We start from the raw sequence: 286,412 nt of genomic DNA on the forward strand, positions 1-286,412 counted from the left end.
GATTCCCTTCAAACTAATTAGAGAAATAAACCTCTGTGGCATTAAACTGAAATGAAAACCTGCAAAACCGTTACCGATTCAATGCAAACAATGGCAGCGATGGTGTTTAGATCGGACAAAGGTCTGAGATTTAACCCTTGAAGACCCAGTGATGCTTTAGTGGCAGTTCACAAATGAAGATTTCTCTATATGTAATTTAACCTTTTCTTAAGTGATTTATTGTAATATTATCCTCTGTATTTTACATTTTTTCCGAGTAAATCAGGTATTTTCCTTTTTTAAATTCACTGATCATATAAATATTCATTAAAACTCAGAGTAAATCCAAAAGTTATTATATGGAAACATAGAAAACTGAAGAAAAACTGACTTTTTCAGTCAAATCTCTCATTAACTATAAACCAAGTGTCTCCATCTACTCTTATTGATCAAACTCAATGGGTTTATTATTTTTTTCTAGTTTTGTTCAGTTTGTAGCTTATTTTGTTCTTGTTACTTTGATTTGTTCATTGACTTTATTATTTATTCATCACTTTGACTGTTTTTGTTCTTTTTTTTTTGCTTATTTTATTCATTTTGTTTTATTTCTTTATTTCTTTTTGTACTTCATTTTAGTCAAGTTTTTTTTTTTCTTTTTTCATGTCATTTATAATTTTGTAAAGTTGATTTTGTCAAGAATTTACTTCTGACATCTCTTCCTATTTAAGTCACTTCCTGTGTAACTCACTTCCTGTTTAAGTCACTTCCTGTTTAAGTCACTTCCTTCTCAACTTTATTAATCAAATTCTGGCATTACATTCAAAAGATTTCCATAGAGAAATACTACTTTCCAGACTGAGCATCCACAGCATATTTGCATGGAACACCATATATACTTCCTGCCATTTTCCCTCCTGTTTAAGTCACTTCCTGTCCTTTTTTTTTTTTTTTTTTTTTTGAAATTATTGTTTTTTTGAAATTAAACAACATTAACACGTAGCCAAATCATGACAATACAGAGAATTAATAAAAGCATACAGAAGAAAAGAGAAAAAGAAAGAAAAAAAATAAAAGAAAGAAAATACAAATCAAATAAGGTACATAAGCAGTCGTCGTGTTTTGTATAGGGGCTCATTCAAAGAGATTTAGGTCAGAAATAATGCTGTGCATCTTAATACCAGATTTGCTTTTCAGGACATCAAGGGTTTTGCAATATTGTTTAAGTCACTTCCTGTCCCTTTCCCTCCTGTTTAAGTCACTTCCTGTCCTTTTCCCTCCTGTTTAAGTCACTTCCTGTTTAAGTCACTTCCTGTCCTTTTCCCTCCGGTTTAAGTCACTTCCTGTCCTTTCCCCTCCTGTTTAAGTCACTTCCTGTCCTTTCCCTCCTGTTTAAGTCACTTCCTGCCCCCTTTGGCCCATTTTGTCACCCGAAGCTCACACCTGCTGATCCACTTTTCAACATTTTAACATGAAAATCTGTGAGTTTGCTAAAGCTTCATTGAATTAATTTCTTGTTTCTATCTTTAGATGAACCTGTTGGTTTGTGGGTATTTCGGCCTGATTATGATGAAGATGATGCTGGACATGTTTAAGGATGTAAAGTTTTAGATTCATTTTCTACATGAGCTCTGTGGGTTTGGACATTTTATTCATTGAACAGATAAATGTTCTCAGTGTTGAAATATCCAAACCTCAACAGATTCATTTGACAAAAATACATCGTCATAACTGAGAAAGTACAAAAATAATCAGAATAAAATGCAAATATACATTAGAATGTGAGTTTATGGGAACGATTGAAGTCAGATACATGTGAGAAAACACGAATAAATGTGATTTTTTTTTGTCAAACTGATAGTTTAGGTTCATTTGTGAACATTGAGGTGTTTTCTGAAAGATGCTTTAGTTTTACTTGTGGATCATTTTATTGACCCAGTGCCCTGGCCCTAACCCTAACCCAGACCTTTGAGTGGTTATTTTGGTCTATTGACTTACTGACTGTTTTTAAGTTTGTGTTTATTTTCTGCAATAACTGGTGTTGAAATGTGTACATGATATATTTTTGTATTTATCCATGATAGTCCCGTTGAAATACAATATCTCTGGTCCAATGACAGCAGTGATTAATAGTTTGATTTTATGTATTTTATTTATATAATCAGTTTTCATGGTTCTGTCTAGTTTTTAGTAGCTTTTTTTGTCTTTTGTTTTGTGTCTTTTACTTGGCAAATCCTTTATTGTTCTTGTATTTTATGTAGTTTTGACTTCCTTTCCTCACATGACATTTGTTATTTTTTTTAATTTCCCTGGCGTTGAACATGACATTTTCATCCTTTTATGTTTGTTTGTGATATTCATTATAAATCCAGGCATTATTCAGAACTAAACACTGGATAAGTTGACTCAAAGTACAAAGAACAAAGCAGACATACAGTATGTCTGAGAAAATAATCTTGCAATGTCCTTTTGACTTTAACTTGCATCTTTAACAATGGTTTTCATTATGTCTCCTATATGAGGTTTGAGTTTTTCATATTTTCACATGTAAGAACATCACAAATACTTAGAAAAGAAGATAAATCTTCTAAATCCAAAGATGCAAAAGTGCACAGAGCTCGTGCTCTGCACCGTTGTTCATTATCTTTTCCATCTTCTCGGAGCTATTCGTGGAGGTCTTTTTTTTGGTGGCGTTAACACAGTACCTCGCTGACGTATATCTGGACAAAGACAATAAGACTGTTGAAGTGGACATGATGTGAGCGCTGCCATCTGCACCGGCCGGCTGCCACCGAACCCACAGACAGATGCAGATATATTTAGACCTCTGCACATAAAGAACCTCAATTAATCCATTCATACATTCAACCGAGACACTACAGTGTCAGGGAGGAGTGGAAACCACCACAGTGACACATCTGGACCATCTACACAACTTTCATCTGGTCCTTTAAACCCTTCAGAGTCCCTGAAAGCACCATTGTGTCCAAATAAACAAAACAATTTAGGACGATGTACAGCAGACGAAGCTCCGCTGAGTCTTCAGTTCAACTGGTCGAAAGTGCAGATGTTAAAATAAAACTGTGAAGTCAATGGTGTTGAAAGGACAAGAAAAACTGGACACATGATACACAATAAAACAGAATTTACACCAATATTATCATCAGGTTTGGTGTTCAGGGAGAGACAATAAAAACAAGATTTTAAGGTGGAAAGTAAAACTACATCAACTGATCAGATGGGTGGGATCATGTGACACCTGATTGTTGTTATAAATAGTTGTAATAGTTTATATAGTTGGTGCAGTTATGACTAGTTGTATAGTTTATATAGTTGTAATAGGTGTATATAGTTGTAATAGCTGTATATAGATGTAATAGTTGTATATAGTTGTGATAGGTGTATATAGCTGTATAGCTGTATATAACTGTTAATAGCTGTATATAGTTGTAATAGCTGTATGTAGTTGTAATAGGTGTATATAGTTGTAATAGCTGTATATAGTTGTAACAGCTGTATATAGTTGTAATAGGCGTATATAGTTGTGATAGGTGTATATAGTTGCAATAGCTGTATATAGTTGTAATAGTTGTATATAGTTGTTATAGGTGTATATAGTTGTAATAGGTGTATATAGCTGTAATAGTTTGTATATAGTTGTATTTGGTTGTAATCGTTGTATATAGTTGTAATAATTGTATATAGTCTAATAGTTGTATATAGTTGGAAATTTTATATATATATATAGTTGTAATAGGTGTATGTAGTTATATATATTGCAATAGCTGTATACAGTTATATACAGTTCTAATAGTTGTACATAGCTGTAATAGTTGTATACAGGTTGCTTGCAATAGTTGTATATCGTTGTATATAGTTTTCCTAAAAAACCGCCAGAGATATTGTCTGCATTTTTATATATATAGTTTTATGTAACTATTATTTGCTAGATTTGTAATTTTGTGTTTTGAAGATTTCAATGTATAGTGCTCATTCTAAGTTATAAAAATGGTTCGTTCAATATGATTTTGGTGAAAAATAGTAAGATTCTAACTTTTTCCAACTGGGATTTCCAGATTTGGTGTGATTTATGTTCAGTTTGTTATAAAACATAACTACTACACATAACTGTCATACAGGTGAGGGTTGGACTGAAGAAAATGAAACTAAAGAAGGCAAAGGAAACGGTTTATAATGAGGAATATAATGCAAGTCAAAAGTATTAAAGAACGACTCCTCAGGTTTAACCCAGAGTCAACACTTAACCACCAAACACATAAACCTTCACTGCAGCTCGACATCACATGCATGTGTTTTCCACTCATGAACATCTCACAGCGTCTATTTTTTCCCTTAAATGCTCTTTATTACATTTCTTTTCTGTGCCGTGTATATAGATATTTGCTGACAGAACGGGGTAAGGGAAGGGAGGAGCAAAAGGAAACGGGGAGATCCTGTGACTCAGTCTGGATTGCAGATATGCTAACATCACAAACGGAATAATTGGAAATCGCTGGAGTCTCTTTAAAACCGAGTTAAACTGAGGAGCAGATAATTAGGAACGAGAGGAAAAAGCAGCGAGCGGAACAAGCAGAAAGACTGAAACCTTTACACATCTACCGTAGGTGTTTTCAGCTCGCTGTTTCATCCACATCGGTACGGCGTGGTGTTGGGGTGGGAGGCGGTTGTCATGGTGATGGTTAATAAGGCTGCCAGTGGATGGGATGTATGAGGAATTAAAACACTCAGAAAAAAACCTGGGCTGAGGTTGTTATAATTCATTGCCTGAAGTGGTTAATTCAACTCAACTATTGACAGTAGAACTAAAGGTTCTGGTCTGGTTTGTTTCCTTGGTTTTTCTGTATCTGACCTTTGACCCCAGTAGATGAACCCACCGGTGGTTTCCTGCAGAGTTTTGGGTTCAGTTCAGGTCGGATTAAGGTGAAACCCGGCCTGGACTCTTCCGTCACTGGTACCGGTACCGACCCGTCACCGCTCAGACTAATGATCTCTGGGAGGTTTGACGGAAAAACGCCGCAGCCATTAGAGCCCGGCTCAATGGACCTGAGGATTCATAGACAACAGTTAGGATTCTGGTCCAGAACCCATCGGACCCAGACCGGTCAGAACCAGCATATCAATTGTTCGCAGCGTTTAACTAATGAGGTCCGGTGAGTTTATCTGGGATGTGAAGTGAATCCTGCTGAACCATGACGGACCTCAGGACTCCCCTGGGATCCAGACCAGGTTCTGGACCGGGTCCTGATCCGCCTGCAAATGAAGCTGAAACTGGAAACAGATGTTCAGCTGATGTGACACACGCACGCACGCACGCACGCACACACACACACACACACACACCCCACTGTACACACAACTCAGCATCGATTATTGCAGTACAAATCCCACATACTGAGGTAAAAGTACAAGAACCCAGTCGGTACCACAGGAAAAACTACCAAACTCAGGATGTGAAATGTTCATGTTCAGATGATTAAACAACAATAATGAACAAAATTAATCAGCTTTCAATACTTCTGTCTGTTTCTAACTTGAACTAGACGTAACTTTTCGGCAGTTTTGCATCATTTTCGTCTTGTGTTTTATTATATGTGTCAGTAGGAAATAAAGTAATGGCTGATTCACCTTAAATGCATCGAACTAAAGGCTGTTTTTAGAACATAATCAGTAGAATGTGAGCGTCGGTACTTGTCCAGATACCGAGGACTTCTGTAGGACCAGGTCCATCAGACCAGGTCCAGAGTCCACGTTGGGGTCAAACTGAAACGTACAGGAAGTGAATAAGGAGTTTGTTTCCAGGAACTCGTCCTATCTTGTCTTCACACCTCCTGCGTTGAAGTGTCTGATAATTGTCTCTTATCTACGTCTGTGTTTAAGCCTCTGAGGGTTAAGTGCCCTTGGCGGGGGGTGCCTCGCTGCCCCCCTCAGGGACCAGATTGGACTCTATGGCTGCCACCGCTCAGCATTTCCTTGGGGGATCTGTGTCAGCGGTGGCGGTGGAAGCGCCATGGGGACTCTAATTAAAACAGACCAGGAAGCCCCCGCTGAACCTGCATACATTAACATACATGTAGAGTAGAAAACCACGACGCCACCGCAACAACGATGACACCACAGAGGCAACGGGATTTACAAACGCATGGAAAAAAAACCTGATAAATACATGTTCAGTCCAACCAGAGATGATACACACTATACACAGTACAGCGATACACGAGTCACACTATTAACACCAACTAGTTCCATGACAGAGCGTGTTTATCCACAGGTCCATCAACATGTCTGTCCTTGGTCCAGTTACAAACATTTGTGGATCCATAAATTATAAATGTGAAGACGTGCACTGGAGTCACATTTAATGAATAATAATTTTCGATGTAAAACACCAACTGTCTGCTCCACAGCGCCACCTTCAGTCAGTTCCATCTGATATAAAACACTGACTCTCCACCCATGTGACCTCGATGCATGAAGCTCAGCTCAATAATCAATAAGTGTCAACATTCTTATTATTTGATCCAAAGGTCAAAGGTGAAGCTGCACATTAAAATGTCCAGGTGATGTTATGGACGACTCCCATGGTGCATTTCAATACGAACCGTCTCTGTTCACGCGCTCAGAGAAACAAAGGAAAAAACATTTATGGATGTTGACGAACAAATTCAACACGGAAAAATTCATCTGTTTTTATTTCATCTCTTTTATTATTCTACTGTTTTAGCCTCAGACGCTGTTTAAGTCTGATTAAATTCAATAAACTCAGAAACAATGAATGTAAGTTTAATTTCAGCTACGTTAATGAATGAATAATGTTCACCTTTGAAAATGTTTAAGATCAAATAATAATTAAGTTCAATGCATTCTGATGCTTAAAATTCAATAATGGAAAGGCTCAAGGTCATGTATTGATTTAAAAAGTGGAGATTTTGGGATAGAATTTTATTCAGTGATGGATCCGTCGATGATAAACCCGGTTCATTTTATTGTGGAGGAGCCTGTTATAACAGCATGAGACACTAGGTTTTCAGAGTTTAGAGTCAAATAACACGGATTTAGTTTCAGTTTTGTCTCAGTTAAAGTTTGGACTCAAATCGATGCATTATTACTCAGCTCTGGACCGGATTCATTCACCGTTCTTATTATTGGTTGTAGTTTTTGGGGTCATAACAGAGGTCATACTACTATTGAATTTAGCCTGAAGACGTGTTTCAGTTCTGTGTATTCACTGGTTTTAAGGCCTGGACATGAACAACAGTATGAAGGCCATTTAAAGTGGAAGGACTCTCACTGTTATCACTATTTTACTGAATAAATCACACATCTGACGCTTAAACACCCTCAAAATTCTGCATGTGCACAGAAGGTGATATAAGTTGGTCCTGAAAATATTGGAAAAATTCAACTTCCAACCTGATGTATATGCAGAAAAGGTTGTTTTTTTTGTATGTATCAGGTCGAGATGCACAAAAAAATTTTAAACATGAGAGGAAGTTGGCCATTTTGGTTTGAATTTTCCTTGTTTTTCAGTCCAACGGCACAAAGGTCTGATGGACTATTGGTATCATTTGTCATCTGTCGTCCGTCATCTGTCCATCGTCTGTCCATCTGTAAACATTTTTTCAAGAATCTTCTCTGAAACCGTCAGTCAGAATAGACTTGATATTTGTTGTGGAACATCTTTGTGGTAGGTTTAAACAGGTTTGTTCAAAGAATTGGGAAATATTGATTTTTGAAATTTGTATGAATTTTTTCATTGGTGCCATGACCTTGACCTTGACTGACCTGACCCAAGGTTTCTCTCTCCAGATTTCTAGAAAGTTCTCTAAAACTGTCAGCCAGAATCAATTGGAAATTCATAGTTACTTGGGGCAAGGTCTCAAAGAATTGATGAAATATTGATTTTTGAATTTTTTATGAATTTTAGAAATTTTACAAATCCCCACTGGTTTATAATGGGACAAATTTCAAAGTGCTATAATTTCAAAAACAGTTGAAGACATTGATATAATTACTATTGGCAGTAGATATGAAGTCACATATGGGCTTTCATTTGATGCCATGACCTTTGACCTTGAGTGACCTTGAAAGGTCAAATGAATATCAATTCATGTCTTTAATATGCCGTTGGACTACAGGACCCTTGGTCCTATTTTTGCCATTTATTATATAATATGTTTATTTATTTATACAGTTTACACATAATGTATGTCTACAGTCTGTGATCATCGCTCCTCACAGCTTTAATTTCATGTATTATAAGTCCAGACATATTTTGTGATATTGTTCCATGAATCTTTAATAAACAACCCATAACACTGACCCCGTTTACACTGATACTGTGATCATTATCTGCAGTCTGCTCTGTTTAGTGTTTTGAGGTTTTGTCGTTGATGGAATGTTGAATCTGTAGATGATACATCCTCTACTTCTGCAGCTCAGAGAACACAATAATGGTGTTTCCATGACAATTAGTGATTAGCCTACACCTGTCAATCACACATTTAACCCCTGAAAACATCGATCTATTTATAAAGCGTCCATTCACAGGTCTGATTTCCTCCAGTCTTTAAACAGAGTCCAGAGGAGGAGGTTCAGGTCTAGTTTCTTCTAAGGATTAAAATATTGTCAAATGTAAAAATGGGTTTTTGTCCTAAAAGGCCACTTTAGTCTGAAAATATTCACTGATGATGTAGTTTAACGTAGGACTCACACAATGATTCTCTGTTTCTTGTGACTATGCATAAATGAAAACATAATTATGATCACTGGGTTCATTTCATATCAGACACAGTGGTCAGATACGTTGTCTTTGAGGCTGTTTTTATTCCCTGAACCCTTTGACCTTTAAGTTTCAACCGTCCAACATCTTCCAGGCTTTTATCTGAGCACTGATTGGAACCAGTCGTAGCCATCAGCGTTTAATATCCTTGTATTCATGTTTTAGTTTTGAAGTCACACAAACATGGCTGAGATTTTCAGAAACGATGGCGACTCGTATCAAACCTCGGTGTGTCAGAGCCATCAGGACGATCCCTGTCCACTAATTGGCCTATTAGTTTTGGTATTAGCAACGGGGGAGGGTCTTGCAGCCATTAGCGCTGCCAGTGGCCTAGACTGTTGGCCGCGGGCCGTCGGACCGAGGCGAGAGTGAATATGAAGAGGACGACTAAAGCAGCAGCACCATTAGCCGACTCCAACAATCACACATACACTAATGGCACACACCCCGCCTCTCAGACCAATTACTCATACGTGTGCGAGGAAAGGCCGCCGCGCTGCCTTTGATAAGACCCTCTCCGCTCGTCGTTTCCTTAAAAACGTCCTGTCACATGCAGAACGCCTGCATAGCATTTGAGGCCATTTGTCAGAGAGCGTTAAGCCTTTTATTTACAGCTCTATGTCCAGAGCCAGCACCACGGCGGGGCATTCCAGAGCATGCATTAAGTGGCTGTAGCACTGATTTATACTTTTTGGGAGGCAGCAGGAAGGTGTGTAAGAAAGGGGCTGCAACTTGCATCGCAAAGCCCACCACGGCTATTAAAAGGAGTTATGGCACGACACAACTCTCATTCAGGCTCAGTTATTGATTCTGGATCATTTTTTGGCAGAGTGTATTTCATGGTTCTGGTGGAGGTGATGGCTTTGATGGATAAAAGAAGGACGGGATGGGAGGAAGCAGACTTAAATAACATCTGAAGGTAGTGGATGGTTGAAGGAAAAGACAAACTGATTCTGCTCAAGTACAAATGCAGATATTTGGATTTTACTAAATCATATTGTTATCCTCATTATATACTTACCTAACTCATACGCAAATGGACAAAAATATCTGGACCTGTTGAATTCAGGTGTTTCTTTTCTAACAGGGGTCTGGGATACAGAACAAAAATGACAAATGTATAATATAGTTTTATATTGAGATAATATCATATTGGTTATTAATATTGATGTTTCTATGTCCAATCCTCATGAACAGGACATCTTACAGCTGTAGACATGATGTGTCCCAATATTTATGTCCATGTAGTTTATAAACATCATATTTTCTTAAGTTTAATGGTAAATTTTTCTTCCTCAGTGAGATGTGAAGAAAGTAGATGGTTAGTTATGGTAGAAAATTATTTAGTCAGAGCAAAAAAAATTTTTTTAGAAATTTAGAGGAAGAACATTTAAATCATAGACATAGATAAAAAAAAAAAAAAAAAAAACAATGTTGAGAGAATGAAGCTAAAACCATCTCTGAGGCAGTTTGGAAGCAAAGATAACAATTTAAACCAACTAACCAATGTAATGATATTTATCCCAATATAAAACTATATTATGACATTAGTCATTATTGTTTTGTATCCCAGACCCCTGTTAGAAAAGAAACACCTGAATTTAACATGTCCACATACTTTGTCCATTTGTGTATGAGGTCATCATGATATGAGGATAATGATGTGACATAGAGTCAGTGTTAATTGGATTCTGATTCCTAAGACGCTGTCGTTTTTTGTCTTTGTTTCCTTTAGTTGGAGTCTCTACACATCAATATTTCACCCAAACTGGCTGCAGTAAAGGAGAAAACCAACAGAGTAATGAGTCGGATACAGTAAATCTTGCTGTTGAGCTCTGGCACAGATTAGCTTCTTGTTTTGCCTCTGGTGGGTGACCCTGTGTTCTCTCATTCCTCCCCCCCCACCCCCAGGCTCTGACACCCATCTTCCCCCACTTGCTTTTCTCTGTCGGATCAATACGCCCCCTAAGTGCTGTCTGACTAAAGGCATATTCCACATTTAAGTGACTTCACACAGCAGTGGCTGTACTCTATCTGCACATTAGTCCCTGATGATGCCGCTGGCCATTTCTCACAACTCCACTAAGGTTGTTAATGTCTGATGTGCATTTGTGTGTTTGCTCTAATAGGTTACTCAGACACCGACTGTCATTAAACAACAGCATCTACACAAAAATACAAGTACAATGTCAGCATCAGCATTTTAATCCAGGCATCTGAAAAATGGTAAGGGTATGTTTATGTGACGGGTAAACCTCTAAAAGCACCCCTACATTAGATTTAGAATACTGTTAAGGCTTTACAAACTACTGATACTGGTGTAAACTGGGCGTGGCCACATTGGAGATTCAGTCCACAGTTTATCTTATGAGCAGGATGTTGTTCACTGGTTTAGACATAACCGCTGTGAAACAAACACAAATAAGGTTCTATTTCTATAGTTTCATAGGTTTGGTTTCAAGTTCTCCATCTTCAGTGGATTTACTTAAGCAGCACCAGGTTTATTAAAGCCTAAACAGCCTTCGCCTAAAGCATCTACTGGTGTGACTGTTAATACCTGCTGATCCACTAGTATATGGGTTCCAAAGTGGGGTACGTGGAAGAAGCCCAGGGGGTACTTAAATTATTTTGGGAAAAATACATTAAATAAGTCATCATGTATCGAATACAAAATAAATAATGAAATTAAATGCTGAAATATAAAACACAATAAATACATTCATATAATAGTTTATTGTCAATCATCTTGATAAACTTTGGTAACATCTGAAGAACATTTCTATTTTATATTATTCAAAATGAGTTGTTTGAGTATCTAAGTAATTATTTTTTTTGTTGATGAAAGGTTCATTTATTAATTCATGACAATTTCTTTATTTTTGGGGGTTGTATCAATGAAGAGGGCACTTTTCCAGTTTATATTTTGCACACAAAAATTGTTAAAAAATGGTTATTTTTTATGTATTACAGTTAAATATATGTTGTTTGGTTTACAAAGTTTTGAAAATATAAACAGACACCTCTGACACAGGAACAAATTTGCCAAATTGTTTTCAATCAAAAATGCTCAAGCAAGTGATAGTTTTTATGCTGTTGTCTATTCGTGCATGCTGTACCACATTTGCCCAGCAGTCACCGCCAAAGTGTTCTGGCCATAGCAATGTGATCGTAAGGCCATTGTATTACAAAATTACTAATATCTCCCAAAATATTGGTCCTATCAACTTGACGTTTTTGTTAGTCTGTTCCTTGACCAAAAATACATAAGTATGACAAACTGCAGCAGTCAGCTCTGTACGGATTTTGTGTGAATCCCGATACACACACACACACACACACACACACACACACACACACACACACACAGAGGCCACTTGGGTTTTATAATATAGATACATGATTTACACTGAATAATGTAAAAATACAGGGGATAATTTTATCTTTTAAATAATAAATGATGATTAATCACTTTGTGAAGGTTAAATGTAGAGAAAAAGTTAATTTGGAAATCACCACAAAATTCATTCTAGGTCTTTCAAGATTTCAAGAGCATATTTACCATGTATGTTCAACATTTTCACCTCTTCTAGGGATGTTACTCAGCCTGTTATAGCCCAACCTGACTCACCATGGTCTCAATAACCAGAAATACTTCAGCGGAGGACTTGGCTTTAAAACTGTGGGAGTGGAAAATCGGAAATCAGCGACTAAATTACAACCATAGATGAACTGGACATGGTTTCACGCTGCTTTGACAAACTTAAACCTGTAAGTAGAGAAGTTGAGTCCTATCTGTGGAAATATTAGTAGTATTTAGTCATGTATTTAACCCTTTAAAACCTGTGATTATGTATCTGAGCCACAGATTAGATTTCCTTTAGATGTGTGTTGAATCCTGTCGTCCTCTCAGACCACATCACTAAAAACTACTGAAAGATAATAGTGGAATTATTGCCCAATGACCCCAAAAAACTATCAAAACTCCAGGTAAATGGCCCATACCATGATAAACTGGACTATAAACAGGATCAAACCAAGTACAAAAACAACATAACTTGGGAAACCAATAATTTGGGAACTGACACAAAAGTAGCACTGGGTCTTTATGGTTTAAGGTGGTATAACTTTTGGATTTTGCGAACAACACATCAAACAAACCCTGATGCGTCGACCAAGTCTGAAAATGGTCTAAACAGCAGAAAGAGCAGGTTTTTATAAAAAGCTATCAGTGTTTATTTTCAGTCAGATGCTGGAGTTGTGATTTCATTTGTGTGTTTTACTGGTTTTGGAGGCTAACCCTTTAAACCCCTGATGCGTCTGTGGTGAGCGTTCTGAATGTATGATTTATTTTACATATTCATTAAAATTCATCCGTTTACTCAGTAGGAACAATTTCCAATCGTGCTGATAGAACAGACCTTGTCCTTTCCATAGACATCTGAGCATGCTCAGTGCACCCCCCGCCATCTGTGGAATGGTGGGTAAAACACAGAACAGTGAGTGAGACCCACTCACTATAAAAATAGACTGTTTGGGCTTTTTTTTTTTTTTTTAAACACCGTTTTCCTTGTGGTTTTTTGTTTTTACTGTTGTTTCCAGTGTTGTGGTGATTTTCCTTTATTTTATTTTATTTTATTTCATTTTTTTTTTTTACTGAGTTTTGACTGTGAACTGAGTTGGAGTTCAACCAAGTGCCCAAAAGCAGCTGGACTGATTTATAAAAAAAAGAAGAGCCCAAAACTAAAACTACTGGGCCCAAGTTCAAATCCTTGTTGTTGTTCAGTGGTTCTAGTTCACAGGTTCATGTTCAAACTCCTAAATCTCTTATGATGTACATTCTGAGTGCCTTATTTAGTCCAAACCTTCAGACTTTCAACTCCTTTCTTTGTCTTTCTGTTATTCCACCTGTTTTTGACTCTAAAACACAGTAAAACAAAACCACTGAAGAAAAGGAACACCAGCACATACTCACAGCAGCTTTATGACACTGAAACAGACGACAGTTCACAGCAGCACCTTTACCTGGAATCGTGCGTTAATAGTGATTTTAATACTGACCATAAGTCATCTGTTTATGAGACACCTGTGATGGCTCTTCAGTTTTATTCTCTTTCCTAACCACAGGCCTAGATATGAAGGTTTACTCTTAGTCAGTTCCTCAATTCTGCATGTTTTGTAAGATACTTTATCTCTAATGATGCCATAAGGTACAGCATGACCCAGCTCCTTAAAACTTCCGAGGATGACCCCAAGTCTTACATTCTGTCTGTGTTCATCTGATATTCTTTCTTTTGCTTAGCGACAACATCATACATCATAGTATTAACCAATACCATGTAAGCTGCTAATAGTTAGACTGATTGACTAGACAGGTGCAGAACTGACTCCTGAGAGAGAGGGCGAAGCTTTGTCTGTCAGTTCTCACTTGTGTACAATAAAGGGAAGGCCCGATTGACAACCAATCCATTTTCCACGAATTTCTTTGTCATATACGCTTCCACGACACATGGCTCAGGAGGTAAAGGGTTAAGAGCAGCTGCATGTTAAATATTCAGACTCTGCGACTGATGAGGGAATCTAAACCAGCTGATATCTGAACCCTAGTCCAGATCGCGCTGAGCTGCATCGATTGATCCATGGAGGTGTGATTGTCTCACCACTTTGTGTCTTGATGCAGTGAAAAGCGGTGCGTTGCTTCTTCCAGCTGTATTTACTGGTATCATTGTTCTGTTTGTTATTGTTGTCATGAATTCATAATCCATATTCATTTTGTGTCATCGCGCCAGCAGAGTGAAGTCCTGAACAATCGGCTGTGACGCCTCAGCGGTCGGTTCTGTAAAGCATCCACAGCCTGTTATGAACGCTTAAGTAGATGCATTAAAACAGACCAAAGCGCTCCACTTACACTGTGATATAAAGGAATAACCCTGATGTCTGGGACGCTCAAGTCGATTTCCTTTGAGGAAGTATAAAAGGTAATGCAACACATTTTAAAAACCCAACAAAGTCAATATTATGATACTAATGGCTACCATTAAAACAGGCTGCCTAGATTAATTTATGTTGTTTTTTGCAACAAAAGTGTCAGAAATTGTCTTTTTCGCCAATTCTTTTGCACATTTTTTTTTCCCAGGAAGAACTTAACTTTCAATATCTCAATTCAATATAATTAATTATCATTATTGTAATTAATAATGATCATTATTATATGTCATAAATGCTTAAAACAGTGTGTTATAGCAACAAAAAAGGAAAACAAACTTGAATATTTTAAGAATCATATTTACTATGAAAACAATTGTAAATGTGCCTAATGAAATTTTATGAGATTATAGAAATAGACTTTCAACTATTTTACATGTGCTCAAACATTTGAGTTTGTCTAAAACAATCTGTGTTCATGTTCCAGCTTCTTATTTTTTGTTAATTCTAGTCATTCATCAATGAAACTATACCAACCAGAAAAATACAGAAAAAAAAAAAAAACAGAAAAAAATCAGTGAAACGCAACAAAAACACATTAAAACAAACTAGTGGAACACTACAAAACAGCACTGTTGCTATTATATACAATTATTTACACAAATTCACTGCTAAAATACCACTAAAACCTCACTAAAACACTGATAAAAGAAATAAAAATCTTCCATATCCTCTCCACCGGACTGCACTCTGCTGCGCTTGGCTCCGCCCACTTCCACCTGTCCCCCTCAGTCAGTCAGACCTCTACCCTGATGTGTTATAGACCGATAGAAGAACCCAATCAGCTCTCAAATGACATTTGGATTATCTCAGTAGTGCAAACTGTTCAGGAGTTTGAATGACAGTGGATGTAAACATGTGTCATCGGAGACACAATCGTCCTAAGAGGGTTAAAGGTGCACTTAATGTGCTGTATGTGGCTTTGGCGTCAGAGGGAAAACACTTTCCAACCGTTGGGATTCACATCCTTCTCAAAGAACTGAAGTTTACAGAAGTACATGATGATGGGATATTCTAGAGTCGACCCTTTTCTACCATCTGATGGAGGTGGAACTTTGAGTATAAGGTACAAACTATGATTCTGTCTTTAGGTTGGAAACAAAGGTGAAGGACTGAGTAAAAGAGAGCTGTTATAAGTGTCAACTCTAAGTACAACTCTGCGTCCAGTCACATCCACAAATATCCTGATGATACAGTTATTGTTGTGTGGAAGGAAGAGGAAGACAGGGACAACCACCTCCTGCTGAAGATGTCTAAGACCAAGTTTCAAATTTCAAGTTATTTGCCATGTGCGTTCAGGGTACAAGTACCATGGCAATGAAACACAGTGTCCCATGGCTCTCTCTCTGCCCAATATAAAAAAAAAAGTAACAAACAAATAACAACAATCACGGCAACAATAATAATAATAATACAATACAATACCAAAAGACAGGATGGAGGAGTCCAAACCCACTTTCAGTCAGTCCACCCCCACCCCTACCTCCACCCCCATCACATCCCATCATCATCTGAATCCACCGGACACCTCTAAGCCTGGTCTTTAAGTAAGCAGAAATTCGAGGTAGAAGGATGTGATCATGAATAATCAATCAGTCCAACATCTAAAGCTGAAGCTGAATCCTGCTGACCCATCTGAAACACCCATGACAGACACCACCTTTAAAGTCAGCGCTCCACGTCCTATACCTCTGAAACACCCACCACCACCACCGCCTCGGCTCAGTGGTCACATCCTCCCTCCCTGCAGCTACACCTGATTTCCTCCTCTTCCTCCGCCTCCTCCTCCTCTTCCTCCTCCTCCTCCTCCTCTTCCTCCTCCTCATTCTCCTCCTCCTTCTTCTCGTCCTCCTACCCCTCCTCGTCCTCTTCCTCCTACCCCTCCTTCTCATCCTCCTCCTCTTCCTCCTCCTCCTTAAGTCAGTCAGCGGCCGCTTTGATGTTATTTTGGGATCAATATGTTCTGGAAGCCAGTGAGCCACTCTCATGCTACAGGAGGGATGAGGGATGAAGGGGGGTGGGTGGGGGGGCGGGGTGAGCGTGAACCAGATTTTGTCGAGCGTTGACGAATGAGGAAGCATTGCATCTCTGTTTTCCTGAGGCCACTTCAGGCTGTCTGGCAGCCTTTCCCTCTCTGTCCCGCGGTTTACAGACGACGGGAAATACATTCAGTGTGTTAACAAGCAGATAAACAGGCGCACTGCAGGTAGATGCAAGGAAGCAGGGGCTGATGGGAAAAAATGCTATGCAAATATTCACATAACAAACCAACCAGCAAACATATACAGAGTAGATGAACGGCCGCCTTCAGGCAGAGCTGCAGCAATTAACCCACGACAAATGCAAACCTTGGGATAATCAATAATTGATTTAAGTTTATATGAAGAAACAAGGCATCAGAGCTCCTTTAATGTGACTATTTCATGGATATTTCTTCTATGTGACAGTAAAATGATTATATTTAGGTTGTGAATAAAGACATTTTAGGATATAGTCTTGGTTTTTAGGAAACATTTTCTTTTAGACCCAACAGTTAAACAAAAACTTATTAATTTCAGCATGATATGGATCTAATTATGACCACATTGAGGCAATTAACTTTTATTTCTATAGCTCAACATCATGAACCAGATTCGCCTCCAATGACTTTATAATCTACAAATTACAACATTTACTGTCTTTAGGCCCTCAGTTGGAGCGAATAATAATAATAATAATAATAATAATAATAATAATAATAATAATAATAATAATAATAATAATAATGGGGGTCAAATGAAGAAATAAAGGCTGTTAATTATTCTATGGTTAAACTTCAGCTGTGGAAGGTCATAATATCAAAGAAAATATTAAAATATAAAAGTCATTTCAGAGCCTGTATACTGTATGTCTTCAGTTAAACTTCTGTTACTCTGTTTTCAGTTTGATAGTTTACCATTGTTTCCATCCAACTCAGTGATTCCACTGTTAATAGAGAAATATAGGAATTTAATTTCACACTAAATCACTTAAAAATAGCAGTATTTAGGATCTTTATATTAAACACTTAACTTTAAAAAAGATGAAAAGTAATAAAACAGATGATTGACTTGACATCATGGTACTTTCTACTGTTCCATTAAAAGCTCATTTCTGGTTAAACTTCTATTAAAATGTTTTCACATCCACTTTAATCCACAAATGCAGATGTCACCATGTGTCAGATTGATCTGAGCATGTGCACGCACTCATGAAAACATATTTATATGTAATGAATAGTGATTATTAAAGCTACACACACACACACACACACACACACACACACACACACACACACACACACACACACACACACTCTGCAGGTCCTTTATGTTATTACCTGGAGCCACATTTCAATCTGCATTCATATTAGAGCAGCCGAGCGCCTCATGAACAGCCATTACCGACCCATTCGGACCGGGTTATCAGCAGCCGGCACTGGCCCCAAATCCCATTACACCTCCGACAAACCCCGCCCCCAAATCAGTCCTGCATCAGCATCATCTGTCCAAACATAATCAACTCATGTCCATATATATATATATATATATATATATATATATATATAGTATACACCTCCAGGCCTGATGGACCCGATACAACAGATCATTTCAACTTCACATATGAGTGAGAAGGCTCCATTAAATATGAAAAAACACACTTGGTTCTGTTCACATACATCGGGTCTCAGTGAAACATCCCTGTTTTGTAGATCGGTCTTTGTTTTTGGACACAGATTTGTTTATTTGTTGAACTTTTAGGGCAGTTGTTAGGACTTAAAGTTATTGTAGCTACATTAGTAGAATTAGTTTCATTGGTGTAAACACCAGTTTTCTAGTTTGGTTAATGTAGACCTGTTATGTCTTCTACCTTCATTTCTAGCTGTTTATATTTTATTTCTTTACAAGTGTCTATTTCATCAAATCATTGAAAAGCTGGCCAAGACATGACTGAAAATGTTAATATAATAATAATAGTAATAATAATAATAATAATAATAATAATAATAATAATAATAATAATAATAATAATATGGCCATTTATGGGGGTAAACTACGGCCTGTTACACCGGGATTTGGAAAAACCTCTGTGAAATTGAAAGTGGCTTTGAGTCAGAGACTGGAAACAACCCGGCACTGGTATTATTAGTAGAAAAGGGGCTGATGACACCATCTGTTGGACTGATGATGTCATCTGTTGGACTAGTGACATCATCTATTGGACTGATGATGTCATGTCCTGTGGCTGCAGGAGAACCGCAGGTTGATTGATCACCTCTGATGACATACGAGCTGATAGCTGATTGGTCGGCTGAAGCCCCACCCACATGTATGAATCTATACTTTAACTGTTGAACTGAAGATCAGATGAATAAATAAATCTGCCTCAAACATTAAACTGAAAAAATCTAAGCAGTTCCAGGGATTATTTTTATTTTCTTCAGTGTTAATTTTCCCTCAGACGCTGAATCTGCTGATATCGACAGTTTGTAAGGGTCCGACTGGTGATTGATTATGGGTCAACGTGCACAGGTCTGATGTACATGTTGTGCTTGGATCTAAATAAACCTGGTAGATCAGAGCGTTGTTGTGGTGTTTTGATCAAAGCGTCTTCCTGTGTTTATCATGCTTCCATCTCACTGCCCTCCGTTGGTGTGCGCTGCTCGGCTCAGACTCGCCGTTCGCACGTTGCATAATAAACACCGCCTGCCTGGTTCACATGGGATCACAAACCGCCGCATTAGCATTCCTCACACGCTCTCACAAACACACACATACGCCGCTCGCCTCACACCAGTGACATCACCAGGCCCGTCGACCTCCACGCCATCTAAACCTCCACGCCGTCGCCACCTGATCTGATGAGTCCCCTCCGGATGCCGCCAACATTACACATTACAAACACTCAGTGAAAAGTTTAAACCCAGAGCATAATATTCATGTAATAAATGCATAATGTACCATAACAAATGTGAAGGCTTTAATTTACTGTTTAATTAAGGCCAGTAATGGTCACATTATTCCTGGTAAAACTCCACTAGAGTCAGAGCGGCATTTATCTGATGTCACAGAAGAAAAACTAACAGATGTCTCAAGGTTTAATGTCTACATGGATTATTTCAGTCTCAGAGTAAATATAGATCAGTGTCAAACTCATGTTAGTTCAACCCAATGTGATGTCAAATGGACCGAACCAGTACCATAACAGACATAATAACTCATAAATACTGACTTCAAAGTGGGGAAAAAAGTCAAGTTACATTATGAAAATGTGAATAACCTCAACAACCTGAAAATTCTTACGAAAAATCAGTACAATTTCAACAATATTAAGCCTCAACGTATTATTAATAAAGTGTACAGATAACAGTGGATCTACAAATACACCAAACATTTAATAAAAGGCAGAATGTTGGTACAGTTACACTGATTTATATTAAGACATTTCAGGTTTTCATGTTTTTCACATTTTTTAAAGGGTAGTTTATAGATGTAAATATGTTCATAATGTTATTTTACTTTTTACTCTGAAGGGGAGGCAAGAGGTATTGTTTTTGGTTCGGTTTGTTGTTTGTTTGTTGTTTGTTAACACTCTAGCAGCAAAGCTGTTGGTTGAATTCATACCAAATTGGGTTTATAGATTGCCAGTGACCCAGAATATATCTGATTACATTTCGGGAAAAGTTGATATTTTTAAAGAATTTTTAAAATCTTTTTTTCTCCCCCATTTACTTATGATGAGAACAATTTCAAATGTCTATGAAAACATAAATTTTGTTTCAGTTTACTTCAATCTTGGCACATATGTAGAGGCAATTGATATGATGACATCAACACACGCATAGACATGATGACATCAGCTGGATCAATGCCAAAATAAGCTACAATAAGTGTGAGGGGCGGGGTTTGTTGTTGGAGTTGGATAGAGTAGTCATAAATTATACTCAAGTAAAAGTTCTGTTACTTTAGAAAAATTTAATCAAGTACAAGTAAAAAGTAGTCAGTAAAAGTCAAAAGTACTTAATGAAAAATTACTCAAGTACTGAGTACTTCCTGAGTAACATCATATTTATTGTTCTTTTAAGTTCAGCATCAATGAATGAAATGTTAATAAATAAATAAAAACATAAATAAAGGCATCTACCATATTAAATAAAATACTTTTTTTTTTTTCAAATTATTGTCTTCTGCCTGGCTGTCACGGTCATTATCAACAAAACTTTTGAGACTAAATTGGGGGGGTCATGGGGGGGGGGTGTAATGCCAATGAGGCCTAATTAGTCAGATTAGAAGTGTCGGGGCTGACTCCTCTTTGACCCAACTGTTAATGTTTAATCCCATTCACATCCATTATCTTCGGCCTCTTCATGTCCTGTCACTTAGGCCTCAATGTCGTCTTCTGTTTGGGTTTTTCCTCCATGTCCTCACATCAGCCGCGGCGCCGACGCCCTTTAACATCGACTGATCCATGGTTTTAACGAGACTGAGCTAAAAACCTTGGATCTGGATCCATAAGATCCAGATTTGATGTGCATAAATGCCGTCGTTCTCATCAAATCAGCTCCAAATCCCACGACTAAAAGACCAAACGGCTGAAACGGCCTCATTTACTGGTGTTTTAGAAAAGTCTGGTGAATCTCTTATTAAACTAAATTGGTTTCAGCTTTTAGTCGTGTTTATTACATCTGCAAAGGGGGACGCTTGTTATTTCAACTAATGAAACAGACACTGAGTTAAGCGTGAAAATGACAAGTTTCATATGATACCTGAGGATTTTAACAAAAAAACACTGAGAATAAGATGAAAAATACAGTGAAAGTAAGATGAACACGTCCTCAACTGATCATTATCACAATAACTGTTCAACTGTTGTTTATTAACGGCTGAACGCTGAGTTTCGTGTGAGTGAAAGTTGAAGAAACCAGGTGTCATTTGTGAAAAGGTGGAAAGACATTTTCACGTAATTTTCCTCTTTTTTCCGTCTTTACACAAAAATAAAACTTTGGATTCGTCATTATTTACTGGCTATTAAGATAGTATTTTACTAGTTGGTCTGAACTAAAATGAGTTTGTCATCATTGATTGTTAATATCTTCAGCCTAATTTTTTCATTTGACAAATTCCTCCCATGGGCCTGATTGGACTGTTCGATGTCCGGTTTTGGCCCTCGTGCCTTATGTTTGATACGTCTGACTTAAAGCAAAAGGTATTTACAAATTAGATTTTTACTGAACCTGACATATTTAGTTTATGACCCAGCGTTGTTTCTGATGACGTTGAAGTGTTTGTGGATTCGTGTTGATGTGGGCGGAGCATCAGCTATCCTCAGACTTGGACGAACCAGTTCCACATCAGAGGGAGCCTTTCAAAGCAGTGGCGGTAGTGTTAGCGTTGGCATCCATCTGCAGTAGGTCGAGGTTGGGTCGACCTGATAAGGCGCTCATCCTCCCACTGCCGCCGGCTGGACTTCATCGAATGCCACGCCTTTGATTGGCTCCAATAGGACGAGTTCTGTCTGCGATAAGAGCTGCAGTCCAGGCCGCCGCCGATCAAACAGACGATTTCACAGACACGGCGACGTGACGGAGCGAAGGCCGCAGACGCCGAGGATCAAGAAGCAAAAACACTGCATCAAACGAAGGTGGAGGCGCGTTGGTCCAACTGTCGCCACGGAGACGCCTTTCAACAACAGCCGTTACCGCCCAATCAGAGTCTCACCAACGGCTCCGGTGACATTTGTGTGTCAGTGTTGATAAGCGTGGAGGCCGCCGCAGACGGATTACACCGCGGCGTTTCAGGATTAGATGGAAATGAAAAGCACATCATTCACACAGCGGCAGAACGGAGTCGGTCAGAGGAAACTGTCCCACAGTGGACACCAGGACCAAGACGTGACCTGGAGATGACCTGGACCAGGACGGAACGGACCAGCAGGTCGAGCCCTTGGACCCCCAACCCCCCAACCCCCCCTGCCAAGACAAATACAGAGAGTAAATCCACCTTAAAACTATGACCAAAAACTGGAATCAAATGTACAATTAAAAAAAAAAAAAAAAGACCTGATATTGGACAAACTACTGTCGGCCTCATCGTATGATTGTGACTTCATCATCTGGTCGTAACTTGGTTTGATCATTCTTCCATTGCATTTGGTCTTTTTTCATTTGGTTTTATTTACTTTTTTGTCTTTTTTCACCTGGTTTTATCTCTTTTCCTGTTTTTTTTCACTTGGTTTTATCTCTTTTTTTTTTGTCTTTTTTCACCTAGTTTTATCTCTTTTTTGGCTTTTTTCATCTGGTTTTATCTCTTTTTTCATCTGGTTTTATTTTGTTTTTTGTCCTTTTCATTTGGTTTTCTCTTATTAAATCTTATCATTGTTCCATTTTACATAAATACTGTCCAACCTGAACTAACCTTGTTTCTGTGACTTTCACTCTGGGAATAATGAGGCTTTAAGTTATAAATCCATGAAGGTCGATGTGAGGATCTGGGAAACATTGGTACAATCTGAATGTTGACCATATTATTCCACTTCTGTTGATGTTTTCAAAGCTCTGATGGTTCATGATGTCCAATATTAATCACACTTTTCCACTACTGATCGCTGAAAACCAACCAATGAAGCCCATTGAGTGTGAATGAATGAATGTTCTCTGAGTGAAACGGGCTGAAGGACAACCTGCTCTTTCATCCAGTTCAACCGGCCTGAAACTCCAATGGCGACTATGATTAAATGGATCAAATTTTTATTATTAATAAACGAATGAATGCAAATCCATCCTTCACTTGACGAACCCGTTAAAATCCAAGGCGTTGGTGTCAGATCTGCAGCTGTACCCACATGGAGAACTGGTGGGTGGGCGGGGGGTCATCAGCCATCATCATCGTCTCGGTTGCCATGGTTACGAAAAGTTATTATCATGGTTTTAAACCCCCCTCCGACCGCCGTTCCGCCACCAGAGAAACCCATTGTTCCTCAGCGCTCTGATAATTGTTGGAATAATAACAGTGAAATAATAACGGTGAAATAGACGGCTTCTCAGTCTCCGTCAGATCCATCATTTCACCGCTTCGTTCTGCCCCCCCCCCCCCCCCCCCCCCCCCCCCGCCAGAGAACCAGACCCGGTTATCCGGGGGGGGGGGCACTGAAGACTTTATGATCATAGTGGTAAATGCTGAAATCCATCCTTCTTTCTTTACGGTTGAATTCATTCACATCATCAGTAAAACATTTATAAAATGCTTCAGTTTAACCCACAAAGACCCAGAGCTACTTTTGTGTCAGTTCCCAAATGAATCTTTTATCTCTATTTAATCTTTCTTAAGTGATTCATCACCATTTGTTATAATATTATCCTCTGTATTGTCCATTTTTCAGTATAAATCCTGTCTTTTACTACATTTAATTCATTAAAGCTGAGAGTAAATTCAAAGATTATTATATCAAAAACCAAAGTGATATCAAGACCTGCGTAAATATGCATGCCACTTTTAAATAGCATGTTATCTGTATGCATTATAAGCTTTCTGTGTGTATGGTTGCGTCAAACACCACATACTGAGGGTTAGGGGTTAGGGTTATGTGAACTGGAGATCTTGGTGTAAATTGACACACAATCAAATACGCAAAAGGATGAAAATGCAAATGTATAGCATGCCAGATGCTATACAAACTGGTGTGACATACAATGCAATTTCATGAGATCAATCTCCAAAAACAGAGGAAACTCAAGAAAAGTGTCTTGGGTTTTACTCGTGAATCAATGTTGTAGAAGATGATGCTGTTTCCACGGTAACCACGGAGCCTCTGAACGTCCAAATGGGTCATATCTGATGACCATGAAAAGATGAAAAACTGTATTTGACACCAATTATTTACATGGATTGATAGGTTTAATGGATCAACAGGTATTAAACAGTTCCATGAGTAGATGGTTTGGGTTAAAGGTGGATGTTTGGATCTTTAAGGGTTAATGACGCACCAACTGGGCCAATGTCAATACCAGCGTAAACATTTCATCACAGTATGTGTCAATGACCACATTCAAACATACATACAGTCGTGGGAAAAATGATCAGACCACCCTTGTTTCCTTCAGTTTCTTGTTCATTTTAATTCCTGGTACAACTAAAGGTACATTTGTTTGGACAAATATACTAACAACAAAAATAGCTCATAAGGGTTTTATTTAAGAGCTGATATCTATCCATTTTAAATAGTTTTCTTGATAATAACCAAAATCACTTCAGTTCTTACATCAATATCTATGGCACTGTACTGACAAAAACAGTGTGTTTAGGCATTCCTTTTCTATCTGTTTTAGTCACATGATACACACAGGAGTTTGCAATTGTTTGCACCACCATTGTTTTTGATGACTTTTGATGGTCTAATAATTTTTTCCGCGATTATATTTCTATATAAAATTTTTTAAAAAACCTGATAAAACACGGTAGATGAACACAAATCCAGTGGGTAGGTATCTGATATGACGATACTGACGTCTGGTTGATATATTGGTTCATATCTGTGTCACTATTTCCACGTTGTTGAATAAGAAACCAATGACATTTTGACTTAATGATGTGAAAAACAGTAAATGAACAAAATCAGGAAATCAGAGTCGACTGCTGCGTTTCTGACATATTTCACCTTTTACATCATTAATGTTTCTTATTTTATGTAATTTTGGTCAATCTCATCATTTACATCTTTGTGTAGAAATGGATCCAGAATCTAGCATTAAAACTAAATGAAGAGCATTAACTATGAAAAGGACTGAAACATGTAATAACTGATGTTTAAACAGAAGGAACAGCAGAGGAATAACAGGTGAGAATAAAACCAGACCGATAAAAGCCTCTTTTAGTTTCCTGTCTGTAAATGTTGGTTCTTAGCGGTACTGTTTGGACACTGTTCAGTTTTGTTCTGCGTCTGTTTCAGGACGGTCGGTCTCAGGAAACATGAGGATATAGTGTTACCCACCATCTGCACTGCAGCTTAAAACACCTTGCGCTCATCCCAGAATGCAGTGTGTTCTGAGTAAAACATGTGGTGCATCAGTGCCGGCCGACCCGTGGACAGACTATAATGGACAAACCGTGTCCAGCGTCCACGGCGACCAGCGCCTGCACCAAACACGTCGATTTTCACCTCCAAGTTGAAACAGTGTGGAGGTGGGGGGGTGGGGTGTGTGTGAAAAGGGGCTCGTGGCAAGGACGGCTCCGTGTGAGGCGGTGGAGGCAGCGACTGAAGCCATGCATGAGCGTGTTTGTGCTAATTCGGGCTAATAGGCCTGGGAGTGATGTTAGCGGCTGAAGCGGCTCCAGTTTAATGCTAATTAGATTTAGCTTTTGGTCAGCTCGCCCGCCGTCTGTCAGCATCATGTCACAGCGGTGGGTTTCGGACTGACACCGCCTCAGAGGCTTTTGTCACTGGCCGGAGCCCAAAACAACGCCACGGGCTCAGCCAATTACACGGCGCTACAGAACACGCCAGCTCTGAGAGGTTAAAGAGTCGGCGCCAAGACGAGTGGTGGATTTAACCAGAAACCAGAAAAAAAACCACAACACCCGTTTATATCTACTCCCACCTCCCAGCATGCCTCTGTTCTGTTTTCCTCTGTTGTTTAATTGCACCATTAGCATGTAGCGCCAGTATGAAGGTTAGTCTCTGGTCTTTGCTTTTACTTTTGCTTCGTCTTGTTTCCCACATCAGCGTCTGATTCAGTGATTTTTAACAACGTTAACGCGGTCAATTAACTGACGACACAGTTATGGAACATCATTTCATCCATTTAGAAATTAACACAGCTGCTTAACTATTAATTAAGATCTGTGGAGAAACAGCAGAGACAGTTCCCAATAAACTAAGCAGATCAGTGATTGGTAGATACAGGGTAGGGAAGCAAAATTTACAATATTTTGAGGCAGGGATTGAAAGACAGTGTATGACCAATTAGTTTATTGAAAGTCATGAGAATTTAAATCTTCAAATCATATTTTACTGCATTTCTAACGGTCTTGTTGTCTACCTCAAGTTCAATTGCCATTTTTCTCATGGATTTGGTTGGATCCTTTAGGATTTTGGATTTGAGAGCTTTAATAAAAGCTTTGGTACGTTTTTTGTTGCTTCCTCCACTTCCAGACTTTCTCGTAATAGTTTTGCTCATAGTCATTCTCTTCTTTCCATTATAAACAGTCTTTATGGACACTCCAACTATTTTTGAAATCTCCTTTGGTGTGACGAGTGCATTCAGCAAATCACACACTCTTTGACGTTTGCTTTCCTGATTACTCATATGGGCAAAAGTTTGTGAAAAAGTATGGATAATAGTGTTAGGTATGATTATGACATCAATATATGTTTGGTTTCAAAACAATTGACGTAGTGTCTGCTGAGAAAAAACAACTAAATGTTCATTGTAAATTTTGCTTCCCCACCCTGTACATGTATCAGCCATACATCTGGTTCCTGATTGGTTGACTAAATCAGCTGTTTGTAGTGTCTGTGGTCAGTTTTATATCTAAATAAATCACAGTTTGTAACAGAATTTTCATAAAACTGGAAAAGAAAATACAACTTCATGTGTTACTGTTGTGTCAATATTCAGTCAGTTCATCATGATCCAATTTAATCTCTGGTGTTGATTTTCAATGTAAAAACTGGAGTATTTCAACCCCTTAAGCATACATCTAGAAGGTCAAAGGTCAAATTCTGCTTTCTACTTGACTAAATATGACTATTTTAACCCAATAGACAGAATTTACTGCCATCTGCTTCTTAGAGGAAAAAACCTCTTATTCAGAGTTGAAGATTTGATCAGGTCATTTATCCCGGACGAGCCCCCACAAACTCACTGTCTTCATTTTGAAAATATAAAAACACATAAACCCCCAGTATGTTCATTAACAGAAATACAACTTCTATAATTTACACCTATAAAAACTCTTATCTCCAACGTCATCTAGTGTTAAAACTTTGGTGAAATTTCAAGTTGAAGTTGAAATTTGACCAAAAACCAGGCGTTTGTTGAGGAAAAATAGCTGCTACGTTACGGACTATTGACTGACTGACCTACTGATGTTATGTTGACATCTTCTTCATTTTCTCCTAATATTTGACTGTACACTATTGACTCTCTACTCCCCCTAGTGTTCAACAGTTTTACTGCGAGGTCAGAGACTTGTAAAATTAAATAATTCATCGATGTCATCCTCGTCCCAAACACATTATACAGGAGAATAATTGTGAACTACACATCTAATTTATTTTTATTTCTTCTAATTTCTAATTTTTTCTATTTTATTTTTTTCTAACTTATAGAATTATTAATCTATTTATAACTTAATAGACTAAGTTATAAATACCCTCAAATACACAGATAAACTGATAATCTGATAAGTCTTTCTTTAGGAGTGTAATGTTGTTTGTAGTGTTTTAAGGTGTTTTCTCTCAGTAGTTCGGTCCAGTTTAGGAACCATCGATGCTAATCTGTACTGATACTGATAGTTTGTACACTGTCATTTTGTAGCTGATTGATTATTCTGTCTCTAATTATTACCTGTAATTATTATGTTAACTGGAGGAGGTATAACCCGTTCACACTGGTGAGACTTTCTGTAGATTATTGAACCTTTTACAATTGAAATATTGATACGCGCGCCGTTTAAAACCCGGTGGAATCGACTGAAGCTGCTACGGCGGCATCTCCTGAGCTGAAGTCGACGTCGTTGTGCGAACGCTGCAGAATCAGCAGGATGTGAATATGGAACACCTGTTATGAAACCAGTCCTGGGGGGAACTCTGCACAATCTGTAACACTGCTCTGCTTCCTTCATATCCACATCCAGCCTCATCGGTTCCAAAAAAACAAAAGGACAAGCCGGCAGAGACGACAGGAGTAGTTAAAGACCCCCCCCGTCCACGTGTCCAACCGGTGACCCCGCCCCCTAACCCTCCCCTGCTCTGGTTACACCGACTGGATGGTTAAATATAAACTTAGAAAAGCGGAATAAAACAGAATCACTCCTGGTTTTCAATCACCACCTAATTTATAAAACAGTAAATATGGTTTAGAAGAACCCTGACATATATAATATTATTCACCTACTACATATTTTTTGTGATTCATCAGAATATATTGGTCAGATTCATGAAACGCCTTTTATACATTTTCTACATGTTTATACCTCCTATTTAACAGCTGACAGGACTTGACAACAACAGCCAAACTGACTGTTACAGGGTTTACACTTTCAACTGTCATATTATTTATGCACCTTATACTCACTAACTGAACAGTTGACATAGTATTTATCTCTGGCAGCTTTGCACAAAATAAGTTTTCTCTTCGTAATAGTAGTTCATATTTTATAGTTTTATGCTCATTCTCTGTTCCATGCTGTTCTTAAATGCCACTTTGTTTTGTTTGTTTTAATTTCTCAGTTAAACTATTCTATTTCTAAATTTTCTTTTCATTCAGTGTGGATGGTAAAGTAAGATTTTTATTGTACAGGGAAACCGATTCATTTACTGTACACTTTACATTTATTGTCAAGATCCCAAAATTCAAGGTATGTCTACGGTAGCGGGCCCCCTAACTGACCACCTTCCTGCATCAGCATCACATGACCAACCTAGCATAACTTGATTGGCTGGCTTTTGGTTTGAGTTGAAATAGAATCAATTGCTTATCCTTGTTTGATCTAAATTTTATTCCCCAAATTTTGGCATCTGAATTTGGCCTATTGAATTCGAGCAGCTTGAATTTATATTACTTGAATTCTTTAAATGTGAGTTTATGAACATTGACAAATAAAAGTGAAAATGGGATATTGAAAATATGATGAGTCGAATTCAGAGACAAAAAATTCAGATACTTAACCCTATAGCGCCAAATGTATCATATTTGATACATGACTTTTGAAACCCTCTACATCATCAGTGTGATACTTTTTTTTCCTGAAAAACCTGATGAGGATAAATCAGGTTCAGATTATAAATAAATGAATGAATTTGCGAACGCCGAAAAATAAAAGTGAAAATGGGGTATTGAAAATATGAGGAGTTGAATACAGAGACAAAAAATTCAGATACTTAACTTCAGTGCAAAAAAATTCAGTGCTAGAAATTCAATGGCTTTTGTAATTCAAAGTTTGACGAGACTACTACTTCCATAGCTGTCAATCCACTCATGTTTTTTTATACTTCCTGTAGGTGTTTCAGAGTAAAAGTCCTCTGGTATTTCACTGGATTTAAATTAAGCACTTACCAATAATGTTTTTATGGTGAAAGTGTTGACTTCCTGTTGTGCATTTAAGTTTGTACAGAAACATTCAGACACACACACCTGCAGTGACCGACACAAGACAATAACACACTTTTATATGGTTAAATATGTTGAACTACAGCTGTATACACTGTGTTTACCAGGTTTATAATTCTTTAAAAACTGGCCTTTATTTTAGGGTCGGGTTTTTATTTTACTGCTTCCTGTGTTTATTTGTGGACGTACAGTATTTCACATCAACGTTAGCTGAATGCCGACAGTGGATGAATAATGTACATCTGTTATTCCTTTTAGTCGATATAAGGCGACATGAGGACGTTGTAATACTAATAATGCATCCAATCACAAACAAGCTGAGGAGGTCATGCTCTGCACATGCTCAGTTCAAGCATCTTACTGAACCTATCACAGGAAGTTCTTTGACACATCTTTTATATCACATGTTCTGTATTTGATGGACTCTATTCATCAGTTTGATCAGGTTTAAATGAGGTGAAAACATGTTTTAATCACCTGTTTTAATTTAATTTACTGAATATTTAACGTCATCTCACATTAGTCTTTAACAACAGCCTTGTCACAAAACTCAGGTGGATAAAGATAAACTATATTAAACTTTTTCATAAACTGCTTTTATAAACTCTAGATAAGTCTAACCTTTAAAAACTGTCAAAATTAAAATGTCACATCTGACGCCTTATACTGTGATAAATCTGTCCAATGAATCTAATCCTGTATTTTAACATCAGACAAAGTTAATACAGCACACATTTATCATAAAAATGTCAAACATTAACATTACGACAGACGTTTAATCATTATTTTAACCCATAAAGACCCAAACAGCCACCAGCGACCAAAAGCATCTACTAATCTAAAGTGTTTAATCCCTGTTGATCCACTAAATCCTATCAATCCATGTCACTAATTGGTGTAAAATACAGTTTGTTATCTATTCATGGTCATCAGATATGACTCATTTGGATGTTCAGAGGCTCCGCAGTTACCGTGGAAACACCGTCATCTTCTACAACATTGATTCACCAGTAAAACCCATGGAGTTGGATCAATGACAGTGGATGGAAATGCTTTTAACTATTTGATTTTATTGTTTTATTCATAGCATTGTTGTAGTATATGTAAGCATTTATTATTTTTAGTGTATTTTCTTTTATTTGTTTTATTGTTTTTACGATTCTATGTGCAGCACTTTGGAAACGGTCTTGTTTAAATGTACAATATAAATAAAGTGAATTGGATTGGTTTATGTTCAGTTAATGATAGACTTTACTGGAAAAAGTCACTTTTTCTGCAGTTTTCTCTGCTTTTGATATAATAACCCTCAACTTTAATCTGAGCTTTTATGAAGATTTTTATGATCAGTAAATAAAATATAGGAAAATACTAGATTTATACTGATAAAATACAAAATAAAGAGGATAATGTTGTAAATAAATGGTGATAAATCATTTAAGAAAGGTTAAATAGGGAGAAAAATTTATTTGGGAACTGCCACAAAAGTAGAACTGGGTCTTTATGGGTTAATCAAAGTGAATGGTCAAAATATTTTAATGTTTTAGTATTTTAATGATTGGTTGATTAGTAAAACTACATTCACTCATGGGAATAATGGGATTAAATTAATTTTACGACATGCATATTTTATATTAGAGCCTACGTGCTCTACTACTGCACACTTGTTACTTTATCTATTATTATTAGTGGTATTTTTTGTCATTTTTAGTCACTTTAACAAATTTTTCTAATTTTTATCTGTTATTTTTTTATTGATGGCCAAAAAACAAAACCTCCTATCTGCAAATTTTTAGATTTTGAGTTTTCACATTAAATGGTGAGAACAAGGATGACTCCACATTTTCAGTCTATCTGCAAGATAATCCCGCCCTTTCTTATGACATGAAGGTCACCTGACAGCAACAACAAAGACCATACTATAATAAAACTAAACCATCAATCAATCAATCAATCAATCAATCAATCAAATTCTATTTATATAGCGCCAAATCATAACAAAAGTTTTCTCATGACACTTTACATATAGAGTTGGTCAAAACCAGACTCCAAGTCAATTTACAAGAAACCCAACAGAATCCTCCGGGATCCATGTTCTTTTTTGTTTTGTGATATTTTTCAGGTTGGACGTTTTGTATTTTGGCCATCTTATCTTATCTTTTATCTTATCTTATCTTTATCTTTATCTTAATCTTACTTTATCTTATCTTATCTTATCTTAGGTGACACACTGAAGTTTCTATTGGAGCTAAATGTTGTATTTATTTCGACAGCGTTACCTCTGTCCATTGGATTAACTGAGTCATACTGTGTCTCTGGTCTGGTTTAACTGGTCTAAACTTCTCTAACCGACCCATTCTTCTTCTGCATTTTTTTTTCATCCATAATCCTCTTTATCTGTCCTCCTGTTCAGACGTCGGTGTGTATTTGCATCCACGTCTCTGGTCATTCTGCAGCATTAATGGCCTGTTACAAACACTCACCATCTCCCTCTGTTTTCACTGAAATGATGAGCGAGTATTAAAAAAAGTCTGAAAAAATTCAAATGAATGGTAATGTCCTGTTGCAGAAGCACACCCAAATGGTTCCAACCCATCATTTCTCATCCAAACCCTGTTCATTAGCACTTGGCAGCAGACGGAGCTGGAAACGCTCACACTGAAAGCAAATGTGTGTTGTTGTTTTTCTGTGCGAGATGGAGGATGCTGGACCTGTTCAGACCAGGTTTTAGCGTCCACGTGGGCTCAGATCCCCCTCATGTGGGTCTGGGTCATGTTCAGGTCCGGCAGTGCTCATTAATCCTCCTGCTCTGGCCTTAAACTGCTTCTAGGAATCATCACAGTTTCCTGAATTATCTGCAAATCCCTAAGAGCAACCGAGGAGATAAAGCGTCCATTTACTCAACCACAACCTGCACATTCATTTAATTAGTTTGTTTTGTGAGCGCTCGAATAGTGCATGGACCATTAAGGAGCAGCGTGATGGGAAAGGTTGAAGGCCTTAAACATCCACTTCAGTCTCGAATAAAGACCAGATAAAAAACACTCACATTCAGCTCATCTTTGTCTGACATCTTAAGACATATTTTACAAGGTTATTTGATTTTTTTTTTTTTTTTTTAACAAAAGCTGCATCAAACTGTAGCAGGAATTTTGTAGAAACTGCAGAATTTGAGGCTTTGAGATCAGACCGTTAATGCTTCAAATGCATCCTGGGAGTTCTAGTTTGACATGTTTTGTTTGACTTAGGTTTTTTTGAGGATCTTTTTTTTTTCTGGAGCTGAAAACCTACATTAAAACATAATAAAACCGGTCCATTTGTAAAGTGCATTTTAACTGGAGCTCTGAATTTAGAAACCAAAATAAGTGGCACCAGGCACAACAAACCCCGCCCCTCGCACATATTGTAGCTTATTTTGGCATCAATCCAACTGATGTCATCATGTCTATATGTGTGCCGATGTCAGCATAGACAAATTTTGCCCATTTTAAGTAAATGGGGGAAAAAAAATTAAAATTCATTAAAAATTTCAACTTTGATCTAATTTTCCCAGAATGTAATCAGATCTATTCTGGGTCACTGGCAATCTATAAACCCAATTTGGTATGAATTCAACCAATAGTTTTGCTGCTAAAGTGTTAACAAACAAACAACCAAACCAATAACAAAAATAATACTAAAGTGGTGAAAAATATGGTTATCCTCATATCACAATTGTCTAACTCATACACAAATGGACAAAAGTATGTGGACACATTGAATTAAGGTGTTTCTTTTCTAACAGGGGTCAGGGATACAAAACAATAATGACTAATGTCATAATACAGTTTTATATTGGGATGAATATTATATTGGTTATTAATATTGATGTTTTTATGTCCAGTCATCATGAACAGGACATCTTACAGCTATAGACATGACGTGTCCCAATATTTATGTCCTTATAGTTTATAAACATCAATATTTCCTTAAAGTTTAATAGGAGATTTTTCCTCCTCAGTGAGATGTGAAGAAAATAGATGGTTAGTTGTGGTAGAAAATTATTGTTCAGTCAGAGCAGAAAAAATATTTTAGAAATTTAGAGGTAGAACATTTAAAATCATAGACATGGATTAAATAACAAAAAAAAAACAAAAAAAAAAAACAAGAGAGAAATGAAGCCAAAACCGTCTCTGAGGCATTTTGGAAGCAAAGATAACAATTTAAACCCAACTAACCAATGTAATGATATTTATTCCAATATGAAACTATATTATGACATTAGTCATTATTGTTTTGTATCCCAGACCCCTGTTAGAAAAGAAACACCTGAATTCAACGTGTCCACAGACTTTTGTCCATTTGTGTATGAGTTACAGTTATGATAAGAGGATAATGATATTTGACCTTTTTACACTAAATAATGTGTTACGGAGATATTGACTGGTAAAAAACGGGGGCTTGTCCGGGATTTGAACCCAACATCTGTCACATCCTAAACTAATGTTAATTACACATCCACACACAGTTCCTGAAAGGCCTTTAACATGATTATTTGTAGATTAGTAAATATTTTACAGGCAAAATTCACAATTTGTGGTAAGGAGGTCTTCTACGTTCAGCTCATGAAAACAAGTGAAAAAACAAAAAGTCATCTGCAATTATGCATTGAGGCTAATGATATGTTTTCCAGCCTAATGAGGCCAAACCCTGACCTGCAGTCGGACCCGTAGTCGTGCATTTGTTGTAATAAAAGTGCACTGTGTCCCCAGTTTGTGTTTTTTGGAGGAACAGATTACAACATGCAGTGAATTAGCAGCAGAGCCTCCGGTGAAAACACTGAATTACTTTGCTGTCTCCCAGTGTGGGACCTAGAAAGTACTTGAGGATCGTCAGGCTTGGCTGGTTTCCATTCGATTTCCCCTGCGGGTCATCCATCGGCCCGGGGACGTGGCGAGCCGAGCACCCAGCCCCGAGGTGATTAACGCAAGAAAGATGGCTGCAGTTCACGGCGTAAATCCAAAGGCGTTTCAGGTGGAACACGGGTGCTTGTCTAGCAGTGAGAAATGGGCTCCGGCTTCCCCAGTCCGGCTCTGGAACCGCCCTCATTCCCGTTTCAGAAGGGGGGTGGGGGGGTGAGGCAGTGGCGGCAGCGGCGGCAGCGGCGGGTGGGGAGGATGGATGGTCAGTGTTAATGTCAGGGATGTTCTTCAGTTATTTTAAAGCAGCGAATTAAAGCTAATGTTGTGAAGGAAGACGCAGACAGGACAGATGAAGGAGCAAACCTCCCCGGACCCCCCCGGGTGAAATCAGACCAACACAGCTGTTGAACATCTGGTGTGAGGAGCTGAACACCTCCAGGAACGCTCTGGAAAACTTAAATATAGCATCGCTGTAGTCGCAGGGGGCGGGGCCAGACTGTGACGGATGGAGACGATGGTGGAGGCGATGTCATGTGGGTTATCGTACCAACATGATCACGTGACCACACCCACGAGGATCTGAGAGGTCAGAGTTAACACTGGTCTGTCTCTGATCATGTCTGATGAACCAATCAGCCTTTAACATGTTCACGTACAGTAGAACAGCATTTACACTGGACTGTTCTTACATCATCACCATCTTATTGGAGTTATTTTCAGCATGATAATTGTCTCCATCAACCTGAAACTAAAAGAAATGACCTCATTTCTCCAACATTTACCATCAGTATTGGTCTGTTGTTCCCATACTGGGCTTTTCTATATTCATTAACCAAAGACAAACCAATATAATTAACTTAAATCACCCATTATTGTCTGTTCTTCCTCATAAGGTGCAGTTTATCATTAGACTAATGCTATAATGATGAAGTTCAAACAATAGATAATCACATCATTAGTTGTAATTATAGGTATGACAATTAGTCACCAAATCATATTACAAATACGTACATTAGTGCAGTGGTTCTCAAACTTTTTACAGTGGAGTACCCCCTGAAGTATACTTTTTTAGCCAAGTACCCCCAACTCTCACTTCAGCATTTTCTGAAATATTAAGCAAAATTTGTTCCTGTGCCAAAGGTGTCTGTATGTATTTTGAAACTTTGTGAAGAAACAAGATATTATTTAACTGTAATATATAAAAAATAACACATTTTTAAAAAGTAAATTTTGTGTGCAAAATATAACCTGAAGAGTGCCCTCTTTCATTGCTAAGAAAAATAAAAAAAATGGGTCATTAAAGCTATACCTACCGATGTGGCATTTTCTCACAGCACTTAGCAAAAGTTTGAACATGAACAACCCGCCTCACTCCAAAGCCCCGCCCCCTTCCCGCTGCCTGAGCTCTGAGGCTCCTCCTCCTCTCTCCTGATGCGCGATGGAAACAGAGGAGGAAGCAGAGGTGGAGGTCCGGTCCGTTTTGGCGTGTCCGCGGACCCCTCCCTCAGTAATCAGATGCATCATCCACCTGCCACGGGCCCGCGGCTCCTGTTCCATCAGTAGACCTGGTCTGTGCAGTACTGGGTCAGTGTCTTCACTGCAGTGCCCAGGGGACGGGCACGCGGCACTGTGAACGCGCGGCCTCCGCGAATTTTCCGTGGACATTTGAAGTTTCATAGTCCATACAATTATCATCCTACATCCTCTTACATTGTGTGACACCATGTACATGTACCTGTATGAGTCCCACCGTTATAAAAGCTGAGCTTTATGCAGACCTGTTTCAGTCCAGCACAGCTGACTTCCGGACTTTTATCTCCATCCTTCATTCATCAGACTCCCGTTTGTTCCCCTCAGTTGTCGTTTCTGTTCATAAATCCGTTTTTTCCCTTCCACATGTGCATGTCAGTTCTATCCAAACACATCTTAGACATTAGACTGTGGTCAGTGACAGGAGAAGCAGCGCGTGTGACGCGTCAGATTCAGAGGGACACATATGGGATGTGAGACGGCGATAATGGATCGGATGCTGGACGGCCGTAATGGATGATTGACAGGAGGCTCAGCCAGGTTCGGCCAATTATTTTATTCGGACCGACTAAAATGATTGGTTTGACTTTTATCAGAAATATATGAGAATTAAACATTTTTGAGTTTCAATACCTGGTGGATTTCTTTTACATTTTAGTTTGACACATGCATATCAGGAGCATTTTAAGATGACAAAAGAAAAGTGTAAAAATGCCACATCATATGGTATAGCTTTAATTAATAAATGAACCTTTCATCAACAAAAAATAATGCTACTCAAAATAAACTTACTTTGAATAATATAAAATAGAAATGTTCTTAAAATGTTACCAAAGCTTAAACAAAATGATTGACAATAAAACCATTATATGACATATATTTATTTTGTGTTTGGTACATGATGACTTATTTAACGTAATTTTCCAAAAATACTTCAAGTACCCCCTGGGCTTCTTCCAAGTATCCCTGGGGGTATGCATACCCCACTTTGGGAACCCCTGCATTAGTCTGTAACAGCACAACAGCAAAGATGAACAAGAAGATCATTGTCAAACTCTACATGTATTGATCTAATTATGGGTTTTCATTGCAATCGTGTTGTTTTTTAGGAGCAACTGAAGATATTAAATATGGAGCTAAACTAACGCTAATGTAAAGAAAACACAGACCATGGACTGATTATTAAGTAACTTCATCTTCTTATTATATACAGTGTTTGGTGTAAACGGTATAAACTTGCTCATTCACACTGTTTTAAGTTTGCATTTTGATATTTCTTTTTCTATCGTTCTAAGCAGAACTTTGCTTCAGTAGTGGTTCATGGCCACGAAGAGACTTTTCATTGTTAGTCTTCATTTCTGAGTCCGTTTCTCACTGAATTTGATTAATTTATTGATTTGTTTTTCTCTAAGTGTATTTTTGGGAGGTTGTGGTATCAGCCAATTGATCGTCTATCATCTATTGTTCAGATACTATCATTATTATCTTGACCTTTAAATAAATCCACCATCAGCCGACCTTTAATTCCATGAACTGGTGGATTCATTTAATTTTTCATCCCTGCAGGAAATAAACCCAGATCACTTATAAAATATCTTCAAACATAAGGTGCATGTTAAAGCTGATGTCAACTATCTGGACATGTATTCAGTCTTAAACACACACATCAGCCAGTTGATGATGCAGGTTTAACCCCGATGTGGTTTTAGTGGTGGATTGTTTTCTGTCTGGTCTGTATACTTTCCTCATTATCCATCATCCTCTGACCTTCTGTTCCATCTCTTCTTCTGGTTTATTCAGTCAAACTTCAGCAAAGCAGCATAAATTCAGACTGTAAATCCAATAATGCAGGAGAGGACAATGAGCTTTGGCAGTTTTCTTTCTAACATCTTTATATTTGATGCAGCTTTTTGCTGAAGCCCGCGTTTGTGGATTCATGAATATTGTCGGTTCTTTCGCTGACAGTTAAACTGTCCTGGACGTCCAGACCGACTTGGACATAAACTGGACGCTTGCATTAGATTTATCTGAGAATCAAAGTCACTCTGAAGGTTTAACTGTCTTGAACAAATCTGATTTAACAGCGTAATAAGTCCTCTCAGATGATTGTTCGGGGGCAGCGGTCACAAACAATTTGTCAAATCGTCCTCCTTCCAGTAAACATCATTATACGGACAAATTGCTCAAAGCAATATTTGGAGTCAATTATCATAACCCTGAACCTTGTGAGTGACTTTTAATTCCTAAATTGCTGGTTTATCTGTCGGCGTGGGCTGTTTGGTTGAGGTATGTGAGGACGGGCAGGTGGAAGTGATTACAGACCGTGCAGTCCTTGATAAGTGGAGTGTGACTGCCTTATAGGAAAAGTCAAAGTTGCCATTAGAACTTAAAACCCATTCATTAGTGCATCCGTGGCCCGTCGACGTTCCTGACAGAGTTCATGACTGACTGCCCTCCGCCGCCGCCGCCAACTCTGCAGGTGGAGATCTTCTCCACCGTCTTCACCATTTCCATGTGTCAAGAAATCACAGAAACCTGAACTCGGGTGACCGTAAACACATCCCTCAGCCGGGCCCGGCGCCTTGTCAGACCTACTTTTAGCCACGTTGCCATGTTACAGCAGCTCAGCGGTTATTTCGGTGAGTGCAGTGACAGTGTAAGTGATGGAGCTGGTATCAAGAGCGACAAAAATGCAACACAACATGAAAGGAAATGTCCCTGGAGGGAAAACTCTGGACAGAGGTTCCCAAACTTCTGCAGCTCCAGACGCCAAAGATAAATCTGGTGTCGAACCTGGACCGTGAACTGTCGCAACATCGACATTTATAAAGTAGGCGAAGAACACAACCAACCATCACAGCAAAAATCTCTCGGTTCTCACAACGGAAAAACAAAGCCCAGCATCTGAAATGAAGCCTTTAACTGAAGAATAACAGACAAAATCCAACCACAGACTTAACCCTTTATCGGGCAACTGACTATTTTTGGTCATTTATGCACACATTCCAAGACAGTGACAACAACAGTTCCAGTGAAGACAGTGAGTCAACAATCTCAGGTCCAATGTGGTCTACAGGGTCTGTAAGGTCCACCTCTGCATGAACAGTGAGTGGACCTGCTTTGTTAGGTACCATGAAGTAATGGTACTAATGTAAGGAATGATGTTCCAAGGGATCATGTGGATGTGGACAGGGGTCTGGATCAGCACTTTTGTTAGTCTAATGTTCTAAAAGGGATGATGTAATGTTCTAAGTTACATGTTCTTCACACCTTATGTGTTTTTCCTGTATTTTTGTTTTTACATTTTTCTTTCTTTCTTTCTTTCTTTCTTTCTTTCTTTTTTACCACTTTCGGGTAAGGAACCAAAAAAAGTAACTTCACTGACCTTGATTTTCTACATAATAAATTTTTTTTGAAACATTTCACAAAAATAATGAAGTCTTCTTATATCCTCCAATAACACACTAAAGATGAAATTTTGAATTCCTTTAAAACATGTTGCAGTAAAACATTTTGGTTTGCTTTGCTAGTCCTGTTAGCTTAGCATTGTTTAGTGTTGAACTCTTTGCAGCCAATGCCATCTTTAGCCAAAAGTCACAGAAACCTGCACTATGGTTTTGCACATCTTATCCAGGTTGTTCTGGGTTATTTTTTCTACATTTCTTTATTAGAAACTGAGTTAGAATATATAATGAAACCTATAATCTAATGCCCATGAATCAGCGATGGTGACTAACATTAACTATCAGGGCTGACCCCGTTCCTGCAGACTTTTTTTTTTTTTTTTTTTTAATTTTCTAAGATGCTCTTGAATGCACCACGAAGTTCATATGTCTGACCCATGATGTGTTACACCCATAGGTGTCACTAAAATGCAACAGAGACTCTCCGACTGCTCTGGTACAAACATTTAGCTTCCATTGTGACAAATTATTCATTTGATGTTAACTTCAGCTCCAAATCAGGACTAAAAACCAGTACAGTCATATTAATGGTTGGTTTTAAAACGTCAACTTCAGTTTTATTTTAAACTGTCTAACATTATTAACAAAATCTGAATTTGCCTGTAAATGAGGAACCTTGAGCTTTAACCTCATTAGACACCTGCATGAAAGAAACCATTATTCAGCTAAATAAATTATAAATGATGTTCCTGCTTTGGGGTCAGTCCTTAAATGTAAGCATTAATATTTGAACAGTAATTTACCAGATTACAGGTTTCATCGTACATTCTAATACAGTTTCTAATACAGTTGAAGATGGTTATACTTTGTGGAGGGACTGACATCTAATTTACAGTATTATTTCTCAGAGAATCACTTTGAAGGGGTCATATTTTGCTAAACCCACTATTATTAGTCCTTGGTACATTTATTTGTGTATTTGGACCCTATTAGTTCAAAAAGTTTGAGTTTGAACCCTCCAGGTGCTGCAAAGTTATCTTTATATTCACTTTGGCAAAAATACAGTGGATTTCTACAACCTCTTTCAATTCCTGCTTAATTTGTCACATTTTATAACTAGTTACATCACGACATGTGCACATATAAGGTCAAGACTTCCGACGAACATTCCTTTGAGTACAACATAATGGTTTATTAGCAGCAGTGGTTGTAGTTCATACTGAAAATATGTCCAAACTTTGAGCCAACTGTCCTAAAATATTCAGCTGTTGGTTGTATTAACGAACAGAAGTGGTTGTACAGGACAGAAACCACGGCCCACCTGGAGGGGGTGGGGTGTGAAGTGGCTCATTTAGATTTAAAGGGCCAGCGCTCAAAACGACTTTTTCTGCTGTCGTTACTCAGAAATAGGGTTGAAGATGGACCTGTGGAGTTGAATTAATGAAGAATTCAGACCCAAGCAGAGCATTTACAGTTTATGTAGACCACAGGGAAATGTTTTAAAATGCATAATTCCATTTAAAAAAGCAAAATATCACTTATTTAATATCAAAGCAAATTTGGCATTATGACTAAAATCTATGTAATTGAATCAAAATCCTATCAAACTTGGACTGATGACCCTACATGTGGCGCTAATATTGTACATCTTTAAGTCCAGACTCAAGTCTCGCTTGTTCTAGATGACTCACCCACCAAAATAATTCCCTAACATCTTACCCGTACTACATTTCTTGCATTTCTTTTTCTTTTGTATTTTATTTATTTAAAAAATTATTGTAAATTTCCCTATGGGGTGAATAAAATATCTATCTATCTATCTATCTATCTATCTATCTATCTATCTATCTATCTATCTATCTATCTATCTATCTATCTATCTATCTATCTATCTATCTATCTATCCATCTAATTTTGTATTTCAGTTCTTGTCTTTTTATCCTTTGCTGTTCAAATGTCCTTGGGTTTCATGAAAGGCGCTTAAAAATAAAATGCATTATTATTATTATTATTATTATTATTATTATTATTATTATTATTATTATTATTATCAGCAGGGACTCCAGCCTCAGTATATGAACCTGACTGATTCAGACATCACATTATCTGTATGTCCAGAGACATGGTTTCATATGTGCTTGAATGTGACTCGAAGACAAAGTAAAGTGTGTCTCATGGGTCAGAACAAGGATCGACTCGAAGATTGAGAGACAAACGACCATAAAAGACGACATGAAGAAGCCGGAGCACGAAGCCGGAGTGGGTTGGAGTTGAACAGAGATGTGAGATGGAGTGAAGGGAAGGTCACAAGGGATTAGGGAAGAGAGGAGGGCACCGCCGTTGAAGCCGCCTCCCCCCAGAGCGCCGACAAATTGGGCTGGACTCACATCTCGGTGGCCCCCGAGTCCCGTCTCCCTCCGAGGAGGAAGCCGGCGTCTCCCAAGCATTAAAGTGGAAAAACCAACGCCAGTGCAAGAATTTAATGAGGAGGGTTCTGCACCGTTCTGCCTCCTCGTGTGACACAACACTTCTTGGCATGTAGTGATTTTCTCTCTTTCTCTCTTCTTTATTCACCGACTTTATTCCCTCTGCCTACACTGAGAGAAAAAATGGAGTGGATCCTGAGGTCTGAAACCAGCCCAGGCCCACTCAGCGTTCCACTTAAGCCTGGAAAAACACTGAGTTACTGCAAAGCCTCTGCTTCCACAGGTCGCATCATGAATATTCACCACAGCATTCATCAGTCCTGTCATTGTCTTGGCGTGTATTTATTTATAAAACTCCCACAGAAACCTCTGAATCACATTAGATCAGATGAAGCTGATGTTGGAACTGCAGATCTACGTCACCGTCAGTCGTAGAATGTATTTACGTCCAAACCTGAGCAACCGGTGCTTTACTCGTTTTCCATTTTCTGCAGCTTTATACCATGTACTCTCTCAGCCTTGACTGCCTCTGCACCTCATCTCATCTTTTGTTCTGCATGTTGTCGTGTTTTCCACCCGACAACACCTCACTACACCATATATTCATGCATCCACAGCTCCGCCACAGACCAACACACTCCATACATCAAAATAGTGCCTTGTCCCTGCTTTGTTTGATGCATAATTATATTTTTCTCGACATATGCTTGGCGTGTCGACTCAGTTTTGTCTCGTTTTCGCCTCTGGGCTGATTATGACAAAACCCGAGGCTTGTCCGGGATTTGAACCCAGACCTCTTGACTTCATGTTGTGTTTGTCTACATGGGAGGAGGGGGTGTTTCAAGCTGAAATTCTTCCCCCATCTTCAGCTAAATGTACTGTTTTGGATTAGCTGGAAAATGTATTAGTGTTTTTGACCCATTTTGGAAAGTGGGGGCTCATCCGGGTTTGGAAGAGGAGTCATGGACTTTATGAGGCCGGAGTGTTTCTTTTATGGGTTGAGTTTTACATTTTCCTCCTTCTTCAGTTAAACACTCTTAAAAACCCTCTTGGATTTGTTGAAAAATGCATCTTCTCAGCTGAAAACACAACTGTTTAGGTGCTTCTCGCAGGAGTCTGACAATACCAACATGTACAATATGATGTATCACTGAAGATAAAACCACCAGAAGGTTATAACATCTTTCAGAAGAGCTGAAGCTTAAAGATATACAGCAGGAAAATTCATCAAAAATATTAGATATAATAATAAAACACTTATGAAGACTATTTTCCTGCAGAATGACAGTGAGTCTTTTTATCATTTTGACTAATGATATGAGTTCTAATACATGACTTTTATTTCCTGTGCAGTGTTTTCATAGTCTGCATCAGGACTTCTACTTAAAAAAAGGTCTTAAAACTTCCATCAGTAGTCACTATTTATCAGTTGCTTGATGAGTCAAGTTTTAAAGGAATCAACAGCCGTTTGTATAAATCATGGATTGATTTTAGTTAACAAAAAGTCGACATTTCAGATTCTTAAACTGGAATAATTCCTCTTCATCGTCTGTTCTCTTGCTGTCAACTGAATATTTTTGGGTTTTGAGCCAAACTACTCATTTGACGACCACAAGTTAGACTTTTGGAAGCACTGATCAATAGCTTTAAAAAACCAAGTGACTAACTGGTTGAATGTGAGAATAATCTACAGATGAAATGACAGAGGAAACAGTATCAGCCCTGTTCCCAAATGGACACACATAGATATTGACAGACTGCAGTTTCCTCTCAGATTGTATGAATGTACAACCAGTTCCTGATAGAACCTCTGTTTCTGTAAGACCCAGAGCTCCAGAGTTGACTTGAAACCGATCGTAGATGAGTCTCGATGGCGCTTTGCACCAGAAATGAAAAACAGGGCTGAAAAGAAGCTTTGTGCTCTTTGTAAATATTTGATGGCGCTATCGTGGGCAGCTCTGAGATTGGAGTGCAGACATTGCTTAAGGGGGCTGGGGGAGCAGAAAGGTGCAAATTAATTTAAGGAGTGGGACGGCAAGCGTTTGGCGAGGGGGCGGGGTAAGGGGATGTTGGGTAAGGGGCTTGATGGATGAACAATCCCAACTCTGCTCTGATTGAGTGGTAAAACAAGCCTTACGAATGAATGCCTGGTGATAATCCAGAGTAAGCACAACCGAGGCTGCAGCCCAGCCACGGAAGCAAAAACACCTCCGCCTTCCACTTATGTGCACAACCATCAACACAACACCACAAAACTACATCTCTCACAAATATACCTTTATTTACTCTGTTTTAGCTGCGCTTCCTCTCAGTGGCGCTTTATGCTGAACTCTGCATGTACATTACAATCATTACAGACGTAAAATACTGGTTACAGACTCACAGGATAGCATTAAAGCTGGGTTTAAACCCATCATTCAGAGCTCCACCACAGATAATTGTGTTGTTTTCATGAACCATGCACAGATGTGGGTAAGCTTTCATAAAAACGGAAGCATAAAGCAGCAAAGGACTTTCACCTAAAAGCTGCTTTTCTACAGGCATGTTGGCATTTTAGTTTATTATGTTTTTCAAACATTTCTGTCTAATGTCTACCTGAACCTCCGTCCTTGTTGTCTACCCGAACCTCTGTCCTCGTCGTCTACCTGAACCTCCATCCTCGTTGTCTACCTGAACCTCTGTCCTTGTCGTCTACCCGAACCTCCATCCTCGCCGTCTAACTGAACCTCCGTCCTTGTGGTCTGCCTGAACCTCCGTTCTTGTGGTCTACCTGAACTTCCGTCCTCGTCGTCTACCTGAATCTCCATCCTCGTCGTCTACCTGAACCTCCATCCTTGTTGTCTACCTGAACCTCCGTCCTCGTCGTCTACCTGAATGTCCGTCCTTGTCATCCACCTGAACTTCCATCCTCTACATCCCACCGTCGCCACCTTCAAAGCCGATGACACACCTTGGTTTCATCTCAGAGTCCTTTCCTCCATCACAGTCTTCGAGGGCCTTCACAGCCTGAGTCTGTTCATGATCTCAAACCCTCTGAATTGGTTTATAACCTGTCTTCAGTATGTCGCTGCTTGTGTTGCTGTTTTAATGCAGTCAGTTTCTGGAGCCAAATCTTAGCAATTAACCTGCTTGAAAGACGATTATGACTGATGGGAACGATGGCCAAAACTACAAAAAATAAGAGCTGAGCTGTAAACAGCCAGAGTTTGCTTTCCTCTCAGCCAACGCAGCGGCCGTTTATCTTTCTGATATTATATGCTATTTATTTCCTCATTAACGGCTGCCGAGGAGACTTTAAAAGCCGTCCTTATGCGTCCTCAACACTTTGCATCTTGATGCCGACTTTGAGATTCATCCTGAATATTAATGTCAGCCGCTTAATTCATTAATGACTTTTACTGCAAATGTTACTTGGAGAACGTGGAAAATAAGTGTGTGTGTGTGTGTGTGTGTTTTCCATTCTGGTTAAAAATAGAGTTTAAAGTTATAGCCATCATTTAATCTGCAGCGATAATGTATTCAGAATAATAGTCCATGTAAGGAGACTCAGAAAAGACCTGGACTGAATACTGAAGGAAACTCTAGTTATTAATCTGCATGGAATATATTGGAAGAACTGCAGAAAAATGACACAGAAAACACTACACGAAGCAGCACTAAAACATATGAAACTGAGCTGTGCATTATTTGACCACATGACATTTGAAACCAAAAGAAAACCAGGCATTTTCTACAGATTCTATATGAGAATATATTCGATAAACTGGCTCATCTTTTTCTATAAATGACATTTTTAGGATTTTCTGACATAAGGCGTCTAATTTGCTTTTCTTTAGCCAGCGCAGTGCACTATGGGATATGATTAAAATAAGGGACAATGGAATTAAAACTTAGAGGAAATGGAAGGAAAAGAAAAAGATGAGGCCACAGATTCAGGAGAAAGTAAGAGATTAATGAAGAAAAAGGAGGAAAGATGAAGAGGCTAAGGAAAGGAAAAAAAATGGGTGGATGTTAAGAGGAAAAGACTGAACGAGGAGATTAAACAGGACAAAATAAAAGAAAGGGTGAATATTAATGACAAAAATATGCTAATTTTCCAAACTGTAGACAGATCAGAAGAACAACAGAAAAAAGACTGAAACTAAATAAAACAGTCCAAGGTTAAAGGTAAAAAAGGTGAATGCAGAGGGATGAGGACGGCTGACGAACTGACACCCTAAATATCACAGGACCACGCTGACATTTCTGTCACCGTCTGCAGACGAAGGCAGCTGCTTCCATCGCCGTGTCAGCGCCATGACTGATTGAAGTCGAGTCAAGTGCATTTCACCGTCAGAATGAGAAAAGCCTTCTGGGAAATGGCAGGAACACCCATCTACACCTTTCACCACCGTATCGGAGAGCTGTCACCCGTCCAGGTCCACAAAAGAACACAAAGTGTCTCCAAGTCCTGACATGTGGTGAGGATGAGGACACGGGGGGGTGTTGGGGGAGGGGCACCACCGGCCACGGAGAATCACCTCCACCTGGCCGCCGTCAGCCACCGCTCTGTCAACGCCGTCCCGTCAAATTACACATTACAGCCCCTGAAAACCGCCGGCCGTGTCACGAGGTCCAATCTGGTGTGCGGCGTCTCCGTGTCCATTTGTTTTCCCGTCTCATCTCTGCCCCCCCTCACCTCGGCGCTGCTGTTTGTTTGGTGTCTCTGGCGGTTAAGGCTCGTCAGGCTGCATGCGGTCCGACAGCCTGTCAGTCTAAGCTCCTCTTAACACTCGCTGGCCCCCCACCCTGACAGCAAACCCCTCCAGAATCACAGTGCAGGGCAGGATGGGGAGGAAGGGGCGGGGCCACGGACACCTCTCCACTCTTATCAGCATCTGGTGCCGTCTTTACGCCTTTTCTCTTAGTTTTTCACCTGGGGTGTTGTGTGTCTGCACGCCACGTTGTCTTGCACCATTTACTCAACATGTCCTCACACCTCGGCAACACAATGGGCCAATTACCCCCCCCCCCCCCCACACACACACACACACACACACACACACACACACGGATGCTCCAGGTCAGGATTATCCCACAATATCATTAAATTAATATGTACAAACTCAGTGACCATTCATTTATATAGTGCACAAAAATCAGTGTATTACTATATTTTCTATTGTTGTTTTATTATGGGCTGTTGGCTTTAACGTTGCTAAGCTACGTCTTTATTCCAGTGGGTGTACACTGATTTTTTTAGTGTTGGTTTTATGTGTTTAACCTTCAGAGTTTGTGTAATGCTTTGTTTTTGTAGAAATAATGACATTAAATGATGCCTTCAGAGAGTGAAGACTCAGTGTATTAGTATTATGGGCTGTTAGCTTTAATGTTGCTAAGCTATGTCGGTGTATAGTGATTGGTGTTGGTTTTAGTGTCTTTTACCTGCATTTTTTTAAGGTGTTTTGCTGCTGATATGGTGATGTGTGTTTTTTTGTTTTATATAAAAGAACATCGTCTGCATATAAGAATATTTGAACCTTTAATTATATGTTGCTTTATGTTTAGGAGAAATATGAACTCAGATAAATGCTAACAATGCCTGGTTTCTGTGAAAAGCCTTGTTCAGTTCTGTTGTGACTTGGATTGATGGTAAACCTGTTGGACAAATGAAACTGCAGTCTGTGAATGAATGAACCCGGTCAGAGTTACAACATGTGGACCAGTGTTGACTCCACAGACAAACACTGGAATAATATGGACCAAAATGATAAACAAATCCAACAACACAAAACATCACACACTAACACACACCAACTTTTGGATGGAACTGATCTTCATCTGGTCTAGGTCCAGTCCAGATCCGGGCTAGATATGGTCTGGATCCAGTCTAGATCTGGTGCAAATCCTGTCTAGATCTGTTCCTGATCCAGTTTAGATCTGGTCCAGATCCGGTCTACATCTGGTCTAGATCCGGCCCATAAAAGCTGGTCCATGGCTTATCTTCTGTGAGGGGGAGGGGCTTCATCTCTACATGTTTCCTGCTCTGAGTTTATATGAGAAAAGAAAAAACCCCTGATGAGAAACCGATTAAAGCCCGTCCAGCCACGCTCAGCTGAGCAGAACCGCTGATCGGGAAACAAACGGCGGCACTGCTCCACGCTCCGCTCTGCTCCACGCCGCCGTATTGTGCAGATATCATTAGCGCCTCTGCTCTTAATATCATGATTTCTATTGTTGTCATTATCAGACCTATTTATCTACAGTTTCCTCCTTTTGTGCAACAAAACACCATCATTTCCTGTTTGAAATCAATAACACAATAGAATGTTTTCTTCTCTGTCTGTGTTAAGCGTCTGCCCATTAATGGCAGCGCTGCGGCCGCCAACACGCCGTCCCACTCGGATAACGGCCTCCTGCCGCTGCCGCCGTATCTTCCACACAGACAAACATCGTATCTTTTAATCAATCTATTAAGGCGGTGCCGGGTGGCGTTGACAGCCCCGCGCTGACTGATAACGTGACCCGCGAGCCCAGGTACGGGCGCCGTTTTCAGGCAGCGGCAGAGTTCAGATAATGGCTCGGTGAGCGCTGAGATGATGATGATAATGTTGGCGACTGAGGGCCGCGGAGCATATCCAATCCCTTTCCTAAATGTCAACCTTTCCCCCGTATCGCTGCGACAAAAGGCTTAGAGGAAAAAGGTCTGTGACACGGACGCCTGTTTAGAACGGTTAACGCTGTCATTGGATCGTGGATGGAAACCACGACAACGGCGTCCGATGGCGCCAGATTCAACCCAAATCTAACATTGATGAAGAGCAGAGTTAGTGTTTGTACTGGTGCACACTTATATAAAACAGTCATATATCAACTAAAAGACACACACTGAGGGAAAAGAAGACATGACTAAATCAAACATAGTCATGGTCTGAATAATGTTGGTTATTTATAATGAATTCAGTGATTCCTATTTATTTTTTATTGATTAGTTTGACTTCAGGTTCACACATGTTTAATTAATGTTTAATATGGAATAACATCATCTGATTCCTTGACCTTTAACCCCTTACAAGTCAATTCTACGGCAGATTAAACACATATTGAAAATGCAGATAATAATTTTAACTGAACATTAATTTGTTCATTACTCTCCTGATTAATTGATTAGTTGTTTAATTAATAAATTGTTAAAATACATTCAGGTTCTTGTCAAATAAACAAAGAACCATAGCTGGTGGTTGTGTGTCTGGTTGTTGTGTGTTATTTTCAGTGTGTATTTGGTTGTTGCTGTGTGTTATCATGACGATGTTAAATAGATCAAACACACACAGGGGAGGACAGGAACTATCACCTTATTCCAACAGATGCTTCAATAAAAGGTTGAAATGAATTTCCTCCTCCACACCGAACACAAGGGTGGAGACCAAACTGGAGCTTAAAGACATATCAGTAAATCTGCTGAGGTCATTAATGAATCAAACTTAGAACACAAACGTGTACCAGAGCAGCATCCATCCCATAATGCTCTGTTTTCCATCTATGCATCGAGAATTCACCGTATTTTCCTTAAACTGTCCACATTACTGCCATTGTTTGTTGTGAATGTGAAGTCGAGCGTTGGCTTCTACGAGGAGCAGAAGAACAGGGTGAACTCTAAGAAAACCAAATAAAGGCGATGGATGCGACAGAGATGGATGGCGGCGGTGCGTTTGAGGGCTGAGAAGATGTGGGAGATTACAATGACGCTTGTGTTTTCGCCGTCGCCGGAAGCGACAGGATCCGTTGATGTTTTCTCAGTGGAAAGCGACAGATTGAAGGCCGACGTCTCTTTCTTTGCCGTCTCTTCTGTTGTTCGGTTTCTCGCCGCCGCCGCCGTACGTCGGGTTAACCCAGGGCTGAAGAACGGCACCGTGACAGGCCTGTGATGGTTTGACTCCGCCGCCACCGCCGCCAGACGGGAAAGTGATGCCCTGTGTCAGCCGGCGGACGCCCCGCGGGGACGGACTCCATCCCCACCTCCCCGACACGAGATAAAAACAACAACAAAACCTGAAAACAGATGGTCGTGCAGCGGCGAAACGGCCGTTATCTGTGTGACCCGAGGCGTGTTGGCGGGCGTCGGGTCGACTGAGCGGACATGACGGCGTTTCCAGAGGCAGACGCGTCTCTGAGTCACTGTTGGTGTTGGTCTGCAGTCAGCCATGAAAGGATGGAGGTGGACGGGGAGTAAACAGAGCGGGGGGGAAGGCTGATGCTTCAACACCCCCCAGAAAGACAAGGGGGGGTGAAGCTAATGCTTCAGCACCCACGGAAAGATGAGAGGGGCACGGCTGATACTTCAACACCATGGAAGGGGGGGGGGGGGGGGGATGCTTTAACTCCCATCGGAAAAATGAGGGGGGCAGGGCTAATGCTTCACACTTTAAAACATAAAAAACAAAAAAAACCAAAAACACAATTATAGACATGTGACATGAAACAACATAAAGACACCGATGAGTTTGGAGTCAAAGTCATTTTGACATAATAACCTGTAAATAATGACAAATACAAACTGTCTAGAGTGAAAACGGTACAATTACATTAAGGAAATTAAGGAAAATGTTTACATCTAAAAAGTATAAGAAAAAAATGTGAACATGAACAACATGAAATTTCTTAAGAAAAATAAGTTTAATTTGACAATATTATATCTCAGCTTCAAATTAACACAACTTACAGATCCCAGTGGATCTACAAATAAACAAAACATCTAATAACAAACAGAATATTGGGACAATTATACTGATTTATATTAAGACATTTCAGGTTGTTCATATTTGCTCATATTATTCAAATTTTTTGTTAAAGGATAGTTTGTAAATGTAAAGATTTTCATGTATTTTTTTAAAACACTAAAACAAAGATAAATGTGTTTGTCATTATTTCTAGGTTCTTCAGTTCTTATTTTACTGGTACATATTTAACACTTTACTGTTAATATCTTCAGTGTAGGTTTTTCACCCCACGGGCCAGATTGGACTCTTTGGTGACCAGTTTTGGCCCATGGGCCAAATGTTTGACACCCCTGGTTTATACCAATCAGACGCAGATTTAAACACATCCTCCGAGGTCAAAGGTCGTAGATGATTAAAGGCTGATTTAATAATTAAAAACATAAACATTTACACCGTCACAAATGAACGTCCAGTTAATCTATGATTCATTTTTTATTTTGTCATATTTTCTCTTAAAATCCTGAATTCTATTCAAAATTCTAAAAAAAAAAAAAATCTTCATAAAACTACCAATATGTTCATCTAATGGTCATGTTTTATTTAGATGCATTTAGATTTAGATACACACACTTTCACTAACCTCTATAACTGTTATATTTGTGCATTTGACACATTTCTACTGGATAACATACATGAGAACAGATTAAAACGCACTTGATTTTATAGAATAAAACAATGTTAATAAACCCATCTGAATTATAATAAAAATATACTTGAACAATAGATGAAAAACAGACATTAAATACATTTCATTTAGAAAAAAAAAACTATTAACAATTAATAAATTCATTTAGTTTAGTTTGTAAAAGGTGGAAATCTAGTGAAACTGTTTTTCCTAATGTTTAATCCAAATGCTCAGAAACTAAAACAGATTCACATTTAAGAATTTACACATTATTTATGTCAAAATTAGTTGGTTACTGATTTGTTTTTAATATTTCTCATCAATGTCATAACCAACATTTAATTAATCATTGTCGCTCCACATATGTATTTATGTGTTGATAAAACTTATCCACCTTTATGCTGCTGAAAACACACAGGCATTTATTTATGAAAGATCTTTATTCAGGTTTTTTTTAAATTTTGAAAATCTATTTTAGTGTCAAAAATTAGGTTTTTAAAATGAACATTACTGACCATAATTCAGTTTAATATTCCACTCTTTATAGTTTAACTGATTTCCTTGACTTTATTGAACACACTTCATGATTGTTTCAATGTTTTTCATCCAGTTTAAAACTTTGACCTTTAAATTAGACACAAATAAAAATCTGACACTTACTGGAATAGTTTTTATTATTATATTATTTATTTTATTATTTTTATTTCCAGTGTTTTAACAAATCATTCATTTGTACTTTCACATTTCACCATGAATACATTTATTTTTATTATTATTATTATTATTATTATTATTATTATAATAATAATAATAATAATAATAATCAGTTGATACTCTCTATCTGTATTCTCATTCATGTGTTTGTTTCTACTTATTTATGGATTTCATACATTTCTTTTCTAAATGTCGTGTTTCTGTGGGCTCAGCGGTCTCCATTCAAGTCACTTTATTTATTAACATTTAAATCCTCGCCGTTGATCTTTAACCTGCAGCGTTTGGATGAAATGACTCCTATTATGATCAGATTAATCATTCCATTATGTTTAGATCTTGTAAAAATCAGACTCATTGATCTTTTCAGTCAAACCTCCATTGTCTACATTAAAACACAGGTCTGACACATCTTCATACGTTTTTATACATCCCATCGGCTGAGACCAGCTTTATTTTTCTGTCTCACTCCTGTCCTCATCTTCATCCTCATCCCTGTCCTCATCCTCATCTTCATCCTCATCTTCGTCTTCATCCTCCCACTAAGAGTCTCGCTAATATAAAGTCGATCTGGCTTGGACATGTAGACGCTGAGGATGATGATTCTCAGCAGGAGACACACTTGTCTCTGCTTCCGCATCATCCACCGTGAACTGTCGCCGCCGCCGCCCACCGAGCCCGTATCATGACAGGGGGGCGGGGGGAGGGAGGGGGCGTTATCAATGCACGGAGCTGCAGATCTGTGACAATGCACACTTCACTGACATCCAACCAGACCCTTCACAGAGTCTGATGAATCTGAGCCCACGAAGACTTTTATTATTGAATTGTTTTAATTTTTATTTGCTTTATTTGTGTTTATTATTTTACTAATTTATTATTGGTTAATCATCTGTGATTTCATCTGAATTGGGGCCTGTCTTCATCTTCCACAGTGTTCAAACCACACATCATAACAGATTCACCCGTCGTCTTCTGTCCATCCGTCACATATTTAACTCATGACAAACGTCTGCCTTCGTCCAAACAGACGTCCACATAAACTGTCCACCAGTGGGACACATTACTCTCTATGTCCGTCTATCCATCTCACGGCGCTGTCGCAGCTCGCTCGTCTTCATTTCTCTCCAGATTTGTGATCAGATGGAATGTGAGATAAAAAATGCAGCAGAGGGATGGAAGACCACGACTCAAATGCACAGAAAAAAAAAAGGTCTGATGAGGACGAGGAATCCACCGAACCGGCCTCAACCCACCAACTCCCGTAGGACTCCAACAGGACACCCAGGACCTGACCTGCACCTGAACCTACCACTGAGAAAACACACACACACACACCTGGTTCTGGACCAAGTTTTAGACCTGGTTCTGGACCTAGTTCTAGTTCTAGACCTAGTTTTGGACCTGGTTCTAGTTCTGGACCTGGTTCTGGTTCTCCTTAACCTCACGCTGAGCCGTGGCTTCTGTCATTTTTGCTAATCCAAGTCCTCCTCCAGAGGAATTGGAGGCGTTTAAAGGTCCCCAAAGGCGTCGCGGCTCCATCATCCAACCCTTAAGTCTGAACTGAGTCGTGCAGATGAGACGCTGAAGCTGTGATCACACCAGCGCTGACGCGTTCCCTCATTTTACTGATGTGAAGGTAAAGTAACAGTGGATCTGATCCTCAACATCAACTCCTTTCAGCACTCGTGTCATCATCACTGCAGCGTTTCTACCTGGGTAACGTACAAGTTTGTACCATAAACGATGACAGTGGATGAAGAGCAGATACATGAACACGACTCTGAACATAAAGTCAAACAGGACGCGGTGTCTTTACCCTGAGTGTAAACGTGTCCACTCATGGAGAGTTCTGAGCTGATCTGGGGTCAGTGGATCTGAGGTCTGGTCATCCATTTAACCATCGTTTCCCTGTGAGTGAATGTGTTTGTGTTCATTCGACTCCTTCATGTCCATCTGCTGATGTGTCCATCAGTGGACAGACGGACGCTGAGGACAGACAATGCAGCCTTAGTCTGGGTTTCGGCCAACGTTGAACGTCCTCAGAGACATGAAGGAGTGTAGACATCATCCAGTGGACGTTAATACAGATCCGTATCAGGTGAAGCCTCTGCTCACACTGGTGGAAAAGCAGAGCTCCAACATCGCAACAAAATGAAACGCAGAATAAAACAACGGCCGGTGTGTTTTACTGAAACATGGATGTTGTCCCTGGGGTTTAACGGCACATCTGAGACACAGTTTGACTTCCATGTCCTCTCTGTGACCCTCTGAGGGTCTTCAACCTGTGTGTCTCGTCCACGGCTGCTTTAACTCTACCGTGGCGTCCATCAGTGGGTGGATGCCGGTGTCACGGCTGGACGGCCTGTGGACAAGTCTCACACATTCCAGAAGCGTCCACAGCTGGGGGACGGTGGCGTCTGCGGCCACTTCGGTCAAGGTCAAATCTGATTTGTTAGCTTTATTTCCTAATGTGATGGAGCGGCGTCTGCTCCTCCGTCCAACAGGACAAACAGGAGATGCCTTCGGTTATAGAGGATGTGGACCCTGGACCTGGGGGACTGACAGAACCAGGGTCTGGGGGGCTCTGGAGGACCTCTAATTGGACCAAAGACTCCCCATATAAAATAAATCAGGGACCATCCCAGTGTATTAGTGCATAATGTTGTGTTGATCCGTGGACACCCCCCCCCCCATCAGACCTGAGCTGTGACTCCCTTCAGCAGGATGTGACTGCTGGTGGACTTGGTGTGTGTGTGTGTGTGTGTGTGTGTGTGTGTGAAGCGGATTCTCAGCCCTTCTGTCTCCTTCAGGCGTGTGATCGCGGCTCTGACAACATATCACATCTCCCCGGTTCATCTCCCAACACCCCCCCCGCCCTCCTCGGTATGTACGGTCCGCTCCGTCCGGACCCTTGTACCGGTTACACATGAAATAAAAACAAACCTGGTTAAAGGGGAAGGGGGGGGGGGTGATGGAGTGGTGCTATGAATGGAGATGAGGGGCTTTAAACCGGTCACACACTGTGCCCCCCCCAGCCGAAGAGCCGGTGCCGGGAAGCGCGTCCAGGCGAACAGCTGTAGCCCCCCCCACCACCACCCTACACTGACCCGGTACAGGATCCATCCATCCCATTCCACTCCGGTACAGACACGCACCCCCACGGACACGGACACACAGCCAGGCTCGGACTTGGAAAAGGGACCAAACTTACCAGGATGACCCTCGGCCCGGAGGACGCAGGCGGCCACGGACACACACAAAATCCAACACGAATGCAGTAACCTCCACATGGTCCAAATGTGCGCGTCGACATGCAAACAATAAGCGGCAACAACTGTTGAGTTTCTCCCTTTTTGCGTCAAATCAGCGACACCTCCGCTGCGTAAAAAGCAGCGCCGGAGACGCAGCGCGGACCGGGGCTGGAGGGCGGACGGAGCTTCAGTTGGAGGTCCGGTACGCAGAGTCTTTCCGTCCCAAAACGTCCCTGATATTCCCGGTGATGAGCATAACACTCGGCCGGTGGCGGAGCGGCGGGTGGATGTGCGACACGGGATCCGGTCTATGGGAGACTAACGGCGGTGCACACCACGGCGCGGCGGAGCTCCTGATGCGGGCACGGAGGTTGCGCTCGGCGGGTACACGGAGACGGATGAGTCGGTGTCAGCGGTGGAGATGGAGACGCGCTGGATGCTTTCCATTCCTCCATCCATCCAGGAAGTGAGCGACGGAGCGCAAGTCTGGCAGAGACTTTAAAACAGTGGAGAGGAGAGAGAGGAGGGGGGGGGAGAGAGAGAGAGAGGGGAGGGGGAGAGAGAGAGAGAGAGAGAGAGAGAGAGAGAGAGAGAGAGGGGAGGGGGAGAGAGAGAGAGAGAGAGAGAGAGAGAGAGAGAGAGAGAGGAGGGGGGGAAGAGAGAGAGGGAGAGGATGGCAGAGCTCTGGAGGAGGTGGGGAGGGGGGGCGGTGGGGGGAGAGCGGTCATTCCTCCGGATCCTAGCGCCGGTGACGCGCTCCTCCGCTCCTCATTAGCCTTCTCCATGCACGTGTGCACGTGCACGTGCTACAATAGTAGATCCGGTGTCTCCGGAGGATCCACCAGGTTTACATCAGAACCAGATCCACATCAGACCCGATTAACGTCCAACATCAGGACTTTTAGGGTGAAATTCATCCTTCTGTCCACATCAGGGTCTGTTTGTCCAATTAACGGAGTCACGGATGAACAGCAGCCTTCCCATCATGCCCTGCGCCTCTGACCTGTGACCAAATTCCCATGATTCAACCTGTTTTTAGGCATTCGCTTTCTTACCTGTTTGACATAATTGATTAATAACTTTACACCCAGTCTAAAAGTGAACATTTATATGGTAAATTTAAGAAATAGAATCATTCATTCATCATCATCATCATCATCATCATCTGAGTAGAATGATCAGAAATCTGACCTTTGGTTTGTGTTTCTCTGAACATTTGTTGGTTTTTTGCGTTACGTATTCTTTATTTATTTTACTTATAGTTTTATTGTAGTCATGAACTTAATGCAGTTTATTTCTTTATTACTTTTCTTGTGTCTTTTTTAATCAGATTTTGCCTCATATTTACATATAAGATTAAATCCATGATATATTTACACATAATATTGACTTTCATGACTTTATGGAACTAGTTATTTACAAAGGTGATGTTCTAACAGAGGTGGAGGTGTGTTGAAGACTGGACTAGACTGGACTAAACCAGACTGGACTAGACTGGACTAAACCAGACTAGACTGGACTAAAATGGACTAAACTGGATTAAATTGGACTAAACCAGACTAGACTGGATTAAACTGGACTAGCCTGGGTTAAACTGGACTAAACTGGAACTGACTGGACTAAATCAGACTAGACTAGATTAAATTGGACTAAACCTGACTAGACTAGATTAAAGTAGACAAAACCAGGCTAGACTGGACTAAACTAGACAAGCCTGGATTCAACTGGATTTGACTGGACTAAATCAGACTAGACTGGATTAAACTGGACTAAATCTGATTAGACTAGATTAAAGTGGACTAAACTGGACTAGACTGGACTAAAATTGACTAGACTGGAGTAAACTGGAATAGACTGGATTAAACTGGAATAAACTGGACTAGACTAGATTAAACCAGATTAGACTAAACTGGACTAAACTAGACTAAACTGAATTAAATTGGGTAAGACTGGGCTAAAATGGATTAGACTCAACTAAACTGGACTAGACTGAACTAAACTGTACTAGACTGGAGTAAACTGGACTAGACTAGACTAGACTAAATTTGACTAAAATGGATAAGAATGGACTAGACTGAACTAAACTGGATTAGACTGAACTAAACTGGACTAGACTGGGCTAAACTGGATTAGACTGGACTAAACTGGACTAGACTTGCTTTAACTGGACTAGATTTGAGTAGACTGGACTAAACTGGACCTTTAGTAGTAGTGGCTGTGAGTGGCTCTGTACATACAGTAGTTATAGTAGTACTGTAGTAGTAGCAGTGGTAGAAGTACTGTAGTATTAGTGGTGGTAGTAGTAGTACTGTAGTAGTAGTGCTGCAGGAGAAGTAGTAGTACTGTAGTAGTAGAGGTGGTAGTAGTGGTGGTAGTAGTACCGTAGTAGTAGTAGGACTGTAATAGTATTGTAGTTGTTGCAGTAGTAGTAGTAATAGTAGTAGTAGTACAGTAGTAGTAGTAGTAGTAGTAGTAGTAGTAGTAGTACTGTAGTAGTAGTAGTGGTGGTAATAGTAGCAGTACTGTAGTAGTGGTACTGTAATAGTAGTAGTACCGTATCAGTAGTGATGGTAGTACTGTAGTAGTAGTAATTGTACTGTAGTAGTAGTAATAGTACTGTAGTAGTGGTAGTAGTAGTACTGTAGTAGTAGTAGTAGTAGTCACAGTACTGTAGTAGTAGTAGTTGTAGTAGTAGTAGTAGTACTGTAGTAGTAGTAGTAGTAGTAGTAGTACTGTAGTAGTAGAAGTACTGTAGTAGTGGTAGTCGCAGTACTATAGTAGTAGTATAGTAGTAGCAGTAGTAGTTGTAGTAGTAGTAGTACCGTAGTAGTAGTAGTACTGCTGTAGTAGTAATAGTAGTAGTACTGGAGTAGTGCCAGTAGTTGTAGTAGTTGTACTGTAGTAGTAGTAGTAGTACTGTTGTAGTAGTAGTAGTAGTGATAGCAATAGTATTGTAGTAGTGGTAGTAATAGTACAGTAGTAGTGGTAGTAATAGTACTGTAATAGTAATATTGTAATAGTAGTAGTAACAGAACAGTACCACAACAGTAACACTGAAACACCAACACAACATCCACTTATCGAGGTGCATCATGACAGAACATCCTCCAGCAGCATCAGGACCGACTCCAGCACCAGGTGAAGAGTGATTAAAGACACGGCCTTTAGGACGATGTCATCACACAAATGGAAGATAATTATACACATCAGAGTCCAATTACAAGAAAATAAGAGCCAATGGGCTTTATTCACTGCGTTTCCACAGTCATCAGGGTTTTATTCTCCTCTGTCTGTTCTGATGGCAGGTGGAATCCAGCATTTGTAATCTGAAACTCCACCACGAGGTGTCACTAAATATTATAATATACCAAAAAAGCAGCCAAACTTTATTATACAATCGAGCACAATGTGATGGAGAGATTATAGCAAAACAAAACCATGAAATGTGAATTAAAACAGAGTAGGACAATTAACAAATACTGAATAGAGCTAAAGCTATTAAAAATACAATAGTAATGAAAATTAAAACTGCAAGCAGCTGTGGGCGGGACCTCGCACCGCATGTTCCACCTCCTGCACGTTCCGCCTCCCGTGACCATTGACAACTCAGCTCCAGTCTCACCTCTCCTTCCCGACATCAGCCCCGACTCTTTTATCCTCCATACATCCCTACAGAACCCTTTTTATTGAGGCTTTTATTTTGAAAACCCTACTGTGTGTGTGTGTGTGTGTGTGTGTTTCAGACAGAATCAGTTTGAATGAATTGAAATTATATGAACAGTTTAGCATAAAACTCTTGATTGACTCCATTTAAGGCTTTTATTTTGAAAAACCCTATTGTGTGTGCGTGTGTGTCTGTGAGAAAGACTAATTTTTAATGAACTAAACTTGAATAAACAGTTGAGCGTTTAGCATAAAAATGAAGAGAAGTTACTTAATACTCATTTAGTATTTTCAAAGAAGGCTTTTATTTTGAAAAACTGCACTGTATGTACTCTGTAATGTGTGTGCAAAATATCAAATGCCAAAATTGCAATACAGCAAAACCCATTTAAAAATGTGTAGGACAAAAAAAGTCATTATTCTCTGGGATTTTATCCTGGGACCAATTATGTAATAGTCCCATTCATTAACCACTGCACTATCCACAGAGACAGCAACTATCTGACCAGTAAGAGTTTTATCAGATTTTTCAAAGTTAAAATCAAAAGTAAAAGTACTCTTCAAACAAACTGCAATTATTCCATAACTGTATGTCCTATCTCAAAAATTCTTTCGCGTGTGGCTTCTGCAGACTCTTGTAAACATATTGGTGTATAATATGTGGGAAAAAAGTTCAAAATGAATAAGCAGTAATCGTGGGAACGTGGAGTCACTTTGAAAGGCAAATTGCCAACCTCCTGTTGGGTGTAGCTCATGGGTGTCTGCGTATGATTTTTCGGGCTCAATGAGACCAACATTTTGGCATTTGTTTCATGTCTCTAAAACATTCCTACTGGCCGCAAGGGCTGCTTTTATGTGTGTAGGTGGCGCTACAGAGCCCATTTTGGCATCTAAGGGGTTAATTTGATATTGTGTCAAACAGTTTGCCAGTCATGACATGTATGCCAAATTTGGTGAGGTTTTGAGCATGATGGGGGGGGGGTCAAGTGGCAGTTTAAAGTGTAAAAAGTATATAAAATGAACAAATTACGATTAATCCATAATAGTACATCCTATCTCAAAAATTTTTGCACGAGAGAGTTGTGGTGAGTCATGTGAACATATAGATATATAACATGTGGGGGAAAAGTCTGAAGTGAAAAATCAGTTCCAGACTTCGCAACTTTTCGGGCTTATAAAAAAAAACTAAGACAGTTATCACAAAGTTATATACAACTTTTTCTGAGAAGAGTTTACTCTATCTTTTGGTGATATTTAGAAGCCAATACGACAAATGGTCTGGGAGGAGATTGTTGTAGAAATTTTAGTTTGAAAGGCAAATTGTGAAGTTCCTGTTGGAGTTAGGTCATGGATATGGGCATATCATTTGTAGTGCTTTATAAAACCAAACTTGTGGCATTGGTTCCATGTCTCTATGACATTCCTATTGGCCACTAGGGCCATTACGGTTTTTCTTTTTTTTTTTTTTACATAGGTGGCACTAGAGAGCACATTTTGGCACTTGTGGGGTTAATTTTTTACATTTTAACAAACTTTTTGCCATACCTGACATGCGTGCCAAATTGGTAAGTTTTTGAGCATGTTTAGGGGTCAAAATCCAGTTGAAAGGAGCGGTGGTATAATAATAATAAATGAATGAAATACAATAGGACCTTTCCTTCAAGGTCTCTCACTCTGTGTGAGTGAGAGGACCTCACCTTTCAGCTCGGTCCCTAATAAATATAAAACATAAAAGCAAATTGAATAAAAGATGAAAACACACAAAGTCAATGAGTAAATGAATGATAAGAGGCCTGAATTAACACCATTATATAAAGTCAAATGTTGAAATAGTTGAAATCTTGCTCACTGCCTCTGTGGATATAAACTCAACTGAAGATGAATGTCTGGAAAATCTAAAAAAAAAAAAAAAAAAAAAGGGCATTTCAAATCCTAACTTCATAGAGAATACAAGAAAAGCACTCGGAGAGTGCAGACCACCGCCAAGACAGACCCCCCCCCCCCCCCCATCACCACCAAAATTTAATCATGTCTTCCTTGTGCCAGTATCAGCATTTCTTGAAAATTTCCTGAAAATCCATCCATAACTTTTTAGTTATCTTGCTAACAAACAAACAAACAAACAAACACACAAAGCAAAGTGATCACAATACATCCTGGTGGAGGTAACAAGACATGAGAGTAATTATTGTTTAATTATTAAGAACTATTACAACAATGAAAACTTGCATGTTAACATGAAAATACTGAACATTCAACACTTCAACAAAAGCATCCGACATTGACACTTTCCCTCATTCACAAGGTTTTGTTAAGGAACAAGAGCATATTTACTGTTTTCCCCTTTAGTCTGTTCTGTGTTTTGCTCAGATCCTCTTCTGCTTTTGAAAAGACTCTCTCTGCTCATACAGAGGTGGCAGTCATTTCCAGGTATCTTAGGGCTGGGAATGACTGACTGAGATGTGTAACGCAGTACACACTTACCCAGGCGGAAGAGGAAGTAGTTCCCACCAATCGTGTATCATTTGGACAAGATCCCAATAGGTTAGCTACCTTCCACTGTGTTCCTGATATACATTACCTCAAATGACAGAAGTATCAAAAGTATCGATATTTTGATTTGTGAACCGATTCTAGAGTGTAAAGATCTGGTATTGAAGATATGGATATTCTAGTATTGATCCACACACCACTAGTTTTCATTCACTGATTGCGTGACAGGATGGCGGCGGAGCAGCATTAGCAACAACACACGTGTAGAAAAGAAAGACAGGTATGAAATAAAACCCTGATGAATGGCAACACAGCCAGTTTTTAAAGAGTAGTTTGTGTTTGGGAGCCAGAAGTGACCATATTTGGACAAAAGAGGTGGAGCTTTGGGAGTGTGAGGGGTCATGATAAGTAAAATGATAAACTTCATCAAACATTGTGAAACAAACTCATTTTATGTCTTATTAGTGGAACTGAGCTGTTTGTCAGAGAAAATAATGTGTTTATTAAAAACAGAAATGATGAAAGTCTGACTCTGCAGAAGTCAGCTGTCAATCAAACCTGTCAATCAAAGCCCAACATGATAATATCAAAGCTTCTATTTGACCTGAAACATAATTTAAAGATAAAACAAATAAAACCAATCAGACCAGGACGCATCCAAGAAAAACATGACTCAATATTTGCCCTGCCCCCCGGAGGGGAGGCAAGGGGTATCGTTTTTGGTTTGTTTTATTTTTGCTTTTTAACACTCTAACAGCAAAACTATTGGTTGAATTCATACCACATTTGGTTTATAGATTGCCAGTGACCCAGAATAGATAGAGTCAGATTTTGGGAAAAGTAGGTCAAAGTTTCCATTCTTTTGAATTTTTTTAAAATCTTTTTTTCTCCCATTTATTTATAATGGGTGAAATTTCACATGTCTGTAGTAGCAAAACCATTTGCTGAATTCATACCAAATTGGGTTTATGGATTCTCAGTGACCCAGAATAGATATAGTTGCATTTTTGGAAAAGTAGGTCAAAGTTCCAATTTTTTAATGAATTTTTAAAACCTTTTTTTTCCCTCCCATTTACTTTTAATGGATGGAATTTCAAATATCCATAAAAACATCAATTTTGTATCAATTTACTTCAAACTTGGCACATATATAGAGGCAGTGGATATGCTGACGTCACCACACACAGAGACATGATGACATCAGCTGGATCGATGCCAAATTAAGGTACAATATGTGTGAGGGGCAGGTTTGTTGCGCCTGGCACCACTTTATTTAATTTTAATCAGAGTCTGTGGGTCAGTGTTTTTGGAGCATCATCTAGTGGCCGTCGGTGATATTACACCTTAAAAGACTTCAATTTACACATTAGCCCTGCCCCCACCACCCTATGCTGCACTATGATTGGTTGAACCTCAACACTCACCACTTAAAGCTGTAGTGATTGGTTATAAATCGTTGAGAGGAAACTAGAATTGTAACTGGTTAGTGTTTTCAGACGGGGCGGGGTTAAAACACATCCAATCAAATGTGACCCCACACTGACTCTTCTGTGTTTATTTTTAGTCATTTCCTTCAGACTGAGAGGAGAAACTGCAGATGTATTTCTAGTTTCTGTTTTTCTCATTTCAGCTCCTGCAGCTTTAAGTCAACTAATACGTAACTAATAAAATAATAAAGTCACTGAAGTATAAAAGTATGAAGGAAGTGAAGACATTTTCATCATCAGTAAATAAATAATGAAAAATATAAATAATGACCTGTATGAGAGTTGAATCCACAACCTCCAGTTGTTTTTACAGAAGCTCTAGCATTTATGAAGCATCGACAGAGTCAGAACTACACGTTTCTATGGATACGCCGTCAACTGATGGTTTAAAACATTCACTGCAGATTTCTGTTCATCAGCCGCTGAAACCACAAACGTCCAAAAAATAACCCACAGAATCCACAGTTCCTGAAGGCACCGTCAGACGCTGAAGGTGATGGAGGCTGAAGCATCTGAAAGCCGACGTGTCCCGGCTCATACGTCAACGAGGAGCAGCTCACCGTCCACACGTATGACTGTCGCCACCGCTGACACCGCGACACATATTTACGGTTTCCACCTGACAGAAGTGACAGAACAGCCTCCGAGGAGCTGGAATTCACCCAAACACTTCAGAACTCAGCCCAGGCACTGCAGAGCTGAAACGCACCGTTTCAGGGATGAAACGGCTGAGATCCACAGGCTGAAAGAGACTGAAACAGACAGAAACAGATGGAAACCAGGCCCAAACTGGCTGAAACCAGGCCCAAACAGGCTGAAACAGGCTGAAAACAGGCTGAAAAGAGGTTGAAACAGACTAAGACAAAGAGAAACCAGGCTCAAATAGGCTGAAACAGATGGAAACCACACTCAAACAGGCTGAAATAGGCTGAAACTAGGTTGAAACAGACGAAAACAGAGGGAAACCAGGCCCAAACAGACTAAAACAGAGGGAAACCATGCTCAAACAGGCTGAAACCAGGCCTAGAGAAGGCTGAAATAGGCTCAAACAGATGGAAAACAGGCCCAAAGAAGGCTAAAACAGGCTGAAACCACACCCAAACTGGCTGAAAACAGGTTGAAACAGAGGGAAATCAGGCCCAAACAGGCTGAAGAAGGCTGAAACCAGGTCGAAACAGGCTGAAACAGATGGAAACCAGGCCTAAAGAAGGCTGGAACCAGGCCCAAACAGGCTGAAGCAGGCTGAAACCGGGATGAAACAGGCTGAAAACAGGCATAAAGAAGGCTGAAACAGACGGAAACCAGGCCTGAAGACTGAAACCAGGTCCGAACTGATCCACAGGCTGAACCTGCACTAAACCCAGGCTGAAACTGGTTTCTGTGGGAACGTAGAGTGAATGAAGTGGATCATTTATCGACTGCAGATTCAGTCTCTGGATTGAAAATGATCATATGATGGAGGTCGACTTCTTGTGTCTAATGACCTTTGACCCTCGTTGTGACACTAAATTCACCAACTAATGGTAAAACTAATATAACTAATTATCATGTGAAACTCATTATTTGGAGATTGTGAGTCAACATTCTGAGCTCCCATAATTCCTCAGTGCCTCTGATTCCAAATGTCTATAAAACATAAACATTACTTCCTCATTCTGAATTGAACAGCTGATAAATCAGATCAAAGTCATTCTTTGTCCACATCTGAGTACAATGGGATTTACACTCAAGTGAAAAACAATTATCTTAACATATGATGTAATTATTCAGAAAAGGTTTGTCATTATTTTCTCACATTGTGATTATTTTTTACATTCTCTGCACTGTGTGTATTTTTTTTGTGTGTTAATCTACATTTATAGATACTGTTTTCATCACCTCATCTCATACGTTGTCATTTCTCTCGTGTTTCTCATTTTGACATATTGGTTTTTCCACTGGGCTGTGAAAGTCACACCCACACACTCGTCTGCTCCCATGATCCTTCCAACACGTACAAATAGAAAACACACCCCTTAAAGCTTCACTGGCTTGGAAACCCTTTGTGTGACTGGAGGGATCGGACTCGTGCTCCTCATCGCTGTCATCGTCTCCTCACTCACATCTGGACGACAATTCATCAATATCCATCTATCCACCGCCACTGACAAACGGCTGCTTTTATGTCACATCGGTACGTCTGTCGCTGAGGGTTGTCCAAAGGCTCTTTTTCACTTTTGTGGAAATTAATTTACAGCGGAAATAAAAAGCTTCATAAAGTTTGCAGCTGCTCATGTACAGGCCGTGTTTCCACCATTTTGACCCGTTCCAAACCTCCCTGGTCTGGTTCACACTTTAAAGTTAATAGAGGCGTTAATGTGTCCCGGGGTGCCATCCTCAGCAGGTCTGCATGGACGTCCTACACCCGGAGCATCTTCATCAGGTCCCGATCCAACATCCCCAAACTCATTTCACCTGATATTTAACCCTTTCCAGAGGACGGGATGAAAACATGGACTCATTATTTATCTGTTGAATCCATTCAACTGTGATAATTATGAGTTTGTTCATTTGAAACTGTTCAATAGACTGGAGTAACATGGAGGTAAAACTGTACTACCAAGGTGGACATGGTCTTCATCTGTCCTGAGTCCTGGACGTGGTCTTCATCATGGACATGGTCTTCATCAATCCTCTGAGTCCTGGATGTGGTCTTCATCATGGACATGGTCTTCATCTGTCCTCTGAGTCCTGGATGTGGTCTTCATCATGGACATGGTCTTCATCTGTCCTCTGAGTCCTGGATGTGGTCTTCATCATGGACACGGTCTTCATCAATCCTCTGAGTCCTGGATGTGGTCTTCATCATGGACATGGTCTTCATCTGTCCTCTGAGTCCTGGATGTGGTCTTCATCATGGACATGGTCTTCATTGATCCTCTGAGTCCTGGATGTGGTCTTCATCATGGACATGGTCTTCATCTGTCCTCTGAGTCCTGGATGTGGTTTTCATCATGGACATGGTCTTCATCTGTCCTCTGAGTCCTGGATGTGGTCTTCATCATGGACATGATCTTCATCTGTCCTCTGAGTCCTGGATATGGTCTTCATCTGTGCTCTGAGTCCTGGATATGGTCTTCATCATGGACATGATCTTCATCTGTCCTCTGAGTCCTGGATATGGTCTTCATCATGGATATGGTCTTCATCTGTGCTCTGAGTCCTGGATGTGGTCTTCATCATGAACATGGTCTTCATCTGTGCTCTGAGTCCTGGATGTGGTCTTCATCATGAACATGGTCTTAATTCTGGATGTAGTCTTCATCCTGGATGTGGTCTTCATTCTGGTTGTAGTCTTCATCCTGCACCTGGTCTTTGTCTGTTCTCTGAGTCCTGGAAAAGGTCTTTGTCCTGGATGTGGTCGTTATTCATTCTGAGTCCTGGATGTGGTCTTCATCCTAGATGTGGTCCTTGTCATGGACGTGGTCTTCATCCATCCTCTGCGTCCTGGATGTAGTCTTCATCATGTACGTGGTCTTGGTCCTGGACGTGGTCTTCGTTCTGGACGTAGTCTTCATCCTGGATGTGGTCTTTGTCTGTTCTCTGAGTCCTGTACAAGGTCTTTGTTCTTCCTCTGAGTCTTGGACATGGTCTTTGTCATGGATGTGGTCTTCGCCCTGGACATGGTCTTCATCCTGGATGTGGTCTTCGTTCATCTTCTGGGTCCTGGACATGGTCTTGTGCGTTTCACTCGGGGACAGAGTTGTGGTGGACGGTCAGGGGTTCACACTGACCAGCTGGAGTTTTATTAATTTTCAGAATCATTTGATAAAAAAGTGTTTTTAATTAGTCCGTTCTCAGTGGTGCTGTTAATGAATCTCATATGACTCGTCCCCCCTCGAATGGACGCCATCTGTCTGGACGGAAAAAAGACACACGGGTTTCTGAGGCTGATCTGTGCGTCTTCCAGTCTATGGGAAACATGTATACAGGGTGGGGAAGCAAAATTTACAATGAACATTTAGTTGTTTTTTCTCAGCAGGCACTACGTCAATTGTTTTGAAACCAAACATATACTGATGTCATAATCATACCTAACACTATTATCCATACCTTTTCAGAAACTTTTGCCCATATGAGTAATCAGGAAAGCAAACGTCAAAGAGTGTGTGATTTGCTGAATGCACTCGTCACACCAAAGGAGATTTCAAAAATAGTTGGAGTGTCCATAAAGACTGTTTATAATGTAAAGAAGAGAATGACTATGAGCAAAACTATTACGAGAAAGTCTGGAAGATACTATTAAAGAAGAATGGGAGAAGTTGTCACCCGAATATTTGAGGAACACTTGCACAAGTTTCAGGAAGCGTGTGAAGGCAGTTATTGAGAAAGAAGGAGGACACAGAAAAAAAACATTTTCTATTATGTAAATTTTCTTGTGGCAAATAAATTCTCATGACTTTCAATAAACTAATTAGTCATACACTGTCTTTCAATCCCTGCCTCAAAATATTGTAAATTTTGCTTCCCCACCCTGTACATACTGTAAATACAGTATTTATATATACAAGTATGAACAGGATATGGAAGCAGAGAAAAGGACTGGACTAGAGGTTAATGTGAGACCAAAACTAACACCTAATGTGTGAAGGAAACAATGAACGTCCAAATCATCATCCAACTCTTTCTATTGCAGCCGTTACAGGGTTTATAGAGTTAAATTTATGGACGAAAACTAAGACTAAAACTGAACATGAAAATTAAAACTGCAATTAACGTTGCAACTTGAATTGAAATTACACAGAAAATCGGGTCAAATTCTTTTTCTTCTGTCATGGATTTACTTTGATTTTACTTTGTTTTTTTTTTACCCAAATTTTAACCCAATTTTCATAAAGCCGACAGAACAAACTGATTTTCTTCTCATTTCCATCCATTGTCAGTTCATTTTATTGTGTTTAATCTGTTCCAGTTTGGTGTACTATTTCATCCTGTTTTTGGGATAAAAACCCCTTATTCAGTGACATATGAAGGTTTGATCAGGTCATTGATCCCGGATGAGCCCCCACAAACTGCTTGTCTTCATTTAGAAACTTCAAAACACATTAAGTACATCCACTGACAGAAACACAAATTTTATCATTTAAACACATTAAAATCTGTAAAAGACAAGACTCCTTTCCAAACCGGACTCTGGTTTTAGTTTTATTGGTGTTTCGTTACCATTTCCATCCTATATTTTATTTCTGTTTTATTCTTTCAGTGAACGTCTCATCGTCAAACACATACTTACTCAGTACATTTGTCTCACTTCACCTCATTCACATTATCTTTCGTCAGTACAACACCTTTCACAGCTTTGAGTGAACGTGGGTTTCTGCTGTTTCCACTTTTTATGCATAAATGGAAAATGTAAATAAAATCATCTGGATGGAAACTCACCTGATGTCAGATGAAATATGCAGCAGTAAAAACACGTTCCTGTTGAAGTCTGACCTTTTACAGTGTGTTGGTTTCTTCAACTTTTCTGCCTTAAGTAAATAATGATTAGTCCTGTAGTGCTGGGGAGTGGCTGGGGGGGGGGGGCAGTGCTCCCCAGTGACAAACTCTGCCCCCCTGTGAAATGCCCCGGGAATGGACTCTGTTTGACAGTCACAAACAACCCCCCCCCCCACCCAATATTTTTCTACACCCCCAAACAAGCAAAATGCCCACCCACACATGACATTCTGGTCACACCGCTGTAGTGTATTAGTTATTGATTAAATATGAGCATAACCTGATCAGGACGTGTTCCTCCATCCATAACCCGGTTCTACAGACGCCTCCTGTGGTTCTAAGTGTCCTATTGTTTCCTGCAGACGTTCACCTGTAGATCCTATTATCTGGAACATCTCAGAGCTGTACGTTCCCTGTGTATTCCATCCATTTACAGTCTGTCTGCTGTCGTAAAGCCGAGCGGTACTAATTTGCATTGATATGTGTGAGCCCCGTGAGGCGGCTGAAGCCTATTTCCATAAAGCATTAACAGTGTGGATCATTAGATCAGCGACACCGTATCCTCAGATCCTCTGACCTGCTTGCGTCATAACTCTACATGCAGGTTGGTGAACAGGGATGCATAATGTACGAGAGGCCCAGTCAATTATGCACCGTTTATTCATGCCACAACAATGTCTCGCACAATTGATTTGGTTTCTTCTGCTTCATGTTTAATTCAGCGGCTTTTCGTCCATTCTTTCCATTGTCTCCACTCGTCCAACATGGACGTGTGTTGTGTTACTGTCGTGCATCACATCCCCCCGTGACTCAACCGACCTCTATCACTTTCACTGCAGTTTCTACCAGTTTAACTGGATGTACATTTAATATGACACCAATGTGGACGTGTCCAAAGCTGCAGTTCCTCCAACGGCCACTGGGGACCTTAGACCCACATTGAGCCCTGTAGCACCACAATATATAATAACAGTGCAATATGTAATAATGTAATAATTTTTCACCTCACTATGTAATAATGCTGCATTTCATGATAACATGCCGCATTTTATGATAAAATTCTTGAACGGATTTTGTAATAAAGTTTGCCGCATTTTGTAATAACTTATTACATATTGCAACAGTTATTACAAGATGCGGGTGTAACACTTTTTAAAAAAATAATTTGGTGCATTATGTAATAAACCAATGAAAAACCACTGAAATTTATGCCTTAATTGGAAAAACCATCATAGCAGCAGAACAACATTAAGTATTCTAGCTTAGTTAAAATTCAGTTTAAGAAAACTAAGATGTTTCATTGGTCAAACGTAAATCAAATGTAACTGTATTCATTATAATGGAGAATACTAAAGACAAAATTTGCACTAATTAAGTATTACTGATACAAAAATTACCGGTGCACTGAAATTTTGGAAGACATACACACATCCAATTTGGATTATGTCATGCAAATATTATACACGATACAAAAGCATAAAAAATACATATACAAATATAGAACAGAACAAATCTTTATTCCAGCTCCATTTTTGTCTTAATGCAACAACAGGAGATAAAAATAAATGAACATCAAACTGCCTATTAACAAAAAGATTTGGAATATTTTCAATAAATGACCAATGAAACATCCTACTAGTTTTTCGGATGAATTCTAATTAAGCTGGAATGCTTAATGTTGTTCTGCTGGTTTGATGGTTTTTCCAATTAAAGCATCCATTTTAATGGTTTTCCCATGGTTTATTACATAATGGACCAAATTATTACATTTTCTTAAAAAAAAGTGCTACACCTGCATTTTTGTAATAACTGTTGCAATATGTAATAAGTTATTACAAAATGTGGCAAAGTTCATTACAAAATGCATTCAAGAATTTTATTACAAAATGCGACGTTATTACAAAATGGGGTGAATATTTACTACATTATTACATATTGCACCATTACTACATAATGTGTCACTACAAACCCATTTACATGCACACCAATACTCCGATCATTATTTGACTTCTGGAGTTATCAGATTATTCCAGTGATCATGTAAACAGGATAATCTGATAGGCTTTATTCGATAACGACAGTTATCTGATTATGAGAAATCAGAAGAACATACCTAGATTTCTCCCCAGTACTCCGAGGGTTAACCCGCTGTTCACAGAGAAGCTGTTAAACCCGTTAAACTTCTGAGATTCTTTGAGTCCCCGGGGGCGCAAGTAGCAAACTGTGCTCGCAAAGAGGCAGGTAACCCCAGGGGCGGTGGTTTCTGCCAGAGTGGAGTTTCTTTTTTTGCACTTTCCTTTTGTTTAATGTTTTACTTTGCTATTGTCCCATGTAATTTTATAAAATTCTTTGTGTTTCTATGCCTTTGTAAAGCACGTTGAATGGCCCTGTGTATGAATGGTGCCATACAAATACATTTGCTTTGCCTTGCCTCTAATGTCTTCACACATGTATACAAGTTAATCTGATTTCTTTCATTCTTTTATGTCTGCACATGTGTAAACACAATTAAAAATAAGAGGGAACGGCAGTTACATAGTCAAACATGAGCAGAAGACAACAGGAAGTTTAAGTCTACCATCACTATGTACGTACTTACTCCGACAGACATCCGATAACGGACTGGGGGGTCTAAACCAGGGGTTTTCTGTTATTGCATTTCTTAAGTGCATGTAAATGCATTAGATCTGATTATTACAATTATCTGATTACTCCCAGATATTGGACTTTTAAGGTTATGTAAACCGGCTGATTGTCAAATGTTCAACTTTACACCAGAGATAATGTTTACAGTTTAGTACCTCTGCTGCTCATGACCACTGCAGACCAATGAAATGAATGAATGTATGATTTATTTGTTTTAAAAAGGGGATAGTTTGTATTAATAAACATTTAAGCGTAAATACGAGAGATTATAACCATACCGCTAATTTCCATCTTGAGTCCCATTGGCGGCGGCGGCGGCGGCAGCGGCGGCGGCAGCGACGACGACGACGACGACGACAACAACAACAACAACAACAAACAGATAACGTAGTACCACAACTAAACTGACACATACAAAAAGAAAAACAAGAAACATCACATAGTGCACAAAAGAGGCAAAAACAGTCAAAATAGATAAAAACTATTGGCCAAATGATCCGTTTTACAAAGTACATAAAACACACATATGAACCGTATGTTGTACTGCATATGACAGTAGATGCATTTCCATCCACCGGTTTTTATTGAAGAAAAAGTTGTACTTAAACCCTCCGACAGAATTGCACTAAGAAAGAAAGAAAGAAAGAAAGAAAGAAAGACTTAAATATTGCAAAGAAGTTTTTACATTTGAGTGAGTTGTAAAAGTGAGAATATCAATAAAGGATCAATACATGTAATGAAAACTGGAGAGATATGAGGAATAATTCATTGTGTTCATGAGGAAACTGGAACAGATACTTAAATTAAAGAAAAAGAAATAAGATATTAGATGGAAACTGCAGTGAAACGTTACCATGAATAAAGAGAAACAAATGGTAGAAGAGGGTCAGCTCAGACTAAAACTAAAACTAGACTCAGGTTTTATTTATAGGTTTAAATGATCAAATGTTTTTCTGTTAATGGATGGTTATTTGTCTCTACAAAATGCAAACTGTGGTTTATTTTGCTGATAAAAATGAAATGACATGTTACGCTTCATAGAAAGAGGAGGATATGAAGGTCTGTGAATGAACGTTTGCTGCTGAAATGCACCTTGGGAGTTGTAGTGTGATACTGTTATTCATCATGTGCTGCTTTTCTGATTTTTTCTGAGTTTCTGAATGGGAATTATTAATGATGGGTTTTATGGATGATGGATTAGACATATGAAAAAGACGACCCAGGAGTAGAGTGGACTGAACCGGACTGGACTAAACTGGACTGAACCAAACCGGATTGGACTAAACCGGACTGAACTGGACAGGACTCAGCCAGACTGGACTGGACTAGACTGAACTGGACTAAACCGGACTGAACTGGACTGGACGGAACCAGACTGGATCAGACTAAACTGGACTGGACTGGACTGGACTGGGCTGGACTGGACTGGGCTGAATTGGACTGGACTGTTGATCCTAGAATCTACATCAGACCAGAAGGGGACAGCGTTCCTCTAAAGTCCATCATGGTCTCCTCAGGTCCAGCTGTTAACCCTTTCATGCATGAATAATGAGAACTTTAATCAAGATTTTTTTTTTTCCTGAGTGTTTTTATTCTTCTTTGGACATGAAAAAAAGAATGCGATTGAAAATTCTTTTGTGAACCTATTTTTTATGGAGTTCCAAAAATGTCCATTCAGCTTGACAGACACCATGCATTTAATTTTTGAAGCAAAGAAACATATATTTATTGATATGTTGTGTGAAAACTATAAAATAAAAACTTTTTAATGCTGCTAATCTGCTGTTTTTTCACATTTTAACATACTCTAATACTAGTCAATACTCACTTCATGGAGATAATATGCAAAAAAAAAAAAAAAATCCTTTTAATTGCAGTTTAATAACAATAAGAAGCAATTAATTTACACTCAAACATGTTACTGCAGATCAGGTTTATCTAGAACAGCAAACTTACAGTAATGGTATGAAAGTCAGTGTTTGGGATGATACATTAGTGTCCATTGTTTTGGCTGATATGGAACTAAAACAACAAAACCCATGAATATACAAGAGAACAGCGGTAGAATAACTGTCCACTGTAGTGACCACTATGCATGAAAGGGTTAAAGAACAGGAGATGATCCACAATGGAAACATGGACCTGGAAACACTTTGACATATTTTTTACATAAACTATCAATTTTCTCAGTTTAAAGATGATTTCTATGTTTTCTATGTCCTATTGTGAATAAAATAAGGGTTTATGACATTTATAAATCATTTTTGTTTGTTATTTACATTTAATGCGGCATCCTAACATTTTTGGAATTCCTGTAGTAATTCTGCAGGTCGATCAGCTCCTAAACATCTGTGTCTACACCTTCCAGGTTTTTAGTCAGCAGCAGATATTTAGTAAAGCTAAAAGGTGGTTTTCAGCAGAGCTTCAGTAAACATAAACTCATTCTGAGAATCCAAATAGAACTTTAAAGTCACGACTGTACTTTAGAGGAGATTTTCCTGGTTTTGGAGGCGTTTCTCATTGGGTTTTGTGTGTAAACATCATAAACTCAACCAGCGTTCCTCCTGTCAGTCCAGTCTTTCACACTGTGTGAAAAGAGAAGGAGCAGAAAGTTGGCGTTTGGGTGAAATCCCTCAGTAATTCAGCTCTGTGCATGTGTGTGCATACGGCCGGAGGTCAGAGGAGCTGCCAAATGATTTTCAGTGCGAGGTCGTAAGGTCAACGTCAAGGTGCGGAGAGCAAGGCTGGACCGGACCTCCAGCTGAATGTCAATGCAGACGCCTCCCCCTCTGTGGGCTCACATTTACATCAACAATCACATCCATCCTCCTCTCTCTCTCTCTCTTTCTCACCCACAGGCTGAGCGAGTCGAGCAGCCGGAACGCTGACTCTCCGCCATGACCTCAAATGCGTTTTGAGTCCGAAGATGGCATTGAGTGGAGGTAAGAACAAACGGCAAACGCACGGATGGAGCTGAGATGGAAGTAAAACCAGTTGAGTCAATGTATGTGAATAAGATGGACACATAGAACAACAGAGGCGTCATCAGTTCAGGATCTACAGACATGTTCCGTCACACGCCTCTAAACCGGCCTTTATCAGACGCTGGACAAACCAGGGAGTAAAGTCAGCTTATATGTACAGCACATATGCCACAAGGAAAAGAACAAAACTAGAAAACACCTATAAACATACAATATAACTATAAAAAGCAGAGGATGGAGAGAATAAATAAAAGAGTAAAGTGATAGATGAATTATTGAGTTTATTGGGAGTAAAATACTAAATAAAAAAAGAGAATTGACCACAAAACCATGGGATATGTATAGGAGAAGCATCATCTGGAAAGGATACAAGAAGCAAAGGAACAATGAAAAAGTGATGTAAAAGATGTAAGACCAGATAACTGCAAAAAGAAAATATGTCAAAAATGCAACAAGATGGAAATGATGCAAAAGACAGAACAAGATGGAAACATTTGTTATGAAAATCAACTGTAAATGTTCATAATGAAACTTTATGAGTTTATAGAAAAAAAAACAACTTTCCAATATTTTCCACATGTTCATGAGTTTGTCTCGATCATTGTTTGTCCATGTTCTTCTTATTTTTGCTTCTTTCTAGTCATTTGTGTGACAGTCTTGTGTTCACTTTCTGTCTAGTTGTAGACTGAGCCCCTCATTTCACCAACAAAAACATCCATCATCTGATTCAAATACAGACACTACATTTCCTTTATGCCCTGGATAGATCTGCATATAGATTTAAGTATATAAAGAAATATACAGACATTTATTGAATATTTACAGATAAAATACATCTATCAATGAACTTTACAAACCACAAAAAATATAGATAAAAACAGCGGAAAAAAGGCATAAAAAAAAGTGAAGCTCTACAAAAATACAGTAAAACACACTAGTGGAACCCTCCAAAACAGCACTAACACTATTATATACAATTATTTATGGAATTCACCACTAAAACGCTACTAGAAGTAATAAAAATCTTCCATGTCTCTCTCACCAACTGCACTCTGCTGCTCTAAGCCCTGCCCACTTCCACTCCTCCCCTCAGCCAATGCAGACCTCTACCCTAATGTGTCATAGACCAATAGAAAGAACCCAATCTCAGCTAAAAGATAACATTTGGACATTGTGAGTTTTGAGGTTTGATCTGTGGTCCGTGTGCCAGGATCCAGTCCAGGTCTTCATGAACCCATGTAATCTGCCTCCGTTCACCACACCTCTGTCAGACCGTTTGGACCCCCCCCAGCAGGAGAACACCAACCCTTTACCTGCATCATCCTCTGTCTGAGCTTCTGTAAAGAACAACCCCTCATGTTCTGATCCAAGGTTCCCTGTTCTCCAAGTCCATGTCCTGCACCTGCGCTGTGAGTTCCCACCTGTTTCCTATAATGCACGCCCCTGTTGACTACTTATCCTCACTTGCCCCCTCCCCTCCCAAGCCCTGTGTGGAGCGGGCTTGGATCTTACCAGAAAACATAGATATGTTGGTGTTCCTGAAAAAGAACTGCTGAACATGTGCAGTGCAGTTCATGCTATAGGGAGTGGTTTGTTTTAGTTTGTAATAGTTTAGTTTGAAAAATGTTATTTATGTTATATCTATTTTTAAGTTACCCCCCCCCACACACATACACACACACACACACACACACACACACATATACTTTTCTCAAGTTTTATGCTATGTTACTTCACTTGTGATGTTGAGAAATATTCAGAATTCAGAACTTTTTACTGTTTTTTTTTTAAGACAAAACGACTTTAATCACCACACATGCACACAAAAAGTACTGAAAGCAGGTATCGCTGTATACTGATACCGGTTCTCAGGAACTGAGTATCGGTACCGTATTGGTTTAAATGTGAAAGGTGCCCATCCCAAGATATGGATGGTCATTGACTGGCTTTAACTGTTAGTTTTCATGTTTAGTTTCTTGTTTATTAATCAATGAATTGATCCAATGGTTTCAGTTGAAATTAGGCTCCAAGACCAGTGTTGAACCCTCAAACATCCACCGTCGACCTAAACCATCTACTGATGTAAATGTTTCATACCTGTCGATCCACTAATCCTATCAATACATGGAAATAGTTGTCTCTTGTCATTGCTGTGAAAAAGACTGATGGCCTCAACCAGTATGAATCCCGGATGAGCCCCCACATTTTAACAACCTGGTTCAAATAAAGGACAAAAGAAAGAGAATCACACATGATATTTACTGATGTAACTGTTTAATACCTGTTCATCTATGAATCCTATCAATACAAGTAAATAATTTGTGCAAATTCAGTTTGTCATCTTTTCATGGTCATCAGATATGACCTACTGGGACGTTCAGAAGCTCCGTAGTTACCGTGGAAACACAGTCATTTTCTACAACATTGACTCACCAGTAAAACCCATGGAGTTGGATCAGTGCCAGTGGATGAAGACACTGGGTTTATGTTCAGTTAATGAGAGATTGGACTTTTTCTCTGTTTTTGACTCACCTTGACAAATAAGAAATAATGCATTTAGACGCGGCTTCATGTGATGCTTTAAAGAGGATGAACAGACGTCAGGCAGATCTTTAGGAGAACTCAGTAACAGGCTTATTCTGACGGCCTTCAGCTCATTCTATCCTGTTAGCGCGGCGGCGGCGGATCACGTCTTCTGGTTGGAGATTATTGTACGTCAGCATCAGCTGAATGTGGAGGGAAGAAACCCGTCATTTCTCCTCATGCAGTCATTTGTATCTGTAATCCGTCTGGAAACCAAAGCCTGGTTCTGACGTTTTCACGGCGTTCACAGCATTCAGAACGGATTCACTTCAGTTACTGTAGGTTGGTCCTTTATATGATAGATGATAAAACCAGAGGAGGAGGAGATGAGGCGTCGATCTGACCCTTGGATGGTTTTAGTCTGAGGTCCTGGAAATGACCCAATGGTGAAAAGTGTTTAATGCATCTGTAAACGTCTGTAAATCAGAGTTTAGTTGAACCCTGTTCAGTTTGTGACGGTGTCTTCATCCATGGAGTCAGGTTCACACCCACACATCCAAAGTGAAAATACAGGAAAAAAGAAATTAGACACTGTTGAGGATTCACATCACTAGACTGTGTTTTTGTTCATTTTTTGGTCTGTTTTGTTGCTTGTTTTTCTCACTTTTTGTTATTTTATTGATTATCTTCTTCAGTTTTACTCATCCCGTTGGTTATTTTCATTCTTAGTTTCACTTGTTTTGATTTAACAGACTATTTCTTCTGAATCCTCTTATTCTTTTTGTTTTTTGATGCTGAGAAGTTGTGTGAAACTGTTCAATTACATGGTGTGAGTTTATTTCATGAGTCAGACTTTAGATCTCAGCCTCATAATTTGATCTGATGTGGTCCATCTTAGGCATGGTCTTTAATGTCTGTCCTCTGGAAACTCGTCTTCGTTCATTAAACCTCATGTGGGGGAGGAGCCAGATGGCGTTAACCTCCATCTGCTCAAACTAAAAAAGTCCCACAGTTCCAGAAATCAGTTGACACCAACGTCAGCGTTCACATCACTTTATGAACAGTTTCACAGTAAAAGTCACGGAGACGCCATCGATTCAACACCTGAGTCTGGTTCAGATAATGAACATTTCTCATCTCAGATGCAGATGAATATGATGTTGAATCACAGCAGGAACAGTTCAAACTCCGAGGCTTTTGATAACGATCAACCAAAACCAACTAGAAAACATGAAAAAACCTAAACCCCCACAGCAGAATAACTCCAGTTCTGTCAAACCTCTGTTTTTAATGTTTGTCTTCATGTTAAATCCACCTCGATGCGACTGCAATGAAAACCATAAAGCTGCAAAAATGGAAATAATAATCCTCTCTGGTTCAGTTTGGATTCGGTCGACTTCACTGACTGAAAAGTGCTGAGTGAAAACCTTCACCAAACCAGATCCTGGAATTTTAGATCTGGATTATTCACATTTCCAAACTGCCCACATGTGTAAATGAATAAGTGCATCTGATGGTTTAGTTTTTATTTCACAAAGAAGCAAACGACAAACATTAAAATGAACAGGACTTAGTTTTTCTCCAGTCTTGAAACCTTTAACTGATGTTTGGACTGATCTGATCAGATGTTTTGCTGGTTTTCAGCTTCTTCTAAAACCATCAGACTGAATATTTCTGGTTCAAGGCTCTTCTAAAACTCATAACAGGGGGATACTCCTCCGGTTCAATAGTTACACATGGACAGGTTAGAGGTTTGAGTTGTAATAATAATAAATAATCCAGTTCCTTGATAATAAAAATGATCTACTATCATGTGATGGTTTTAATAAGATCCTATTCATCTAAAAATGACTGATAGTTGTTTATCATCTCATTATCCTCATACCATAATTAACTTAACTCATACACAAATGGACAAAAGTATGTGGATCTGTCGAATTCAGGTGTTTCTTTTCTAACAGGGGTCTGGGATACAAAACAATAATGACTAATGTCATAATATAGTTTAATATTGGGATAAATATCATATTGATTATTAATATTGATGTTTCTGTCAGATCATCATGAACAGGATATCTTACAGCTGTAGACATGATGTGTCCCAGTATTTATGTCCATATAGTTTAGAAACATCCATATTTCCTTGAAGTTTAATGGGAGATTTTTCTTCTTAAGTGAGATGTGAAGAAAGTAGATGGTTAGTTGTAGTAGAAAATTATTATTTACACCTAGAGCATTTCTCTCAATCGATGTTTAGAGAAATTAAATCAAAACCATTTCTGAGACATTTTGGAAGCAAAGATAACAATTTAAACCAAACTAACCAATGTAATGATATTTCTCCCATTTTAAAACGATATTATGACATTTGTCATTTCGGCTAAAATTTGCTTGGAGGTCTTATTTATGTCTTTGTGCATAAGAAATCAATATAAGTGAATCCCCAAAGGAACTTTGTGTTGGTAAATGGAAGTTATGCAAATTTACAGGATTTCAGTTCTGTTCAACATGTTGATGGTCATATGAACTATGTTTTCAGGTAAAAAATGTCCAATTTCGTCACAATTAATGCTATATTTTCATGTCACAAATGGCCAAGATATATTTTAACTGAATTTACCTGAAAAACAAATATTCTATTTTACATAACCCAATTTTTCTAACAAGATTATATACTACATATCACGTTTTATTTTTACAGGTTGCAATATTGAGTATGGTGCCGATCCATCCTGCTTATGTTACGTGAATACATACATTAAGAATGTCACACATCACTTTTTAAATCAACAGTTTTCTAATAATAAGCATTTTTATAAAGAAATAACAATTCTATGTTGTTATTTACTCTTTAGTATGATGATAAACTATACCATAAATAATTCTGATCCTAGTTTTTGCACAGGGATCATTTGTGGAAACGATGACATGGCTGCCGAGCATCAGTATGATGGGATCTGTAACAACCATGTCACATCCGTCCACTGCCACATTTTGTGTTTTGGTGTCAGCTGTTATTGTTTTAGATCCACAATACTAACATTTATGAATAAGAGGAGAATTAGCAATAGTAAGTATATGTTTGTTACTAATAAAGTACTGGTACTGACCAGAACATTATGGGTAATGTCACGTCCATCCATCAGCAAAAGTTTTCACATACACGTGCTATTCAAAATCCAATATTTCTGAAAAATATAGCTTCCACTGTCAAATAATATCAGTAGTCTGTGCACAAATGTATTAGCATTATTTCAACACAGTTCTATGCATTTCTCACAACTTTTTTTTTTTTTTGACAAAATGGCCACTCATTTGACCACCTAAGTAAATTTTAGCCGATTTTTGTTTTGTATCCCAGACCCCTGTTAGAAAAGAATCACCTGAATTCAACACGTCCACATACTTTTGTCCATTTCTGGATGACTTAGTTATGATATGAAGATCATGATATGTTAACGGTGACAGATGACCTGGTTTCCTTCTGATGTTAGACTTGGATTGATCTAAAGTCAGCTGATGTTTGGATGTAGAATACGATGCCACAGGAGGGTCTGAATCCTCCTCAGGCCATCAGGGGGGCGGGGCTGGCTGTGGGGGTGTGGGCAGTCCTTCTCTCCAGGTTTCTGTAAATCCACGAGTGGAGTTGTTTGAAGGGATGTGTCTCTGTGAGCAGATGGATTAGAAAACAGCGCCTCAGTCAGCAGATGCCGCTTGTTTTCTGTCAGATCCTTCGTCTCAGGCTTAAATGGAGCTGGACGCGTTAAGAACACAGGTACGATGCCAGTCAAGACTCAGGACGCTGCCATCAGAGCCTCCTCCCCCCTCCAGTGTAGGATCCATATATGCACAGCTGTCAGAGTCAGAAACACTGATCTTCTCCACGTGTGGAGATGAAAGACCACACCGACGTCTGATCACATGACATGTTACCGCTTACATGTGGAACTGCACATCTGTCAACAGAAGTCCCACATTCATAGCATTTAAAGTAAAAGTGAATAACATCAGCTTCAGAGAGAGTCCAAGCCCAGCAGATACTGATGTGTGATTGGTCAAACAGAACATCACACGGTTTTATATTTCAGATCCACACTCTGATGACATTGACAGAACATGTCTCAGGAGGTGGAGCAGGTCGTCCAAAAACCAGATGGTTTGGTTCCTCCTCTCTGTTCCTTTCCTCCACCTGGTGGATGCAGGTGTAGTTTACACCAGTGTGTGAATGTGAGTGTATGTGTGAGTGTGTGTAAACACTTTGGGTTCGGACAATAGTAAAGTACTGTATAAATTCAATCTAATTATTGTAGAATGTGGAGGTTTAAGGACATGGTCTCCGAGGCTGTTTGTCATCATTGTCTCCTCCACCTCTGCACCACTGCCTCCACCTCATCACACACCTCAGTGCTGATCTGACACAGTGATGGACGCCTTCACATGCTTCTGTCATCGTTAACCAAATTCAGTCAATATCTGGTTAATGTGATTCCTCTGCGTCTGCTCATGGGATGTGTGTCTGAGTGGAATGAGATGGAGATGGAGAGGGTTAGGGTTGGATGATGGAGATGATGGAGGCGTGTCCTCATGTCGGTGGAGGTCAACCCAGTAGGTCAGGGGTGTCCAATCCTAGTCCTCGAGAGCTACTATCCTGCATGTTTTAGATGTTTCCCTCTTCCAGCACACCTGACAGTTGTTATCAGGCTTCTGCAGAGCTTATCATTTGAATCAGGTGTGTTGAATGGGGGATACATCTAAAACATGCAGGATAGTAGCTCTCGAGGACCAGGACTGGACACCTCTGCTGTAGGTGATGATGTCAGAATGTATGGATCCATGATCAGAATCAGCTGGTTTGAGTCACAGTCGAACAGTTTAGTTGACGGGTTTGAATTATTAGGACTTTTAATCCTTTTCCATGAATACTTTGAGGAATTCCTACGTGTTGTCTGTGAACTGTTAGACCACGTCCACAGTAACCTATTGGTGGTCGTATTGTGCTGTTTTTCCATTTTTTTGTGGTTTATTCTCCTATGGTGTGAATTCCGTGGTGTGTTTTTCCTCGGGGGGTGGGGGGGTGGGTCTGCTCTGACAGTTCTTCATTCACTCTATACGACCCATGGTCAAGGTCAGTCCATGTCCAGCAGTACCTCCTGCCCAAGCTGGAGTTCTGCTGGATCTGGTCCAGCGTCTAGTTCTATCCATCACACATGTCAACCTGCTCATGTTTCACAGCAGCTCCTTCATCAGGATGATTCCCAACTTACTGAAGTGTCAGAAGGCTAACGGAGGGAAAGCAAAAACCAACAGGGGCGTTTACTGCAGCTCAGTAATGACATGGTTACAGAGGGTAAAACACAGTTTATTATTATATTAACCATCTAACCATCCATAACGATCAGAGCTTTGGGGAAATGAAAACATCAAATCAATGCTTATAAAACTTCCAAGATCAATGATTTAACTACTGATTTTCTTTTAAACAACAGTAGAACATCATTAGTTTCAGATCTTGCTGTGGAGGATCTTTGTTGACGTGTAATACCTCTGACCACCACTAGATGCTGGTTTTGGTTTTATTTTCATCCTCTAATGTTCTAATTTCCTAGTGCATCTGTAAATTTACCTCCATTAATAAGATCTAAGGATGAACAGATGCTTTGATGCCTGCAGAATCACACTGTTGTTTAATGTCCTGACAGACGGCTCCAGTGGAGCTGCAGTTTTGAGACATGCTAGCTCTTAGCATTAGCTACCCCTGAGCCCTTGAACTTCTGAAGTCCCGCCTCTTTTGTCCAAAACATATGGTTCGTTTCCAGAAACCTACATGGTGACAGCTGAAACACACTGATGCTGATGTCAAAATAATAGTTTATGATTATTGTGATCCCAAGCACTAGCTTCCTAATGCTAGTTCAGTAGCTATTGCGCTAGGGGGTGATGTGTGCACGGGCAACATTGTCATGGGGTGTTTGGAAGAAGAGAGCTGAGAGGGATGCATCAGCAACCCCTCAGATGGACCCCCTGGCTTAAGGATTGAGGTCCGTTGTATAGTCGTATGGGAGGCATATCTTCTCTGCCCCAACCCGATAACTGGGGGTTTGTGGGTAACCGGCTAATCCACGCATCACTAGTGAGGGGGGGCTTTATCAACAGAGTGCTCTGTCCTGGGGTCGGTTCACTTTTGTTTTGCAAATGGAAACAGGAGACTGTAGTTGTAGAGTGGATCATTGGTGCATGGAGGCGTATGTATCTATATCACGCTGCTCACTTACAGTACCAGTCAGGTGAAACTGGATAAACTTCCACGACACACCTGATGATTTCTCACGGTACACTTAGGTGCTGCAGCACAGTGGTTGGGGAACACTGATCTAAACAGTTTTAAAGTTGATGTCAGTGTTACTTCATTCTTCAGATGATGTGCGTGTGGATTACCATTAGCATCTTCCTACTCAGAGCAGTGACACACTGTACACCATCGTCAGGTCATGGACTTTATAATATGTTTCAGAACTTTTAATGTAAATTTATATAAAATCTCTGAAATGTGATGGTAAAGTCAATGGTTTTCAAAGTTTCCTATTTCCACTTTGACTGACTGGATTTCTCTTTCACTGCAGTTCCATGAGTGGCCACTGGGGGAACTGGTGACCTTATTGTGTGATGCATCTGTATCCAGTTCTCTGAATCCATCTACAGAATATGAGGACACTCAGGTTTTTTGTGTGTTTTCATTATTACCTCCGCCAAGGAGGTTATGTTTTTGCCAGCGTTGGTTTGTCTGTGTGTGTGTGTGTGTGTGTGTGTGTGTGTGTGTGTGTGTGTGTGTGTGTGTGCAAGATAACTCAAAAAGCTATGGAAGGATTTGGATGAAAATTTTAGGAAATGTTGATACTGGCACAAGGAACAAATGATTAAATTTTGGTGGTGATCGAGGGTGGGGTCGGGGGGCCACTGATCTGCCTTGGCGGAGGTCTGCGCTCTCTGAGTGCTTTTCTAGTTTTAGTCAAAGCTGTTTTAATGTTTGGTAGCATTAGCTACCATGGTAAAAACAGGATGCTAGCACCAGGTGACAGTAGAATATAGATTTTCATAAACATCTCTAAAAGAGCTGTCAAACTGATGTTAGTACAGGCTCCACATTCTGTCCAATATGATCTAAATAATAAATAATAACCCATAAATAATAATCCAGTTTTTTCTTTTAGTGTGAAGAAATTAAAATGACGTTCAGGTTATTCTCATTTATAATAACTGTGTACAACCTGAAATTTCTTTAGACAAATAGATGCAGTTTCCACAGTATTGCATCTCAGCTTATAATTAACAACTTACAGATCACAGTTGATCTACAAAAACACCAAACATTTAGTAACAGGTAGAATATTAGTACAATTACACTGATTTTCAGACATTTCAGTTTGTTCATATTTGTTCAGGTTATTCACATTTTATTATTAAAGGATAGTTTGTAAATGTAAATATTTTCCCTAATACAATTTTACGTTTTCACATTAAATCAAGAAATTGTGTAGTTGTCATTACTTATAGGTTATTATGAATAGATTATATTCTGTTGGACTGTACGTAATGAACTAAACCCTTGTGTATTTGTTGTACTGAAGGGCTGGATTGGATGCTGTGGCAGTCCAGTTTTGGCCAATGGCATGACACCCCTGATCAATGGTGGAGTGGCTAATCAGGAGATTCCAGAGGATTCCCGATGGGCCGGCTCATGTCAGTCTGGACTTTGGGCCAGTTGGCTGAGAAAAATACTTTTGACACTTATCTGTCACTTCTCTAATCTTCTTCTTGCATTCATTTTCCATTCATCTGACAGTACAGCGCCACACTGCAGTAGAGTAGATGGCTTCTACCATCTGAGGAAATTCTTCCCTCCCAAATGTTTCAGTTGGTTTGGCCCATGAGTTGTCTTTTTTGGAGCGGTAGCGCAAGTCAATCGGTGATGATGGAGGGCAGGAAGAGGCCAGGTTGAGCCGAAAAGGCCAGGTTAAAGAAAAGTGAAACTACTGAAGAGTTTAGTGTAAACCTGGTGGATTTACCGACCGGTGCCCTCGGCACGTTGTAGTCTGAAGCTCTACTTGTTGAGCTAAATCTCCATTGGCAAATGACTGACCTATTTGCCATCTGATTGTCTTGGTACTTTTTGGGCTGTGATGTTTATATTTAAGCTTCAGGGTTAATTCAAATTAAAGTGTATATTGTGTTGTGAAATATGACCGTAGTGCACAGCATGTTCTGTAAACAAAGCAAGCAGTCCTGCGGAGAAGGAATATTACAATTCAGAGAAGGATATCATAAATGAATGTATATATAGTCCCTCCCCCCCTCATTTTTTCTGGATCTGCCACTACCTAACAATAGAGCATGTCTCTGTTGGGAAAAAAATACAATTTGAATTTCATATTATTTTAATTTCAATTTATTGCTTCTCTACAAAGGTAAACACGTTTTCATCTTTATCATATTGTTTACCTTATAAATCTTTATCTGATTTCAATTTGAATTAAACATATTGTCAAAGTGAAGAGTTTTCTGTTAACTTACTACATATACCTGAATTTATACTCAATGCAAAGGCACTGTAAGAGCTAGCTGCTGTTTAATTTATTCAAATTCCTCCTCCATGGAAAAGGTGGTCCGGTTTGGGCATGAAACTCCGGGGCTAAAAAAGCGGCCCACTACGCCCTGCCCGATCTAAAACATGAAGAGCACTGAACTAGTCCAACATTGAACCCCAGTCTACTTTTAATGCACTGACAAGGAAACTGCAACAATGCATGTTAAGATGGCGATGACCTAGTGTTTAAAAACCCTGGCATTTCTTAGCTAAGGAGGCATCAGTGGCAAGACCCTGGAAGTGCAGTCTGTTGTCTCATTGTACATGTGTAAAAATATACCTGCTTTAACCCCGATTCAGTGACTTTTGTGTTTTTACTTCAAACTGTTTCCAGAATGCGAGAAAACATATGGCCCGGGAGCCAAAACTGGCCTGCCAAAGGTTCTAATCAGGCCCATGGGATGCATTTGCAAGTAAAATATTGGCATAATAACCTGAACATAATGACTCCAAATATTCCTTTTGGTTTAATGTAAAAAAAATGATATTATATTATACCTATAAATAATGACAACTTCAATTTTTTTTCTTTGTTTTAGTGCAAAAAATAACATTAAATTGAGAAAATGTTTGCATTTACAAACTATCCTTTAACAATAAAATGTGAGTAACCCAAACAAATAAGAACAGCTTGAAATGAAAATTGAGAGCAATTTTAACAATATTCTGCCTGTTACTAAATGTTTTGTGCCATTGTAGGTCTGATCCATAACACACATGTATAAATGAGAAGTTGAGGCAGAATATTGTTAAAATTGCACATATTTTTCTTCAGAAATGTCTTTTTTTTTCAGGTTATTCATCTCTTTTTTGGTCATATAATTTGTAAATGTAAATATTTTCATGATTTACCGTTTTTTTTTTTGCACTAAAACAAAAAGCAAAGTTTGGAGTTGTCATTATTTAAGGCTATAATGCTACTATTTTACTGGTCTGGCCCAGTTGAGATCAAACTGGGCCAAATGTGGTCCCTGAACTAAAATGAGTTTGACACCCCTGCTTTAATGTGTTCCATTACGGTGCATTTTAACCAACTCTTTCCATGTGATAGCTGTTCTTTTACGCCTCTTATGGCGCCGTGACCGTGTTATTACCGACCTGTAACGCCTGCCTGAAACACGATTTATGGTCACTCCACACTCACACATCTGACATAAAACTGTTGAACGAGTGCTGATTAAAGCATTTCATTAAGCGTTGGAAGCGTGTGAAGCCTGTGCATGGCTCAGAGCTGTACCAAACCAGACTTAATGTAAATGGTGTCCCACATGTATGGAAGTATGTTCTGCGTGTTTGCGGATGTGTTTTCCATCGATGCAGGTTGATGCCTTTGTGCCAGGAGGACTCGTGAAGAGCACTTAAAGCTGCTTTAACATGATTCTATTGAGCAGCTTCTGGCAGCTCTGCTGATTTAATTTACTCCTTCAACCCAGGGAAAAAAAACAACATGCTTTTCACTCTCATCTCTTGCATTAATTCCTCGAATAAATGCCAAATAAATAATGAATGCCCTCCCCTTATTTAAATAAGCGAGCGCTCACTGTCACATCCAGACTAAATGTGAGTGTGTGAAGTCTGGAGTTGCTGTTAAGTGAAAGTGATGTAAGATGTTGTAATAAGATGTTATTTGAGCGGCGCTGTGATCGGAGGTTGTGTTCACTGGACGTTGTGTAATTGAGGTGATATCAGCATTAACCCCGTCTGGGTCTCTGTCCTCCAACCAGGTAGAAGAAATGTGAATAGGTGATGATATTCAGTCAGAGTGGCTTCTCTGGAGCTGTTATCAGGTTAATGAGGCGTTAGCTTGGACATGGAACTAAAAACACCACAAAGATATTCTCATCATATTCAGTAGTAAAAACACAAAACCACATAGATGTCATGTAGAGTTCAGTAACAGAGACAGCAAACAGGGTTTAATTAACCCAGGGGTGTCAAACTCATGTTAGTTCAGGGGCCACATTTAACCCAATATGATATAAAGAGGGCCGGACCGTAAAATAATATAAATAATAGGATAAGAACTTTTGAATAAAAAAAGTAAAATTCCATACTGAAAATGTTTACATCTCTGAACTGTACTCAAACATAACATGAACAAAAATGAACAACCTGAACATTCTTAAGGAAAATAAGTGCAATATTAACAATATTACACCTTAGTTTATTATTTATCCATATGCATCACAACTTAGAGATCACAGTGGATCTAAAAATGCACAAAATATTACATAACAGACAGAATATAATTAAAATTCCACATACTTCTCTTAAGAGATTTCAGGTTATTCACTTTTTTTTTTAATAAAAGGCTAGTCTGTAAATGTAAACATTTGTTTAATTTTACTTTTTTTTTTTACACTAAAACAAGAGAAAAATGTACAGTTTTCATTATTTATAGGTTATTATGGTAGTATTTTACTGGTCTGATCCACTTTAGATTGAACTGACCTAAAATGCTTTTAACATCCTTGATTGTTAATATTATCCGTGAAATTTTTGCATTTCACAAATTCATCCAAGGGGCCAGATTGGACCCTTTGGCGGGCCAGATTTGGCCCCCGGGCCACATGTTTGACACCTGTGAATTAACCCATAAAGGCCCAGTGCTACTTTTGTGGCAGTTCCCAAATGACTTTTTCTCTGTTTCTACCTTTCTTATGTGATTCATCGGCAATTTTTAAGATAATATTTTCCTCTGTATTTTGCTTGTTTTTTGGTGTGATTCCTCTATTTTCCTGTATTTAATGCTCTGATGATGTAGATGTTAATTAAAGTTCAGAGAAAAGTCAAAGGTTATTAAATCAAAAACAGAGAAAACTGAAGAAAAAGTGTCTTTTTCAGTCCAATCTGTCATTAACTGAACATAAACCCAGTGTCTCCATCCACTGTCATTGATCCAACTCCGTGGGTTTTACTGAGTAATCAATGTTGTAGAAGATGACAGTGTTTCCATGGTAACTACGGAGCCAGTGAACGTCCAAATGGGTCATATCTGAAGACCATGAAAAGATGACAAACTGTATTTTACACCAATTATTGACATGGATTGATAGGATTAGTGGATCAACAGGGATTAAACGGTTTATGCCTGTAGATGGTTTGTGACACTGGTGGCTGTTTGGGTCTTTATGGGTTAATGGAAAATGACTCACCGTAGACTGTGCAAGCTGGAATATTAACCCATAAAGACCCAAACATCCAGTGGCAACCAAAACCATCTACTGATATAAAAAGTTCAGTCCTGGTTGATCCACTAATCCTATCAATCAGTGTCAATTATTGGTGTAAAATGCAGTTTGTAATCTTTTCATGGTCATCAGATATGACCCATTTGGACGGTCAGAGGCTCCGTAGTTACCGTGGAAATACCATCACCATCACTTCTACAACATTGATTCACCAGTAAAACCCATAGAGTTGGATCAATGCCAGTGGATGGACACAAGGGGTTTATGTTCAGTTAAGGAGAGATTGGACTGAAAAAGACAGTTTTTCTTCAGTTTCCTCTGTTTTAGACATAATAACCCTCAACTTTAACTCGAGCTTTTAGGAACATTTACATGATTAATAAATTAAATATAGGAAAATACTTGATTTTCACTTAAGAATACAAAATAAAGATCATAATTTAAGAGTAATGGTTTATGAATAACTTAAGAAAGGTTAAAAGTAGAGAAAAACTCATTTGGGAATTGACACAAAAGTAGCATCTTAAGGGTTAGAGGTTCAACTTTGGTCCAAGAAACACAATAATCTAAACACTATGTCTTAAAGTCTGGTACAAATGTCCATTTAGACTCAAGAACAAACAGATTCGTGACCAGATGAATATCACATATAATAATTTAAATATTAATAATATTGATTATCTAATACCTCCTTAGCTGACCCCATTCCCATCCGGTGTTTTATTCATAATATTCACTTTCATTTAGATCAACAGTAGAGCATGCGTCTTCTAGGGTATGGATATACGTCACAACTGGAGGCGGTTACCATGGTAACCGGTCTGTCTCCTCTGTAATGGTATCTGTTTAATATTGGTACCGCCCACTGGACTCTGCTCATCTATCATGGTCTGTTGTTGCTATGACTGCATTGCATTATGGGATCTTCATGTTGGTGACTTGTCCAGAGCGTGCAAGCTGTAATACAGAATACTACCCAGAATGCATTTCACATACTATGGGTTTCGTACTATTATTTCATGTCACCTAATATTGTGACTTTTTGGAGGTTTTTGACATATTTTGGACAAACCAGTGATTTTCTGACTAAAACAACAGGACTGGAGTGTTGAGGTGAGACCAGGTCCTGGTTTTATGGTCTGAAAGTCGACCAGAGTCTGATCTGTGTGAATGGAGTTGACCTCTGTGATGACCTTTAACCTCTGATCCACAGACCAGCAGATGGCCACGCCCCCCTGATCACATGGAACCTTCGACTGCAGTGAAACTGTTGGAATAATATGTATAACGTTCAAGAACAGGAGCTGTTTGTCCCTGATCATAGAACAGTGAGTGAACATCTGGTTCCTGTTTCAGACACAGATGGATTCAACTTCAGTCCAGTTTCAAAGAACTGTCATGATGAGTAAAGACGCTGTAGTAACGGTTCCGTTACCTCTGTGTTTAATGTCTTAAGGACGATTGTGTCTCTGGTGCCATGTTTTTTCATCCACCGTCATTCAAATTACTACTGAACCGCTATTTACAAAATCCAAATGTCATCTTTTATCTGAGACTGGGTTCTTTCTATTGGTCTATAACACATTAGGGTAGAGGCCTGCATTGGCTGAGGGGGAGGGGCGAAAGTGGGCGGAACTTAAGAGTAGCAGAGTGCAGTTGGTGAGAGAGACACAGAAGATTTGTATTACTGTTATCAACATTTTAGTGAAACTACTGGTGAATTCTGGTAAATAATTGTATATAATAGTGATAGGGCTGTTTTGGAGTGTTTTACTACTGTTTTTTATGTGTTTTTATCAAGTTTCGCTGTTTTATACACTGATTTTATCTGTATTTTTCTGTTCATTGATAGTTATATTTTAGCTGTAAATATTCTATCTATCTATCTATCTATCTATCTATCTATCTATCTATCTATCTATCTATCTATCTATCTATCTATCTATCTATCTATCTATCTATCTATCTATCTATCTATCTATCTATCTATCTATCTATCTATCTATCTATCTATCTATCTATCTATCTATCTATCTATCTATCTATCTATCTATCTATCTATCTATGGTTCCTGTTGGTCTGGTTCTTTTATTTTGGTTCCTGTGCACTTCTTTCATTTCTGCATTTGACATGAAACTTTCTTCATATTTCTTTCATGTCTGTTGACGTTGACTGTGATTTTTTTTTTTTTTTTAATATCCATTTAAGTCTTAATAATGGGAACAGTAGTTGCGTAGACGGATCCTTTTCTCTGTAGTGTGACAGAAATAAGTCGTTCCAAAGGCAGAGATGGTGGTTTTACCTTAAAAAGCTCTGAGAACACATAGACTCGGTGCTGTACAGTTTTTCTGGGACTCGTGTGACGGATCCTCCCTTGAGATTGGGCTTCGACTGAAGTGACTGAAAAGGACCAGAAAAGTCTGGGTGTGTTAAGGTGGATCTGATGTGATGTGTGTTCAGGCGGAGGCTGTTGTCTTTGTGGCTCTTCTTCTTCATCTTCTTCTTCCTCCGTCATCGTCTTCACAGAGATGCTTGTTTTCTCCCTGGGTGTCCTCCTTCCGTCACTCTAATCAACCCTTTTAATTACTGTCGCTATCAGCCACCCGACGCCTCTGTCACCCCCGGGACGCTCTGCCTGGAAAAGGAGTCAGGGTGCGTGTATGTGTGTGTGTGTGTGTGTGTGTGTGTGAAGGAGGCGGGGGGGGGGGGGGGGGGGGGGGGTTGGAGGAGTAGAACCAGGGCTCCATCAACGCCACCACCAGCCCATCTACAGGGTCAAAATGTCCAAAACCATTAAAGACATGTTCATGGTGTTTGACTAAACCTTTAACTTGACTTAAATATTACATCAGATGCTGAAACTCTGCATCAGTACGTGATACACGTCTGTCAGCAGCGACACATCAATGCAATCACATGAAACCAATTTATTTATTCTTTAATCCTTGTGATTCATTCAACAAAAACACGCTTGATGTCATTAAGGACAAAAATGGTAAAATACGAACCAAAACTATACGATATAAAAACATATGTATTATTCTCTCATTTAAATGAAATGGTCTGTATCGTAGCCATCCAGTATTTCTAACCCTTTAAATGCAGGTTATTGTACCTGTGGGGAAATTCAGTCTGTGCATTTTACCCATAATGCACTCAGTAGCTAGTGTTAGCATTAGCCCATTAGCAGCAGTAATTAGAAGTATATCGAGTCCCAGAGCTAATTTTCATCTGTTTATTTATTTATTTTTAATTAATTAATTTATTTATTTTTTTTACATCCCCTGGTGTTGAGCAGTTTTTGTTGAAATCCTAATGTTTCTGGTGAATCTAATCATAATAAGATGTTAAATCTGATTTGTGAATTATTCACCTCAGCTGAACTTCTGGTGTTTTTCTGAAACAGTGAAGTGAAATCTGAGGGAGTTGGTTTCGCTTCTATTATTTATTAAGACAGGATTTCTGGAGGAAACTGAGACAATAATACAGCTCCATAAATACAGACAAACACTCTATAAAACACTATGTTCTGAAAGCGTCCTCTGGAGATTCAACACACTGAGTCTCGGTGGGTTTGACTTCACTCTGAATCCTTTACAACAGTTTCATCTCATCAGGAATCTTTGGTCTGAGCTCAGCTTTAGGAGAAAAGTAGTAAAAAATAAAACTTATCTGAAGGATTAGCACATCAGCATCAGATCAACAAAACAGTATCAGTATTAGATTTAGTTTAGGAACTGGAAACAGTTTATGAACCATCTTCAGATGAAAGGATGATAATGTTGTCATTAATGTCTGATGTGAGGAGTCAGTGTTCATCAAACAGACAGAACTGACTCTCCGACCGACGAACCTGCAGACGTTCACCTGCAGGATGAAGGTGAACTGATGACAATCCAAACTTAAAACAGAGGGAACCGGAGTCAGAGTCGGAGCCTTTATTAATCCTGGGGGATTTTGTTGTGTTGCAGGTGCTCCATTCAGGTATAAAAAAGTAGCTGGAAAGAAATGATCAGTACAACAAAAAATATATTCCTATATGTTTAGCTCTAAATATATGCATATATATATAGCCTATTCCAAATATACATATTAAAACAGAACAGTAATTTGTACAATATGTACTTGACTATGTGTTATCAATGTGATAATTAAAAGAAATCTACATAAATAAGTGTGAAAATCACTTGAGTGTCTGAGTAAAAGCAGCGTTGTGTGATTGAGTTTTCAGATCCACAGGTTGACTCTCTGAATATTTACACTAGAGCTGCACAATATAACGTTTGAGCATCATCATCACATGTGTGCAATAGTCACACTGCAGATTCCACAATGCAAGAGGCAAATGAACTCATCTAATTTCATGGGTACCTGACACACACTGGATGCAGCGATCCACCAATCACAATCGTTCTTAATCAGTTTGCCAAAGCAGACCACGCCCATACACATGGAGTGAGTCGCTGGTAACAACATTAAAAAATGAGCAACAAACAAAAGAAAATCCCCGAAAATTAAGACTTGGTGCCAAAAAGAAAAGCAACATCAGTTATCTGGAATTATTTCAGCTACAAGACGGATGATAGTGAAACATGTGTTCTTTGTCAACAATGCCTTGCAATTGTTGCCACAGCATGAGGTAACACAGCTAATTTGTTTGACCATTTACGTCAGCACCACACATATATTATATCCTCTTGAGCATTTTTTCATATCGCAATATGTACTGCAGGGTTAAAAAAATCACAATGTCAGCTTTTTCCTATATCATGCAGCCCTAATTTATACATTCTACCATCGTCTCTTCTCTGTTTCTGTCTGTTAAAGTTGACATCAGACCGCCCCCCCATGAACTCACATACCCTTGACTACATTTTTAATAGGAGGAACAGTCTTGGTTAAATCCACTTCCACAATAAAAACCCAGCGTGATGTGAATTAAAGAAACATTAAGGTGGGAGCTGGTGAATATTTGATGGACATACCTCGGTGGATTTGGTGTTTACGCCCCTGAATCTCTGCCATCGGAGCAGCTGAGTTTGTTCTGGGTTTAATTTTTAATGTTTTGGACACATAACGGTGACAGTAACTGTAAAGTCGGACCATCAGGGACTCCAACACAGCGCTCATTACTCAATAAATCATGGCTGGAGTCTGGAATCACTCCCTGATCCACTCATTCATACAGTGGTTCAGCATTTAGAACAGGTCAGTTGACAGAGGCTCCGCCCCCCACTCAAGGATGAGCTGTGATTGGTTCATAAGATACATTAAAATAGGTGCAATAATGGTTAGTAGAGTCTGTTTATACCAAATTAAAATACAAGGATCATTGATCTTCAGGATGTTCTAGGTGTTTTCAGTAGTCGCTTTTCCATTGACCCTCAAATTGCGCGAATATAACTTGCGCATAAAAATTTACCAAATGGAAAAATGACAATTTCGCCAAAAGTCTTGTTTTTCGATTGAAAGTTTTTGTGCTGGCAAGAGGTGTTTTTTTGGGGTGTAGCACAAATGGTATAACATGCAAAACTGCAATGAAAAGACCTTTTTCCACAACTAGAGTCACGTGAAGAAAAAAAGCAGATGCTGACAGATGTTACAACAAGTGAAGAACAGTTTTAAAAGAAACATGGTCAAGGTGGTAATTTTTTTAAATTTAGTATGAGATAGAGGGGTAATACATTATAATAATGAATATATCTGTAAATCAACATATTTACATTGGTCGCCATGACTTCTTGTGTCATCTCGAGATAATAAATAAACAAATCATCACATTTGTGATTTAATGGAAAAACCGACATTACGCGCTTCTGTTTTTTTTAAATTTAGGAAATATTGGTAAAGTTTTGCACAGATGTCCAACCGAAAATCAACTTGAGTATGAGGTCAAAGGTCAGTTCAGTCTCTTTTATCTGGAGTTTTATGACAGTTTCATGTTTGTGTTCATTTGTTAAATCCTGATCACGTCTCAGCTATAAACACGAGTAGTTTATGCATTTTTTATTGGTATAGGAGGAAAACTGTTAATAGAACCAATAAAAGCATAACATGACCATGAAAGAATTCTAAAATGATTAATTATTAATGACTCATTTCAGGTCCTTTCACTGTATTTTATTTCAGAATGTCCTTTATTACAGATTATTTTTTATAATGTTGTCTTTATAATCTGAGGTTTTTGTCTGTCAGTCAACTAAAGCAGGGCAGATGCTGGCATCTGATTGGCTCATTGAAATCTAAATCAGTCTTCCACGTGTCTGGTGTTTATATACATATTCACCTCCTTCATTTTCAATAATAATCAATCATTTCGCCTGGGATTAATAAAGTATTCTGATTCTGACAACACTGTACATCTGAAAAGTTTTCATCGCTATGAACATGCATAAATATGCAGCACAGTGCCCTTATGTGGTTGGAGGTAGAATAAACAACAGTCACGTGATACGATGTGTCGTTTGTCTCATACTGTCATGTTCGGATCCTGAAACTGGGAACAAAAACAGAGTTGAAGTAAATCTACATGTTCGGCGGTTTTAGATTTAATGCTTTTCAGTGACTTAAACCAGAGTTTAATGTGGATGAAAAAGACAAAAACACAGAAAAATATGTGTTTATACAGATATTGGATACGTGGGTACATAGTTTTTGAGGTTTCGTTGCTGCGAGCGATGTCTGTCAATCAAAAAGCAGAGCAGACTCTGGTGTCCGATTGGCTTGTTGAACTTGAATCTGACTCAGGAGGGAAATTCTCCAAATCCTGAATTAATGATGATTTTCGATGTTGAACATGTTCTGTATCTGTAACATCGTGAATCCTCTGGTAAATTAGTACGTGATCTGGCTTCAGTCTAACGAAGGCTTTGATTGACAGATGTGATTGACAGCTCACCTGGTGTAAGAGCAGTGAAACATGAGGCTGAGGTCATGTGATGTTATTGAACGTTTACTTTTATTTGTTTCTTCTTTTCTCTTCTTTTTTCTTTTTTCTTTTTTTTCGAACTAAAACACAGTTGACGTGAAGAACAAACGTAGATAGAAACACGCAAATGTCCACAATAGTGTAAATGTACGGTGACTCAGTGTCTGATTCACTGGGTTTCGTGGATTTAGGTTCCTTCTAGTGACATTGGTGGTGTCCAGCTGGCAGCGTTGGTTCATTAAAGCCATCTGGTTATGTTCTACTTCCTGCGTTCTCTCACATCTCCATCTGCATCTATTGTCTGTTACAATAAAATCAACTCTGGACGTTGATTTTTTTTCTCCTTTTGTTCTTTTTGTGTGAATGTTCATCAGAGACAGAATAAACATTTGATGTTCTCAGCTCTTCCTGTTGCTGTCATAACTGGGCTGGTGGCACTGAATCTCCCATCATGCATTAGTAGTTGTCCAGGGGTGGGATGGAGGACGTTCTGTCTGGGGTGTGTTGTAATGAGTTCACTGGAGACCAAGGATTTGGAAATGAAACATGTTGATGATTGTGGTGATTATTTTGTCGTTTCACAGTAAAGTCATGGTTTGATGACACTGACGTTACAACATCTGGAGTATAACATCAGGATGGGTTTGATGGGTTCAGAGGGTTCAAAGGTTTGAAAGGGTTCCATGGGGTTCCAAGGGTTCCATGGGTTAATCTACTGGAATTATTTTGTTCACTGTACGATCATTAACACCAGAAAATACAACCGTGCACTAATTTGATCCCTTTGTGACAAAACTACTTCGAATCCTGGAGGGACATTTGTCCTGTTCAAGAAATTCACTGTTAGTAGACATGTGCACATATACAGTATATTTAGATTAAAATAGATTGGAGACTTTTTCAATCCCATTACGGGTAAAGTTACTGGTCACGGCAGCAACAGAACAAAATGCAAGAAAAAATGTGCAGCATAAAGACAAACAATATAAAATAATAATAATAATAACAATAATAACCATGTGCATGCAAGGAACTGCTGTTCGTCATATTTATTATTATTATTCTGATTTATTGTTATCACAAAACTTAAAAAAAAAAAAGAAAAAAAAGTGGCCCAGAGCGTTGGAAATAGACCCAAACATATAACTGCAAAAATGTGCACCCTGGTCTTGAAAGATGTGCTATTACTTGGATTAACATTCCGATACATAGATTTTGTTAAAGTTGCAAAAAACCGGCAGACTTTGTCCATCCAAAATTAATTGGGCCATTTCAAATGGCTACCATTCCCACACATTTGATCCATAAACTAGAAAAGCACTTGGAGAGCGCAGACCTCCGCCAAGACAGATCAGTGTCCCCCCCCGATCACCACCAAACTGTAATCATTTTTTGTTTCTTGTGCCAGTATCAACATTTCCTGAAAATTTCATTAAAATCCATCCATAACTTTTTGAGTTATCTTGCTAACAGACAGACAGACAAACCCCAATCAAAACATACGCCCCCCCCCATCCTTGGCAGAGGTAACAACTAATCTAAAGGTCACCTAAAACTTTTGCACAGTACTGTATGTTCTGTAGATGTTCCTCTGCTCCTGGTTTCTTTCTTTATTCTCTGTTGTGTTTATTTTTGTACATAATGTATTTAACCACTGAATCGACTTTAGCGATGACTGAAGAAATGAGTCAGATGAGATACGATGACATTATGACTTCATTTATAACATCATTGTTGAAGCAGCGATAATGAGAACGTTGAATGAAATTAATGAGGTTTTACTGGATAGTCTGAATATTAAAGCATGTGTTCTGATTCTAAAGGACAGAAATATATAGAAAACAAAGTAAATTCAATGGCTTTTCTGGTGAAGTTTAGATAAAAACAGGGGTTTAAAACAGACAATGTCAATGTTGTAAATGTTCCGACAGGTAAGTATACAGACCAATCATATCCAACCGTTCACTTTGAAGTTTCTACATTTCAGTCTATAAAAATAAAAATGGTTATGTTTTCATCTTACTCATTTGTTGTGTGTGTGTGTGTGTGTTGTATTTTCGGCGTGTCGTAGGTTCTATTTGACTGTGGTTGACCTCTGACCTTTGGTTAAATGTGGACTTTCTGTATATTTGGACATACATTTATGCATCCTGGTCCTGAGGACACATGATACTGTACATTTACACAGTCTGAGTGTTTATAAACAGGTTAATTTCCTCATTTTAACTGTCGTTGCTCTGAATCAGTACTTACACATATATGATTTGTGTTTCCGAGCAGTGAAAGCAACAGGAGAGTTATCACTGTTCAGGTTCTGCTTGGTGTCGTTAACCTGTAGAACAGACACTTTTATAGAAACCAAACACACACACTCTCTGGATAAATCTGTTTTATCTACCGCTGGTTCATTTCACATATTAGTTCTGTTCAGGAATAGTCCCATGAAACTGAATCAAACCTCAGCACTGCGTTCACTGTCATTTCAGGAGCTGTAGAGTCTTATGGTTTTCCTATAATCAGTTATGGCTGTTGGCTTTTACGGTGCTTCTACTGTGGTTTTATCTCCTTTACATTTACTGCGTCGTATAGAAGCGTTTTATCTGTTATTGGGTCGAAGCTGCTTTTGTCCTGTGATGTTTGGACTGTTGGACCTGGTTCTTCAGGTGGTCACATGACCTGAAACCTCAGGTCACTTCAACAGGTTTATAGAGGCTTCAGCAGCACAAGCGACCATATTTGGATTAAAAGAGGTGGAGTTGCAGGATGAATACCAGCTTATTGACACAATAACATAGTGAAGTTAAAGTGGTTCATAAACCCAGTGCTGACTTAGTGAAGGTGATGGAAGGTATGTGTTTTTACTTTGGCTTTGAATGCTTTGGTTCCATGAAGTGGAAAGTCACTTTTGCAAAGAGATCCTGGAAAAAAGGTGAGATGGTGACCCCACCTTTTTGCCACCATTGACTGATTTCCACAGCCAAGCCAAAGGAGTAAAAGAGGTGAGACAGGCTGGACTTTTACACAGTGGACCTGCATTCAGGAATCAAAGGGGCGGTGACGCAGCCTAGCGTATAGTGTGACGTCTAACTTCAATCTCAGGAAATACCCCAAGCAGAGTTGACCCGTCTTTCACTGTTCCACAAATGTTAGCATGGATAGCGTTCTCTGCCCGAAGTGTCAATAGCTTGCGGATCTCGGCGTCTCCCCAGTTCGACATCTTTCTGGTTGCGCTGATACGTTAGTTTACCGTACACGGCGCATGCTCTTTTTTAAATCCCCATGACAATAATCATAGCACCAAAATCTGTAATTGTTACATCCCTAGCATATGCCATGCATTTGTCATCAAAATGTCCCACCTTGGTTGCAGAACAAGATGTGTTCCTTTTATATATATTGTTCAGGAATCATGATTCCACCTTTATCAGGGCTCTGTTACTACCTCCAGAGTTACAGAGCTGTGACAGAGGTGGGACCAAATGATCCCACCATTTTGGTTACACAGACATCGTTCCGGAACAGAGGTGAAATATTCCCGGAACAGAAGTGCTGTGTAAAAGGGGCTGATGATTTGTCCTGTTTGGGTTTGTTGACCTCCTCATGTGGTCTCACAACCTGGTTCAACTGAACTGATTTTGGCTGTGGTGACAGTCATGTAATCTGTAGCAGTAGGCCGGACAATGCCTACCTGTTCATCTGTTCATTTGTTGTTCATCTGTTGTTCATCTACTGCTGTTCTAAGCTTCGCATTTGAGCCTGGCCCAGCGGTACTGGATGGACAGCCTGACTACATATTTGTTTGCCCTTTCACAACTATTTATGGTAGATAGATGAATGACACCTCATTTTGCAGGGAATAATGAGCACTTTTAGACGTGTGATTGAAAAAATGTTTTAACCTAATTTTCTGGCTTAAAAATAGTAAAAACCCCTCGGTGACGGATGGACAGAAAATGAACATCTGTTTTTGACCTCTTTATAAAACCTGCCTTAAAGTGCGGTTCCAATTTTCAAGAAACTGTCAAATCTTTACTGTTGGTCCTCTAGGGTGTCTATTTGGCAAAACAGTAAACAGTTTCTATTTTTTCAATATATAAGGATGTAAAATAGTAGGAGTTTTGCTAAGTGTTTGGGTAACGAATGGACAAAGGAGAAGAATTACAAGTTTCAATGGTTTATTCAGAATATTTATTAGTATATACATTAATATCTACAAATCAAATACCTTAATAAACACATGTAATACTTTTAACATATACTAATAAATTGACCTTCCAACGTCTCATAAGTATAATATAGGTCCAATAGAAGAGGATCACAGTTATGTTTTGACAGAGAAAGAATGTAAACATACATTTATGCTGAATATAATGCCATCTAAGTATTTAAAAAAAAATTCTAAAAAATAAAACGTGCTGAATACTAGAAGTTATGTACTTCCAAAATATAGGTCTTCAAAGGTGGTTTTACATTTATTTTTGGATCTGATTGGTTAATTGGTTAATCTAAATCACCTATAGGTGTAAATGTGAGTGATTGGTTGTTTGTCTCTATATGTCAGCCCCCCTCGTCCAGGGTGTACCTCACCTTCGCACATAGGTAGCTGGGATAGGCTCCAGCACCCCCCACAACCCTAGTAAGGATAAAGCGGGTTCAGAAGATGAATGAATGAATGAATGAATGTTAACCTTCCCTTGACCAGGCCCATTTGTTTAAATAAAAACACTTTGTGTGCTCTTCAACTCTCAAAAGGCCAACTGTGCCTTCAATCTCAGAAGCACAACAATATGTATTCAATGCAGCTGAACAAACAACCTGAACATTAAATATGAGAAATAGAAGAACAGACAATGAACTGAACCACTGTTGAAGTGGACATATTGACCATGGGTGGGTTCATTTATGACACTGACCAATACAATCACATGAACCCAGGTCACATGATTTCCTCAAGGTTAGAAACTAAAACTGGAGCCAAAAGGAAGGGCTTAACCTCCAATAAATATATAGAAATACACCATTTATCAACCAGCTCCTAAACAAGTACTTTTGCAGCAACTTTGTCTACACTGAGCCTTCACTGTTATTTATCTGTATTTTTCATAATATGTATCATATTCTTCAGTGGAAATCGGGTGTTTTTAAAATAGAACCATTCAGAGGGCTCAGTGGTCCATCTAAAGGATAAGAGGATGGAGATGCAACTACAGAGTTCATCCTCATACACTCACCATTCCATCTGTTACCGTGGTAACGCCACATGAGGCTTCTATCGACATACACATTCTATACATCCACGTAACCAGTGGACATTTTAGGAGCTGAAGGTTTCATCAAGTAAGAAATCAGAAAACATATGACATATATATGATAGGATTATACTACCACTGGTACTGGAAGTGGATTCATATGCACTTCATATTCTATTATAGTTTATAACATTTATTAAATTTTTCCCAGTTTTTTTTTATGTCATATTATTTAACAAGGTGAGAGAGACATGATAGATAGATAGATAGATAGATAGATAGATAGATAGATAGATAGAGATAGATAGATAGATAGATAGATAGATAGATAGATAGATAGATAGATAGATAGATAGATAGATAGATAGATAGATAGATAGATAGATAGATAGATAGATAGAGTGAGCAGTAGTGGATAATCAATGCAGCTCCATAGGTTGATGTTTACTTAAGGCTGTTGGTTTCTCACTGGTTGTTGTTGCTGATCCTGTTGTTTTCGTTCATAGTTTTGTGATGGATGAACCTTCTGAACCTCATCAAACCCAAACCCAACCATATGGTCCTGATGGATCCACTTCAATACTCCTGGTCCACTTATAAACGCAGGAGCAGAACAAGAGGAAAAACCATAATGATGAAAATAGTGGTGTGTGATTTGGACTGGAAGAACCAAACTGAATAATGGTGGAGTTTCCATCATCTTCTGTTCCTGGAGGAGTTGAACTGGTTCATGTTGGTTTAGTTGGAAACCTGCATCCATACTACCACACAGATGAGGCCTGGGTCTGAACACATGCAGGCCATTCGTCTGTTATAGAAACACTCTTAGGAACGACTGTATTATCTGGTCCAATTGTTCATTTATAGTTTTAATGAAATGGAAAAGTTTTCCATCTACTGTTGGGGATTGTTCTCCTTTCACTCAGTCCAGAAAAACCTTGACGACTGCCTCCAGGTAATGTGTCTGTTCATTCAGTGCCATTATGTCAAATGGATCTGTGCAGACGGGCTTTTACCAGCTGCTTGTCATTACAAACAGACTTTTTCAAAGCTTCAAGAAAGAGAAAAGGGCTTGAAATCCTGTGAATTGTTATGTAAAATAAGGATCCATCTTAAAGGTGTTAAAGTGTACTTACTGAAATCACCCTTTCTTCAGTTAAAAGGAAAATTGCTCTCCTTGAACCGGAGTCACATTTCTGCAGCTGCACTTAAAGCTTTTCCCACTAACAGCAGAATTTCAAGTATTTTTATCCCATTTGAAGAAATCCCATGAATATTTGCTGAACCTCAGCATCTGGGTCCAGATTGAGGACCCACTCCCATCACATCCTGCTGAATCCACTTCAACAGGTTCAAGGATCGACTACTGTAATTTTACTTAAATATATGGAGGTGATTATGTAGTTATAAAGAACCGGACAGACGACGGCACATCAAGGTTATTATCGTTAACGAAAACGAATGAAATGACGAAAACTAAAATTGAAAAAACATTTTCGTTAACTGAAATGAATAAAAACTCTAATTAAAAGAAAAAAACAATAACTAACTGAAACTGTATCGTGAGCTTACAAAAGTAACTAAAACGTATAGAAATTATGGATACAATTCCCTTCGTTTTTGTCTTTGTCAATGTCGGATTGATATGAAACTAGAAGCACTTGGAGAGCGCAGACCTCCGCCAAGGCTGATCAGTGGCCCCCCCACCCCCGATCACCACCAAAATTTAATCATTTCTTCCTTATCCCATTTCCAACAAACCCTGAAAATTTCATCCAAATCTGTCCATAACTTTTTGAGTTATGTTGCACACTAACGGACAGACAAACAAACAAACAAACAAACAGACAAACAAACAAACAAACCCTGGCAAAAACATAACCTCCTTGGCGGAGGTAATTAATTTATTTCGCTCCAGCAGTTTGAGCTGGTGACACCATATGACACTTCACAGTCTGTCATGTCTGGTCACTGGTGGTTTCCAGTGGTCTTCTGGTCCCCACTCTACCTGGAACATACAGACTAAAGCTGGGACACAGCAGCACAGTCCTGTCTGGGGTTTACTTTAGTGATGAGTGGGGTCGTTTTTTTTTTTTTTTTTTGGCGTACCGTGTGTGTGCGTGAGTGACAGAGACAGAGCAGAGCTAAAGGACAGAGTCAGACAGGACTAGCATCCAGGTTAAAACTGGAGAGTTTATCACCATGAAAAGGCCTTCCAAGCCCTGAACTGCACAGTTTAGAAGAGGAGAAAAGAGGAGGATGAAAACTAATCCAATTACAGAGGTATGGAACCAGTTAGAATGTTAAAAAACGTTTAATGTTACGAGCTACAGCTAGCTGAACTGAACTGAAGCAAAGTTAGCTAATAATGGAACTGGAGATGATTAAGAGATGAGAGATCTGCTAAGGTGTGGTTTACTGCTGAGGAACTGGGTTAGATATGTTTATAAGTGGTTTATATATGTTTCTATCTGCTTTAACTGCTGGTTAGCTGGTTTATATATGTTCCTATCTGCTTTAACTGCTGGTTAGCTGGTTTATATATGTTTCTATCTGCTTTAACTGCTGGTTAGCTGGTTTATATATGTTTCTATCTGCTTTAACTGCTGGCTGCTTTGTGCATCTCCTCTCATGCTTTGCACATCTTCGCATTGTTTCACGTAAGTGACGTTGTGTATGGATTGCACCCCCCCTCAACCTGCTATAGGGAATTTATACATTGTACAGTACATTGTGTCTCTGCTCAGTCCATGAGCCGCCCTAACCCGACCCCCAAATAAAGTGTCCAGGGTAACCCATATCCGCACCTCACTAATTTCTTTGAATAGGATGATGAGGAAGATAAAATATATGAAATAACTAAAACTAATACTAAAACTAAACTAAACTAAACTAAACTAAAACTAAGCATTCAGAAAAAAATGATAACTAATAAAAACTAACAAACCTGCTCTAAAAACTAATTAAAACTAACTGAATAAGAGAAAAAAAAGTCAAAACTAATTAAAACTAAACTATAATTAAAAATCCAAAACTATTATAACCTTGCGGCACATTTACACAGACGTTAAACCACGGATGAAATGAATGGATGTACAGATGGACAGAAAAGAAAAGAATAAAAAGGTATGAAGATCATGAGGACTCTGGGTTTATTCACCAACAGAGATAGTTTTATAAGTAAACAGGACCATCAGAGTTTACAGACACTCTCAGTCCTGTTGGTTCTGTTGGATCATGTTAGGTCTGTGGGTTCTGTTGCTTCCTGTGGGTTCTGTTGGTTCCTGTTGGTCCCTGTGGGTTTCTGTTGGTTCTGTTGGATCATGTTAGGTCTGTGGGTTCTGTTGCTTCCTGTGGGTTCTGTTGGTTCCTGTTGGTCCCTGTGGGTTTCTGTTGGTTCTGTTGGATCATGTTAGGTCTGTGGATTCTGTTGCTTCCTGTGGGTTCTGTTGGTTCCTGTTGGTCCCTGTGGGTTTCTGTTGGTTCTGTTGGATCATGTTAGGTCTGTGGATTCTGTTGCTTCCTGTGGGTTCTGTTGGTTCCTCTTGGTTCCTGTTGTTTTCTGTTGGTTCTATTGGTCCCTGTGGGTTCTGTAAGTTCCTATTGGTCCCTGTTGGTTCTGTGGGATCTTCTTGGTTCCTCTTGGTTCTTGATGACAGTGACCACACATAAACTATTTGTCATTGTAGGTCAAAGGTCAAATTGTCTTTTTTCAACATGAGGTAATATTTTGTAAAATACACATATAACTGTCTGTAATTGACCCCAAACATGTGCAGATACGGGGTCAAAGGTCAAAGTTGATGGTTTTCTACAAACCTGTATATGTTTGGATTTGTCTTTTCACTTAAGGATCCAAATCCAAGCCTACATTATTGTCATTAATTGGCTGTTCACTCTCTCACAGACTAAAGTTAATTCATTTACATAAACATACGTACATGATCATAATTAGTGTCTGTGAATATTAATATTCAATTTCCTGGGTCTGTATTCGTACCGTTATGCAGCGCAGTGACACAATGATGGCGTCCAGGTTAATACGAAACATGACCGTACATCTGAGTGGATGGTTTAAATCTACACAACGAACACACAATAAACACACAACTAACACACAACAACTACTCAACAAATACACATCGACTACATGACAAACATATAACAACTACACAGCTCCAGGCCCACTCCAGCATCTGTGAGTTGAATCTGTTTTTGTGAATCGGATCCTTGTGTTGAATCTGTTTTGACGACTGAACCCATCCCATCTTCATTGTTTTTTGTGTTCGGTTCTTTTTGACTCGTGTCCAGGGCGACATCGACATTGACTTCGTACATGGTTTAATGTTTATAATTCTGAACAAAAACCCTGGAATGTGTTTTATTTACACAGATTAACTGAACAAATGATGTCTGATTTAGATTCACAGTGATGAAACAGACACAGGCACTGGTCCCATCATGAAGAACAACACAAACAACACAAAATACACAAAAATACACAACACAAATATTAAAAATTAAACCTATTTAGATTTAACCCTGGACTCAAATGGAACCATATGTTATGAGCAGATTTGACATGGATTTCCATAAAATCCCTCTGAACCCGGTCCAGGTTTGACGTGGATTTAGACCCTTAAGCAGCTTTTCTGCATCTGTCTTTGCTGTCAGTGAGGACGCTGTCCATCCTGGGTTCATTGTGGACAGTGTCCATCTGGGGTCATTATGGATGGTGTCTGTCTGGGGTAATTGCGGATGCTGTCCATCCATCGGGCTGATGGACGTCCTTATGAACGGATGAATTGCGTCTGTAAAGCCCGGTTTGGAGCCTCTATTTCCTTTTTTTCCTCCAGCTCTGATGACGTCGTGGTCATGAAATCGTGCCTTAATGTGCACGAAAATGTGTCAGTTCTGTGAATAATTAAGGCCAAAGTGTGTGAATGAATGAACACATGAATATTTCATGTTTGTGTCGTGTTGTGTAAATGACTCATCTTAAATTAGATTATGGGACATGATGGGACCTGATGGGACCTGATGGGACCTGATGGGACATGATGGGACCTGATGGACCATGATGGGACCTGATGGGACATGATGAGACCTTATGGGCCCTGATGGGATATGTTGGGACCTGACGGGACATGATGAGACTGGATGGGACATGATTGGACATGTTAGGAGATGTTGGGACCTGATGGGACCTGATGAGACCTTATGGGCCCTGATGGGACATGTTGGGAGATGTTGGGACCTGATGAGACCTGATGGGACCTGATGAGACCTTATGGGCCCTGATGGGACATGTTGGGACTTGATGGGACATGTGTGTTGATTTAACATGTGTTGTAAAGACAGTCAGTGACTACATGGATGAACTGGGGTGTTTAAGGTCCAGCTGAATCCATTATTAAACCAGCTTAACATCTTCACTGTTTCAAACCAAAAACCCCCAAATAAAACTGAAACCAAACAGAACTGAGGCTCAGAGGAAGCCAGGCTTTAGAGGGAATGTTGTCTTTAGATGAAACCCAGGGTGAGTCCTGTTGGAGGACATCTTTAACCTCCTGAGACCCAGGAAATGTCAGCAAAGTACAAGCATTTTTTGTTTATTTTAAATGAGTGCCTATATTGGAAACATCATGATGCAACAGTTTTTTCAGATGCAGTTTTTAAAATTTTTATGGAATGTCCTTTGTGGTGGACAGTTTTCTTTTCTTTTTTTTTGTATAAAGTTGTGAAACTTTTGTCCACAAATGTGGACAGAAAACCCATAGCTGGGTCTTAGGAGGTTAAGGTTCATGCAAATGGAAGAAATGGGGCAAAAAAAAAAAAGTCCACGTGGATCGGACTCTGATACGTGTCACATGTCAACATTAAACCTGATGGATCGGTCGGTTGGTCTGTGGTCTATAGGTTCTACCATTGATCTGTTTTGTCCAATACCTTTAAAATACAATATTATTTGTGGGGGCTTTCTGGGGTCGGGGGGTGGACTATGTTAAAATGTGATGAATGTAGAAGAAGAATCCTGAACAGTTTGAGTAGAACATTAGAACATGGATATAATATGTGTTCACTCATGTCCAGGTGTTTCTCTGATTTGACCAGTTTTTTGAGGGATTAAATGAATCTACTTTCACCTGGAAAATGACCTGAAAATGTCCAAAACATGCAGGTTATCACACTGACATCTATGAAAAATGGATGAAAGGAACGTTATCGCTGCTGTGGACGTCCTGTTGATGTTAGTTTGAGTCGAGTGAACCGGACCTCAGCGCCGTCGTTATGATGAGATTATCTAATAGAACTGAAGAAGAGCAGACACTGATGGATGGAAGGACATATATAGGGGATATGGAGTCAAAGTCAGGCCCTGGTGGGAGGGATTTAAAGGTCCAAGGTCATTTGACTGTGGAGTAAAGGTCACTGGATCTGGTTTTTAATAATAAAAGAGTGAATGTGTAACTGTAGGAAGTAAATGAGCCGGAATCACACATGAATGAATTAACCCTGAACTGGTTACTGTAGATGGATCTAGGGTCGTTTTCATTCATCCTTTATGTAAAGATGATCGCTGGGACGCTGTCATCTGTGGCTGGTGGAGATGGGAGGGGCCACAGCCTGAGAGAATGTTAAATATGAAGGAAACTCACCTGGGATTGGTCATTACAGCTGTCAATCACCTGCTCCAATGACTGATTGGATCAGACCAATGATGATAACACACAACAGTGACACACAACACTAACACACAACACCTACACACAACACTGACACACAACACCTACACACAACACTAACACACAATACCTACACGCAGCACTGACACACAACACCTACACACAACACTAACACACAACACCTACACACAGCAGTGACACACAATACCTGCACACAACGGTAACACACAACACCTACACACAACACTAACACACAACAGACACACAACACCTACACACAACACTGACACACAACACCTACACACAACACTGACATACAACACTATCACACAACACCTACACACAACACTGACACACAACACCTACACACAACACTGACACACAACACCTACACACAACACTACCCCTCCTGCAGTCCCGTCCTTGTCCACCAGGGGGTGGTGTAGACCACTTTGAAGTCGACGTCACAGTCTACGTCACCATAGTTGCACACGCAATCTGGTGTCAGAAAAACACTGTAAATGAACAGAGGTAAATTCAGAGATCGGAGAGAATAGAGAGAAAAGAGGAGGACAACTGCCTTGTTGTGCTGTAGGTTGTCAGAATAGAAATGCTAAAAAAAACTTCACTTTTTCCACACACCATTTTTAAAGACGCCCTTTGAGTCAAACTATAGACCAGGGGTCTCAAACCCGCGGCCCGCGGGCCATTTGCAGCCTGCAGCATGTGAATTTGTGGCCCCCCACTGGATAGCAAAGATTAATGTTAGTGTGACCCACAAGTTTTTCTCACATTATCGATTTTTTGTGGGGGAATTTATTTAAAAAGTAATTATGTATAACTACTTCTTATATTCCCCTTCATTAATGTTGATGTTCGGAATTCCAATGCCCATGAATGCACCTCGCGTACGCACGATTAATGAAGGAGGACGTGACAAGTAAGGGACATAAAAATTTATCCTGCTCCAGTCATGGCTTTTTCAAAACCTACCGTGAAGAGAAAGATTAGCGACGAGCACAGACAATTCCAGAAGTGGGAGACAGAATATTTTTTTTGTTGAGCACAGGGGGACCCAGACATGTCTTACATGCACAGAAAAAGTTGCCGTGCGCAAAGAATACAACATCAAACGTCATTATTCAACTCGGCATGATGAGCATCTTCAAGACATATTGAGGGTCTTAACTGCTTCCTCCCTTCAGCCAAATGTGGCTCCTCTGTGCAAGAGGAAGTGCTGCCAGACGTCTGGTAGCAACAAGTACTCAAGAGAAGAAATGTTTATGTTTGAAGAAATGTTCATGTTCAGAAGAAGCGTTTGTGTTCAGAAGAAGCATTCTTGTTGTGGAGTTCTTGATGCAGCCCAGCCTCACCCAGACTGTACCTCCAGTGGCCCCTGGTAAATTGAGTTTGAGACCCCTGCTGTAGACGCTTATGGTTGAGGCCATTAAACAGACGGACTGATCAATCAATCATCTGGAATTCTGGGCTCTGCAGTGTCCATTTCACATCAGCATGAACATAAAACACTTACCCAACCATGCAAGTGCAGTTGGTGATGTGTCCATGATCGCCCACATCTTGTAAAACTGTGTTTCATGTCCTTGTTGCTGACAAGGCAGCACATCGGTCCTTAACATATGAAAACCATCACACAAATCTGGGTATCCATCATCCTGGACATGAACACAAAGTACAAAGTTTGTTCTGTATTATTGTATTTGTTTTGTATGGACTTGGACCTCCAAATCAGTCCGTTTTTTTTTTTTTTTTTTTTTTAAATTTCAGACATTTAAACCTTTGTTTGACCAGGACGTTGCTTCACAATAAAATTATGAAATAAAAATAAAAAATAAAAATGAAGTGAATGTAACAGAAAACAAACAATAATAATAATAACATCATCATCAACAACAACAACAATCATAATAAAGGTGAAGACCAGGGAACAGAATGCGAGGCCGCTGCTCGGCCAGAGCCTGTATAAATGAAATTCATGTATGTATTCATTGTATTCAACCTTTGACCTCCAGAGTCTGTTCAGTTTGTCCTTGAATCCAAGTGAACCTCCATGTCAAACTGTTCCTGTTACATTTATCACATTGAATCCCAGAACTTGATAAACATGATCCTGTCATAGCTGTTTATATATGAGTTCATCATCAACATAACAATGAATCGAACACTGAAACATAGGGCTTTCATATTGATATTAATATTAATATTCAGTTTCAGCTTTTAGCTTAAAAATACATGGAAATGTACTTATATTTTTTGCAGATTCTTTGAATAACATGTTGAAATTATGAAACTGATTGTGACAGAAACTGGACTAATGATGAATATGATGATGAATAATGTGGATCTTTTCACCTCATTTATTAAAGAGCTTTATTAAGACATGAAACAGCTGGAACCAGTTGGACCTGGACCTGGGCTGGTTCTTCCAGACCAGTAGGACTCATTAGGGTGATGGGGGGGAAGGTGTACTATTAGCTTTCAGTTGTGGATCTGAGACATTAGATCCAAGGTGAAGTTCAGCTGTGATTCCATATGCCTTACATACTACATGCATTTTTAATGCTGTGGCATGACTCTGAGATCTTGCCTGGTTACATGTAATACATAATTCAGCTGGGCTCGGCGGTTCCTCACTGGGACCAATCACATCTATCACCACTGACACTAAAAGGCTCTCAGCGCCGTGGAATATCGACGCCCTAGCGCTCGCAAACGCAGCATCACCTGATTAGAAAAAACCCTGAAGGGTTCCGTAGATTCCACCTGCGACACTGTCGGGTGTTCAGGTACGATGTGTAGTTAACGTCTCCTTCAGTCTGATTATAGATGAAAAACCTTCAGTAGGAGAATGGAAAGAAAACCCACAGGGCGGAGTTTAAAGGTCCAATGGATGAGGACGAACATGGACATGATCTGAAATATACACTGATTGCAAATGAGTAGAACACCCGACAAACTGGAAAAGATTCACGTTTTTTTTTTTTTTTGCATAATTTCATTTCATGACGTTGATGAAATATGCAGATGGTTGATGTGAGCACAACACATACAGTATCAGATGAAGGGAGTATTTATCTGTTTTAACTGTAATATTTCCTTAATGTCAAAGTCAAAAGTCAAAGTCAGCTTTATTTGTCAGTTTTGCCACATGTACAGCATACGCAAAACTGAAATGACAAAAAACTCTATGACCCATGGTGCAACAAGGAACAAAGTAGAAATATAAAAATATATATGAGAAACATAAAATAGAATGTACCTATAAACATACAATATGACTATAAACAGCAGGGTTTGGAGAGAATCTATACAACCATAAAGTGTCAAATGATCAGGACTCGTACATTCAACCGAATCACACCTGACAGTAGTCGCTTTTCCACTGGACATCGGCACAAAACTTTACCGATATTTACTAAATGTTGAACAAACTGAAGTGTGTAATGTCGGTTTTTCCATTAAACCACAAATGCGATGATTTGTTTATGTAGTATTGGTAGGAAAAGTCATTCCATAAACAGGGCAACGAATGTAAATACTGTGTTGATTTACAGATATATTCGTTATTATTATATTTTACCCCTCTACATTTGAAAATACATGAATGGAAACAGATAAACGATGGAGCTGTGTTTCCACTACATGGTATCGGCTCGACTCGGCCTTTTTGCCTTTCCATTATGAAGAAGGACCTGGAATCTGGTACCTGGTACTAGTATTTTGGTATCACCTCCACCGAGGTTCCAGGACTGGGGACCAGATACTAAAACGTGACATGTAAACACTGCAGACCACTGATTGGTCAGAGAGTCGTCTCTGTGACCCGCCGCTTTACAAAACCAGATGCAGAAGTTTACAGTAAATATAGCGGTAGGTTAATCCACATGATGTCAGCCCACAAAATTACACCATGGTTTGTCGAGGAGGTTCAGATGTAAAAATTCAGCATGAGACAACACTCAACGAGCGAGTTTATCAGCAACTCTCTGAGCAGATGACACAGAAGTAACGCGCTGCATCGCTATGACATCCAGGTACTGTACAGTATCCTATAATGGAAATGGTCTCCAGGAATAGGACCTGGTACCTGAGTCAAGTCGAGCCAAGCCGAGCCGGTTCCACGTAGTGGAAACGCAGCATAAGACAGTCCCCTGAGGGATCCCATGCTCAATTTAATGAAAAACAGATTTCTGATCAATAACAATCTGATAACTCCACAAATCAGATAATGATCAGAGAATTAGTGTGGAAGTAAACGGGGTCAATGATTCTGTCACCGTACATGACTGTGACATTGACAGTGAAATGGACCCAGATTGGCTTTTGTATGATTTAAATCTCTTTACGACGACTTATTCTATGGTTTATGGGGAATAATGATGACTTCGTAGGTATTTTATTGGTTTATGGGTAATTTGATGGACATTAATCCCCCTACTCCCCCCCTTCTCCCCTTCTCCCCCTCTCCCCCAATCTCTCTCTCTCTCTTTTTCTCTTCCTTTACCCTCTCTCTTTAACCCCAACTGGTCAAGGCAGACGTCCATCCTCCAGGAGTTAGGGTCTGCTCCAGGTTTCTGCTGTTAAAAGGATGTTTTTCCTCACCACTGTCACCAGTCACAAGTGTTTGCTCCTGGAGGATTCTGTTGGGTTTCTGTAAATTGGCTTGAGAGGTGGGTTCAATATGTAAAGTGTCATGAGATAACTTTTGTCATGATTTGGCACTATAGAAATAAAATTTGATTGACTGATTGATTGAATAAAACAAAACACACACACAGATGAAACCTCTTAAATATAACAAGTATTCTAATAATTTTAGTCACAAATGTACAAGTAAAAATATAACCAAGTAAATGAATAATACATAATTCCTCTGACATTAGGGATAAATACCATCCGTTTAGGAATCCTATAACTACAACAGAAACTACACAGAGACTCTTTAAGTCCACAAACCACACAGTTCACAGAAAGGGGGTGGAGCTGGAACCAGGCAACCAATCACAGACCTTGTTATTCACAAGAAGAAGATGAAGTGATCATTTAGAAATGTAAAAACATAACCAAGGCTAAAAACCAGAGCTGCAGCCAAACAAAGGAAAAAAATACAAAACAAAACAAAAAACCCCCATAAACTGTGGTTTGTTGCCATGGAGATTTACCTGGTGAGAAGTAAACCACTTCCATGAAACCTGAACCAGAACCAGGATCCTGTGATCGTGACAACATCTGTCCATCAGGTTTTGTTTAGTGTTATTTTAGATTTTTAAACCTGAACAGATGAATGAACAGGTTTTAGTCCATTTCCTCTGAGGCACTCCCCCTAGACACGCCCCCCCCCCCCCCCCATTTACCACATCTGGACTCGTCACACCTGGTCACATGACTGTGACAGATCAGTGGAATCTATCGTCCTGATGTCTGGGGGGGGGGCATGATTTATTCATTCATCATAATGAGGACGTGGACGAAGACAAAACGCCCAAAATAATCATTTCCCGCTTCATTAATGATGTCTTTAAAATGTTAAATAAGTTAAGGTTCTCTGTTCGTCTGTCCATACAGTTCCACTTCTGATGTTTGGTCTCAATATTTGAGGTTCATTCATATAAAATAGTTGAGCTCTGGTCAACAGGGGGCAGCATTTAGGGAGGAGAGGCAAAGCTTCACCAAATGCATCATTTTTGACCATTAAGACAGACAGATTTGAATGTCTATTCATGTCGATGGCAGGAACAAATGGACGGAATATGGTATTTAGTGTGCATAGTGTTGGTCTGTGCCATCTACTGCCATCCCCCACCATCCTCTCCTGTCCCCTGTTGTCCCCCACCATCCTCTCCTGTCCTCCGCCATCCCCCTCCGTCCTCCACCGACTGGGCCTCGTCACTGCACCGTCTCTCATGTCTGTCCATGCTGTTTTCCACTTTGATGTTGACTTTTTTTCACCTGCAGACCGGTCCAGATGGACGTCATGGTGCATGTGTGTGTTCCCATGCCATCTGCTCATTATCTGCACACACCCCCCAATACCAACAACCCCCCCCCCCCCCCCAGCCTAAATGGAGCTGGAGCCTGGGATTGATCCTCTGGGACTGAGTCATACAACACACACCAGAACACCACAGTGGTCTTGGTCACTGATATTACATGAACTGGTGAAATAAAACTGTGGATGCTCAGGTTAGACCTGTGGATGCTTGAGTTAGACCTGTGGATATTCAGGTTAGGCCTGTGGATGTTCAGGTTAGACCTGTGGATGTTCGAGTTAGACCTGTGGATGTTCGAGTTAGACCTGTGGATGTTCGAGTTAGACCTGTGGATGACAGATAGACCTTTGGATGGTCTCATGGTGAAGTTAAACACAGTAAACATCTGTCTGCTACTGTTTCATTGAACGAATCCCAAAGCTGTCCATCACATTTGAGTCAAACTGATCCTGATTCTGTTGGATTCCATCAGTTTCATGAATCCGGGGGATGTGTCACTCTGTTTACATTCATTGTCCAATTCTGTCACTTTGGACAAACGAGGATGTTGAAATGAAAAGTGAAACAAAAGCCCAACATCAAGTGTCCAAAGCTTCTATTGTTCACATTATTGAGGCTTAAAACTTAATGAAACATCACAGTCATGATTAAATGAAGCGAAGATGAGTGGAAACATCCAAAAAGAAAGAAAAGAGAGAAGGAAGTCAGAGGTGTATTTAACTATTTTAGTGTAAATCAACTACCAATAAAAACAAACAGTTCATTTTCTGGTTGGTTCCGTGTCTACAGGTTTATTTCATGACTTTTCCAACTACCTGTAATCCATCTGTCCACATTATCAGGATAAAAAGTTGATCTGATATTTTAATGAAATGTTATTAGTTTTGACCTCCTGAATCTGTTGTCGTCTTGTGTTTTCATCCTGTTTCTGAGTTGGAAAACTCTGACCAGAGGTTGGATTTCTAAGTATGGTTGGATTATGTCTCTGAATATGGATAAAGACATCCTTACCAGTACAAATGGATGCTCCAATGCTCTGCAAAAGTCAAACCAAACATGTCCTTGTCCCCCTGGTGGACGGATGCAGTATAACTCATAAACCATGACCCCTCCCCCCTGTTTATCTATGAACCAAACCTCCAAACTACACATTTAGCTTATAGATAATTGATTATTTTTTAATAAATTACTTGACACTACTGTATAAACATCCTGATTGACAGCTGTATCGATCAATTCCAGATCAGAATCTGTCAGAACCAATCAGATTACTCCATCTATGGATTGTCCCCATTTAAAGACTTCAACTGACAATTTAATTTATTCCATACAAGGTGCAGTTTGTTTGCTCTCACTCTGAAAAACCAATCAATACATCCATGATATGATCAGAAGAGGCTCAAACGTATGCAGGACTGATTTACTGATCGTCATTTATTGTGAACGTCTACTTGATCACATATACTACAGCAGGACTATCTGTCATCAACAAACAGTATGATTCATATATAAACCTATCATTATTGGGGTATTTTCACCGTCCTGAACTCTGATACTTCACTGAGGATTAACTGACTGATTTAATGAAGTCATATTTTGCTAAACCCACTTTTATTAGTCTTTGGTACATTTATATCTGTATTTGGACCCTAATAGTTCAAAAAGTTTTAATTTGAACCGTCCAGGTGCTGCAAAGCTACCTTTATATTCATTTTGGCAAAAATTGATTAGATATCTACAACCCGTTTTAATCACTTCTTAATTTATTATGTCTATAACTAGTTATGTCACGACATTTGCAGATATATAGTCAAAGCTTCAGACGAACATTTCTCTGAGTACGCCATAACTGTTTGTCAGCAACAGCGGTTGTAGTCCATACTGAAAATATGTCCAAACTTCAAGCCGATTACCTAAAATGTTCAGTTGTTGGTTGTATTAACGAACAGAAGTGGCTGAACGGGACAGAGCAGCATGGCCAACAACCTGGAGGGGGTGGGGTGTGAAGTGGCTCATTTGCATTTAAAGGTCCAACCCTCAAAATGACCTTTCTAGTGTCATTATGCAGAAATAGGGTTGAAGATGGGCCTGTGGAGTTGAATTAATGAAGAATTCAGACCTAAGCAGAGCATTAACAGTTTATGTAGACCACAGGGAAATGTTTTGAAATGCGCAATTCCATTTAAAAAAAGCAGAAATATCACTCCTTTCAAAAATACGTACGGGGGCACTGCTAGCAATTGTGAGCCCCCTGAAAGCTAAAGGTTTTGGGCCCTTCCTACAAGAAAGTATCTATTGGAGCGGGGTGGGGGGCGGGGTGGTGGTGGTGGTATACATTGGTGTATGTTCCATGACTGCTGTAACTGAGGTAAACCAAAAGTGAAACTTAACACATTTTGGATGTCCGACTCATGACTTCTATACCTCTGTTGTATGCCGGAGCTTACGTGAAATTTTCACAACTTCTAACCTATATCCATTGGGCCCCCTCCACTTCTCTATGGGCCCGCGGGAATGCTGAGCCCTATGAATTTGTCATGTTTACCCCCCCCTTTACGGCACCCCAGCATACATATATTTAATATTTTGCTTTGTAGATTATGAAGCTTTGGTTTGGAGGTTTTATTGATTTCAACCATTTCTCTACATCTTTGCATCATTCTCTCATAGTTACACATCTATATTGTAGTTTGCATCATTTTCAGCTCCAGGCTTTTATTTGTGTGATCTGCAGACAGTACCAGGCCTTTATTAAAACCAGGTCTGAATTAAACCCAGGCCCCTGTTTCTAATATAATCTGTTTAATAAGATGAAATGACTGGATATAGTATAAACTCTACATTTGTGATGTTAAAAGTACTGCATTGCATTTATCAAATGAATAAAAAACTTCCTTAACAATCTCATTAAAATTATGAGTATATTAGTGGATAGAATCCATTCTTTACTTTTACTGTGAAAGTGTTGGTTTATATAAACCACAGTTTAGCTGAAATATTCAGACAGACATCTGCAGTGGCTGAGATCAGACGACAACACAATGAAAATAGAAGCATTATATACAGTAGAATATATGTGAGTAAAGTTGTTAAAGTTAACATTGTGATACTGGCCTTTATTTTAGGACCTGCCTTTATTGTCTTCATGTTGGCCTTTATGGCCAACATGTGGCCTTTATGGGAAACCTGGATTTTAATAGACTTCTGTGTTTTTTCCCCATGAAATCTTGAAAATCTGTTTAAAAAGTCCCTACTCATTCAAAGTGTCTCTTTGTGATTGAATTGAAATGAATCAATGCTGTTGTTCATATTTGTTCGGATCCACTCTGTAAGTTCTTCTGCAATGTTCCGTTCAGAAGGCGTGGTTCACCGTTTATCACACATTTATTCTGTGAAGTTTCCCTCATTTTCCAGAGTTTCAAAGCTGAAACTCTGATATTTCTCACTCAGAACCAACAGACTCCCATAAGGATGGAGAGTTTGCCTCAAAAATGTTGAACTGCTTGGTTAATTTTTTTGTCGGTTTGGGTTTGAAGATCACTTTAGGGCTTCAGTTCCCGTTGGACGGAGATGTCTGGCGGCAAAGGTAAAGCAGTGGAAACATTCTAAATATAGTCAATACTGAAATCTGGGCCTTTTCTGGGTAGAAAACCGCCTTCCAGACCCTCGTATCCATGTGTCTGAGTCCTCCTGGAACCAATCCAGCCTCCATTATTAAGTGGGAGGAGTATATATGAATAAGGGTCAACAGTCGTCCTGCTTTAGGATGGAGCTGCTCTGAGTGGTGGACCATGGAGTATTTGATACAGGTGAAGCTAATTATGATCATAGGGGTTCTAGTCTGGGATAATGGTTCCGGTGAGGTTTAAAGGTTCCGGTCTGGGTTAATGGTACCGGACTGGTTTAAAGGTTCTGGTCTGGGTAAATGGTTCTGTTCTGGATTTATAGTTCCGGTCTGGTCTAATGGTTCAGGTGTGGTTTAATGATTCCATTCTGGTTTAATGGTTCAGGTCTGGTTTAATGATTCCAGTCTGGTTTAACGGTTCTGGTCTGGTTTAAAGGTTCTGGTCTGGTTTAATGGTTCTGATCTGGGTTAATGGTTCCAGTTTGGTTTAATGGTTGTGGTCTGGGTTCCGGTCTGGTTTAAAGGTTCCGGTCTGGGTTAATGGCTCCGGTCTGGTTTAAAGGTTCCGGTCTGGTTTAATGGTTCCAGTCTGGGTTAATGTTTCTGGTCTGGTTAAATGGTTCTGGTCCGGTTTAAAGGTTTCAGTCTGGGTTAATGTTTCTGGTCTGGTTTAATGGTTTTGGTCTGGGTCAATGGTTCCAGTCTGGGCTAATGGTTCTGGTCTGGTTTAGTGGTTCTGGCCTGGGTTAATGGTTCCAGTCTGGTTTAATGGTTCTGGTCTGGTTTAATGGTTCTGGTCCGGTTTAAAGGTTTCAGTCTGGGTTAATGTTTCTGGTCTGGTTTAATGGTTTTGGTCTGGTTTAATGGTTCCAATCTGGTTTAATGGTTCCGGTCTGGGTTAACGGTTCTGGTCTGGGTCTGGGATGTTGTGTTTCTGTGGGTGGTTGTAATCCCAGTGTTTGTAAAACTGATGTAGATGATGTTGAGGATGTGGACCTCAGGTGTCCAGGGGTCCTTAGGTGTGGGTCTTAATGTGTCCATGGGTCCTAGTCCTTCTGCTTCCTGTCCTCATGTTACCTTCTTCTGTTTTCTGTTTGATAGTCAGGTCTGCTCAGTCTGATGCAGGTTTTCTCAGTATTGACGGTTTGTGTAAATGAGTTCTGGTTCATCGTACTCACTGTAGCTCCGAGCTCTTATTAGCAGGTAAAAATCATTTTCTGTTCAACATTTGATAGAAGCTCAGATTGTCCAGATTAAAGCACAGAGAAGTTTGGAAATCTATCTGATTGTCTGTCAGAGCCAAACTTAAAGCCACAAGGACTCCGTTTGAATTAGTCACTAATAATGTAAATGCTAGTTATGTTTTATTGTAATATTATTTTATTACATTTATAGTGTAACATGGGTCTGGTTGGAGTTTCATATCTATGTGTCAGATATTAATACGTACTAGTTTTTGACCAATAATCAGAGAACCTGTTCAGTATTATCTAAATGAAATTCGCTCATATTGTACATACTGATAATATTTGACACATGTAATGAATTTATGTTCATATATTAGCTGGTTTACTTATTCCAGTGGGTAATGTGTAAATACCTCATCGAACAGAAATGTATGAACAGATTTATTCTTCTCTGGGTTTATACATCTGGGTTTGTCCCAGTCACCAGAAGTGTTTGTTATTTTTCATTTAACCTTTATTTAACCAGGCAAAACAGATTAAGACAAAATTCTTATTTACACCTGTAGACTGGTAAAAGGCACAGAGGGAAATGGAACTAACCCCCCCCCCAACAATTAAACAAACAGGGGAATCAAAACACTAGAATAATTTAACATATTAACAAAATATTCACAGACACAGATAAAATACAGACATAAAACAGACAAATAAAGATCAAATACAGATTAAAAACTCCACAGTCACATCCACAGATCCATAGAAGAGTATCATGTTCATGGTCCGTTGTCTTTAACCCTGACCTCTGTCCTGAACCTGACCTCTGTCGCAAACCTGACCTTTCTCCTAAACCTGACCTCTGTCCTAACCTTGACCTCTGTCCTAAAAGCTGACCTCTGTCCTAAACCTGACCTCTACCTTAAACCTGACCTCTGTCTAAAACCTGACCTCTGTCCTGAACCTGTTAAAGCCTGGTTAAGTCTTAGTACAAAATAATAGAATCTACATTAAAATGATTGAGAAATTTTTGTACAAAATAAACAAATCTATGTAAAAATAATGGAAAAATTTGGAGTGCAAAATAAAAAAAGAGTACTATTTAAAAATAATTCGAAAAAAGCAGAAAAAAACCTTAAATGATAAATTAGTGAAGTAACTATAGGTCTTTGATGGGTATGTATCATATATGATGCAAGGGTCATTGAATGGTTAACATACACACATTAGCATGGGCCCCCTATGGGGGGCCATGGGTAAGTGTCCCTCAGGTGCATGTGTTAAAACGGCCCTGGAGCAGATTGTGGTTTAACTGCCACACATGTTCATAATGACACGTTAACACTGGAGTCTCCTGTTCAACAGAAAACACACAATCCATTAATAATACAAGAGTTCATGTTCCAGAACTCATACGGTCCTGATGCAGGTGCAGATGGAGGCTTTAGTTCCGGTTCTGTTGGTGTTCATCCGTCCACCCCCCCATGACTCCACCTCCGTGTGGGTGGAGTCTCTAAACCCTGATATTCCAACAGTTGGTTTCATTAAACCGTCAGCGTCATTCTGACTGAAGCAGGTGGTGACTTTTATCAGATGACTCAGAAACCACACACCTTACCCACAATCCCCTGGGACTCCACCTGCTGTGTGTTGGCATCTCTATGTTCCATATGTCTGAGCTGACAGGACTCAGTCCACTGATGTCCAGGGTCATTCAGGTTCAGGGCTGGTTGTTTACACACAAATACAGTCGATTTAACCCACGTATAAAGACTAAAAAAACAGCAGTCGTCTAACGTATAAAGACCCACTGCTACTTTTGTGTCCCAAATTAATCTTTCCTCTATTTTCAACCTTTTTAAGTGATTTATCAACATTTATTATGATGTTATTCCCTGAATTTAGCATTTTTAAGGGTAAATCATCTATTTTCCTATATTTAATTCACTGATCATGTAGATGTTCATTAAAGCTCAGAGTAAATTTAAAGGTTATTATATCAGAAACAGAGAAAACTGAAGGCCAAGTGTCTTTTTCAGTCTAATCTCTCATTAACTGAACATAAACCCAGTGTGTCCGTCCACTGTCTTTGAGCCGACTCCATGGGTTTATTATTTTTTCTTCCATTTCATTCAGTTTGTGACTTCTTTTGTTCTTGTCTCTTATTATTATGTTTTTGGCCATTTTTTTTTTTTTTAATTCATTTTGTCATTGTATTGATGACTTGGGCTGTTTTTGTTCATTTTCTTTCTTTCTTTCTTTCTTTCTTTCTTTCTTTCTTTCTTTCTTTCTTTCTTTCTTTCTTTCTTTTTAATTCGTTTCAGTAATATTTTGACTTAATTTTTCCATGTTACTCAGTATTTTGTACATTCTTTGTTCATTTTTATTTATATAGTCAAAAAATAAGGGTCCATCTAGTGTCATTGATCCAACTCCATGGGTTTACTGGTGAATCAGTGTTGCAGAAGATGACGGTGTTTCCACGGTAACTACAGAACCTCTGAATATCCAAATGGGTCATAACTGATGACTATGAAAAGATGAATACTGTATTTTACACCAATTATTTACATGGATTGATAGAATTAGTGGATCAACAGGTATTAAACAGTTACACCAGTAGATGGTTTAGGTTAAAGGTGGATGTTTTTTTTGTTTTGTTTTTACTTTATTTATAGAACTTTTCAACATTTATAGAACTTTTCAACATTTATAGAACTTTTCAACATTTACACATAATTTCAAGTAATGTGTTCATAATACAAAGATTGACACCGGACATGATAAACAAATAGAACCCATAGCAAAAAAAAAAAAAAGACAATACAAACAAATCATGCATAAGAAGACAGTCAGAACAGTGTATTCTGGTACATTTAAGAAAAAAAAAAAAGATACATAAACAAACAGGTCAATCACAATATAAACAACTAAAATGTATTTACAGTTCCAAAACAGGTAACACATTCACTTAGTGTAAAAGAGGCTCATGTTTGGGGTTTTATGGGTTAATTGTTATGAAGATACTGTTCATTTTATCTGGAAAATATAAACACCATTAACAGAGCATGTGAAGTCTGTTTCTGACATATTGTGAATGAGCTGCTGTCGACGACACATGGTCTGGTCACATTTACAGGCCTGACCTCCTTTAGATGATGGACAGTGGAATTAGAAAGAATATCACATCCTATGTTAAAATAGAACAACTGGAAAAAATACAAACCAAACAGAAATGACATATTTAGTTACAGTTTTAGACCATGTTTAACCCCTCAGAGATCCACCTGTTCTGGATGTTATGAAAACTCACAGCTTGTGGTCGTTACTCCGACCTTCGCTGTTTTTAAATCCATCCAGCTGTCGTCCACGATGGAGGATGAACTGGACGAATCAGAGGACGATTTAAACATTCAGTCTCAGGTTAAACACAAACAACACAAACACAATTTACTGATTAAAGGAAAGGGTATTTCAGGGTGAAGTGACTTATTGTCCATGACAACGGTGTGATGTCCTCGTCGTCATGACAATCTGACAATAAGACCAAGGACGTGGATTTACCGTGACACTCCAGAATGACTCGGGGCTGACGCTGCTGTAAAGCGTCTTGTCAAACATAGAAAGGTGATCTGGCACAGACCGATGTGGAGGAGAAACAGCAGCACTTGGACACATGCTGCTGTTGGACATACTCTCTGGAACAACACTCATCCCCTGTTTTCCAGGCTCTGGATGCAGACAGTGATGCAGTAGCTGAGAGGGAACCCCAGCGCTTTAATCTGAGTGCTGAACGGTGGAGTTTAATGAGCGGATCCAGGCCCTGGAGCGTCTGAATGAGCCACAGTGCAGTGGAACGTCACAGCCACTGCGCAGCTGAAACAAGTCCACACACAGTCCAGCGTTTAGACTGCACCGGTAGAGTCAGACCAGGCATGTGTGGAAGAACAGACCAAAAAAAAAAAAAAAAAAAAAGCCAACGTATAACTGTTTCAACATGACTTGGAGGTTTAATTACTGCTGCTCTGGAAGAAAACCCACCTCAGACAAAGGACGAGACAACGCAGTCATGACACTGGCAATGTTTACTACATTTGTAAGTACACAGCCATTGTTCATCTGTGTTGTGATGGTAACGGTACCAATATCCACATTCTATACATCCACATATCCAGAACATCAGCTAAAAACTCAACAAAACAGAACACAACTCAAACAACAAACAGTTGAACCCCTGTAACGTCTGAGACCAGAGTATGTCAGGAATAAAAACACTCTACAGCGCTAAGCTAACAGCACTAAGCTAACAGCGCTAAAATAACAGTGCTAAGCTAACACTAGCAGATCCAACAGTGCAAGCATTGTTTCTACTGATAAAAGTCACTGAACGACACAAAAAAGAATGCATATAAAGGAACTAAAAGGTCGTTTAAGTTAACCAACAGACCATTAAAGTTAACCAACAGACCATTAAAGTTAACCAAGAGAACGTTAAAGTTAACTAACAAAACGCTCAATTTAACCAAGAAACCCTTAAGGGTTAACTGACAGACCATTGAAGTTACCTACCAGACTGTTAAAGGGCTCATATTTTTGCTAAACCCACTTTTATTAGTCTTTGGTACATTTATTTGTGTATTTGGACCCTAATAGTTAAAAAAGTTTGAATTTGGTCCTTCCAGGTGCTGCAAAGCTATCTTTATATTCATTTTAGGAAAAATCAAGTGGATTTCTACGACCCGTTTTAATTCCTACTTAATTTATTACGTCTATAACAAGTTACATCGCGACATTTGCACATATAAGGTCAAGACTTCCGACAAACATTTCTCTAAGTATTTTTCTGAGTAATTGCTTGTCAGCAGCAGTGGTTGTAGCCCATACTGAAAATAGGTCCAAACTTTGAGCCGATTGTCCTAAAATGTTCAGTTGTTGGTTGAACAGGACAGAGCAGCACAGACAACAACTTAGACGGGGTGGGGCGTGAAGTGGCTCATTTGCATTTAAAGGGCCAGCGGTCAAAATGACCTTTCTGGTGTCATTATTCAGAAATAGGGTTGAAGATGGACCTGTGGAGTTGAATTAATGAAGAATTCAGACCCAAGCAGAGCATTTACAGTTTATGTAGACCACAGGGAAATGTTTGAAAATGCATAATTCCATTTAAAAAAGCAAAATATCACTCCTTTATAGTTAACTACCACACTGTTCCATCCATCTATCCATCCATCCATCCATCCATCCATCACTGGTCTCGTTGACCATATTTTTACTGTGCCCATCCACCTTGCAGCAGATGCACTTAAAACTGTTATAGAAACGATGGTAACGACATAATGAAAGGCTTCACCAGCAGAAACTCGGTATCTCAGCTGTGTTTGATAAATGTATTAATCTTCGTAGATATTTGACCTTTAGCTGGAGCGCAGAGAACAACTTCATCTTCCACAGTTTCTTCGGTTTTCCTGTAGTTTTTGTGGTTCATCCATTTATCAGCCACCTCAGTGAGACTCATAAATACCGAACGTCGGCGTAGGGCTTCAGTTGAGCTTCATCTATGGATTTATGTGGAAACAGGAAACGGGTCTGAGTCATGTAGAGGTTGAGTCCCTGATGGTTCAGAGCATTAACCTGTGAAGTCCATCACTAATCTGAGGATGTGTCTGTAGACCGACAGACGAGGATGCTGACATCTGGACATAAAACATGAGACACTGGAGTCAGACTTAAACCAGCCTGTTGTGGTTCAGCTCATGGATGTGTCTGATGGACAGATGGTTTCAGCCCAGTGTTTGATGGAATTGGTCTTTACTCTCTTTATGATTCTGCATTGAAACAACTATTTATGTGGTGACTTCCAAAAGGATTTAAACATTACCAAGTATTTATCACCATTTATTATCATATTATCCTCTGTATTTTACTTTTTTTCAGAGTAAATCCTGTATTTTCTATATTCAATTCACTGATGTAGATGTTCATTAAAGGTCAGAGGAAAAACTGAGTTTTTTGGTGAAAAATATCATTTGCCACTTTTACACAGAGATCCCGGAAAAAAAGTGAGATGGTGATCCCACCTTTTTTTCCACCATTGACCGATTTCCATAGCCAAGCCAAAGGAGTAACAGGTGGGACAGGCTGGACTTTTACACAGTGGACCTGCATTCTTAACACTTAGCGGTGTTGCTAACCTCTAGAGTCGACCTGTCTTTCACTGTTCCACAAATATTAACATGGACAGAGTCCTCCGCCCGAAGTGACAGCAACTGGCAGATCTCAGCGTCTCCCCAGTTCGACTTCTTTCTGGTCATGTTGATATGTTTGCTTACTGTACACAGCTTGCGCTCATTTTTAAATTCCCCCCAATGCCGGGAATTCGTCATCAAAACGTCACACCTTGGTTGCGGAACAAGAGATGTTCCTTTTTACGTAACGTTCTGGAATCCTATTTCCACCTTTTTCAGGGCTTTGTTACTACCTCCAGAGGTGGTACAGAGCCTTGACAGAGGTGGGACCAAATGATCCCAACATTTCGTTTACACAGATGTCATTCTGGAATAAAGGTGAAATATTCCTGGAACAGAAGTGCTGTGGAAAAGAGGCTATTAACTGAACATAAACCCAGTGTGTCCATCCACTGTCATTGATCCAACTCCATGGGTTTTACTGGTGAATCAATGTTGTAGAAATCGAAAAAAACATCAAAAACAAACAGATTCCATAGTGCAAAACAACACAAAGTAACTATAAATGGTGATATTCTGTCTGTGCCACTGAAAATGTTGGCCAGGCTTTAGTTTACTTATTTGACCTTTGACCACCAAACCCTAAGTCGATTTGGTGGTCAGAACCAGAACATGAGAGCGTAACCATGAACAGAACCGGAACATTAGGATGAAAAATGTCAGATACAGAGATGATAAATCCTCCTCCTTGTTTTCATGTTTTTATTGATAATGGATCTGATGTTTTTTCTCTCTAATCCTGTGAAATATTGACTTTAATGAAACTAAATTGAGTTGATAAACCTTTGACCATGACTCCAGACCGTTTACCTATGATTGTTCTTTGAGTTTGTTGTGTTTCTTTATGATCGGATGTTTTGTGTTTTCCATTGTGATGGTTTTCAGTTTGTTACTGGAGTCGATATGTTTGGTTGAAGTCATGTTCAACACATGCTTCTGTTCAGTTTGAATAATTGAAGTCCGTACTCAGAACAGGACTAATGAACATGTACATGTGTTGAATCCAATGAACTGAACCTGGAAAAATAGACATCACATACATTTATTTACAGCAGGGATGTCAAACTCATGTTAGTTCAGGGGCCACACACAGCCTAATATGATCAAAATAAAAGTAAAATAATACAAATAATAGGATAAGAACTGATAAATAATGTCAGCTTCACTGTGTTCTCTGTTTTGAGTGAAACAAGTAAGATTCCATAATGAAAATGTTTACATCTACAAACTGTCTTGAACATAACATGAACAAATGTGAACAACCTGAAAATTCTTAAGAAAAATAAATAATAATAAGTGCAATGTTTACAATATTACGCCTTAGTTTATCATTTATGCATGTGCATCACAACTTACAGATCACAATGGATCTACAAATACATAAAACAAATAGTAACACGCAGAATATTGTTAAAATTCCACATACTTCTCTCAAGACATTTCAGGTTGTTCATATTTGTTCAGGTTATTCATATTTTTGTAAAAGGCTAGTCTGCAAATGTAAACATTGTTGTGTAATTTTACTTTTTTTTTTACACTAAAACAAAGAGAAAAATTTGCGCTTTTCAATTAATTTAAAGATTATTCTGATAGTATTTTAATGGTCTGACCCACTTTAGACTGAATTGACCGAAAATGATTTTAATATCTTTGATTGTTAATATCTGCAGTGTAATTTTCACATCTCACTAATTCATCCCACGGGCTGGACTGGACTCTTTGGTGGACAGTTTTGGCCCCTGGGCCACATGTTTGACACCTGTGATTTACAGTCATTGAGTCATGATGGAAACAGACGTTTATCGGCATTAACTGTTCTCCTCCTCATATCATAGCTGGAATAATAATAATAATAATAATAGTAAGGAATAATAACGAGCATAACAACAAACCCAGTCCAGGTGTGTGACAGTCCAGGTGACATACAAGGTCCATTTAACGTCCAGAAGACACCATTGAAAAGAAAAAAAAACATGAAAGGAGGAAAACGTCATCATAAGAGCCTTGTGTTCATGAAGCAGTGTTGTGATTATTTTCCTCTATATTTTTACTGTGTTCTTACTGAGTTTTGATTGTGTACCTGCTTTATGGAGTTCAACCAGGTGTCAAAAAGCAGCTGGACTGATTTATAAAAAAAAAAAAAAAAAGATCCCAAAACTAAAACTACTGGGCCCAAATTCAAATCCTTGTGTGTTCCAGTTCACAGTTCATGTTCAACATCCTAAATCTCTTATTGATGTACATTCTGAGTGCCTTATTTAGTTTAAACCTGTCAAACTTCAGTTCCTCTCTTTGTCTATTTCTGGTATTCCACCTGTTTTGACCCTAAAACACACAATAAAGCAAAACCACTAAAGAAAAGGAACACAAGCACATACTCACAGCAGCTTTGATAACACTCAGATAATTCAACTGGCATTTCAAGGGTTAAATCCTGAAAATGGTTGAATGTTTGGTAGTTTTGAGGAGAGCTGAAGTTGTTTAAGAGAAACAGACGATGATTCACAGCAGCACCTTTACCTCAAATCATGGCTCAGGGGGTTACGGGTTCATGTTCTTGATGTGGACTCCAGGTCTAGGTGGTCCATGGACTAAAGACAGTGTGAGTCCTTCTGCTCAGAGCTGCTCTATACTGAATCCTTGTTACATAACTCATTCCATGCCACGTTCGCTGACAGAACAGCGCCCACAGAGCAAATTCAGACTGCCAACTGCCGGGGAGTCTGGGAACTGAGCGTAGGTGCCCAGGAAGGCGTTAAATAATCAGGTGTGGACGTCCTGTTCGGTCCAATGTACGACGACTGCCGCAAAGTGACACAAGAAACGATGGCGGTAGAAACGCCTGAGGCCGTGGACTCGTTAAACCGTCGCCTGCAGGTATCCCATCAGCTTCAGCGGCTCTAACAAGACACATCACACTGGAACTGTCCTCCATGAAACACCTCCACCTGTCCCATGAGTGCTGGAACACCTGGAACACACGGCAACGATTGGACACACTTTGAACAGACAAAGACACTCAAACCTTTATTTCAACTGCAGGAGACACATTCACACTGAGTCTGTGCAGGCTGCATTTGTAAATAAGAATCTGTTCTGAACTGCTTGCCTGGGTAAATAAAGGTTAAATAAAAATAAATAAAATAAAGGGTCAGTAGGATTTTCAACAGGATATGAACTCATTAACCCTTATGTCCTCCTCTAATTTATTAGCTTTTTTTATTTACCTTTTTTTTTTTTTTTTTTTTTTTTTATAAATCTCTTAAACAACTTCAGGCCTCCTCAAAACTACCAAATATTAAACAATTTTCAGGATTTTAACCTCTTAAATGCCAGTTTAATTATTTGAATTATGAAGGATTTATTATTAAAAAAAGTCACAAAACATTAGATGTTTTCCATTCATTGTATATTTTATTTGTATATTCCTTGGGACAGTGTCTATAAAGTTTGTTCACAGTTTTGAGAACTGTTGATTTTTTAATTTTTGACAAGTTTTTTTTAAATATTAAACTGTTTCTTTCCTTCTAATGGTCCATATTGTGATGGTTTACAACATATAAATGGTTACAGATGTCAATCTAGTTCCTATTGATCACTGATAGAAGTCCTATATGGAGTTGAGTTCTCCTCCAGTGAAAGTACCGCCTACTTGCATCCAGACTCTCCTTCATCCAGACCACAGGACTATAACAAAGAGACAGAACCTGACAACCTCACACATTCAACTGGTATTGATTCACATAGAACAGGACTTTTAGTTTCAGAAACAGTGTCTAAAGTGACAAAAGGTCTGATTTAATCCCTGAACCTCCAGAATTGGAATCAGAACCAGACTTTTAAGGGGAACATCTTTATCCCAGTGTTGGTGGTGAAGGGTCCTCAGTCCTGGACCGGGTTCTGCCCATCAGACTCTTTCCTACCTCATCCTCTGGACTCTCACCTGCATCATGTAAAACCCACCCTGATTGGTCTGTTTCCTGTGGAGGTGTGGTCGAATCCATGAGACAGAGGCTGATTCCAGAGCCACCAGTGACCCTGTCAAGGTTGAGGACAGAGGAGGGGACAGTGTAGCCAATAACAACACAGAGCAGATGGTGTGGAGATGGTTTTACTGCGAACGTCTGTCTGTAAACACAGCGTTTACCTGATGAATGGTGACGGTCACTGTCTGTACGACGTTTGGACTCTGTCTACTCCGAGTGGAGATGACAGGATGTAAGGAGAGTTCAGGGAGACCAGGGGATAGAGAGGAGGTTTAACCCTTTAACCCCTGAGCCAGGATTCCAGGTAAAGGTGCTGCTGTGATTTGTCGTCTGTTTCAGGTTCATAAAAGCTGCTGTGAGTATGTGCTTGTGTTCCTTTTCTTCAGTGGTTTTGTTTTACTGTGTGTTTTAGAGTCAAAACAAGGTGGAAAAACAGAAAATGACAGAGAGGAATTGAAGTTTGATAGGTTTGGACTAAATAAAGCACTTAGAATGTACATCAGTAAGAGATTTAGGATGTTGAACATGAACTGTGATCTGGAACACACTGAACTACAACAAAGATTTGAATTTGGGCCCAATAGTTTTTTTGGGCTCTTCAAAAAAAAAAAAAAAAATCAGTCCAGCTGCTTTTTGACACTTGGTTGAACTCAGTAGAGCAGTTACATGGTCAAAACTCAGGAAAAACACAATTTAAAAAAAAAAATTAAAAAAAGGAAAAAAAGGAAAATCACCACAACACTGCAAACAACTTAAAAAAAAAAACAAACAAAAAAAACAAAACAAGGAAAACGGTGTTAAAAAAAAAAAAAAAAAAAAAAGCCCAAACTGTCTGTTTTGTAGTGAGTCTGTCTCACTCACTTTTCTGTGTTTTACCCCTGTTCCACACGTGGCAAGGGGGTGAACTGAGCATGCTCAGATGTCTATGGAAAGAACAAGGTTTATTCTATCAGCACATTTGGAAATTTTAACTATTGAGCAAATGGTTGAACTTTTAGAATATTTAAAACAAATCATACATTCAAGAGATGCTGTTGAAAAGAGAAAAACCATTAAAGGAGGAAAACGTCATCATAAGAGCCTTGTATTCATGTAAAGACTGTTTATAAGGTTCTTATTTTATCCATAGCCATCATCCTTTTCTAACCTTGGTTAGAAAAGGATGGAGGATCCTTTTCTAACCAAAACGTCCTCAATGTAACAGTTACGTTGTATTTTTATGTCTCATTGTGTTTGTAAACCACTGACATGTCAGGGGTTAAATGGTTAATGTGCATCAAGACTAATTAAGAGAAGAAAACATAGAAAATGAAACTGGTGAATCCATCTGGTCACATGACAAACAACGACAACAAGATAAACCAACATAAAAGTCTGAAAGATAAAAAGGATGGAACATATGGAACATAAAACACACGGTAAGGAGAGAAATGTCAAAGATGAAAACACGTTAAAGGGTGAAATAACATTAAAAAACAGATATTGACATATTACAAATGTAAAAGGATGAAACGGACATAAAAATACGACAATGATAAAGACGAGGAAACTGTAAAAGATGGAAATCAGCTAAAATAATGTAATAAAATATGCTACAAAGAGAGGAGGACATTAATAATGTAAAGGATAAAATCAGCAGAATGGACATAAAATATCGAGCAATATGAAGATGAATGAACATGACAAAACCATAAAGGATAAAATGAGATAAAAACATCGCAACATAATAAGATGAAAAGTAAAGAAAGAAAAGAAGACATTACATAAAAAAAATAGAACATGATGGAATTAATGTAAAGGATGGAATGAAACTAAAACATATGGAATATAATGGATCTAGAAAAAAAAAGAACACCAGACAAAAATGCAAAATAGAAATGAGAAGCTATAAACTGTCTTTCAACAGTTTAGTTTTGTTCTCATAACCTCAGAACAACAAAATAAAGGAATTACAAATAAAGACACAAAAACAATGAAAAAGTTATTAAATATGAAACCTGATGAAAATGAAAGATGATTAATTTTCATTCTATTTCTTAGATTTATTTATCATTATATTTCATTTTTATTCAGAGGCAGAATGCGCCCCAGACGTGAACGTTGTAAATGCAGAAGAAGCGTTTGATGAAGACAACGTCCTGCGGTGAGTGATTTTCAAAGAAATAATGAATTTAACATCAAACACAAAAAACAAGAACAAAAGAAATGGATAAATGTAAGGTGTGGACCAGTTCAACCAGGTGTTAGACCGCTCCGGGGCACGTCTATATCCTGGTTTGGACTTGGCTGATATATGTGATCAAAGACATCCACGTCCTGTAAAACTCCTCCTCCTGCTGAGTAAATGTAAACCTGATCTGTTCTGAATCTATGGATCCTTAATTATTTCATCCACTTTATAGGATTCAGGACCTTTGTTTGTTTCCAGATCACACTGAAATGGATATTAGTACTGGCAGACAATCGTTAAATAGAACAACAAAAAAATGACTTCAAGATAAAAAAAAAAAGTATTAGTAAAGTATAGTATAAATATAATGTATATATCATCTATGTAATAAAAGACAAAAATATTGTCATATTTTTCTCTTTATCCCAGTCTTGGAGCTTTAATTTCAAGAACTGTACTAATGATTTTTTCACTTTATTTCCATTAAGACATAATAATGACATTAAATCCAACTGAATAAATGAGTTCATCAGTGAACATCAGTAAATAATAGATACAACATGTCCTGAGTTCTGTTTCTGAACAAAACACTAATTATAACATGGGAGTAAAGTTCATTCAATATGTTCAGTTGTTTTTTTTTTCTGTTATATGACATTCAGGTGGGTTCATATTCTGTATATTTTCACATGTGCACTGGCCACTGGGTTCCACGCTTCTGTTGTACATCACATTTTAAACAACAGGACGTGGAGAAGCCCAGTCTGACATGAGCGCACGTCTTTATGAGACCAGTTAATGCCGTCACTGGTGCAGAAATCCACATTCATCACCAGTGGACAGAGGAGGAGGAGTTTTCCATCATGTTCCCCTTTTCCACCATGTTTCCGTTTTCCATCATGTTTCCATTTTCTGTAATGTTTCCTTTTTCTGTCATGGTCCATTTTCCGTCATGTTCCGTCATGTTCCGTTTTCCGTCATGTTTCCTTTTTCTGTCATGTTCCATTTTCCATCATGTTTCCATTTTCTGTAATGTTTCCTTTTTCTGTCATGGTCCATTTTCCGTCATGTTCCGTCATGTTCCGTCATGTTCCGTTTTCCGTCATGTTTCCTTTTTCTGTCATGTTCCATTTTCCATCATGTTCCATTTTCCGTCATGTTCCATTTTCCATCATGCTTCCTTTTTCTGTCATGTTTCCGTTTTCTATCCTGTTCCTGGTTTCCGTCACGTTTCTGTTTTCCATTATGTTTTGGTTTTCCATTATGTTTCCATTTTCCGCCACATTTCCGTTTTCTGTCATGTTCCTGTTTTCCGCCATGTTTCAGTTTTCTGTCATGTTTCAGTTTTCCATCATGTTTCCATTTCCCATCATGTTTTTGTTTTCTGTCATGTTTCCATTTTCCGTCATATTCCCATTTTCCATCATGTTCCCATTTTCCGTCATGTTTCAGTTTTCCATCATGTTGCCGTTTCCTGTCATATTTTTGCTTTCTGTCATGTTTCCATTTTCTTTCATCTTCCCATTTTCCATCATGTTCCCATTTTCCATCATGTTTTTGTTTTCATGTTTCAGTTTTCCATCATGTTTCCGTTTCCTGTCATGTTTTCATTTTCTGTCATGTTCCCGTTTTCCGTCATGTTTTTGTTTTTCGTCATGTTTCAGTTTTCTGTCATGTTTCCGTTTCCCGTCATGTTTCCTCCTCCTCTGGTCGGTGTTTTTGGTTGACGCCTCCTCTGTCCCGGAGTCGATGCTGAGTGTTTTCATCCACACTGACCTGGACGCTGCCGTTCAGAACATTATGGAAGTCAAGTTCCACTTAAGGCACACGAGTACATTTATGAGTAAATGAGTTTTGGGGGTGTGTTATAAATGGATTCAACGCTGTAGTGGAGTCATTTCCAGACATAGAACATGTAAAACCATCAGTCCTGAACATGTACTCCACATCGGTCCCATTACGTCCCCCCATCGGTCCCGTCGGTCCGTCCTCTGGGCTAATGGCGCCTGAGTGGCTCTCAAACCGCCTCGATAATGACCCTGAATGCATCAAAACTCACCTTCTGCCTCGTTTCCCTCCTCTCTCCATCTAATGTACGTTTGAAAGGCCCGTCCAAATGTGTCCTTCAGTGATGACAGGAAAAGATGGAGGAGGGAAGAGATGAAGGCGCCTGCAGAACCACAGAACTGGGTCATTACTGGAGAGCCACGGTTCTGTCCCAGGCTCCGGCCGTGGTGTCTGCCTGCTCCTGGTTTTGGTTACTGGAGGATTCCTCAGGTCTAGCGTCCATCTTCTGGTCCATTCAGGTCCTGCCGTGACCTGGACCCAGACCTTGTCCTGGACCCGGTGGTCTGGTCTGAACCTTTAAGATGAATCCCAGTTCGGTCCAGATGGTTCAGATGGCCAGAACTCTGTCCCTCAGGGTTTTGTTTCAGTGTCTGGAAGTGGACTCTAGAACTCCTCTAGGAGCTTTTACTGGTTAAACAAACAAACCCGTCACTGTTGGACCAGAACCAGGTTAACCCTTTCATGCATGAATTATAAAAGCCTTAATCAAGATTTTTTTTCCTGAGTGTTTTTATTCCTCGAGGCATTAAAAAAAAAATGTGATTGAAAGTTTGGAGTTGCACAAATGTCCGCCCAGCTGGACACCATGCATTAAATTTCTGAAGCAAAGAAACGCATTTTCTGATAAACTGTGAAAACTATAAAATGAAAACATTTTTAATGCAGCGAATCTGATGATTTCTCACATTTTAACGTACACTAATACTAGTCATTACTCACTTCATGGAGATAATATGCAAAAAAAAAACAAAAACAAAAACCTGTTAATTACAGTTAAATAACAATAGCAAGCAACTGATTTACACTCAAACATGTTAGTGCAGCTCAGGTTTATCAAGAACAGTAAAGTTACAGTAACGGTATGAATTACAGTGTATGGGATGGCGCATGCACTGCAAAAATATAAATCTTACCAAGTGTATTTTTCTCATTTCTAGTCAAAATATCTCATCACACTTAAAATGAGACATAATCACCTAAAGAGAAACATTTTTTGCTTAATTCAAGCAAAAAAAATCTGCCAATGGAACAAGTGAAAATTATCTTGGTAAGATTTCTTGAAATCAGATTTTCCAGATCTATTGTCTAAAAATCAGTTGTTATATCTCACTGAAAAGTTCCTCTTTAAGTGATTCTGTCTTATTTTAAGTGTGATGAGATATTTGGACTAGAAATGAGAAAAATACATTTGGTCAGAGTTAGATTTTTGCGGTGTGAGCGTCCGCTGTGTTGGCTGATATGGCACTAAAACAACAAAATCCATGAATATACAAGAGAACAGCGGTCCACTGTAGTGACCACTATGCATGAAAGGGTTAATGTCTGAGGAAATGTCAGAATCTGCAGTTCCTCTGAGGTCCACTAGGGGGCGGGTCCAACTCCTCTGGTTTATTCATGATGGAGTTGAATATTTTCTGTCAGTGTTTTCAGATGAACTCAGACGTTCTCGTCCTGTTTCTATGACCTTTCATGAACTACATCGTTTCCTTCGTTGTTTTAGCCGATGATTTTGTTTGAGTTTCAGTTTCAGGTCATGATTCAAACCTGTCTGTGGTTTTTAGTGATGAATGAATCTACTTCATATTCATCGTTTGATGCTAAAGGTTCATGTTTTAACAGAATGAATGAGTTATTTAACAGACGTTTACTCACTGGGTCGTTAAGACCGTTTATGTCGTGAGTTACTGTCAATCATTTCATCATTTAGATCAAACCTATGTGTTTGTATGGACATGGTGTTGTCCTCAGTCCTCATGGACGTCGTGTCTCATCTCGTTGGTGGTTGATGGTCCATCAGCAGGTGAAGGGTTTGGTCTTTGATTGTCCTCCATCTCCACTCTGTCCAGTGGCTACCGTTGGGTGGTTGTCTTCGTTATCTTGTCCTCTCTGTCACGACGGGGGGAAAAGAGAGGACTCAAATGCACAGAACTGAAGGGAAAAAATAAAAGTTTATTTAACAAAAAAAATGAAAACCCGACAACGAAAAAACCTAACACAAAAACTAAGGCAGAGTCCATAAATGAAAACCAGACAACATACAAAACCTGAATCAGAGTCTGTGGATGAATATGGATAATGTCCAGGCTATGGAAAAGAGTGAGGAGAAATGGACCAGCACTGCATGGCTGCAAACCAAAGCCTTAAATAGGCTAAAGATAATTGGCTGCAGCCACGCAGCGCCAGCAGGTGAGTCTAATGATGATAATGATAAGGAGGAGCTGAGGGTCACACAGGCATGACAAAAAGGGAGGAGCTGAGGGTCACACAGGCACAGATCCTGACAGGACCCCCCCCCTCAAGGGACGGCATCCTGACATCCCCAGAGATGCGAAAAAGCCCCCACGAAGACCAGGGCATCCTGGAATGTAGAAGGGATCCTGGCAAAGGGGCACGAAGAACCACAGGGCAGACGGGCTGAAGCACCTCCCGGTGGGACGGCGTGAAGAGCCTCCGGGCAGACTGGCTGAAGAACCTCAGGGTGAACAGGCTGATGCACCTCCCGGTGAAACGGCGTGAAGAGCCTCCGGGCAAAGAGGCTGAAGCACCTCCCGGTGAAACGGCGTGAAGAGCCTCCGGGCAGACTGGCTGCAGAACCTCAGGGCGAACAGGCTGAAGCACCTCCCGGTGAAACGGCGTGAAGAGCCTCCGGGAAGACGGCCGAAGCACCTCAGGACAGACCTCCGGACCAGGACGTGGAAAACCTCCAGACCAGGATGATGTAGCCCCTCCGGATCAGACCATGGAGAAACCTCCCGACCAGGACGTGAGAAACCCTCCAAAACAGGACATAGAAAAATCCCCTGGATCGTGGACCTCCAGGGCTGTGGCAGACAGAACTCTAGCTGGATTTAGGACATTGACTGGAACTGAATATGGCTGGACTAGTGACTCTAACTGAGACAAGACAGACCGGACAATGACAGAACTACAGACATCGGCTGGAATTGGACTATGGCTGAACCCATGACTCGGGCTGACTGAGACTGAACAGACAGGGCTACGGACTCTGAGACTGGACAGACAGGGCTACGGACTCTGAGACTGGACAGACAGGGCTACGGACTCTGAGACTGGACTGACAGGGGAACGAACTCTGAGACTGGACAGACAGGGGAACGGACTCTGAGACTGGACTGACAGGGGAACGGACTCTGAGACTGGACTGACAGGGGAACGAAGAGGGAGACCGAGACGGGCAGACAGGACTACGGAGAGGGAGACCGAGATGGGGAGACACAAAGAGCGAGGCCGAGACGGGGAAACAGGAATGCTGCGCGGACGGACGGAACCGGACTTCAGGAACAGACAGGAACAGGCTTAAAAAACGCTGCGCGAACAGACAAACAGCTTTCAGGAACGCTGCGCGGCCGGAACCGGACTTCAAGGAGGGGAAGCTACCAGACAGCGTACTAGCCTCCAGGTAGTACTAAGGAAAAGGGAACTGGGCCAAGCAGAGAGACACGGACAGACAGACACAGAGACACGGACAGGCAAAGGGACAATCTACAGTACTGAACTGATGAGAACGATAAAATGGAACTGAAGAACATGAACTGCAAGAAACAGAGCTAAAGGACAAACAGGGAAAAGACAAACAGAATCTAGCAGAAATACAGGGAAAAAAAAATCTAACAGAAATGAAGGACAAAAAGGAATGACTGATTGGAAAAAATAAAAAACAAAAGTTTCACGACAGAGAACAAAATAGAACGAGGGAAGGGAGAAATGAAACGAAAAAAAGCACACATAAACTAGAAAATTCACACATAGACCAAGAAATAACTGAAAAATGCACAGAGAGACAAACACACACAGACTGAGAAATACACTCAGAGAACAACACTCAGAAAACGGCACACATGGACAAAGAGAAACAGGGAGGAACGAACAAACCAACATGGACAGACAGATCAAAACTAATGAACTTCACTCAAACCATTAGACACACGAAGGAAAAGACACAAGAGAAGAACCCGGACCCCACGAAGGCCCAGGTCCCCACATGGAACAGGACACTGGAAACACGAGGCAGAAAACAGACGAGAGACAGAAACGCACCGGAAAAAACAACACGGGAGGAGAGCCCGGACTCAACATGGACTGGGACCCCACATGACATGGGAACGCCGGTAATACAAGACAGGAATCAGACAGGGGACAGATACACCGGGAGAACAAACCGGGGTATGCACCCGACGGCTCCGGGACCTCCCGAACCAACCGGCACGGAGGAGACCGAGCCGCCGGCGCTGAGGACAAAGGTAAGTCTCAGAAAAGCTGGATATGGGGCAGGGAAGCGTGGAGCGACGGTACAGGGGAAAATTAAGGAAAAGCAAACGAAACCAGGAATAAAAAACTAAAACACGGAAAAACGAAAAAACGGGTCCCTTCAGTACTGGCTGAGTCCAGGTATGGCTGGTCCATTCTGTCACGACGGGGGGAAAAGAGAGGACTCAAATGCACGGAACTGAAGGGAAAAAATAAAAGTTTATTTAACAAAAAAAATGAAAACCCGACAACGAAAAAACCTAACACAAAAACTAAGGCAGAGTCCATGAATGAAAACCAGACAACATACAAAACCTGAATCAGAGTCCGTGGATGAATATGGATAATGTCCGGGCTATGGAAAAGAGTGAGGAGAAATGGACCAGCGCTGCATGGCTGCAAACCAAAGCCTTAAATAGGCTAAAGATAATTGGCTGCAGCCACGCAGCGCCAGCAGGTGAGTCTAATGATGATAATGATAAGGAGGAGCTGAGAGTCACACAGGCACAGATCCTGACACTCTCTGTTTTGTTAACACAGCAATTTGGACAGAAGTCAGAGCAGTAGTTGGACAAATGCTGGCGTCTCATCTGTCGTTCATTCCATCTGTCTCTGTCCTTGAACCTGGAGAGACATTCTTGAAGACGAGACACAAACCTGAGCGTTTTTATTATTTATTATCATTCGGGTGAATATTTCAGTCCAAATAAACCGTAGTTCAACCTCAGGATGAAACTCAGGCCTTTTCTTTTCTGTTGGTTTCAACGTCCAGTACATATTACTGAACATTATCTACACTGAACTCATGTGGTTTTTATTGGACCGAACCACGTTCTGATGTTCAACTGTACACCTCCACCTCAGATTCAGGCTCTAGTTTTTACTTCACACTGTTTCTCACATCATATCTGTTAAAAACTCAAACCTAGTCTGTTTTTATTGGGATTTTCTTTACAACAGAAATAAATCTAGCAACATGTGAAACTAAAACCCACATGACAACGTTCTGTCGTCAGGTTTTTGTCCCAGTGAAACCTGGACTTTAGAGGATTCTCAGACGGTTCAGAGTAGAATCTGAATTATTGCTTGGTTTTGTTCCTGCTTTTATGCAAATCAGAATGGAGATAAACAGCTGCAGAAACCCATTAGAGACTAAGGAGGCGTTCAGAGAGGGTTTAAGAACAGCAACACTTAGACCGCCTCTTAAACGGCAGAGATAAAGGAAAGAAAAGCAGCCAGGGGCGACACAGTGATTCAGTGGTTAGCACTCGTGCCTCACAGCAAGAAGGTCCTGGGTTCGATTCCAACACCAGTCGACGGGGGGTGGGAACTTTCTGTGTGGAGTTTGCATGTTCTCCCCGTGTCTGCGTGGGTTCTCTCCAGGTACTCCGGCTTCCTCCCACCATCCAAAGACATGCACTGATAGGTTAATTGGTTAATCTAAATTGCCCATAGGTGTGAATGTGAGAGTGATTGTTTGTCTCTATATGTCAGCCCTGCGATGAACTGGTGACTTGTCCAGGATGTACCCCGCCTTCGCCCCTATGTAGCTGGGATAAACTCCAAGCGACCCCCGTGACCCTAGTGAGGATAAAGCCGATTTAGAAAATGAATGAATGAATGAAAAGCAGCCAGTCCCAGAGCTGAAAGGGTTAAAACCATGACAAATATCAGAGGTGAAGTTCTAAGGAACCCAGGACAGTAGATCTGACACCAAACAGTCCACAACTCAGCTACATTAAACTCACAATTAACTCACCTTTAGCTCACAATTAATTCACATTTAACTCAAATTTAACTCACAATTAACTCACTTTTAACTCACAATTAAAGCTGTACCTACTGATGGGGCATTTCTCAGGGCATGTTAGTAAAAGTTTGAACATAAACAACCCACCTCTTTCCAAAGGCCCGCTCGCTTCCCCCTGCCTGAGCTCTGACACTCCCTCCTCTCACCTGATGTGTGCGGTGGAGGCGGAGGTGGAGGTCCTGTCCACTTCAGTGTGTCCGCAGACCCCTCCCTCAGCAATCAGATACATCATCCACCTGCCGCTGCTCCTGTTTCATCAGTAGACCCTGTATTTAAGGGTCTGGTCTGTGCAGCGCTGGGTCAGTGTCTTCACTGCCCAGGCGACGGGTGCATGCACTGTGAACGCATGGCCTCCGGGAATTTTCTGTGGACATTTGAGGTTTCATAGTCCATACATTTATCATCCTACATTGTGTGACACCAAGTACATGTACGTGTATGAGTCCCACCGTCATAAAAGCTGAGCTTTGTGCAGACCTGTCTGTGGAGTCCAGTACACTAGACTTCCAGACTTTTATCTCCATCCTTCATTCATTGGACTCCTCTTTGTTCCCCTTAGTTGTTGTTTCTGTTAATAAATCCATTTTTTTCCTTCCACATGTGCATTTGAGTTCTGTCCATACACATCCTAGACAGTAGACTGTGGTCAGTGACAGGAGGAGCAGCACCAGTGAAGCATCAGATTCAGAGGGACACATGTCGGATGCAGAGATGGCGATAATGGATCAGATGCTGGATGTCCGTAATGGATGATTGACAGGAGGCTCAGCCAGGTTCAGCCAATTATTTAATTCGGACCGCGTAAAATGATTGGCCAGAATTTTATCAAAAATATGAGGAATATATGAGAGTTAAACATTTTTGAGTTTCAATACCTGGTGGATATCTTTTACATTTTAGTTTGACACATGTTTATTAGGCGCATTTTAAGATGACAAAAGAAAAGTGTACAAATGCCACATTGTATGGTATAGCTTTAATTCACATTTAACTCACCTTTAACCCACAATCAACTCACCTTTAACTCACAATTAATTCACCTTTAACTCACCTTTGGCCCACAATTAACTCACCTTTAACAACAATTAACTCACAATTAACTCACCTTTAACTCACAATTAACTTACAATTGACTCACAATTAACTCACCTTTAAGTTGCATTTAACGCACAGATAACTCACCTTTAACCCACAATTAACTCACCTTTAACTCACAATTAACTCACATTGAACTCAAATTTAACTCACAACTAACTCACCGTGAACTCACAATTAATTCACCTTTAACTCATCTTTGACCCACAATTAACTCACCTTTAACAACAATTAACTCACAATTAACTCACCTTTAACTCACAATTAACTAACAATTGACTCACAATTAATTCACCTTTAACTCACCTTTAAGGCACAGATAACTCACCTTTAACCCACAATTAACTCACCTTTAACTCAGTTAATTGACCTCTAACTCGCCTCTGACTCACAGTTAATTGACAATTGACTCACAGTTAACTCACTTTAAATCACAGTTAATTCACCTTTAACTCACTTTTAACCCACAATTAATTCACCTTTAATTCACTATCAACTAACATTTAACCCACAATTAACTCACCTTTAACTCACAATTAACTCACATTGAACTCAAATTTAACTCACAACTAACTCACCGTGAACTCACATTTAATTCACCTTTAACTCACCTTTGGCCCAAAATTAACTCACCTTTAACTCACGATTAACTAACCTTTAACTCACAATTAACTAACCTTTAACTCACAAGTAACTCACCTTTAACAACAATGAACTCACAATTAACTCACCTTTAACTCACAATTAACTTCCAGTTGACTCACAATTAACTCGCCTTTAACGCACAGATAACTCACCTTTCACCCACAATTAACTCACCTTAACTCACCTTTCACCCACAATTAACTCACCTTAACTCACAATTAACTCACATTTAACTCAAATTTAACTCACATTAACTCACAATTAATTCACCTTTAACTCATCTATAACCTGTGATTAAGACACCTTTAACTCACAATTAATTCACCTTTAACCTGCAATTAACTCACCTTTAACTCACAATTAACTCACCTTTAACTCACATCTAATGCACAATTAACTCACCTTTAACTCACCTTTAACTCTGAAGGTGTAGTATATTCATGACGTCTCTTTAAGATGCACATACAGTGGTGCCTTGACTTACGAGTTTAATTCGTTCTGTGACTGAGCTTGTAACTTCATTTGCTCATATGTCAATTCATTAAAAAAAAAAGCCCAGCCCATTTTCACACCTACCAGCTAAAGCTCAGTGTGTTGTCTGTGTATTATCCGATAAACAGACAGATGTTGTGGGACTAGTGTGTGTCCTGGTGGTGGATGGTCCATGTCTCTGCTCACCACAGCGTCTTCAGGAGTACTGACAGGTTCCTCCTCTAAACCCCATGTTTATCCATCCTACCAGGCTCCACAGACACATGTGGCTCTGTCATCCCTCTGCTGAGGCTCCCTGTGGCGCTGGAACATTAACAATGAGGATTTAGTTTAAATGTATTTTATTAGAGTTTTTAAAATCTAATTCTAAGTGTGTAGATGAAGGTGATATTAGATATTACAGGTATTATCTCCTGCTGCCGCTGTCCAGAGGGGAGGTGCTGAAACGCTTTGTGTTTGGAAGAGGTGAAAAGAGGTTGGACCCATGGTCAGGAAAAAGAAATTTGGCAAAATAACTGAACAAAAAGCACAAAAGATGCTTCCACGGCAAGGTAACCACGGTAACCATGTGAAGTGAAGGATTGAGACGCCGGATGCTGGGAGGATGTTGTGCCAACTAACGGTGGTGTATCTGAAGCTTACTCCTAACTCTAATTTTTACTCCCAACTCAAAGCAAAAAATTGATCAAGCACCAACTTGTAACTTGGAAAACTCATACGTTCAAGCTTTCGTAAGTCAAGCACCCACTGTATGGTGTTTTTATTTTCTCAGTACATTCAACTTTTCTTCCACAGCAACATGAAAAAACACTTCATTTTGGATTCATTTGCAAATTACAAAAATGATGCACACTGTCGAACAGGGTGAACATGAACATGACCTGATGTTAGTGAACGAAAGAACAGAAAAATAGCATCATGTTCGCTGTCAGAAACACTTATGGTTCAATTTAGAGACAAAAAAGCTCCTTCCACCTAATTAGTGTTAATTATCTCCTATTGACCAAGTTCCAAAGCTTCGATTTGAAGAACTGCAAGGACTAAATGAACCAATGACGCCTCATTCAAAGGAAAAAAACTCTAGTTTCACAACATTTACTTATCTAATATGTGGATAAATTACAATTTGAACTAGATCAGGACATATTTAGATGAAACTGTTTCAATTTTATCCATTTTTAAACATGAATGTAATTAATGATGGAATGGACCAGTCATGTGACTGGTCATGTGACCATATGACACCAAACAGGTGTTAGTCCTATTATCTTCCATTACTATCCTGGTGATTCTGTTTAGTTATTCATTATTACTGCAAAATAAGCTTAGAGATTCAACTGTGGAGAATCTAAACTTCCTAAAAACGTGTAACATGAATATATGGACAAAAGTTTTATTGTAGAAATGTTAATGTATTTAATATAAAATGGTGTCTGGATCTGTGGGAATGAAAGGGTTAATGTTGTATAAATCTTAAATATCCAATCAGAAAAGAGTGAGAAGATAAACCTGAGAATAAAGTTTAAAGGAGGACAAAGCTAATTCATCCTCATCATTCTAAAGTCTGTCCATATTGGACACTGTCCATGACCTTTGACCCCATGTTGGTCAATTTATTTAATGTGATTTTCATTTGAACAGTTTTTCCCATTAAACTAATAAAACCACTGGCAAGAGGTGGTTTTTTGGTATATCATTGGTATATCACGCAAAACTGCAATGGAGAGACCAGATGTTAACGAACATTACAACAAGCGAAGAAGACATGTTTTAAAAGAGACAAGGCATGGTATGTGTGGACACACCATGGAAACCCAATCATTTTTTAATTTAGTATGGGATAGAGGGGTAATTTATAATAATAACGAATATATCTGTAAATCAACATGATATTTAAGTTAGTTGCCATGTTTATGGAATGACTTCTCGTGTCATCATGCGATAATAATAAACAATCATGGCATTTGTGATTTAATGGAAAAACCAACATTATGCACCTCTGTTTTTTCAACATTTAGTAAATATTGGTAAAGTTTGGCATAGATGTCCAATGGAAAAGTGACTACTGATGTTTGTGGTTAAACGTCCTCGAACGGCACCGATGCCTTGTCCTCACTCATCTCTCTGTGTCCTTGTCCGTCCTCGTCGATATCTGACCTCTGTTCGCCTCCGGGAAACTATCTGATATGTGGCCCGAGGATGGCAGAGTGTGTGTGTGTGTGTGTGTGTGTGTGTGTGTATTTGAAGTCACGTTCATAACATGTTTGATGCATGAATAAGCGATCAGCGTTGTCAACGGCACCTGCGGCGACCTGCGGTGACTTCCTACTCCAACCACGGCTGCGATGTACGAGTAATCAATGTGTTTGATGTCTGCTCTGAAATCTGTATGACTGATATCAGTATCAAAGCCCATGTGTGTGTTGTGTTCATTCTCCTCCTCTGAACTCCTTTGAAATGTGTTAATTAGTTTCAGTTTGTTAAGCGCACATCGCTTTGAACGTCATTTCACACCAGCAATTTACTGATTTACTTCAGACTGAAAAAAAGATGCTGGTATCAGAGCCATGTTTGGGTTTATCAGGTGGAATATTGGACCTTGTGATGGATTTGATTTGATTCTATTTGCATGTGCGCGGCGCTGACGTGTACGGCGCTTTAATTAAAGGACGGGGAAGCCTGAATGCCCATGTAATTGAAGAGCAAATTGAATTATTGTATTTGTTGAGTTGTGTTGCCCTGTGGGCGTACTCTGGATTTCATTTTCCTCAGTCAAAACTCCTGAGAACACACTCCCAGACATGACACGAGCACCGACACTCACATAAACAACGCTCATTTCATTGCATCAGTGACACACGTTGATGAAGCCTCGAAGGCAAACGAAATTAAAGCCTTTCACTTATTCATTTGATGCACTGCAATTTAATAAGTTTACTTTCAGCTGAGGCTGTTGTATGAAAAAAAAAGCATTTAAGGAGAGGAATCTAAATTAATTGCCAATTTTGTATGCAGAAGTGAGCTGAGATAGCGGCGCCTGCATGTGTGCGCTTTAATTCCATTGTATTTCACTGTGATTTGCATAGACACACGTAGTAAATCTATGACCAATTAACATGAGGGCAGCGACGCTCGGCTTCAGCACATCTGTTCACAGGAAACACAACGGACATGTTATGGATGGAGCAACAGGAGGTTCACATTCACCTGATGTCCCACTGACCCCGCCCCCTGCTAAATGACATCACACATAAAATATGTTCAAGGTGAACAGAGTTAAACACCCCCCAGCCAATAAATGGGCAGATATTTTAACCATGTGATGTCAGGACGGTGGATGTGGAATAGATGGACTAGATGGATCCGAGACCTGCTGAAAATACATGATTATGGTTTCACTGGACATCTTCATGTTAATGTCCCCCACCCTAACCCCCAACCTCAACCCCCACTCCAAACCCAGCCCTAAGCCTTTTATTATATAATTATTTATTATTATTTATTCTAAATTAATATCCTTTATTTTCTTTTATAGTCCTTTATTTCATATTGATGATCCATTTTAAACACACACTTAGCCTTTTTATCTGACTTGGGTCCTTTTTTGTTTCCTCCAAGAAGGATTAATGGATTAATGAGCTGAAGACACTGAAACCCAAAGGACTTAATGAAATGGATTAATTTTAATATGCACATATTCTTATTTTGACTTACCTTTAACAGAAGGTGGTGAAACAGTTTCTGTAGAGCTGTGGACAGAAAAGGCCCTGACCCTAACAGCTCCTCTAACCCTAACCCTAAAACCCCTAACCTTAATTCTAACCTTAACCCTACCTGACTCTAACCTTAACCCCACCCTATACCACAGTTTTACTCAGTGATTTTACTTACTTACCTGGAAGATTTTTAAGGAAACCTGGAAGAAGATTATTTTAACACATCCTTCACTACATCAGAATAAAATTACAAAAAAATGTATGAAAACAGATGTTGTGAGGCAGAACACTTTATATAAGATTCCCCTAACCCAACCCCTAACCCCAACATCACCCCACCCCCACCCCCATCCCAACCCATAACCCCAACCCAACCCTAACCCAACATCTACCCCAACCCCAACCCTAACCCTAGAGCCAATAGGAGGCTCTGATGTCTTTGATTGACAGATGTGATTGACAGGTGCTTGGCCAATCAGCTGGGCTGCAGGAGCATTTAGCATTAGCTTGCCTCAGATCCACTACTTTGCCCAAATATAGTCACTGCTAAAGAATCGATAAAATGCAAACTCCTGTGTTGAAAGTGATGATTTATGGGAAGTCTCATCAGAGGGCTTCAGCTACTTACATGTCACACATTTACAGCTGATTCATGTCTGAAAATACATCATAAATCCCATAAATAACAGTCATGTCATCAGAACATCAAGAAAGAAAAAAAGAAGTTTCATGTTATGTGGCGACGCTGTTGAGGTCAAACTAGACGGTTCCCATAGAAACATTTATGAAGACGTTTCACCACCAGTGTTGGAGAAGAAGAAGATATGAATATACGAGCAGGTTATCAGGAATCATGTGATTGTATCTGTGGAGTTGGATCACATGAGACAGGAATGTTTGGTTTTATTTTACACCGTGTCTGTTCTGAGCAGAAAGAGATGAAGTCGTATCATGGATCTGATGCTGACGGTCACAGTCAAATAAAAAAATCTGTAGAAACATGTTCTATAAATTAATATGATGTGTTTATGAGGAAACTCAGACACTTAGACAGAAGAACAGAACAACACATGGACAGTGAAAAAAGATGAAACAATGGAAATATTTAAGAAATCTGTCCAGTTCTGGTTTATTCCAGACCTTCAGGACCAGAGGTGAACAATCAGAGCCAACCAAGCACAGAAGTACCTGTATAAGTACATGTTTAAGTATCTTTATAGGTACCTGTATAAGTACATATTTAAGTACATATATAAGTACCTATATAAGTATAAGTACATATATAAGTACCTGTATAAGTGCATGTATAAGTACATATATAAGTACCTATATAAGTATAAGTACCTGTATAAGTACATATATAAGTACATGTATAAGTACCTGTAAAAGTACATATATAAGTACTTGTATAAGTGTCTGTATAAGTACCTGTAAAAGTACATAAATAAGTACCTGTATAAGTACCTGTTCTCTCCATCTCCTGTCTTGCTGATATTTTTCAGTTTCTGTGTTGAGTCCTGCTGTTATTTTCCGGATTCTGGTTCTGGTTCTGGTTCTAATCCGATCCGAGTGTGAGGTCTCCTGCTCCTGTGATTTGTTTTCGTCTAAACCGCCGGATCAAAGCTCTCCGTGGCTTCGTCTTTTTTGAGCAAAGCGCTGTTACGCCTCAGCTGCTCAGAAAATACAAAGTCCTGTCATTTCCTGGCGTCCCAGCATGCTCTGGTGTGGAACGGGGGGGGCTCGGCGGTGGAGGGTGGGCCTGATACTGAGGATGGGCACCGTGGGCCCGGCTGCATGTGGAACTCATTTGTGTTGTGCATTGGGGTTATTCAGGTGTTAATGCAGCCTGGATGGTTAGCGCTGTCACTAGCGTGGATTCCGAGCCGCCGCTGGGAAAAGCCCACGGAGGGTTCACGGGCTGTCGCTCCACATTAACGTCAGCCCGTCAGAACCGGAGCGTCCACGGCCCAGTGGCTTCACTGTTCAGCAGCTCCTGACATCGGACACATGGATACGTCTGTGTCAGCAGTGCCACGTTCACAGTAAAACAACACTTACATCAATGACACTGAAGCAGACGGTTCACTGAAGACTCACTTCCTGTTTCAGTGTCACATGACTGATGACATGTGTCCACCTCTTGTCCACACTGAGACACTTCACATCTAAACAGAAGGGAATGTTGGCCTTCAGTCAATGTTCCCATGGACGTTGACACCAGAGACGGTTACAGAGGTCGTATCTGAACAAGGGTCCAGATGTAATATTTGTACTTCAGATATTTCAATAAATGTCCTAAAATCCTACTCATACTGTTTTTAATACAGATGTGTGAAGTTGTTCTATTGATGCCGACGTATTGATTATACAGATCTGGGGGGTTTATGTGACCACCAGAGGGAGTAGTGCATCACTGAAGGCCAAGGCCAACCTGAGGATGAGAACCAGAAAGAAACAACTTGTACAGTGGCTGATAAAATCTGAATCACTGTTGTTTTCTCAACTGGACTCAGCTGTAAAAGGACAGAATGGAGTTGGATGGGAAATGTCAGCATTTCCTCTACAGTTTGATTCTGAGGTTTATGAAGGTATAAAGTTATTATGGGATGTTCTTATCTCTGCTGAGTTGCCGTTTGTTGATCCATGGTTCAGACTGAACTGTAACAATTCCAGAGATGTCAAGAAATGAAGCACAAATACTTCATCACCTTACTTAAGTAGAAATTTTGGTTATCTATACTTTACTGGAGTAATTATTTTTCAGCCGACTTTTTACTTCGGCTGCCTACATTTTCATGCAATTATCTGTAGTTTCTACTCGTTATATTAAGAAAAAAAAAACCTCGTTACTCCTATTTCATTTTGGCTTGTTTTCATTCTGGCTGTATTATTGTTCAAATAAAAAAAAAAAAAAAAAAAAAAAAAAACTATCCAGATAGATGGTGCCATCCGGATAGAGTGAATTTGATTGTGGATGGATGAAAAGTATAAACATATACCATTCCAACACCCTATTGGTTTGTACACAATCCATTGCACCAGCCTTTTTGCACCATTCCAATACTTATAGGCAACTAGTCATCATATCTTCAGCTCCATGAAACATATGCTCAGTAGTACACATATACGGTTCTTTAATACATTTGTATTGTACTAAAACACGTTCATTTTCACTGGGCATATATGTGGCTGACACAGGTAGCCTAGTGCAAAAAACTTATTGAAAAATTTTAGTACAAAATAAAAACAAATATGTAAACACATACAAAAATTGTAGTACAAAAAAAAAAAATCGGTAAAAAAGTATTGAAAAATTTTAGTACAAATTTAAAAATCTGTAAAAAATTCTTGAAAAATTTTAGTACAAAATAAAAAGTGTAAAAATAAAAATAGTACAATTTTAAAAATCTGTTAAAACTCATTGAAAAATTGTCGTACAAAATAAAAAAATGTAAAAAAAATTATTGAAAAATTTTAGTGTAAAATATAAAAATCTGTAAAAACCCACTGAAATTTTTTTAGTACAAAATAAGCAAAAAATCTGTTAAAATTATTGAAAAATTTTAGCACAAAATTAAGAAAAAAATCTGTAAAATGATTTAAAAATTCCAGTACAAAATAATGAAATCCTCAAATGGTTAAATCAAAAGCAACTGGATCTTGGCTTGAAGACGTTTCACCTCTCATTTGAGGGGTTTCATCAGTTCTACAGACTGATGGTTCTGGTCTTTATCCTCTCCTTATGTCAATGCCTTCAGAGGTCACATGAGTCCTGCTGAGTGTCTTGAGGGCCACCCACACCTTCATGCCCTTGTATGGTTAATGAGTTATTATGTGGGCTGTTATGCCTATGGTGGAGTTTGGGTGGCAGAGTTGTTAGGATGGTATTGTACGTAGGGGGCCGGTGGAGGCGTAGACCCCCACCCCTGTTGAGGGATGGTCTTTCCAATTTGACGTAGATGGCTTCTTTCACTTCTCTCACCAAACGTCTGTCTTTCCCGTCCCAGATGTGAACATTCTCATCCTTGAAAGTGTGTCCTTGACTCTTGATGTGAAGGTAAACTGCAGAATCCTGCCCTGTGTTTGCTCTCTGATGCGATTGTGGAGGACCTGTTTAGTTTCTCCTATATAAAATAATGAATAAAAAAAAAAAAAAAAGTAAAAATTATAGTATAAAGTAATAAAATCTACATAAAATGATTGAGAAATTCTAGTACAGAATAAAATAATCTATATGAAAATAATAAAAAAATTCGAGTACAAAATAATATATATTTTTTCAAATAATTGGAAAAAACAGAAAAGAACTTAAATTAGCAATTAGTGAAGTGACTATAGGCCTTTGATGGTATGTGTCATATATGATACAAGGGTCATTAAAGGGTTAACATACACAAATTAGTATGGGGACCCTCTGTGGAGGGGGGCACAGGTAAGTGCCCATCAGGCCCATGTGTTAAGATGGCCCTGGACTGACCTTCACCATCATCCCAACCGCTGACATTCAGCCACGTCCACACTGATCAGTGGTTAAAGCTGATAATGGTGGTCTTTGAGGGTCCGAGTCCGCAGGTTGTTCAACTGAAACACTGAATCAATGTGTGTGTGTGTTTTTGTGTGTGTGTGTGATTGGTGTTTCCATGCAGATGTGAGTGTATGTTGTGTTTTTTTCCTCAGTAAAGCGAGCGGCCGCTGTTGGATGGAAGCGTCCAGTTCCTGATGATAATGACCAATAGTCTGACCACGTCCTGACCCTGACATCTGATTGGACAAACAGGTCTCAGCTCCATTCACATAACACTGGAGTCAGACCTAAAACACTGAGGATGGAATTACAGACATGGGATTAAATACTCATTATTATGTTTTTATTAATGTGTAATCACAAAAGAATCAGATTAGTTGTGTTTGCTTTAGAATGAGTGGTTTATGTGGACAGACAGAGTCCACCATGTCTCCTCTTGTTGTCTTTAGCCCCTTTTCCACAGCATGTCTGTTACGGGAATATGTCGCCTTTATTCCAGAATGACATCTGTATAATGTTGGGATCATTCGGTCCCATCACTGTCACGGCTCTGTAACGCCTCTAGAGGCAGTAACAGAGCCCTGATAAAGGTCGAATCATGATTCCGGAACGTTATGTAAAAGGAACACCTCTCATTCTGCAACCAAGGTGTGATGTTTTGATGACGTATTGTGTGTGCTTCCCCCATGCCAGGGGGACTTAAAAATGAGCACGGGCCGTGTACAGTAAACAAACATATCAATGCGACCAGAGAGATGTCAAACAGAGGAGCCACTGAGATCCGTGGGCTGTTGTCACTTCAGGCGGAGGACTCTATCCATGCCAACATTTGTGGAAGAGTGAGCAACACCACTACGTTTGGGGTATTTCAGATGTGGAAGTGATACGTCACACTATTCGCTGCACTGCATCACCGCCCCTTTGATTCCGGAACGCAGGTCCACTGTGTAAAAGTCCAGCCTGTCTCACCTCTGTTACTCCTTTGGTTTGGCCGTGGAAATGGGTCAGTGGTGTAAAAAATGTGGGAACACCATCTCACCTTTTTTCCAGGATCTCTGTGTAAAAGTGACTTTTATCTCACCAGCCTATTGGCCAAGAGCTACAGCAAAGGTTGTGTCCGTCTTCATCTTCATCGTCTTTGTTGATGTCCTCGTTAGCAATTTCTTCACACATCTGTGATGAAACTGGTGTTTGGATTCATAGGAAGTCAAATATAGATTTTCATTTGGGTCCATGACCTTTGACCTTGAAGAGTCAAGGTCACCAACATAGATTTCAACAGTCTTCTTCTCTGAAACTACTGGTCAGATTCATTTCATTTTTCAAATGCATCTTCTTTCGGACAATGTCTATAAAGTTTGTTCATAGTTTTGAAAAATTTTGTTTTTTAAATTTTTCATGAACCTGACAGCCTCATACATTCATCTGGGGGTTGATTCACATAGAAGAGTACGCTGACATACAGAGACACTGGAACTAGTTTAGTGTTTTATGTCAGAGTTCATCATGCATTAAAACCATAACCTGAGTTAACATTCATGAATGTTTGCGACCACTGGATGATGGGTTTACATGGTTGGAACCTCTCATATCACCACTAGATGTCACTAAATATTACACATTGGACTTTTAATCAAAGTTGTTAAAATGAATGTCTTTAGATGTTGAGTTATTTTACAGGAGTGTTGGTGAAGTCTGTTATGTGCAGTATTTTGACTCCAGCCTCATATTGTCTGCAGGTCCACATTTACACATCTGCCAATAACTCTGACTACTCTTATTATCATTAATGTCTTTCTCGTCTCCTTCTTCATCTCTTTTGTCATCTCCTTCACTGCCTCCTTCTTCATCTCCTTCCTGGTCTCCTTCCTCATTTCCTCCAACTCTGACTACTTTACTGTTATTATCATAAATTTGGGTCTGATATTGACGGTTCTAAAGACGTCAGATCAGTGATTGATGAAGCTGTTGGACCCAGCGGCGTCCTGACAGAGGAATCCGGGTCATTTCCTGTCCAGACTGAGGTCGGAACTCTTCGTCTTTAACTGTTGCTGTTTTGCGTTGTGAGATATCTGACACCGTTTTCGGTAAACATTTGTTTGGTTATTTTTTATTTCAAATTTTAAACCAAAAATAGAAAAGAAAAACTAAGACGGAAAAAAAAAAAACATATTCAAAAAGGAGCGGGATGAAGTACATCTTATACACCCCCCCCCCCCCCATCTTTATCTACTGGACACAAAGTCCCACGATCCACACTCTGTCCACGCCTATGTACATGATACCCTGTATATCATAATACATTATTCATAATTATGTGATATAATACACATTATTTAGGTTGTATAATAATACATGAATAAAACATTGGGCCAAACCTGTCTGAAAACATAGCTTTTAAAAGTTGTTCTTTTGTCAGTGGGAAAAACTTTGATGGTGAGATCTCACATCGCACTCAGAAATTCAATCTAGATTAGTGTAAGCCTGGTCTAAGCTTCAGTAATTAGTGCTCCTCCAAGCACGGCGGGCTTTCCATTCACATAAATAAGGGCTGCTGCGCCAGGCTTAGAGTAATTACCTGACTCTATAAATCTTCATTTCTCTTACACTTCATGCACTGGATCCAATTGAATCAGGCCTTTAACGTGTACATCCGGGTACTTCTTTGTATGTGTGTGTGTGTGTGTGTGTGTGTGTGTGTGTGTGTGCGTCAGTTTTAGCATCCTGGTACTTGTGTGTGTGTGTGTGTGTGCGCGTGCGTGTGCACATTGGTTTAAACATCCTGGCACTTAATGTGAGGCCGTCTCTCTGGCGTTTGGACGTGGACGTGGTGGGAACCCCTCTCCTCCCCTCACTGCTGCTGCTGCTGTTTGTTGCACATGCATAAACAATGCATAATAATGTGAATTCAATGGTTGTTTGTGAGTCTGTCACACATAATTAGCACTAAACAATGCAGTTGTTGCCAAAACTGGAGGACTGATTGTTTACTGTTGTTTTGGCGCCAACGTGGCGATGACACAAGGTTGGAAGGCGTCATCACCTCCGGATTAGCCAACGCTGTTAATTAACAATACATAAATAATACCAATTAGATCATAATGATGAAATGCATTGATTTTGTTGGCGTCTTGTGTATTGTGTGTTGACACCGCAGACGGATTATCTGTTCACAAATGAACCGACATTAGATTAAATCTGTTAAAACCAAGATAAAACACAGCAACACCTTCTGATAGACCTGGAGATGGAGACAGAGCTGAAACTGTGAAAAACAGCAAAAAACACCTTTACTTCACATGGACACAAATACAGCAATACATATACTTCCTTGTCTTCTTCCTCGTCTCTTCCCTCGTCTCCTTCCTCATCTCCTTTCTCACCTCCTCCCTCGTCTCCTCCCTCATCTCCCTCCCCGTATCCTTCCTCATCTCCGCTCTCATCTCCATCATCATCCCCTTCCCCATCTTCTTCCTCATCTCTTCCCTTGTCTCCTTCCTCATCTCCTTCCTCCTCTCCTCTCTTGTCTCCGTCCTCGTCTCCTTCCCCATCTCCTTTCTCACCTCCTCCCTCATCTCCCTCCTCGTTTCCTTCCTCATCTCCTCTCCCGCCTCCTTCCTCGTCTCCTTCCCCCTCTCCTTTCTCACCTCCTCCCTCGTCGCCTCCCTCATCTCCCTCCTCATCTTTTTCGTTATCTCCTTCCTCATCTCCTCCCTTGTATCCTTCCTCTGGGTAAATGCAGACTTATATGAGCATCCTTCTGATTCTCCATCAGTCAAACTGTTCAACGCTGCCGTGTGAATATTTTTTTCTGTCTCTTCTGTTGAGCTGTGGATGATGGGACTAAAATGGACAGATTGTGATTTTAAGAGTTGTCAGTGACAGAGTTGAGGAGGTTCTCAGTTGGAAGGTGATGTTAATGTGTGTGATACATGAACATATTAGACTGAGTCTGGGTTGGATGCAGGTTTTACAGAAATCAGAGACTTTTAGGGTTAAAAATGTGGCCAGACGTGTCATTTTTAAGCTGAAACTCTAATATAGTAATGTCTGAAAACTCCATTTTCCACTTGTGTTGTAATTATACAGATGAAAGAGAAGCCATAAACTGACAAAAAGAAAGATATATTAACATAAAAAACAATTAAGGACTGAAAGTGAGAAACTGAACACGATGATGGAATGAAATGATCAGAAACACTGGTTTGTTTGTCGAAGTCATTCACACGTTAGGAATGAACTCCATCATCTCTTCATCCTGATGGAATGAATGAAGAAAAAGGTAAAAGAACACACTGAGGAATAGAAAACTATCATGTACATTTTCTGCTCAAAATATGAGGAAAATTAACAAATGACAAAAAGCTGCAGTGTTTGGTGAGTTTGAGTTAAAGTTCAAACACTGAAGACCAATAAGCCAACATATGGACTCAGTGTCACACATTAGAGGCTTTAACTCTGATTTTATTAAATTATTATACATGGATTTTATGACAGAATTATCAAATCCACTCACCTTCATCAACAAGACAAACAGGAACCAGTTCAATGGTTTCAATCTGTCAAAAGCAGATTTTATACATGAATTTTCAGTTTTATTTGTATTCCATATATTATTAATATATAATAATAATATTATTATTATTATACATGATCATTTCAAACCACTGAGACTGGAAAACAGAAGACACACTTATTTATGAATGAATATCATCCATTATGTAGGAGTTTGAAGTGAGTTTCTGACTGATGTTTGGTCTGAATCTGTGATTAGTTCAGATAAAGTCTGAGTTTAACATCCATGTGGACATTGACCAGCACAGCGTACTGTCTGGGGTGAAATTCCCCTGAAAAGACCATATTTTGCATCAAAATAATTGTAGGTACCTTCATGTTTGGTCCATGAGGCCTTGAAATCAGGCGAAAAGGCTAATTCTTCAAAATGTCCTCTCTCTTCAGGCTTGCACTGTGCCATAATGGATGAATGTAGAGACCTCATTTTTTTTGCATGGATTCTTATGGTCAAGATGCAACAATATACTGCAAAAAGACTACATTTCAATGAAAAGTGTTGCTGTGAGGCAATGAATAAAATAGGTCGATTTCAGTTTTTCACAAAAATACTCTTTATTTGAGCACCCAAATTACCATGTGGCCAGTTAATGAAAATTTTGAAATTTTTACCATGTCTTCATATATGTTTCAAGATGTTGGGCACAACATTTTAGCTTTGGGATAGAACTGGTTCTATTTTTAATATTTTTTTTACTGCATGACTATATTTTCTTCAAATTGTATACAAACGTAGGTGTAAATGGCATTTTTAACAGTATAATGGCATTGATTATTGCACAAGTTATGCTAATACTTGAGATATTTGAACTAGGGTATGGAACTGCATGATGGTTCAGATAGAATAATTATAGATTTCCCAGAACTGGCTCAGGTTAATGCCTGTAGTAGAGACTTCTCGGAAATTGGATGGAGCTGGTCAGTTGACCCAATTTCACCAGGGTCAGTGACATAAATGTAGCTAAGATTTCCCAGAATTTTTATGATGCTGGCCAGCCTAATCTTGGGAATTCTATTCATAAACCTGAACAAACTTATTTATCATGGAGGAAAAATGTGTTATTGGACTGATCTTAAAGGATGAATGTCACAGAAAGACATTATCAAGACAAACAGGCTTTCTGAAAATTGGTGATTCTGGGAAATCTTAGCTATTTCACCCCAGACAGTAAGTTAAAGCAGTGTGACTTGAATACCTAAGGAGATATAGCTCCTCAAAGTTGGCCGAAAAGCAAATTTGCAAAATTTAAAAAAAAAAACCATTAATTTTCAAAGGGCTGTATCTCCTGAACTATTACAGATATGACATTAAAATTTTTGATGTGCTCATTTATTTTCATTCTGGTAGGTGAACAAGTGTGACTTTTTTTCAGATTTTTCTGAGGGGGTCATGCAGGGCACTCTCTGAAATCTGGTTGATTTGGGATGGAATGACCCCCTAATATGTGAACCATTCAGTAGTATCTGAGCCAAATCGCCAGTGTTTTCCCCTAAGATGGTGAAGCGATGACCCACCCTACTCTGCCTCTAATTGCTAGTCCTTGGTACCTTCACTGATTAGTTTGATTAACTTTAGGTATGAGGACTGATGAGCCAATCAGAGGCAGAGTAGGGCCGGTCATGCCGAGGAAAATATTGCTAACTAGTGCTGGCCACCTCTGGAACCTAATTGGACACCTCAGGTGCCAGTGCCACCACAGTTGATTGACAGGTCACTGCACGTCTCATTGAAAGATGTGCAATTATTGGAAATGCAAACAAGAAAGGCAGAATAAAAGTCTTTCAAATGAGTGAAACATATCAAGAGAACCTACTTTCATGGAATACATAATTCTGAGGTAAGTTTTAAGGTAGTTTCAGAATGAGTCACTGTTTTAAACTACTGGTCATATGACTGCACATTTGGAGGAGAAGAGATGTTGTTGCTAATAGTTAAACCGTGTGAGTAGGCTAACGTTATGAAAGGCTAACATCCTGTTTGCCTCATGTTGAATACATTTACATTCATGCAGCTGCTTGTGTGACCAGTAATACCTACAAACTGCTCTTAATCAAGTCATGATAATTTTATAATAATGTGCAAACACTACTGATCAATTTTTGGGTAAACTAAATAGAGTAGTCTTATATGTCACTGTTCCTAAAACAATGTTTTTCTGGACTGTTTTAAAAATAAAACAAAAAAAGGGGGGCGACAATTGAGAGTATACCTACTTCTCCAAGGACCGCTACACCTCTGGTAAGTCCCATATTGACCCTTTTCTTCTTCAGTTTATGGTTGATATGTCTTTATTATACGTATACATTCTGTACATACTGCACTATATACATTACACTACTGTAGTAAATGCCAGTCTATTCATTGGAATTCATTTGAGACAACCCAACTTTACAGATAAACAGTTTCATCATATTTAGCTGAAGTTAAACTCTGTCAAGAATAAAAACACTTGGATCAAAATCGACTGAAACGTTAAAGAATATGCACCTGTTAAAGTATGAATGAGCTGAAGTTGAAGTGAGTGGAGGTTGAATGCGGTCTGTTTCTGTTCGGTTTCAGCTTCATCTTTATCCATGAAAACAGAATAAAGACGTGTGTGTGGTATTGGTGAACAGGCCTGTTATACACATCAGGGCTCAGATACAGTAAACACAAGTGAACAGTGTGTTGGAGGCAGCGATAATGAGCCTAATTTATGCTGATGTTGTGCCATAAACTATTTATGGAGGCTGTTAGTGATTGTCAGCTCTGTGTTATCGTCCCAGCAGCGATAAAAGCTCTACAAACCTTTTAAGGTGAACGTCAGAAACAAACAACGCTGTGTTTCAGACTGCAGTCCCAGATCGACCCGGTTCTGTTTGTCCTGAACCCTCTGAGCGGTTCCTGTTCATTCCATTTCCTCCATAACGGGACCTTGGTGTCCAGATGGCGTGGACTTTGATGGTTCTCTGAGGGCCCGTTTGGAGGATCACTGTGGGAACGCAGCAGAACCAGCCTTTGTTCAGGTCCTTCTGTTTCTCAGATACAGTCTGAGTCTTGCTGTTCACTTCCTTAGATGAGATCGGACTGACCTTGGAGAGCATTTTCTGTCTTAATGAACATCATCGGTATTCGTCCGTGGCGCGGCTTAACCACATTGATCTGCGGTAGATTCCCCTGGTTTTTCTCCTAGATCTGTGCATTTCAACCAGGGCTGTCCGAGGCCGTCCAATGGGACGTAGACTTTGAAGTGAGGCTTTAGTGTACAGAGAGCGCAGCTGGATCCATAGTCTTCCCACATGTCCATCACTAACCCCTCATCCTCAGCAGCACCGGCCCACCGTCCACCAGGGAATCATGGGAGCCCGGGCCTTGCACAAACTGTGAGCGGTGCACTTTCCCTTGGTTTCATTCCAGTTACATCAGCTTTTATTACAGAGCGCATTAATACTGTAGGTTTAGTCAGATATGAGTGTGTAATAGCAAATGCCATCAGATAGATCACATGTCCTATAACAGTGGCTGTGGGCGTGGTCTGTCCTGAAAGTGAGTTTTAGGATCCAATCACGGGACTGGAACCTCATAATAAACAGACAATGTACAGTTACGGCCAAATCAGACCCGACACTGTTCATTTAAATCAGTGCTTCTCAACCTTTTCTGAACAAACACCCCTTTTCATCATCATGAGCCTCCTGCTGGGGGGGTGTGTGTGTGGAGGGTGTGTAAATTTGCCATTGACATAACATGCTGTGTTGCTTGATATCGATACTTATGCAGACTAACACCCCCATTTTGATCTCAGCACCTCAGCGGTACTGCCCCCCCCCTTGAGGAACACTGATTTAAATAGTCGTTAATAATTTTAAGCATGTGTTCACGGTTCATTTCCACGTCGTCAGTGTCTCTGTTATCGACATTACAGATAAAATACCTGCTGAAAAAGCCTGAAGTTTAGCTGCAGATGCTGTTCTGATGCCATGGATCCAGTATCTATATAAACATATGTTTTCTGTGTTTTGGTCTTTTTCATCCTCATTTAAGCATATGAGCAGCGAATGACTTTCATCACAAATTTTTGTTCAGAGGTGTCCAACCCTAGTGATAGCCTAAATATCACTAATCCATTAATTTTTTTCCAATTCCAACAATGCACTTTGCGACAAAATTTCCGAAAAGGCCCAAGTAATGTTTCAGTTTGTTATGTATGAGCATCTCTGGTGTGTAGGATATGATGTTTTTGATGTAAAAGTTGTATGTTTTTGTCCTGTTATTAGATAAGTATTGATTGCGAACTGTTCCAGATGACGTCCATGGTCCAGTTGTGGTTGGAGTGTAGAGGGTTGGAGTTGTCTGAGCTGGATTTACAGCTGTAGTCAGAATGGGATTCACCCTCTATACCACTAATGTCTCTCTCTAATGCCACGCCTTGTTATTTTGTGTTTTTTTCTGTAGTATTGATGGTTTCTATAACTGTGACATCATACCGGTGGTATTAAGAGGTGGATTAAGTCCAGTAAGTCCCCACTGAAGGCCCAGGTACCAAATACATGGCCCAACACTGGTTTGAAGGCTGACATTTCCCAGCAGGTGCTGTTGGGTTTGTTCCACCAGACCTTTACCGGCGTCTGTGGAGGCTCAGCCTGGTTTTTCTCATTGAATCCTGTATCTGTGAGAGTCCAATCCCCTTTAAATCCACCCTCCCCTCCCCGTCAGCATATGTACAGATACAGGTGGATACTTTTGTGCCTCCTCCCTGGTGTTGAGTCCAACAGAAGGCAGGATCCCGTCTTAAAGCCTCTTTATTTGATTTACACTGGTAGTACAGACTGCAGGTTTGGCAGTCGCACTCACATCTAAAAGCCGTCACGTTTCCTCCGACGCCGGCGGAACATCGCAGACGTCTGCTTTGATCATTCCCCTCGCTCAAATAAGGGTTTTTCTGAGAAGTAAAATACAAGTGGATTTTGGAGAAAATGGCAGGACATGGAACAAAGCTAATGGGCTTTTGAAGACTTTATTATCTTTCAACATTCTTCACTGTGTTTCTGCAGAAATATCTGGTCTGTGAGTGGGTTTGAAGAACCGCGTATTTATGGACTTTACACAAGGATGAGTCACTGTTAAACAGCAACGATTTTTACACAAGGACAGAGGAATAATAATAAAATGACTGATGTGTCACGTAAAACGACATTCACACAGCAAACACAACAGCAAACACAACAACAAACACAACAACTCAGCAAACAAAACAACTCGGCAAACAACAACAAACACAACTACAAACCGACACATGAAACACATCAATATTAAGCACAACAAACACAACTACAACAAACACAACAACACAACAAACACAACAAAGACAACAACACAGCAAAGATAACACACACACACACACAACAACAAACACAACAAAGATAACAAGTACAACAACAAAGACAACAACAAACACAACCACAACAAACACAACAAAGATAACAAGCACAACAACAAAGACAACAAATGCAACAAAAACAACAACACAACAAACACAACAACAAACTGACACATAAAACGAACCTTCAGACTTTTTTTTCTTTTCTCAACGATATTTTTAATGTAAATAAGAAACATAAGATAAGATAAATAAGACAAATAAGATCAAAATAAATTGTGGTGGACGTCCCCAGGCCTTGTCTCTGACATGGGCCATGTTCGTCTGATGTTGGTAGGTCTTTGTGTTGGAAATCCCCGCTCTTGTCTCTGATATGGGCTGTCTTCATCTCACGTTGGTTGGTCTTTGTGTTGGATGTACCCGGGTCTTGTCTGACGTGGGCCGTGTTCATCTCATGTCCGTTGGTCTTTGTGTTGGACGTCCCTGGTCTCGTCTCCGTCTCTGATGCTTTTGTTGGTTCTAATCTCATTTCCAGCTGATGCTGTTTAATGCTGTTTCCTGGAGATGCTGCTGCTGACAAGGCGTGTTGTGATAATGATCCACGTCCAGAACCAAATGGGATGAGTGGAGTGGTGCTAACGTCGGGGTGTGAGTGTGTGTGTGTGTGTGTGTGTGTGTGGGGGGGTGGGGACCCCTGATCAGATTAACCAGTGAGCGTCTGTGGTGATAATGGGTTTAATGCAGGATGTGGGTCGGTGTTCACAGACTCGTGACCGTCCCTGGACTCAGTCATTCAGTCAGTTTCATTCTGTCTGATGTGTGGAATACACGGGTTCTACCATGGCTGCCGCCATGACAGCCGAACATGTGAACGCAGAAAACGCATATTTAGTTAAATAAGGTTGGATAAGGTTTAATAAGGTTGAATAAGGTTTAATAAAATTCATTAAAGTTTATTACAGTTGAATAAGGTTTAATAAGGTTGGATAAGGTTTATTAAGGTTGAATAAAGTTGGATAAGGTTTAAAGAGGTTTTATATGGTTTAATACGGTTTAATAAAGTTTAATAAGGTTGGATAACGTTGAATGAGGTTTTATATGCTTTAATAAGGTTTAATAAGGTTGGATAAGATTTAATAAAGTTTAATAAGGTTGAATAAGGTTTAGTAAGGTTGGATAAGGTTTAATAAGGTTGAATAAGATTGGATAAGGTTTAATAAGGTTGAATATGGTTGAATAAGGTTTAATACGTTTGGATAAGGTTGAATAAGGTTCAGTAAGGTTGGATAAGGTTTAATAAGGTTGAATAAGGTTGGATAAGGTTTAATAGGTTTAATAAGGTTGGATATGGTTGAATAAGGTTTAATAAGTTTGGATAAGGTTGAATAAGGTTGGATAAGGTTTAATAAGGTTGGATAAGGTTTAATACAGACGGTTGTATGTTGTAAAACGTCACTTTTACTGCAGCTGTTATACATAAATGATTCTGTTCATGATGTTGTCGATGCATCAGTAACGTGTTCAGTTAAGACGTTAAAGATGTTAAAGGACCAGGACTGGGACCGTGACCTGGACCAGGACTGGGACCATGACCAGAACCAGGAGTGGGACGTGGAACAGAACCAGGACTAGGTGGACCAGTTCACCAGTATGACCAGTTCACCAGTATGAGCAGTATGACCAGTTTGACCAGTATGACCAGTTCACCAGTATGAGCAGTATGACCAGTATGACCAGTTCACCAGTATGAGCAGTATGACCAGTTTGACCAGTATGACCAGTTCACCAGTATGACCAGAATGACCAGGTACATGTTTAATGCTCTCTCTGGTATTGAATCTGATGTTTTGGGGGGTTGTTTGTTCCTCTTAGATACTGAATCAGGTTGAAGGTACATTTCAGAGCTTAGACTTTGATACTTGAGTAAAGAATCTGAATGAATGTTTTTGTTTTATATTAAACTGTGTCTATTTAGTTGAATAAAGACTGGTCTGATTGGACGTGAGACCATTCCGTCTGTCATCAGGAAGACTCAAACCCTTTTCTGTTTATTTTCATTGACCTTTGGTTTCCACTGATTAGCATCAGGAGCTAATCCTGTTAGCATTGCTCTGTTCTGTGTGATTGAAGGTGATCAATAACTGACTGACATCTGCAGATAAACAGCAGGTGGTGCTGTAGGTCATTAACTCTGTAGAAGGAGATGACGACGGGAAGGAGTTTAAGTCCAACGGTGTTTGTGTTTTTCTGTAGATGATGATGAACAAGAACAGGATGTCTTCTCCTATGTCCCATCTATGACATCATTAAATAAGGATAGACCTGAGGAAGAGGAGGAAGAGGAAGGATGTCACAGACCAGCACTGTGTTAAACTCAAGGTGAGTGTGGATCTTGTCTCTTCATATGGTCCCGAACATGTGTGGTTATCTGTATATTTCCTTGTATTCGTATATTTCCTGGTATCTGTATATTTTATCTGTATATTTCCTGGCATCCATATATTTCCTAGTATCCAAAAATTTGTTCTGTTTATTTCCTGATATCTGCATATTTCCTGGTATCCGCATATTTCCTGCTATCCCTATATTTAATCTGTTTATTTCCTTGAAACCTATCCATATATTTCCCAGTATCTGTTTATTGTCTGGTATCTGTATATTTTATCCATATATTTTCTGGTATCCGTATCCTCCTGAGACCCATGAAATATCAAGAAAAGTTCAAGTTTTGGCTTTTTTTATTTTAATAATTGCCTATATTGGAAAGATGATGCAATAGTATTTTCAGATGCATTTTTTTAAATTATGAAATGTCCTTTGCAGTGGACAGTTTTTTGTTTTTTGGGGTTTTTTTGGGGGTCTTTGGAGGGTATACTTCCTGGTATCCATATATTTCCTGGTATCCATATATTTCCTCATATCCGTATAGTTCCTCATATCCGTAGAGTTAAGTTAAAGTTAAGTTAAAGTTTAAGTTACAGTGAAGTATATTTCCTGGTATCCATATATTTCCTCATATCCGTACAGTTCTTTGTAGCCGTATATTTCTTTGTAGCTGTATATTTCCTGGTATCCGTATATTTTATCCATATATTTTATTTGTATATTCCCTGGTATCTTTATATTTTATCCATATATTTCTCTGTATCCACATATTTCCTCATATCCGTATGTTTCCTGGTATCTGTATAATTTATCTGTATAGTTCTTTGTATCTGTATACTTTCTGGTATCTGTATATTTCCTTGTATCCGTATATTTTATCCGTATATTTTATTTGTATATTTCCTGGTATCCGTGTATTTTATCCATATATTTTATTTGTATATTCCCTGGTATCCCAATATTTTTTCCATATATTTCTTTATTTCCACATATTTCCTCATATCCGTATATTTCTTTGCATCCGTCTATTTCCCAGTATTCATATATTTTATCCATATATTTTTGGTATCCATATATTTCCTCATATCCGTATATTTCCTCATATCCGTATATTTCTTTATATCCGTATATTTCCTGGTATCTGTATATTTTATCCGTATACTTTCTAGTTTCCGTATACTTCCTGATATCCGTATATTTTATCCATATATTTTCTGGTATTCGTATATTTCCTGGTGTCTGTATATTTTTTCTGTATACTTCCTGATATCCGTATATTTTGTCCGTATACATTCTGGTTTCCGTATATTTCCTGGTATCCGTATATTTTATCTGTATACTCTCTGGTTTCTGTATATTTCCTGGTATCCGTATATTTTATCCATATATTTTCTGGTATTCGTATACTTCCTGGTATCCGTTTCTTATCTCGTCCTTGGTCGTGAGGTGAATCGTATCCATGTTCATGAATAAATCCGGGTGTTTTCTCTGTTTCCTTTGTGTCAGAACACACCTGATTGGCTGCTTCCTCTCGGTCATGTGACCTTGTTCTGTTGTGGTTTTATTAGTCTGGACTATCTGCCCATCCTTTCAGTGTGTGTAATACTCATTCTGGCCTAAAGACTTGATAAGTGTTGGTGACAGATATACTGTTCAACCACCTCCCATCAGAAAATTAAATCTAAATAAGATTTCCTTTTCACCGCCGGAGCCCGTTTGTGTGGACGCTGATACACACGGCGCCGCTGTTGTCGTAGATGTAGTCCTTTAATTAAAAAGGAGCGTTATGCTGCGCTCTATCTCTGGGAGTTTCTCCTTTTACCCAGACTGCACTGCAACAGGACCGCTTCATCACAGATATTTCGCTGTCGGAGAATAGAGGAAGCTGCCGATTGGACGGATGGACTTCATCAGGTTCAAGTTTCAACGGCCTGGGTTGGATTTCTGAACCATGTGGGGTGGATTTACACTTAATGCCTAGGATGACCTGAAGGCTGGGGTTTATTGGACCGATACCAGTGCTGGTCCTGTTGGAGGTGGACCAGAACCACACGAGGAGGTGCAGCGATGGTTTTAAATCAAAGGTCAAAGTCAGCTTTATTGTCAGTTTTCCCATATGTATATTACAAACTGAAAACTGAAATGACAAAACTCTAAGACCCCACAGTGCAAAATGAATATAGTAGAAAGTAGTGAAGCACAGCGCAGACCTCCACCAAGGCAGATCAGCCCCCCACACCATCACCACCAAAATTTTTTTTGTTCTTTGTGCCAGTATCAACATTTCATGAAAATTTCATCTAAATCCGTCCATACCTTTTTGACAGACAGACAAACAAACCCTGAAGAAAACATAATCTGCATCGTTCCTTGGCAGAGGTAATAAACCATAAACAGCAGGAGGTCAAAGAGACAGTAAATAGACAACAAAGGTGCAACAGTGAAGATAAACAGATGAGTTACCAAAGTTAAACAGATGAGTTACTGAAGATAAACAGATGAGTTACTGGTAATAGATGAGTTACTGAAGTTAAACAGATGAGTTACTGAAGATAAACAGATGAGTTACTGGTAATAGATGAGTAACTGAAGTTAAACAGATGAGTAACTGAAGTTAAACAGATGAGTTACTGAAGTTAAACAGATGAGTTACTGGTAAAAGATGAGTTATTGGTTATAGGTGAATTATTGGTAATAGATGAGTTATTAGTTATTAATGAGTAATTGGTTATTAATGAGTTATTGGTAATAGATGAGTTACTGGTAACAGATGTGTTACTGGTAACAGATGAGTTATTGGTTATAGATGAGTTACTGGTAACAGATGAGTTACTGGTAACAGATGAGTTATTGGTAATAGATGAGTTATTGGTAATAGGTGAGTTATTGGTTATAGATGAGTTATTGGTTATTAATGAGTTATTGGTAATACATGAGTTACTGAGTTAAAATATGCAATATGCACTGAACTATAATGCACAGAGATTATTCACAGATACAGAGAAACTAAATATGAAACATGTCACTAGAACAGATGTGAAACAGATGTTTATTTCATATTGTGCAGTGGTTTTGTGGAACTGAGTGGAACTAAATGTCAGTGTGAAAACGTCATCAAATGTAATCAGATGTATTAAAGGTCCCGTATTATGCTATTTTTCAGTCACGTCATATAGGTCTCAGAAGCCCAAAAACATAGTATTTAAGTTTGTTCGCCCCAAAATCATCCTTTTTTCGGAGTTTCAGCGGTCGAAAAAGTCTCTCTCACCGGCCCTCCTAAGAACAGGCCGTTTCTGGGCCTGCTTCCGGGTACGCAAATGAACGCATCTGTCCACACCCACTCCCCCTCCCCTCTCTGGGAGAGGACGCGGCTTCCGCTAGCGGTACTACGCGCTAATGTTGACTGTGAAGCCATGGCTCTCTCGTCTACAATACACATGTCTCAGACAGAACGTCTTTCCAAACACTGGCTTTCTTTGCCTTGAGGCGTGATTGAGCCCCAACGGAAAACGGCGGTGTTGTGTTGGGTTCGTGGACCTGACACGGAAAGACGCCTGCCACCACTAATGCAGGCAGCTGCTAACAAGCTTGATGCTAACTATACTGATGCCAACCACAAAAGGCCCGTGTTCACAGTAGTTCTGTTGAATGTCTCTTCATATTATCAGCTCTTGCATGTTAACGGGGACGCAAACGTTAGCAGCAGTAACCAAGCTATGTTAGCTGCCATGCTAACGTTAGACGTACACATCAACACCCACCAGCTTATCCGTAATGTAGGGTTATGCAGTAAAGATACAAAAAAATGATAAGAACTTACATCTCCCACACTTGTACTTGGGTCACGAAGTGTTGGTACTGCGTCCTTCTGGATTCGGAGTCTTTGTGCTAAGCCGGAGCTGTATGGGCCCATGTTAAAAAACACTCGTCCGTGAAATGCCGGGGACACACATACAAGCGTTTGGGAATGTTGTTTGGTCCATGACCATCACAGATAGAATCCAGACACTTTTTACGGAGAGGCTCGGAAGTGGGGAGCAAAAATAAACTATCGTGTTGGTGTGTGCAGCCAACAACACCACAACTTGCGTGTCTCGCCTTCGCCAAGTTTGTTGTCCAAGAGGTACTTTGCCAGGGCGGGGCTCGCTTTGCGAGGGTGGGGGCACAGTCAGGGGGAGGAGTTAAATCGGCTTATGTCGTCATAAACGGAGCCAACTCAAACTCGGCCATTTAAGCAGGCATTTTCACAAACTGTGGTGTAGCAAGGCAGGGAGGAAACAGACAGTTTTCAAATTCTAACCTCATAATGTGGCTACTGCAACACACACTACTATAAGAAAACTGTCACAAAGTCAGATTTGCATAATACGGGACTTTTAAACCCTTATTTTTCAGAGATATAGAACCAGTGAACAGGAGGACAAAAGTCATAGTAATGGATGGGATATTATCGTATATATATATATATATATATATATATATATATATATTGTGGTGTACAGGATATGGAGGTTCTCTCACCCAGAGGATGTTGTGGCTTGTGGGGTGGGTCTTAGCACCCACAGTGAGTGTTGGAAGAGAGTTCCATTTTGGTTCTGGTGGTTGGAGAGCAATAAAGTTGGCTCGCTAGCAACTGGCTGGTTTCTCCTTTTTCCTCGCCACATTGGTGACCCCGATTCGAACATGTCTGATCCAGCTGAAGAGAGTGTTTCCTCTTCAACTTCGGCCGCGGACTCGGCCTCCTCTCCTCTCCAGTTCCCACAGCCGGCTTCTTTCTCCGCCGCCCCGACCGCCATCAAGCTTCCAGAATTCTGGCACAGCGACCCGGTGTCGTGGTTCCAACACGTCGAAGCCCTTTTCCATCTACGGGGTGTAGACGCGGATGTCTCCCGGTACTATTTGGTGGTCGTTGCCCTGGACCAGCAGTCCACCCGCAGGGTTATGCCGCTGCTGCGTAACCCCCCTCAGAGCGGGATGTACGCCGCTCTGAAGCAGCTTCTGCTGCAGAGGTTCAGCCTGTCCTTCGCCGAAAGAGCGGATAAAATCCTCAGCCTGCCTGGTTTGGGGGACGGTACGGCCGTGGACCTTATGGACGATATGCTATCCCTCCTTGGTTCAGATGACGGCGGTTTTCTTTTCCCGCACATTGTCCTGCGTCAGCTCCCGCCGCAAGTTCGAGCGGCTTTGGCTAACTCTCCTCGTCTGATCGCTGGCGATTACCGTGGTTTGGCGGAAGCAGCTGACCGGATCCTGCTGGCTACCAGACGCTTCATGGTGCAGAGTACTGCGGCGGAGCCCCAGCAGAGGACGGCGGAGGACCCGGCGGTGGTGTCTGCAGTCGGCGCGGGGAGTCGTCGTCGTGGGAGCCCCCTGTGTTTCTACCACCGGAGATTTGGCAACAAAGCTAAGCGCTGTGTCCCCCCATGCACGTTTGAGGTGTCTGGAAACGCAGTGGCTGCCGTGGGCGCCGACGGACGAGGTGAGCTGCTCTTTATTACAGACTCCCTGTCGGGACAATGTTTTTTGGTTGACTCTGGCTCTCAGAAGAGTTTGGTGCACCCCACCGGTCCAGGGATGTCGGACCGTGGGGGTGGCCCACTGCTAAGTGCGGCTAACGGTTCTCCTATTGAGACTTTTGGCACAAAACGGACAACTGTTTGTTTCCACGGACGTGAGTTTGAGTGGGACTTTGTAGTTTCCTCTGTGACTGTTCCGATCATTGGTGCTGATTTTTTGTGTGCTCACAGTTTACTAGTTGATGTTGCTAACCGCAGGCTTATTGATGCTGTAACTTTCGCCACTGTTCCATGTGAGGCTGGGGGAGTTGGGCCGGTGACGCATGGGAATTTTTCAGCGTCTGGAGATATCTTTCAGTGTCTGCTGACTGAGTTCCCATCCTTGACTACTCCTGCCTTTTCCTCCACAGTCACTAAACATGGGGTGGAACATTTTATCCCCACTAGTTGTCCGCCGGTTTTTGCGCATGCGGCGTCTTGACACAGGAAAACTAGCTTGCGCTAAGGAGGAGTTTGCTACCATGGAGAGGCTGGGGATCGTGAGACGCTCTAACAGCCCCTGAGCATCGCCCCTCCACATGGTGCCTAAAGCAGATGGGTCTTGGCGCCCGTGCGGTGACTTCCGCCGTTTAAACAACGTGACGACACCAGATCGTTATCCTGTTCCTCACATTCAGGATTTCTCCGTTCGGTTGTCTGCGGCCTCTGTTTTCTCTAAGGTGGACCTGGTGCGCGGGTATCATCAGGTTCCAGTGCGGGCAGAGGATGTGCCTAAGACGGCAGTAATCACCCCTTTCGGGCTTTTTGAGTTTCTCCGTATGCCATTTGGCCTCAAGAGGGCAGCCCAGACTTTTCAGAGACTTATGGACTCGGTGTTGCGCGGCCTCGATTTCATGTTCGTCTATCTTGACGACATTTTGGTGGCCAGCTCGTCCCCCGAAGAGCACCACGCGCACCTCAGGGAGGTTTTCCGGCACTTGGATGCTCATGGCCTGATTGTCAACCCAGCCAAATGCCAGTTTGGGTTGCCGGTGATCGATTTTTTAGGTCATCGCATTTCGGCGTGTGGCGCCGTTCCGTTGCCTGCTAAGGTTCAGGCTGTAGCGGATTTCCCCCGCCCGGTTGTAGTCAAGTCGTTACAGGAGTTTTTGGGCATTGTGAACTTCTACAATAGGTTCATTCCCCATGCCGCCCATCTCCTGCAGCCGCTTTATGACGCCTTGCGTTCCAAGAAGGCTGCTGACACTGTTGTCTGGACTCCAGACCAGATTGTTGCTTTTGAAGGAGCTAAGTCTGCCTTAGCTAATGCAGCTCTCCTGGCTCATCCTGACCCTGATGCTCCTATCGCCCTCACGACCGATGCTTCTGATTTAGCTGTGGGGGCTGTTGTGGAGCAGCGGGTGGCAGACGCATGGCAGCCTCTCGCATTTTTTAGCCGCAAGTTGCGGGACTGTGAACGTGAATACAGTGTTTTTGACCGTGAGTTGTTGGCCCTGTTTTTGGCTACACGGCATTTTCGGTTTTTACTGGAGGGTCATTCTTTTACGGCTTATGTGGACCATAAGCCTCTGACGTTTGCCATGTCTAAAGTATCAGAACCCTGGTCGGCACGTCAACAGCGTCACTTGGCGGCCATTTATGAGTTCACTACTGACATACGTCATGTCGCCGGGAAGTCAAATTCAGTTGCGGATTGTCTTTCACGCGTGCTGGTTTGCCCCGTGCTCCTTGGGACGGATTTTTCGGCTATGGCAGCCGAGCAGCCTGCTGATCCGGATATCCTTGCTCTTCGCTCCGGCGGTACAGGTTTGAAGTTGGAGACGGTTGTGTTGCAAGAGGGAGGTCCCTCACTCCTGTGTGACATGTCCACAGGACGGCCTCGCCCCGTGGTTCCGGCAGGTTGGCGGCACCGCTTTTTTGACTCTATTCACTCACTCTCACATCCGGGCGTGCGCGCGTCGGTTAAGCTGGTTGGTTCCCGTTTTGTGTGGCCCGGTTTTCGTAAGGATGTTAAGGGGTGGGCAGCTGCTTGTGTTGCTTGCCAGCGTGCCAAGGTGCACCGGCATACCAAAGCCCCTCTTGAACCTTTTCCGATTCCTGCTAGGCGTTTTGACCATGTGCACGTGGATCTGGTTGGGCCCCTGCCACCTTCGAAGGGTTTCACTCATCTGCTCACTATGGTGGATCGGACCACCAGGTGACCCGAGGTGGTTCCCCTGTCCTCCACTGCGTCCACCGATGTGGTTGGTGCCTTTCTCTCTGCTTGGGTGGCCCGTTTTGGTGTACCGTCAGACGTTACTTCTGACAGGGGCCCTCAGTTTATTTCAGAGCTCTGGTCTGGGATGGCGCATTCCTTGGGGGTACAGGTGCATCGTACTACTGCTTACCACCCTCAGGCTAACGGGTTGTGTGAACGTTTCCATCGTTCGCTCAAGGCAGCTCTGCGCGCTACGCTCGTGGGCGATGGTTGGGTGGATCGTTTGCCGTGGGTCCTGCTTGGGTTGCGCTCGGCTCCCAAGGAGGATCTTGACGCGTCCCCCGCGGAATTGGTATTTGGTCAGTCGCTCCGTGTCCCAGATGAATATTTGCTGGAGTCGGCCGCACCGAGTCCCCGTTCTTCAGTGGACCCCTTTTCGTCCGGTGGCGCTTTAGCCCCGGGCCCTATGCACCACTGTTTCCCAGGGTCTTTCGTGCCTACAGCTCTCCTATCTGCACGTTTTGTTTTTGTACGTCACGATGCCCACCGCTCGCCCCTCCAGCCTCCTTATGATGGTCCGTTCCGTGTGCTTGAACGGGATACCAAGGGTTTTGTTTTGGATATGGGTGGGCGCAGAGAGCTTGTGTCTGTTGATCGCCTGAAGCCGGCCTTTGTTGTGGCGGGCGAACTTGTGTTGCTGGGCCAGGTTCCTCGTCGCGGCCGTCCGCCTTCCAGGCCTCCAGTTTTGCCTCCAAGTACTGATTGTGTTCCTCATCCTGTACTGGACAATGATGTTCCTGCCCACTGTTCTAATGAGCACCTTGTTTTGCAGGTTCCGCACACTGACTTGACGGTGGTTCGGCGCAGTCGCTATGGGAGGCCAATTAAGCCCCCGTTGAGACACTGAGTTGAAGGTTGTGTTCCCTTCTGGGTGTTCGGGGGGGGGGCTGTGTGGTGTACAGGATATGGAGGTTCTCTCACCCAGAGGATGTTGTGGCTTGTGGGGCGGGTCTTAGCACCCACAGTGAGTGTTGGAAGAGAGTTCCATTTTGGTTCTGGTGGTTGGAGAGCAATAAAATTGGCTCGCTAGCAACTGGCTGGTTTCTCCTTTTTCCTCGCCACAATATATATATATATATATATATATATATATATATATATATATATATGTATATATATATATATATATATATATATATATATAATCTGAACCCGCTTTATCCTCACTAGGGTCACGGGGGTCGCTTGGAGCCTATCCGAGCTACATAGGGGCGAAGGCAGGGTACACCCTGGACAAGTCGCCAGTTCATCGCAGGGCTGACATATAGAGACAAACAATCACTCTCACATTCACACCTATATATATATATATATATATATATATATATATACGGTTGTTGTTCAGTACTTACCTCCAGATGTTTTCATGGACCAACAGACTCTTCATTCAATTTACATCATGGTTGTATATATCTGATTATCAAAGAGCCCGTTTACATGACTATAATAATTTTATAACTGTTATTTATCACATAACTGTAATAATCAGATGTAATGCATTTAGTCACTTCAGAAATGGGATAATTCATGAACCCTGGTTTAGACGTTTCAGTCCATTATTGGATTTATGTCAGAGTTTGTATGTACAAAGTGACGTTGAATCCAACTTCCTGTTATTGTTGTCTACATCACTTCTGTTTTCTCTGATTTAACAGTTTTTCCACATGTTCAGATGTAACAGAACTAAATAAATTATATTAACCTGTATACATGCAGGAACACATGGGAGTATTGGGGACAAATCCAGGTGTGTTAATCTGATTTATTATAATCAGATTACTGCTGTTGTCTGATCAAACCAATCAGATTATACTGTTTACATGATCAATAATAATCTGATAACTCCAATAATCAGATTCTAATCAGAGTATCAGTGTGAATGTAAACAGTGTCAGTGTCATCAATGTCCATCTGTAGACCTACATCTGAAAATACATTAATGTAAACATATAAATGATTGGGCCTAAAACTGTGCCCTGAGGGATTCCATTGTCAATGTAATGAAACACAGATTTATGATCAATGATAATCAGATATTGATCAGATATTAGTGTGGATGTAAACAGGTTCAGTCAATCTGCCTTTAATTCCTTCTTCAGTTTAATGCTGATATTAAAACAAAAGCCAGGTTTTCTGTTTTGACACCCATCCTGGGTGTTATCGTCGTCTGTGGATTTCCGTTGATCTGCTGTCGATGTGTTAAATCCATGTACATTGGCGTCCTCTGGATTTGCTGCCGCTGTCGTCCTCCTACTAACTGTCTGCACATGCTCTGTATTTATACCCTGAACATAGACTCATCTGATGGAAAAGCCGTTTGACATTAGAGACGTGGGCATGTGCCATCGGGTTTGTAACCGTGGGAAACCCTGAGGCCAACGGCGGCGACAGTCAGCAGGATGTTACAGCGTCACGGCGTCTCAGTGTCAATCAGAAAACCCCAGATTGACACCTCATTTACACTCCCATCAATACCAGTAGAAACCTGAAAACCCTCTGCATCCTGGTGATAAAACATGTAAATACATGCATCATTAAGGGGCGTCAGTGGAGTTATCGACAGAAGATCAACAGGAAGTAAAAAAGAATGAATACTGATGCAAAGGGTTTATGGAGATGAAGAACAGAGGGCGAACAGAGGGAGAACAGAGAAAGAATGGAGGAAAAACAGGGAGAACAGAGGAAAAACAGGAAGAATGGAGGAAAAACAGAGGGAGAACAGAGGAAAAACGACTGAAAAACGGAAGAACAGTGGAAAAACAGAGGAAGAAAGGAGGAAAAACAGGAAGAACGGAGGTGAAACAGAGGAAGAGCAGAGGGAAAAACAGGAAGAACAGAGAAAGAACAGCGGAAGAACAGTGGAAAAATGTAAGAACAGTGGAAGAACAAAGTAAAAACAGAGGAAGAACAGTGGAAAAACAGAGGAAGAAAGGTGGAAAAACAGAGGAAGAATGGTGGAAAAACAGAGGAAGAACAGTGGAAAAACAGAGGAAGAACGGTGGAAAAACAGGAAGAATGGTGGAAAAACAGGAAGAACAGTGGAAAAATGGAGGAAGAACAGAGGAAGAATGGAGGAGGAACAGAGGAAGAACAGTGGAAAAATGTAAGAACAACAGTGGAAGAACGGAGGAAAAACAGAGGAAGAACGGTGGAAAAATGGAGGAAGAACAGAGGAAGAACAGGAAATACACATAAAAAACAAGAAAGCAAAGGAAGAATGGAGGTAGAACTGTGGAAAAACAGAAGAACAAAGGAAAAACAGAGGAAGAACGGAGGAAAAACAGAGCAAAAGCAGAGGAAAAACAAACAGAAAAAGAACGGAGGAAAAACAGAGGAAGAAATAAAACGATTACGTGGTTCCAGGCACAACAAACCCCGCCCCTTGCATGTATTGTAGTTTATTTTGGCATGGATCCAGCTGATGTCATCACGTCCATGCATGTGCTGATGTCAGCATATCAACTGCCTCTGTATATGTGCCAAGTGTGAAGAAAATTGAAACAAAATTGATGTTTTTATAGACATTTGAAATTACGCCCATTATAAGTAAATGAGAGAAAAACAGAAAAACATTCATAAAAAATGGAAACTTTGACCAACTTTTCCCAAAATATAATGAGATCTATTCTGGTTCACTGGCAATCTATAAACCCAATTTGGTATGAATTAAACCAATAGTTTTGCTGTTAGAGTGTAAACAAACAAACAAACTGAACCAAAAACAATACCCCTTGCCTCCCCTTTGGGGGGTGGGATAGTGAAATAAAATGAAACATTCCATCTGTTGAATAAGAACTTGGATAAATCTGATTATTATTAATAACAATAATTCTTTTTTCTTCTTAATAATAATAATAATAATAATAATAATAATAATAATAATGTAGACTGAAGTCGTTAGTGATTTCTTTTCCATCTGCCTCCTAAATTAGACTGTGTATAATATAATGACAATATTTCATATTGTTTTTGTATTTATTGACTGTTAGTTCGATCTGTCGACTGTAGCTTTTATTCATCGATCATTAACTCGACACAGCGACTGTATCTTTCATCATCATTTGTCCAACACTACTCAGTCCAAAAGTCATGTCTTCAGGGAAAATCAAAGATACGGTGTGAATTTATTTGCCATATGAGGAATTCAACTTCATTTGTAAAAAAGAAAAAGAATAGAAATTATATCAAACCAATAACAAAGTACTGTGATGAGTGAAAATGTAGAAGCAACAAGAGGAAACAACCAGAATATGGAGGATATTAAAGATAAATGTCCAATATGTGTTTGTATTATAGATGTTTCATTGCTTCAAATGATGTTTATATTTGATAAATGTTTATATTTGATAAATATTGAATAAATAGACAATTATTCCCAGACTTACTGCACATAATTTCACATATGTAGGATTATTAATTAAAACCCAACTCTGAGCTCACAGATGTCTGATCAGGTTATTGATCATCTGTGTACTGTCTGATTGAGATTTTCCATGTGGCTGATCTCTGATCATCAGCGTCACGCTCAGATGACGTCTGATGACGCTCTGAGTTTCTGGGTTTTCCCTCCGTTCCGCTGGATGATCGGAGTTGGCGTCTCCTGGTTTCAGTCCGACCCAGGCTCCAACTAGACGATCAATAACCATTTACTGACTGGAGGTGTTAAAGTCAGGCTGGTGATGGGTTGAACTTTAGGCTCAGCAGGGGTCGAGTCAAAACAGCAGAAGCAGGCCTATAATGGTGGTGTGTTCGCGCCATCAGACGGCGCCGTATGACTGGTGGCAGAGAGGGAGGGTGATTGTAGAGATGTTTGACAGGTTTGATGCCAGAGTGGTTTGAACCATTGCCTTCACTTTTAGAGCTGATGAAACTGTAAACGGCAAAAACATCCACCGGGGGTCGATGACGGACAATCCAACCATCCAATAAGATGACTCTACGATCTGGAGGGTGTTCACCAGGTCTGATGTCATGGAAAAGGTCAGGGGGCGGCGGCGTGAGGTAGATATGCAGGAGGTGGACGGTGATGGGGGGGGTGACCACTGGGGGTGTCATGGTTTATGACCCCCCCATGTATGTTGACAGTATGTGTCAATTACAGATTAAAGTGTTCAGTCATTAACCAACACTAAAGGTTATTGTAGATCTATGATGCTGTAGATCTATATTGTAGATCTATGACATTATAAATCTATGATATTATAGATCTGTTATAGACCTACTATAGATGTAAACCTGACAGAGGTTCACCATGAGCTGTGGTTCCAGTGTGACTTCCATTCAGTTCCATGTGGTTTTATTGTTGATAGACTCAGTTGTGTTGTTTGGTCAGTAGGTGGCACTGCAGTCGACTTTATACAATGAACAGTGTAGAAGAAGAAGTAGAGGAATAACAGACAAGATCTGAAGTGGTGGGTTTCATGCCCCCCCCCCCCATGTCTCCATCTCTGTGATTTCCAGATGTTGGATATTGCTGTTCTCTGTCTCCATGGTTTCCAGATGTTGTTGGCTGTTGCTGTTCTCCGTCTCCATGGTTTCCAGATGTTGTTGGATGTTGCTGTTCTCCGTCTCCGTGGTTTCCAGATGTTGTTGGATGTTGCTGTTCTCCGTCTCTGTGGTTTCCAGATGTTGGATATTGCTGTTCTCTGTCTCCATGGTTTCCAGATGTTGTTGGATGTTACTGTTCTCCATCTCTGTGATTTCCAGATGTTGGATGTTGCTGTTCTCCATCTCCATGGGTTCCAGATGTTGTTGGATGTTACTGTTCTCCATCTCTGTGATTTCCAGATGTTGGATGTTGCTGTTCTCCGTCTCCGTGGTTTCCAGATGTTGCTGGATGTTGCTGTTCTCCGTCTCTGTGGTTTCCAGATGTTGTTGGATGTTGCTGTTCTCCGTCTCTGTGGTTTCCACATGTTGGGTGTTGCTGTTCTCCATCTCTGGTTTCCAGATGTTGTTGGATGTTGCTGTTCTCCGTCTCCATGGTTTCCACATGTTGTTGGATGTTACTGTTCTCCATCTCTGTGGTTTCCAGATGTTGGATGTTGCTGTTCTGTCTCCATGGTTTCCAGATGTTGTGGGATGTTGCTGTTCTCCATCTCCATGGGTTCCAGATGTTGTTGGATGTTGCTGTTCTCTGTCTCCATGGTTTCCAGATGTTGGATGTTGCTGTTACCTGTCTCCATGCTTTCCAGATGTTGCTGTTCTCCATCTCTGTAGTTTCCAGATGTTGTTGGATGTTGCTGTTCTCCATCTCTGTGGTTTCCAGATGTTGTTGGATGTTGCTGTTCTCCATCTCCATGGTTTCCAGATGTGGTTGGATGTTGCTGTTCTCCGTCTCTGTGGTTTCCAGATGTTGTTGAATGTTGCTGTTCTCTGTCTCCGTGGTTTCCAGATGTTGGATATTGCTGTTCTGTCTCCATGGTTTCCAGATGTTGTTGGATGTTGCTGTTCTCCATCTCCATGGTTTCCAGATGTTGTTGGATGTTACTGTTCTCCATCTCTGTGGTTTCCAGATGTTGGATGTTGCTGTTCTCCGTCTCCATGGTTTCCAGATGTTGTTGGATGTTACTGTTCTCCATCTCTGTGGTTTCCAGACGTTGGATGTTGCTGTTCTCCGTCTCCATGGTTGCAAATGTTGTTAGATGTTGCTGTTCTCCGTCTCCATGGGTTCCAGATGTGGTTGGATGTTGCTGTTCTCTGTCTCCATGGTTTTCAGATGTTGGATGTTGCTGTTACCTGTCTCCATGGTTTCCAGATGTTGTTGGATGTTGCTGTTCTCCATCTCTGTAGTTTCCAGATGTTGTTGGATGTTGCTGTTCTCCATCTCCGTGGTTTCCAGATGTTGTTGGATGTTGCCGTTCTCCGTGTCCGTGGTTTCCAGATGTTGTTGGGTGTTGCTGTTCTCTGTCTCCATGGTTTCCAGATGTTGGATGTTGCTGTTACCTGTCTCCATGGTTTCCAGATGTTGTTGGATGTTGCTGTTCTCCATCTCTGTAGTTTCCAGATGTTGTTGGATGTTGCTGTTCTCCATCTCCGTGGTTTCCAGATGTTGTTGGATGTTGCCGTTCTCCGTGTCCGTGGTTTCCAGATGTTGTTGGATGTTGCTGTTCTTTGTGTCTGTGGTTTCCAGATGTTGCTGTTCTTCGTCTCTGTGGTTTCCAGATGTGGTTGGATGTTGCCGTTTTCCATCTCCATGGTTTCCAGATGTTGTTGAATGTTGCTGTTCTCCATCTCCATGGTTTCCAGATGTTGTTGGATGTTGCAGTTCTCCATCTCTGTGGTTTCCAGATGTTGTTGGATGTTTCTTTTCTCCGTGGGTCACTGGGCTGTTGTGTCTCCGATGCTAAGTGGTAGCAGTGACATTGTGGTGAATGCACTGTTAAACAATCTGCAATTAAACTGTGTTCACGTTCACTGTTGTGGAAAACACAACTTAAGCAAGTTTCAGAGGAGAGAATGAAACTGAAACGAACAGAACCACTGAGCTGAAGTCATCCTTCATTGGACGCAACTGACCTGATGCAGCAGAGAAAGAAACCAGGTCAATAAAAGTACTGTTATGATGGAAACAGCCAGATTAGTGAGAGTAATTTATTAACAAACATCATGATACTGTAAATGAAGGGATGAATGAATGAATGAATGAATGAATGAATGGATGGATGGATGGATGAATGAGCCACTTTTCAATGTGACTGAAGTAAAACATGTGAATAATCTGATAAAAGTCAAGTCAACACAACACAACACACACATACACAACACACCTCACAGCGGACTGTGAGGTTCCGCTGCTGGAACGGCTGCTGACATTTACAAATGGAAGGTGATAAAACGTGTGTAAAGTCGACACTAATTGGCTCGTCTGTTTACTAATTACACCATCAGTTGTTAATTGTTGGATTGTTGAATGTGTGTTTGGTGTGTGTTTGGATGCTAATGCAGTGCAGACAGCTGGTCACGGTGGGTCTGCTGGGACCGGATCCACATTCACCCAGGATGGGGGGGTCTGCTCCTCCTCTGGGGGGAGGATTTAACGGCATAGGCGTCTTCTCCTCCCGTTCCACTTGGTCCTGACCATGTTTCAAACAGAAGGGCAGCTCTCAGTCATTAGGTCTAATTAAATGGGTAATGTTAAACTATCACTCCCCCCCCCCACCCCCCGACCTCACCGAGCCCCCATCGGGCAGACGTGCATCGCCGCTGTTTGTTTCAGGGCTTCCACTCATTAGTTTTGCTCCGTGGAGTTTAAGTGTGAATTTTAATTAAAGTGTGCACTGTCTGTGCAGATGTTTAAAAGGTGTAGTTTATTTCCATGGAATGTAAATGAATCTGAAACTTAAACTATTAAAAATATTCACCAGTGAAGTATCTAATCTGTCTGTTCACCAGAAAATGTGGAACAAATCAGCATCAGTGACAAAGACCACGAAAGACCAAACCCACACATTCAACTAAAACCACATTTAATGAGACTTTAATAAACTGTGTCTCTGTTACAGGTGGATTCAGAGTCCAGTTTACATGACAATGCTCTCAGGTGAAAACTATTAAATATTTGATCAGGTGTGCCATTTGTTTTGACGGCAACAGCGTTTTTGGGGATGGAAAATGCAAAAAAGTGAAATGACCCTTAAAAACGCTCCACTCACCGTCTAAAGGTGTTTTCTCGTGGCGTAGAGTTTACATCACAGGCACACACTAGTACAGGAAAGCTACAACATGTTGGATTATTTCCCTGCAATGGACCTTAAAGTTGCCCTAGCTGCAAAATTGTCAGTTTTTGTGTGTTGCTTGGCCCTGTTCTCTTCCCTGTTTTGGGATTGTATTTAGTGCTAGGAGAGAACAGGAAGAGAGGTAGAAAGGTTCTATGCAGGCAGTAGGTCTTGGTGGTGGTGATGCCACCTAGCCACCTGCCGTGCATACTACATCCATAAATAGAATATTTCGCACACTTTTGCGTGTCCGTATGCATGCAGACCCCCCCCCCCAAAACACATGTCTAAACGTGGAATTAAAAGTGAGCTGCTTTTGCATTTTTGGTTCAGATCATTACCATCTAAACGTAACCTCAGAGTCCAGCTGAACTAAACCCAGGATCTGATCTAAACCCACCTTTGAACCAGCTGATGTGGGAGATTTAGTCTGGGTCTGCTGGACCAGTCGCTGTTCTGTGATTGGTCGATTCAGATGAACTCATACAGGTGTGTTCAGGTTGGATGTAACAGGGTTGTCCAAAGTCATTTCATTTGTTCTTTTATTCTGGTAGATAAACATGTTCTTCTGTCCGTTATATTTCGGTTAGGTTCCCTCTGTTTGTATGATTAGAGCACCCTCATGTGGCCGGTGGTGGAAGTCGACAGTTTTTACCTGCTGAAGTTTCTGGGTTTTGTTTCAGTTAATATGTGATCAAATTAATGAATTAAATTGTTGTTGAGTAACATTATTGCGTGAATTCTGTTAGCTTATATAGCGGTGTACTTGTGTTAGATTTGACGCCATCAGTGTTAGCTGTTTCAGAGTTTAGAATGTTTATTGTTGTTGTTATTATTATTATTATTATTGTCATTATCATTATTTACTTGTGTAGAATCCGTAGGTTTTCGCTGTATAAATCCACATCATCCACATCCTGTGTCTAATTTAAGTTAATGTAGATGCACCGTTTGGAAAAAACGAACGCCAAGAATAATGTTGTGTTCTGTTCAACCTGTTATTACGAAGCAGAAAGAGGAGTTAAAATACAACATGAACCTGGTCTAAAGACTCCGATAAGAGAATCCGATATAACGGCTCAGACCTCTGCCTTAGCATGTTTTTATATTTCTGGTGCATTTTCTGTTCGTTTTGTTCACATCATTACTATGTATTTCAAACATATCTTTTTAGATGCAAAACTTGTTTTCCATTTGTCACTTGTCCTTTCTTCATCCTGCCTCATTCTGCTGCTCATTAGCATTATCTCAGCCTTTAAAAACTGATTCTATGTAGAATAAAGGATAAAACTCATAGTTTCCATCTGTTTTATGGAATCATCAAGATTAGTAAACTCAAACTCATGATGCTTATTTTAGATTAGATTAGATTAGATTGGATTATATTATATTTAGGGATGCACTGATTCCGATACGAGTATTGGGCATTGGCTCCGATATTCTGTGTGTACTCGTATTTGTACTCGTAAAAGTAATCTGATACACTGCACCGATACCTCTTACGGCCGTGTGACATTCACAGTTCAGTGCAGCAGGTACGCGGCGGTGGAATAATGTGTGGGGAGTGTGAAGAGTGTGGAGATTTTTCAAAATAAATGACGGGGATTAAAGTAACGCTGACTGCAAGTAACGTTACAGACACAGACAGATACGGACGCAGCGTTCTGTCCGTCCTCTGTGTACATTCCATTCGTTTTCCAGGGGCTGGCGGATGAGTACCCAGATGGAGAATATCAGTGGGAACCGCTGGGGATACGGAGCGGTGCGGACCGCCGCCAGCGGAAGTGAAAACGAAACTTATCGCTCATTTCTCTTTTCTCTAACTGCTGAAGCTTCGCTTTTAAACCTTACCAGTGAAAACGCTTCGATATTAGTATCACATTAGTATTGCCTCCGTCGTCTTCATGTTTGTTGTTAGTGACTTTCTTCTTCTTCTTCTCAAGAAACTTCACTCTTCTTCGTTGTATTTGTCCAGTATGGTTAATTAAGAGCGGCGACCCCCTGGTGGATTAATTGAGAAACGCTCATTCCAACACATTAAATGTCAGTAGCAACACCTTGTTCCAGTCAGACTAATGACAACGACAATAAAGCACATTTACAAAAGGAACTAAGAACTGGAATGGGATTATTAAGTACTCGTATCGGTACTCGGTATCAGCAAGTACTCAAATGTAAGTACTCATACTCGTACTTGGTCTGGAAAAAAGTGGTATTGGTGCATCCCTAATTATATTATATTATATTATATTATATTATATTATATTAGATTAGATTAGATTAGATTAGGGAAGAACCCTCAGAAAATTTAATTTCCAACAGCAGCACAAATACTGAATAAACACACAAGAAATACCACATGAAAATAACAAAATAATAACTATAAAAAAGAAAAACAGTATTGACAATTGCACATGATAAAGTACTATTAGGAACAACAAGTAGCAAGATGGTAGTAATAATAATAATAATAAATAGCTAATATGTTGTGTGCATATATATACATATATTTATGTGTGTGTGTGTGTGTATATATATGTAGTTTCATAATCACAGGATAAAAGTTATAATAAAGTGTTAACGGCAATAGTAGTCATAACAACGGTAGAACCCTGAAGTCTGTCCCTCTGTTTGGAACCCTCACCTGATCCATAACCCTGTTAGTGTTATATAAACCCCTCCCATGTGGGCGTTTCCCTCCATGTACAGACTCTGCCCTGGTTCAGACTGAATATAAACCAGTCAGTGTGCCCCATCCTGAAGCTGGTTGGTTGGCGGTTGACATGCCTCCGTTTCCCAGGGTTCCCTGTGTTGTGGAGGTTGGGTTTGGGTCTGAAAGGGCTGCGTCTGTGGAGGCCATAATGGTTTGTCTCAGTGGGACGTCGACCATGGAACCGCTGATGGAGGAGTTTGTCAGATGTGACGCCATCGTTCTATCTGGGACACGGTTCAGTGAAAGCGATTCATCTCCTTCCAAAAGTTAATGTCACAGAGAACCAACCAGACACACTGTGAATGTGAGAATAAAACACAACACAGATGTACAAACACACACATTTACCCACTGAAGGGACTGCTGTCAGAGTGTGTGTGGACGAGCCTTAAACCTGAACGGTTCACGTCACTAAAACCATGATAGGGTGGATTTGTGTACGACGAGCAGGAGGGTTTGAGATTCTACTGATCTGTTATGGACTCACTGAATAAGACACAGATGGAAGACGGACGGGTTCACTTTGACATCTGACAAAAACACAGTGAACAAAACTAAAGTAAACAGGCACAAATATGAGACGCTCCAGGTTTTACAGGAGTCATGTCACATATGAACATGAACTACGTCTGTTTTTGTGTTAATGATGTTCACAACATAATGTTTGGGGAGGTGGAGGTGAAAACAAAGGCAGAGGTGGGGTGGAGATGGAGTCAGGGGTGTAGGCAGATGTGGGGGTGGAGGTGGAGGTGTAGGTGGACTTGGGTTGGAGGTGGAGTCATGGTGGAGTCATGGTGGAGGTGGCATCGGGGTAGAGGTGGAGATGGGGTGGAGGTAAGGGCAGGGGTGGAGCTGGAGGCGGGGGTGGAGGTGACGTGGGGGTGGAGCTGGAAGCAGGGGTGTGGGTGGAGGTGGAGGCGGTGGTGCAGGTGGACTCAGAGTGTAGGTGGGGGTGGAGTCGTGGTGGAGGCGGAGATGGAAATAGGGATGGAAGTGAAGGCAGGGGTGTAGCTTGAGGTGGGGATAGGTAGAGGTGAAAATGAAGGCAGGTGGGGTGGAGGCGGGTGTGGAGGTTTATTATTTTCTTTAATTTCATTCATTTTGTGGCATATTTAGTTGTTTTTGCTTATCTTATTTTTTGTTAATTTTACTCTGTCCAATCGTCTCTGTCTGTTTGTCTCCGTCCGTTCGTCTCCGTCCGTTCGTCTCTTTCCATTTGTCTCTGTCCGTTCGTCTCCGTCCCCTCGTCTCGTTCAGTAAATGAATGGAAGCCATGCGTCTCAGATGGTGGTCAGTCTCTGATCCGTGTCCGTCTTTCACGCTCAGTATCCGTCTCATTGTTTCTCTGACTTTACTCCCGTTGTTGCCTGGCAACAGATGCTGTATTTGCTGATGAGAACCTGCCCTTGATAAAGAACAGGCCACATCAGCAGCTGTTTACCATACAACAGCGTCCACCGAGTGTGGAGACAACAACAAGGTTACCCCTGTTGCTGCCGTTACCCCGGTTACCCTGGTTACCCCGGTTACCAGGCTTGTTTGTTCAGCTCAGCGTGGTCTAAAACATTAGAGCAGATGTTTAGTTTATGTAGAAATACGAGAGATGAGGCCGCGAGTCCTCGGTGACTCCTGCCTCTGTTGCAGCAAACAGAAAAGTAAAGAGCACCGGTGTCCCTGAACAACTGTTTTCAACCAACACCAGAAGGAAAAACAAAACAACAAAACCTGGAATTAATTTGCATGATTCATATCTATGATTTGTGTGAGTAATGTCCTTGTTCTGTGTCTGGGATGAAAATCAGCTTAACTTCTCAAGAACAAACTCTACACGGAGTTCACACTTCTACTGTTGTTTACCTGTGGTGGTTGTTTACCTGTTTTTTTTTTTTTGTTTTGTTGTGTTTTTTTTTTACCTGTGCTGGTGGTTTATCAGTGTTTGTTTTTTGTTTTTTTTACCTGTTGTTCACCTGTGGTGGTTGTTTACCTGTGTGTTTTTTTTTTAATTTTTTTATTGTTTTTGTTTACCTGTGGTAGTTGTTTACCTGTGTTTTTTTTTTCCTGTTGTTGTTTACCTGTGGTGGTTGTTTACTTGTTTTTTTTTTTTTTTTTTTTTTTACCTGTTGTTGTTTTCCTGTGGTGGTGGTTTACCTGTGTTTTTATTTTTTATTTTTTTTAATCTGTTTTTGTTTACCAGTGGTGGTTGTTTACCTTTTATTTTTAAATTTTTTTTACCTGTTGTTGTTTACCTGTGGTGGTTGTTTACCTGTTTTGTTTCTTACCTGTTGTTTACCAGGTTTTTTATTTTTTTATTTTTTTATTATTAATTTTTTTTGTTAACCTGTTGTTGTTTCTTTCTCTTTCATTATTGTTTGAATTGGACATTGTTTACCTGTTGTTTTTTACCTGTGGTCTTTTTTTTAAACTTGTTTGTTTCTCTTTCATTCTCATCTGAATCGGAAGTTGTTTACTTGTGGTTGTTGTTTACCTCTGGTTGCTTACCAGTGTTTTTTTTTTTTTTTAACCTATTGTTTTTTTTTTTTACCTGTGGTCTTTTTATTTTTTTTTAACTTGTTGTTTGTTTCTCTTTCATTCCCATCTGAATCGGAGGTTGTTTACCTGTGGTTGTTTACCTGTGGTTGCTTACCTGTGTTTTTTTATTTTGCCTGTTGTTGTTTACCTGTGGTAGTTTACCTGTGTTTTTTTAACCTGTTGTTGTATGGGATGATAAGGTGGAATACACACCACCACTAGGTGGCTCTAAACATGACACTAAAGAACCTTTAATGGAAATAAGAGGAAACAGTTAAATGGATGAAACAGGATTTAATAGGTAACTAAACCCTTCTGTCCTTGAAATGTAGGACATTCATAAAATACACAAATGTGAGTGAATAATATGTAATAAAACACACAAACACTGAAATACATAATGAAATACACAAATACAACTGGGCTTTGGGTCTTCCAGTGATGCATCATTTCACTGTGAAAAATAATGGAACAAGAAGACAAAGTTCAATCAGTTCCTACAATTAAAACTAGGGATGCACAATAACTATCGCCACTGATAATTATTTGTCCGATACTGAAAAAAATTACACTATTCAGATAATTCCAATTATTAAAGTTTTCACCGATAAATAGAAAAAATAATAATCATCCAAATTCCTTCGATTTCACACATTTCACAAGTACATAGTGCGTGTTGTTGCCTAGGCAACCACGTAAAAACCAAGAGGAAGAAGAGGTGTGGATCGATCCATTGTAAGTAAAAGGGATTTCAGTTCCTTACTCTGCTACAGCTGCAAGACTAAGAGGAAGATCAAGCAGTTATTTTGGGTGTTTTGGTCCGGCAGCAGCAGCAGAAGAAGAGGGACATTCAAAAACGCTTAACGTAAACAAACAAAAAAAAAAAGCTGAATGTAGCGTAATGCCCCAGAACAGTGATCAATCATCACAAAAGTTTGTGTGGACGTCTGTAGTCACGCCCACTTTCACCTCTGCAAAAATCACAAGCACAACCCCAATTTTATGGATGCTGTCCACGTTAAGCCTTTTCCTCTCCATAGGGACGCATTATAGAGAAAAAGCTGAACGTAGCTTAATGTCTGAAAAAGTGGTCGATCATCACCAAATTATGTATGTGTCCGTAAATAGTAAGTAACTGAAAACCCTTGGTCTATTGTCTATTTCAAGCAGCCATAGGCTTTTGGTTCTGTAGAAGCCTTTATTTGACTATTAACTGACTTTTACCGCTGACTGAAAATAAGAATAAAATAATTTGAACAATGGGAACTATTGTTTGTTATTGGTATCGGTTACAAGAAGCAGGAAGTTATCGGTATTGGCTGTAAAAAAAATGTGCGTGCATCCCTAATTAAAACCAAAAATGAGTTTAAGTCACTGTGGCCTTGAGTTCATCATAAATCTGCCTCCAAACACTCATATTGACCTTTGACCTTCAGCTCAGTTCTGATACTTTAACATTTCATCCTCTGTGTGTGAATCCAGTTGATATTTTTAAAATTAAAATTCATACAAAATTTTATTCATTCTTTAGGTTACAGTTGATTCATGTTGAAGTGTGTGATTTTTACTATTTGTACCAGAGTAAAAAACACTGATTCAGTCTCTGATTTTTCTGTTCTGATCCTTCTCCCCTGTAAAAGGCTTTAAATATTTCAGTGATATTGGCCTAGTTTTATGATGAAATGAAGTTTGTAGCAGCAGATTTTCTAGAGTTTGTAGAACCTAAACCCTGACCTGGTCATTTCTAAGGATGAACATTTGACAGGTATGACTTTAATAATATTATAAAAAATGGACATTATTGAAGTGAAGTTCATGGTGAACATCAGGTTTAACAGCCAAGACGGTTTTTATACTTTCAAGGATGAGAATTACAGATGCAATTACACTGAAGTCATATAGTTTTTTTATGGGTTTATCTCTGGATGACCTGTTTAGTTGATGTGTAATGTGTTTAATGTGTGAACTTTTATGACGACCTGAAAACTGTCTATGAATGAACCAACCCACCTACCTACCTGCACCTACCAAGCAAGCAAGCAAGCAAGCAAGCAACCTACCTACCTACCTACCTACCAACCAACCAACCAACCAACCAACCACCCTACCTACACCTACCAACCAACCAACCAACCAACCTACCTACCTACCTACCTACCTACCTACCTAGGATTTTAATTGTGTTCTTTGTGTGTAGTTTTTCCTCGTACTGACAGAAGGCATTGGTGTGTTGTGTAATCTCAGTTTATGAACCCAGAGTGAAGGAAAACAGACTGAAACCTCTTCAGACCTCTTCATTGTTATCACAAACTCCTGGTCCAGTTGTGGTTAAAAGCTATAGTTTTTATATAACATCCATATGTTCCTGGGTTTTGTTCAGTTTGTGTGAAATCTGTTGTTTCAATGTTTGAAAGTTTTGTTCATTTCTAGTGAAGTGAAGATGAAAAAAAACCTCCTTTACAAATAAATAAAAGTGCATGAGAATAAGTTTGAGGATGTGCAGAGGCTGGAGTCGAGCTGTGTATGAAGAAGATGAAGATTCTATGTCTGAAAATGAAACACAGATGGAAAAAAATGAAGGAGGAGGAGAGGAGGAGAGGGGAGGAGGAGAAGAGGAGAGAGGAGTGAGAGGAAGAGGAGAGGAGAGGGGAATAAGAGGAGAGGAGGGGAGAGAGGGGAGAGGAAGAGGAGGAGAGGTGGAGGAGAGTAGAGGAGGAGAGGAGAGAAGAGGAGGAGAGGAGGAGGAGTAGAGGAGAGGGGAGTAAGAGGAAGAGGAGAGGAGGGGAGAGGAAGAGTGGTGGGGAGAGGAGGAGAGGAGAGGAGGAGAGAGGGAAGAGGAGGAGAGAGGGAAGAGGAGGAGAGGTAGATGAGAGGAAGAGGAGGAGAGGAGAGCAGAGTAGAGGAGGAGGAGAGGGGAGGAGGAGAAGTGGAGAGGGGAGTGAGAGGAGGAGAGGGGAGGAGAAGAAGAGGAGAGGAGGGGGAGGAAGAGAGGAGGGGAAAGGAGGAGAGGGAGAGGAGAGGAGGAGGAGGAGGAGAGGAAGAAGAAGAGGAGGGGAGGAGGAGGAGAAGAGGGGAGGAAGAGGAGAAGAGGAGAGGGGAGTAGGAGAAGAAGATTAGAGGAGAGGGGGGAGGAAGAGAGGAGGGGAAAGGAGGAGAGGGAGAGGAGAGGAGGAGAGGAAGAAGAAGAGGAGGGGAGGAGGAGGAGAAGAGGAGGAGAGGGGAGGAGGAGGAGAAGAGGAGAGGGGAGTAGGAGAAGAAGATTAGAGGAGAGGGGAGGAGGAGAAGAGGAGAGGAAAGGAGAGGGGAGGAGGAGAAGAAGATTAGAGGAGAGGGGAGGAGTGGAGAGGAGAGGGGGGAGGAGAGGAGAGGGGCAGAGGAGTTGTTTTTTGGTTTTCACTATTTAATCACTACATGTAGATTTGACAGAAACACAAACATCTTGAGGGCAAATAGAAGGAAGGCAAATCAAACCTATTTTCAGAATAAAACAAAAGAAACAAAAACAACTAGGACATGCAATCAATTCTCAAAATTCTCAGCACCCATTTGGACGTCCACAGGCTCCATGGTTACTGTGGAAACACCGTCATCTTCTACAACACTGATTCACCAGTAAAACCCATGGAACTGGATCACTGACAGTGAATGGACACACTGGGTTTATGTTCAGTTCATGAGAGACTGGACTGAGAAAGTCTGTTTTTCTTTTGTTTTCTCTGTTTCTGATGCAATAACCTTTGAATTTACTCTGCGCTTTAATGAACATGTACATAATTAATGAATTAAATATCGAAAAATACAGGATTCATACTGAAAAATGTAAAATATAGAGGATAATATCAGAATAAATAGTGAGAAGTCTCTTAAAGATTTGAGATAAAACCATTTGGAAGTGGACACAGAAGGTCTTTAAGGGTTGATTTAGAATTCGTAAACCGTCTTAGAGCTGGACTTCTTATTTGTGTACTTTGTCATTTTTTGTCATAAACCATCAAGAAAGAAAAGACGAGAGGCTTCGAAGCAGGACTTAAATGTGATGTGTGTGATGTTGTGAGTGGGTTTAATTAGCGTGGCTCCGTCATTTAACACACATTTAATCAGAGTGAATCCGAGCCTCTGGAGACCACGCCCTTAATAAACCAGCACAAGCACAGAACATGTGTGTCCATGTAAACCCAGCTCCCATCAGGCCCGTCACCGCCGTCTGACGGGGAGAAACAGACGGACACCTGTTGAACCTGGTCCACGTCGGCCTCAGAACCAGAACCCGGTTCAGTCCTCCACATCATCTGTTGAATTCATCAGAGGAGCTGAAGACATGCGTGTTCTAATCCAATTAAAACGGACAATCAGTGGCGTTTTGAGAGAATGACGGCAATTAACAAAGACGCAAAGCTGTCCCTCATTATCCTCCCATCGTACGACACACACTAGACACTCAGCAGGATTAACAGGCAGCGGCGGCACTGGTTTATTCCACCAGCATCAAACAGGGAAGTGACGGCGACACAGAAAACATGGTGTCGACTCAGAAAACAGTGACAGACATTTTTAAGCAGATATCGTCCCTTTAATCCTTCCTTTACATTAGTTCTATGTGTTTTCATACATGTATTGAAAATGTAGCTGCTGTCGGTGTTTTGGACGATGGTGTTTCAGGTTTGGCATCATAAAGGTTAAAAGATGAAAATGGATCAGTTTTTAACTGATGATGTTTGAGCTGATTGGTCGATTAAATTGACACACTGGATATGATTTACAGTATCATAATAACTGATTACTTAAAGTATTTTGGATCTAAACCATTATCATGTTCTGAACCAACTGATGTCAGATCAGCCACGTCTCTAAACGTGTTCGAGGGTTTAGGCCCGGTTTTAGATCCATGTTCCAACTGGTCACCTTCATCTTCTGACCCACTTTAAATCCGTCCGAATCAGAATACTTTATTAATCCCAGAGGGAAATTATGGGATGTTTCAGTCGCTCCATTCAAACAGACTCGAGCACAATTTTTATCCAGGAGTTAAATGCCACCCCCACCCCCACCCCCCACCCCCACACACACACATATTAAAACACTATTAAGAAACCAAATTAGAACAGCAGTTTGTACATAATGTACTAGACCAGCGGTTCTCAAATTTTTTACATTTGGAGTACCCCCTGAAATGTTTGTTCCTGTACCAAAGGTGTCTGTTTATATTTTCAAAACTTTGTAAACAAACGAAACTCATTTTCTAAACTAAATTTTGTGTGCAAAATATAAACTGAGAAGTGCCCTCTTTCACTGATTAGAAAAATAAATAAATTGGTCATTAATTAATAGATGAACCTTTCATCAACAAAAACTAATTACTTAGCTACTCAAATAAACTCATTTTGAAAAATATTAAATAGAAATGTTCTTAAAATGTTACCAAAGCTTAAAATAAATGATGACAATAAAACTAAAATATGAATGTATTTATTGTGTTTTATATTTCAGCATTAATTCTTATTATTTGTTTTGTATTCAGTACATGATAACTTATTTAATGTATTTTTCAAAAACATTCCAAGTACCCCTTGGGCTTCTTCCAGGTACCCCTTGGGGTACGCGTACCCCACTTTGGACTAGACAATATATTATCAGTATGATATTTAAACATACATAATAAGTGTGTGGAGTCATAATTCTGTGGTTCTAAGGTGGAGTTCAACAGTCCTGTGTTCTTCAGTGGTGCATTTGGGTGGAGTCGGTCTTTCTCTGATCGTCCTCCTGTGACTGACCAGGACATGCAGTGGGTGAGTGGAACTGTCCAATATCATCTTAATCTTGGACAACACTGTCCTCTCTGACTCCACCGTCAGAGTCCAACTTCATCCCCACAATGTTACTGGCCTTGGATCAGCTTATTGAGTCTGTTGGTGTCATCAGCCCTCAGCCTGCTATCCCAGCATGCAACAGCATAGAGGATGGCACTGGCCACCACAGACTCATAGAAGATCCTGAACATTATCCAGTAGATGTTGGAGGACCTCTGCTGTTATATCTGTACTTCTGTAGTATTTACTGATTTCTCTATATGCTATAGAAGTTGTTTCTTTCTGGTTCTCATCCTTAGCTCAGCCTGGGCAGAGTGACTCACTACTCCTTCTAGTGGTCAAATAAATGAACTTCAATACAAGTTCAATACATCAGCATCTTTGGAGTAGAATTTTAGATAATTTTTAATATTTGAAAGTAGAAAAACAACATAAAGACCTTTTTATTGGGTGAAACTTCCTCTTTAGTCTGAGTTCTGCTGGTACCTTCAAACCTCCAGGTCCAGCTGTGGTTTTTGTCCCTATGTTTCCTCTAAGTTTTCAGGACCCCCCACTGCTTCTCATTTCAGTTTTCTCCATCATTCATGTACCGTCATGGTTTGAGGGTTAGTAAACCAAGCAGGAGTTCAGGAAAAACAACCCAAATGGTGATGGTTGGACACAAACAGGTTTATGGACAGAAAGAAGAAAAGATGAGCATCAAACCAGGACAAAACCCAAAGAAAACAGATCATGGAGGGAGAAGGAATGAGGGAACATGAAGAAACACAGGATGGAATTCATCAGCAGGATGAGTTATACTGACAGAGACCAGGATGTGGACTAGACACCAGGAGGGATGAAGAAGATGGACGGACGAGAAAGATGAACAGACGAGAAAGATGGAAAGGATGAGGAAGACGAACGGACGAGAAAGACGAAGAAGACGATCAGACGAGAAAGACAAATGGACGAGAAAGACGGATGGACAATGAAGATGAACAGATGAAAAAGACGAACGGGTGAAGATAGACAGACTAGAAAGATAAACGGATGAAGAAGACAAGCTAGGGTGACCAGGTGCTTAAAGCCTGATGTGGGACAAGGAGTGTGTTTATGTGGGACAATGTGGGACACATAACCGTAATGCTGGAACAAATTCTAGATTTTTTTTAACAATGTGCATCTTATTGTCCAGCTTATAAATACGAATAACAACAATTTGATTTGGTTGCACACAGTATGCATATTTTTGCACTGGGCATTTATTTTTTGCTTTTTTTTTTTTTTGCACAGTTTTCAACAACTGTTTTGCTTGTAAAAACATAACAAAAAATCTACTTGTAAAAACTCAAAAAAGAAACCTCAAGTTTCAAATATTGTAATTAAATACTTTTAGAAAATCAGCTATTTTTAAATTTGAGTGCATGTTCTCAACCCTATAAAGTAAACTAATCTTTGTGCAATAAACCAAAAAGGCATAACTGACAACATTTTAACAGCTGTTTCCACTTCCAGTCAACCTGAAATTATAGGACCAAAAACCTTTGTGCATCCAAACACAGAACAGTCCAACATTTAGCCTTTTAACACAGTAATAAAAATGGAATAAGATAAAGTAAATATCCTGTGGAATGTTGTAAAAATAAGTAAATAAATCCACATATTTAACAAAAGCATATTTTGTTGCCTCAAGTCTCTCAGTTCAAACTTCAAACTTAAAAATAGGTAAAAGAAAACAGGGATCAAATCTAACCAAACATCACATAAATACAGTTTGTCACTTTAAGTCATACTCGCCTCTATGCGCGATGGAGAAAAAAGTTTGACATAGTTCGCAGAATACCCTCTGTGAATCATCCCCCACCACTTTCACTCATGTATAAACAGTTTCCCAGTCTTTTCTGTAGCTGCATTTTCTTTTTTTGCGCAGAGTTTCCATGATTTCCGCCAATATTTGCATGCTGGTGTCTGAGGCTTCTGCCTTTGTTTTCTGTGTGTCAGTGGGCGGAGCTCAGGAGGACAGGTTGATGGACTCCTGACCCCACATGTATGATGATTGATTGACAGTGGACACAGCCAATGGTGATCGTGCTGTCTCCACTATAAAATGAAAGTCATGTTTGGAGGAAGGCGACTGTCCTGCACTTTGGAGAGCCAGAGCCAATCAAATGCGTGACATTGTCTCACTTTGTGGGATGTGGAAAAAAATGGTCAAAATGCTGTGCAGTTCCGAACAAAGCGGGACACCTGGTCACCCCAAGACAAGTGGACGAGGAAGACGAATGGACGAGTGTCTGAAAACAGAATTATTCCAACTTTATGGACAAACAGTGTATTTCAAAACAACAGGAATGTGAAGCTCAGTTGGTTGTAGGTTTGTCAGTGTTTTAGCCCATGTGATGTTTTTTGGTCCTGGTTCGACTGTTAGAGTCAGACTTAAACTGAAAGTGGATGGGCTGAACAGGAACTGTCACTGTGGATGTTGTGTGTTGTTGGGTTGTTGTGTGCTGTGGATAATGCGTGTTGTTGTGTGTCTCTCTCTTTCCTCTGAATACTCATACATCCTCTATATTCCACCGCCTTCCCCCAACGGCCTCGGTTCCGCCTCCTGTGTTCTCCGGGTTCGCCGTGGATCAACGCCGCTCACACGCTGGCGCTGTCCAAACAGAATGGGGTCATGTGAAAGCGTCGCTGCAGGACGTGGCGAGCGCTGACCTTTCTCCCTCTCTCTGGTGTTTACTCAGTTTCCCGCCCGGGGCTTTGTTTGGAGCTCGGTCGGTCGGGAGATTTGAGGCGACCCCCCACGGAGCCGTCGCAGCCCCTCAACCCATTTCCACAGCACGGATGCCGCCACGGCAGAGGAAGGATGGGAGGGGGCGGAGTTATCATGCACGTCCAAAAAAAAAGCCAATATTTACTCCAGCGTGAAGGTCACAGCGAGGAGCGTCTGGACGCGGCTTCGTCTACAGGTCCAGTTTTAATTCTGCTGGTTTTGTTTGGCCCAGTTCCCCAGAGGATCAGCTCAGTATTTCTGTTTCTGATCTGGTCCAAGCTGGCGGCAGGGGGGCGGGGCTAACCCCAGGCTGTGATGTCCCTTTTTGATTCCAGCCCCTGGTGGCATTTGTCTCCTGTTGTTCCATTCAGTTGTGTCCTCGTTTTCTGTGTCCTTGCCGCCGCCGCAAAAATGCCCTTAAAATACATAGAACCCGAACAAACAAACAAACAAACAAATGCTCACACTTCCTGTTTGTTTATGAGTTATTTATACACGTCCACGGTGCTGATACTTACAGCCGAAGGCGTTTTGTTTTCAAGGTTGTCCGTCTGTCCAGCTGTCCTCGTTCACAGAACAGGAGGGAATCCCCCAGATTCAGTTCAAACCAACACTCGGACTCAGAGGAACAGCTGATGAGATTATAGAGGTCAAAGGTCAAGGTCGACCTAACACAAAACCTGAGCAGCAGAGACGGACCTGAAACACAAAGAAAACCTACGACAAACACGAACATTTCAGTCGACTCCAGTTCATGTTTGAGGTTTTATTTCATCATCGAGCCTTTGTCAGTTCTGTATCTGACATGGAGTGGTGCATGATGGGAGGTCAGTGGTAGCAGTGGCTCAGTTCAACCTCTGGCTCCTGTTGTTGGTTTCATTTTACGCTGATTTCATTCCTCATTTGGTTCAGATTTCAGTTTTTTCAGTTTGACCAGTTGACGTTAAAGGCAGTGTGATTAACCCATAAAGACCCAAACATCCACTGGCGACCAACATCACTTTCTATTATAAAAAGTTAAATACCTGTTGATCCAATAATCCTATCAATACATGTAAATAATTGGTGTGAAATGCAGTTTATCATCTTTTCATGGTCATCAGATATGACCCATTTGGACGTTCAGAGGCTCCGTAGTCACAGTGGGAACACCATCATCTTCTACAACACTGATTCACCAGTAAAACCCATGGAGTTGGATCAGTGACAGTGGATGGACACACTGGGTTTATGTTCAGTTAATGATATATTTTACAGAAAAAAAAAGATTTTTTTTTTTTTTGAGTTTTCTCTTTTTTGCATATAATAACACTGAACTTTAATTCGAGCTTCAGCAGGTTCATTCAACATGTTTTTGGTGAAAAACAGTACAAAAAAAAAAAAAAAAAAAAAATTTCCTACTTAATACAGCATGTCAAATGAAAAAAATAAGTATACAGTCACACAGGTGAGGTTGTGCTGAAAAAAATGATACCAAATAAGACAAGATAAATACTTTCTTGATGAGAGATATGAAGGCAAAAGTTTTCAAAAACAGCCAAAATACACTCAGACTCCTAACGGTTAATGAACATCGACATAATCAGTACATTAAATGTAGGAAAATACCACATTTTCACTTAAAAATGCAAAATACAGTGGATATTAGAGTAAATGTTGATTAATTTTACAAATGTTTGGTCTGGTCACAGTACAGGGAGGGCGGGGCTTATTGTTAATTGCTGGGTCATTCCATCCTTGGATCTTTCTTATCTTTGTTGGTTTGTGCTTGTCGTTTTTTACTGTGTTGGTATGCTCCATTTCCATTACCACTGTTGGTAAGTGATTATTGTTGAAATATATTGTATTATAAGTTACGCAGACTATCATTTAGACAGTTACTAAGTGTAATATACTTCAGTTTTCCTAATCTGTTTCCTATCGGTTATTTACATTATTAGGACTCTAAACAGATATATTTTTATCATTATGGAAGCAAAAGTAATGTGTTATGTTGTATAAATGTGAGATGGGGGGTGGGATTTAATAAGTTTTCTTCTTCCCACTCCTTTTTGAGCAGTACATATTGAATTTATTTTATTTTTACTGGTGTACATGGAAATTGCTCTTTTGTCTTGATAATCTTTATTTATAAATACATTTGCTCAGATATTAATTCCTTGCACACAAAATATTTAAAATGTTTTCTTCTGCTCAAAACGAATAAATGAATGAAATGAATAAATCACTTAAAGGTGCGAGAGACTTTCGTGACCAATTTTTCATCAAATCTGTAAAACCTCAGTCATAGCCGAAGTATCACGCATCTGTAAGTCTTTTTGTGATTACTCACTTGAATCTCTTGCATTACGGTGAACAATTTCGAAGTGTCATCCACCATAAACAAACCATTTGTTTACAAACAGAGCCAGTAGGTCACTCAGGCATCGTTGGAATTTTGTCACGACATGCATTGTGGGAAAGGGAGGTTTGCACAGCGGCAGTGCAACCATTTGATATTATATGGATGAAACAAACACGACGTGGAAACGGCTGAAATGCGGAAACGGCTGGAGGAATATGCATAGAGGGAAGGGAGCTCCTGCCGTTTCCACATCGTGTCTGTAGCAGCTGCTGCTGTCAGGTGGCTGCGCGAACCTCCGTTTCCCACAATGCACGTCGCGACAAAATTCTGAAGATGCTAGAGTTCCCTCCCAGCTCTGTTTGTAAACACATGGGTTTTGTTTATGGTGGATGGTACTTCAAATTGTTCAGTGTAGTGCAAGAGATTCAGGTGAGTAATCACAGAAAGACTATGGTTTCATGATACTGAGGATATGACTGAGGTTTTACAGAGCTGATGAAAAATCAGTCATGAAAGTCTCCAGCACCTTTAAGAAAGGTTAAAAATAGAGAAAAATTCATTTGGGAACTGACACAAAAGCAGCACTGGGTCTTTATGGGTTAAACACATTTATGAAGCGTGAAAATGTCCTGGTTCTGTTCGTTCTGGTTCTTCAGCAGCGGCTCAACCAAAACCCACTGAGTTCATCAACCTGAACCTGAAGACGATAAACTGTAGATGTGTGACTGAAGTGAGCGTTGCACTTCACTCCAGAAACGGCCTCATATATTGAACTATTGTTGGTTTTTTATTCACTGATTCTGTTTTGTCTTAATGTTAAAGGTTAATGAAACCTGCTGAGGCTTCTTTCATTTATAGGGTTTATTTGTTAATATATTCTGTCTGATAATCATTAATAAATCAGTCGACCCAAGGCTACATGACGTGATGATCTGAGGGTCTGAGGAAAAACAGGCTCTTATTTTATTATCGTGGTGGTGTTTCCAGTTCATGATGAGACCGAGTAGGTGACGTCACCTTTAACCCATAAAGACCCAAACATCCACCGGCGACCAAAACCATCTACTGATCTAAACTGTTTAATACCTGTTAATCCACTAATCCTATCAATACATGTAAATAATTGGTGTAAAATACAGTTTGTCATCTTTTCATGGTCATAAGATATGACCCATTTGGACGTTCAGAGGCTCTGTAGTTACCGTGGAAATACCATCATCTTCTACAACACTGATTCACCAGTAAAACCCATGGAGATGGATCAATGAAAGTGGATGGAGATGCAGGGTTTATGTTCAGTTATTTATATATTTCCTTAAATATTCACCTTTTCTTCAGTTTTCTCCATTTCTGATATATTAAACCTCAACTTTAATCTGGGTGTTAATGAACATCTACATGATCAGAGAACTAAATGTAGAAAAATGCATGATATTCACTTATAAATGCACAATACAGAGGATAATATTTGAGTAAATGGTGATAAATCATCTGAGAAATATTAAATACAGAGAAAAATGTATTTGGGAACTGCCACAAAAGTAACACTGGGTCTTTATGGGTTAAGCGGTAAACCTGTTCAATCCATTACACGGGTCCTGCCTTGGCTTGATCCAGGTTCAGGTCCATGATGATTTAGAACCTGGTCCAAAACTGGTTTTACTGGTGAATTTTCTCTTCATGAATGAATCAAAAATCAGCTGCTTTAAGATCAGTTTAGTTATGTTTCAGAACCGACACCTGGGAGTTGGACTCTTCAAATCTTCCTTTAGTCCTAATGAATCCTGATCCACCGGTCCTGATCCAGGTCATACTTTACTTTGACGGTGGTCTGAGGAGCATCTTCTGGTCATTGTCTTTGTTCTGTTTTTATTTTCACTGATCAATCTGATCCAATTTAATCTGACTAATCTGATCCAGTTTAATCTGATTAATCTGATCCAGTTTAATCGGATTAATCTGATCCAATTTATTCTGATTGATCTGATTCAGTTTAATCGGATTAATCTGATCCAGTCTCATTATCATCAGAACCTTCATCTTTCTGTAACGGTGATGAAACCAGGCGTTGAAATCCAGTTGAACCAACCCTGAACTGCACATGATGAAGTGTTTTCAAGGGTTTTTCATCTGATTTTGTAGCTCTTTGTGTTGTTTGTGTTTGCTCTGAGAACATCACACATTGACAGAAACATCGACAAACACTCGACAGTAAAACAGTCGTGGATGTGGATTTACAGGAATGTTTCTCAAACTTTGTGTGAACAAACGCCCCTTTTCGTCATCATTAGCCTCCTGCTGCCCCCGCAGAAATGTTTTTTTGTTGTGCGTGTGTGTGTGTGCGTGTGTGTGTGTGTGTGGGGGTTATAGCGCTCCGTAACAAGTGGTCGAGCGGTGTGGGGGGGGTTTCATTCAGATGGAGCTTATATACTATGCATAGATAGATCCCAACTGGGGGGGCATGACATACCTTATTGCAAGGGGGGGGGGCAGAAATTTGCCATTGACATAACATGCTGCTTGATTGCTTGATATTGCCCCCATTTTGGTCTCAGCGCCCCCCGCTCGTCTATCTGCACTCAGAACATTGTCCCAGTGGCTGATTTATATTCACGCCGTCAAATTCCTCATATGAGACAAAACAGTCGCCACGTTTCATGTTATTTGCCTGCATGCTGAAACTGAAAGTGTGAATAGATGCACAAACCAGCCTCGGTAACTGGCCCCCTAGCCTTTTCCTGTACCCAGATGTGTGATGCTTGTATTACCACAGTACTGTGTCAGCATGTGACAGGTTAGCAGTCTACACAGAAAAGAACAACGCTGATTGGCTCTGTGGGAATAGACACATGAGAAAGTTAGTCTCACAGAACTGTGGACATAGACACTTTGAAAAACTATAATTACAGACATAAACCTTATTCACACAGGATCAGAAAAACCCGTCCACCACCTGTGATTTAGACATTAACCTTCATGTTCTTCACATTCACAGCCTGTGTTTTACTCACATTTACTGATTGTCTCCTCTGATCTGATGTCAGGGTCACTGTTAATAATCTACCACTTACAGAGACGGATGAAAGACGGAAAATATTCATTACTGAATGTTCATGCGTGTCAAGGTTCTGCTTTTCTGAAGAGTTTGAGTCTGTGTTTGTGTGCTGGGGCGTCAATGTTAGAGCCTCCTCTGTTTGCACCGAAATGATTTAAAACTTCAATTTTCATTTTTCCAACACAGCCTGAATTGTTCTGAAACAGAAAACAGGCAGAATAAATCTAGAGAAGATCACAGAAAATCTGAGCTGTGGATTTACACAGGACTGATGTCATTCCAGGACCCTCTGAGACTATGATGAAGACGCAACATCTCCAGGTTCTACAAAGTTCCAGAGGTCAGACGTCATAGAATGGAACTAGTCATGTTTCAAACCAGATGAATCTGACTCTGGTCTGACTGGACCAGTTTGACCTTCCATCTCTGGCCTTTTTTAAAAACTGCAGATGTCGTCTGTGATCTTTGGAATCATTTGCACCAGTTTTTGTGTCTTCTGTGCCTTTTTTCTGCTCATTTTCCAGGACGTGAACTATGAACAGCACAGTGTCTTAGTGTAAATTCAAAAGGATCATGAAATGATATAGCAGGGGTGTCAAACATGTGGCCAGCGAGCCAAAACTGGCCCACCAAAGGGTGTAATCCGGCCCACAGGATGAATTTGTGAAGTGCAAAAATTACACTGAAGGTATTAACAGTCATAGGTGTTGAACTTTTTTTAGTTCAGGTTCCACACACAGAACAATATGATTTAGTAAAATATTAGCATAATCTATAAATAATTGACAATTACAAATTCTCCTCTTGGTTTGATGTGAAAAACACTCAACACTATGAAAATATTTACATTTACAAAATATCCTATAACAATAAAATGGGAATAACCTGAACAAATATAAACAACATGAAATATCTAAAGACAATTATGCATAATTTTACCAATATTACTAAGTGTTTTGTGCATTTGTAGATCTACTGGGATCTGTAAATTGTGTTAAAAATAAGCTGCGATGTAATATTGTAGAAATTGTTCTTGTTTTAGTTCCAAATTCCAAAATTATAACAATATTATAGCTATTACCACATGTTTATGTAACATTGTGTGTAACGCACATGTATAAATGATAAGTTGAGGCATAATATTGTTAAAATTGCATTTTTCTTACAAAAATCATTTTTAGTTTATTTCAGACACAAACATAATACAAAATATAAGAAAGAAAAAACTGAAAATGGAACAACTGTTGTGCCTGAAAGGGAGTAGGAAGAAGGTGCTGCTTGCCTAGTCCTACCCCCCATTTCCAGTCCTCAGACTGTTTGTGCCAAATCACAGTGGGCCGGATCTACTAAAGGGTTGTGTGTATAAAAATGTATGTGTGAAAAAATGTACAAACTGATTTACTAACAGTGCACAGTAAGGTTTGTGTCTTTCAAAGGTGCAAAATAGCACGTCTGCATCCAGTTAGTATGTTTGCTGCAGTGAATATGCAATATGGGGCGTTTACACGTATATGTGCATGTGCAGGGAGGAGAAAATGTAAATATATGAATTTAGCACACGCAAGTGATTTATCAAACTCCAAAGCAATTTTGCTCATAGAAACTGCGTCTATATTTAACAAGTCTCAAAGGGAGGTGCAAACAGTTTGTGTGCGTAATTGCGCACACATGGAAGTGGTTATTGTCGCAAGAAGGAGACATCAAAAAGATGAAACAAGACGCAGAGAACGCATTTTTGGAATGACGGAAGAAAAAATATTTGAGACTTTTCCACTTGATCTTATGATTGTGTTTAAAAATACACACCGACAGTAGGCTTGTTAACTTCTAGATAAATTAGAGGATGATTTGGGGCCAGTCACAAGGAGGAGTCATGTAATACCTTCTATGGCAAAACTCCTCTCAACGGTACATTTCTGTGGGTCTGGATCATTCCAGTCACTGTTACCATTAGTGACATTAGAAATTCTTGTCCACTACAGAGGACAATGCATTGGTGGGTCTCAGGAAAAAAAAAAAAAAAAAAAAAAAAAAAAAAAAAAAAATATATATATATATATATATATATATATATTTATGTATGTATACACACACACACACACACACACCGCACACAGCCACATACACGTACAGTACAGGCCAAAAGTTTGGACACACCTTCTCATTCTTCGCATTTTCTTTATTTTCATGACTATTTTCATCGTAGAGCCTCACTGAAGGCATCAAAACTATGAATGAACACATGTGGAATTATGTACTTACCAAAAAAGTGTGAAATAACTGAAAACATATCTTATATTCTAGTCTCTTCAAAGTAGCCACCCTTAGCTCTGATGACTGCTTTGCACACTCTTGGCATTCTCTTGATGAGCTTCCAGAGGTAGTCACCTGAAATGGTTTCCCAACAGTCTTGAAGAAGTTCCCAGAGACGCTTAGCACTTGTTGGTCCTTTTGCCTTCACTCTGCGGTCCAGCTCAACCAAACCATCTCGGTTGGGTTCAAGTCTGGTGACTGTGGAGGCCAGGTCATCTGGCGCAGCACTCCATCACTCTCCTTCTTGGTCAGATATCCCTCACACAGCCTGGAGGTGTGTTTGGGGTCATTGTCCTGTTGAAACATAAATGATGGTCCAACTAAACGCAGACCGGATGGAATGGCATGTCACTGCAGGATGCTGTGGTAGCCATGCTGATTCAGGTTGCCTTTAATCTTGAATAAATCCCCAACAGTGTCACCAGCAAAGCACCCCCACACCATCACACCTCCCCCTCCATGCTTCACGGTGGGAACCAGGCATGTAGCATCCATCCGTTCACCTTTTCTGCGTCGCACAAAGACATGGCGGTTGGATCCAAAGATCTGAAATTTGGACTCATCAGACCAAAGCACAGATTTCCACTGGTCTAATGTCCATTCCTTGTGTTTCTTGGCCCAAATAAATCTCTTGTGTTTGTTGCCTCTCCTGAGCAGTGGTTTCCTAGCAGCTGTTTGACCATGAAAGCCTGATTCACGCAGTCTCCTCTTAACAGTTGTTGTAGAGATGTGTCTGCTGCTAGAGCTCTGTGTGGCATTCATCTGGTCTTTAATCTGAGCTGCTGTTAATTTGCGATTTCTGAGGCTGGTGACTCGGATGAACTTATCTTCAGCATCAGAGGTGACTCTTGGTCTTCCTTTCCTGGGGCGGTCCTCATGTGAGCCAGTTTCGTTGGAGCGCTTGATGGTTTTTGCGACTGCACTTGGGGACACATTCAAAGTTTTTGCAATTTTCCGGACTGACTGACCTTCATTTCTTAAAGTAATGATGGCCACTCGTTTGTCTTTACTTAGCTGATTGGTTCTCGCCATAATATGTATTCTAACAGTTGTCCAGTAGGGCTGTCAGCTGTGCATCAACCTGACTTCTGCACAACACAACTGATGGTCCCAACCCCATCAATAAGGCAAGAAATTCCACGAAGTAACCCTGATGAGGCACACCTGTGAAGTGGAAACCATTTCAGGTGACTACCTCTGGAAGCTCATCAAGAGAATGCCAAGAGTGTGCAAAGCAGTCATCAGAGCTAAGGGTGGCTACTTTGAAGAAACTAGAATATAAGAGATGTTTTCAGTTATTTCACACTTTTTTGGTAAGTACATAATTCCACATGTGTTCATTCATAGTTTTGATGCCTTCAGTGAGGCTCTACGATGAAAATAGTCATGAAAATAAAGAAAATGCGAAGAATGAGAAGGTGTGTCCAAACTTTTGGCCTGTACTGTACATATCAAATGATGTATACATCTATACACCAACCCATATCTGCACATTTATGTATATACATACATACTCACACACATAATACAATAGAACAACCTGACAATCCAAGTAACAATCACACCCTTCCTTTAGCAATGTAATGTGACATGACCATTTCTTTATACCTTGTTTTGGATTTTCGAATGTTTGGACACCGCCTGAGGTTTATTTTCATAATTTAATGTTGTTTACCGCACTGAAACAAAAAGGAAAAGATGTCATTATTTATAGGTTATTCTATTATTATTTTACTTGTCTGGCCCACTGGAGATCAAATTGGGCTGAATGTTGAACCTAAACTAAAATGAGTTTGACAGCCCTGTGATGTAGAGACTCATTCACTGAATAATCTTTGATCCTCCAGAAACTCAAATCTGAATAGATAATGACATGAAAGATGTGTCACAAGGAAACAGGGTTGCATGGAAATCCAATCCAATCCAATCCAATCCAATCCAATCCAATTCAATACAATACAACTTTATTTATAAAGCACTTAAAACAACCGCACTGTTGCAAAGTGCTGTACAGAAGACTAAAAGCACAATGAAAATTAATAAAAACATTAAGAAAAAATAAAATCAAATAAATTAAAAAAAGTTAAAATATAAAAACAGAAACAAAATGTCAACATTACAAGTGTTAAAAGACCAAGGAGAACAGGTGGGTTTTCAGAAGAGATTTAAAAACAGGCAAAGAGAAGGCCTGTCTGATGTACAGAGGCAGGTTGTTCCACAGTCTGGGACCAGCAGCAGCAAAAGCCCGATCTCCTCAGCGTACAAGTGCTTCTGGGCACCATCAAGAGCAGCTGATCAACTGATCTGAGAGAGCGAGTGGGTGTGTATGTGTGAAGGAGCTCAGAGAGGTAGAGCGGTGCAAGACCATGGAGGGATTTAAAAACAAATAAAAGTATTTTAAACTGGATTCTAAAATGGACAGGCAGCCAATGGAGCGATGCTAAAACCGGAGAAACGTGCTCATATTTACGAGTGCCAGTTAAAAGACGTGCAGCGAGATTTTGTACTCTTTGGAGACAAACGATGTAAGACCCACTAATCCCCAAATACAAAGCATTACAGTAGTCCAGCCGAGTGGTGATAAAGGCATGGATTACCGTCTCAAAATGGTGCTTTGGGATGACTGGCTTCACTTTGGCCAGCTGCCTTAAGTGAAAAAAACTGGACTTCACAGCTGCCTTTACATGACTATCAAGTTTAACCCTTGTGAGGTGTTCAGATTTTTGTTATTCAGCCAGTGTTCGTGGGTGTGGTGGACCCGCTGCATTTGTGGGTTTTTAATTCAACATAATCAAACAATTTTATGTTAAAATACTCAACAGATGTTTACTTCATCCCAATTATAAGCAACATAAGAAGCATACATGTTTAATATTTGCCTTTGCTAAATGACATTTATGAATTAAAGTGCTACTTGTTTTAAGTTTTTTTTTTTTTTTTAATAAAATACAATGCAACCAAGATATGAGAGGAAAAAATTCATAAAAAAAGACTTACTCATCATTTTTCTTATAATAAAAAATGAAAATGGCTCTCACAGACGCAAACACCATACAAGGGTTACAGTCAGAGTCCATTCAGAGGAAATGAATGAAATCAATGAATGAGTGAATGTAAACCTCAGACTATTCACTGGACACTGCCGCTGGATCATAAAGCATCAAAACCTGAGCCTCTGAAACTGTGACAAAAATCACCATGGTAACAAACCCTTCTTTATATTTGATTGTAATTCTGCTCCTTTGTCCAAACACCAAAACTCCGCCACATTCATCACACTTTTTACGACGGGTAAACGCCTCCATCTAAAATACAGAACAGGATTAAAAACAAACAGAAGAATGTGGCCTCTGAGGTGGACTGAGTCCTGGCCTGGAGACACTATGTCGGTTCTAGGGACGGTGTTTGTTACGTGAATGAGGTCATGTGATCCCATGTGAACAGATCTATAAAATGTCCTGCTGAGTTCTGCTCTTCTGTTGTTGGTGTAAAAACCTTTAATGGCCAAACATGTAAAGACATCTAAGCCTTTGTACATGTGTGTCCAGTGAAATGTGGATCTATTCACTGGAACAAAGACTCAGCCATGTTTGGACAGAGTTTAGTAGAAGTACATCAGTGCGAGTTTCAACTCTCATCTCATCCTGATCCAACACGAATACTCCTTTTCCATGTTGTGTTTCATCGTTGAAGTGATTTTTGTGTTTGGTTTTCATCCTTTGCTTGTGTGCTAAAAATCAATGAGACAAAAACATCAAAGCTTTAACTGATGTAACCTGGTGTGGAAGGAACCGAACACCTCCTGAAAATACTCCACACAGTTTATGACATGAGAGACTTTACTCCTGAAGAGTCCAACTCCAAATTATTGAGAAAAAGCTGTGTTTTTTTTGTAAATGATGCATGTGTGTAACATTTATAGATTTTGAAATAAAGGTCGTAAAAGTGTCATTTTAACGTAGAAGTGTAATGGTGTGTTTTGTCTGGTTTGTTTGTAGGTTTCTACAGATAAATTGTTTACAGTTCTCTCAAAAAACGTGAAACTACAGGGCTCAAAATTAACTTTTTGACCTAGGAGCACTGTGCTCCTAACCCTAAAAAGTTAGGAGCACAGGCTAAAATCTAGGCGCACCACTATTATATAAAAAATTTGGAGAACAAGCAAAACTCTTGGCCATACCAAGTAATATTCCTATATGTATTTAAGCAATGTTAACAACCTAGAATAAAGTATTTGAATAGAGTATGAAAGAAAAAGCTTACATTGACACAGGTGCAAAACAATTGTCAATGTGTGGTATATACTTTAGTTGGTTCTTGGAGAAGAAAGACGAATCACACCATTATTTGCAACAACCAACTTTTCTATTTCATGGCCTAAAGGCCCTTAGGGGCCGTTTACACGGCGTCGGCTTCAGTCGATTCCGGGAAGATTTCATGGCGGATTAGCCTTCTGTTACCATGGAAACGGTGCCTAGACTGCCTGAATCCGGAAACTTTTGATACCAGGGTCCAGGGTGGAACGTTATCGATACGCTCCGCATTCCAGCTCCGTGTTAACGCAAGTCGGAGCGTTCCGGGGTAAAATATGACGTCACCGCATGCGCGCGCAGCCAAGAACCGCCAGTTAACCCACTCTGGGCCAGTTGGTGGCGGTAATGCGCCTCCAAGCTGGTTTGCCAGCCTCTATGACACAATAAAGCTGCAGAAAAAGAAGGAACAACCACAACAACAATGGCCGGTTTCAGAACAACATACGTGCTGCTAACTGTGCTCAGCTCGTCTGTCCAGACAAAGAAGTCCTGCGTCTTTGTACGACCACTCGCCATTGTTGTTTGTAAATAGTGTTGTCCGCCTCCTCCTCTTCTTCTTCTTCTTCTCCTCATTTAAAGGCTGTCTAAACCGGAAATTGTTTGTGCGCAGGCGCCTGTTTTACCACCACTGTTTCACTACAGCTCTACATCGCCAGCTACTGGGCTGGCATGGCCACTACAGCGTATTCAGCCGTCCTCGCGGACTCATGTTAACGCAGATCGTTATCATAGCGGCGTCGTCTTAACGCGGAATGATTTTATAACGCAAAGGAGAAATCTTTGCGGAGTGTTGCCTTGTAAACGTACCCTAGTCACTGTGGTCTACACCACGCCTGAAGTCAGGAGATTGTTTCAAACGTCGGTGGAGTTATTTGATCCCTTTGTTTATGCCGCCTGCGCACGCGAGGGGGCGGGGACTAGATTTTCCGCTTCAGTCAGCGGGGCGTGGAGCTTGTTTATTTTCAGCTGACGAGTTACTTCTGCAGCCATTATTCTAGGCGCACGTATTAATTTTCGCTCATTTTTTTTATTGGCGCACCGTGCGATCGTAATCTCAAAAATAGTCGCACTACCGAAATTCTCAGGCGCATGCGACCGTAATTCAGTCGCAGTCACGAGCCCTGAACTATTAGAACCCCACAGTGGAGCTGTCCACGGTGCTGAAAGACAGGAAGCAAATGTCTGAGCTCCATGGACAGTTCCATCTGAGTCTGGCTCTGAGTCATTTCCAGTTGATGTAACTCTACTGGTGTCCACATCACTTAAATTAACTCTATGTTAGAGTATCGTCAGGGTTACAAGAGTCAAACGACCCGGTGACATAGAGCGTTATCATGGTATCCACACCCATCAGGCCCTCAGGACATGACATAGAAGTGTAGTGTCATGTGTTGCATTTTGTCTGGTTTGTTTGTAGGATTTTACAGATAAATTCTTTACATTTCTCTCAAAAACATAAAACTAATAGAACTCTGATGGTGGAGCTGTCCACGGTGCTGAGAGACAAGAAGCAGATGTTTGGGCACCATGGACAGTTCCATCTGAGTCTGGATCCAAGTCTGGATCTGAGTAATTTCCACTTGATGTGGCTCTGCTGGTGTCCACATCAGTTTAATTAACTCTGTGTCAGAGTATCGTCAGGGTTATAAGAGTCTAACAACCCAGTGACTTAGAGCGTTACCATGGTAACCACACCCATCAGGCCGTCATGACATGATGTAGAAGTATAATGTTGTGTGTTGTGTTTTGTCTGGTTTGTTTGCAGTTTTTACAGATAAATTCTTTATGTTTTTTTCTCAACCCCCCCCCCCAAAAAAAAACAAAAAACAAAACAAAAAACAAAACAAAACAAACCAATAGAAAACTAATACAACTCTGATTGTAGAGCCTGCATGGTGCTGAAAGACAGGAAGCAAATGTCTGAGTCTGAATCTGAGTCTGGATCTGCATCATTTCCAGCTGATGTAACTCTGCTGGTGTTGACATCAGTTAAATTAACTCTGTGTCAGAGTATCGTCAGGGTTATAAGAGTCAAACAACCCAGTGACACAGAGTGTTACCATGGTAACCACACCCATCAGGTCCTCATGACATGACGTACAAGGGTGATGTTGTGTGTTGTGTTTTGTCTTGTTTGTTTGTATGTTTTTATAGAGAAATTCTTTATGTTTTTTTTTCTCAAAAAACCCAGAAAACTAATACAACTGTGATTGTAGAGCTGTCCATGGTGCTGAAAGACAGGAAGCAAATGTCTGAGTCTGGATCCGAGTCTGAATCTGAGTTTGGATCTGAGTCATTTCCAGTTGATGTAACTCTGCTGGTGTCGACATCAGTTTAATTAACTTTGTGGCACTATATCATCAGGGTTATAAGAGTCAAACGACCCGGTGAGTGTTACCATGGTAACCACACCTGCCAGACCCTCATGACATTCGCCCACAGACAGACCAGGACATGATGGACTCTCAGTGGACTCTAAATGTCTCTGGTTTTATCATTGAAAATATGTGTTTTCTTTTCATGTTCCATGTTTTATTGTTTGAGGCTGAATGAATCTGTGCCCTTAGAAACATTAGAAGACGTTTAGTTTTGGACTTTTGAAGACATTTCCAGAGACAGATCTGTTGGTTCGGGGTTCTTTTCTGTCGTGACTTTTCTGCAGTTGTCTCATAATAGGAACTGTTATTGAATTGTTTCATATATTATTGTGTGAAATGACTTTAACGTTGATCTCCAACTGGACTCTGAGTGTTTTAATGTGGAAAAAGGGATGCAGAAACATGGAAATATGCAGAGACATTCTCCACATGACAACTATTAACAGTCAGTCCATGGTCTGTACTCGACACCAAACAGGAAACTGTTCAAACATCCAACCCAGACAGAGCAGTTTGATCATTTAAATACCTCTTATGTCTTTAGTTTTTCCACTTTTCTCTGTAACTAAGAACCCAAATCTCAAAGAAATCTGCGACAAACTCTGTCTTTATTCACTAAATGCTCTAATCCTGAAGTAAACACTGACCCAGGAAGATCCCCACGTTTTGCCAAATCTTCTCATCTGAGTCTAAAATCTGTGACTTTTCAAACATCATCTTCTGTTGTGTTTTTATGTTTTCTTCTTCTGTTGTGTGGTCAATGTTTGTAGTAATACAAATATTTATATAAATACCAAGTTTCTTATTTTTTTCTGCTTATATTTCCTTTTTCACTCATCTGTTACTTTTCTGTCTGTCCTTTTCTCTGCACCTGTGTGCTGTTTGTTGCTGCTGCTAACTGTGAAATTTGCCCACGGTGGAATAAAGTCTTATCTTATCTTATCTTATCTTATCTTATCTTATCTTATCTTATCTTATCTTATCTTATCTTATCTTATCTTATCTTATCTTATCTTATCTTTTCATTTCTTTTCTTTTCTGATCTTATCTTATCTTATCTAATCTTCTTTATCTTATCTAATCTATCTTGTCTATCTCAACTTATCTTGTCTTTTCTTATCTTATCTTATCTTATCTTATCTTATCTTATCTTATCTTATCTTATCTTATCTTATCTATATCTTATGTAATCTATCTTGTCTATCTTATCTTATTTTATCCTATGTAATCTATCTTATCTTATCTTATCTTATCTATCTTGTCTGGTCGTATCTCGTCTCATCTCATCCTGTCCTGATTCAAGCTGAATTTTTAATGAGGATTTTCCAGATTTCCTTGAGCTTTGACCTGAACCTGAATGAAGATGTAAGTGTTTTAAAATTAAAAAATCACATCTAAAGACATAAACTACTCAGCAGTTTCACTGTGACAAATTAGCCCTGTACGTATGTACTGATTGATTATTTATTTATTTATTTTATTTATTTATCATGTGAGCGTTGTCAGAGATAAGATCGTGAGTCTGTTTTCCTTTGACTTTTCCATTTCTTTAGAGGTTTAATGGTTCAGTCTCATAAACAATGATTGGATTCATTCTAATGTGTTTTTTAATGTGAAACTACAAACGACACCAAACAACTTAGAACAAGGAGACGACGACTGTGTACATGCAGGTGTTTTTTAGAAGAACTTATAAATTGGGAAACTTCATCACAGCAGTAATTAAAAGTGAATGTGGGTTGTACTTGTCCGTGCCACACCTTTTCTGCTTTGAAGCTTTAATTCCCGTCTGATAAACCACTTGCCTCGCTGAATTATTTCTCCCTGTGCTTCGTACACAATGTCTGTCTTTGATGTCTGACTTTTTCACTTGTACATTTTTCATACCCGATGCATTATAGACACTACTTTGTTCTTTCTTCTTTGTAATCAATAACTCACAGATCTCATAGGAGCTTAACTCCGTCTTTACAGAAAACAAGCCTCCATGTGTCTGGAGCATTTGAACTTTTTTTTTGGAGGAACTTGGGTGATGCTGAAAATAAATAGCACCTTTTGAATTTTCATGCGGCTTTACTTTTAACTCTATTCATCTTTTATCTGTCAAGCATAAGCTGAACATTTTATGATAAAACATCTGATGAATGCACGCTCCAGAGTTTGTACGATCGCTCCTGACAGCGGCGCCGCTCTAATGTGAGGCTGCAGCTTCCAAACGCCTGGAATCATGTTTGACAGCGGCGTCGTTACAATACCAGGCTTCACATTTAACACTGGATTCATGATGGGATTATTGTGGGGCTGTGTTCACGTCACTTTAACATCATGTTACAGCTGTGGAATACTCAGCACGTAGTTCAGTGTCACTTTAACCCATAAAGACCCAAACATCTATGTAATGTACCAACTCTATCACAAATCAGTAAGACAAAGAAATGCACATTAGGGCATTAGTGACTTCAGATTTTTTCAGATCGACTTATTTGTCAATAAAGTCGAAGTCGAGTCGACTTGTCGTATGATGACGTCATCACTTTGACAGCGGAGGAAGACCACAGACACACAGCTGTTCAACAATGAACAACTTGTATTAACGTTCACTGGAACATTAATAATGTACAGTAAAGAGCAGAATAAAAAACTTGCAATACACAAGCATCAACAGTCCTTCTCAGACATTTTAACCAAAACAAAACATGGGTTAACACCTTGAATTTTCTTTTAAATTTAAGTGAACAACATAAGTGGGAAAAGGTTAAGACCGCAGCAGCCAAGAAGCACAGCATCTAAGAGCGCATTGTCTTCATGAAATGAAAATGAGACATGTTAAATGTAGACACAGTTTCTAGAACCAAAATTGCTTTCGGGTTTGATAAATCACTTTGCATGTGTTAAATTAATATTTTCTCCTCCCAGCACACGCACAACTGCGTGTAAATGCCCCATATTTCATATTCATTGTGCCAAACGTACCAACTGGATGCACACTCGCTATTTTGCACCTTTGAAAGACACAACCGTTATTGCGCACTGTTAGTAAATCAGTTTGTAAATTTTTTTATGCGTGCAATGAGTAAGCACATGTTTTAATACACCTTTCGTAGATCCGGCCCAGTTTTTCTAGACCATAATCAATTTAATAATCCTACTCTCAGTTGTCTTCTTCCTTCAGTCTTGGCCTTGTATGATGTGCAGGTCGGGGTTTTTTTTTCCAACCTGATTTTGTGGAATTATTTCACCCATCCCGCAAATAAAGTGACATTTTTTTGGACCCGCACCAACCCGACCTGGGTCCACTGATCTGTGCATCACTACCTTGCGCTCCATGTTTTCATGTAGAAAAATGATAGTATCGACATGCGCTGAATGAAGGCTCACGTGCTGTCAGGTGATGGAAGGGAGAGAGAGAATAACACGACTAGTCGACTCCTCCACAGTAACGTCAACTTGCGCCACAAGCGTCGACGTGTTGACAAACCGACTTTTTGGTTAATGCCCTAATGCACATTATGTGTTTTCAGAATATTTATTTGTTGTTCTTTGTGTCTTGTTCTTGGGAGGTGTAGGCCTGGAAAAAAGAAAGGAAAGTATAAGTAGAACTAAAGGTAAATAGAGTAATGGTGAGTGTGTGGGTGGAAATAGGGGTTTTTCACGCATGACCTGGAAATGGTTTGAAACGACTCATTTTGTGTATCCTTTCTTCCGGTTTACTTGTCAACAGTGGCTGAGGCCGTATCTAAGTGTCACTGCTGTGTGCCCCAGTGTACACTGAATAAACAAATGCAACTATATTGAAGTTTTCCTTCAGATTCAGTTGAGAAGAAGAAATGGGTGATTGCAATTCATCGAGATGAGGGGCCGAACTTTAGAGTCCAATCAAGAAGTACATTCGTCTGTAACTGGTGTTCTGTACACCGGCATTTATGAGAAGAGGTTTAGCAGGGAAACATCAGTGATACTGTGAAGGGAATCAAGAGGTTAAAAGTAGGAGAAACAACCCGTACCCGAAAAACTGTGTACCGTAACCCTACCCACTACGAAAAGTTTTTTTCAATCTGTTCCTGAATATTTTTGAAGGTTACCCATCAGGTATCTGGTGCAGGACTCTGGTGTTTCTCCTACTTTTAACCTCTTGGTTCCCCTCATAATATCACTGATGTTTCCCTGCTAATCCTCTTCTCATAAATGCCAGTGTACAGGACACCTGTTACAGACGAACGTACTTCCTGATTGAATTCTAAACTTTGGCCCCTCACCTCAATGAATTGCGACCATCCATTTCTTCTTCTCAACTGAATCTGAAGGAAAACCATGAAAACTTCAATATAGTTGCCTTTGTTTATTCAATGTACACTGGGGCACACAGCAGTGACATTTAGATACGGCCTCAGCCACTGTTGACAAGTAAACCAGAAGAAAGGATACACAAAATGAGTCCTTTCAAACCGTTTCTGGGTCATATGTGAAAAACCCCTATTGAACTTACCTTTGTCTCTTGTCGGGTCCCAGGTGTTCCGGCTAAAAGAGTCCCCAGGGAGCTGGAGCACCTTAAGAAGACTCTGGGACGGACCATTGTGGGAAGAGCAGCAGGGGTGTTTTAACTGAAGGGCCCGCCAAATCTAATTCATATTTTAGATTTCTCACTGTTAACTTAATAAAATCTATATTGTTACATAAGTTGGTTAAATGTAGTTAATAACAGTATGGTAAATAATTATTGGGGGGGGAGTAAACTCACCTGTGCTCTAGCATGGTATAGACTAGTGGATAGGCCAGCCCATAAAAGGCTGCTTTTCTCCATTGTTCAAAGGGAGTGCTGCCTGAACTAACTAAGACAATGCCTTTTTGCACATTTTGTATATTTTAAACCTTTTGTGCTGTCCCTTTTGTAAATATTTTTCTGTCTTTGGGTTAAAGGTGGGGTGCGAGATATTTTCCTGGAGCATTCTTACTGTATTGCTTAAAATCCCCTTCTCACCTCGATTACAACCAGTTAATTAAATGCTCTAACACAAAAATTTAAAAAATGTAGTCACCTGTCGAATGGACAGGACTGAAAAAACACCATCCAATCATTTTAAGCACCCAATCGAAATGATTGAACGGTGATGTGTCTATCAAACTCAACTGCCATTTGTCCCTCCCCCCTCTCCCCCTCTGTGCATACCCCTCTTTGTGCATGAATTGTGCATTCTAAGAGGCTTGGAGCAACTGTACAGGAAACGAAGCAAGAGCTTGACTATAATAGTTATATTAGAATGGAAAGTTCACCGGCAAGCTGTTTGGTCACTAACATAAATCACTAGGAAATGTAACGTTAACCAGATAGGTATGAACTGGGGCTGTTCTGTAAGAGCAGGGGTGTTAGAGGAGACTGAATGAGGTATGCATGGATAGGGGCCGGGGCCGGGGCCGGGGCCGGGGCCGGGCCGGGGCCGGGGCCGGGGCCGGGGCCGGCAAATTGTTGTTGTGCAGCGGTCCTGAACCCTCTGGAACAAGTATTGCGCGTGCCAGTACTCTGGAGGCGTGGCTTAGGGGGGGTGTCTGAAGAAAGGGGTTTGGACTTTTGAATCGAGTATTTTCAAAATGTACCTTTCTCAAACTGTTTTTCTAAGATCTCCTACCCCACCTTTAAGTATATAAAATGCACTGTGGTCTGCACTTGGACGTTTTGCCTCAGCTCGGCTCTGTTCCTCCAGACTGCTAAGAGATAGGCCGACTGATGACAATGCACCTGTCATCAAAACTGTCTATTGAACTAAACCGTTTAATACCCGTTGATCTACTAAACTGATTAAAACATGTCAATAATTGGTGTAAAATATAGTTATTCATCTTTTCATGGTCATCAGATATGACCCATTTGGACATTCAGAGGCTCCGTAGTGAACGTAGAAACAGTAGCTGACTTTCCATTACCCTGCAGAAAATGTAAATTGAGCAATGGAAAACTGGTGATGGAAACACTGAAATGTTGCAAAAACTGTCAAAGATCACAAAAAAGTTTTTATACTCTCATGAGGTGCTTTTTGTGTCAGTAGATGCTGTTGTTTCATTGTTGAAGTATTTAAGTGTCAGAAGGAGGATTCATTAGTTTGAGGGATGGAATTTGGATTGTTCTTGTGAAAAGCTCAAGTGTTTGTGTTGTGTTAGTTCAGGGCCGTGACAGTCGTTCGTCTCTGCTTTTCTGCATTCCTGAGTTGATTGATTTACAGCGAGGACGTTTCCCACCAGGGCTTTGAATTCAGACACAGACTGATTTATTTGTCAGAGGTGAAGAAACGTCGGTTCAAAACACAGACCGACAGGTAGAAGCAGCTGCAGACGAGGACAGAGGAACCCAAGGGTTAAAGGTTCATGTCCACTGTCTGTCATCGTTGTCTTGTAGACAAATGTTTACAAAGTTTGTTCACAGTGTAGAGAAATTTTGATTGATTTTGATTTTTACAAATTGTCTAAATATTCTACATGTTCCTTTCCTTCTAATGGTCCATATGTTGATGGTTTATAACATGTTAATGGTTACAGATATCAATATAGTTCCTATTAATCACTGACAGAGGTCACATATGGACTTTGATTGTTGAGCTCTCCTCCAGTGAAAGCACCACCCACTTCTGTTGAGAGATTGATCTCCTGCATCCAGACCACAGGACTAGAACAGAGACAGAACCTGACAACCTCACACATTCAACTGGTGTTGATTCACATAGAACCGGACGCTGACATACAGGGACACCTGAGACTAGTTTTATAAATATACCGTCCATCTGCAGAAGACCAGAGGATGGAGAAGTTGTAGATCCACATTTATAGAAGTACATTTTTGAATGTTTTATGAAGTCTTTTGGTGCCAAATACTGTAAACTGAACAGGTGTAGTGGTTGGTGTTGAAGTCTGAGCTGGAGTGAACTTGACGATGTATCGATGAGATGGAAGTATGGCAGGTTTTAAGAAGTGTTCATGTCAGACGATGCATTCAAAGGTGAAGATTAAACCTGTTACACCACCTCATATTTCAGTTTAACCCTATAACGCCAAATGTATCATATGTGATACATAAGTTTTGAAGCCCTCTACATGATCAGTGTGATATGTTTTTCCTTGAAAAACCTGATGCATACAATTAGATACATGCAATACAGGGGGGAGGAATTTGTTCACCAGTGGCCTTTGCAATGTCACTACAAGACTGTCATTAATGAGGAAGGAGGTAGAACTTTGCCAGTTTTTTAAAGGAATTACCAATTTGTTAGACATGTTTGTATTATATTATTTTTTTTTGTTTAAAAATAATAATATTTGAGCATTGAGACCCAATGTATCAAATATGATACAAAATTAAAACTCATACATGGAAATTGATATTTGAAAAAGCATTTTTTTGGTTGTTCAGAAAAACCAATAAAGGCTGCAGTTTCAAAGAACTGGAATGTTCTGTCAATCATTTAATGGTTCAGGCTTTACAGGGTTAACATCAACATTTACAGCCCTTAATGAAGTTTCCAACACACTTTGATGAAATTGAACACAACTCAGCATCTAAGCCTGGATCAGCTTCACTCTGCCATAAAAAGGCTGATGCTTCTTTGATCTAAATTTATCAGGGTCTTTTGTCTTGATTTATACATTTTGCTAAATCAAATATCAAGTATTTTTTTTATGTTTGACCCTCAAATATTGACATAATGAAAATGTTTTACTTTTTTCAAGGTTTTTGGCTTAACTATTTTGACAAAGAAAATCTAAATGAAATGAAATGTCAAAGATTTTCCTTTTCATTCAAAGCTGTTTAGTCACAAAATGCAAACATTTTTGTATTCATTTTTCATGGTCTTAAGGGAATAATAATGGCATCTCAATGACCTGTGAATAAAGACCTGAAGCACCATGAAGAACCTGAACCAGTTCATTAACTATTAAACAACCTTAAACTCATTATATGTGTTTAGTTTCTGGTGGATTCGTTCTTCATAAACATGAAATAAAACCGTCACTGACTGATCTGACACTGAATGAATATACACTCTTATTTACTGTCAGGTTCAGTTTCCAGTTTTTATAGATACAACAAATCACTGTCCTGTTTTTCTCCAATTACCCATGAGTCCATGCTGCCGTCTGACTCACAGAGCATCTCCAACATGTTTCTTATTTAGTGCAAACAGAGCCTGCAGAGCTGTGAACACAACTCATGAATCACTGTTTGGTGTGACATTACACATCGTCCCATCGAGTCAGAAGAGTCTCCACCATCAAACAACACACTTCAGATCAAATGTTTAGTTTGGAACATGATGATGTTTCACTTATTTTCTCATCATGTGCCATTTTTAGAGTGAAGTTATTTAACACATGCAGATAAACAGTAGGACTGGAATTAAAATGGAATTAACATAAAACATGTCCATATTTGGCGTCTGGGCTTTGATTCCATTGTTCTGATTGGATTCACGCTGGGATGGGGACAGTTTTTATACTTACACAATCAACTAATTGTGTGTTCTCTACAAAATACGCAATAAATGTAGTGTAGTCTATACCAGAGACTAATAGTGGAATAACCCTTTAAACCACAGGTGTCAAACATGTGATCTGTGGGCCAAAACTGGCCCGACAAAGGGTCCAATCTGGCCCACGGGATGAATTTGCAAAGTGCAAAAATAACACTGAAAATATTAAGTCAGTGGTGTTGAACTGGTTTTAATTCAGGTTCCACATTCAGACCAATATAATCTCAAGCAAAATAACATAATAACCTGTAAATAATGGCTCCAAATTTTCTTCCTGGCTTAATGTGGAAAAAAAAACAAACAAAAAGCATTATGCCAATGAATCATGACAACTCCAAGTGCAAAAAATAACATTAAATTATAAAAATATTTATATTAACAAACTATTCTTTAGCAATAAAATATAAACAACCTGAAATGTCTAAAGAAGTAAAAAAAAAAAAAGTGCAATTTAAACGATATTCCACCTGTTATTAAATGTTTTATGTCTTTGTAGATCTGATCTGTGATGCACATGTAAAATTGATAAGTTGAAGCATAATATTGTTAAAATTGCACTTATTTTTCTTATGAAATTTTATTTTTTTCTGGTTGAGTTATGTTATTATTTTACTGGTCTGGCCCCCTTGAGATCAAATTAGGCTGAATGTGGCCCCTGAAAGAAAGATTTTGACTCCCCTGCTTTAAACCCTAAGGTCTAAAATGGTCAGCCTGGACTTTTTTTTTTTTCTTATTTTGACTATAAAAAGCTTAAAAAATATGCTATGGGTGAGTCCATTTGCCATTTCCAGAGCTCATTTTTTCCCCAGATCTTTCAAAATGTAGCAGTCATTTCCAATTTACTGCGTGTTATAATTCTGCTAAAACGACTTCTTCTTCAGCTTCTAGTACAGACATGAGTGAAATCACCATAATGAACCAATAAAACCTGTAAAGCGGAACGTCTTGTTGGAATTTTTCCAATTGCACAAACAGTGAAAGAGTTACAGCCATCCAAACTGCATATGCGCAGGGTGTGTCAGTGATGACACGTCAGGTTTTAAAGAGTTAACTATCAATAGTTTCTAAGATGGAAAATCTAGTGTGGTTGATGTTCAGTCTGTGTTGTCTCCAGAGTCAGTTGAGGGTTTGACTCTGCAGCGTCCACTGGAAGCCTTTTTCTGAGCAGATGTGATAACATATTGAATGTTTTACGCTTACTTACATAATGGTCCGGAAAGAAATCAACTTATGGACAGGTTCTAATTTATGAGTCTAACCTCTAGAGTTAACATGAATGACATGTTTCAGACAGAATCAGACTATATGAACAGCTGAACCCGCTGTTAATTATTAGTGTTGAACTGAAGCTTAAACATGTTGATGCTGGTGTTTTTCTCACATAATTGCAGGACTGTGGATGTTTTATTTAACTGATAAGCTTGTGTGCAGCCACACTTTTTACGAGGACAATGCAAATCGCTGCAGCAAACATAGTGCAGTTTGGGTGGAACTCTGAGGGGGTGGCCTCCTTTTCTTCAGTTGAGACTGTGTTTTATAATTAAAAGCTTGTCTCCCATTGGCCCGTTCCAGATGTGCAGCTGAACTCCACAGCCTCCACAGAGACACAGCGTTGAGTCGGACAGCTTGAACCGGTGACGCTTGGACACAAAGCACATTTGTTTTAATACGTGTGGTCTCTGCAGGCCGTCGCCGCTGCCAGCAGCCCCTCCCCTCAGCAGCCCCTCCCCTCAGCTCTGCATTAAGGCTCATTTATGCTCACTTTACACACGTAAATAGGTACGTCCGTTTCTAACGTTGTCAAGCGTCACTACCTTCATACTTCCATGCGTCCATTGCATTTGAATGAGTGTTTCTCAATTAATCCACCAGAGGACACCGCTCATAATTAACATACTGTCTGAATACCATGAAGAAGAGTAAAGTTTTTTGAGAAGAAGAAGATGAAAGTCAATAATAACAAACATGGCAATGACAGAGGAGGTTTTGCTAATGTTGATATTCAGAAGGGCAGTTGTTGTAAATATGTCGGTAGTTTTTCACTAACACACAGTCGCTCTTTGAAAAGTTCCACTATTTATTGAAATTATTCTCTTCAAATCTCAACACTGCATCCATGGTTCCTGGTGATACTGCTCTGTATTCTCTGTTTGGGTTCGCATCTGCAAGCTCCCGGAAAACAGACAGAATTACATAGGGAACGCACACAGAGAACAGACAGAATGCCCCGCTTTATCCATCTGTGTCTTTAATGTAGAACATAAACGAGCCCTTAATCTATGCAAAACACTTCCCCAGGTTTTAAAGGGGTCATATTTTGCTAAACCCACATTTATTAGTCTTTGGTATGTTTATTTGTGTATTTGGACCCTAATAGTTCAAAAAGTTTGAATTTGAACCCTCCAGGTGCTGCAAAGCTGTTTTTATATTCATTCTGGAAAAAAATTTAGTGGATTTCTACAACCTGTTTTAATTCCTTCTTAATTTGTTACGTCAATAACTAGTTACGCCATGACACATATAAGGTCAAGACTTCTGACAAACATTTCTCTGAGTACAACATAATCGTTTATCAGCAGCAGCGGTTGTAGTCCATACTGAAAATATGTCCAAATTATGAGCTGATTACCTAAAATGTTCAGTTGTTGGTTGTATTAAACAAATACAAGTGGCTGAACGGAACAGAGTCAACGACCTGGAGGTTGGGGTGTGAAGTGGCTCATTTGCATTTAAAGGGCCAGCGCTCAAAATGACCTTTCTGGTGTCATTACACAGAAATGGGGTTGAAGATGGACCTGTGGAGTTGAATTAATGAAGAATTCAGACCCAAGCATAGCATTTACAGTTTATGTGGACCACAGGGAAATGTTTTAAAATGCATAGGTACATTAAAAAGAAAAAAAAGCTAAATATCACTCCTTTTAAAGTATCAAACCATGATCTAAACAAAGCAAACCCTGCTCAGCCAACAAGGATGGAGTTCCACAGGGAGAGGTGAAAGGTCATCAACATTAACAGGACTTTATCAGGTCCAGTTTGGATGTGGAATGTGATGTCTACAGTAGAAACATTTACACATGCTCATGAAGGTCTGTTTGACTTCTGCTAACTGGTCGTTAGCTGTTAGCTGAGTCTGTTTATAAGCAAATAGTGTTGTTAGTGTTGATGACGCTGGAGACAAACTGTTGTTTCAGGTCAGGAGACGATGTAGGAGGCTTAAACTTCTGTCAAATCCCTGTTGATCAACAAATCCCATCAATCCACGTTATAATTGGTGTAAAATGCAGTTCTTCTCAATCAATAAATTGACCAAATATGACCAGAATTTTCAGGTTTGATTCAACTCATGTCAGATGTTTCTGAGGTCACTCTAAATAGTGACTTTAACCTTGAACACATTTAGTTAAGTTTTTTTTGTGTCTTTTAAGGCCATGCTCATATTTCCCGTATTTTCTTCTTTTATGTGAAGGAAAATATGAATAAATAAATATGTCTGACTATTTCAACCCTGAAAACCGACACAGATAAAGGTGAATTACACTTTTACACAGACCTCTATCATCATTGGAGGAGTTCAGTTTCCAGGATCAGGATTAAAAACACAAATTAAAACTCAGTGATGTAGAACAAAAAGCCTGTTGAATACACAGTTATGCATGATTACATGATGCATAATAGTATTTACATTATATAGAGAAAATACACAGACAGTTCACTGGGTTTATCTGTAAATAAATGAAGAGGAAAATAAAATGATAGAAGATAGAAATATTGGTAAAATAAAACAGAATACATCAATCATAATTACAGACAGATATAATTATTTAATAGAATATCATATAATTAAAAAGTGATTAAAAAGATCAAAAGAAACATCAAGAAGTAAATACCAGGATGCCACACAGTATAAAGAGAATTAAACAGTTCAATCATAGAAACATGAAAGCAAATGCTTTTATTGGATTTAAATAAAATTACATTTAGTTTCAACATTTACATCTGTATTATCATCCTAAATATTTTTTTTGGTTTTGTACAAATAAACCATCAGGTGTCGATGTGTCACTGAATGTCAATTCTCTGGTCCATGGATGGACGAGGATGGATGGACAAGAACAGATGGATGAGGACAGATGGATGGATGGATAGGGATGGTTGGACGGTGATGGAGGAATGGGGATGGATGAACGAGGAAGGACAAACAGGGATGGATGGATGAGGACAGATGGATGGGGACGGATGGACGGGGATGGAGGAATGGGGACGGATGGATGGGGACAGATGGACAAGGATGGATGGGGACGGAAGGAGGAATGAGGATGGATGGATGGACAAGGATAAAGGAAAAGGGACTGATGGATGGGGACGGATAGATGAGGATGGATGGACGAGGACAGATGAATGGCTGGACAAGGATGGATGGACGGGGATGAATGGACAAGGACAGAGGAATGGGGATGGATGGATGGGGACAGAAGGAGGAATGAGGGTGAATGGATGGACAAGGATGAAGGAAAGGGGGTTGATGGATGAGGACAGATGGACGGATGGATGGGGATGGATGGACAGGGACGGAGGAATGGGGATGGAGGTATGGGGATGGATGGATGAGGACAGATGGATGAGGACAAAGGAATGGGATGGATGGAAGGGGACAGATGGACAAGGACAGATGGAAGGGGATGGGTGGACAGGGACAGATGGTTGACTTTAAGAACCACCTCCCTCTGTCACTGCCAGTGTTTGCTGATGAAGAGGATCAGGTGTGGCCTTCATCATTGGTTGGAAACGAGCCAATCAGAGCTTTGAATGTGTGATAATGAGGAAGAACTGAGGGATCATCTGAAACCGATGTCTCAATGAAGTACAAACGCAGAGATTTAACTAAAACATCTGCTCACGACAACCTGTGAAACTGAGAAAGAACATCCATAAGGACAAAATAATCAGCTCCAGGAAATACATTTACATCCAACTGGAAAAAAAGGAATGTTTTACACTTGAAAGAGACGAGAAAGGTCTAAAAATACATTTATAATTTGCATAGAAAAGGTAAATGTCTCATAAATATTAAGTTTCTGCTCTTATTAGAACTTTTATTGAGTTTCCATCTAAATTTTAACCCAATTTCCATAAATTCTACAGAAGAAAACACAGATGTCTGAGCATGTGCATCCACCGCCCTTAAATGAATGTTAACAGTTGGACTTTCGTCATCGGATTCAGGGTTTTATTGGACATCCACAGCTCTCGTACATGTTCATGTTGTCAGTTTCTAGTTTTTCCACTGATCCTGAGCATCATTGTTTTGCAGTGATTCCTTAACCCTTTATTGGGCATGTGACTGTTTTTGGTAATTTCCAAATACATTACAAGACAGTGACAGCAACAGTTCCAGTGAGGACAGTGAGTCAACAATCTGAGGTCCAATGTGGTCTACAGGGTCTGTAAGGTCCACCTCTGCATGAACAGTGAGTGTACCTGCTTTGTTAGGTACCATGAAGTAATGGTACTAATGTAAGGAATGATGTTCAAAGGGATCATGTGGATGTGGACAGGGGTCTGGATCAGCACTTATGGTGGTCTAATGTTCTATTATCCTTTCACGTTACATGTGTTCATGGGTTTTTCTTGTAGTGTTTTTGGTTTGGTTTATTTGTTTCTTAGTTTATTAACACTCTAGCAGCAAAACTATTAGTTGAATTCTTGCCAAACTGGGGTCGTAGATTACCAGTGACCCAAATAGATGTCAGTACATTTTGGGAAAAGTAGGTCAAAGTTTGAATTTTCTATGAATTTTTTAAATCTCTTTTTTCTCCCATTTACTTATAATGGGTGAAATTTCAAATGTCTATAAAAACATCAGTTTTGCCTCAATTTATTTCAAACTTGGCACATATGTAGAAGCAATTGATATGATGACATCAGCTGGACTGATGCCAAAATAAGCTACAATATGTGCGAGGGGCGGGGTTTGTTGTGCCTGGCACCACTTGTTTATACATACTTCTTTTTTTGCCAATTATGGGCAAGGAACCAAATATGGTAACTTCATTGACCTTGATTTTCTACATAACAATAAAACATTTTGAAAAATTTCACAAAAGTGATAAAGTCTTGTAATGTCCCCCAATAACACACAAAGATTGAAATTTAGACTTTCAGTGTATTTCTATGAGGGACCTATAAAGGGTTAAATAAAAGCAGATCCTTCCTGTCGGTGTCAGAGCTGCTTTGAATCTCCTCCAGTTGAATCCTAAGTCACTTTTCCATTGGACATCTGCACAAAACTTTACAGATATTTACTAAATATCAGAAAAACAGAAGTGCGTAATGTTGGTTTTTCCATTAAATCACAAATGCGATGACTTGCTTATTTATCGTGAGATGACATGAGAAGTCACTCCAAAAACATGGAGACTAATGTAAATATCGTGTTGATTTACATACTGTATATATCTATTATTATATATTACCTCAATTCTGTACTAAATAAAAAATGCTTGGGCTTCCTTGTGTCCGCACATACCGCACTATGTTTCTATTAAAACTCTTCTTCTTCGTTTGTTGTAACGTTTGTCATCGTCTGTTTTTCTTTACTCACGTGACTCTAGTTGTGGAAAAATGTCTTTCCATTGTAGTTTTGCATGATATACCAATTGTGCTACACCCAAAAAACCACCTCTTGCCAGCGCACAAACTTTTAATTAAAAAATGAAAGTTTGGGCAAAGTTGTCGTTTTTCAATTTGGCAAATTTTTATGCTCAAGTTATATTTGCACAATTTGAGGGTCAATGGAAAAGAGACTAGTGACTGAACACTAATAAACTCTGACCAGTGTCAGCTGAATGAACCTCTGGACTGGATCACATGACCTCAACCCTGGCACTGGTGGAAACTCCAGCTGAACCATCTCCATATCAGACAGCATCGTTCCTCTTAATTACTTCTTTTACGTCTCAGTGCCTTATTAGTCCCATCCACGCTGATGATCCAGGCAGAAGGAGGGGTTTTCCTGTGAGGGGAGGATTTCTCTGTGTTTTTTTGTCTAATGGCAGCTCCTGTTGGTGTGTTGTTGTGTGTGCGCTTTACTCGTTTCCATTTGGTTTCCTCCCGTGCGTCGGCCTCCCTCTGCGTTTCCTTGGCGGTCCCGGTCATGTGACTGCTTCGTCTCGTGTGGCGTTTGCTGACGGATAACAGCGGCGGTCGGCGGATGATTCACAACACCAACACCACTGGCTTATGCGAGCAAACGCCAGTAATGAATTTACGAGCACTAACTGTGTCTGCGCTGCTTGTACATTCAAATCCACCCAAAGATATACGACGTGACCCCGACCGCCGCCCTCGCCGCTTTGATTAATATCAGGGGCTGAATACCACATGAGACAGCGCTGATTATTTTATTCTTTTAAGCTTGGCTGAAGCCGGAGGCAGTTGCGGCTGAATTAGACTAATGTTTTGACACGACTGCTGGAGAATAAGAAGATGGAGGCAGGGAGGCAATGGCCCCGTTACTGATCGGCTGAAAGATCGCAGTAAGACAGCGCGGCTCCCATAGGGCATCATCAGCTGGATGTGTAGTAAAGAAGCTTGGAGGATATGTCAAGTTAATGTAGCAGCGTAGCATGTAAAGATAATGGATCCCATCTCCCAGCGCTGCGTTAGTGGGCCGGCTGTATTCCACTCACGTTCATCACGATGCTAAATTGACCCCTGGTTTTCTTTCTGTGGGTTTTCTTCACTTGGAGTTGATTATGTTTTTGTCACAGACTGTGCCCATGGATAAACAGGGGGAAAAAAACAGGAAATACTGGAGCTGAGGCCGGGTGCCTGAGTGCCGAGGAGCTGCTGAAGGATGAGTGGGTGTTCGGTGGTGCCCACTCAACTACCGTGGATGTTTTACTGTAGTGGAGCCAGGGATTTAATTTATTGGTTGTTGTGGTGTCTGTGCAGGACTAGAGGGGCTGTGGTGGGTCTGCAGCCAGGCCGGTGGTCTCATTAAAACCACTTCCAGCCGACGGGTCCCACCAGCGGGATCGGACCACGTGTGAATCCCAGACTCATACATTCTACATCCAGTCCACAGGGGCTCGTACCTGGGATCGGCCACTGTTAAATGATGCACACAAGTTTCCAACAGGTAACATCCTGAATTATTTTAGCTTTTCCTAAACCTGAATAACACAGATTTATTATCTAAGCTGGAACAAGCAGTTCTGGTCCATCCGCTCAACCACAGTGCAACAGACAACTGAAAACAAACAAAACCTGTGCTGAGCTGGATCCACAGCACCCTCTGAGATCCACATTAAGTGTAAATGCACACCACCTGAACCTGAACCTGACCCTAAACCAGGGCCTGAGCGAAGACCACTCTGGGTCAGAGCACCTCTAGAGCCGCAGGTCTTCATGGGGTTCCTGATCTGCAGTGGTTCGGATCTACAGATGGCAGTCCTATCAAAGTCCAATCTACAATATACAGGACTCAACAGGTCCTGGGACTGAGATCCGATGGTCTATCCTTAGACCAGATCTATACTAGTTGTATTGTATAGATATATACAACACATTTTACAGTTTCTGACACATTGACCAGGTTTAAGTCCCACCCACTGTGGGTACCATAGTAACAAGACGATCAACATTATGACACGAACTGATGGCTGATGGCTGTTCTTTATTATCGTATCCACATACAGTTTACTACCCACAACTTCCTCTAAACACAGCCCACATGTCATATGTTCACAGAAGTTTATTTTGATTTTTGTTTATTACATATGATATAGTTTATATCAGTTTGCACCTGATGTTAGATCATCTATTAAAGCTATACTGTATGATGTGGCGTTTTTACACTTTTCTTTTGTCATCTTAAAATACTCCTAATAATCGTGGGTCAAACTAAAATGTCAAAGAAATCCATCAGGTATTGAAACTCAAAAATGTTTAATTCTCATATATTGCTCATATTTCTGATAAAATTCTGACCAATCATTTTACTCGGTCTGAATGAAATAACTGGCTGAACCTGGCTGAGCCTCCTGTCAATCATCCATTACGGCCGTCCAGCATCTGATCCATTATCACCGTCCCCGCATCCGATATGTGTCCCTCTGAATCTGACGCTTCACTCGCGCTGCTTCTCCTGTCACTGACCACAGTCTACTGTCTAGGATGTGTATGGACAGAACTCAAATGCACATGGAGGGAAAAAATGGATTTATCAACAGAAACAACAACTAAGGGGAACAAAGAGGAGTCCGATGAATGAAGGATGAAGAGAAAAGTCTGGAAGTCTGGTGTACTGGACTCCACAGACAGGTCTGCACAAAGGTCAGCTTTTATGGCCATGGGACACATATACGTACATGTACTTGGTGTCACAGTGTAGGATTATGTAGGATGATAAATGTATGGACTATGAAACCTCAAATGTCCACGGAAAATTTGCTGTGGCCGTGCGTTCACAGTGCGTGCGCCCATCGCCTGGGCAGTGAAGACACTGACCCAGCGCTGCACAGACCGGACCCTTAAATACAGGGTCTACTGATGAAACAGGAGCCGCAGCAGGTGGATAATGTGTCTGATTAGTGAGGGAGGGGTCCATGGACACACCGAAGCAGACCGGACCTCCACCTGCACCTCCGCTTCCACCACGCGCATCAGGTGAGAGGAGGGAACGTCAGAGCTCAGGTAGGGGGAAGCGGGAGGGGTTTTGGAGGGAGGTGGGCTGTTCATGTTCAAACTTTTACTAATGTGCCCTGAGAAATGCCCCATCAGTAGGCATAGCTTTAACTCATTCCAGAGTTTCAAATACAAGATGCTACTTCAGGTTTATGCTTTTACAGATTAATAGAGTTTCTTCCATATTTCATTGAAAATTTGTACAAAATTAGAATCAATAGGAGTTCAATTCTATTTGTCAGTCGTAAATACTTCCTCTTTATGTGGTTATTGTACTTGTTTACAGTGGTGGAATGTAATAAAGTATTTTTACTTTGTTACTGTGCCTAAGTAAAAGCTGTGCATGACTTTCGTCACCAGTTTTTCATCACATCTGTAAAACCCGGGTCATAGCCTAACTATCATGAATCCATAAGTCTTTTCGTGATTACGTACCTTGTAGAAGCCAATAATGTAATAACAGCTGATAATGTAATAATGGCTGATAACATCATAAATTTGCCGTTTTTAAAATATAATAAGCCAATAATGTAATATCTGACCAACAACGCAATAAAAGTCCTGAACCGAAAACATAATATCTTTTGGCCAATAATGTTATAACTTATTGGCTGGTTATTACATTATTGGCCTGGTAATGTAATAAGTTATAACATTATTGGCCAAAAGCTATTACATTATTGGTTCAGGGCTTTTATTATGTTATTGGCCAGATGTTACGTTATTGGCCTATTACATTTTAAAAATGGCAAATTTATGACATTGGCTGTTATTACGTTATTGGTTGTTATTACATTATTGGCTTTTACATTCCCGAATCTCTTCCCTCACAGTGAACAATTTCAAAGTGATTCAGGTGCGTAATCATGGAAAGACTTATGGATTCGTGGTACTTAGGCTATGACTCGGGTTTTACGATGTGATGAAAAATTGGTGACAAAAGTCATACACAGCTTTAAGTAAGAATAATGCATACTTTTGATTTTGCTCCATTACATTTTGCAGCAATTATCTGTACTTCCTACCCCACTCAATTTCAACAATTTATGCCGTTACTCATTACATTTTATGAACACAATTTCCTCAGAATCTTGCATGAAAAAATAGTTACCCACTGATTGCGTTGTGGCATTGTTTTACAGCGATGACATGGGCAGAGGCATAAGTCAGTATATCTATATCCTTAATCAAAATGCCACAGCCTATTGCATGAGTACTTTTACTTAAAAAATACTTTAAAGAAAATTTAAAAGTAAGTACTTAGTACTTTTACTTTAGTGAGAGAAGCATTCTGAGACAAGCGACAGAGTCACTGGCTTCTGGAATCAAAAGGGTGTATTTGCAGCAAGGAGTCAAATACATACAGCAGGATACAGCAGCAGTTTACTGACTAACACAAAGGATTGTTGTTTCTTATACAAAGTGAAAAAAGGTAACACCCATTGGTCATCATAACAATATTTCATGTTTGTGGTGATGTGGTTCATGGCTTTGTTTGACTATGGCATGAGTCTGGTGATAAGGGTTATGGCTCCTGGACAACCTCTGATTTGCGCATAGTTGCTTAATGATGTCCTTGGCTCCCCCAAGAGGGCACATCGCAGATACCACAGGCAGACACTACAGATACAGATCACACATGCCTCGGAATTCAATGTCACCATGGCACAAATCACAGACACACATTCTTTCAGAAATAATCAGTATTTTTCCAATATTAAAAAAGTGATATTTTGCTTTTTTTTTTTTTTCTAAAAATAGAATTATGCATTTTAAAACATTTCCCTGTGGTCTACACAAACTGTAAATGCTATGCTTGGGTCTGAATTCTTCATTAATTCAACTCCACAGGTCCATCTTCAATCCTATTTCTGAGTAATGATGTGAGAAAGGTCGTTTTGAGCGCTGGCCCTTTAAATGCAAATGAGTCACTTCATGCCCCATCCCCTCCAGGTTGTTGACTGTGCTGCTCTGTCCCATTCAACCAACAACTGAACATTTTAGGTAATCTGCTCTAAGTTTGGACATATTTTCAGTATGGACTACAACCACTGCTAATAAACAATTATGGCGCACTTGGAGAAATGTTTCTCGGAAGTCTTGACCTTATGTGTGCAAATGTCGTGACATAACTAATTATAGACGCAACAAATTAAGCAGGAATTAAAAGGGTTGTTGAAATCCACTTGATTTTTGCCAGAATGAATATAAAGGTAGCTTTGCAGCACCTGCAGGGTTCAAATTCAAACTTTTTGAACTATTAGGGTCCCTAAATACACACATAAATTTACCAACGACTAATTAAAGTGGCCCCTTTAAGTAAGATCATTAATGTAGTACTTCCAGTTTTACTTGACTATATATTTTTTGGGGATATTTGTACTGTTACTTAAGTACTAAGCTTCAGTACTTCCTCCACTGCTTGTTTATGAACTGTGTATTCATTGAATTTCCAGATGTTACAGGGTCATGAGTTGTTTGTGGATGTGAAATGACCTCCCAGTCGTCGTCTTAACCAATGAGAGGCTCCTTGTTGAAGATGCACCAGTAAAACCATGAATTATCCCCCAGAAAGGTTGAATAACAGATAAATCAAAGGGTGTAACGGCAAATAACTCCTTCTGTTCCTCTGGTGCAGAATTACACCGGTGCTTTTACAAAGTGATCTACGAGGAGTTTATGCTCCAGCATTTATCACTGGTCTAACAAAAGCTTATTCAGTCAACGGCTAATGGCGTCATTTTTCTGGCGAGGGCCTTCACAAAGGAAAACCCTTATCATTTTAGGAGAAACAAGGAATCCTCTGTTATTTGCAGCATTACAGGTATTTGTGAAAAGGTGCAGATTCGGTTTGTTTTTGCTTAAGAAAGCAGAGTATTATGAGGACACATGATGGATGATACGCATTCAGTTTGGTTTTGGAGGAAATTATTTTATTCTGTCTGATGATATAAAGAGAAGTGAGTTGAACGGTGCATAAGACGGTGGAGGATGAACCGGAGCAGCTGATTATCTGTCCTGAGGCTAAACATCCTGCCACTGGCCGATGCCTGAGATTCCCTTACCTGGACATGTGGACGTTGAGTGTCAGCAGTCTGTCCTTCATTTCCTCTGAGCTGCATATGAGCTGAGGATCTGCCTCCACTGGCGGAGATAATTTACAAATTCATACCTGTGGAAACGTGGAGGCTGATCTGAAAAACCCTGACAATGACAAACCTGGGCAGGATATTAACCACAGTTTATGTCCGTGCTTTGTCTTTGTTCAGTTCTGTTTCCAGGCCAAAACGTCCTCACATCTACAACAGGGAACAGGGTTAGTTCATAGTTAATTCCACTTACACTGTTTCACATACGTGAACATTAACGTCCAATCTATCGGTTCAGTAACAACAGCTTTGACTGTTTAGTCAATAACTGTCAGAGTAAAATACTGAAGAATAACCTGATATTTAAGGTTATTTTTCTGAAGAGTTTATAAATGTTGACCTCAGCAAATCCATCGGAATGTATAGAGGCTGTAAAAGTAAAAAAAACAAAAAACAACTAAGATAACAATGTTAAGTTCAAAACTGATGAAGTTATCACATGGTAAAACCAACAGAAATGATTAAAAACACTGAACAAGATGAAAATAACAACACAATACATTATAAAAGTTATGTGGAAGAAAAACAGACCAAAACAGTGTAAAAGGCACAAACTATGGCACTTTAAAGGGCCAAAGTGTCATATTTAGTGCTGTCTAGTGGTGAAGTTGTAGATTAAAATGAACTGACGACTCATCAGAGCTGCTGGTGGTTTTTATAAAATGATGATACATTAGTTTCTACATCGATTACCAGACTCAGCATTGTGTCTTAGTAAAGAAGGTTGTTGTGGTTGTTGTGGTCATTGTGGTTTTTGTGGTCATGGTTCTTGTGGTCATTGTGTTTGTCATGGTCATTGTGGTAGTCATGGTTGTTGTGGTCATCATGGCTGTTGTAGCCACCATCATAGCCGTTGTGTGGACACCGCCATCTGGATCGTGCTGCGTTCTTCCCTTTCATTTGGGCGGGGCCTCATGGTCTCCAAGCTGACCATCTGCATGGCTTCATTGTTGTACTGTCAGTAACGTGTTTGCGAGCTGTACATTTGGGTTTTTTCTCATCAATAATGGAGGCCTTAGTCCTTACGGCGTCTTGGCCAGCGCTGTGTTTTCCACCCGGTTTCCTCTGGCCGGTGTCTTCCTGCTGCCTCCGACTGAGGAAGCCTGTGTTTTCTTCTCCATCCATTATATGCTTGGCCAGCGCAGCCTGTTTACACCACTACATTATTTATTTCGTATTTTCACATTTTCAGCATAATTGAGAAATTGTGTTGGGCTATACCTCGCCAGCAGACAAAAAAATGAGCCATTTCTATTGTCATGGAAAGCAGTCACACTGCTGGAGATATTTATTCCTGGAGGGATGAGTCGGGCTGTCCTCACCCGCCGCTGCCGCCTGCTTTCACTTCACCGACTTTGTGCGGCGCTCATAGTAAACATTTTCTGACTTGCTCATATGGAAAATGTGACATTTACAATAGAGATCATCTATCTGCCTGGCGTCGACACCGCCTCCTGTGTCATTTGATGTCCTTGAGTGAAAAGCTTGGCTGCTGATACAGATGGCGTGAGATAAAACGGACCAGAACAACCTTTTCAAGTCCTCAGAATAGTCCTGCGCAGCTCGATGGGGTCACATGTGGTTGTACATTTGTGTAAATCCATCCAGATACTGATTATCAGGAGGACGTAGATGGAACAGGGGTCGACTGGTTCAACAGTGGATGTCAAGCAAAATACAAGGTCTGGAATGAACCATCTGTAGTTATCGGTAAACGGTTGAACTGAACATCTAACCCCATCAGATCGAAATAAGATGAACATGAACCTCAGCTCGAAAAGAGTTGGTACAGTTTGGAAAATATAAACTAAATAGAAAACACTGATAATAAAACGTCCTGTTATTTGTATTTCATTGATGAATAATGAGTTAAGATAATGTAACAGAACCAGGTAATTAATGTCCTGATTCGGCCTCAATGGTTTTATCCATCAGCCAGAGTCGATTTTATAAAGTAAATAAATACCTAAATAAATCCAGCCTCTCTTCTGGTTTTATTTTTGGCCAATTCAAGTCAGGTCTAGGTGAGTTTTACAGGTTTCTGCCTTTGTCTTATCACATACAGTTCAATGCTTGGAAGAATGAGCATCTGAAACTGAAAATAAATGTAAAAATAGGACCAATGGCCCTGTAGCTTACTGGCACTTCCTATCTCTTATAATGGGGAAATTTTTCAAAGTTGCACCAAATCCAGAATCAGAGCCAGATCCAAATAATTTCACTAACTTTTGTTGACATCATCATAAAGAAGCTGTATACCAAGTTTGAAGTCAATTGGAATTGTAGTTTCGGAGAAGAAGGCAATTGAAATTTTTGTAACGGATGACAGACGACGACAGACGCCGCCGCCGGAGTCCACATGACGACAATAGCTTACAGCCTATCGGCCAGTAAGATGAAAACTAAAGCAGGATAACGTACTTTACTTTAAACCAGCATCCAGAGGAAACTAAATCTACATGGATAAACAATCAAACAAATATTAAACATGTATTTAAATGATTAAAGAGCCACAGTGTTAATATTAGAAGAATTAATGATGTGATTGACAGAGAACATCATGAATACAGAACATCAGGAACATGACTATGAACCAGAAGAATGGATTAAAAACACCATCAGATCTAAACTCAAAACAAACTGGGATGGTTAGATATTAAAGAGGCTGTGATTATAATGTTCAATTATTACATATTAACATTAAACCAATCTTACTCCAGATGAAACAAACTGAAAATAATAGGCATTAACTTCAGTCCAATGTGTAAATAGAGAAGAGAAAAGTGGTCATTGTACATGTGAACTGATTTTTTTAATTAATTAATTTATTTAAAACATGCAAAGACACAGTTCAGTTATAGGAGAATATATGATCATCTCCTCTGGTCACATGTTCCCCACATCCACTGATTTCACCAGGAAGAGGAAATATTCACACATTAATACAGTTAAAAAAGGACCAGGATTATACATTTAGACAATTTCAAAGACATTTATGTGTTTCAACAGCTCTTCCTCTACAAGTACTTTTAAGTGTGGCAACACCACAGTGCCCCCTATGGACCAGTTTACACTGATGGAGGCAGTGACAGAAGATGAATCTAAGGCATAACAACAGGTTTAGGCAGAAAAGGAAGTCGGTGAGTCTGAAAAATGGACGGTGGGACGACTGAAATATGACAAAAGGGGAAAACACAAACACACACACAACAAACACAACAAACACACGCACACAACAAACAAACAAACAAACAAACAAACAAACACACACACACCAACCAAATACAACAAACACACACACAGCTAGCAAACAAACTCGAGGGTTAAATCCTCAGACTGAAGCCTCACCTCTTCAGACTGAAGCTCCGCCTCCTCAGATTGAAGCCCCGCCTCCTCCTGAGATTTACTCCACTGCATCCATGTCATTTACAGTTTTACTTCTGTCCTATTTCATTTACATGTTGAAAAAACAGATGATGAAGTTCATAACTTTCAGACACTGAGTCGACGTCCATCAGGCCAGAAGATGACCTGTCCATCTGTCTGTCCATCTGTTTGTCTTTCCATCTCCGTCCATGCCTTCATTTCCGTCCATCTCTCTGTCCTGGTTCCAATGTTTTTGGGATGTGAGCATCAGACGCCGGCTTTGGTTTCGCTTCATGACGTCAGTTTCCCCCCGTTCCATTCCACTCCGTTCCGTTGTTGTTGTTCTCCGGTGGGTTTCTACTTCCTCTGCGTCTGATTATGTTTCTCCGGCTTTGTTAATTGACATTAGGGATCGGTGCCACGTCTTTGATCACAGCTCGGCGTCGCTGATGTAAAATCAATGGGAGTATTACATTCGATTACAGCCCCGTTCATTAGTGATGTGTGTGTTAAACGACTCTGTGGTTTTCATCCAAACTGATGCGGATTCATGTTGTTCAGGTCCGTGTTGTGATGCTCGTATTGCTGTTTGCCTGTAATGAACTCACCACCGTCTTTATTCCTCATCAAAGTCTTATTTACACTAAACTAATGTGTTTATTGGCGGCGGCGGCGGCAGTGGCCTCTGTCAAATAGCATTGCAGAGTATTTTTAGAGACAGCGCAGTTGAAGTGTGTGCAGTCAGATGTGGAATTTCAACTTGGCTTCAGATATTAGAAAAAGCAGCGGCCCCAGTGGATGATGGTTTTCATTAAACAGACAATTATAATGATGTGATTAAAAATGAAGAAAGAGAGAATGAGAGAAATGACTGTATTCATGAGGCCCATCCTGCACATTCTATTAGTCCGCTGCCACCGCCACCGCCTTGAATAAATCTACTCCACGATGGGTCCCAACACTAGCAGCCATTGTAATGGAGTCCCAAATTAGATGTTGGTTATTCTAGTCGTCATAATGAACCTGCTGACTGGAGCCTCCACATAGACTCACAGAACCCCCCAAACAAGAAACTGTACATAATGAGGCTTTTAATGAGCTGGACTGGACCATAAACAGGTCTGACGGATCCGCTGGTCCACGTTTAGAGCCTGTTAAATGTGCTCTATCCACCTCCCAGATGTGTTTGGTGTGTTCACTGCAGTTCAGTGGACGTCAAACATGAAACAACACCAGAGATTTGAAAGCAATTAATGGACACAAGGACGTGGGTGGTTTTAAAGAGTTCATCTGTTTGTTCATGTGTTCAACTATGTATTTATTAGTGAAACAGAACTCCACTGAGCCTCTGCAGAACGGAACATTTGGGTTTTATATTTGGTAAAAGTATGTTCATGTGGATCATCACTAATTACTGGACTGGTCTCTGTAATACGGTCAGTATGTTTATGGTCCACAGTCCAATTAGAGTCCATTCAGGATCCTTCAGAGGTGATCTGAATGAGAATCAGAGGGACATGACAGTTTGTTCCTGTTTAAATATAGTGCTATTACATACTATACTACAGAGGTGTCAAGTAACGAAGTACAAATACTTCATTACCTTACTTAAGTATAAATTTTGGTTATTTATACTTTACTGGAATAATTATTTTTCAGCCGAGTTTTTACTTACTTTCTTACATTTTCACAGAATTATCTGTAGTTTCTACTCCTTACATTTTAAAAATAGCCTTGTTACCCCTATTTCATTCTGGCTTGTTATTGTTCAAATAAAAAAAAAAACCTATCAGGATAAATGGCACCATCCGGATAGAATTTGATTGTGGTTGGATGAGAAGTATAAACATATAACATTCCAACACCCTATTGGTTTGTATGTGATCCATCACACCTGACTTTTTGCACCTTTCCAATACTCATATTGAACTAGTCATCATATCTTCAGCTCCATGAAACACATGTTAATACTCAGTACTGCACATATATGGTTCTTTAATACATTTGTATTGGACTCAAATGTCTTCATTTTCAATGGCCATATATACAGCTAAAACAGATTTTTCATCATTAACATTTTAATATAACATTATAGTCATTATGGCCTTCAGAAAAAGGTTTTTTGGGGGGTGGGGTAGTGCACTATAGGCCCCTGTGGTCCCTCCTAAGCTTTTGTCCAAATGATATTTTTTTCTCTTTACATTTACTTTTATCAGGGTTTCTGCAGGTTGTTAAAAAGCATTAAAAGTCATTAAATAGATTTTGTGAAAGTGAAGGCCTTAAATGGCATTAAAAAGCACTAAATTCTTTGTCCAGATGCTTTAAAAAATTAAATACACTTGATGGAAAAACCCCCCCATTGTTATTCACGATTTATTGTGATTATGTAAACATTTAATAATTTTGATTGGAAGTATAATGTGATGATTGACAGGCGGAACCCTTTAATTGGCTATTGTTTATGGCCGATACACAAAGTCACAACACCGGATGCTTGGAATGCAACGTGCTGTGAGCGTGCTCATGCTGTGATGAAAGAGCGGAGGGGATATTAGCAAATGTCGGAAAAATGGGAAAATGTAAGCTTCAGCAGAAGTGATTGGAGGAGGAACTATACAGAACCTGGTTAAAGCCTGTTGACGGTAAACTGTATGTATATATAAAACTATAGATAAAACTGTATCTGCAGTTGGACGTGGGCATTCAGTTTGTTTAAAGTGGCATTAAAAAGTATTAAATTAGACTTGGTGATACCTGCAGAAACCCTGTTTATACTTTAAGTAGTTTTGAAACCAGTACTTTTACCTTTTTACTTGAATAAAAAGCTTGAGTTGATACTTTAACTTCTACAGAAGTCTTTTTAAACCCTATTATCTATACTTCTGCCTGAGTAATGAATGTGAATACTTTGGATACCTCTGCTATTTTATATACATACTATTTTATATGATACATGTGACCAAAACCACTGTAACCACATGATGGTATAAATACAGGTGAGTGTATGTGGTCTTGCCAAAGCTGCAGAGATGTCCTCAGACTGATTGACAGGTGTGATTGACAGCTCACTCACCTTCAGTCAGACATTCAGAGTTTCTATTTATTCCATTAAAAGCATTCAAATTCACATTCTGTTCTGAGAAACAGATTCACTGTAGTGGTCGTTAACGGCCATATGAGCGGGTTTTACAAATGTCTGATTAAGTTTATTTCTTTATATCATTAATACAGTAGTGTTTATAACTCAGTTCCTCAGCTCCAGCCCCTCATATTCATCCCAATATGGTCATTTGGTGATACGCAAAATGTAAACTCTAAGCTTCAGCTTCAATTACAGAAAAAAAAAAAACAACTAAATATGTATGACTTTTCACTCAGTGTCTGTTTTCATAAGCATCTGGTGAAGATCAGGGTCCTCAATGGAAAAACACGCCCAGTATAGACCGAGTGGAATCTATTCCATCCAATCAAAAGAAAGAACGGTATGAAGTGGACGGGACTTGCAACAGTATGAGGAGAGGAGTCTGATCCAGTTATTTATGATCTGACAGTGAAGGATCTCCATGATCGATGTGTTGAATAAAGTGTATGAAGGGACATGGTTTCCTACATCACAAGGCCCCTCGTCTCGTCATGAGGCTCCTGAACGTCTTGTCATGATCCCCCTGAACATCTCATCACAAGGCTCCTGAACGTCTCATCACGAGGCTTCTGAACATCTTATCATGAGGCCCCTGAACGTCTCATCATATCAACAGTCAATGAGTTAAAATGACTAGCGGCATTGTACCCATGATGCCATTGTACGATAGCATGAGAGGCTAAAATAGCCCAGCATACCTCGCAACATTTGAATACAGACATAAAATTGTGCCTAGTAGATAGTAAGGTAATGTTTGTATTCATTTGGTGAGTTTGGCGGCAATCGGGCATGTGAAGGTCTGTGGTGAGCTCGGACTTGTTCCGAGGTGAGCTGGGACCCAGTCTGTGGTGAGCTGGGACCCTGTTAAAATTGCCCAGCATATCTCACAACATTTGAATACGGACATAAAATTGCGCCTAGTAGATGATAGTCAGTTAATGTTTCTATTCATCTGGCGAGTTTGGCGGCGATCGGGCCTGTGAAGGCTGAGGAAAATCCGTACAAACACCCTCCTGTGCTGCAACATCGATCGGACACCGGACGGACACAGAACGTGCATTATAGTAGGATTGAGTTAGCTGTTAGCTCGTAGCTAATGGGAGGGGCTCAAACCTGACCAGACTCCATTTCCTAAGATGCTTTAATTAAAATAATCAACCATGAATCAGGTTTAACATGTACGTCTCAGCTTTATGACCACATATTATTCACTAAAGTTTCACCTATAGACACATACTTTATATAATTAAGGAGTAAGGCATTTTTATTTAATGTTAGAGCTTAGTTAATTAAGTAAATATTCCTGTAATAACATAATTAAAACAGAGCATATGGTAGAAACTGGGTAAAATGCCAAACTTACAGACGGGTGTGATGAGTTAGAATCTGTGCCAAAACCAAATCTGTTGAAACCAAATACCAATCTATAAATATTCAATTATTCACATATCAGGTTTTCTGGAGCCAACTCATCTTATTTTAATTTAATTAATTCAGCTCACTATCACAAATCAGAGAGTCACCTCAAAGGGAAATACAATTTGTACAGAAAATAATACAAAGTTTTCTGTCCTTGGACCATTGAGTTTAGAGACAAAAAACTAAAATATAAACAAATAAAAAAAATTATCAGGAAAAACAGTAACATCGAGTAACGAGTTTATATTTGAGCTTTCAACCTACATTTACTATTATGATGTGTGTTGTAAATGAGTCCTTGATCTCAGTGAGTCTTAGCTGTTTAAATAAAGGTGAAATAGATAAGAAAAAAAAAAAAACACCATGGATTTAAGTGGACGAATGTTAGGAAAAAAATATACAGAGAAAATGTGACAAAGAGCAGGAAACACAGACGATCCAGTAGAAGATGAAATAAAACGGACCCACCGATGTGTCCAGTCCAGGTCCAGTACAGTCAAGGCCCAGTCTAGTTCAGTCCAGTCCAGTGTAATCTAGTCCAGTTCCAGTCCAGGTCCAGTTTTGTCCAGTCCAGTCTAGTCTAGTTTAGTCTGGTCCAGTCCTGGTCCAGTTCAGTCCAGTCCAATCCAATCCAATCCAATCCAGTCTAGTCTAGTCTAGTCTAATTCAGTCCAGGTCAAATCCAGGTCAAGACCAGCCTCGTCCAGTCTGGTCTGGTTCAGGTCTAGTCCAGTCCAGTAAGGTCTAGTGTAGTCTAGGTCTAATCCAGTGCAGTCCTATCTTGTTTAGTCTAGTTCAGGTCCAGTCCAGTCCAGTCCAGTCTAGTCTAGCCTAGTTCAGTCCTGGTCCAGTTCAGTCCAGTCCAGTCTAGTCTGGTCTAGTCTAGTCTAATTCAGTCCTGGTCCAGTTCAGTCCAGGTCTATTCCAGTCCAGTCCAGTGCAGTGTAGTCCAGTCCATTCCAATCTGGTCCAGTCTAGTCCAGTCCAGGTCCAGCCTAATTAAGTCCAGTCTAGTCAAGTCCAGATCCATTCCATTCCAGTCCAGTCCAGTCCAGTCCAGTCTAGTCCAGATCTGCAGAACTCAACTGGGTTGCATTCACCTCAGATCTGCCTTTAATGAAGCAGTTGGAGACAGAGCGCCGTCTCCCGTCGGCGTCCGTGGGTGAAAGGTCACGACTCCTGCCATGTCACACTCATTAGACCGTCCACGGAACCAGTGACCCCACTCCAAACGGGCCTCATTTACTGTCGTCTCTGTCACTAATAATGCAGAGAATGGACGCCGTGTGCGTCTGAGTGTGCGTTCACTGTGGATTTGTATGTTTCCCGCTTCCTCCTCTCTCAGCCTGTCAGCAGCAAAGCATCATGGGAGTAGCTCCGGCTGCTTCTCTGACCTTTTTTTTTTTTTTCTCGCGGTGAACTGGCTTCTTCTCCATAAACTTATCTCCCAGTGGAGCTGTGGGCTTAACTCTGAGCCACGGACACAAACCGTTGCCGCCGCTGCCGACTCACGTCTAACCGGCCTTGACATTAAGTCGCACATGCACGGCTTAAAGACAGGAGCTGACAGCTTTGGTGATCTTCATAAAAACTGGTGCAGAAGTGCCTCGTGCACTGCATCACTGTCTGTGCAGATCCACTGATGAACGGAATGACATGGAGACGATTCACAGAATGAGAAATAAAGCACACAATGTTTATACTCACAGATGATCATATCAGACAGCAGACGACAAATACTCAGACGGTGGACAGAGAACTGTATCCTGCACTTGATCATTCATTCGTTCATTCATTCATTCATTCATTCATTCATTCATTCATTCATTCATTCATTTCTTTTGTGAACTGATGAATCCTTTCTATCTGCATCATGGAGTTGGTATTTAATAACCCTTCATCTGAACATGTCCAACAGGTCAACCTGAGGCCTGAGATTCTGTCCTGATGTCCTTGAACTACTCACATCACTACTCACTCACATCCTTCTCACATCCTGAAATTTCAGACCGGATCACCTCCATCAGAATCTGAACACTCTAGACCACAGGTGTCAAACATACGGCCCGGGGGCCAAAACAGGCCCGCCAAAGGTTCCAATCTGGCCCGTGAGATGAATTTACAAAGTGCAAAATGCAAAAATTACCCTGAAGATGTTAACAGTCAAGGGTATCAAACTCAAAAATAATAGCATAATAACCTAGAAATAATGAGTCCAAATTTTCTTCTTGGTTTAATGTGAGAAAAATAATATGACATTATTCCTATGAATAATGACAACACCAGTTTTTCTCTTTGATTTATTGCAAAGAACATTAAATTCTGATATCCTTTAACAATAAAATGTCAATAACCTGAACAAATATGAACAACCTGAAATGTCTAAAGAAAAATAAGTGCAATTTAAACAATATTCTGCCTATTTTGTGCCTTGGTAGATCTGATCGGTAATGCACATGTAGAAATCATAAGCTGAAGTATAATATTGCTAAAATTGCACTTATTTTTCTTCTGAAATTTCATTTTTTTCCCGGCAGTTACTCACATCTTTTTTTGTTTTGGATAGAAATATTTTCATCATTTAATGTTATTTTTTGCACTAAAAAATTTGGACTTATCATTATTTATAGGTTATTATGCTATTATTTGACTGGTTCTGGCCCGCTGGAGATCAAATTGGGCTGAATATGACCCCTGAAAGAAAATGAGTTTGACACCCCTGCTCTAGACTCAGGTCAGGACGAGTTACACTTTAATAATGATTATCAGAGTAAAAACAACACTGGACGTGAAGGACGGTTTTTACCATCAACACATGAACTGGATCATGTAGAGGTGAAGGCCACCTGGACCTGGACTAGATCCTCATGGAATTAGATTGCCTGGACCTGGTCCTCATAGTAGTCAGGGGTCTTAGACCACCTGGACCTGGACTGGGATTGGGTCCTCATAGTGGTCTTGTGGTTGTGAATGCTGTACAAGTTGTAAAGAGCCTTGAGGTGAATTTCTGATTTGTTACATTGGACCAAATAAATAAAACAGAATTGAATTGAAAATGAAGCGACCTCCAAAACTTCAAAAACATCAGTTTGATGTTCAGACGCTGTTGTACCAGGAAATGATCGCAATGTTCAAGAAACACATTATAAAGAGATGTTTTAACCAAAAATCCAACTCTGCCTCAGGCTTGAACAGGAAAGGGAAGACGGAGCCCAGAAATGGTTTAGTTAAAGTAACGACCAAACAGAATATTTGAATAAATTAATCGACCCCCAGAGAATCAGCATAAAAATGAGCCACACATGTCACACAAACTCACACAACAAAGGAAGGAATTAAACTGTTGGTATTTGTAACAGAATGTTTCAGGATTCTGTCTGAAAAGTGGGACCGGTTCAACTACATTTTATGAGGAGCTGCAGATTCCTTTTCAGTTCTGTTTGATTCAAGTTAAAGAGTCCAGAGAAGGAAACCCAACTCCAATCACTTCAGTGAAGGTCACTCTGGTATTTTTACTCAGTGAGACCTCAAACTATAAGGATCTGTCTGTAATATCCAACAGACTCCTGTGTATCAGTGAAGTATCTCCAACAAGAACCAACACACACAGAACCAAAACACACAGAACCAACACACACAGAACCAAAACACACAGAACCAACACACAAAGAACCAACACACACAGAACCAACACACACAGAACCAACACACACGGAACCAAAATGCTCAGAACCAACACACCAGTGTATATCAGTGAAGGATCTCCACTCTGATGTTGCTGTTCCATCTGAAACACTGTGGTTGTAATTAAACCAACATCAACCAACACATACAGAACCAACACAACAAGAACCAACACACAAAGAATCAACTCACCAAGAACCAACACGCACAGAACCAACACAACAAGAACCAACACACAAAGAATCAACTCACCAAGAACCAACACACACAGAACCAACACATAAAAAACCAACACACAAAGAATCAACTCACCAAGAACCAACATGCACAGAACCAACACAACAAGAACCAACACACAAAGAATCAACACACACAGAACCAACACAACAAGAACCAACACACAAAGAATCAACAAACACAGAACCAACACAATAAGAACCAACACACAAAGAATCAACTCACCAAGAACCAACACACACAGAACCAACACATAAAAAACCAACACACAAAAAATCAACTCACCAAGAACCAACACACACAGAACCAACACATAACAAAACCAACACACAGAACCCACACACAAAGAACTCAAACACCAACTCACCAAGAACCAACACACAAAGAACTCAAACACCAACTCACCAAGAACCAACACACAAAGAACTCAAACACCAACTCACCAAGAACCAACACACAAAGAACTCAAACACCAACTCACCAAGAACCAACACACACAGAACCAACTCACCAAGAACCAACACAACAAGAACCAACACACAAAGAATCAACTCACCAAGAACCAACACACACAGAACCAACACAACAAGAACCAACACACACAGAACCAACACATAAAGAACCAACATACAAAGAACTCAAACACCAACTCACCAAGAACCAACACACAAAGATCTCAAGCACCAACTCACCAAGAACCAACACACGCAGAACCAACACATAAAGAACCAACACACAAGGAACTCAAACACCAACTCACCAACAACCAACACACAAAGAACTCAAAGACCAACTCACCAAGAACCAACACGCACAGAACCAACACAACAAGAACCAACACACAAAGAATCAACTCACCAAGCACCAACACCACAAGAACCAACACACAAAGAATCAACTCACCAAGAACCAACACACACAGAACTAACACAACAAGAACCAACACACAAAGAATCAACTTACTAAGAACCAACACACACAGAACCAACACAACAAGAACCAACACCCAAAGAATCAACTCACTAAGAACCAACACACACAGAACCAACACACAAAGAATCAACTCACCAAGAACCAACACACACAGAACCAACACATAAAGAACCAACACACAAAGAATCAACACACACAGAACCAACACAACAAGAACCAACACACACAGGACCAACACACCAGGAACCCACACACCAGGAACCAGCACACACAGACCCCACACATCTTGTCAGTCAAACCATGTTTAGTTTATTTCCATCTGAAACATTGTGGTTGGAATGGAACCTTCATCTCTCCCTGGAGAACGTGGTGTCTGTAGCTCTGAGGCTCTTTGTGTTTCCTGTCACATCATACGTTCCACCAGCGGTTCTGTCTTAATGTCCTGTAAATATAATATAAGTCTACTCCAAACGGATGCTGTGAGGATCATAAACCCTGGTTTCCCAGACCCGTTAAACTCCCACTGCCGTCCTCCATGGCCTCCCATCGTCAACGAGACATTGACTGAACTGTCTGAGCAGCATCTTTGTCAACTGTCAGCGTCGGAGGAGATTTGGCCGAGCAGAAAGACCCGGGGTTATTGAGTCCTTTTGATAGTGTCAGTGCACAGAGAGTGTGTAATCTGTCTCTGCTCCGGCGACGCTTGCCCAGACGCCGAGCTTCCTCTGAGGCCGATGGGCTGATACTTCCACCGTCAGCGCCATTTGTGTCATTCAAGGTTAAAACCAGAGGGTCACTGATAAATGACTGTACATGTGTCAATACGGTTTATGATCAGGGTTAGATTTAATCAAGCTGTGATGGTTTAGACCAGTGTTACTGAGCAGCTCCTAAACCAGTGGATTCAACAGCTGTTAGTTCCATCAAAACACACAATTCACACAAAATCATCACAACACATGCACTATTCATACTCAACATGGCATTAGAGGATGCATGGGATGGAGCTGTCAGAACCTCCTCAGACCCACCAGAACTCTCACCACATGGTTCTGGTTCCCTGAAGAACCACATCACTGACAGTACTATTGACTGGCACATGGCATTCATTTTTTTTTTTTTTTTCCACCATTCAGCTCTTTAATCCAGCCTTTCTCCTGCTTTATCTTGTCCAACCATTGCTCACTTTGCACTGACTTCAAAAGACTCCATGTCATGAAAAAAGAAATAACATGGCCACTGGAGACAATCACTGAAGGTCATCAAGAAGCTAAGTGTCTCCATGACAGCCAGACGACCTCTGTGATGACCTTTAACCAACACATGAAGAACCAAGACACAAAGAAGAACCAAAAACATGAAGAAGCACTAAACGGACGAAAAAGAACCAACACATGAATAACAACTAAAGAAGAACCAACAAACAAAAAACCACCATGGACCAAACAGATGAAGAAGAACTGACACACGAAGAAGAACTAAATACACGAAGAACTGACAAACAAAGAAGCACTATGGACTAGGGATGCACCGATACCACTTTTTTCCAGACCGAGTACAAGTACGAGTACGTACATTTGAGTACTTGCCGATACCAAGTACCGATATGAGTACTTAATAATCCCATTCCAGTTTTTAGTTCCTTTTGTAAATGTGCTTTATTGTCGTTGTCATTAGTCTGACTGGAACAAGGTGTTGCTTCTGACATTTAATGTGTTGGAATGAGCGTTTCTCAATTAATCCACCAGGGGGCGCTGCTCTGAATTAACCATACTGGACAAATACCATGAAGAAGAGTAAAGTTTTTTGAGAAGAAGAAGAAGAAGAAGAAGAAGAAGAAAGTCAGCAATAACAAACATGGAGACCACAGAGGCAACACTAATGTGATACTAATATTGCAGCGTTTGTGCCGGTAAGGTTTAAAAGTGAAGTTTCAGCAGGTAGAGAAAAGATAAATGAGTGATAAGTTTCATTTTCACTTCCGCTGGTGGCGGTCCACACCACTCCGTACCCCCATAGTATTATAAGTAGGATGGAAACCGGCCCAGCCCTGGGTAGCTGTCATAAATATATCAGTAGTTTTTCACTAACTCACACAGTCGCTCTTTGAACAGATCCTCTACCTCCACGGTTCCTGCTGGTATTCTCCATCTGGGAACGCATCTGTGAGCACCTGGAAAACAGATGGAATGTACGCAGAGGACGGACAGAACGCTGCGTCCGTAACTGTCTGTGTCTTTAACGTTACTTGCAGTCAGCGTTACTTTTATCACCGTCATTTATTTTGAAAAATCTCCACACTCTTCACACTCCCCACACATGATTCCACCGCCTCGTACCTGCTGTACTGAACTGTGAATGCCATATGGCTGTAAGTGGTATCGGTGCATTTGTATTGGATTACTTTTATGAGTACGGATACGAGTACACACACTGAGTATCGGAGCCGATGCCCGACACTGGTATTGGATCGGTGCATCCCTACTATGGACCAAACAGATGAAGAAGAACCAACACGCAAAGAAGAACTAAACACACGAAGAACCAACACATGAGGAAGAACTAAACACACGAAGAAAAACTAAACGCACAAAGAGGAACTAAACACACAAAGAACTAAACACACAAAGAACCAACACACAAAGAAGAACTAAACCTAAACCTGTTGGATCAGGTCTCGTCCTTGGAACCAGCTGCAGAGGGTCATGGAATTGGACAAGGTCTGGACCATCCTGTGTTTAAAGCTAATGTCATCACCCAAGCTAACGGTACCAAACCACTGATCTCTGGGACCTCCTTGACCATGTTTTGTCTACGAGATGCTGAAGATTCTTCTATGTATCCCACAGACTACCATGGTCCACAGTCCAAAGCCTAGACCCAGACCTGGTCCTGTCTGCACTGACGCCAAGTGAATGGCGCTGATCTAAGTCCTGGTTTGGAAGAGTTCAGCCCTGACGTTCTCAGCCAGCAGCAGAACATAAAGCCCTCCTGGCTGTTCTTTCACCGTGAAATGGATCCAACATTTTTACATAATATCTGGGCTTTTACTGCAGTGAGCTCATATTACCAGAGAACAAACTGGTCACCTGGCAACACTGAACACTGGTTATATCAGCATGTCAGGATGTAAATGGACAGTTTCACAGTAATGAGTGATGTGACAGAAGACTCCCCACATTCAGACGGACATGAGGAGTGGGACTGTCCGTTTTCCTCTGGGTTTCCTGCTGTGATCACAGTAGATCCTCCTCATCTCCAAGGTTATGTGACGATGCCTCTGAATCCAGTCTGTTTGATGGAACTATGTCAACTCAAAGCTCTTCAAAGGAGTGATATTTTCCTTTTTTTAAAAATGGAATTATGCAATTTAAAGCCTTTCCCTGTGGTCTACATAAACTGTAAATGCTCTGCTTGGGTCTGAATTCTTCATTAATTCAACTCCACAGGTCCATCTTCAACCCTATTTCTGAATAAAGACATAAGAAAGGTCATTTTGAGCACTGACCCTTTAAATGCAAATGACCCCACCCCCTCCAGGTTGTTGACTGCTGCTCTGTCCTGTTCAACCAACAGCTGAACATTTTAGGTAATGGGCTCAAAGTTTGGACATATTTTCAGTATCGACTACAACTGCTGCTGCTGACAAACAATTATGTCGTACTCTGAGAAATGTTCATCAGAAGTCTTGACCTTACATGTACAAATGTTGTGACATAACTAGCTATAAAACGTAACAAATTAAGAAGGAATTGAGACAGGTTGTAGAAATCCACTCCATTTTTCCCAAAATGAATATAAAGATAGCTTTGCAGCACCTGGAGGGTTCAAATTCAAACTTTTTGAACTATTAGGGTCCAAATACACAAATAAATGAACCAAAGACTAATAAAAGTGGGTTTAGCAAAATATGACCCCTTTAAAGAGGTTTCCTTGGCTTCTTTTAACAGTAGCTTCAGTGAAAACCGTTCTCATTACACAACATTTTCAGCGGAAAGAGCTGAAATGGAGAAGAAAAGAATCATCCCAGACTGAATCAGCCTTGGTCTTAATGTCCTGTTCATGGAACCCAAACCACATCTGTGATTGGCCTGATTTTACATCATTTAGTTCAGTTGGATCCTCACTGAAGGTGGACCGACAACGTGTAATAGGAAAAAAGGCCTGTTGAGCTGATGTGAATGCTGGGAAAGCAGCGATAAAAGCGATTTGATTCGTTGGCGTCCATGAGCCTTGAGAAAAAAATGCATAAAAAAAAAGACTGAGTGCCGCAAAGAGAAGGTTCTCTGTAACTGCAGGTACATATTTAACATAGAGTGGAAATGAGCTTTAAGTCAAAGTCATCAACTCCTCCTCAGTTCACCTCAGTTCACTGTCAGAGATAGAGATAAGCAGAAAGCAGGAACGTCCAACTCATTTTAGTTCAGGTTCCACATTTAGCACACCAGGAACCAACACACCTAGAACCAACACACAAACAACCAACACACCAAGAACCAACACACAAACAACCAACACACCTAGAACCAACACAACAAGAACCAACACACAAGCAACCAACACACCTAGAACCAACACACCTAGAACTAACACACCTAGAAACCACACACACTGACAACCAACAGACCGAAACCAACACACAACCAATGCACAAAGAACCAACACACAAAGAACCAGCACACAAACAACCAACCCACGAACAACCAACACACCTAGAACCAACACAACAAGAACCAACACACAAACAACCAACACACCTAGAACCAACACACAAACAACCAGCACACCTAGAACCAACACCTAAACAACCAATACACCTTGAACCAACACACAAACAAACAACACAACAAGAACCAACACACAAACAACCAACACAACAGGAACTAACACACCTAGAACCAACACATCTAGAACCAACACAACAAGAACCAACACAACAAGAACCAACACACAAACAACCAACGCACCCAGAACCAACACACAAACAACCAACACACCAAAACCAACACACAAACAACACATAAACAACTAACACACAAACAACACACAACCAACACACAAACAACCAACACACAACCAACCAACACACAACCAACCAACACACAAACAAACAACACACCTAGAACCAACACACAAACAACCAACACACCAAAACCAACACACAAGCAACCAACACAAAAACAACACTCAAACAACACATAAACAACTAACACACAAACAACACACAAACAACCAACACACAAACAACCAACACACCAAAACCAGCACACCAAAACCAACACACAAACAACCAACACAGCTAGAACCAACACACCAAAACCAACACACCAAAACCAACACACAAACAACCAACACACCTAGAACCAACACACCAAAACCAACACACAAACAACCAACACACAAACAACCAACACACAAACAACCAACACACCAAAACCAACACACAAACAACTAACACACAAACAACCAACACACCTAGAACCAACACATCAAAACTAACACACAAACAACTAACACACCTAGAGCCAACACATCAAAACTAACACACAAACAACTAACACACCTAGAGCCAACACACCAAAACTAACACACAAACAACTAAGACACCTAGAACCAACACACCTAGAACCAACACACAAACAACCAACACACCTAGAACCAGAGACTCTTATGGGAAACAATGCAAAGTTAGGTTAATTTTAATAACCTAAACAAAGCACAGTTGTCAAACATACGGCCTGTGGGCCAAAACCAGCCCACCAAAGGGTCCAATCCGGCCCCTGGGATGAGTTTGTAAAATGCAAAAATTCATTCATTCATTCATTTTCTGAACCCACTTAATCCTCACTAGGGTCACAGGGGTCACTTGGAGCCTATCCCAGCTACATAGGGGCGAAGGCGGGGTACACCCTGGACAAGTCGCCAGTTCATCGCAGGGCTAAAAAAATGCAAAAATGACACTGAATATAATAAAAATCAAGGATGTCAAAATCATTTTAGTTCACATTCCACATTCAGACCAATATGATCTCAAGTGCATCAGAACCAGTAAAATACTATCATAATAACAATCTATATAATAATGACATTCCAATGTTCTTTGTTTTAGTGTAAAAGGATAGAATTACTTGGAAGTGTTAACATTTACAAACTATTCTTTCACAAAAAATATGAAAAATCTAAACAAATCTGAACAAATCTGAACAAGCAGCCTGTTAATAAATGTTGTGTGTATTTGTAGATCCACTGTGATCTGTAAGTTGTGATGTTCATGTGAAAATGATTAACTGAGGTGTTGAAATTGCACTTATTATTCATGTCTATTGTTATTCATATTTTTAAGGAACGTTTGTAGATGCAAACATTTTCACAATGTAATTTTACTTTGATCACTGTTATTATTTCACTGGTCTGGCCCACTTTAGATCATATTGGGCTGAATGTGGAACCTGAACTAAAATTAGTTGGACACCCCTGACCTAAAGGATTCAGGGTTTTCCTAGTCCTGTGAAATGACATGTTACGACATAATATTTAACATTTTTACAGCAGTTTTCTTTCCAGATAACGTGTGTGAATGCCATTGGTTGAGACATAAGTTATTTAAAGTGGAACCGTAAATGAAAATACCTGTTGTTCAACTCAGCTCTTCTTTTATGATCTCGTTGGTGGAACGCCGGTGTGACGGTGTTAAAGTAAAAGTAGGTGTTGCCGCTGCATGAGAAGCTGTAATACTCACTGAGGTGTTGATGAGATTTATTTCACATTAAGTCTTTTGTTTTGTGAGCTCCACATTGGGTAACCTTCAAACTTCCTTAAAAAGTCAAATCTGGGGGGCTGTGTGTGATGAGCTGTATTTGCATACATTTCACTGATTACACCTTTAAATGGAAAACTCTGCCAGTGACTGAGGTGTTGATGTAGCGTTAATAATGAACCCCTAGATACACTCCGACTAATTATAAAAGTGTTTCCAGAGTGCTGTGTGTGGGCGGGACTGAACCTCTACCTACTTCACATATGGCGGGGTCCGGTCTGATCAGCTCCCCCCTCCTGTTGTGAGTGGGAGAATCAACAGCGCTCAATGAGTGTGTCGGTGGATTCACGCCCACAGCATTGACAGTTGACTGGTTTCTCTTCACGACCCAGTGTCAATGCGTTGTGTCTGTTGAAAAGGCGTGGACTGTAGGTACAGACATGTAAAGGTCACGTGGAGGCGTATATAAGAACATGGAGCTCATTCATACATAATAATGTTAAAATTCCTCTGATAGATTCACAACATTGAGGGAACTTTCTCTGCACATTGGACTTTTTATTGTTTTTTTCCTCTTTCTGTACAAACACCAGCTTCACTACATATATTGAATCAGAATACTTTATTAATCCCAGGGGAAATTAATGGGTGTTCCAGTCGCTCCATTCAAGTAGAATAAAAAAAAGCAGGAAAGAAATTATCAATACAACAGAAAAAGAAAAGCCAATGTCTACTGCCACAGTACCGTGGTAGTAAGTATGGGCTTGTCTACTGGCACAGTGCCAAACAAATGTTAGCATTTGTACTGTGACAATGAGCAGTAAGGGCATTTTGTTGCCAGAGCCAATTATGGATACTGATCCATGAACTCATTGGCCTCTTGTTGCCTCAGTACTGTGGTAATATATGGTGTATATGCCTTATACACACTGCAACCAAATTATGTCAAAAGTTTAATATCATTTCAACCTTTCGTCCACATGACACCAGTGTTGCCTGTGCCCTGAAATGGTATTTTTGGAGAAATGGTCCTAGAGTGGAAACATTTCCCAACGCTGCCCTGGTGTTGGCGTATGGATAATCAAAACACCACTTTATGGAAATGATGACGCCATTGTACCACCTGACCAGAAGAAGAAAACCCTGGACGTAACCTCATGCACATGCTCATTGCATTCTTCTGTGATTTTAGTGTATCCTGCCATAGGCTCTGTCTGTGTTTGTGTACAGCACCACATATAGGTGTGGCATATGTATTACACCATTTTAACCCAGTTTTCCCATTTCCACCTGGACGCAGATATTTCTGGAAACGATACATATATGTATGTAATACTTTTAGAATCTGCAAAAGAAAAATACCATGAGCATTGTGGTCTGGACGTAGCCTCTTTAACTGGTCCCCTAGCCTTTTCCTGTACCTGGATAGGCCCATGACATGTGCGATGCCTATTGCCACAGTACTGCAGGGTGACAGGTTACCAGTCTACACAGGATAGAATGAAGGCGCTGATTGGCTCTGTGGGAATAGACACATGAGGAAGGTAGTCCCACAGTACTGTGGATATAGACACTTTGAAAAGAAAAAAATATATAAATACATACATATATAAAGATCGAAATATACAAACAAATATATAGAATTTTGTACAATATCTACTAGACAATATAATACCAATATGATAATTAAATAAATAAACATGATAAGTGTGCAAAATACAGTTATGTGTAATTATGACTATGTGGTTATATGGTGATAATTATTATATTTATGTGGTTATACTTATTCTTGCCCAAAGACATTGACTGTAAATAGAAAAATGTATGGAGGGATGTGATTGTTTTGAATTTTCACCTGTTTAAATACTGGTCCTTTTAGCCACAGTTCAGATGTTTAACACTGAACCACATGTTACTTCACTGTTTTTGGACTCTAACATAGAGACAGAACCTGACAACCTCACACATTCAGCTGGGGTTTGATTCACATAGAACAGGATGCTGACATTCAGGGACACTGAGCAGTATTTTTCCACATGTTCAGATGTAACAGAACTAAATCAGATTAACCTGTACACATGCGTGAATACAGAGGAGTATTGGGGACACATCCAGGTCTGTTAATCTGATTTATTATAATCAGATTACTGCTGTTATCTGATCAAACAGATCAGATTAGACTTTGTACATCAGGGGTGTCACAGTCATTTTCTTTCAGGGGCCACATTCAGCCCAATATTATCTCAAGTGGGCCGGATCAGTAAAATAATAACCTATAAATAATAATCCAAATTTTTGTTTTTAGCGTGAAAGTTAAAATACGTTATGAAAATGTGAACAACCTGAACAACCACGTACAACCTGAAATATCTTTAAAAAAAAAAAGCGCAACTTCATCAATGTTGTAAAATGTAAGGAGTAGAGGTAAGAAGTTGGATGAAAAATAATTACCCCAGTAAAGTATACAGGGTGGGGAAGCAAAATTTACAATATTTTGAGGCAGGGATTGAAAGACAGTGTATTACCAATTAGTTTATTGGAAGTCATGAGAATTTATTTGCCACAAGAAAATGTACATAATAGAAAATGTTTTTATTCTATGTGTCCTCCTTCTTTCTCAATAACTGCCTTCACACGCTTCCTGAAACTTGCGCAAGTGTTCCTCAAATATTCAGGTGACAACTTCTCCCATTCTTCTTTAATAGTATCTTCCAGACTTTCTCGTAATAGTTTGCTCATAGTCATTCTCTTCTTTACATTATAAACAGTCTTTATGGACACTCCAACTATTTTTGAAATCTCCTTTGGTGTGACGAGTGCATTCAGCAAATCACACACTGTTTGACGTTTGCTTTCCTGATTACTCATATGGGCAAAAGAAAAGGTATGGATAATAGTGTTAGGTATGATTATGACATCAATATATGTTTGGTTTCAAAACAATTGACGTAGTGCCTGCTGAGAAAAAACAACAAAATGTTCATTGTAAATTTTGCTTCCCCACCCTGTAGATAACCCAAACTGATACTTAAGTAAGGTAACAAAGTACTTGTTACACCTCTGCTGATTAGAGTATTAGTGTGGATGTAAACGGACTCACTGAGGTGTCTTAACTATTCGATCCCAGCAGTGAAAGGAAGTGAACTAGTTTTGGAGAAGAGCCAGTGAGTTCATCTGTTCCTGTTTCCCATGAGTTGAAACAGAAATGATTTATTCATGCTGCGTCTTCGGTCCACATACGTATGTGGACAAGTGAGCGTCTCTGCAGTAAAGGTCAACATGCACTCAAAAACCATAGGTCAGAACCAGGAGTGGCACCGCCCCCTCGTATTCTGTGGTTCCCATCAAATCAGCAGATGTGTGTGCGACGAATGCTCTATAAATAACCTGAAGTGGAGGAGCTTCTGTAACCTTCAGGCCAACGCTGCCCCCATTTGAGGAAAGTTGAGCCTCCAGAACACTTGTACTGTTCCTGTTGGACAGACCTGCCCCTGCTCTTAATTAAAAAGACTACATCAGCGTGTCATTAGGCTTTTATGGCTGAAGTCCAGGGTCATAACTCGCATCACCAGAGGGCTCCAAACTTTCTTTTAATGTCCCTGCTGAAGTTTAACCACCTCCCACCTGTACTCGGTCTGAGCGCCGTCCTGATCGTAAACGCCTTCCTCAGTTCGCCCAAGACACCGACACCATCATCACATTCAGGAGGAGATTCTTGACAGATGTCTGTGTTTATTGGCTGTCTGTACAACGCTGTCTCTGATCTAATAGTGGAGTATACAACGTGAGCTCGAAAAATAAATAAACTGTTATCAAAGGGACATTAGGAGTCGGCGTTCCGGTGAGATCAGTTCATTAAAGGAACACGTGACGCTGCCTGTAAAACATGGATGACACACACTCTTTTATACCTGAAGTCACATTCCTGGAGCTCTATTGTATTTATACAAGGTTTACACACCAACACTTCAACACAGGCTTTACATTGTGATCTGGACAAAATGGACAGAACATTCAGGTGAAAATCCAAAGTCTGGAAACAATAAACCAGGTTCCAATACCAAAGAAAATGAATATTCAAGTGCAACTAGAGCGCCACCTCCTGTTGAAATAGTTCTAAAGCCAAATATGTGTCTGTAAATGTCCTGATTAACAACATAAGGGTGTTTTTTTCTGTTATAGAGAAGGAAAGAATCCAAAGAAATGTGAAGATTTAAGAAGATGCAACAGAAGAGATTTGGACTGTAGGCTAGTTAGGATGATTATTTTGACTGTTGACACTTAATGAATGCAGCTGGTCCTGGTCTCCTTCTTGGTTCTGGTTCTGGCCCTGGTCTTCTTCTTCGTCCTGGTCTTGTCTTGATCTTATCTTGATCTTGTCTTGGTCTTTGTCCTGGTATTCTATTCTATTCTATTCTATTCTATTCTATTCTATTCTATTCTATTCTATTCTATTCTATTCTATTCTATTCTATTCTATTTTACTCTATTATATTGTGTTCTATTCTATTCTACTCTGTTCTATTGTGTTCCATTCTGTTCTGTTCTATTCTATCTAGATCTATCTGTGGTGTCAGAGGCCTTGTGTCCTCTCCAGTCCAAACTGGATGTTAATTCCTCATTCTCAGTCGTTCTGTGTAATTCCATCTAATCCCTCTTCATTATGAGTGCACACAGTGACAGTTCTGGCACTCGCCTCTTCACAGGATGGAAAAATGGCAAATGTAGATTTGAAAGTGGTCTGGCTTTATCACTCTGTTTCTATTTACGACCAGTGTCTGTTATTGGTTTGTCTCTGTGTGTGCTCTGGCAGTTGCCAATTAATCACATTCTTCAAAGTGTTAAAACGGTGCAACTTTTCAGAGTGGAACTCAGTAATGAAGTAACTTTTTATTGATTCTTTTTTCTTTCTATTTGTCTTTCTTCTTGATTTTGTCGTTTGCTTTCAAGTGACAGAATAAAGCAGAGTCTTTGATATCCACCCAGAAAAACATGAGCATCTGGGAGACGCTGCGAAACAAAACACCATTTGAATTATTTGCCTTTGAAGCTCCATTCATGAGCACTTTTCTGCTTTCAGCCACCGTGACTCCGGCGTCATCTGTAGAGTTTGTACTGGGAGGAAGAGTGGCGCTAAACATGGGCAACCTATGAAATATGTACAACCTACGAACATGTGCAAGCTACAAAATATGTACAACCTACGAAACATGTACAACCTATGAAACATGTGCAACCTATGAACATGTGCAACCTATGAACATGTGCAAACTATGAAATATGTACAACCTACAAACATATGCAAGCTACAAAATATGTACAACCTATGAATTATGTACAACCTATGAACATGTGCAACCTATGAAACGTGCAAGCTACAAAATATGTACAACCTACAAAACATGTACAACCTATGAACATGTGCAACCCACGAACATGTGCAACCTATGAAACATGTACAACCTATGAACATGTGCAACCCATGAAATATGTACAACTGACGAAACGTGCAACCCACGAAATATGTACAACCTGCGAAATATGAACCTACAAAACATGTACAACCTACAAACATGTGCAACCTATGAAACACGTACAACCTACAAAGCATGTGCAACCTATGAAACATGTACAACCTACAAAACATGTGCAACCTACGAAACATGTACAGCCTACAAACATGTGCAACCTATGAAACACGTACAACCTACAAAGCATGTGCAACCTACAAAACGTGTACAATCTACGAAACATGTGCAACCCACAAAATATGCACAACCTACGAAATATGAACCTACAAAACACGTACAACCTACAAACATGTGCAACGTATGAAACATGTACAACCTAAGAACATGTGCAACCTATGAGATATGTACAACCTACAAACATGTGCAAACTATGAAATATGTTCAACCTGCGAACATGTGCAACCTATGAACATGTGCAACCTACGAACATGTGCAACCTATGAACATGTGCAACCTATGAAATATGCACAACCTATGAACATGTGCAACCTACAAACATGTGTAACCTACGAACATGTGCAACCTACAAACATGTGCAACCTACAAACATGTGCAACCTATGAAATATGTGCAACCTACAAACATGTGCAACCTATGAAATATGTGCAACCTATGAACATGTGCAACCTACGGACATGTGCAACCTACGAACATGTGAAACCTACAGACATGTGCAGCCTACGAACATGTGAAACCTACGGACATGTGCAGCCTACAAACATGTGCAACCTCCTAAACACACACAACCCTGTTCCTAACCCTAACCTTATCGGACCAGGGTTCATATCCTGTTTCATGTTCTGTTTCAGTACATTCTACTTTTATTTCCAATATTCCTTCATCTCTAACCCTAAAACAGTTTTTCTTTTTCTTGGTAACCAACCTGTAGGTGTGGTTTTGTGGTTTAAGCTGATCCTGTGACGGCCTGAACATCATCAGTTAAAGTGAGAAGAAGAGCTGATGTTGCAGAGTGACGTTGTCCTGGGCAGAAGGGACGGATGTGCACATATTTGGACAGAAATAGAACAAGCATTAGAGGCAGAGGGACTGTGAACGGAGCTACCCGAGCCCTAATCCCATAACGTGACTGTTGTTATAAAGATAATTTCCCCAAATGTCATGAACGCTGCTCTAAGCTGTTTTGCGTTGCTGTGTTGCTGTTTGTGTGATCACAGCTCTGGCACACCAGGCTTTATTGTCTCTGTGTTTTTCTGCATCATTCCCCTCAGATTGTGACGTCTAAACATGTCACTTGTGTAAAATCCTGTCTGAACCAGGCTTTTCTCTGCGTTGTCAGACCGATTCGCTGTGCTACGTTCATGTTCTGCCAGAAAACGCTGTGTTATCGGCGGGACGGCGTGTTCCTCCGTCAACACTACACACATTTGTACATCTGTCATGAGTAACGGATCTCACACGTCTGCAGTTTGACTCTGACTTGATGGTTTGTTGTGTTTTTTCATTAGGTTTTGTGAAAACAAGCATGGCCTCTTGGAAAATGAAGTGAAATAAATGAGCGAGTGAGGCCTGTGTGGTGACAGTGGAAGACCATGGTGGTAAATGACACTGGGTCGGTCATTAATAAAGAGTCTACTGAAAACACCAACTAATTACTTTTTTCCAGTAATAACAGGATGCAAAGAATAATGGCTACCAAACAAATGTTCTTTTAATAAATGTCTGTTTCTGTAAAGGTCAGCTGCTTGGATACTAATGTTGTAGTAAAGTCATTATACACATTCCACAGTAAACACACATGTACCATAGTTGGGTTTAAGTCTTGATGCTGGTCAGTGCTGTGTGTTGGACTTTTCTTTGACATGACTGCACCTGTTTCATGAAGGTTTTCTCATATTTTCAATCAGATGTTTGTGGCTCTTTAAAGACATGCTCTATTTTTACACCTTAGAGCCTTAATTCTTTGGACCAAGTCCATCATTCAGTGGTTTTGCTGGAGTTGAGGCTCCATCATCTGCATCGTTTACTGTTAGAGGTCCATAAACATTTTTTTTTTGTTTTTATCAGACCTGTTTAATATGAATATGATCATTGTCTTCCACCAAACGCTGTGTCTTTCCTAAGGAAGTGAAAACCATCCCTGTTGTGGTTTAATCCTGAATCTACAATAGAATACACTTTGGTTTGAGTCTGATGTTAGTGCTGCAGATGAAGATGATGATGATGATGATGTTACTCTATTTAAATGTGTTTGGTTCCTCCTCTGGTTACATCTCTTAGAATAGTCATTGTGCCCCCTACAGGTAGTCATTAGATCTAGTAATTAGTTCATTTTGATGATCTCCTCCATGGTTTTCCCTGAATTTAGGGTCTAATCATCTGTTTTACATCCCTGTACAGTCTACCCTCCGCAGGTTAAAGTCCAGTTACTACAACTTGGTGAAATCCATGTTTCCTATTGGCTGATTCGATGCCAGTTTCATCACCTGGATGCCCTTTCACTGACCATGTGTATTATATATTACCATTGTGTAAGCTGACTTTTCGTTTGTGGTCAGGATTTATTCCGCCATGGTCTCGTTAGATGGTGGTTCTGGAGGTTCAGGAGATTCTGATGGTTCTGGAGGTTCTGTTGGTTCTAGAGGTTCTGGTGGTTCTCGGGGTTTGGAGTATGTGGTGGCCTCTAGAGGTTCTGGTGGTTCTAGAGGTTCTTGATGTTCTGGTAATTCTGTTAAATATCATAGGTGAGCAGCGCTACCTACTGCAGACAGACCTGTATGTCTTTGTTGGACGGTGGTTCTGGGGGTTCTAGATGTTCAGGTTGTTCTGGGGGTTCTGGAGGTTCAGGTTGTTCTGGACATTCAGGAGGTTCTGTTAAATACCATCTGTGAGCGGCGCCGTCTGCTGCAGATAGACCTGTATGTCTTTGTTTAGTGTAACTGATCAGTAATGATGTTTCCATAACGGAACCAGATGTTTTTTGTTGTAACGCTCTGATGAGGCTGCAGGACTGCTGTCAGGTTAGCTCCACCCCCCGCCGCCTCCCATGGTGGTGCCGTGTGCTGAGGTGGTGCAGCCATTAAGCCGGGTCAGCAGCCAGCGGCGACGGCGAGCTGGCATCTCCCTGTGTCGGCCGTGACCTGGGGTCGCCCGCTCAGCCTGGATGCATGTAGATGAGGCGGGCATCACGCCGGCGTGGGGTCGCGGGGTGGTTTCCATTAGAGACGAGGTCATGGCGCTGTAATGACTTCCATGCTAAAAAGCCTGTTTCCTGTCAGCGGCGCCACAGGTCATCAGATACATCATCACTATCAGGGGAGCAGCCATTTACTGTGGCCACACAGAGTCAGAGCTGCACGGGACTGTGGGTAACGCCACAGCACCCCCCAACCCCCACCCAGTCTAATTACACCAGAGTTAAACACAGCCATGGGAGTGAACGTGACATGAACACCACAGGAACCAATCAGAGGCAGTGGACAGTTATTCTTACTTCATTTCAGTCAATTAGGTTTGATTCATTAACATGGTTGTTTTTAATTGAAGATGCTTTGTCATATATTCTTAATTTTACAAACACATCTAGAGTTTGGGACTGAACAGGAAACAGTAACATTTATCATGATATAATACTGTACTGTCATGATATAATACTGTACTGTCATGATAGTATACTGTACTGTCATGATATAATACTGTACTGTCATGATATAATACTGTTCTGTCATGACATATCAGTGACATATGACATAAATGATTCCTTTACCTTTGGAGTTTGTTTTGTTCCATCTGAGCTCTTACATTCTACTACATTATTGTAGATAAACTACTTCATATATATTGTACTTTTGGATGTTCTATGTCCATATTTGTTCTGTTTGGTGTTTGTCATGTACTGACCATAAAACCAACTCTAAAACCACTGAAAACCTCCTTTACTTTCTGTCTGTCTGGTTACATCCTGTCTGTTTTGCATTACTGTGACGTCTTTTACCTCATTTTTCTCTAATGTCTAATCTAATGTTTTGTGTTATCTTTTATGTCTTTTTCATCTCATCACATATTCTACCAATAATTTAAGACCCAAATGACTGAATTGTTCAGATTTCACTCTGAACCAAAATTCAACTTTCCAAAAGTTATCCTAATTCCTAATAACAGACTGATGTGAATATCTCTTGTTTATATGACTCTGCCTTCGTAATGACATCATCGACTCCATGTGTGACAGGAGGTGGTCCATATGTGGCGCTCATACACCTCTGTTTAATTGAGTATCTGATTCTTTTATTTGAGGGTGTTGGGGGGTGTGGTGGTTCTGATCCGTGTGAGTTGATTTGTAATCTGTGTAACGAGTCCTTCATGTGAATAACAGGAGGCTTCTGGTCAATTAGTTTAAATATCCACAGTGGAGCCGTTCCATGGGAAATGTTCATCCCCTGTGGTTCTCTTAAGTACATCCAGGCCTGATGTCCCCGTTTTAATAACCCTGATCTTGGGGGTGGTTGATTGTGGTTGTGTACAGTGTGTTGGTTCAGGTAGATGTTGGTCATGTTCAACCTGATGCTTTTTACTCATATCTGCTGTTTGTTGACTTTTCCAAACAGAGATAAATATCATTTAATTTATTTCTCTGATTCTGAGTTTAGTTACAGCCCTTCCTTTAATACATTTACATTCACAAATGTACTTGAACTTCCTTGAAATTCCATTGTTCTTGTTACAATGACAAGACAGTTATTCTATTCTACATGTTGATTCATTCACCACAGGGAATGGTTTTAAGTTTTGTTGTGATTGATTCCCAGATCAGTGGACTCACAGTGAACGTCTGTCCAAACAACATTTTGTAAAAATTAATTATTAAGTTATGATCTAAGTTCATAGATTTCAAATGTTTTTTTTTTTTTTTTTTTTTTTTTTAGATTAAACAGTCCATCCATATGTTCATTCCTGTGTTCAGAGACCTGTCCTTTTGTCTGTCCATCTGTCCATAGATATTGCATTTAGTCTGCTGTTTTCAGTCACATTGGTTTTAATGGTGATACATTGTTATAAATGAGATGCTGCTGATTCAAAGACAGTGAACCATTTTTCTTCTCATATTAAAATAATACAAATAAACCTAAAAATAATCCTCAAAGAGGCTGAATTCTGACGTTAGTTAGTAGTAATGGCTAAAATCTGTAATTCCACACAGGGACATGGACATTCAGATGCATTCAGATGCACCTTGTGAACTCTGAAATCTGCACATGGACGTCATTGAACAAGAACTTCATGGTGCATTCAGGTGCATGAGCTATATACGAGTTTTCTTTTTCTTTTCTTTTCTTTTCTTTGAAGTTTCAACATAGGTTCTAAATAGGCAGGTTTTCCATCATCAGTTATATTTAAATACACTGGTCTACAAGGAAAATGCTTCTAGAATAAAAGTAATGAAATTTTACCACATGAGAGTCACCTATAAAGAAAAATCAAGTAAAAAATGCTGGTTGGCTGAACTTTCCAAGATACAGCCTTGGTTCAAAATGTGAAATTCAAGAATTAACGAGAGAATGGGTTTGACTCAAGAGGAATATTTGTCTCAGAGCTCCAAGATCTACTTCAAAACATTGTATATTAGAATACATTCACTTTACAGATTCTATTTAGTGGAAGATTTATAAAACTATTACATAAATGTATATAAACCAATATATATGTGTAATAACACTTAATCATATACCTTGAAAACATCAGCAAACCAGCACTTTTGTCATTTATTTTCCAATTAATCTTATTAAAATACGTAACATTTAGCACATTTAATCTCTGAAGCAAATCATTTCTAAAAAATTATAGACCAGTGATATTAAAACCATAGTGATATGATGGAGGTCATATGACTACACTCAGTTGGCACAGGTTTATCTATGAGTCCTCTGACACTGATACCAGGTTAATTAGTCTGATCCGAACACACAGGATAATTAAAGTACATGTACATGTGGTTGTTGACAGGACTGTGGATGTGTTTGATCAAGAAAAAACACAAAAAAGACTCAGGAAGAAGAGCTGTAGGACCTCCCATTCCCTGGACGTGTGACCATGTTACCATGACGCCACCAGGTTGGCGGTATTTAACTGTAACCTTTGGCTGCTATTGACAGATCACAGGTGTTCCTGCACCCCCCACTTCCCCCACTCCCCACTCCCCCCACTCCCATCCCCTTGTCTCTCCGTGACCTCCAGATGCAGCTAATTGGGCTCTCACAGACTGGGTGACCTCCTCATTTCAACACTGAAAATGCAGTAGATAAACACTGTGGGTCCTCTGCGATCCACTGGGTTTATGTCCTGCCCCCCCCGCCCTGCCCCCACCCCCGTCAGGTGGCCTGGATTTACAGAGTTAGGGTCAGCAATGTACTGTATGTCCACACCATGTCCAGTGTTTTCAGTGGACAGATGAACCTGAGGACTCCTGTTGGTTTCTGAGCTGCAGTTGGCTGGTTGGTGCCAGAAACTGTCTATATTTGGACAAAGGGGTGGAGCTGGAGGTGGAGGGTTGGCTAATGCTAAACATTAGCTGACTGACTCAGTAAAACAAGAAACTTTTCAAAACATTTTCTTCTTAACATCAGATGATAAACCTACAGCTACAGCCCAAGTGTTGTCAGTAGAAAAATACTTTTATTTAAAAACTCAAACTCTTAAAATCAAACCAACAGTATCAATAATTTCCATTGCCTCCACCACTTTGGAAACATAGAACGAAGACTTCTACTTATCAACATTTCCACATATTTCTGCACTCTCACTCTGTCCTCATCAGATCAGACAGACTCTCCATATCCCAACTTTGAGTATAATCCGCTCTTCCACTGTCTTTGTCGGGTCAAAGAGGCCCTGTCATCCTCAAGACGAAAACACATGACGAAGGCAGCAGAAGGGTTACAGCTGTTGACCACATTTATATATACTTCCTTATCTTTATCAATAAATACTTGGGATTATGTGGGTGCATCTGTGTGGTTGAGTTCGGTATGTAACTGTAAACCCAACGCCCCTTCTTTTTTGTTTGGTGGTGGTTGGCGTCCAGCGTGAAGGTCATTACATCTGGATGTGAATCAACTCGACTAAAAACTAGAGAAGGAACAGGACAAACACCGGCTTTAATTAGGACCTGTCATGTACATGAGGATGGAGGGATTCACTTTATTACAAACTGCTTTTTTTTTATCTCCAGATGTCACTAAATATCACACACTGAACCTTTAACTGTCCCCTTGTGTGAGATGGAAGGTGTCTGTTCCCTGTTAGACTCAGGAGTATGTCTGTACAAGTGTCCTCATCGTCATATTTCCATCTGATAAAAACTCAAAGGCTGTTGAATGGGACAGACAGGACATGTTGGAAGACTTTAGTCTCTGTCACATCTGACAAAGTCCTCCAGCTCTGGACTCTTCAGATCTCTGTGAGTTTCTGCGCTTTTTTTTTCCCCCCTCCGTCAGTCTTTTTGTTATTTTGCTGCGTATGGTAGAATATTAAAGTTTGGTCCAAGTACCAGTATTCCTGGGCTCATTAGCGGAAGAACAGCTTATTTCCTGACCGTGTGGGCAGAGGCAGTAATGGAACTCTCCTCCCTCCAGCAGGATGATGACTCTACTTCTGCTGTGATGAACACCCCACTTTCCCCATCAACCTCTCCCAGCGACTGCAAACCTCGTCATAACGTGCCCCGGGCCCCACGTCCGATCAATTTCAGCTCCCAGCCGGCCCATTTTTCTTTGCCTGCCTTCCTTGTTGGGTTGTGTGTCTTCACCTGAATCTTGCGCTCCCCTCCAGCAGTCAGAGCACGGATGATGTGGAGTCATAAACAATAAAGCTGATTTCTTTTTCTACTGCCTTTCCCACTCCGGCTCCAGCCAGTAAATCTTTAACGCTGCAACCGTTTATTTAAAAAAGCCAGTGCGTCGGTGCTCGACGCGGGGGCTTTCGTGAGGGTGTTCGTGAGCCGGCGCTCAGCAGAATTGATCAGAAGTAATGAGGACAACAACCAGGAGCAGGCGGCCCACACACCAACGCTGACACATATGTGCGTTGTGCTAGCATGTATTTGCACACAAACACACCCACACTCCCAGAGAAATGCCACGGCTCTGCAGGAAGACGAATGGCACTGTAATCGAGTGAGACATACAAATAATTTGTGGCTGTAGAAGAACATGAAGATTGATGGCTGCTCTGGTTCCCTCGCTGAAACACCTCCCCTTTTTGAGGTTAAAGACATTTTGTGCAGCAGCGAGCTGGGGGGTGATGGAGCAGTAAAGGTGCACCACCTTTGGAAGATGTTTATTCCACCCTGACTCCACGGTTACATCTGAAGATGGATCAGGACTCATATCCACCTTAACATCTGCACTGTCACGTGATGCACAACTTCATGCTTCCTCGTTTGGAGGAAAGTTACGAGACAAAAAGTAAATTATATCGTTAGCCTCAGCAGAATCACCTAAGTCAGTGGTTCTCAATTTTTGACAGTGGTGTACCCCCTGAAATATACGTTTTTAGCCAAGTACCCCCAACTCTCACTTCAGCATTTTGATTGAAAAGAATTAGGTAAAATTTGTCCCTGTGCCAAAGGTGTTTGTTTTTATTTTAAAACTTTGTAAACAAACAACATATATTTCACTTTAATTAAAAAAAGGAAATTTTCGTGCAAAACATAAACTGAAAGTGCCCTCTTTCATTGATAAGGAAAATAAATTGGTCATTAATTAATAAATGAACCTTTCATCAACAGAAAATAATTACTTAGATACTTAAATAAACTCATTTTGAATAATACAAAATAGAAACATTCTTAAAATGTTACCAAAGCTTAAACAAGATCATTAACAATAAAACTATTACATGAATGTATATATATTTTAGCATGAATTCTCATTGTTTGTTTTGTATTCAGTACATGATGACTTATTTAATGTATTTTTCCAAAAAAATTTCAAGTACCCCTGGGGGTATGTGTACCACACTTTGGGAACCCCTGACTTAACTCATACACAAATGGACAAAAGTATGTGGACACGTTGAATTCAGGTGTTTCTTTTCTAACAGGGGTCTGGGATACAAAACAATAATGACAAATGTAATAATATAGTTTTATATTGGGATAAATATCATTGCATGGGTTAGTTTGGTTTAAATTGTTATCTTTGCTTCCAAAATGTCTCAGAGATGGCTTTTAGTTCATTTCTCTCAATGTAGATTTAAAAAAAAAATAAAAAAATCCATGACTATGATTTAAATGTTCTCCCTCTAAATTTCTATTTTTCATGCTCTGACTGTAAATAATAATTTTCTACCATAACTAACCATCTACTTTCATCACATCTCACTGAGGAAAAAAAAATCTCCCATTAAACTTTAAGGAAATATTGATATTTATTAACTATACGGACATAAATATTGGGACACATCATGTCTAGAGCTGTGAGATGTCCCGTTCATGAGGATCTGACATAGAAACATCAATATTAATAATCAATATGATATTTATCCCAATATAAAACTATATAGTGTCATTTATCATTATCGGTTTGTATGCCAGACCCATGTTAGAAAAGAAACATCTGAATTCAACGTGTCCCAATACTTTTGTCTATATAGTGTCTGAATGCAGCTAACAATGTGATGGATTAATCGGTGACACATCAGAGTCTGATTAGTGCTTATTCAAACAGTCACACGTCCTCAGCGGTTCTGAAACAGTGTTAGTTTCAGTAGTTTTTGTTTTGGTTCAGTGCAATGTTGTCTTTTGGAGCCAGAAGTGACCATATCTGGAGAAAGGGGTGGAGCTACAGGGCTTGATGAGTGAATGTTTAACACTGCCTTACTATTTAAATGATCACCGTTATCAAACATCATTTGTGTCATTGTGTATTTTATCAATATGAATATGAATCTTCATTGGCTTCATGATTCAATTATGCTTCAACTGTAAATGTTTTACTGTGCGTCTTCAGTAGTTTATTACGTCCATATCTGTCATATTGTTGTGTGACTGTTGTAAAACCAGGTTCTCCTCTGGGTCTGGACTTGGATTCGATGCATCATTGTCTCATCCTGAGGGTCCCTAGTCTCGGTTGTTGACTTGGTCTCAATGATGACGTGGGTCTCGATTGTCTTGGTGATGACCTGGTCTCAGTGTGACCTAGTCTTGGTGTGACCTGGTCTCAGTGGTGAGCTGGTTTCGGTGTGGACCTGGTCGTGGTGATGTCCTGGTCTCGGTATTGACCTGGTCTCTGTGTTGATCTGGTCTCGGTGTTGATCTGGGCTCAAGTGATCTCCGTGTTGACCTGGTCTTGGTGGTCTCAGTGGTGTTGGTGTTTAGCTTGTCTTGGTGTTGACCTGGTCTCGGTGGTCGGTGGTTGACCTGGTCTTGCTGTTGACTTGGTCTCCGTGGTCTCAGTGTTGACCTGGTCTCAGTGATGACCTGGTCCCCGCGGTCTCAGTGATGATCTGGTCTCGGTGTTGACCTGGTCTCTGTGATCTCAGTATTGACCTGGTCTCAGCAATGACCTGGTCTTGGTGATCTCAGTGTTGACCTGGTCTCAGTGTTGACTTGGTCTCGGTGGTCTCAGTGGTGACCTGGTGTCGGTATTGACCTGGTCTCTGTGGTCTCAGTATTGGCCTGGTCTCGGCAATGACCTGGTCTCGGTGGTCTCAGTGTTGACCTGGTCTCGGTGGTCTCAGTGGTGACCTGGTGTTGGTGTTCACCAGGTCTCAGTAGTCTTGATGATGACCTGGTCTCGGTGGTCTCGGTGTTGACCTGGTCTCAGTGTTGACCTGGTCCTCCAAATTGACCTGGTCTTGGTGTTGACCTGGTGTCGGTGATCTTGGGGTTGACCTGATCTTGGTGGTCTCGGTGTTGACCTGGTCCTTGAACAGTTGTGGTTAAATGTTGAAGAGGTTCAGTAAATCCATAACAGACCCGACTCAGATGGAGAAGAAGTGGGTGGTAGGGTTGGGGTGGGGGGTGGGGTCTGCAGGACGGGCTGGCCCCTCCCTCTTTGTCTCACGTTGATTAACCCTGTCATACATTATGCATCCTGCTTTGAAAGTGAAAATGACTTCTGGAACGGCGAGAAGTGTACGACGCCGGGCATCGTCCTGCTGCAGAAACATCCGTTCTCCAATAATCCTTTTACCTGAAATTGTATTGAATTTTTTTGACGCATCAGCTCTCGGCATCGCAATACATGCATTAGTGTCTGGATGAATAATATCACACTTTCATTCTTATATTTTATATATCATTTCGTTGAATAAGGGATTGGAGAAGTCCCCGTCCGCGTTCAGAGACGTACAGACTCATAAAGCCCAGGTGTGAAGGGATACGTGCTTTACTCTAGAGCTCAGATACAACTCTGACAAACGGAGGTTTTATCTTTGATTTCGGTGTAAGATTCACTCATTTTACTTAGAGCTATAGATGCGCCTTACTTTGCATAACATTTCAGACACACAGTGTAATACGCTGCTGCGACAGGATGTAGAATGTCTTGATAGATAAATTGTTATAGAATGTCTAAAGGTGGACTTTCAGACCCTCCGTCCTCATCTTCGGTCGAAATGGGCTGGTTCTGAATCCACCTGATAAACAGGACAATCATGGACCCATGGGCTGACACTCCTAACAGGTGTAGAGACCCAGACTGTGTCTTCACGTCTTACAAACCAGTAGAATCAGTTTCTGCATCAGAACATTTACGTCATTGTAGATTTTAACCCTTTAACCCCTGATGTGTCTGTGGTGAGTGTTCTGAAGGTATGACTTATTTTAAATATTCATAAAAATTCAACTGTTTGTTCAACAGTTAAAATTTCCATATGTGCTGATAGAAAATACCTTGTTCTTTCCATAGACATTTGAGCATGTGCAGTACACCCCCTGCTGCCTGTGGAATGGGGGGAAAAACACTGGGCAGTGAGTGAGACCGACTGTTTGGGCTTTTATTACCTTGTTTTCCTTGTGGTTTTTGTTTTCCAGCATTGTGGTGATTGTCCTTTATGTGTATTTCTTTTATATTGAGTTTTGACTGTGTAACTGTTTTTTGGAGTTCAACCAGGTGTCAAAAAGCAGCTGGACTGATTCAGAGAAAGAGAGCCCTGAACAAAAGCTACTGGGCCTGAATTCAAAGGTCTTTAAAGGGTTAAAGACCATACTGAAGCCGTGATGTTCAGAGAATCAAACAATTCAACACAGGCAGTTAAAGTTAATTCACTGTATTATCCCCATGAGGAAAGTCTGGATTTTACCCCATTTATCCCAACACACACACACCACCTACCTTTAGCATTCACATTAGGGGCAGCCATGGCCTAAATGGCTGGAGAGTTGGCTTGTGACTGTTGGGTCACCGGTTTGATTCCCTGGACTGGCGGAGAGTTGTTGGCTAATGTGCCCTTGAGCCCCCCATTTGGTCCACGGGCACCTGATAAGGCGATCCCACTGCTCCTAGTATGCAGTGTGTGATGCATGATCTGGTGATGGGTCAAAAGCAGAGGACAAATTTTGGTGTAGTTACATGTGTGAACCTACTGATAAAAATTAAGATTCTTCTATTCTACCTTTAGCATTAGCATTTGTGCTGGAACCATCTCCAGATCTTCATCAGTTCCCTGGTTTAACAGTAGAATTAACCCCCCACCCCTTTCTCTCTCTCTTTGGACTGGACTCTCAAGAGGATGGGATTGGCCTCCTTGGTGGGTGGGTCTGGAGCCTTTGGTGGGCGGGATCAGACCCTTTGGAGGGTGGGATTGGACACTTTGTTGGGTGGGACCGGACCCTGTGGTGGGTGGGATCGGACCCTTTGCAGGGTGGGAGTGGACCCTTTGGTGGGCGGGATCGGACCCTTTGGAGGGTGGGATCGGACCCTTTGGTGGGTGGGACTGGACCCTTTGGAGGGTGGGACCGGACCCTTTGGTGGGTGGGACCAGACCCTTTGGTGGGTGGGATTGGACCCTTTAATGGGCCGGTTTTGGCCACAGGCCGTACATTTGACACCCCTGATGTATGGCCTCCATCTATCTGCCATCAGTGTTAATGCAGTGGACAAAGGCAGCTCCTCGTCCTGATCCACGTGGAGCTGTTGGTGATTTGTACAAGGGGCATGTTTGAGCTCTGTGGAAATCTGAGTGTGTGCTCATGTATGTATGTAGTGATACTGTATGTAGTTAGTGATACTGACACTGGATGCTCCAGATACCATCTTTAATACCTGCCGGGCCTCGTCATCTGCACTCATATCTGATAGCTCCCAACAGCCGTGGACTTGGGCTCTGAATTATTAATGAGTCCCTTCCTCCACGGCGCTGATCTCTGCTGCTAATATGTGACGTGGCTGTTAAAATAACATATGACAGCCGCAAGAGAGGGGGATGTCATGTTACGCCAGCACTAACACCGACGTTGTGAGATTCATCTGGGTTGGGTTTAGTTTGAATGGTGTCGAGTCTCTGAGGAACAGGTGTTAATGGGAAAAAAAGATGCTCATTATGAAAAATAGCATTACTCACATCGTATTCACAGAGGTTTATGGTTCAGTTTGACGTCTTTAAAGGAATCATTAGGTTTCTGTGTTATAGAATTCAACTGTGAACTAGAATGTATGAAGAAATAAGGTTTGATGATACTTTAAAGGTGTCACTGAGTCTGTTTACATGACCATAAAAGTCTGATAACTGGGAGTAACGGGATAATTGTAATAATGAGATCTAATGCATTTACATGCACTTAAGAAATGCGATAATCGTAAACCCTGGTTTAGACGCTCCAGTCCATTTTCTGACTTCTTTTGGAGTTCGTACATATGTAGTGATGGTAGAATCAAACTTCCTGGTACTGTCTTCCGCTCATGTTTGACTATGTAACTTCTACGTTACTTGTGTTAAGATGTGTTCAGACGCAACAGAACTAAATAAATCAGATTAACCTGTAGGAAGACATGGGAGTACTGGGGACAAATCCAGGTGTGTTAATCAGATTTATTCTAATCAGATTACTTCTGTTATCTGATAAAACAGATCATCTTATACTGTTTACATGATCAATAATAATCTGACTACTCCAGAAATCGAATAATGATCAGGGTATTAGTGTGGATGTAAACAGATTCACTGTCTGGAGATCCGTAGTATTTAGCCATTAGCATGCTAAGCTATTAGCTAACCAGCTGATTAAAGATGCCATACTGGAAGTTGAGGTGATTAATTTTAATACAAATTAGTGTAATACCATTACTGTCAGTCCTTTATAGGTCTAGTGATAATGTATTTACACAGGTACTCCTTATGAGGAACAGAAGTTTATCGGTGTGGAAGGTTGAAACATAAGATGAATTATTGAACTGTCTTTTGGTCGGATGATAGGATGGAATACGCTGCTCATCTTTATTATATCTGTAAACTGATTTGCATGTGGTCCTAGATCTGTCAATTATAAATATCTTCATAAAACCATGAATATGTCTGTAGTTGTGAGACAGTGAATGTGTCATTCCACCACATAAGTGAAGCAGTGTCTTATAGAGTATGTGAAATATAGTCCAGGTGTGATGTTACACAGTGACATCTGCAAACACAGACAGATTCTACACATATTGTATCACCACGTCTGGGGGGTGGGGGTGGGAGTCACATACAACAGTGTCATACAGTCATTATGCAGATGAATAAAAAAACATGAGGATGTAAACGATGCAGGACCTGCTGAACAAACACATGTAGATGATGTTCCACAGTTTTTAGAGATGTTGAGTTACTTCAGTAATGAAGAGTCAAATCCAACACAATCAGTAAATCTCTTATTTTCAGTGTAAGTACTTCCATATAAAGTATTTTTCACCTTAGACCAACTCACTTTGTACAGGTTTGAGTCAGAACGGAGGCAATTTATCTGCATTATTCAATGTACTTCAAGATCAAGTTAAATAATCTTTATTATCCCCAAGGACTGGATTTAATGCAGCAGCATAATTCCAGACATCGCAACCACCATCAGAGCCAACATTAATACAGATACAATATCTACATAACATTCACCTGTGAAGACCCAGTGCTAGTTTTGTGACAGTTCCCAAATTAATTGAACCTTTCTCAAGTGATTTATCACTATTTATTATTATTATCCTCTGTATATTTGCAATTTTTCTGTAAAAATCTAGTATTTTCCTATATTTAATTTACAGATCATGTACTTTAATCATCATTCTGATGTTACATTTGAGGGTTATTACATCAAAAATAGAGAAAACTTAATAAAAAGTGACTTTTCCTTTAAAATATATCATTAACTGAACTTAAAAACAAGCATGTCCATCCACTCATTGATCCAACTCTATGGGTTTTACTGGTGAATCAATATTGTAGAAGATGACGGTGTTTCCACGGTAACTACGGAGCCTCTGAACGTCCAAATGGGTCATATCTGATGACCATCAAAAGATGACAAACTGTATTTTACACCAATTATTTACATATATTGATAGGATTAGTGGATCAACAGGTATTATATATTCTACATCAGTGGATGGTTTGAGTCGCCGGTGGTGGTGGTCTTTATGGGTTAAGAACACACAGAAAACCTCATTCTATGTTTTATTTAACTGGTAATATTGTTTGATTTAAATTCCTAAAACTGGTGATGAGAAATAACTAGGTTTTCTGGGACAAATTGTGTTTCTGGTACCAATCAGCCAGTGGGAAGTGGAAGCAGCTGTGATTGGTCAACAGACTGAGCATAAGGCATCATGGGATGGCAACCACCATGCTAAACAACAACAAGAATAATAATCATCCACTGTTCAATCTAACAACTCTGAATAGGAGCTAAAAACTCACCTGCGTCCGTTCTAAGGTCTGTGTGTCAGTAAAATCACATTTATTTATAACTGATCTGTGATTGAGGCCAAATGTGATCAATAATTTAAGACCAGTTACTACACATTCTTGTACAGATTTGTCCATCCTCTATAAACTATATGAATCACCGAACAGTTTTAACCCAGTTAGTTGATGCTGCGGCTGAGTCTAACTGAGACAGGACTAAAGGACTGGATTAAGCTGTGGATCAGGTTTAGTTTTAATCTGCTTTTGTAAAAGGGTGTAAGGGTTTTTATGAGTCAAACAGAAGCTGCAGACCGTGAAGGAAAATAAAGCTTTTGTAGTAAGTGTATTATTTAGTGTCTGCTGAAGTCAAATCCAACTGTCCTTTTGTTGAGTGTCTTTTAGACGTTAGAGGTGAAGTGTGTTTGTCCCTGATTCTGTTTAAATGTTGGTTTATCTGTCCACATATGTATCATAATGACAGTATCTACATGTACTTCTGTGTTTATATAGTGATAATCAGCTGCATATATTGTTTGTTGGTCGTGGGTTCATCCTGGTCATTTCTTTATTATTTGGTCCATGTAAATAAATCCAGTCTAATCCATAATTGAGTGCTGGTTGGGGGTGACTTCATGCATGTTAAAGCTGTGCATACGTGTGAATATGTGAGTGGGCGGGCTTCACTATGTACTTTTTCTCCGTGGTCTGCTGCAGAAGGTCGCTGGCCTCCCTACACTGATCTCATTCTAAACTGAAAAACAGCAGAAGAAGCTGCCAGAGTTGTATTAACTCTGTAAGTGCTGTTTATGGGGTTTGGATGGAGGCTGACAGAGGGAAGGATTCAGCGTGTGCAGCCGGCCTCAGCCTCCTCTGACAGCTTTATCAATATTCCCTCTCATCACGGCGCTCGGTCAGGAAACGTCACCCAAAGGCCACCGCTGCACGGCTAACTGCCTCATTAAAAAGTTTGGAGGGGCACGGGGGGCAGCTGGGGGGGCGGCTGGGGGGGCCCGGGGGGGGCCTGGGGTTGACAGAGCTCCGAGTCCCTGAGGCTGGAGCCTCTGGAGATCAACTCTTATCGGAAACTCTGACCCAGCAGCTGACCCCGTCTATTTACACCCCGTTCAGGCAGCGGCGGTGGCGGCAGGGCAGCGGCGGGAATACGCTGCTGTCTCTCCATGTCCTTATGTCTCTCCACCTCCACTCATCTTCTCTCTCTCGGCTGTGTCTCACTTAGACAGGAATGGAAGAGTAAGGACAGATAATGATGTATAAGGGACGAAAAATGGAAGAGACCAGCCACAGAATGTGCTTTTCACAAGCACCAACTCATTTACGTCCAGCTCTGCTTTAGCATTTAACGGTCCAGGAGACGGATTTAAGCCCATGTAGGAGGACGGACGAAAGAACCACAATTACCCATGAATAATCACAGGACAATGAAACCAGAAGAGGGCTTACTGTGTGGAGGGGGGGAGGGGGCCACTATCAGGGCGGGTGGGCATCATCGGGGTGAGTGGTTCGACGTTGGGGTGGGTAGGCGTCATTGGGGTGGGTGGACATCGTCATGGCGGGACGTTGTTGTCAGGGTGGATGGGTGTCGTTAGGGTGGGCGGTGTCTGGTGGTACAGTATGGACCGAGGGTGGACCAGAGGTACTACCCGCCCGACTACAAAAACCCACAAACACCGTCCATGCTGGTGGGTTTGGGGGTGACTGCAGTCTGCAGAGTCACCGCTAGGTGTCACTAATTATCACACACCACGTTTTCCATTTTGCATATAGCTGTGACTCGCTGTTCATGTTTCACAACCATAATATGGCCTTTACTTGAAAATAGTGTAACATAATGATCAAATGTATCCGTGTGCAACCTTGTAGTTCCTCAAATGTCCACTCGAGGCAAAATTCAACAGCTTTCCATCATAGTCAACAGACTTGTTTCATATGAATGTGTCAGTAGCTGTGAATATGGGAGCAGATCTGGGTCAGATCCAGGTGGGCGTGGTCCACTGTCCCATACTGTCCTTATGGCGGGGACTCTGACTGTCTCTGAACTTGTCCATTGACTTTTTTCAAACACATACAGGGTGGGGAAGCAAGATTTACAATGAACATTTAGTTGTTTTTTCTCAGCAGGCAACTACGTCAATTGTTTTGAAACCAAACATATATTGATGTCATAATCATACCTAACACTATTATCCATACCTTTTCAGAAACTTTTGCCCATATGAGTAATCAGGAAAGCAAACGTCAAAGAGTGTGTGATTTGCTGAATGCACTCGTCACACCAAAGGAGATTTCAAAAATAGCTGGAGTGTCCATAAAGACTGTTTATAATGGAAAGAAGAGAATGACTATGAGCAAAACTATTACCAGAAAGTCTGGAAGATACTATTAAAGAAGAATGGGAGAAGTTGTCACCTGAATATTTGAGGAACACTTGCACAAGTTTCAGGAAGTGTGTGAAGGCAGTTATTGAGAAAGAAGGAGGACACATAGAATAAAAACATTTTCTATTATGTAAATTTTCTTGTGGCAAATAAATTCTCATGACTTTCAATAAACTTATTGGTCATACACTGTCTTTCAATCCCTGCCTCAAAATATTGTAAATTTTGCTTCCCCACCCTGTAATGTACATTTTTTGTTTTGTATTTGTTTAATGTGTAGTGTGTAAAGTGTGTAGTGTGTAGTATGTTGTGTGTAGTGTGTTCTATGATGTTGACAGACATCAGCCAAAACCAGTCTGAAGTTGTAAAAAAATAATCATTTGATCAGCGTTTTTCTTGGACTGTACTTTATAAACAGGCCCTGCAGAAGTGAAAACCTCATGATGGTTACGTAACTGAAAGTACGCAATGGGGTTTAACATGTTGGCTCCACCCTCTGGTCCAAATATGGTCACATTTTTTGTATTTATTTATTTAGTTATAGGACACTCACTCACTCACTCACCCTAACCCTTTAACTGCTCATGTCAGTGGTCCATCCTCCAGAGTCAGCGTCTACTCCAGTTTTCCACCTGTTAAAGGTAGTTTTTCCTTCCACTGTCCAAGTGTTTACTCCTGGAGGATTCTGTTGGTGTCTGTACATTGGTTTAACAGTCTGGTTTATTCCAGCTCTAAATGGAAAGGGTCATCAGATAACTTTTGCTATGATTTGGTGCTATATAATTGAAATTTGATTGATTTATTGATTCATTCAGATATTCATAGTAAAACAGTACAGATTTACCATAGTTTATTAATGAAATAATGGTTGATATATTTGTTTTTCTGACGTCTTTTTGTTTTTATGTCTGTGTTTTTCTTTATAGAATCTTGGATTTAACGTTGATGTCACTGCTTCTGTCTGAGTCCTGCATATGTTCAGAAAAGTGTTTAATGCTTTTTACTGTTAAGTGGTATATATCAGTTCAGCCACTCCCTGACTGATTAGTAATTACCCCCACCCCAAAAAAAGTTCAGGCAAGGGGTATTGTTTTTGGTCCAGTTTGTTTGTTAATACTCTAGCAGCAAAACTCTTAGTTAAATTCATACTAACTGGAGTTTATAGATTTTCAGTGACCCAGAATAGATCTGATTACATTTTGGGAAAAGTAGATCAAAGTTCATATTTTGTATGAATTTTTTTAATCCTTTTTTTTTTCTCGAATTTATTTATAATGGGCAAAATTTCGAATGTCTATAAAAACATCAATTTTGTTTCAATTTACTTTAAACTTGGCATATATATAGAGGCAATTGATATCCTGACATCACCACACACATAGACATGACATCACCTGGATCGATGCCAAAATGAGCTACAATACATACAAGGGGTGGGGTTTGTTGTGCGACTAATTGACTTAAATCAACTCAATCATTTGACTGGAAAAAGTCATTAAAATGCCCATCTATAACTGAAGCTACAATAGACTTTTGTAGGTGAAAATACAGTGACTGTCCTTTATAATGACTCAGTACCTAAGAAAAGGTATCACTAGATAATCCTTTATTAGTTTCACACCCGGGAAATTCAATTACACAGCAGCAAAGAACAAGAGCAGTATTAATATTAAACATATATATATATATATATATATATATATATATATATATATATATATATATATATATATATATATATGCGCCACACACACACACACACACAAAACAGTATAAATAAGATTCAGTATATATAATGTGTACAGTACAATCATATACAGGAATAAAGACATAAATGAGAAAAGTCTTTCAAATCAGCCTGAGTTTAAAGGATGTGTGTGATGGAATAGAATGTTCCAGATGTGGTTAAATATATGACCATGTGTAAAACCCCTGCCTTTGCATCACATCAGTCGTCGGTCTCTGTAGAATCCCTAAGTGTTCGTCAGTTTGACTTTTGACCTGTCGTCTGGGTTCAGAGTGAAACCCATCACATACGGCAGGCGACGCAGGAGGAGAAAATGTAATGCAAAACAATAACGCCGGCTCTGCCCGATAAAGGAAATTGAATTCTAGCAGAGCTTTAGTGAGGAGGAATGGCCTCCTTTTATTGTGTACCTTTGGGAGACGACGCTGGAAACGCCACCAGCACCGTCATAAACAACACATAATCATAATGTGAATCTCTACGCACATTATTTCTGTCTTTACGGTGGCAAAGAAACTGTCAGCACTCACTTGTGTCAACTCCAAAGAGCCATCGGAGATGCAGAACAACAGACCAGACGACAAGAAAGAGAGAAACATAAGTCAGAAGGTACACAGGCGCTAAAACAGTGAGGGATGCTGGGAAAAAAAAAACAAAGAGGACAGTGTAGATTTATAAAGTTAGTACCAGAGCGATGGAGAGGGAGATAAAGAGTGAAGCAGAGGAAGTTAGCGGACAGGCTGCTTCCCCTCTCCTCAGCTGAGTGTTGAACAGATGGAGGATGACAGCAGATGCTTAATGAGGTTTCAGGCGCTCAGGCACTAACCTGCGCCGCCAGGAAAAGAAACACATGGGTAACTATTCCTCAACACTCGCACAGTCCCTCCTACTGAGATGCACACATTTGTCAATTACCTCACACCAGCCCAGGCCACTTTCTCCACACTCCTGAGAGCCTGTTTGCCAGGAAATAATAAGCTCAACTGTATCTGACTAATGCACATAGCCAAAAGTAAGTTTGAGGGTTCTGTTTTAATGGTGGAGTCGGCAGAGCGCAGCGCCGGGTCTGGAGGGGGGAACTTAGACACCCCCGGTCGACTGCCAACGCCATGTTCATCACCTCTATCTGAATCATGCCAGTGATGATCATCATTATCTGCTCAAACAGCAACTTCAACAGTTCTATAAACAGCTCATTATTTTTGAAGCTTCTGTGATGAGCATCAGTGTGCTCCAGAGTTAGCATCAATCTACCCCAGACCCCAAACCATCCACATGAAAGGAGATATGGGCCTACCGTTAGTCTAACAAGGACATATGGGCCTACCGTTAGTCTAACAAGGAGATATGGGCCTACCGTTAGTCTAACAAGGAGATATGGACCTACTGTTAGTCTAACAGAGAGATATAGACTACTGCTGGTCTAACAAGGAGATATGGGCCTTACGTTAGACTAACAAAGAAATATAGGCCTACCGTTAGTCTAAGATATAGGCCTTCTGTTGGTCTAACAGGGAGATAGAGCCATACCGTTAGTCTAACAAGGAAATATATATATATATATATATATATATATATATATATATATATATATAGCTATTAGAAAGCTAAAAGCTATTAGAACAGTTCATAAAGCTCATTACAATGACCACACCAGCCCACTTTTTCTCCAGTCAGTAGACTTAAAATTATTAGATCTGGTGGATTACAAAACAGCACTACTCATGTTTAGGGCATCAACAAAATGTCTTCCAGGTAATATTCAAAAATTATTCAAAGACAGAGATTCTCAACATAAATTCAGTCTCAGAGGTATTAATAAATTGTGTCAACCAAAGGTAAGAACTACTTTAAAATCAATGTGCATCTCAGTAAGGGGAGTAGTATTGTGGAATGGTTTAGCAGATGAATTAAAAGAGCGTGCAAACATTTTTCAGTTTAAAAGAATGTTTAAAAAACAAATAATGAAGAAGTACTTGGAGGAGATGCAGTGATATTGATGCTCTAATCTGTGTGGGTGCCATTAGGGGGAGTGGGTATGGGGTCAGAGTGTGTCCGGGCCTGTTTATGTTCCTGTCTTGTGAGGATGTGATATTGTAATGTTCTGTACTGATCTATAATGTCTTGTATTGTTCTGTTTAGTTCTGTATTGGTCTGTATTGTTCTGTTTTGTTTTGTTCTGTACTGTTCTGTATTGTTTTGTTTTGGTGTAGTGAAATGTTGTGATGGGTTGTGTGTGGTGTGAGGGGTTGGAACTTTAAAAGCAATGCTTCTTCCATCCCCTTTTCAAACCGTGTGTTGTCCAGTCGTTGTCTGTTAAGTGTATAAATGTGGTAGCAGGTTTGAAATAAACATGAAATGAAATGAAATAGGAAATATAGGATTCATGCTGTTCTAACGGTTCTGCTGTAGATGGTTTGAATGGTCTGTTAATGTGTGCAGGTCGCCATAGACCCTTTTACACCAACATTCACAGGAACTTGTAATACCTTGGTAATTTCCCTGGTAAATAAATCCCTGATAAGCTGCGTGGTTTGTGTTTCCACCTCAAAGTTCTGTTAAATTTATTCAGATCAGTCTCAGCCGTTTCCAGTCATCAACTCCATAGGGATAGGGTAGGGTAGGGTTATGGTTAGGTTTAAGGTAAGGCTATGGTTACAGTTAAATTAGGGTTATGGTTAAGGGTTAATGTAGGGAGATGGTTAAAGTAGGCTTAAGGTAGGGTTATAGTTAGGGTTAAAATAAGGTTAGGGTTAAGGTAGTGTTATGGTTAAGGTAAGGTTATGGTTAGGGTTAAAATAAGGTTAAGGTAGTGTTATAGTTAAGGTAAGGTTATGGTTATGGTTAGGGGTAGGGTTATGGTTAAGGTAGGGTTATGGTTAGGGTTAAAATAAGGTTAGGGTTAAGGTAGTGTTATGGTTAAAGTAGGGTTAGGGTTTTGGTAGTGTTAAGGTAGGGTTAGAGTTAAAGTAAGGTTAGAGTCAGGATTTTGGTAGGGTTAGGGTCCCTACAGCTGAAGAAGCCAAAATCAGAAGAAAAAACTATAAACTGATCAAAACCCAGATTCAATCCATCAGAGAATAAGATCAGGTTAAATCCTAAACACATTCCTCGGTGAAATTCATTTCCACTTGAGTTTTGGGTGAAAATGGAGACAATCTATAAATACAAAGGGGTCTTCATATTGAACCTGATGGTGTGGGATCCATGTCCATGTGAAGTGTAAAACCTGTCATTTTGATGTGAAACTCGACTGTTATTTAATGAAAGTCATTGTTATTCGCAGCTGACGGATGGAAGATCCCTCCATCAGTGCTGAGTGGCAGCCTTTAGAAGTAAACCTTCAGGCAACACTGTCAGTTCATAAACTCTGAGATGACAGTGTGCATGAGCTAATCTGACGGTTTAATGGGAAATGGTTAGAACCTGTGGAAATGATCATGTGACCTGTCAGAAAACAACACATACTAGAACTGTAAAACCGTCTGCTCTGTTTCAGGTTCAGGTTATTTCTGATATGAAAACACCGACTGTCCACTTTCCCCAGTTTGATAAATGTGAGGATTTGGTGTTTGTGTCATTAAATATGTGCAGTGGAATCTAAAAACACAGAGGCTCTGATCAAGATGTGAACAACCTGTGAAACTGTCAGAACTTTAAAATGTTCAGACAAATGAGGCTTCACCTAAAAAACTGAGGTGAATGTTTCCTGATTCACAGATGAAACCATGTGGGAGTTTGTTGTAGACGGATGGATTTAAGTCCAAGCTACATAATCTACAGTTCAGGGTCTCACCACCTGCAGGGGCTTTTACTCAATGTGTTGTCTTCAAATTAAAATTTTGCAAACAAATTTCTCTAATTGCATTAACTACATAGATGAATTATAGGTGATGTGTAATATTTAGGTCCAATCCCAATCCACCCCTTACCCATCCCCCTTACCCCTACCCCTTTGCCTGTGCACTTGGCGCTACCCCTTGAAACAAAGTTGCAATATTTCCCTATGAAATGAGACAACCCTTCAAGACCTGTTACATCATCAGCAGTCATCAGTTGCACTATAAACAGATATGACAACTTTGTTTCCGAAATAATTCACCATGCCGTCAGCAGCTGTTGCATGAGCTTTGGGCATCTTTTTGCGATTATCAACCGCCAACCACAGAAATGCGATCTCTAACACTTTGAAACAGCATTAAACGGTCGGTCAAATTATTAAAGTTGTTCATGAAGAAAATACTTACATTTTTGTTTTTTCTTTCATCACACTGCTGCACTGAACAGAATTATGGGAGATTTGTTATACCCCTCCTTTCGTAGCGTGATCCTGAAAAATCTCCATTTGGAGGGCCAAACAGAACTCCCCCTTAGCCCTTCCCCTCCGACTCATCGAGAATCGGGACACCCCTACCCCTTCACCTGAACGCACAAAATGAAGGGGGAGCAGCCAAGGGGTGAACTGGGATTGGACCTTAGTATCAACGTTCCTGGTGTCAGTAGTCTATGGATAATTCATGGAATTATAGTGGATATGATCGTGTTTAACCCTTTAACCCCTGAGCCTAAAATGGTCTGCCGGATCTTATTTTCTTATATTGACCATAAATAGGTCCAAACATGTGCTGTCCTTATGTCCATTTTCCCACAATCAAATCATCTTTTAAGACCAGATTCATTTAGTTTTACTACTATTTCTGTGTCAGATGGAAACAAACTGTTCAGGAGAAAGATCATTTTCACAGCTAAAGAGAATAAAAAATGATCTGAGACCAACTATGTCTCAAGAAAAGTTGTCTGTGCTTAGCATCATGTTCATAGAAAACCATAAGTTGCGTAACATATCTTTTGATGACATAATCATTGATTTTACTTTTGTGAAAATGTTTAAAGTTGTAACTTAGAGGATTCTCTAATATAATGTTTTTGATTTTACAACATGATCTTCACTATTGAACATTATTAATAAGAATTCAAAAGCATATGTATTTTAAAGCTTTCTGAGACCAGCTGGTGTCATTTAAAGGGGGGGCTCAGGGCTTTACATGGCCTAGACCCCCCCCCCCCCCCCAAGTCTAAATCCAGCCCTGGTTGTAAACCCAGGGTTAGTTCTGGTACTGGACCTTAATGGTTTTGGAGACCCAGACCTGCAGTGTTCGTGTTCTCACACCAGATGCTGGACTTGTCCAATCAGAGGCTGCGGATGAAAAGCTGCACATGCACCTGTGCCGTGAACCGGTTGGATGGCAGCGTCTCGGTGAACAGGTGGAAAATCAGGACAGGGTCGAACGTTTCTAGACCAGGACTATGAGACATGATTTGAGCAGGAGAACAGATGAAAACTCTGGACTACAGCCTAGAACATCACACATTATCCAACAGAATCAGAAGGTTTGAGTCAAGTCCAGATGCAACGATGTTAAACAGACCTGAAAGAAACTGACAGAATTAAATGAACCACAGTCACAAACCACGCTAACGTCATATATGTGGACTATGAGAGTTAAGACACGGAATATGGAACCATTACAGCAGATCCATCTGAAGTCACATCTATTCAGTTTCTATGTTGGCATTAGCTAACGACATGAAAGTGTAGACGAAGAGCCACAACGACCTGTTCTACAAATAAGATGACAGTGAACAGGTAAAGCAGACACATTCTCCTGTTCAGCAGAAGATGAACATCTGTTACTGACATTAGACAAGAAGAACATGAAAGAACAATTACAGCAGATAATAAAGAGTATTTACATTGATTCTATTAGTACCTGGAACATGAAGATGGGACTAAACACATGAAAGGTGGGTTTGTAACCGATAATATCCAGTGGAACCTCATCCTCTGAAGGCTGAACATCTCATTCAACCATCAGGTTCTGATCTGTGAGAACATGTATAATCATAGACAAGGAACAGATGGAGACGAGTCTTCATGGAAATGGTGAGTAGAACGGTGTTTGGAACTGGTCCTAGAGTCAAAGACATGTCAACCTGCAGAACCACAGGAACTTACAAAAGAACCAACTGAAGCACAAACACAGGATGTGGAACAGCCTTGGGTCCACAAGTAAAAGGAAGGACTTTATAAACTAGTATCAAACCATTATTATAAACAATGTGATTATAGTTTATAAATGAGTTCAGGTCGACGGGTTTGGAGGCATGTCCTGTTCTAGACCAGTCTGTTTTCATATCGACACAAGGAGCCAATGAACTTTACCAACAGTTTATACTTTAGGAAACATGGAACCATCATCTTAGCCATTAAAGCATGAAAGGGCTGTGGCTCAGACTTTAACCCAGTTCAATCCAGTTGAATCCAGTTAAACCCAGTTTAATCGAGGGTAACCCAGTTTAATCCGGTGTAACCCAGTTTAGCCCAGTTCCTGTTCCTCAGCAGTTACTTAAGGGCCCATTAAGGGTTTTCACCTTATGTTTGAGGTGAAACTATGAGTGTACCTCCTCCTCTGGACTCTGTTTTCAGACAAGGAGGGGTTAAATATATGATTGACAGCTGTCATTGTGTTTTATGGATCCATCTAAGGTCATGAGGTTCTCCAGTGTTCCTCACTTTGCGTTTGTTCTGCGTCTGATGGAACATGTTTAAGATGTTTTAACTGATGATTCATAGACAAACGAACTCGGCAATCCACTGGGTGGACATGGTCCTCTGACAGCGTTGGTCCGTCCACTGGGTGGACATGGTCCTCTGACAGCGTTGGTCCGTCCACTGGGTGGACATGGTCCTCCTGACAGCATTGGTCCGTCCACAGGTTGGATATGGTCCTCTGACAGCGTTGGTCCGTCCACAGGTTGGACATGGTCCTCTGACAGCGTTGGTCCGTCCACTGGTTGGACATGGTCCTCTGACAGCTAGGTCATCTCATCTGTCCTGTCCTAACACAGAAATGTCTTCATGCTGCTGTCGTCCTCTGACTCCTGTTAGTCCCCCTGTGTCTCAGTGCCATTTTTCTTGATCGTCCCTGGTTCAGAGACACATCTGCAGCGCTGGTTCCTGTCAGGACTGATTGGTGGGACATGCGTCCTCCATTGTGCCATCAGTCCACTGTGACACTGACAGTACAGACTCATGTCCAGGGACACATGTCCAATCTGTCCAATCCTGTCCAATCTGAACACCGCAGTGCCATGTTTTTGTGCAGCATCGGCGGTTCGTTTCCCCGTCATAATGGCGTCTTCCCCGCATGCCGCCGCCTGTTTGTCACATCCATAATTATCCGAGGAGTGCGAGCTGAAGGCAGCGTCACCTGGGTTAAGCAGAGTTCAGCTGTGGAGGGAAAACGACAGGTCAACGCCGAGGGGACACTCTGCTCGCTCGTCTCTTTCTCTTGACCCGACCTCCAAAGCATTATCATGTAATTATGCATCATATGCATCAACACTTGGCAGGAACACAGACCTGAACGGAGCCAAGAACAGAAACCCATGGAGATGGTGATGAAACCCAAATACCTAATGAGAACACGAAGGGCTCTGAATTCACTGATCTATTTAGGACTCAGACTGATTATGATCTCAACGTGGAGGAGATGTGCTGATGGGAGTGGGTTAATGCGTCCACGGTGGGTGGACGTCCCCCATGTCTGTCCTCCATATTTACTGTGTCTCCAGGGACATGAGTGAGGGAGGTGATCATCTGAGTGTCTCATTAAGGCTCAAATTAAAAGGATAACGGGTAGACTGGTAGGCATGTAGGTGACTTATTAAACTTCTTCAAAGCTTAAGGACTGCGATTCAGCTCCTTCTTTGATCAGTAATTGCTGGCAACTTTCCCACAATTAATTGATTACTCCTGGGAAAACAGGGTTTTTTCAGCTCCACTTTAAACGTGTGTGTTCGTCTTTTCCTTTAACTCAACCTTCCCAAGGTGATGAGGAAACACACACTCCAGCTCAAAGAACCTCAGTGGTCCAGAGGGGAAGTACTGCAGGACTACTACTACTACAACACAACTACAACACTACTGCACCACTACTACACTAGTACTACAACCCTATTACAAGACTACTACACCAGTACTACAACACTACTGCACCAGTACTATAACACTACTACAACACTACTACAACACTACTACACCAGTACTACAACACTACTACAGCACTACTGCACCAGTACTATACCAGTACTACACCACTACTACACTAGTACTACACCACTACTACACAGTACTACAACCCTATTACAAGACTACTACACCAGTACTACACCAGTACTACAACACTACTGCACCAGTACCACAACACTACTACAACACTACTACACCAGCACTACAACACTACTACACTAGTACTACACTACTACTGCACTAGTACTACACTACTACTACTACACACTACTACAACAGTACTACAACACTATTACAACACTATTACACCAGTACTACAACACTGCTACACCAGTACTACACTAGTACCACACTACTACTACAACACTACTACACTAGTACTACACTACTACTACAACATTACTACACTTCTACTACAACAACACCACTACTACAACACTCCTATACCAATATGTCACCAGTACTTCATCAGTACTTTCTCAGTACTTTACATCTGTATTTTAATGAGGCGTTGGTTTTCTGGCATTTTCTTTTATACTCTATAAATCTTTGGACTTTATTCCATTTGGATTTCAACACAGACTTTAGTTTTATTTCATTTCAGATGATTCATCCGTTACTATCCTTTGTTTCTAATTTGCATCATTGTGCGTCTCCACAACATCAAGACTCATTTCAATCGAAACTGACAAATACAAGACAAAAACACAGTGAAAGATTCGTATTATGGAACAAAATGGACATAACTTAGTGGTTATTTTGTAGATTTCATATTCTGACAGAAGGTGAAAACAGCTCATCTGTATTTTCTGCCATTGTTCTTCATTGTATTTGAAGCTGCATCATCTCAGAGTCTGAACGTTTTCACTTTTGCTGCAGTGAAATGGGTTGAATCCATCCTGGTTTGTTGTGTGTTTTCTACATATGCTTTGAGCTTTCCTGGTGTGTTTGTGAAGGTGTTGAGAGTCTGGGTGCAGAGTGAAGCTGTGCTGGTGGATACTGTCGGATAAAGCGGACCCGGGTCCCGTGGGTCCGCTCCAATCTGCTGGAATCCCCTTATTTTTCCCTGTGGAGCCTGAGGCCGTCCTTGTTAAAGTGGTCCACAGAGACCTGTCATCCACTTGGCAGTTGCTGGATGATCCAAAAGGAGCGTCATCAGTCCTCCTTTCATGGTTTTATCAGTTGGGTTGGAGTCTAGGGTGGGTGGGGTGGGGGGGTACATAACCCATAAACAGGGTTTTACTATCTGTGAGAAGCTGAGATACAAAAACACCATCTATCTATCTATCTATCTATCTATCTATCATCTATCTATCTATCTATCTATCTATCTATCTATCTATCTATCTATCTATCTATCTATCTATCATCTATCTATCTATCTATTATCTATCTATCTATCTATGCGGCTGTTGTGACATATGCTGGCTGTTGTGACATACACTGATTGTCGTGACAAACACTGGTTGTCATGGCAACTGCTAGTCTCAGACTATTAGACTGGGTTACAGATTTGACCATTTAAGTGTTTGTTACTGGAGTTGTGTTCTGGGTTTATTGTGCTCTTAGCTGATGTTCTTCTGGTTATGTGGACATATACAATGTGGATATTACTACAGGTGTTGCATAGCATTACCACCAACAGATATTTATGTTCGTCGTAATGTTTATGGAATGACTTCTCACAACATCTCGCGATAATAAATAAACAACTCATTTGTGATTTAATGGAAAAACCAACACGCACCTTTTTTCAACATTTAGTAAATATCGGTAAAGTTTTTGGAAAAGCAACTATTGAGCCCCAAGAGAAGGTTTACACAAATAAAATGATCCAGGTTGATGTTGTGAACATTATTGTATGCTGTTTCTACAATTAGAGATTAAAAAATTAATGAAGTTTGATCAAATAATTACAAACTTTGGGTGAGCATCAGCAGAATTTGGCGCCTGGTTGGTAATATGATGGTTAATATTCATGGAAAGTATGGAGCTGTTGATGTGGACAGTGTTGTCAGAATCACCTGCAGTTTTGGACGTAGTTTCATTAGTTTATTAACTATAAATGAACAAATTATTACACTATTTAGTAATTTTTACAATTATTAAACAGCATGTATTAATTGGGAGATTTATTTATTAATGAACTAAGGTGAAATGCAGTTTGTCATCTTTTCATGGTCATTAGATTTGACCCATTTAGATGTTCAGAGGTTACCATGGTTACCGTGGAACCGCTGTCATCTTCTACAACACTGATTCACCAGTAAAACCCATGGAGTTGGATCAATGGCAGTGGATAGAGACACTGGGTTTATGTTCAATTAATGATGGTGACTGAAAAGTAAAGAGTTTTAAAGAACTTCTACATGATCAGTAAATTAAACATAGGAAAATACAGGATTTACACAGAAAAATGCAAAATTCAGGGGATAATATTAGAATAAATGGTGATAATCACCATCAGAATAGTAGTAGGTCTTAAGGGTTAAACACCCCAGGTTTGACGTCCAGGGTTCATATTTCTGATGTATGCATAATCAAACCAATATTAATATGCACATGACTGAAAAATGTCCAAGTGGAGGTTTCACTTGTGCAAGAACCAAATGATGACATCACAGCATCTATGCTTTCCACTGATTCTCATTCATGAATAAAGAACAAGTGAATCCAACATGTTCACTGTCATTCTGTTGTTGGAGGAGAAGCCATTGTGGATTCGATTTAAAGTTGGTCGTATTTCTGCTCAGTCATCCAATCAGACGAAGGCAGCACTGATAACACACTCAAGCACAGCGTTGGACTTATCCTCCATCCTCGACTCCTTATCTCATGCCCCCCCCACCCCACCCACTAATGAACCTCCAGTGTGTGCTTTGTTACATTCCTAATATGGCCATTGTCATTACCTAATGACACTCATCCATTAGGTAAATGACTTAGTGGTGATGATGGGGATTGGAGAGGAGTCGGTGTGTTTCAGATGGATGTGAACAGCTCTGAGGGTCTGGGTCTGACATGGACCAAACCATATGTCAGAGCTGCACAGCTTAAAGACCAATCAGCTTCATGAGGACGTGGACAATGCCAGAATAATTACAGCCACTTGTGTCTCAGACCCTGGACTGGGTTTATTCTGAACTGTCTTCAGTGTTTATAGAAGGTTGAGGAAGTCGTCTCAGGTCTGAACTTTAATCTGACAGAAGAGGAAACTGTGGTTCCAGTCCAGGATCTGGACTATTATTAATCATTAATTATAGAAGTCTAAAGTCGGCCTATTTTATTCCAGATATTCCAACAAAACAATAAAAACACCATCTAAAATTTTCCTCGTAGTTTTTTTAATACAGATGTGTGAAGTCGTTCCAAAGATGTCGATATACTGGATTGAACAGATATGAAGTGGATTTATTTACATCGATGGGCTGGGGGGATTTATGTGACCACGAGACAGAGTAGTGAGTTACTCTGAGGATGGCAACCATAAAGAAACAAATGTCAGAGTCATGGAACAGAAGTAATCAAACTAGCATAATTATTTTCTCCACTGGACTCAGCTGTAAAGGGACAGAATGGAGTTGGATGGGAAATGTAAGTGTTTCTTCTACACGAGTCAGTTGGATTCTGAGGCTTATAAAGATATAAAGTTATTATGGGATGTTCTTATCTTTGCTAAGTTGATCTGTGGTTTCAAACTAAACTGTGACAGTTCTGACCTTGTTTGGTGGATTCAAACAGATCTTTAGTTCAGTTATTGACAGATAACTGAGGTGATTTATGGTTTTACTGTGGCTATTTTCAGTCTAAAAACAGAGCTAACAGCTATAATGTAAACTATCAGCTGACAAGTCAACATTATCAGACAACAGTGCTATTTTATTCACTGTTAACAATAAGCGTCTATGAGTTTGAGTTCAATTAAACTTGAAGATTCCATAAAACAGATGTGGAAACTATGACCTTTAACCTTTATTCTGCGACTGATCCTGTCTGTGGTTACATAAGGTTGGTTCCATGGTGGTTCTGGTTCTAAGTGTGTTCTGGTACCAGACTGTCCCCTGCTGGTCAGAGTCCAGTACTATATCAGTATCAGTACTACATAGACATACTTTAACTTCACTCATTTATACATGAGTTTTAAGGTTCAGTACTATCACAGATAACCTGTTTACACTATAAATACTACAGTACATGTTCTCAAACCTGGGGTACCTTGTATTTATTACTCCATTTGTTCCACAGTGAGGGGCTCAGATGAAGTTTGTGTATTTTTCACCTTGGGGAAGGTTTGAGAAGGGAAACTCTGAACATCCGCTCCACTGGTGCTAAAGTGTTGTGTCTCTGAAGGTTTGATCAGTGGGTAACATAAAGGCTTTAAAAGGTTTTCTCTTCATAGAATTCCGTCGTTTCCATCAGGTCTGTTTTTAACTTCTGTTCAGCTTTCTGTGTTTTTCCTTCACTCGTCTCTGCTCAGGAGATTGAAGGACAAACTTTGGATCCACTTTAGGCTCATTATGTTCAATCATTAATGAAGTGGGGTTCATTTTAAAGACAGCGGACAAAAAGGCCTGAGGACTGTATGAACCGCCGTCCACTCAGTCTGGGGTCCAAAGTTCAACTGGAGTGGTCTCTGTGGGTCAAAGGTCAACTGGAGTTGGTCTCTGTGGGGTCAAAGGTCAACTGGAGTTGGTCTTTGTAGGGTCAAGGTCAACTGGAGTTGGTTGTTTGTGGGGTCAAAGGTCAACTGAAGACTGTGTCTGTGGGTTCAACGGTCAACTGGAGTTGGTGTTTGTGGGGTCAAAGGTCAACTGAAGACTGTGTCTGTGGGTTCAAAGGTCAACTGGGAGTTGGAGTCTTACTCTGGGTTCATGGTACTTTAATGAACCCTGAGGAGCTCCTGCAGTACACCGGAGCATCAGTTGACAGTTCTGTTAGGGTTGTACTAGTACTAGTATACATGTTACACCAGGAACTATGTGTACTAATATATTACACGTGTTTTACGCCAGGACCATGTGCACTAGTACTAGTACATGTATTTACGGCCAGGACCTTGTGTACTAGTACTAATACATGTGTTTACACCAGGACCATGTGTACTAGTACTAGTACATGTATTGAACCAGGAGCCTGTGTACTACTACAAGTACACGTGTTTACGCCAGGACCATTGTACTAGTACAAGTACACCGTGTTTACGCCAGGACCATGTGCACTAGTACAAGTACAGTGTCACGCCCAGGACCATGTGCACTAGTACTAGTACACGTGTTATGCTAGGACCATGTGTACTAGTACTAGTAACGTATTGACACCAGGACCATGTGTACTAGTACTAGTACATGTGTTATTGCAGGACCATGTGTACTAGTACAAGGACACGTGTTATGCCAG

The 286,412-nt window shown here is 40.1% G+C and overlaps 1 protein-coding gene and 1 long non-coding RNA gene across 2 annotated transcripts in view; one reads left to right on the top strand and one right to left on the bottom strand.

The window, feature by feature from the left end:
- Positions 1–56,181, bottom strand: part of LOC115419034 (receptor-type tyrosine-protein phosphatase gamma-like) — a 662,327-nt gene extending 606,146 nt beyond the window's left edge. Inside the window, exon 1 of the mRNA XM_030133641.1 lies at positions 55,672–56,181. Coding sequence (XP_029989501.1) covers positions 55,672–55,750 — 79 coding nt within the window. The 5' untranslated portion in view covers positions 55,751–56,181. The remainder of the gene's footprint in view (positions 1–55,671) is intronic.
- A 33,741-nt stretch (positions 56,182–89,922) lies between these two features.
- LOC115419047 (uncharacterized) lies at positions 89,923–241,979 on the top strand. Its single transcript, XR_003935389.1, has 4 exons — positions 89,923–89,992; positions 119,481–119,485; positions 209,274–209,282; positions 241,937–241,979. It is a non-coding gene; the product is annotated as an uncharacterized LOC115419047 (long non-coding RNA).
- Positions 241,980–286,412: the final 44,433 nt, after the last annotated feature.

This window comes from Sphaeramia orbicularis, chromosome 5 (genome assembly GCF_902148855.1).
Source record: "Sphaeramia orbicularis chromosome 5, fSphaOr1.1, whole genome shotgun sequence".
Taxonomy (NCBI): domain Eukaryota; kingdom Metazoa; phylum Chordata; class Actinopteri; order Kurtiformes; family Apogonidae; genus Sphaeramia; species Sphaeramia orbicularis.